General features: G+C 46.0%; 1 protein-coding gene and 1 long non-coding RNA gene across 2 annotated transcripts in view; both read left to right on the plus strand.

Annotated features, from left to right (window-relative positions):
* The window catches only part of LOC132382226 (uncharacterized), a 469030-nt gene extending 430302 nt beyond the window's left edge, over positions 1-38728 (plus strand). Inside the window, exons 4-5 of the long non-coding RNA XR_009508242.1 lie at positions 24631-24732; positions 37717-38728. This is a non-coding gene — a long non-coding RNA (uncharacterized LOC132382226). The remainder of the gene's footprint in view (positions 1-24630; positions 24733-37716) is intronic.
* Positions 38729-61242: 22514 nt separating this feature from the next.
* Positions 61243-206667, plus strand: casz1 (castor zinc finger 1). Its single transcript, XM_059951623.1, has 22 exons — positions 61243-61387; positions 68112-68161; positions 68910-69435; positions 79401-80175; positions 91420-91461; positions 94875-94910; positions 97294-97365; positions 109187-109354; positions 120415-120505; positions 132397-132561; positions 138478-138650; positions 142687-143495; positions 148377-148497; positions 154653-154716; positions 155674-155831; positions 156553-156675; positions 162205-162522; positions 169268-169466; positions 174612-174783; positions 180441-180589; positions 182587-182794; positions 201096-206667. The coding sequence occupies exons 1-22, from the start codon at positions 61243-61245 to the stop codon at positions 202136-202138; spliced, it is 5607 nt and encodes a 1868-aa protein (XP_059807606.1). The 3' UTR covers positions 202139-206667.
* The last annotated feature ends 256 nt before the right edge of the window (positions 206668-206923 follow it).

Raw genomic sequence — 206923 nt, forward strand, 5'->3', positions numbered from 1 at the left:
AATGTATGGTAACATGTAGGTACTTTGACAATAAATTTACTTTGAACCTTGAGAGAACTTCCAGAACTCAACTAGCCACTGACGAGAACTACAGGACACAGTACCTAGAGAATGTCTTTCTTAACTGCTGATGCGCAGTGAAATCTCAGCAGGAGCTTTCCTTCACTCTCGTTTGTTGGCACTGTTTCTGTAGATCGCCCACACACTGGAGATCCACTATGCTTTCAGTGGTGTTCACTGAGTCTTTCGAGCTTGTTGAGAGGGAGGGCGATGAGAGTGTTACATTGAATTGTCTGTAATTTTAATCCTCTGGGCAGATTAACCAAGTGAAACTGGAAGGTTGATCGGGTTTATGCTCTATAAGATAAGATACAGCCTTTTGGGATCTCTAGATATCCCTGACTTCCTTACCTTTTGGCCATTTGCTCTCATTTCCATTGTGATCTTCAATGCCATTTGCCAGTGTCCTGGTTCATTGTCTGATGGGAACTGCCTTGACTAATGACAGTTTACAAAACCCTGGCTGGTTTCTTCAAGCCTCTCTCTGCCCACCACTGCTCTTCACTGGCAGATCTTCTGAAGATCTTTCCCTCTTCAGTTCTTCAGGGGTGTGGACGTCACAGGTGAGGTTGGTATTTATTGACCTTGAAATAACCTTGAGCTGAATTCCAAGATCATTGACGGTCAACCACATTGCTTTAAGCTTTGAGACGTCACAAACAACTGGAACGTAAGAATTATGTAATTTCCTACCCCAAAGGCCATTATCAGACAAGGTGGGTTTTAAATCATGATCTGGTAAATTTTGTGGTTACCGTTACCAATATTAGATTTTTTAAAAAATAAACCCCAGATTTATTTAATTGACTGAATTTAAAATTCCCAGCTGCCACGGTGAGGTTTGAACTCTCTTCTCTGAATAAATGGGTCCAGTCTTCAGATTGGTCTGCCGGTAACATAACCACTATGCCACAGTACCCCAAGTATAAACGTTGACAGATCATGTCCGAGGAAGTAAGTGTCAGCCTTCAGCATCTCGTTGCAAGATGTAAATACCAGGCTAATTTTAATGAAATGACAAAGTAAAACTCAGTTTGGTGAAGATAAGAATTGACCTTAAGAGGGCTGCAATGTAACGACTCTGCCATTTGAGTTTGAATGACTGTTTATGTTTTCAGTAATTCGGAGACTGGCTTCCTAAAGACTATAAATTTGGAATATAACATGATTTCATTTGCTAGCTTAGAACAGACCAGGAGGGAAAGATACTGCAATTTCACCTCTCCTTCGACTAAATGACCTTTACACTTGTGTTAATAAAAACTGGGAACGATTAATTGACCATTCATCGACTACAGCTGTTGTTGATTAAAATTTTTATGGATGACTTGCTGAAAACTAATGCTCACTAACCCCCCCCCCCCCCCACAACTCCATAAAGATTCTCGATCCCACACCGCTTTCGCAGAACCGTTCTTTTTTTTCAAATGCTAATGAAAATTAACCCAGACGTCCGTGTACGCTCCCAGAGCTGTATAGCGAGCAGGACTATAAAGATGGTTAAAGATAAGGGGAAGGACTTGAACAGTAGTGAGGGTCAGTTGGTTGCCAAGATGAATTACCATTATCCCACCTCGTCTGTCACTCAAAACCGGAAGTTATTTCAAGGCAAAGTGGTTTATTTCCTATACATTTCCCAATAGTTACTCTTCATTTGCTAGTTCGAGAAACAAATTATCTGGTTGTTACCCTGTTGTTGTTGTTATTGGGAGCTAGAGTTCTTATTTCCTTTTTTATTCTGCAGCAGTTCATGGCTGCTTTATTAGATACACCTGTGCACCTGCTTGTCAATGTAAATATCTAATCAGCCAATCATGTGGCATCAGCTCAATGCATAAAACCATGCAGACATGGTCAAGAGGTTCAGTTGTTGCTCAGACCAAGCATCCGAATGGGGAAGAAATGTGATGTAAGTGGCTTTGACTGTGGAATGATTGTTGGTGCCAGACAGAGTGGTTTGAGAATCTCACAAACTACCAATCTCCTGAGATTTTTGTGCACAACAGTCTCTAGGCTTTACAAAAACTGGTGCGAGAAACAAAAAGCACCCCGTAAGTGACAGGTCTGTGGGTGAAAATGCCTGGTGAATGAGGGAGTTTGGAGGAGAATGGCCAGACTGGTTCAAGCTGACAGGAAGGTGACTGTAACTCAGATAACACATTACAACAGTGGTGTGCAGAAGAGCATCTCTGAATGCACAACACTTTGAACCTCAAAGTGGATAGGCTACAGTAGTTGAAGACCACACTGGGTTTTAATTCTGTACCTAATAAAGTAGATGTTTTTTAGTAGACATGTGGATGATAGGAAAATGGAGGGCTGTGTAGGAGGGAAGTGTTAGATTGATTTTAGAGTAGGTTAAATGGTTGGCATGACATTGAAAGCTGAAGGGTCTGTACTGTGCAGTAGTGTTCTATGTTCTAACAGCAAAGATACTTCATTGGGATGTTCTGAAAATAATGTTAAAGGTGCCGAGGTTCTTTGACTCTCTCTTCATTTGTCTGATAGACAGCCACTGATGGCATTTGTATTGCAGGGGTCCCAATCTGGGGTCCACAGATCCTTCGGTTAATATTAGGGGTCCAAAAAGTTGAGAATCCCTGTTGTACTGTATCTCAAGGTCACTGACAAAGATGGGTGGCCCACCACATTAGCACGTGCCTCACTGACACCAAGTCAGTGTTCGTGCATTGAATGAGATTGCACCTACCACATTTGAACAGAATCTGAACCAAACTTGACATTCGGATTCAGACACAAACAAAGAAAATTCTGAAGACGCTGGACATCCAAACAGCGCACACGGAATACTGGAGGAACAAATCCTGCTGAAGGGTCTCAACTGGACTCTTTCCGTAGATGCTGCCTGGCCTGCTCAGTTCCTCCAGCATTTTGCGTTATTCAGATTCAGGTTTATTTATCGCATGTAATTTGAAACGTGTGGTGGAATGCATTGTTCGTGTTAACGTCGTTTACGCTGCGGACAGCCTGCAAGTGTCACAACACATTCCAGCGCCAACGTAGCATGCCCACAAAGTTCCACAGAACAACACAAGCGGCAACAAGAAAAAAAAATCTAAGCGTTGCCATGGAGACTGGGCAAGAAGGCTTGCGAGGGAATAGCTAGACCATAAAATCATAAGAAATGGGAGCAGAATTAGGCCATTCAGCCCATCGAGTCTGCTCTGCCATTCCGTCAAGGCTGATTTATTATCCCTCTCAGCCTGCCTTCTCTCTTTGACCCCAACTAATCAAGAACCTATCAACCTTCACTTTAAATATACCCAATGACTTGGCCTCCACAGCCGTCTCTCTGGTATTGAATTCCACAAATTCGTTACCCTCTGGCTCAAGAAATTCCTCCTCATCTCTCTTCTAAAGAGATGTCCTATTCTAAGGCTGGTTCTAGACCACCCCACCCCGCTGTAGGAAACATCCTCTCCATGTCCACGCTATCGCGACCTTTCAATGTTTGATTGGTTTCAATGAGACTCTTCCCTCATTCTTCTAAACTCTGGTGGGCAGAGCCATCAGACATCCTCGATGTTAACCCGTTCATTCCCGGATCACTTAAGGGTAGTGAAGTAAATGGGTTAGGGTAGATGTTGGGAGATAATGCACTTTTCACCTTTGTGCTCTCACTTCACCTCTGACCGTTAAGGCCTGGAACTTACCACCAGGGATCATCCAGACCACTATCAGTTTTATTCACCTGCTTTCTCATGGAGTCCATTTTGCAATGCAGAAGGTTGGGGGGCGGGGAATGACCCTGTGTTAACGTTAACATCTTTATCAGTGGCCCTCTCCCAGAGGAATGATGAGTGCGTAAAAAGAAAGGCTTGGATTTCTCCACCTTTCACATTCTTTTCGGAATGAAGTACCTTTGAAATGTGGTCACCATTATAGTAAAGGAAACGAGTCCATCATATATAGACAGGAATGAAAGGGTTAATGTATGAGGAGAGCTTGATCACTCTGGGCCTGTACTCACTGGGCTTTAAAAGGAGGAGGGAAGAAGGATCTCAATAAAACCTTTCGAATGTTGAAAGGCCTGGATAGGGTGAACGTGGGGATGATGTTTCCAATAGTGGAGGAGTCTAGGAACAGAGGGCACAGCCTCAGTGTAGAGGGATGTCCTTGTAGAATGGAGATGAGGAGAAATTCCTTTAGTCAGAGGGTGGTGAATCTGTGGAATTCATTGTCACGAATGGCTGTGAAGGCCAAGTCATTGGATATATTGATGTGGATGTTAATAGGTTCTTGATTAGTAAAGGCATCCAAAGGAAATGGGGAGAACACAGGAGAATGGGGTTGAGGTGTATAATAAGTCAGCCATGATGGAATGGCGGACTGAGGATCATCCAGATAATTGTCCATTTTGTTCACCTGTTTTCTTATGGAGTCCATTTTGCAATGCAGAAGGTGGGGGTGGGGGAGGGGGGAGGAATGACCCCGTATTAGTGTTAACTTCTTTATCAGTGGCCCTGTCCCAGAGGAATGATGAGTGAGTAAAAGGAAAGGCTTGGATTTCTCCACCTTTCACATGATGGAAGTCAGCCATGATGGAATGGCGGAGCAGGCCTGCTTTTGCTTCTGTGTCCTACAGTCTTATGGTGTGACTTGCGCTGAGTGTTGCTGACCACATCGTCACCAACAACCACAGCCTATATCAGGGACTTACCACCTTCCCCACATCTACAACAAGGCCCGGCCTCAGCTGACCTTGAGTGGCCAAGCCCAGCATGGAAGGTGGTTGTCGGTGACTCAGCCAAACGGCATGTGTTGATAAAGGCTGCTGGGAGCTGTTCCATCGAACAGAACATCAGAGATGACCATGTTAATGAAATATTGAAACTGGAAACCGTGTCCTTCACGTTCGATTGTCAGATGGTTTGACTTTGTTTGTCTGTTTGTTTATTTGTCCTGTGGAGGAAACCAGAGCACCTAAAGGAAACCTTTGTGGTTTTATTTAGCGATACAGTACAGAACAGGCCCTTCCAGCCCTCTGAGCCGCCCAGCCACCCTCCTTCTTAACCCTCGCCTAATCACAGGGCAATTCACAGTGACCAAGTCACCTACCTCTAACTGGTGCATCTTTGGACTGTGGGAGGAAACCGGAGCATCCGGAGGAAACCCACATGGAGAATGTACAAACTTTCTTACAGAGGACGTCGGGATTGAACTCTGAACTCTGACCCTCCCCCCCCCCCCCGAGTTATAATAGCGTCGTGCTAACCGCTACACTACCATGGCACAGCATTTTACTTGAGGAGATGCAGTATTGAGCACCGTGCTCAAGCAAGGAGACAGACACTGCAGTTGTCCTGATACCAATGCTGGCTCTATGCCCCCATCCAGTCACCAGCTCCGCAGGGGCCTTTGTTTAAGTGGAAGCACCTTTGAATCAGCTTGTCACGTTTGGCAGATCTTGGTCCTGGGGAATCGGAGGGCCAAGAGGACCACGACCCTGTCATGGTACGCCTCAATGACCCGGAGAGCCATGCTGGTTGGAGTCTGGACGTTATGCTTTGGCTCTTGGTGGGGTCACCTGTGCCACACAGGTCAAAGGGTAGAGGTCAGACTAAGAGTGGTCCACTGGTCCTCCAGGTTGATGGTTGGGCTCAGGGCCAACAACCCTGAATGATAAAACAAAATTGTTATGGAAACAGCAATGAGGAATCTTTCTAGATCTGAGTGTGACAGTATTCCTGATTTTCTACCTGCGTGGCTGAAGGTGAAAACCGAGAGGAAGCTACTGGTACAATGAAGGAAGCCCTGAACACGGCTGGAGATGAAGGACCTTCATTGCTGCCCTAAATGCCAGTGGCATAACGGGCAGTGAGTAAGTACGAGGAAAGGGGCAAGATTTCACGCTGCCATTCCCGTGGCAGTTTCCAGCGCTCAGTGCTCAATGCTTGGCCGGGCTCCTGGCTGAGCGCAAACTCACAACGGAGCGTGCTTTAAAAGTTGTAATTGTGGTGTGCTTGGAAGCGCGGTGAGACCAGGAGTTGAGAAGTAATATTTGAAAACTGATCCTTAATAAATCTTTTAACCCTTTGGGTATAAAATCTATATTACTCTTTGCATCCAGGCCCTCAATAATGTAGAAATTTGTCCTGTGTAACATCATCATCATGCATATTATGAAAGAGGAAGCAAATATTCACAGGAACACTCAAGAGCCTTGTTTTATTAATGGCAGCCTATCAATAAAGCTAAAAGTGCTAACCTTGTCATATTTAGCAGCTTAGTGCTGTGTTGCTTTCATTACTCAGAGGGTTAAAGTGCTTGAACATCCATTATCGTTTCCTGCCTGCTTCTCTATCTTGGACAATTCTGCCACTTTTATGTATTTAGCGCTCCGAATACTAAAAGAACCTCTCTGAACTCGGCAATTAATAATGGCAAGGAGTTGTATTTTTTTTAATTTTATTGAGTCTGGCTTCAGTGAGTGTGGTGCCATGAGGGAGAGCCTGTTTGTTTATTTCTTCCTACGCAGTTTGTAGGACGCAGCAAATTTTATTCTCTTTCTTAATCACATTTGATGGGAAACAAACTGTGGTGTTGCAATCGGCGTCAACTTTCCAAACGGGGCGGGAGAGCCGTGTCCGAATTTACGTCTGTTCTTCTCCGCGGGGGGGTGTCCTGTTGAGATGAGCGGGGCGCTGGGGCTCCAGGTCGCATGTGGTCACGGTTTGCGATCCTGACCTCTACTTCTGCACCCATCTCTCTGTTCGGTTTATTTATTTCGCGACACAGCGCGGAGCGGCCCTTCGAGCCATGCTGCCCCAGCAAGACCCAACAACTCCAATTAACCCTAACCTAATCACAGGATAATTTACAATAGCTGCTATGTCTTTGGACTGCAGGAAGAAACCACAGCACCCGCGGAAAACACACACATTCCACGGGAAGGATGTATAGAGGTTCCTTACTGAACTGCTCTGGCATTGAACTCTGAACTCTGGAACACCCCAAGTTATAATAGCATCGTGCCAACCACCACACTACTGGCTTGCCAAAACCTGTTCCTGTCCCTTGTAACATTGACCCTAAGATTACTGACCTATGTTCTGTGAACTCAAGTTGCCAATTTAACCAGCTCTATCACTGTATCTCTCTGTTCCTGAAGGTTTCTTCCCCTGTCATCGCTTTAGGGACCTACTTCAAATGGGGTAGAAGGTTGGGCAGATGAGGGGGTCACTTTTATCAAAGGTTGAGAGAAATGGTGGCAATGAGACAGGTGCTTTGACAGTTTCATACATTTCCCGTTGTCTCCCTACCCCATATGTTGGCCTAGGACCAAGGATTTGGTGGAGTCTTGCAAAGAGACCTTGCCTTTGCAACTGGAAGAATTGTAGAAGAAAGTTTACGATGTGGAAGAAGGCTCTTTGGTCTAACACCTCTCAGCGTGTTGAAAGGGAGCTTTCCAATCCTCTCCTGACGATCACTTCCCACTTTCCAGGCCTGTGTCCGGTATCCTGCAGGCCACTTCCCACTTTCCAGGCCTGTGTCCGGTATCCTGCAGGCCACTTCCCACTTTCCAGGCCTGTGTCCGGTATCCTGCAGGCCACTTCCCACTTTCCAGGCCTGTGTCCGGTATCCTGCAGGCCACTTCCCACTTTCCAGGCCTGTGTCCGGTATCCTGCAGGCCACTTCCCACTTTCCAGGCCTGTGTCCGGTATCCTGCAGGCCACTTCCCACTTTCCAGGCCTGTGTCCGGTATCCTGCAGGCCACTTCCCACTTTCCAGGCCTGTGTCCGGTATCCTGCAGGCCACTTCCCACTTTCCAGGCCTGTGTCCGGTATCCTGCAGGCCACTTCCCACTTTCCAGGCCTGTGTCCGGTATCCTGCAGGCCACTTCCCACTTTCCAGGCCTGTGTCCGGTATCCTGCAGGGCACTTCCCACTTTCCAGGCCTGTGTCTGGTGTCCTGCAGACAACTTCCCACTTCCCTGATCCGTGTCCGGTATCTCGCAGGTCACCTCTCCCTTCCCAGGTCTGTGCCCAATATCCTGCAGGTCACTTTCCACTTCTCAGATCTGTGTCCGGTATCCTGCAGGGCACTTCCCACTTTACAGGTCGGTGTCTGGTGTCCTGCAGGCCACTTCCCATGTATGTGTCGGGTATCATAAAGGTCACTTCTCTTCATATACACATCCAATAACTGTTCAAAGAGAAGAGACTGTCTGCCTCCATCACCCTGCCAGTTCCAAACCCCTCTCAAGCTCAGGATCAGAATTGTGTTTATTATCTCTGACATTTGTCATGAAGTTTGTTGTTTTGTGGCAGTAAAACAGAGCAATACATAAAAATTAATTTCCAGTAGCATTGATGATTGTCCATCGTGTCGGACAATGACAGGAAACCTGTGTGGGAGAGTTTTTAAAGTGGAGAAGCCATTGCACTGGGGCAGCTGCACTCTCTCCACCTCAGGTCTGGGTCCAGTGCTACGAATAAGCGTCACAAACTGCTGTCTTCATTGTTTGTAGAGGACAACGTGTTGCCCTTCGCTCTCCATGGAGCATTGCAGCACCGGCTTCCTGGCCGTTAGATCTCATTCGCCCAATCCGCCAGCTTTGCATTCTAGGACAGACGTGACCCTATCTTGCTGGGGTGTGGGGCCGCTGGATACCCTCACCTGGTGTAGCCCGCCTGTTGAAGCGGTGTCCCGGGGTGCGGCCGCTGTCGCAGGCAAAGTGCGACTTGGAGCCGCAGGTGAGAGTTGAGTGTCCAGTGGGGAGCAGAGGTGAGTGAGCTGCCCCGGAATGGACACAAGTCCCTTCAGCAGATGTTCTACCTCTCCCTGGACAGCCCATACATCACACAATAGCAATACATTAAAAAGTTAATAAATAAGTGGTGCGAAAAGAGAGCAAAATAGTGAGGAAGTGATTGTTCGTGGTTCATGACGGCACTTCATGAGCATGATGGGACGTTCTCCCACCAGAGAGGGAGATCACTGAGCAACGTTTCCTCCGACTTGGTAGACACGCTATTTTCACATTCTTCAAAGAGAGCAGCATCAAGATGTGGCTAGTACCAGGGTGTACAGTATAATTTTAAGGTGATTGAAGGAAAATACAGGGAGGGAGGATCTGCATGGTGACTTCACGTCCAGTGGCTGGTTGTAAACTGGACTGCACCGGCCCTCCACAGATTTAGAACGAATATTGCTTCTCGTCTGAGATCAGAATCAGGTTTAATATCACTGGCATGTCGAGAAATTTGTTAAAGTTGGTTTTGTAGCAGCAGTACATCGCAATACATAATCATAAAAATATGTTAAAATATGAAATATATATAAAAATAAATTAAGCAAGTAGTGCAGAAAGAGAGCCAAAAATGAGGTGGTGTTCATGAGTTTATTGTCCATTCAGAAATCAGATGGCAGAGGGGGAGGGAAGAACCTGTTTCTGGAACACTGACTGTGTGCTGTCAGGCTCCTGTACCTCCTCCCTGATTGTATCAATGAGAAGAGGGTTTGTGCTGGATGAAGGGAGTCCTTAATGATGGATGCTGTCTTCATGAGGAATCACTCTTTGAAGATCCCCTCGATAGTGGAGAGGCTCGTGCTCGCGATGGAGCTGGCAGAGTTTACAAGCCTCTACAGGTATTTTTTTTCCCGAACCTGTACTTTGATAGTTTCCTTTCTGAATCAAAAGGAAGAAAGTGGGCAGCAATTTAGTGGCCGGTTTCTGGCAAAGTTTGTTGACCAGTGAAAGAGGAGACTTTTCCCCACCCATTAGCTGACTTCCCACTAACTGATGTTTGTTTGCAAGCCATATCGGAAAGGTATAGATGTAAATATCCTATTCATCTTAAAGAAATTGGCTGTGCCAAACTTATCCAGACCAACGTGTGGTAATAAGTAGATACCTTTCATTCGCCTTTCCATTTGGTGATGAAAGTCTTTGAAGTCCCTGGCATTAATACTGTATTTTTTAAAATATCATTGTGCAAGTTAAAAGAAGTTTCTGTGTTCTAAGTCATTTTTTCCCTGCCTTCCCCCTTCCCCAACTCTGCTTAGCTCGACAACTGTTGTAACACACACAGTTACTTCAAAAGCATCTATGGAGGTGAATAAACAGCTGATGATGAAAAGCTGACTGGATCAACATCAATCTTTCTAACATCCCCTCCATCTTCTCTCTTTCCTCATTCCCCATTCTTGCTCTCCTCTTATCCCCTCTCTTTCCACCTACCCAGAAGCTCAACCTGTTGTTCCTCTTCCTTCCCTTTCTTACATGGTCCACTCTCCTCTCCTATCAGATTCCTTCTCCTTCAACCTCTTCCACCTATTACTTCCCAGCTTCTCACTTCATTCTCCCCCTATCATCTGCACCCACCCACCATCACCCCCCCCCCCCCGGTCTCATCGATCACTTGCCAGTTTGTACCCCTCCCACCTTCTTAATCTGGCTTCTTCCCCTTCCTTTCCAGTCCCTGATGAAGGGTCTCGGCCCAAAACGTTGACTGTTTACTCCCTTTCATAGATGCTGCCTGACGTGCTGAGTTCCTCCATCTTTTTGCGTGTGTGTGTGTTGCACTGGATTTCCAGCATCTGCAGGATCTCTTGTGTATAAGGTACCTGTTGTAACACATCTCTCCACTCACTCACACCATTGGTCAGGAGAAGTGAGAGAGCTTGTCCATCAAACTTCATTGTGGTGTTTTTTTTTAAACCTGGTAAACAATAATTCCCATTTGTATAGCAAGTTGAGCATTGTGGGCCGAGGGACTTGTTCTAGGTCCCATGTGGACAGTACGACTAGGTGGATTGGCCGGTGCTGACGAGCGACCCCTGTCTGTGTTGGACAGGAAGTCTGGGAGCAGCCCTTACCCTGTGGACTCAGACAGTCCTTGGGGACACTGAGCCCTTTACCGAGGTCAGCCTGGACTTGCCTCCGTCCCCTCCCACACCTACTGGGCAAGGGGCACAAAAAGCTCCCCGCCTGATGAGGAGGAATTTCTTTAGCCGGAGGGTGGTGAATCTGTGGAATTCATTGCCACAGGCAGCTTGGAAGCCAAGTCATTGGGTGTATTCAAAGCAGAGGTTGAGAGGTTCTTAATTAGTCGGGACATCAAAGGGCGAGAAGGCGGGAGAATGTGGTTGAGAGGGATAATAAGTCAGTCACGACTGAATGGTGGAGCAGACTCAATTCTGCTCCTGTGTTTTGTGGTTTAAGATGGCAGAGAAGGTGGGAGAAGGGGATGGGTAGAGAAAATGAATTTCTCCAATATGGTGAGACCAGGTGCCTTAATGTGGCCGTTGAGAAGCAGCTAAAATCCGGTGAAGCCTTTTTATTAAAGGTATGACGTAGGACATGCCCAGCAAGCCAACTTGTGCAAAAAAAAGGGGAAAGGACTGAAACAAAATGATGGCAGGCAATTGAATTTGAGGTAGAGCAAGAGGTTTTGTCTAGCAGCAGGGTGGCTACATCATATACCCAGATGGTCAGAGCGGTCGTCGTCTCGGGGGCTGTCCACTGTGACCGAGCATTGAGCTTCGGGATGGATGTACGTGGAGCTGTGAAAGAAGACGGGCACCTGCATTGCCAGCCAGGAACACCGAGCCAACCCTGGCCATCTATGGGGTGATAAGTTTCCTTTGTGGGGGGAGTTGAAGTCCAGAGAACCCAGCCTCCTCAGTACACAGTGAAGTTGCAGAGGTTGGTTACAGGGGTTGGAACAAGGCAACCAGCCAGAGTGAGTTGGAATTACCAAGTGTAGGAGATGGCAATGGAGGGGAGTAGGGTGGTGTTCTGGAGGTGGAATTCTGCAACTTGGTATTCTTTAACTGGGTGCTGGTCAGGACAGGTCAATCAATTAGGTGTTCAGGAGATCGTAATGAAGTTAAATACTTTCTCATTCAGTATTTACTCCGTGTGCTACACAAATCTGATGAAAAGCAGCAGTCCTCTCCTTGAGAAGAGAGGTTCCTTGCCAGTGACTGTACATTAGCCAATAACATGCTAGGGAGGGCAAAAGGTGGTGGATACAGCCCAGTCCATCCCTCCCCACTTCCGAGTACGTCTGCCAAGACCACTGCCATAAGAAAGCAGCATCCATCATCCCCATCATCCAAGCTTTGTGTTGCCGTCGTGAAGGAGGTACAGGAGCCTTAGGTCCCATACCATCAGGTTCAGGAACCGTTATTACCCCTTAACTTTCAGGCTTCTAAACCAGTGTGGATAACTTCACTCACCTTAACACTGAACTGATTCCACAACCAATGGGCTCACTTTCCAGGACTCTGCAACTCGCCTGCAGCTTGCTTTCTTTCCTTATCTATTTACTCATCTATCTATCTGTTTATTTATTAATTTACTACTTTGTATTTGCACAGTTTTCCTTCTTTTTCATATTGGCTGTTTGCCAGTCCTTGTTTGTCTGTAGTTTTTCATTCATTTTATATTTCTTTGTTCGACTGTGAATGCCTGAAAGAAAATGAATCTCAGGGTAGCGTCTAGTGATAAACTGTAGGTTAAAAGGTTGGCACAGCATCATGGACGGATGCTGTACTGTTCTATGTTCTATTAAAAGAGAACTGTGGGGGTTTTGCAATGACTGTTGGCGGGCTGCCGGGGTGTTAATGTCGACTGATACAATAAAGAGTGATCTGTGGACAATATGGCTCATTAAATACAAAGGGCAGAATAGGTCATCCAACTGGATTCACTCTTCTTCAAATGACCATATTAAGATTTTCACACTTCAGACACAGCAGCACAAACTCATTATGAATCTGTGCTCACATCAGTAAAAGGGCACAGGAGCCAGCTGTTCGACACGGCCAGAATAATTATCCCATCACCGGATGGTCCACCAGCGTGGCTGCAATCCGAAGCCTTGGACATGAGTTCCAATCCCACCAGAGCAAGCAGGAGCATTTAATTAAATAATCTGGAATAAAAGGCAGAGCAGTCAGCAGCCCGTTAAGTTATACAGTTCAGAGACAAGCCCTTTGGCCCAACGCATCCATGCTGGCTGTCAGGTAGTTATCTATCTAGCCCCGAGTCTGTCGTGAGACCAGCACCCAAGTGCAACCACAAAGAGGTCAGTGAAGCACTGCCACGTTCCTAGACATTTGCGTAGCTTCAGCACATCACCGAAAGCTTTTCACAAACATCTATAGACTCACAGTGGAGAGTATCCGAGTGGGCTGCATCACGGCCTGGTCCGGGATTGCCAAGGATCTGCAGAGAGTGGTGGACACAGCCCAGTCCGCCACAGGCAAAAACCTTCCCGCCACTGAGCACATCTACACGAAGCACGACCACAGGGAAGCAGCACCCATTGGCAATGGACTCCACCGTCCAGGCCGTGCTGTCTCCTTGATATTACCATCGGGCCTTAAGTCCCACACCACCAGGTTCAGGAGCGGTTATTACCCTACAGCTATCGGGCTCCTGAGCCAGAGTGGATAACTTCACCTACCTCGATATATGGACTCACTTTCGAGGGCTCTATAAATCATGTTCTCGGTATTATTTATGCTTAATTTACACAATTTGTCTTTTACATATTGGTTCATTGTCAGTCTTTGTTTATGTATAGTTCTTCATAAATTCTATTGTATTTATTTTCCCCACAAGAAAATGAATTTCACAGAACTTGTATAGTACTGTGCAAAAGTCTTGGGTATTCTATATATGTGTAAGACTTTTGCACAGGACTGTAAATACTTTGATAAAAAGTTTACTTTGACTTTTGATGAAGGATGTCAGACAAAAACATCAACTGTTTATTCCTCGCCATAGATTCGGCATGAGGCGCTGGGTTCCTCCGGCATTTTGTGTCTCTGGGTTGCTCCAGATTTCCAGAATCTCTTCTGTTTATATTAATCCTATTTACCAGCACTTTGTCCATCGCCGTATATTCCTCAGGAACCCAAGTGTTTGTTGAGGTACTTCTTTTCGGTGGTGCCTGCTGCCACTCATTGTGTTCCAAATTACAGGCATCTTCAAGTTACAAAACGTTTTCTGAAAAATGGTGACTTTGAAATGACTAAGATTGTTGCAGATACTAGTCTGGTTTATCTGAGTTTCAGGGAAAGAATTCTGACTTCTTTACCTGGTCCTGATGAAGGTCCTCAAAGAGTAAACATCGACCGTTTATGCTTTTGCATGGACGCTGCCTGACCTGCTCAGTCCCTTTCAGCATTTTGTGTCTGTTGTTCTGGATTTCTAGCATCTACAGATTTTCTCATGTTTGATCTTTATCTGATACTGCTTTTATGTGACTCCAAACCCATCGATGTGGTGGAGTTAGATTTGGCTTGTTGCCATGGATAGCTGGGGGCAATGAAACTCATACGAAGCTCATCATCGTCATTATGTGTCGTGTAGTATGACGTGGATGATCATGGTCCCATGGCCATGATTATTCTTGGCAAATTGTTCTACAGCAGTGGTTTGCCATTGCCTTCTTCTGGGCAGTGTCTTTACAAGATGGCTGACCACAGCCATTATCAATACTCTTGGGAGATTGTCTGCCAGGCATCAGTGGTTGTGTAACCAGGATTCGTGATATGCAACAGCTGCTCATATGGCCATCCACCCATGGCTCCGATGGCTTCTCGGGTCCCTAATCGGGGGAGAAGCAGGTGCTACACCTTGCTCAAGGGTGACCTGCAGGTTAGCGTGGGAAGGAGTGGCTTCCACCTCCTTCAGTAGAGACGTAACTCCAACCCGCCACCCTAAAGCACAAACCGTACACATGGTAATTATAAATAGTGAGTGCAAGGCAGCAGAACGGTAGCACTGTGTGATGTAGTACAAAAAGAAATGATTACAAAACATCAGAACAACTGAGAGAGGCAGAATGAAGAGTCGAAGGGGATATGAAAAGGTGATTGGTTCAGAAGTCTGATAGCAGTGGAAAAGATGGTGTTCTTAAGCCTGGATATCCAGTGTTTCATATCCCTGCATCTTCTCCCAGAAAGTAAAAGAGAGAAAACGGAAAAGTTGATTCTGGGCAACTGCCACGAAATGCCTGGGGAGCTCAAGCAGATCTGGCAGCATCTATGGAGAGGAATAAACAGTTGACATTTCAGGCCAAGATCCTGTGTCAGACTGGAAAGGAAGGGGGAAGAGGCCAAAATAAGAAGGTGGGAAAATGAAAGGAAAGCCTGCAGCTGATGGGTGGAACCAGATGAGAGGTGCAGTGAAGTAAGAAGCTGTGAGGCGATGGGTGGAAATGGTAAAGGGCTGAAGATGAAAGAATCTGATAGGAGTGTGGAGAAAGAGGTTGATTCTGGAATGGTACAGCATGCTAACCAGTTCGTGCAAATAGGGGTGGACAGAAAGTTTACAGTCATGTCCCCATTCTGCAATTACATAAACAGGATTTCTTTGGGAACCCTTCCCTGTGAGAGGTACCTGACAGAACTCTGCTGTGGTTACAAGTTGCTGTTATTGTTGTAGCTGACCTGATAGAAAAGGTTTGGCCGTACAGAATGGCAAAACGTCAGCCACCGTTTCTAGCTGACGGTGCACTCTTTGAAAAGTGCCTCCCTTGTAAGGGACCTTGGGCTGGCACAGAGCAGCCCAGCCGACACGAAAGCACCAAATCCTTATGGAGTCTCATGCCACCTATTACATACAGGGAGTTAGAATGGGCATTGGTTCGTCTCGGGTTAGTTAGTCTCACTTTAAAGGAATCCACGGTTGTAAACTGCAGTCAAGGCCTGCACGTTTTCTGTCCTTGTGAAACTACACCGGTTGGTTTCAGCAGAGGAAGGTAAGGATGTTTTAGGAAGAGGGATGATCTGCTCTCTGATCTTGTTGGCTCCTGTGTGTGTGCAATAAATACCATTAGCAAAAGGCAGGCTAGATTATTTGTTTATTTTGGGTGAACGTGCTAGATTTGTTCGTGGTTAATCCAGTGTGCTGTTACCAACTCTAACAAGCAAAATTAAATCAAGGCTAAAGTCATGTTAGCTAGCGACTGACCACGGAGACACTGCACGAAGCATACACAGACACTGGATGCTCATAAACGCTTCAATGCAGACACACATTCACACACACTCTCACACTCATTCTCACATGCACGTGCACTCTTACATACACATTCATTGATTTTCACACACACACTCTCTCTAAGTTAAAGTGAAATCATTATCAAAGCACATATATAGAAATGCAATAGAATCTATGAAAAACTATTCATAAAGAAAGGTCAGCGAACAACCAATGTGCAGAAAAGACAAATTGTGCAAATAAATGAATAATACTGAAAACATGAGTCGCAGAGTCCTTGAAAGTGAGTCTGTAGGTTGTGGCATCAGTTGAGTGTGAGGTGAGTGAGGTTATCCACACCAGTTCAGGAGCCTGATAGTTGAGGGGTAATAACTGAACCTGGACCTGGTGATGTGGGACCTGAGGCTCCTGTAGCTCCTGTAACAAGAAGAGATCTTGGCCTGGATGGTGGGGGTCCTTGATAATGGATGCTGCTCTCTCATGCCAGCGCTCATACACACACACACTCATTCACATACACACTCATGCACACACACTTGTTCACTCATTTACACACTCACGTACTTGTTCACTCATTCACACATGCTCACTCACAGATACTCAAACACCCTCACATGCACTTCACATACACACTAGTTCAGTCACTAACGTACACATGCTCACACCCTCGTACATTTTCTTTCTGACTCTCCCTCCTCTTACACACACACACTTTCACACAGTCAGTAACTCAAACACACACACACACACACACACACACACACACACACACACACACACACACACACACACACACACACACACACACACACACACACACACACACACACACACACACACACACACACACACACACACACACACACACAGAATAGGAACAGTGGGCAAAGGACATCTTATTAATCTCGGAAGAAAAAATCTGGCAGAATAGATCAACTAGAAAAAAACTAAGCCATCTCATCTAGTGCAAGTGGGGAACTGACAGTCTTTGTATATGTAAATGAAGAATTTAGACTAATGGAGTTGAACCATTTCTAATTTTGTGATGGAGAGCGGATTTTGATTGAAAGTAATTAAGCGAGCTCGCTGTAAAATTAATTAAAGGCAAAGGAAGGATAAAGAGGGAGGGGGGAGATTTTTTATTGGATTGATAGTGACAGACTTAGGCAATAGGATGGCAGTGGTGGTGGGGGGGTTGACGGTTGGCGGGGGTGACCTGAATCCTGTTCTCCCTCCTCCCACCTGGGAGATTTTGTCACTTTAATCTCCTTACATTAGCTGGTGCGCATTTGTTCGAAATAATCACGGAAATATGGTCGGAAATTGTCAGCTTTCACATCTAATTTTCCTGACAGCCTCGTGTGTGGTGTTTTTTTTTGACTAAGCTCCTGTAAAATGCATCTGACAGGACTCCAGACAGCTTGTACCTTACAATGATATTAGCACAGATATGCTTCTAAACACTCTCTCTGTCTGTCTGTCTCTCTCTCTCCCTCCCCTCTTCCCCCTTTCTTTCTCTCTTCCCCTCTCCCCTCTCCCATTCCTCTTTTCTTTCTCTCTCCCCTTCCCCCTCTCTTTTCTGCTCCTTCCCTCATTTCCCTCATTCTACCTCCTCTCCTTCCCTCATTTCCCTCATTCTACCTCCTCTCCTTCCCTCATTCTACCTCCTCTCCTTCCCTCATTTCCCTCATTCTACCTCCTCTCCTTCCCTCATCCTTAAAACGCTAGCTGAATTTCTAGCATTCTAATAAAAAATCTGCTAATTCTGGATCAAACAAAACATCCTGGAACCCAGGGGAGCAAGGGGATTTGAGAAAAATCTGCATTTTTTGAGCAGTTGTACAAGCAACACTTTTCCCTCATAATTCCCTGAATGGTTTTAATTTAAAAGGTTTTAAGGATAAACATTAAGCAGCTATTTGTAACTTTTCCAGGGATGGGAGCTACAGCTGCCGTGAATACCTGATGTTTAGAAACCCATAAACCGGGGAGGGAGGGAGTCAGTATGGATATCATCACAAAGCTGGAACAAACAGACATCTTTTCCTGGAAAGCATGACAACAAAAAAACTCTCAGAATTCTGCTGCATAATCTTATTAGGGCTCCGAAGATCCGCTAATCCATTGTTTGGAAATCCCAATTCTTTGGCATCTGGTTCACAGGGGCCTCATTTCCTGTGTTGCTTTTAAACTTACCATTTCTAACCTACCTTTTACTCACTGGGCCCTGTTCCCACAGTCCCTTTAAAATCACTGGGGCCCTGCTCCCACACTCCCTTTAAATTCACTGGGGCCCTGCTCCCACACTCCCTTTAAAATCACTGGGGCCCTGCTCCCACACTCCCTTTAAAATCACTGGGGCCCTGCTCCCACACTCCCTTTAAGTTCACTGGGGCCCTGCTCCCACACTCCCTTTGAACTTGGGTCCTGTTTAATGTGTCCGCTTTACTCACTGTGGCCTAGTGTCGTCATTCCCTTTAAACTCTCCGGGACCCTGGTTCCCATGCTCCCTTTCACTCATGGATGCCCCATTCCCCCGCTCCCTTTTATACATTGGGGCCCAATGTCGTCCTTTCCTTTAAACTCTCTGGGACTCTGATTCCCTTGCTCCCTTTCACTCATGGAGGCCCCGTTCTTACACTGACTTTAAGCCCACTTCCCACTCTTCCCTCAAGCTCACAGGGGCCCAATTCCATCCCTGCCCACCTCCCCTCCCCCAACTCGCTTTAACCTCTCCAGATTCGCTGGAAGATATGTTATGCTACTGTGTAAAAGGATGAGTTAAAGATATATTAGTGTGTTAATAGGTGTAATATCTGATAGTCCGCAAATTCTACCCCTCCAGTGCCGCCAAGGACTCTGATGATACCAAATTGTGGGAGCTTTACATAGATCTTTGCTCAAATTCACAGCAAAAGTCAAGAAAGTGAGGAGGGTCTAGCTCGAGCACTTTGCGAGCCCCGGCCACGTTACCTAAAGGCCCAGCTGAAAATGCACACTGTTGCTGGAATGAAACCCCACTGAATAAAGATAAAGTTCAGCTTTATTTCTCACAGGTACATCGACGCATACGGTGAAATGTGTCAATGAACAACCCAGTCTTAGGATGTGCGGGGGCAGGCCGCCAGTGTTGCCTGGCTTCCAGTGCCGACATGCCCATGCCCCGCAAGACACTGACCCTTCTTCTAATGAGCTCCAGTGAGTATGGGCACAGAGCCATCATACACTCCTCGTGTGTTAAGCCTCTCATTCCCAGAGTCATTCTTGTGGATGACTGTACTCCAAGAACAGTCTGACCAATGCCTCAGCTTTAAAGATCAGATTATTGTACGAAACGCTTGAAGGCGGCAGCAGGAATTGAACCCCACTCATCCGAATGCTGGCACTGCAAAGCGTTGTGCTACCCACTACTCTACCATGCTGGCCCCTCCCATCTTCAGTCTTTTCTTTTTCAAACTGATAATCTGAATAATCTGAAAAGTCACTGCGTACATCACTGTTTCAAAATAATTCTGCATCTCCTGTTGAAGGAAAGTGTAAAACTTATATCTTTCACAACTTTTGACACCTCAAGATGCTTTACAGCTGGTGCTATTTATCTTCAGAGGCTTGTTAGAAATACGACAGCCAATTTGCACACAGCAAGCTCGCCTAATTAGCGGGTCAGCTGCCTTCGTGATGTGGATAGAGGGTCAAATATTGTCTGGATGTCTGCAGTACGTAAAACACTGTCAAACGTTTGACAGACTCACGAGAACATCATTTAAAATGAAGCCTGTCTACCTACCTGAGATTGGTTGGACTCACTGGTAGGTGTAGGGCTGGGCATATAAAGTTAGTGAGTTGGGTATGGATTGGCTATGTGCATGACTGGTTTGGGCTGGCTATGGGCTGATAGGTTTTGGATTGGCCACACGGCAGATCAGGTTTGGATTGGCTATGAGCTGATTGGTTTTCAATTAGTTATGTGAAGGTTGGGTTTGAATTCGATTGGCTGTGGGAAAGTTGGGTTTGAATGACTGTACCGATTGGATTGCTTATGAGCAGATCGGGTTGGATTGGTTGTTGTCTGGTTGGGTTTTGATTGGCTGTGGGGCAAGTTGAATTGGATAGGCTGTAAACTAGTTAGATTTGATTGGTCGTAGACATGTTGGGTTGAATTGGCTGTTAATTGGTGGAGTTTGGATTGGCCGTACACAGGATGGTTTGGATTGGATGTAGGCTGGTTGGGCTCAGATTGACCATGAACAGGTTGAAGCTGTGTTATGCTTGAATTTTAATTGGTTGTGGGCAGGTTGGACTTGAATGTTTGTTGGCTAGTAGCATTTAGATTACCCATGTTCATATTGGGTTGTTGGCTGGTTGGGTTCGGATTGGCCATAGGCAGGTTGGATTGGATTGGTTGTTGGCTAACTGGGTTGGATTGGCTATAAGCTGGTTAGGTTCAAATTGGCATTGTTGGGTCAGGCTCTAATTGGCTGAGGAATAGTTGGTTTCTGGCGTGTATGAAGGTCAAGTTTGTTCTGAAACTTCCATCTGTGACTAATGTGGAATAGGAATGGGAGGTCGAATTGAAATCCTGCTTCTTACGGCTTCTTCCCCCTTCCTTTCCAGTCCTGAAGAAGGCTATCGACCGAAACATCAAATGTTTATTCCCCTCCATTGATGTTGCCTGACTTGCTGAGTTCCTCCAACATTTTGTGTGTGTTGCAGAATAGCATTGATGATTTGTACATAGAGTATATTAACTGGATACACTGTATAGACCTGGCAACACTAACAATACACCCTCAGTGGCCTCTTTAATAGGCACACCTGCCTGTTAATGAAAATATCTAATCAGCCTATCATGTGGCAGCAACTCAATGCATAAAAGCATGCAGGCATGGTCAAGAGGTTCAGTTGTTGTTCAGACCAAACATCAGAATAGGGAGGAAATATGATTTAAGTGACCTTGACCACTGAATGATAGTTGGTGCCAGACAAGGTGGTTTGAATGTCTCTTAAACTGATGATCTCCTGGGATTTTCCCACACAATATTCTTTAGAGTTTACAGAGAATGGTGTGAAAGACGAAAAAAAACATCCAGTGAGCGGCAGTTCTGTGGATGGAAAAATCTTTGTTAATGAGGGAGGTCAGAGGAGAACGGCCAGACTGGTTCAAGCTGACAGGAAGGTGACAGGAACTCAAATAACCACACGTTACAACAGTGGTGTGCAGAAGAGCATCTCTGAACGTACAACACATTGAACCTTAAAGTGGATGGGCTACAGAAGCAGAAGACCATGAACATACACTCACTCGCCACTTTATTAGGTGCCTAATGAAATGGCCACTGACTGTGTTAATTTGATGACACTCTATTTAGACCTAACAACACTATGAATGTGCATTTTGACACCATAACTGCAAAGAAAGACGTTCTGTTTTGTATTTCTTGCTTACATTTTTTTCCACGAATGGAGTTAATTCTTGAAATTCCGATAGAAGACAGCCCTGTGAGTGTGAGGCACTGGGTGAAAAGACACGCAAGTCCCTACTCTCTCTGACACAAATGCGAGACTTGATGAGGGTACGGGCACCTGGAAAACTTGAGCTGTCTCCATCGGAGCAGAGAGAGTTAATGGGAGATCTAATCAGAAGTGTTCAACATTAGATAAGGGTTTGACAGAGCGAAGGATTATTTTCGCTGGTCAGTCAATTAAAAAGAAGGGGGATTAACCTAGCAGAAACATAAAGAGGGAGGTTTGAAGGAATTTGTCATGCACAGGGTTATTAGAATGAGGATACATTACCACAAGTGTCTATTGAAGCCAATTCAATCACTGTGTTTATAAAGGGAGTTAGATAAACACTTGGAGAGCGATTGAGGGCTGCAAGGGAAGCTTTGAACACGCGTGGGCGGCACTGGCGAGGAATTGCTGGTGACAGAGGCACACCAGACCAGAACAGCCCTCTCCCCTCCCCGGCTTGGCTTTCTGAGCGCTGAAATGCTATCAGTGACTGAGACCAGCTCCCAGAAAGTAAGACGGGCCCATGTGTCAGAGTGTTCCAAAGCTCCTTGTAAGCCACTGGGGTACTTTTCTTGAAGTGGTAACATGGGGGAGACAGGAGTCACCAACACAAAAGTGGCCCATCAGTGTAATCCGGAGAGGGTGGTTGAGGAGTAAATATTAACCAATGTGAGGACCCTTTGCCGCTTCTTCCTGTCCCCTCCCAGCTTCTCACTCACCTCCATCTGGTCTCGCCAGTCACCTACCAGTTTGTACTCTTCCCCCTCCCCCCCCTGCACCTTCTTATTCTGCCTCCTGGCCCCTTCCCTTCCAGTCCCGATGAAGAGTCTCAGCCCCAAACGTCGACTGCTTTTTCCTGACTGACCCGCTGAGTTCCACCAGCATTTCGTTGCTCAAAGTGAAGACTCAGTTCTTCTTGTAAAATACTGCCTCCTGTCGAGTGTACCACTCAGAGCTTTGCCCTCACAGGATGACACTGATGCAGTGTCTCCAAATGCCTGAGAGCGAGGGGGAGGATAGCTGAAAGCAGGCGGGGGGAATGGAAGAAGTTGGGTGTTTGCTAATAACACTGTCAGCCCAATATAATCCCTCTTACAAATGCCCAGCATCATGGGCTGAATGGCCTGTACTGTCCTGCATTCAATGTTTATTTATTTATTGATTGATACAACACGGGACAGGCCCTTCCAGGTCCAATGAGTCACGCTGCCCAGCAACCCACCTATTTAACCCTAAACTAATCGCAAGATAATTTACAACAACCAATTAACCGAGCAACTGGTTCGTCTTTGGACTATGGGAGGAAACCAGAGCACCCGGAGGAAACCCATGTGGTCTCGGAGAACGTACAAACTCCTTTCAGACGGCGCTAGAATTGAACTCTGAACTCTGACATCCTGAGCTGTAATAGCGTTGTTCTTTTACGCTACTGTGGCACCCTTATTCTATGTATCGTGAAATCTATTGTACTTTTTCCCGTTAAAGCCCGCAAGCAAACAAGTCTCAGGCTCGTATATGGTAACATATATGTACATCGATGATAATTTGAACTTTGAACTTTTGCTCCATGCTGACCCAGATTCCGATCTAATCCCATTTGCCTGCGTTGAAAGTTAAAGATTAGTTTTATTCATCGCATGCATATCAAAATGTCGAAACACATTCTGCTCACATTTTCAATGTGCTGTGAAGTTTGAAAACCATCCACAGATCTGAGTGCTTCTTTAAACATCTGGGGGCATGACAACACTGTAGCTCAGTTGCAGGGATCATAAGCCAGACTTCTGGGTGAATGCGGCAAATACAAGTGTTCAAATCCCTCACAGCAACTGGAGAGTTTAAATGCAGTTAATTAAATTAATCTGGAATAAAAAAATGCTAGTATCAGAAATGGTAATCATCAGGCTACCAGATTGGCATTAAAAACCCATCTGGTCTCTTAACGTCCTTTAGGAAAAGAAAAATTCTGCTGGCCTTGTGCAGCCCGGACTGTACGTGACTCCAGTCCCTCCGCATTGTGACTGGTCCAAGAAGCAGTTCTAGATGATTCCCAGTCATGAGTCACTTTAAAAGATGTACTCATTTAAAAACTTTCTCTCTCTTTCACGCTAGTTTCAGCAGATGCTGGAAATGCAGAGTAACACACACAAAATGCAGGCCCCAGCAAATCAGGCTGTGCCGATGGACGTTGATGTTTTCTGACAAATTCCTTTTTCTTCAGCCCTTTACCTTCTCCACCTATCACCTCCCAGCATGTCATGTCATCTCCCCTCCCTCATCAACCTACCTGGTCTCACCTATCGCCCGCCAGCTTGTACTCCTGCCCCCACCTTCTTATTCTGGCTTATTCCCCCCTCCTTTCCAATCCTGGTGAAGGGTCTTGGCCCAAAAACATTGATTCTTTATTCTCCTCCATAGATGATGCCTGACCTGCTCAGTTCCTCCAGCATTTTGTCTGTGTTAGTGTCTCATCAGTTCAATGGGTTGACTTACATCTGACTGTCAAATGCTGGCACTTTGCTTTCAGTAAAGTGCAAATCTGATTGTTCCAGAAAGGTCCACAATTCAGGAAGATTCAAGTGCTCCTTGGGCAGGATCTGCTTGCATTTCTGTAGTACTTATTTTTTCCCTTACAAGAAAATGAATCTCGAGGAAGTGGATGGCATGGTGGGCTGGTACCCGAGTTCAATTCTGCCGCTACCTGTGAGGAGTTTATACGTTCTCCCTACGACTGAGTGCTTGTGTAGTGCCGGTGGAGTAGTGGCATCAGCACCTGACGTCGAGGTCCCAGGTTCGAATCCGGCCAGCTCCTTGCACACTTTCCATCCATACTGGGTTGAGCCTTGAGCTCATAAAAAAAAACCAGACAAAATGCTAAAGAACTGGCAAGATTGCCCACCTGATGCCTGGAGAGGAATGCCATCCTCCGGTACAAAAGTAAGCGAATCACGTGGTGTAATTGGGTGGCATAGATTCACTGGGCCAGGCTACTGAGCTGTATCTCCTGGTAACGTGTACATACTACGAAAATGCATTTACATTGTACTGAAGATGCCTCGATCTCTCCCCAGCTCACGGTGAAGAGTCTGACTGTGGTGACTGAGGTCTCTCAGGTCCATGTCAAATGAAGTGAACCAGGATTTCGTCTCATTTCAGAAGTCGTCAATGAGCAGGTAACTTCCACCCAGCTGCTTGCTGTTTCTCCTCACCCGGCGTTGTACTTTGTGTTGAGAAATTGAGTGTGTGCTGCCTGAATTCCATTGATAAGGATGTGTTTCATTGATAAAGATGGCCCATTCTCCCTCGCATTTAAACAATTCAGTCCCCACGATGCAAATCAAGTAACCAGCGATCATCGTTCTTTATCCTAACCTCAGACTGAAAGTAGCAGCAAATAAATTATCCTTGAAGTAAGCGAATGCTGTGAGGCAATTTCTTCACACAGAGGGTGGTGCATGTGTGGAACGGGCTGCGAAAGGAAGTAATTGAGGCAGGTGATTGATTGTTTGTCCATGTCATCCAATGATAACGGTTTTCTGAAACCTAGGTGGGAGAGTTTTTAAGAAGGAAAACTTGTTGCCCTGGGGCAGTTCCACTCTCTCAACCTCGGAGGTCCAGGTCCAGAGGAATAAGTAGTCGTCACAGTTGGGGATGTAGGAGGATGCAGAGGATGACCATGATGTCTTCTGTGCCTTGTCATGTCCTTCGCTCTTCACGGAGCGCTGCAGAACTGCCTTCCTGGCCGTTGGATCTCACTGTAGGTCTCATCTACGTCAGAGATAACTTTCTGCTAGGATAGGCATGTTCCTTTCTCACCGGGGTAGGAGGCTGCCGACTATTCTCACCTGGTTTAGCCCTCCTGCCAAAGCGTTGGTGGGGCAGATACACTAACAACATATAAAAAGCATTGGGCTAATTATCCAGATCAGAAAGGTTTAGAAGGCAAATGAGGTTATCATACAGTAGGTGGGCTCCATGATCAACGTGGACGATTTGGGCAGAAGAACCTGTTTCCATGACTCTATTGTTGCAGAAATTTCACCGGCACCCCCTCGATGACAAGCAAACTTAACATGAAATTTATCGATCTCATGTCACTTTGTGAAAATCTAACTTGTGTAGAGGACTTGAGGCCAATGTGACTTAGCTGGATCTTAACACAAAGAGGGAGGCATAGAAGGATACAATCCTTAAGTGGCCAAATTGGGTTATTGTGGATGTGCATAAAGGATAAAGGGCCTGTTTCTGTGCTGTACAACTTTACTGCTCTGCATAACTTCGGAATGAGCAGTCATTTATTTTATTTCTATTTATCTAGACATACAGCGTGAAACAGGCCCTTTCAGGCCAACGAGCTGCTCCACACCTATTTAACCCTAGCCTCATCACAGGACAATTTACAATGGCAAATAACCAATTCACTGGTGTGTCTTTGGACTGTGGGAGGAATTCGGAGCACCAGGAGGAAACCCATGCGTTCATGGGGGGAGTGTATAAAATCTTTACAGGTGGCGCTGGAATTGAACCGTGAACTCTGGAACATCGCCATCTGTAATAGCATCATACTAACCACGACACTAGCGTGGCAATCATCCATGTTGGTCGTTAATTGATCTCAGAAGTGAGAGGCTTATTAATTAAGGGATTGGGTACAGTCGGGCCGTGTGGTGGTGGAGCTGCTATCTCCCAACTCCAGAGTCTCTAATTCCATCCCAAACTCAGCTGCTGTCTGCACGCCGCTTGCATCTTCTCCTTGTGAACAAGTGGGATTCCCTAGGGTGCTCCAGTTTCCTCGTAACACATGTTGTAGGTGAGTGGTTGAATCTAAGGGGAGAAGAGTTGATGGGGAAGTGGAGAGGAAGCCTAATGGTGGAATAGGAACCAGCAAAGACATGATGGGCCAAATGGCCTCCTCCTACACAATAAGAAAATGCAGATTATGGAAATGTCCCCATAGGCCAGCAGTTCCCAATCTTTTTTATCCCATTGACCAATACCATTAAGCATTGTGGTGTAGCTACTAAGCCACTGGAACAGTTTCTACTGACAGAGAAGGGGCAATGGCAGGTTACTCTTGCCTTAAAACCAGTTGTTCTGGGCAGATGGGGCTCATTAGTTGTGGTTGGCAGCTCATTTAGGAGAAGGACAACTGCTGCTTTCAAACGTCTGCTGCCTTGCTCACTCATGGGGAGAGGTTCAGGAGTAAAACCCAAGGGGAAAATCCGGAGCCGGGGTCCCTAAGTCAGTCCTATGTTGGGTTCAGCGCTGACCGGCAACTCCCGAGATGCTGCTGGTGCCAAACTGTATCAATCTCTGCCATTCCTTTGAATTCATCAGCCACGTGGGGAGGGGGAGCTTGCTGTATAGGCACAGCTTGCTCTCCACATCATACTGTCCTGCCTGCATATCTAGACAGCTAAGACACACAGTCAACCCTGATCAACGGAGAGCCTCCAATACTGCGTAGGCCAGCAAGGATATGACTCTCAAGGTAGAGAACGGGGTTGAGGAGGATGATATACCAGCCATGATGGAGCAGACCCAATGGGCCAAATGGCCTAATTCTGCTATGTCTTATGGCCCTGTGGTGACATACAATGGGTACTTTGGAACTAAATTTACTTTGAGCTTTGAAGAACAAGTGAACTCGGGGTAAGCTGTTCAGCCGTGATTGGAGGTGTCAGTGTGAGCCTGGCGTCTCCTTCCAAGATCATCTCAGCATTTTCTAGTCACTAATCTCTGCCTCTGATCAGCTGCAGCAGCTCCTCTCCCTTCCTTCCCAGATTCAGTCACATTAGTGCATGAAGGCACGTCAGAGAGTTGCTGGCTCAAGTGGCAGAGAGTGTTGGAAATGGAACCATACATACCAGCAGTCTGCCAGCCTTGGGATGTTGCTCCACCAATGTACCAAAGAGTTTGCAGATCTGTGAAAAAGGGCGGCCATGAAGCGAAAATGGAAACTCAAAAGCAGTTGAATACAAGCAGCTAATACAGCTGCGACGCACACCAAAATACCTCTGGAGTTGTGCTAATGTCTGAGTAAAACAAAATTGGGTTCTTGTATTTGAGGTTGGAGGAAGCTAGAACTAGAGGTCGTAAGTTAAATGGGAAAGGTGAAATGTTTAAGGGGAACCTGAGGGAGCACTTTTCAGTCAGTGTGTGGAAAGAGCTGTCAGCAGATGTGGTAGGTGTGGGTTCAATTTCAGCATTGGATATGGACTTTTAAGAGATGTTTAGATAGGCACGTGAATGTGAGGAATATGGAAGGACGTGGATATTGTGTATGCAGAAAGGATTAGCCTTGTTGGCCATTTGATTACTAATTTAATTGGTAATTTAAAGGGCCTGTTCCTGAGCTGTACTGTTCTATGTACATGGATAGGAGGGCTGTTGAGTCCGGGTGTGAGTCAATCTGTCTCAGTAGAATAACAGTTCGGCACAAACTAGATGGACTGAAGGGCCTGTCCCTGGGCTGTAGCATTGTACAACTCTGTAACTCTAAATCAAGTAGGGCATTGATTAAATCAAAGATCTGAAGGAATGAATGGAAAAAATAAAACAGCTGTGTGGTTGAGATGACAAATGCGAGGGAACTGGCTGGTGGAGTGGATTAACACGCCGCTCTTTCACATTTGGAGACCGGCCGCATTAATGGGATGGGGATCCCCTTCTCTGTCACAGAATATTCTGGATAAGTGAGGTTCCGATAGCACTGAAGCTCAACGCTGTTCGGGCCTAAACTTGATCTGTGCCCCACCCACCAGGCCAAACCAATGTTCCCTCCATGATTAGCACACTGTTGCCGGTTAACACAAACATTTCGGTGTATGTTTCGATACTGAGCGTGATAAGTGAACTTTCATCTTAAAATCTTGTATCTTGGGTCTGTACACCATCCATTGTGGCTACTTAACCTGTGACCTCTGCGGAGTTGAGGGACGCTATCGTCCGCAAGTTCCCTTCAAGCTCCACGCCACCCTGACCTGCAACAAAACATTCTGGCATCTTACTCACTTCCTTCTCAGTCCCGAAGAAGGGTCACAGCCCGAAATGGGGACTGTTTACTCATTTCCATAGATGTTGAGTTCCTCCGGCATTTGTGTGTGTTGTTGCCAAAGTATAATTGTCCTTTGTCAGGCTCCCAACTCAATGAGACAGTGGGAGCCCATTGACTGGGGGACTGCAGCAGTTCAGAATCGATGCCTACCACCAGTTTCTCATTGGCGGTGAGGGATAGACACTGGTCCCAACAACAAGGCCTGAAGTCCAGGAAAGGTAATGTTGTGAAGCACCGTGCAGGTACCAACCGAGGTAGTCAGTGAAAATCCAGGCATCCACACTGGCTTGGACAAGAAAAGCCTCAGGAACCACACCACCAGCCCCAGGAGCAGTAATTGGCCTACAATCATCAGGCTTCTGAACCAGTGTGGATAACTTCACTCACCTCAACTCTGAATTGATTCTACAGACTCACTTCAAGGACTCTTCACAACTCATGCTCTCAGTATTTTTTTTATTTGCTCAGTTTGTCATCTTTTTCACACTGGCGTCTGTCTGCTTATGTATAGTTACTCATAAGATTGTACCGTACTTTTTCCCCGTACCTACCCGCAAGAAAATGAATCTCATGGTAGTATATGGTATCGTATACGTACTTTGATAATAAATTTACTCTGAAGTTTGAAGCACGGGTTATCCCAGGAATGCCAGGCTTCTCCTGAGACCTGTATCTCTGAGCCACCAAGGGCCTGCTTCTGGTGTCCAGTGCTTCATTTGGCACCTGCGTAATTGTGCACAGCAAGATCCAATTTCTTTTGCTGACGGGGTAATAGATAGTCTTCCTCCTCAGTGATGCCATCACACGCTTCCCACATGCAAAGCACCACAATATAAATTTCATTAAAAATTACGTCGGATTAGTGTTGGCCCTGCAGACGGGCTGTTGCCTGATGACCCTGAATACAGAACACGCGTTGCCTGCCATAAATAAGCGCAGAGCTGAAATTGGGAATTCTTGGAATGAAGATTAAATAGGATTCTTAAGGTGAAATGCCTGGGCTCTAACGGAGAGCTGTGATATTTTTAGGTATGTTTTGTTTCAGAAGCTGTAATTGAATTTATGCTGCCCTGCCACCAAACGAAATTTTTAAAAATTAGATTAAATAAGACTCGAGTTCAGCTCCATTTTACCCCGATAAGTGTAGCATAGGATTAATTTTCTGAATCTTGGAGAAAAACTTTGAAGTGCAAAGAATTTGCCAGCAGGAGATCGCAGTCCCTCCTCATTATCTGCAGGCTGTGAAGGCGAGGTGGCTTCTAATTTATTATCGTTTATTTCCTGCTCGTTTTGGTTGCATCAACAATGTGACGAAGCTTATTAAAAATTAATATTCTTAATTGGAGATGGGAGGGCTTGGCACATAGATCACTTTCTCAGATACAATTATATTTTGTTGATCCAACATGTTCTGTGATATTAGGGACCTCCGGTGAGAGGGGAGAAATGCAAGCAAACAGCGAGGGGGGGGCCACTCAGGCTACACTGAGTGATGGGGATCTCGGTGCCCTCTGTCCCGTTCCCCCACGCACTCTTGGGAGGCTGCCCGTCTCCAGTACTGGGCATGTTTGGCAGGGAGGGATTGGTGTGTGGTTGCTGGCAGGGAATTGTGTGTGGGGTTGCCCCTGGGTAGGGTGCTTCCAGTACCCCGGCGGCAGAGAGCACAATATCAACACAGACACAGAATGTTCCCACCACCTTGAAATCCTTATCTTTACCAGTTTCCCCGGGCCTCCATATTTCCACCCCCCCCCCCCCCTTCACTTCCGTGTCCTCATTTTCAGCCCCTTTCCCCTGCATTCTCCATTTAGTCCTCACACCTGAACACTCCATCCTCCCCACTTCTGAACTCTCAATCTGCCCTCTGAGCTCTCTATATCCATTCCCACCTCTGAACTCTCCCTCTACCTCTTGCCCTCAATTCTCCCTATCCCCCCTCACTCCCTCGCACTCCTGGATTTTCCATACACCCCCAAGCCCTGGACTTCCTACATCTCCAATACCCCTAAATGTGTGGAATCAATTTAGCTGTCTGCACCTCCCCCAAAATTCTGATCAGTCCCTCTCCCTCCATATCCATATTCCCTAGATAGTTCATATCCCTACATACCCCTACACTGCAATACCCTGCTTGTAGCTTGCAAACACATCCCAAAGATGTACAAATTAAGGTTAGGGGCATAGTTTTAAAGTGCTTGGAAGTAGGTACAAGGGGGATGTTAGAGGCAAGTTTTTCACACAGACGGTAGTGCGCTGCCAGCGAAGGTGATGGAGGAGGATGCAATAGGGTCTTTTAAAAGACTCTTAGATAGGTACATGGAGCTTAGAAAAGTAGAGGGCTCTGCGGTAGGGAAATTCTAGGCAGCTTCTAGTGTAGGTTATATGGTCAACACAACATTGTGGGCTGTAGGAGTGTAGATTTTCTATGTTCTATGTAAGTTAGTCAAAGTCTGTCCCAAGCCTTATAGGCGCATCAGGCCAGTGCTTATGCCGGTTTCCGTGGCGTGAAGCGACTGAGAGTATGAGACTCCCTCCCCGGATAGAACACCAGTCTATTGTGAGGTTAACCTCCAGCGTTTTGCCAGTACCTATTTTCAGCTGGGTGGACTGGAGCAGTGTGTGGTTAAGTGCCTTGCTCAAGGACACAACACGCTGCCATTGGCTGGGGCTCGAACTCACGACCTTCAGATCGCTAGTCCAACGCCTTAACCACTTAGCCATACACCACTCTTCTAAGTAAGCTGAAGGCACGCTACGTTGGTGCCAGAATCAAGGCAAAAATTGCGAGCTTCCTTTCGTACAATCTTCGGACTGTGTTGGTCGCTGACGCAAACGACGCATTTCACTGTGTGTTTCGATGTACACGTGACAAATAAAGCTCACCTGGACACTGTAACACCCACTGAAATATCACCACCATCCCTATCTACCTGTACCCTTGTCTATATCTCACCAAAGCTATGGACTCACTCTCAACTCGTGTTCTCAATATTTACTGTCTATTTATTATATTTTTAATTCTCAGCTCAGGCTGGTAAAACCTGAGGCAAGGACATAGTCAACCACTCTCATTCCTCAATTGCTAGGAACTGTTGGACTCTTCTATTGGTAGTTAGTATTGTGCTTTGGTGACAATATTTACATAAGTATTGCTGTGCAGGTCTAATTGTTTAATGTTATTGTGTAGTGACTTTGGGATGATACCAGATGTAGATGTTACTATTGGGACAGTGTATACCCTGTTCATGTTCCATAGTCTTTCAATTTCCTCTTTGAATTCAGGATTTGTCTGGTGCTTTTTACTGATTGATTTCCGTATGTAATGTGTGTTTGGAATGGCGATACCTATTAAGTAAGTTGTGCTTGCTTGTTTATCCTGTAATATTATATCCAGATGGTTATTATAGCTTGTCCTGGCTGTAATAATGGATTGGTGGTAATATAGTTTGTAGGAGTCTGACTCTAAGACTGGATCAAGCTTGTATTTATAGTGAGGGATGCTGTCTTTTTTGAGTTTGTACATTAAAGCAAGATTTTGGTGAATGACGTTTGTCACTTGATTGTGCCTGCATAGGCAATTGGATTGAGTTAAACTGCTATGGGATCCTGTAATGTGTTGGATGGTTTCTAGTTTCTCTTTCTCTACTCATTTTTTTTTAATATTTGCACAGTTTGTGGTCTTTTGCACAAAGGTTGTTTGTCCATCTTAGTGTTTAGTTTCTCGTTGACTCTTTCGTGCTTCCTTGTTGTATTGTGAATGCCTGCAAGGAAATGAACTTCTGGGTAGCAACAGGAATGCAGCAGGCCAGGCAGCGTCGAGAGGGAGAAGCGCCGTTGACGTTTCGGGCCGAGACCCTTGGTCAGGACTAACTGAAAGGAAAGATAGTAAGAGATTTGAAAGTAATCACTTCAAATTTGAATTTGAAAGAGATCTGAGTAGTAGTTGTGACATGTATGTACTTTTACTTTGACCTTTCTCCCCTGATTATTACGGACAGAAAACAAAATCCCGTATAAATGTTATTGGAGGACAGAATACTGTTTCACTAGATGCGTGCCTCTAAATCTCAGAACAGTAACTGATGTCACGACCACTACGCTGTCACTGGAACTTGCCCCTGTGATCACAGCAAGTCCCCTCTGAGATCACTGAGTTCAGGGGGCACTGCGGTTGCTCAGTGGTTAGTGAGACGCTATTACAGCTCAGGGCATCGGAGTTCAGTTCCGGCGGCCGCTGTACTCTCTTCCCGCGAGTGTGTGGCTTTCCTCAGGGTGCCACGGTTTCCTCCCACGTCCTGAAGATGTACCGGTTGAAAATTGGCCGGCGTTGAATAGGTGGATTGCTGAGCACTGTGGCTTGTTGGGCAAGGAGGGCCTGTGGAGCGCAGTATCTCCAAATAACTCGACTCAAAGTGCAGTTGGGACGTAATAAACGCCCGTTTCCTGTCAGTGATTGTGAGTCCTGCCAATGGAACGGGGAAATAATGGGGGCATCCTCCTAATCGGATCAACTTTCACTGCAGAGAACTGAGGACAGAATTCTATATCCTTTTACAACACAGTATTATTCATCTGTAAGAGGAGCCTTATCTTCACATACATCAATATTTTCCCCTGAGCTCTCGACTATACATTAAATATTTGCTCTTTGCTCATCATCTCGAAAGCAGGTAGCACTTTGGCAAACCAAAGCTGTCAGTGACGTTCTTGGGCCGGATGGTGGTGGGGGGGGGGGGATACCCTGCGTCCCAGAGTGGGGCACCTTTAGTGGTCCTTTTGGAAGCATTGTACCATTGTACCTTGTCAGGCGGATTAAGGGCCTCCCTGAGAGACTGGGACCCAGTGCATTTCCAAACAAGGCGAATTCAGGTTTGCGAGGAAGCAGTTGCTGTCGCTTCTGCTCCCAGAGATTTGGAGTGTGTGTGTTTTTTTTTTTAAAATTGGCCTGATGCCAGTAGAATTAGCTATGTGCAGAACCGACAGAGGCAGATCCCCTGAACCCTGAGCCCATGAACACTACCTCACTACTTTTGCTGTCTTTTTGAACTACTTATTTATATATTTCTTGCTGTCATTTATAGAATATCTTGTATCTTGCTCTGCACTGTGCCGCAAAACAACAAGTTTCGCAATTGATGATATTAAATCTGATTCTGATTCCGATTCCTCTCCCCTCTTCTCCATTTTGGAAAACATGCAGACTAGCTCCACCACGTGTGGCTGATGCAAAACTGAAGCGATTAAAACCATCAGCAGAGTGCACGATGGGTTGGATGTTCTATTTCCGATGCTCCGAGGGAAACTATGACCACACTAGGAATATTGTGGAACGCAGCAAGCCTGGCAGCATCTGTAGGGAGAAGTACAGTCGACGTTTCGGGCCGAGACCCTTCGTCAGGACTGTCGAAGGGTCTCGGCCTGAAACGTCGACCCTATTCTCCCTACAGATGCTGCCTGGCCTGCTGCGTTCCACCAGCATTTTTTGTGTGTTGCTTGAATTTCCAGCATCTGCAGATTTCCTCGTGTTTGCGCTAGGAATATTGTGCTCAGTTTAGGTCACCTCATTAAAGGGAGGATGTGGAGTAGGTACTTCACCTTGCCCAGGGGTGACCTGCAGGCTAGCAGAGGGAAGGAGCGTCAAACACCTCCTTTGGTAGAGACGTATCTCCACCCCGTCGTCAGAGCTGCTGGCATTAGAGAGCGTGTCTTATGAGGAAAGGTTGAGGGCTGTTCTCTTTGGAGTGAAAGAGGATGAGAGGTGACTTGATAGAGATGTACAAGAGAATAAGAGGGATAGACTGAGTGCACAGCCAGAGACTTTTCCCAGGGCAGAAATGGCTAATACGAGAGGGCATAACTTTGAGGTGATTGGAGGAAGGGAGAGGAGGGTGTCAGAGGTATTTAGTTTACAGGGAGTGGTGAGTGTGTGGAATGCCCTGCCAGTGGTGTTCGTAGAGGCAGATGCAGAATCAGGCTTAATATCATTGTCATGAAGTCTGTTGTCTTTGCGGCAGCAGTACAATGTAATACATAATAGAAAAACAACATGCATTACAGGAAGTACGTATATAAAGCAGTTAAATTGAATAAGTAGTGGAAAAATTTTTAAAAAAAGAAGTGAGGTAGTGTTCATGGGTTCAATGTCCGTTCAGAAATCAGATGGCAGAGGGGATGAAGCTGTTCCTGAACTGTTGAGTGTGTGCCTTCAGTCCTTCAGTCTCCTGTGTCTCCTTCCTGATGGTAGCAATGAGAAGAGGGCACGTCCTGGGTGATGGGGGTCCTTGGTGATGGATGCCGCCTTTTTGAGGCACCACTCCTGGAAGATGCTAAGGAGGCTGGTGCCCATGATGGAGCTCTCCGCAGCTTCTTTTGACCCTGTGCAGTAGACCCCTTCCCACACCGGACGGTGATACAGCCAGTTAGAATGCTCAGCACAGTACATTAGAAACATTTAAGAGACTCACACGGATGAAAAGGAAAGGAGGGTTATCGAGGAGGGAAGAGTTAGATTGATCTTTGAGTAGGTTAAACACTGTGTGCTGAAAGGCTCATATTGTGTTGTACTGTTGTATACCTATGTAATTGGGCAAGCATAGGGGTGTTGAATAGACCTCCCATGCCTGTGATACTGGGGCCATATAAATCCACATTAAATTGCTCTTAAAAAAATTCCACAATATTGAGTGATACTTGGACACTTGTGAAGAATCACGTAGTTGTTCATTAAGAATCTATTGACAGTTGGTAGCTTCCCATGATTAACCTGGGTACCAGGGCCTCATGTGGATCATGAGGGGTGCAAGGGTTTCTAAGAACACAGAACTGACTTCCAACGTCCTTCACGTCACCAGATTAATTTTTAGTGACACCCAGGCAAAGTCATTCCACGGCAGAGAAAAGGGACACAATCTGTTTATCGACAGTAATCTCATTAAAGGTCGGCTGTCAGTCAGTTAGGGGCCAGTTGTCAAATTTCAGCTCGGAACACCACCCGAGTGACTGCTGTCTCTCGCACTGATAGCACCCCTGGGGATTGTTAACCCTCGAAGCTCCCCTGTCTAATCCAGCTGCCGGCACTGAAGAGATATTAAAATGCAAGGAGAGACCTCAGACTGTTTTTGATATTAATCTCTGTTGATGGTTTCCGAGGTGTTTCATTTCAAAATGATGTACTCATTAAATCACGTCTTGGCTGTCAGGCCGCCGGGGTAGATTGGGCAGGGGGAGTGCGGCTGGAGCAAAGGTAGGGAGGTCAAACTCTGCTTCGGTCACCTCGTTAAACCTTGCTGGCCTTTATTTGCTCACAGGCAAGGCAGCAGTCGGAGCCACACGGCACGGCGCTCTCGACCTGAGCAGGGATCATTGTCACATGGGTTCAGCGTTCAAGGAGAAATTACTGTTCTCAGTCTTTGCAGCTTTTGAGGACAGAAATCCAAGGATTTACAAAGGTTCACCCAATCAATATATTCGTGCCTGAGATCGATAGAGTTTTGGGAGTCAGGGGAATTGGGGTTGGGGGGGTGGGGGTGGCGGACAGGTAGAGGAAAGAGAGTATCCATGACCTCACTGAAAGGCTCTGGAATGTGTGGCGACATTTGTGGGCTGCCCCCAGCACACACTTGGGTATATTGGTTGTTAACACAAGTGACGCATTTCACAGTCTGTTTCCATGTATACGTGATAAGTAAATTTTAATCTCGAGGAGGCCCAGCTACTGTCAAGCTCGAGAATGACACAAAAGGGAGTCAGGCCCTTTGGCCCATTGAGTCTGTACCAACAGCAACCACCCGTTTACGCTAATCTCATTGTCTAATTTCCCTCTTATTCTATCACCCAACTTCCTCAACAGTTACTTTCCCCAAGCAGTAAGGCTGATCAACACCTCCAGCCATTAACCTACGCCTCCACACAACCAACCATTCAACACTTATCATTTCCTGTCAGAGTCACTTTATGGACCTGTGTATATAAGCTATCTTAATGTATTTAGACCAGAAGCTACAGGTTAGGCCATTTGGCCCATTGAATCAGCTCCACCATTTCATCATGGCTGATCCATTTTCTTTCTCAGCCCTGATCTCCCTGTAATCCTTCATTTATGTTTATTGTGTTTTTATTATTGCGTTTTTCTGTGCTGCATCGGACCCAGAGTAACAATTATTTCATTCTCCTTTACGGTTGTGTACCAGAAATGACATTAAACAATCTTGAATCTTGAACCTACACATCGGGGTCAATTTATAGAGGCCAAGTAGCTAATGTAAGCCTGGGGATGTGGGAGGAAACGAGATCACCTGGAGGAAGCCCACAGGGGAGAACGTGTGAACTCCACACAGGCGACAGCCGACATCGGGATTGAATCCAGGTCACTCGAGTTTTAAGGCACTCCCTATGTTAGCGGCCCCAGTGTGCCACTTACCTTCCTGTGTCTGCTTGCCCTGATGACAGTCAGTCCGACTAACACCCAGTGGATTGAAATGCCAGCGTGTTTCTCTCTCTCCCAGATTGCTCCCTGTGCATTGATGAGAGAGCCGAAGGCCGAAGGAAGATAGTTGAATTTGTTCAATTCAGTCCTTTCCCCAAGCTGTCTGTCCAGGTCCTTCACATACTAACCCAGTCCGTTGTCCTCGTGTTCAAGGGAACTGTACAGATTTCTGCTTATTACATTCTCCATAGTGGTGTTGCTGGTGGAGATGCACTTCCCCACAGATCCAGTGATCCATGTACAATCCCGGCTTCTGGTGCTGTCTATGTGGAGTGTGCACGTATTTTCTGCGACCCTCCAGATTCCTTTTCACATTTCAAAGACACACAGATTAATAGATAATTGTCCACTACTGATTCCCTCTAGTGTATAGGTGAGCAGTAGAATTATGAGGAAGGTAAAGGGGAGTTTGTGCAAATAAAGGTAAACAAGGCAGTCAGCATGGATTCAGTGGGCTGAATGGCCTTGTTCTTTGATTGTTACTCTTATGATTTAGGATGTTGATCAGTTTGGAAGAAATTGCAAGCAAAACTCAGCAGGTCAGGCAACATCTGTGAAGGGAAATGGATAGACAACGATATGGGCTGAGATGCTTTATTTTATTTTATTATTTAGAGATACAGCGACCCTTCCAGCCCAATGAGCCACTCTACCCAGCACCCACCGATTTAACCCTCGTCTAATCACAGGACAATTTACAACGACCAATTAACCTACCAACTGGAGTGTCTTGGACTGTGGGAGGAAACCCACTCGTTCGTGGGAAGGACATACAATCTCCTGATGAAGGATCCCAATGTGAAACGTTGACCGTCCATTTCCCTCCATAGACACTGCCTGACCTGCTGAGTTCCTCCAGCATCTTGTGTGTTGTTCCAGGCTCAATGAGAGGCGGGTGCTGCCTCTGCCATCTCCTGGGGCAAAGAAACCCCCGGTCCGAACTGAAGGAGAGATAAATTGTTCAGTCACAGCCAGGGCACTGTGGTCTATGTTCCGAGGCTAATAATGCACAACAGGGATGGGCGATCCAGCCACGTGTTCGAATCCCCACTCCCCCCTTGACAGCTGTCCGATTTTAAATCAATTAATTAAATAAATTGTAGAAAAGAGAAAGTAAAGCTGACAGATGAAAAAGCGGGATTAAAGACTTCCTAAGGTATTTCAGGGAAAGACATCCGCCGTTCTTACCTTTATCCTGTCTGACTCAGTGACCGGGGCAGACCCTCGGAATAATGGCCTGGGGCGCTGAGTGCAGAGGTGGAGGAGCGAAGGGGTTGACTATCCAGCAGCAAGGAAGCTCAGCACCGGGGAGGGTGTGCGGTGAGAGGGCATGAACGGTCTAGGGCAAGTGCGCAGGTCCCGCAGAGACAGGGTAGGCACCGAGATCCTCAGAGAGGCGCACAGCCAAATGGTCCTCTTTATCGTAACGAGCGAACAGCCAAGCTGGCAGGAAGTCCCTGGCACTGACTGATAAAGCAGCGCGAAGTAAAGACATAGACATTACAGCACAGTGCAGGCCTCTCGGCCCATAGTGTGTGCTAACCATTTAACCTACCTTAAGATCAATCTAACCCTAAATATCCCTCTGTTTTTCTGTCACCCCTATACCTGAGAGGGTCATAAAAGCCTGTAACGTATCCACCACCACCCCTCGAAGGGAGTTCCCTGCAGCCCCCACTCTCTTTGTAAAGAACTTACCTCTGACATCCCCTTATCTTCCCTCCAATCACCTTAAAATTCTGCACTCTCCTAATAGCCGTTTCATAAGTTTGAACATTTTAAAGAAAGTCATCCTTAAACAATAAAACTTATCATAGAATAAGCCTGTGCTTGCTGTTCCAAAAGAAAATCAGCCTGAGGAAGTCCCAGGCATTTAATGGTGGTTGTGGGCGGGGAGGGGGGTGTGTGTTGGGGGGGGGGGGCGGTTGGAATTTCCGTATAGTTGATAGTCGTATGCATTTACATGCTAACAAGTGAGCCAGATCGTCACTGTTATTTTCTGCAAAAATTGTTGCGGTGCATCCTAAATTGCCTTTGACTGCATGCATCAGGGCTGAAACTTTATGCCCTTGTTTGAAGGACTTTCAGTCCATTCCAGTTAGGTCCAGACCATCTTCTTGTTTTCTGAGTTCCTGCCCCCTCTTATGAATTAATGAAGTCGCTAAAAAATTTTCCATATTTGTGTAAATTGCTTTAAAAGCATTTTATCATGTCATAAAAATGAAATTGATCTGTGCCGAGCGATCGGACAGCTGTGTGTTTTGTTAATGGCCACTTTGCTCCAGGCTTCTTATTAAAAAATTTATAAATAATGCTAAAATTACATAAATTATTAACCAAAGTAAGCAGGTTTAAAATTTACAACAAAGCAAAATTTTGATGCCTTCTCCATGGCAACCGTGGAATGTCACCCATTTCCTGCAGATTGTACTTTCGAGTTTTATGATGTTTTTTCATTGATTTGTTTCCGCGGCACAGCTGCCGACCTCTATTGAGGGACAAACGTAATCAGCACTGACGCAAATTAGATGGTTATTCGTTTTCAAAATTGACAGAAAAACAATAAAAAAGATGAAATGCTCCCAAATCAATAGATATAATGAAATTCAAATAATCCGAGAGATGAGGTCGCCATGGTAACTGATAATGTGGAAAAGAAAACAATTTAATAAAGGACAGACATGCTTTGAAAACAGATTGGTGATGGGGAGGGGGGGGGTTTGTTTCAGTGAAGGATCGGTGTCTGTCCCAAGGACACAGGAATAATTAGAGATGCTTTCAGTACAGAAAGTGCAGATTCAGGGTTTAATACTCAAAATTATTTCAGTGGCAGTGAATCGGAAAACCATTTGTTGTGACCTTCCTGTGGGCCTGGATTAGGACATGCTTTAGACTGGTGGGGAGGGAGGGAGGGGGGGTGTTGTATTGGTGTGTTTTGATATGAAGGAGGGCGGGGTGGATTGATGAGAAGGTGGTGGATTGTGTGTGATGGCAGGGCATTTTGAAAGGACCAGGGGCGAGGAGGGGAGGCAGAGCCCCCGACTGCCTTATGTACTAAAGTTTTAAGGTGGGGGGCGGGTTGAGAGTGAGACAGGGAGAGCAGAGAGGGGTGGCGGGAGTCAGTGTGGAAAGTCGTCCAGTTTAGTGGGAAGAGCTAAATCCATCAAAACTTCAACACATTGCCTGTTAGAACAAACTGTCCCTCCCACTCCCATCAGGGAGGGGGCTACATAACATCCACACTCAAAAACAGTTACTTTCCCTAAGCAGTAAGGCTGATTAACACTTCTGCCCACTAACCCACCCCTCCACACCCCCAACCACCACTATTTTATCATTTCCTGTCAGAGTCACCTTATGTACAGACGCTCCTGTGACTAGTTTTACTTTATGGACATACAATCAATCTATATATATATATATGCTCTCTAATGTATTTATATTTATTGTCTTCTTTATCTTATGTTTTTTTGTGCTGCATTGGATCCGGAGTAACAATTATTTCGTTCTCCTTTACACTTGTGTACTGAAAATGACATTAAACAATCTTGAATCTTGAATCTTGAAATATCATCCCATCAGCCAGTGAAGGCACTGGACTGAGAAGCATTTTGTTAATACCGATATTGTAATGAGTTGCACAAATATCTATCACTGGAGCTCACAAACTTTTTTTTTCTCCACTAACCCACCCCCCCCCCCCCCCCCCCACCCAGCCGGTCACCTTGCTTTTTATTTTAAAAGCCTAACCTTTCCTGGTAGGTTGTAATTAATATGCGCCGATTTCAAGACATGACAGCGTGTCGTCTGTTGTGTTTGCTGAGCTTTTTGAGCTCAGTGCATAAATATCTCTGAACTTGTCCAGTGGCAAAGCACAGAAACATCCGATATGGATTTCAGGGGCCTCCGCAGCTCCTGCTCTCTCTTCAGTGAGATTCCTCACTCATTTTGAACCTCCGTGTTCTAAGCTCAAACAAACCCCAGCGAAGGTGCTCGTTGATCTTATTGTCTCCAACAAAAGCAGAAGATGATGGAAGTGTGAAGGAAAACAAGGAAAAGATGGGGGATATTGAAGAGCTCAAACAGTCCGGGTCCTCCGAATGTTTCTCTTCTGTTCAGGAAGTCACACTCAGTGGCAGCTTTATTAGCTGTGGTTATTTGAGTTAGTGTCACCCTCTTGTCAGATTGAACCAGTCTCCTCTGACCTCTCTCATTAACCAGGCATTTTCACCCACAGAACTGCCACTCACTGGATTTTTTTGTTTTTTTGTGCCATGTTCTGGAAACTCTAGAGACTGCTGTGTGTGAAATTCCCAGGAGATCAGCAGTTTGTGAGATACTCAAACCACCCCATCTGGCACCACAATCAAAGTTGTTTAGGTCACATTTCTTCCCCATTCTGATGTTGGCTCTGAACAACTGAACCTCTTGACCGTGTCTGCGTGCTTTTATGCATTGAGTTGCTGCCACATGATAGGCTGATTAGATATTTACATTAATGAGCAGGTATACCTAATAAAGTGGCCACTGATTGTACGGTGCAATGGATAATGGGGGAAGGAGATTTTTCTCATTATAAGCTGAAAACTAGTGTGCTCCAAACTTTTCTCTTTGGCTCTCTACTTTGTGGGAGGCACATGTTCATTCTTTCAGAAAAGCATAGTGCAATGGGTGGAGGGGTGAGAAGGAGATTTTCCTCATTGTAAGCTGAGAATTAAGTGTACGAGCTGTTGTGTTGGAGATTAACGTGGCAGCCAGTGTGGAAATGGTGAGGTTACAAGGGCGGGGGAGGATATGAGTGACCACTTAATTCGATCGTGGTTGACTCGAGAATGACTATCCATCCTGATGCCCGGCAAACATCACCAACCTTTTTACATATTCCCCTGACATTTGGTCCGCTCGCCTCTTTGACCGAGTTTGGTCTGTTCTGTTTGCCCAGACAGGTTTCCAGAGTCATTGGCTTTTAGCTGCCCAAGAGGTGGACAGTAAACTCAAATTTCACCAAAGCTCTTTGCCTCACATGAAAGGAAATGGGGTGGAGAGGCTTGAGCCCAGAAACAGGCTCTTCGGCCCACCATGCACATGCTGGCCCTCAGATATACACAACGAGCCCGTAGCACCCGATTACACCCGTGTGACCAATTAACCTAGTAACCGGTACGTCTTTGGACTGTGGGAGGAAACCGGAGCACCCGGAGGAAACCCACACACTCACAGAAGAATGTACAAACTCCTTACGGAATCGAATCCAGGTTGCTGGCACCGTAAAGCATTACGCTGGCTACTACGCTGCCCGCGGTTGCCGCCACTTAGAACGAGACTCCCCCAAGAGCGTAGCACGCCTTCCCTGCTTCCGTGAAGGGGCAGCGTTAACGGAATGAAAGGGTCACAAAAGAGAGCTCGCATTCCTACAGCAACCATCCCCTCCCCGTTGAAACTCTCTGCAGTCAATTAACCCTCAGGGAGGCGTAGTTTTGCTTACAAGTAGAAATGCAAGAAATAAGGCCACCAGTTCAGGCACAGCAAGATCCCACAAGCCGGCCCTTGTGCTAGCAGGCGGCACGGTAAGGTAGTGGTAAGCATAGCGCTATTACGGTGCCAGCTGCGAGATCAGTGTTCAATTCCCGCCGCTGCCTGTCAGGGGTTTGTGTGTTCTCCCCGTGACTATGTGGGTTTCCTCTGGGTGGTCTGGTTTCCTCCCAAATACATATGGGTTAGACCTTCCAAATACGTGTGCGTTAAGATGGGTATACTACATGTACACTATGTTGGCGCCAGAAGTGTGGCGCCACAGCTGGCTGCCCTGCACAATCCTCGCTGGTTTGGTCGAGCCAACGACGCAGTTCACTGTATGTTTTGACGTAGGCATGACAAGTGAATTTCACCTTCAGAGCTCTCTAACCTTTAGAATGTTGATGATAACCAGAATGTCTGAGTTAGTGATATTGATTGAGGGATCTACCTATCTATCTATTTCTGAATTTATTGAGATACAGTGTGGAATAGGCCCTTCTGCCCTTCCAAGCTGCACAGCTCTGCTATCCCCCGACGTAACCCTAGCCTACTCATGGGACAATTACCGTTGGGTGCTGTAATAATAGCATTTGGGGGGGGCCTCACCCCTTCTTACCCATGGTAACCTAGGGTGGGGATTTGTTTATTTCTTATATTGGTATTGGTCTGTTATTGTAACTGTACCAAGATACATTGAAAAGCTGGTCTTGCAATACTGTTCATACAGATCAAATCTTTACACAGGGCGTTGAGACAGAGTGAGGTAAAACAATAGCGATGCAGGATAAAGTGTAAGAGCTACTGAAATAAAGTGCAGCATCATACGGAGGTGGATTGTGAGGCCAGGAGTCCAACAGTGGGACAAAAGGCCTCCTTCATCCTGGTGGGACATGCCTCTGAGCTGTTGCATCTTCTGCCCGGTGGGAGAGGGGAGAGCAGGAATTGTCCAGGGTGGGTGCTGTCTTTGGTTATGGTGGCTGCTCTACCAAGGCAGCGAGGAGAATTGAGAGAGTCCGTCGAGGGGAGGCTGGTCTCTGAGATGCACTGAGCTGTGTCTACAACTCTGTAATTTCTTGTGGTCACGTGCAGTTGCCCTACCAAGCTGAAGTGAATCAGAATGCTTCCTACGGTGCATTGATGAAAAACCGGGTGGGAATGTGCCAAATTTCTTTATCCTCCTGAAGAAGTAGAGGCATTTGTGAGCTTTCATGGCCAAGGTTGGACCTGGACATCCACTTGAGTGGGCAGGACCCCACCTCGGTTTAATGAGACATCCGCAAGTCCACACCCCCGACAACGTGGGGCGACTGTGGACTGGTGACACTAGAGCAGGACGCAGCGTCACCCGCGGACCACCCTCCGCACGACAGGATCGCAAGGCCTTACCGCCTTTCCAGGCACGAGAGAGGCTTCCGCTCAGCAATGCTCGACCGTGACGGTGAGGGGGTTAATTCTTCAGGCGGCGTTGGGGTGCCGGCTCCTCAAGAAATGAGCCGCTTGTCAGCCAGCTGGGTTAATGGCGTTCTGCTGACCAGGGTTAGCATTAATTTTAAACAAAGTAAACCAACTCATGGATCTCCAGGAGGATGGGAAAGCTGCTGTCAAGTGCATTATTGTACCTGGCTAAATTTTGTTTGATTTACGGATACTGTGCATTAACAGGCCCTCCTGGCCAGTGAGCCCGTGTGACCCCAATACTCCCATGTGACTGACTAACCTACTCACCTGTACCTCTTTGGAATGCAGGAGGAAACCGGAAATAAAGGTTAGCTTCATTTGTCACGTGGACATCGAGACATACCACAGTGAACTGCGCCATTCGCGTCGCAGTCCAAGGATGCGCTGGGGGGGGGGGGATCCCACGAGCGTCACCACGACTCTGGCGCCAACAGAGGATGCCGACAACTCACTATCCCAACCTGCGTGTCTTTGGACTGTGGGAGGAGACAGGAATACCTGGAGGAAACCCTCAAGGTCAAAGGGAGAGCGAACAAACTCCTTACACACAGTAATGGGAATTGAATGCCAGTCACCGGCGCTGTAATGGCGTCGCGCTAACCACTACGCTACTGTGTTGTCCTTTTTTTTTAATTTAAAGATAATCAGCTTCCGTTGCGCCCCGGGCATGCACCGGGGCCCCTGTAGGAATAACCCCACAGTGGCAAAGATGCTTGTGATCCTGGGTGCCCTGAAATCGCAGGAATTGCCTCCAGACAGGACGTCGAGGGGGCTTTGAACAGAGCAGAGCTGGGGGCTCACCACCCTCGAAGGGGTCCATCAGGGATGGGCGGGTGGGGTCAGCAGAGCTGGACGATGAGAAAGCAGAGGCTGCGGATGCGAGGGGGTCCCGAGACTGTGAAAACCCCTGCAGCTTGCCTGAGCCCGGTGGAGGGAAGGCCCCCTACTGGCCAGTGGGGAAATCAGACCACAGCGAGTCTTCAGTCCACAACAAAACCCAACCTGTTTCCACACAAAAAAAACGCTCCCACTGAGAAGGCACTCAGAGACATTACAGGGAGACACGTTTGCAGAGTAGTTGGTATAACTCATTACTGCGCCAGAGATTGGGGTTCAATTCCCACCACTGCCGGTGAGGAGTTCGTGCATTCTCCCTACGACCATTTGTGTTTCCTCCAGGTGTTCCGGCTCCCCCAACATTCCAAAGTCGTGCGGGTTAGCGAGGGTTTGTGAGTTGGTGCCGGAAGCACAGAGACACCTGTGGGCTGCCCCAGCACAATCCTCAGACTGTGTTGACACTGACGCCAAGAGTACATTTCACTGTATGTGACGATGTACGTGTGACAAATCAAGCTAATCATTAAGGTCATTAATCTTTACAATATCTTGTTTTCCAACACAGTAGTGTACTGTTAATATTCACAGATTTGTAACACAGTATATTCACGTCACCATTCTCAGTATAAGCCACCTCGGTCAATTTGTGTACCATCACCATGACATTAATATTCCTTTATCGAGCAAACTGTTGTGGCTTTTGTCCTCATTCAGGTTCCAGCCGCTCGGCGTCCAGCAAGGACACTGCCGGAAACCGCGGCCTTTCCTCGCAGGCGCTGCACCGATCTTCATTACCTCCCTCAGCCTGTAGAAATCCATCAGTCTGTGAGGCTCCGCCCTCCACCCTTCCCCGCAAGTTTCTGACCGAGCACGGAGTGTCCGTCACCGAGCCGAGAATCTTCCGGCAACGCTGGTGTGTGTGCACCAGTGTGCCAATGCACGACTTGCGCTGCACACACCTGCGTTACACAGACGTACAGCATGAACCTCGAAAAGGGTCTCGGCAAGCAGCTGTTTCCGAGGTAGTCGGGCGAAGGTCTCGTCTGTCACCTCTGCAGCAGCTGAGTCTGAAGCCGTGTGTGTGTGTGTGAAGGGATCTGTCAGGGACGGCCCTTCCCACCACCGGCCAAGCAAGCGGACTTGACGCTTGTTTTCAAAGTTCTGGTGATGAAACGTACAGCGAAAGTGAGTCATCAAACTGCTTCTTCTGCCTCACACAAAACGCTGGAGGAACTCTGCAAGCATCCACAGAGGAGAATAAACAATTAACGTTTCTGGCTGAGACCCTTCGTCAGGACTGAAAAGGAAGTGGGAAAAGCCAGGACAAGGTGGAGGAGGGAGGGGAAGGAGTACAAGTTGGCAGGTGATGGGGAAGGTGGGTGGGCAGCCGAGGATGAGGTAAGAAGCTGGGCAGTGCTAAGTGGAAAAGGTGAAGGGCTGGAGAAGAGGGAATCTGATAGGAGAGAGGAGACGAGGAGGGAGAAGGAGAGCCAGAGGGAAGTGATGGGTAGCTGAGAGGAAGAAAAGGGGCAGGAAGGTAACCAGAAGGGGGGGGGGGGGGGGGGAGTGATGACCAGAAGTAAATGTGTGTGGATTTCCTGAATCTGCAGAATTTCTTGAGTTTATAATCCACCTACCTCAGTCTGTTCTGAAACACTGAGGTTGAACAGTGGCTCAATTGGTGACCGTCACAGCTCTGTGACAAGATATCAACACAGACACTGCAGCACCAGGGGAGTGGGGGGGGGGCCCAATACCTTTCTGTCAGCCCACTGTCACTCATAAAAGAATCTGAGGCCCCACTCTAAAGAGCAGGGAAGGATACACCCAGTGTTCTAACACCAAGCATCAGAGAAAGGATTAGTACTTACTGCTCAATACACCACTGGTATTTAGAGCAGCTATGAAGCCCTCCACCTCTGGCAGCGTTCAGGGCTTCCTTCATAACGTCAGTAGCTTCCTCGCAGTTTTCACTACTATCAGTCATGCAGGAGACTCAGGAATACCTCCACACTCAGATACAGAAGGACTCTTTATTGTTGTTTCTGTAACAACTTTATTTTATCTGTCCAGTTTGTTAGCTCTGAGCTGAACCACTCTTAGTCTGACCTCTACCCTTTGACCTGTCCGGCATGGGTGACCCATCCAAGAGCCAAAGCATAAAGCCCTGACTCCAGCCGACATAGCTGTCTGGGTCACTAAGGCACGCAAGCCTACAAACCTCAACGTTGTTTTAGTCCTCTTGGAGGGGAGTAGAATAGGACAGAACTTTATGGCCACTTCTCAGGTCGACGAGATTATGGTTGTTCCACAAAAGTGGCTTCTTTTGCTGTGTGTAAATTAACTCCTGCCTTCAGGTGAAGCCCACAGCTCATTAGTACCTCCTCAAGGGGGTGGACATTAAGTGTGGCCATGCAGTGACATCCACACCCCTCAAGGGGGTAATAAAAGGGTATCACTTGCACCCCTTTTTAGAGAAAGAGCAACGCTAGCCCTGCCCTACCTCACGTCAAGTAAAGAAAGAATTGAAAAGATCAAGATTCAGGATGGTTCTATGTCATTCGTCAGTACACAAGTGTAAAGGCGAACAAAACGTTTGTTACTCCAGATCCAAATGGAGAGAAATGACTCAAAAAGAAATCCAAACAGTATCTTATTGTCAGGTTGAGCTGGCTTCTGAGGTATAATTTCTGGCGATAATTTAAGGTGTAATTTCCACATTCAAAAATTGAAAACCTACTGTGACTTTTTCATTTCAGTTAACGATAAACTCCTGTAACTGAAATTCTTTTACCCCAATTACACATTTCACCATTTTATTGCCTTAATTACTTACAGTCATGTTCTACATGACTGCTTTTCATCAAAATGTAATGTTAAGATAACAATATAACATCGTTCTTATTTTATATAAATCATTTCTCTGCCGTTAACAATATATCATCAAGAATTTTTTTTAATCGAACATTTATGTAACTCTTTGAGTACTGGGTTCCCTCACCAGCTTCTTTGAACATCTGCCATCCTACCCCCCTCTCCTGACACAGGACAGGAGGAAAGGCTATTGTTCGGCTGTGGACCTCCTCTCTCGCCAGGGTTTAAGTGAGTCGGGTTTCCTCTCCCTCCACTTGGGTCAAACCAAGACAGTATTAGGTCCCACACCACCGGGTTCAAGGACAGTTATTACCCTACAACCACCAGGCTCCTGAACCAGCATGGATAACTCCGCTCACCTCATCTCTGAACTGATTTTACAACCTACAGACTCGCTTTTCAAGGTCTCTACAACTCATCTTCTCAGCATCATTTGTTTTTTATTTGCACAGTTTATCTTCTTTTGCACATTGGCTGTTTGTCAGTCTTTATTTATGTATAGTTTATTTTCATAAATTTTATTGTATTTCTTTATTTTCCTGTAAATGCCTGCTAGAAAACGAATCTCAGGGTAGCACTTTGATAACAAATCTCACTTTGACTTTGACTGGTGTTGGCCAAGGACAGACTGAAAGCAAGGCGGTAGGCCAGTAAGAAAATGGCCGCCGTAAAGGGGCAGTACGAACGCGTTAGATCAACAGATATCATATCATACAGATGAGAAATTTAAGTTCCTTTCACTCCCTGAGTAACAATTGGCTAAGGCACTGTTGTTCTTCAATGGGATAGGCAGAAAAGTACCTGGGAGTGCAGCCAAGGTCTCAGTTTAAAACAAGAACGCTTCTGGCAGCATAAGACATAGCAGCAGAATTAGGCCATTCGGTCCATCGAGTCTGCTGTGTCAATGCATCATGGCTGATTCATTTTCCCTCTCAAACCCATTCGCCTGCCTTCTCCCTATAATCTTTAACATCCTTACTAATCAAGAACCTATCAACCTCCGCTTTAAATATACCCAATGACGGGCTCCACCGCCGTCTGTGCCAATGATTTCCACAGGTTCACTACCTTCTGGCTAAAGAAATTCCTCTTCATCTCTGATCTAATGGGGCATCCTTGTGTTCTGAGGCTGTACCCTCTGATCCTACACTCCCCTACTATTGGAAACATCCTCTCCATCTCCACACTGTCTAGCCCTTTCAGTATTTGATAGGTCTCAATAAGATCCCCCCCCCCCCTCATTCTTCTAAACTCTAGCAGGTACAGGCCCAGAGCTATCAAACACACCTCACGCATTAACCCTTTCATTCCCAGGATCATTCTCATTGAATTTCCTCTGGAGCCTCTCCAATGCCAACACATCCTGTCATGGATAAGAGGCCCAATACTGCTCACTGTACTCCAAGTGCAGTCTGGCCAATGCCTTATAAAGCCGCAGCACAGTATTCTGTGAGTACAGTACTACTGACACAGTGTGGCTGTCTGTGACCGCACACCTTCATCGCCAGCTGAGAATGTTGTGCACAAGTCCACCGTCTCAGAGGGGAGAGAGAGCTCACAGCTAGCAGGGGAATGAACGCAAGAGGCAGGGGGCAGAGAAGGCTTTGGTGAGGAAGAAACATTGACATCAAACCAGCTGAGTTGCGCATGCACAAGATGCTGGGGTAAGTCAGCAGGTCAGGCATTTTGGGTTGAGAAGCTTGATCAGGATTGCAAAGGAAGAGGGAAGGTTCCAGAATAAGGTGGGGAGGGAGGAGAAGGAGCCCAAGCTAGCAGGTGGTAAGGGAGAGGTGAGGGGGAAGGTGGGCAGGTAGGAGAGGAGGGATGAAGTAAGAAGCTGGGAGGTGACTGGTGGAAGAGATAAAGGGCTAAAGAAGAAGGAAGCTGATAGGAGAGGAGCACGGGGGGGGATGTTGATGGGCATGTGAGGAGAAGCGAGGGGATAAGAGGGGAGCTAGAATTAGTGACTTCTCTGTGTAATCTTTAACCAAAGGCAAACCCATCAGCGTCAAATAATCCAGATTAAGGAAGGAAATAAGTGCCAGGTCGTGGCGCGGTTTGGGGCGAGTTAAGGTTAGGGTTAAATTGCCTAGCGGCCTGCCAACAAGCATGGCACGGTGACATCGCGTGTCCCCCACAATAACTAAGACTCTACCCCACCCTGCAGGTGATAATTCAGTCTCGTTATTGGAACAAGGGCAGCGGGGGCAAAGATTGTTGGCTTGGCAGGTGTTGGCCTGGCTGGTATGTGAACACGGCTCACAGGCCCAGTAGTTCCGAGAGATCAGTGTGAGCAAGCAACACTAGAAGTTTTTTCTCTCTCTGTCTCTTTGCTTCCTGTTACAGTAGCCAGGCACGTTGTTTTACGGCAATAATAAGTGACCTTTCCTCAAAGGTAATGTGTGTCTGAAACCAGTTTGGCTTTCGTTACCACGGCAACCTGGCATCATTTCCTGTACTGATTGCTTGTCGCTTAATGCATGACTGTTTCTTGATAACAATATTCCTTTCCTGTTTTCAACGAGACCGGGAGGCAGATTGATGACTGAATTGTGGGCTTGATGTTAACATCCAGCGAGGGTGATTTATACATTACTTAGTCTAAGTGAAGGCGTACAGACTCTAACAAAAGGCAAATCATTTAAGTAGAACTTAAAATGGGTCTCGCTACTCTCAGTAAGCTATTTGCATATCGAGGCAGGAAATTAGAGTGAATTATTTAATATTTACCTGGCCTTATTTATAACATTAATTTCGTAGTTTACCTCAAAATTGGTTGAAGTTTGCAGTCCGAAAGTTCTCCATAAGGGGTTGTGCTTTCATTATCAGAGTCAATGGCTTGGCTGGTTGGTATCAAGAGTCAAAGTTGACAAAGGAGCAATATTTTCCTCAAAATTGGGCTGTCCGTGATGGCTTGCTTTGGGTTAAAGATTCTGCCGTGTTACTTTATTTTAGATACAGCCCTGAACAGGCCCAGCAGCTCACCTATTTAACCCCAGCCTAATCCCAGGACAATTGACAATGACCAACTAACTGGTACGTCTTTGGAGAGTGGGAGGAAACTAGAGCACCCAGTGGAGACCCACACAGTTCACGGGGAGAACATAGAAACTCCACACAGACGCCACCAGGATTAATCTCCGAACTCCGGCACCCTGAGCTGTAATTGCATCGTGCTAACCAATGTGCTACCGTATTAAACAGTCACAGCATTATTCTTGAGACTGCGGAGGGAAGAATCCATCTTCCACTTACCCAATCTATTTCATTGATAGCGAAAAGCTGGAGATGTGGCTGTTCAGTGTCCTATCGTGTCTCCAAGGAGCACTTCAAGCCACTAACCTAATAACAAGACAGGATGAAAATGGGAAGACAAATGGAATCCTTTGTTGTGAAGGAAGAAATGTATAAGAGTAGGGAAGTCCTATTGAGTACCTTGTACCGTTTTAGTCTCCTGACTTAGGTGCCACAAAGGTGCAGTTGGTGATGTTCCTGTCTCACAACTCCAGTGACATGGGTTCGATTCCCATCCCTGGCGCTATCTGCCTGGTGTGGGGATGGGAGTGCTACCACACAGGATCGAAATAAGCTGCAGGGAGTTGTGAACTCAGTCAGCTTCATCACGTAGTATCCAGGAGCGATGCCTCAAAGAGGCGGCGTCCATCATTAAGGACCCCCACCTCACATCATGCCCTGTTCTCGTTGCTACCGTCAGGAAGGAGGTACAGGAGTCTGAAGGCACACACTCAACAATTCAGCAACAGCTTCCAGATTTTGCGACATGAGCCGGTGATATTAAACCTGATTCTTCCCCGTGGGTACACTGGTTCCCTCTACGCACTCCATTCCCTCCCCCACCCCCCCACGTCCCAATGTCAGATCAACCGGCTGCTGCAAGGTGTGTGGCGGAGGTTGACTGACATGCACAAGGGAGTACAGCAGGGAGATGTGAGGCTGATGGGACAGCTCTGAGAGTCAGCAGAGATTTGAGGGGCAGAATGGCCCCCTTCTACACTGCAAGGGCAGATGGAATAATATGACATGATATTTAAGGAGGAATGCACTGTCCATTGGAGGCTGTTTGGAAAAGGTGCAAGGGGCAGACTTTCGAGAAAATGTTGAGCAGTTTGGGCCTTATTGAATCATCGGTGTTATTACAACCTTATTGTACTCTGGAGGTCTGAAGAATGAGGAAGGGATCTCATTAAACCTAGTGAATATTGAAAGGCCTAGATAAAGTGGATATGGGGAGATGTTTCTTATCATGGGGGAGTCTAGGACCAAAGGGCACAGCCTCAGAATACAAGGACGTACTTTTCGAACAAAGATGAGGAGAAATTGTGAATCTTGTGGAATTCATTACCACAGCCAGTTGTGGAGGCCAAGTTACTGAGTATATTTAAAGTGGAGGTTGGAGGTCAAAGGTTAATGGGAGAAGGCAGGAGCTTGGGTTTGAGAGGGCTAATAAATCAGCCATGATTGAATGATGGAGCAGACTCAATGGGCCAAACTATTCTGCTTCTCTGCCTTACGGCCGTATAAGGAATCCTGAGGGCCTGATGGATGGTGGGGGTGTCGAGAACCAGTGGGGTGGGGTTCTGCTGCCTGTAGATGCCTTACTATTGATGTCAAATGTTAGGAGTGGCACGGTCAAATTGTGGTTAATGTAACACTATTACAGCGGCAGCGACCCGGGTTCAATAACGCCGCTGTCTGTACGGAGTTTGTACGCTCTGCCTGGGACTCTGTGTGGGTTTCCTTTGCCCCATCTTGTCCATGCTGAACTATTAATCTTCTGAGTCAATTTGACCTGCACCCAGACCATAGCCCTGCTTACCCCTCCCATCCATGTGGTGGTGGCATCCGTCGGTCTCGAGAGACCATGGATCTGCGCCTGGAGTTTCCAGGGTGCAGGCCTGGGCAGGGTTGTATGGGAGACCGGCAGTTGCCCAAGCTGCAGGCCTCCCCCTCTCCACGCCACCGATGTTGTCCAAGGGAAGGGCATTAGGACCCATGCAGCTTGGCACTGGTGACATCGTAGAGCAATGTGTTGTTAAGTACCTTGCTCAAGGACACAAACACGCTGCCTCAGCTGAGGCTCGAACCAGTGACCTTCAGGTTACTAGTCTGATGCCTTGCCCACTAGGCCACGCACCAACACCCCATCCATGTACCAATCCAAATTTCTCTTAAATGTTGCAATCAAACCTGCATCCACTGGCAGCTCGGTGCACATTCACACCTCCCTCCAGGTGAAGTTCCCCCCTCATATTCCCCTTAAACATTTCACCTTTCACTCCTGCTAATCCCATTTAATTTCCCCCTTATTCTCATCCGTTCCCAATAGGATCTACTGCTTGGCTTCATGGGGTGGGGGTGGGTGGGAAACAATCACCCTAAAAACTTGCTCATCTTCAGGAACCGGGGTAGTCAGAGGAAAGCCACACTGTCACAGAGAGAGTGTGCAAACTCCACACAGACAGCAGCAGAGGTCAGGATTGAACCTGGACTGCTGGAGCCCACGGTCTTGTTTAAACCAAGAGGCTCCATCTTTCCCGACAAGGCCAAATGTATTCCCTGGCCTGTCAGGGACATCTGGGTTTTTGTCGTCTGCTTCTAGGTGACCTATTCTTTCAGTAGGTGTTCTGTCAGGCCTGGGAGAAGAAATTCCTCTATGTATCATCTTAGGCTTTGAAAGGAGACTATTGTATTAATGCAAGCCAAGGTAGAGTTATTCATAGCTCCAAGTATATTTTTTATTCAAGTAAATATATATATTACCATATACTCCCTTGAGATTCATTTTCTTGTAGGCATTTACAGGAAAATAAAGAAATACAATAGAATATTACAGAAAACTATACATAAACAGACATAGACTGACAAACAACCAATTTACAAAAGAAGATAAACTGTTTAAATATAAATAATACCGAGAACATGCCAAAGGGTCTCAGCCCCAAGCATCGTCTGCACTTTTTTTCCATCGATGCTGCCTGGCCTGCTGAGTTCGTCCAGCATTTTGTGTGTGTTGCTCGGATTTCCAGCATCTGCAGACTCTCTCTTGAGTTGTAAGGAGTCCTTGAAAGTAGGTTGTAGAATTATTCAGATTTGTGGTGAGTGAAGTTATCCACAGCAGTTCAGGAGCCTGATGGTTGTTGGGTAATAACTGTCCCTGAGCTTGGTGGTGTGGGACCTGAGGCTTCTATGCCTCCTGCCTGGTGGTAGTAGCGAGAAGAGTGCATGGCCTGGATGAAAAAGGTCTTTGATGGTGGATGCTGCTTTCTTGTGGCAGCGATCCTTGTAGATGCGCTCAACAGATGTCCAGGACATCTTCAAGAAGGGATCCATTATTAAGAACCTCCATCACCCAGGTCAGGCCTTGTTCTCATTGCTACCATAAGGAAGGAGGTACAGAAGCCTGAACGCGCACACTCAATAATTCAGGAACAGCTTCTTCCCCTCTGCCATCCGATTTCTGAATGGACATTGAACCCATGAACACTACCTCACTACTTTATTTATATTTCTATTTTTACACTAATTTAATTTAACTTTTTATATAGATATATACTCACTGTAAATTATTGTTCTGTATTGCAATGTACTGCAGCTGTAAAACAACTTTCAGGACATATGCTGGAGATATTAAACCTGATTCTGAATGGCTTTGCCTGTGATGGACCAGGCTGTATCCACCACTTTCTGTCACCTTTTCCATTCCAGGATATTGGCGTTCCCCTACCAGTTCACATCAATCCCCTCATCCAGCTCCCTGCCCAAAACCTTCACGCAGAATGTGTGTCAGGCCCTCATCTGAGTGAGTACACACTTAATGACTCCCAAGCCCTCACCAGCTCCCGGGTGAAAAATGTCTCTTTCGGCTCCCCTCTAATCCTTCTGTTGCATCTTTAGCGTCTGTTTAAAGTGCGCCTCAGACTGTGTGAAAATTCTTGACACAACTGAATGTTATTACAGGAGGGAGAATAAGCGTACTACTTGACAAGTTTCGATTCAGCCATCTGTGTTTTGTTACAACACCGACAGCCAGTCCCCTCTTCAAAGCCACCTTGGCTATTCGAACCTGCTGTTGCTCGCAGCAGTGAGTAGTCACCCAGCTTGGAAATGCAGGCGGTAAGCTCTCTATCGCCTGCTTACACCTCTCCGCATATTTTTCTCTCCAACTGTGCGGCATTTTTTCACAGATGGTCAGTGTGATAACACTCAGGCAGGCTTCCCATTCAGAAAACTCTCCTGAGTGGTTTGGGAAAGAAAATAATTCCCCACAGCAAAAAAAAATAATGTTTAATCAATAAACTTTATGAATTTCCCCTTGTACAAATCGTTAGGTACACGGAGCCTGGAGCACAGATGGTGTGTTAAAAGAAGGTTTCCTATTTAAGGCAGATGTCTGCCAGTCAGGGAGTTTCAGTTCAATTCTGTACTGAGAACGTGTGCTGTTTGGAACTCCTCAATTATTGAAGCGATTTTTTTTTTTCTCTCTCTCTGTGTTTGGGTGGAGGACGGTGATGTCGTCAGGATTTGATTCAGGAGTTCAGCAGGTAACAGAGGTTGCTCACTAGTGTGACAACCGGAGCTCCCCACAGTGAGTGACGCCCAGTCCGCCAGCCACCAGCCACGGGAGTAACGCCTGCCCTCTACCAAGGAGCCACCTTCTGTCGTTTCCCTCCGCTGGCCACACATCACTGGTCATTCCGTTTATTTCGGGATTTGGAACGTTAACAGGCACTTCCATCCCACCAAAACCACGTCACCCAATTAGACCATAAAACATAAGAGCAGAATTCAGCCATTCGGCCCATCGAGTCTGCTCCACCATTCCAACACAGCTGATTTATTATCCCTCTCAATCCCATTCTCCCTGTAAACCTTGACACCCTTACTAATTAAGAACCTATTATCTCTGCCCTAAATATACCCAAGAACTTGGCCCCCACATACGCCTGTGGCAATGAATTCACCACCTGCTGTCTAAAGAAATTCCTCCTCATGCACATCCTTGTGTTCTGAGGCTGCGCCCTCTGGTTCGAACTCTCCCACTACTGGAAACATTCTCTCCATGTCCACTCTATCTCCACCTTTCAATAATCGATAGGTTTCAATGAGACTCCTTTGGTGAACTACATATACCTGTCTGGACACGCCTCCAGCTGACTGCTCCTGTGGCTCCTCGCACAGACCCCGGTATAAAGGCCATTGTGGACTCTGCCCCGGCCTCTCTGTCTCCAGGATGTAGTATGGTGGTCACTCACTGCTTGTTCTTTCTTCCAGTCAATAAAAGCCGATATCTCGACTTCACGTCTCAGAGAGAGTTATTGATGGTGCATCAGCTCCCCCTTCGTCTTTCTAAACTCCAGCGAGTGCAGGCCCAGAGGCATAAAACACTCTTCATATGTTAACCCTTTCATTCCTGGGATCATTCTTGACAAGCTCCTTGGGACCTTCTTCAAATGCCAGCACACCCTTTCTCAGCTAAGGGCCCCAAAACTGCGCACAACACTCCCGAGTGCGATCTGACCAATGCCTTATAAAGCCTGAGCACGGAAGCAGGCCTACTGAGTCCATGCCAACCTTCAGGCGTCCACTGACACTAATCTCACACTCATTCCAGTTTATTCTCCTCACAACCCCATTCACTGCACCCCGACTTCTCGATCACCCTGAGTCTAACCACTCCAACACTCCCGCATGTGCCTTGAGCTCCTGGGGCCCCAAGTTCTCGAATGTCCTCACTTTCCTCCTTTCAAGCACCCAATAAAATACCGGCTGTCCATGTGGCCAGTATCTCCTGTGATACAGCATAGGCACTACGTAAATTCAGATTGGTGCAAATTGCACCGAGGATATGTGGATGAGATGCACTTACCTGCATTTGACAATCCTTGCGATTTGGAGGCAGAAACCAGAATTGCTGAGTGCGACAGAGGAAGGTGCGCGTTCGCCTCTGTTCGTGAAATTTTCCTTGTGAGTCTGGATGTGATTGTGTGCCTGAACTTTGAGCCAGTGGAGAGGAGACATTTTAATTGGTACTGGTATTGGTTTATTATTGTCACATATACTGAGATCCAGTGAAAAGCTTGTCTTGCACGCTGTTCGTTCAGATCAGATGATTACACTATGCACTGAGGTAGAACAAACCATAACCAAATGCAGAGTAAAGTGTAATAGCAACAGAGAAGGTAAACAAGAGGGAGATTGGAAGGTCAAGAGTCCACCTTATCATACTCATTGTCATCATCATTATGTGCCGTATTGTGTGATGTCATCATTATGTACGACATGGGCAATCATGGTCCATGATCATGATTGATCTTGGCAAATGTTTCTACAGAAGTGGTTTGCCTTTGCCTCCTTCTGGGCAGTGTCTTTACATGACAGGTGACCCCAGCCATTATCAATACCCTTCAGAGATTGTCTGCCTGGCGTCAGTGGTCACATAACCAGGACTTGTAATATGCACCAGCTGCTCATACGACCGTCCACCACCTGCTCCCATGGCTTCACATGACCCTGATCTGGGGGGGCTAAGCGGGTGCTACACCTCACCCAAGGGTGGCCTGCAGGCTGGCAGAGAGAAGGGGTGCCTTACACGTCCTTTGGTAGAGACATACCTCCACTCATTATCATTCTAGGGAACCATTTAATAGTCTTATTCCAGCAAGGCTGAAGCTGTTTTTCAGCTTGGTACTTGCAGGGTTTTGTAACTTCTGCCCGTTGGGAGAGGGGCGAAGAGAGAATGTTGGGTCTTTGATTATACTGACTGCTTTCTGAGGCACTGAGAATGATAGTCCGTGGAGTCCACAGAGTCCGTGGAGGGGAGGCTGGTCTCTGTGATATGCTGAGCTGCACGCAGCAGTTGCAGTAACAAGCCGTGATGAACGCAGAATCTGAACGGACAGTCAGAGCGAGCAAAGTGGTGAGAAGAACCTGGACTGTGTCCGATCGGTGTGAGTCGCTGTTTCGGGGGTCAGGTCGATGGAAGCCAGCCCGACCTGCTGTGGATCGCCGGCGTTTTTTGAGGAAACAGCGGCTGTTATCGAATTATCTTCCAGAGGGTGGGGAAGCATCCTGGCTGAGTTTCAGGCGCAGCAAGGTACAAGCAGGGACGAGTGAGGCAGAGGCTTGCCCGAGAAGCACCAGTTAAACAGTGAAAGCCATCCTCACCCTCTTGCACTCTTCTGTTGACCCACTAGGTGGAGCGGCTCATGGTGGGGAAGGGTGGAGTGAGCCCAAACCTTTCATGGGAGCCTCAGTCCCCAGCGTGGGTCTGCTCATTTCTGCCCCCCTCCACACGAGATGCCGTACTGTGCTAGGGTCTTAGTTGCATGCAGAATTTACGTGAAGCAAAGATGCTAAGTTAAAAGTTTCTTAATATGAAAAATAAATCTGAATATTTTACAGTATGAAATTTACTGTAAGAATTCATTGTAAACAGTAAAAAAAACTAAATCAAATCAGTATCTGGTGTGGCCAGCCTTTGCCTTTAAAACTGCGTCAGTTCTCTTAGGTACACTGTCATGCAGTTTTATAAGAAAATTAGCCAGTAGGTTGTTCCAAGCATCTTGGAGAACTTGCCACAGTTCTTCTGCAGACTTTGGCTGTCTTGCTTGCTTCTGTCTCTCCAGGGAGTCCCAGACAGCCTCAAGGATGTTGAGATCAGGGTTCCTTGAGGAGGCCTGAAACTATATAAAAAGTCAGGGGTGCCTAAGACGTTTGCACAGTCCTGAACTTGCAGCAGCGAGTCAGCGCGGGAGGGAAGGAGCAGCTTAGTTCTTGGGGAAGGAGGACAAAAGATCTTGATTAGGATTGAATAGGGGTCAGGGCTATAAATAAAGCAGCATTTTATTAGTAGTGCAAGGCTGTACACTATGGGTCATCCTGTGATACGAATGCAATAAGTGCATGCTATTTCCCTGCTGTGTTTAACCTCTGAAGGACATTTTCATACTTAACAAGAACCTCAAGCAAGCAAGGTTGCAATCTATCAGCATGTGTAGCCAGCGCTGCAGCCAGAACGGGCGCAGGATCAGAATCAGAATAAGGTTTATTATCACTGACATTGTTGTTTTGTCGCAGAAGTACAGTGCAAGATAGAATTATTTCTTTACTTATTTGTTGGGACACAGCGCAGAATAGGCCCCACTCCTGCCCTTTGAGGCATGCTGCCCAGCTATCCCCCGATTTAACCCTAGCCTAATCTCGGGAAAATTTACACTGACCGATTAACCTACCGACCGTCTTTGGACTGTGGGAGGAACTGCACGCAGTCACGGAGAACGTGCAAACTCCTTACAGGCAGCAGCAGCAGCAATTGAACCTGGGCCGCCTGTACTGTACTGTAAACTACTTCGCCAAAATTATTATGAGTTGCAATAAAAGTTAATAAGTTATGCAAATTCATGTGTTTGTGGGCCATTTAGAAATCTGATGGCAGAGGGGGAAAAGCTGGACTTAAACACTGAGTGTGCCTCTTCAGGCTCCTACGTCTCCTTCCCTCTTGGTAATAGTGAGAGAGGGCATGTCTCGGGTGATGAGGGTCCTTAATAATGCTTCCTGGGTGGGTGGCGGGGTAGAGTTACAGTATGTCAACCAACAGGGGTGTAACGCACTGCTTCCCTCCGCTAGCCTGCAGTTCACTCTTGGGCAAGGCATAGCACCTACTGAGACCCCAGATTGGGGTCACAAGAAGTCTTGGGAGCAGGTGGTGGAGGGTCATATGAGCAGCCGGTGCACATCACAAGTCCTGGTTATGTGACCACTGACACCAGGCAAACAGTCTCTGAAGAGTATCGATAATGGCTGGGGTCACCCATCTTGTAAAGACACTACCCAGAAAAAGGCAATGGTAAACCACTTCTGTAAGAAAATTTGCCAAGAACAATCATGGTCATGGGAAGACCACGGTCGCCCACATATGATGCATAATGAACGAAAGCCTTCTTGAGGCACTGCCTTTCGAAGATTTCCTTGATGGTGGGGAGGGTTGTCCTCGTGATGGACTGAGTTTACACCCTCGGAAGGCTTTTCCAGCCTTGTGCTTTGGTGCCTCTGTACCAGGCACTGATGCAACCCAGACAGTGCACCAGATAGCTACCAGCACCCTTTTCTGTCATCGATTGATATGCCCTCAATATGAGGACAAATCTTTCACTTCTGGAAAAAAAGCCTGGTGTGAAAAGGGTTAACAGCTCCACCTGACAGTTCTGGTACTGAAGGAATCTCCATACATACCATGAAGGAATTTCTTTCGTGGAGTTTAGAGCTTGAGATTGCATGCAGACTCTCTCCTATGGCTTCCAAAATATCCCTTGTCTCGCACCTCCACCTCAGCCAGAGGTCAGCTAGTGCTCTCAAGGTCAAAGGCTGCTGAGTAAGAGTAATTAAAACTGCATTTAATCTAATGATAAAACACATCCACCCCTCTCTCTGCCCTCACACATAAAAGCGATTCATTATTGTTTTTTGTGAGCTCTTCTGCTTATTAAACCGTAGTTGGTGACAATTTTTAATCAGGCTTCTGTGGCTGTAGGTAGATGAGCTCCATGTTAAAGAGTATCAATCCAGCTGTATTTCCATAAGACGTAGGAGCAGGATTGGGCCATTCGGCCCATCAAAACTGTTCCACTATTCAATCATGGCTGATTTTTCTTTCTAGTCCCATTCTCCTGTCATCTCCCATTTGCCCCCCTCAACAATCGGGAACGTTTCAGTCTCTGCCTTGTGGCTTGGCTTCCACTGCCCTCTGTGGCAACAAATTCCACAGATTCAACAACCTCTGGCCGAAGGAATTCCTCCTCATCTCAGTTCCAAAGGGATTCCCTTCTACCCTGAGGCTGATCTTGGACTCCTTCGTTAATGAAACCTCCTCTCTCATCTATACAGACCTTTCTGTTTCCGGTAACTTTCAGTGAGATCCCTTCTCATCCTCCTGCCGGATTGTGGTGCCTTTGGGGACGTGAACAGAAAAGATTAGTTTTATTTTAAATGCAAGAGATTCTGCAGATGCTGGATTTCCAAAGCAACACACCCAAAATGCTGGAGGAACTCAGCGGGTCGGGCAGCAGCTCTAAAAAAAAATGAATAAGCAGTCGTCGTTTCAGGCAAGAGTAATTAGTTTTATTTCTGTTATTAGTTGTATTTGTCATATGCACTTTGAAACACACAGTAAAATACATTATTTTGTGTCAACGACCAACACAATCTGAGCATGTACTCAGGGCAGACCTCCACATTCACGGCACAAATGTAGTATGCCCACATCTCCTAAGCCTGACTGAGCATCTTTTAGAATGTGGGAGGAGACCGGAGCACCCGGAGGAAGATCACGTGGTCCCAGGCGGAATGTACAACCTCCTTATGGGCAGCGGCAGGAATGCTGATGGACGGCTCTGAAGATCATCGTGCTCACTCCCACACCAATGGGTCACCCGCGTGATGCTCTCCTCGGAGAGTGAGGCGGGGGTACATGGGCGTCGTCAGGTTCGTTCACAGGACGTGGATGTCACTCCGAAGAGGATCCTGAACTGCTCTGAACTGGGTTTCACCGCGTTAGCGAGTCAGGATTTACATGTCGGTCAGAGTAAGTAAGGAGGTAGATCTCCCTCCCTGAGTGACATTGGTGAACCGGGCAGGTGTATGTGATCCCCTCAGAGCTAACAGTACTGAGATCTGTTTGTGTACACTCAGTGTCCGCTGCATTAGGTAGAGTAGCGGAACCCAGTTTGTTCTGCTGTTGCTGTAGCCCATCCACTTCAAGATTCGACATGTTGTCCGTTCAGAGATGAGCTTCTGCACACCACTGTTGTAACATGCGGTTATTTGAGTTACTTTCGCCTTCCTGTCAGCTTGAACCAGTCCAGTCATTCTCCTCTGACCTCTCTCATTAGAAAGGCATTTTCACCAACAGAACTACCACTCACTGGGTGCTTTTTGTTTCTCTTTAAACTCTGGAGACTGTTGAGAGTGAAAATCCCTGGAGATCAACAGTTTCTGAGATACTCAAACCACCCCGTCTGGCACCAACAGTCATTCCACGGTCAAAGTCACTTAGATCACATTTCTTCCCCATTCTGATGTTTGGTCTGAACAACAACTGAACCTCTTGTCCATATCTGCATGCTTTTATGCACTGAGTTGCTGCCACATGATTGGTTGATTAGATACTTGTATTAATGAGCAGGTTTACAGATGTACTGAATAAAGTGGCACCTGAGTGAAATCACGGCGTCATACGGCAGGGAAACAGGCACTTCGGCCCATTGAGTCAATGCTGAACATCAGCCACCGGTGTTGCTCTCATCCTCACAGTGAGCAAATTTAATTGGTTGTCTGCGCGGACAGATCGAAGACACCCTATGTTTGGAAGAGGCTCCAGCTAAAATTCTGTAACAGAATCTAGAACAGTACAGCACAGTAGAGGCCTTTCAGCCCACAATATTGTGCCGACCCTTTAACCTACTCCAAGATCAATCCAGCTCTTCCACATAGCCATTCTTCTTCCTCTCATCCATGAGGCTAAGTGTCTGTTAAATGTCATTACCTCTGCCACCACCCTTGGCAGCACGTTCCATGCACCCACCACTCTGTGTAAAAACCTACCTCCGACATTCCCCCTATACTTCCCTCCAGTCACCATGAAATTATGCCCTTCATATTAGCCATTTCCACCCTGGAAAAAAGTCCCTGGCAGTGCACTCTAGTTATGCCTGTCATCATCTTCTTCACTTTTATCAAGTCACCTCTCATCCTCCTTCACTCCAAAGAGAAAAGCCCAATCTTACTCAACTTATCCTCATAAGATGCGCTCTTCAATCCAGGCGGCATCCTGGTAAATCTCCTCTGCACCCTCTCTAAAGCTTCCACATCCTTCCTATAATGAGGTGACCAGAACTGAGCACAGTACTCCGAGTGTGGTCTGACCAGGGTTTTGTGGAGCTGCAATATTCCCTTGTGGCTCTTACCGTGTAGACCTCACGTCACACCCTGTCAACCTGACACTTCATTCCGGTTTTTCTTTTCTCTGTGACAACCAATTCACAATCCACCGGGTGCTATATATTACCCTAAACTTTTGTGTTCTAATCTTGTGGGTCAACCTCTCATGGTGGACCTTATCAAAAGCTTTCTGAGAATCTAAATATTGCTTGGATCCTGATGAAGGTCTCAGTCCAATATATTGACTGTTGGCTCCTCTCTGTAAATGCTGCCTGACCAGTTAAAGTTCCTCCAGCATTGTGTGTGTGTGTGTGTGTGTGTGTGTGTGTGTGTGTGTGTGTGTGTGTGTGTGTGTTACTTTGACGCTCCAAGTGCACTTGCACTGATCCTCTTAACCACAGGGAACCACCTTCACTACCATAGCTTTGAGTGGTCTTGAGGAGCTCTACTTGTACCTGAACATCACGAATAGGGGGCGGTCATACCTTTCTGAACATGTCACACTTCCAGGTTTAACACACGAAGAGCATTTCATGGCTCTGGGCCTATACTCACTGACGCTTAGAAGAATGAGGGGCGATCTCATTGAAATCTATCGCATATTGAAAGGTCTGGATAGAGTGGATGCGGAGAGGATGCTTCCTGTAGTGGGGGAGCCAGGGACCAGAGAACACAACCTCAAAGTATGAGGACTCCCCTTCAGAACAGATGAGGAGGAATTACTTTCACTAGTTGTTTGTGAATCTGTGGAATTCATTGCCATGGACATCTATGGGGGCCAAGTCATTGGGTATATTTAAGGCAGAGGTTGATAGGTTCTTGCTTAGTCAGGGCTCCAAGGGCTGGAGGAGGGGTGCCGAGCAGTACTGATCGCTGCCTGACGAAGAAGGAAAGCATAGCAGTGGCTCCACTCCCAGGTCCTGCACACGTTTCACGTCCTTATTGTGGATGTCTATGTCGCTCACAACTTGGGCTCCGCAACCTCCTACGGACACACAACAGAACCGTCGAAATCCAGCACTCATCGTCGGATACGACAGACAGCCAACCCAGATCCGGTAACAAGCTTACCTCGCGCTCCGTTCAAACGGATCAAGCCACTACAAGGTGCGTTGAGGTAGAACAAGGTAAAACAATAACAGAATGCAGAGGGGAAGTGTAACAGCTACAGAGAAAGCAATAAGGTACAAGGTCGTAATGAAGTAGGCTGTGTGAGGTCAAGAGTCCAACTTATCACCCTAGGGAACCATTTAATAGTCTGGTAACAGTGGGGTAGAAGCTGTCCTTGAATCTGGTGGGACGTGCTTTCAGGCTTGTGTGTCTTCTGCCTGATGGGAAGGGAGAGGAGAGAGCATGTCCAGGTAGCTGGGGTCGGGTTAAGCTGGCTGCTTTACTGAGGCATTGAGAAGTGGAGAGGAGGTTGGTTTCCATGAATGCATTGGGCAATCCCGTGCCGAGCAGTTCCCATACCAAGCTGCGAGGCATCCAGATAGGTGCATCGATGAAGTTGGCGAGAGACGATATGGACTGCGGAAGGGCTGGCAGTTTACTGTAAGGAAAGGCCTTGATAAATGGCCATCCAGCCTCCTGAAATAAAAGTTGCATTACCTTAGCAACCAAGCTTTATCCACTAAATATACTCTGATTTCCAATTTCCTGCTGAATATCTATTAAGTGACTGTTTATGAATGTATATAAATGGTCAGGAACCAGACTGCAATGAAAAGAAAGGCTTATTGAAGCTATTTCCCTACAAAGGAAATCACTAGTTAGATGTTAAAATACTGTGCACTGTAAGCAGAACTGACCTTTGCTGTTACACCCAAACGACCTCAATTTTCCTTCTAAGGCTTCTGTGAAAATACTTTAAAATTTATGACTTCCAGTTCCTCATAGATTTTTTTCCCCCTCAGATGGTTTTTCCAAATGACTGTCCGCTCGCCTATGACCTTCTGAAACTTAATTCAACTTTGTCGAATCAGTTGTTTATACAATAGTCCCTGATTTGGAAACAAAGTCAGGAATATTTCAAGATAAAATAGAAATATAAAGGAACCCCTCCCCGGGAGACCCTTAACCTCTGTTGTAGGATACATTCTTGCAGTGATCTCTTTATACAAGAAGTCGGGGCTAATTTCCATTACAATCTCTAACGTCAATGGACTGTCGACCTATTTCAAATAAAGTAAATTCAAAATAAATTTATTGTCAAAGTCCGTATCTGTCACTGTATGCTATCCTGAAATTCATTTCCTTGTGGGCACTTACAGTAGAACAAAGAGGTAGAGTAGAATCGGTGAAAAACTACACACAAAGACTGACAAACAACCAATGTTCAAAAGAAGGCAAACTGCAAATACAAGGTAAAATAAATATTAATAAATGATACTGAGAATTAGTCGGCCGGTGCTGTAGTTGCATCAGCTCCACATCTTGAGCTGCATGGTCCTGAGTTTGTATCTGGCCGACTCCGTACACACGTTCCATCCCTGCTGGGTTGAGCATTGAGTTAGCAACTTGGCCTCGTAAAGAAGTCAAGTTCTTATAGATAGCGGGGTCAAGGGATATGGGGAGAGGGCAGGAACGGGGTGCTGATTGTGTATGATCAGCCATGATCACAGTGAATGGTGGTGCTGGCTAGAAGGGCCGAATGGCCTACTCCTGCACCTACTGCCTATTGTCTATTGTCTAAGTGCAATGGAGACGGCAGGAATGCCGCCCAATGCTTCATAAGGTGCGAGAAGGAAGGAACAGCAACAACAATATTGAGAACATAAATTGCAGAGTCTTTGAAAGTGAGTCCGTAGGTTGTGGAATCCTTTCAGTGAGTGAAGATATCCACGCTGGTTCAGGAGCCTGATACTTGAAGGATAATAACTTCCTGAACCTGGTGGTGTGGGACCTAAGTCTCCCGTACTTTCCACCCGATGGTAGTAATGAAAGGAGAGAATGGCCTGGATGGCAGTGGTCTTCGATGACAGATGCTGACTTCGTGAGGTGGAGTTCCACGTAAATATGCTCTGTGACACGGAGGGCTTTGTCTGCGATGGACTGGGCTGTGTCCACTACTTTCTGTGGCATCGGTGTTTCCATACCAGACCACAGCGCAACCAGTTGCGTTGATTGTCAACATTTGTAGGGCTGTGAAGGACAAGAATCCTCACCTTCAGCCATCCATTGATCTAGAACTGAAGTCATATACCCTCGTGCAATATAGCAAATTGACCAAGTGGTTTACTCACTTCCAGTAGCTGCAGAACTGCTCCTTCTCCATCATGTTCGCCCCACCACACCTTTTGTTCCACTCTGTTTAAGACAATGATATCTCCTTGCATATTCCTAAGGTCTTAATACCCTCAGTGGCTACTGCAGTAGATCCATCTGTACATCTGCTCATTAATGCAAATATCTAATCGGAGAATCATGTGGCAGCAACTCAATGTATTAAAGTATGCGGACATGGTCAAGAGGTTTAGTTGTTTGGTCAGACCAAACATCAGAATGGGGAAGAAATGTGATCTAATTGATTTTGATTGTGGAATGATTGTTGGTGCCAGATGGGGTGGTTTGAATGTTTTTAAAAACTCTTGATTTCCTGGGATTTTCATGCACAACAATCTCTAGAGTTTACAGAGAATGGTGTGAAAAAAAAACAGAAAAAAAATTCCGGTGAGAGGTAATTCTGTGGACATAAACACCTTGTTAATGAAAGAGGTCAGAGGAGAATGGCCAGACTGGTTCAAGCCAATAGGAAAGAGACAGTAACTCAAATAACCACGCGTTACAACAGTGGTGTGCAGAAGAGCATCTCTGAATGCACAACACATCAAAATGGATGGGTTACAGCAGCAGAAGACCACAAACATACACTCAGTGGCCATTTTTTTAGGCACAGGTGGCATCTAATAAAGTTGCCACTGAGTGTTTTTTTTTGCTGGATTATAACTGGCTAATAGTTTATTACCATGAAATTGTGTTTCCCAACAGCCGCTTGTATTTCAGTTTATAATTTTTTTTAAAAAGTACTATATCTGCCTATTAACTAACATCCCCAAGATGTTCCAAATGCTTGGCTAGCTGCTTACGGGTGTCTCTCTGTATAAGCGGGAGGCTGTGTATGTTGTGTTGCTCAAAGTTCACAGTTGTTAATTATAGCCGGATTATTTTTGCGAAAAAGGTTATCAGTTTCAGTTTATTTTCGTCTATTCACGTTGAGGGGCAGGAACAAAACAGAAAAGCTGCAGGGCGATGGATTGAAGAATGCGAAATGACCCCTGTACATCCTGGGGATTGTGACCATTCAGAGTGGACTCCTGCTACCAGTAAAACCTCAATAAAATTTGATGCTGGGTTATTGACAGAAAGATATTAAGGCAAAATTCAGTCCTAATTGTGGTTTTCTGCATCAATATATAGAGCAGGATTGGGCCATTAAGCTCTGATTTCAACGAGCTAATAGGATGAGGACAAACTCAGCAGAATAAATACTGCCTGTGTTTACAAACACTCCGTTTAAATACAGTAGGTTACAGGAGATTGTTCAGCCCATTCAGTCCATGCTGGCTTTCTCTCAGTAACAATCGTAAGCCCATAAGGCATAGGGGCAGAATTAGGCCTTCCAGCTCATTTGTGTTTGCTCCACCATTCCATCATGGCTGATTTATTATCCCTCTCAACTCCATTCTCTTGTCTTCCCCTTATTAATTGGGAACCTATCAGCCTCCGTGTGGTGAACTATGTGCCTGTCTGGATACGCCCCCCGCTGACTGCTCCTGTGGCTCCTCCCACAGGCCCCTGTATAAAGGCGATCTGAGGCCTGACGCTCGGCCTCAGTCTCCAGGATATGGTATGATGGACACTCACTCCTGGTTCCTTCTTCCAGTCAATAAAAGCCGATATCTCGCCTTAAGTCTCAGTGTGAGTTATTGATGGTGCATCACTCCGTGTTAAATATTCCCAATGAGTTGGTTGCCAAAGCCCCCTGTGGCAATGAATTCCACAGATTCACCACCCTCTGGCTGAAGAAATTCCTGCTCATCTCTATTCTAAAGCAACGTTGTTGTATTTTAACGCTGTGTCCTCTGGTCCTAGACTCCCCCACTATTGAAAACATCCTCTCCACATCCTTTCTATCTCGACCTTTCAGTTTCCATTATTAGTTTTGATTTATTTCATTAATAAAATTACACCTTTGTTGTGCGGATTAAATTTGCTGTTTCACATTTTCCATCTGTTCATACAAAAGGGGGCCAGTCAGCCCATCAACCCCATTTCTGGCTCTCCTCCAGGGTGACCCCATAACTCTGTTCTTTCTCTGTGGCTCCCTCCCTGATTTCCTTTCGAAAGTCCTCATTCCCTTGTTGCCACAGCCTTTATTTACAGTAACTTCAGGATTAAAAGCACCCTGCTACATGAGATGGTAATGTTCATGTGGTCTGTGGTATCTTTTCCCCATCTCTTTATACCCAGGTGCCTCGGTCCTTGAACCGCCTGCTCATGGGAACAGCATCTCTGTGTATTTACTTTCATAGAGACAAATACAGTTTTTTGTTCAAAGTACAAAGCAAATTTTATTATCAAAGTACATATATGTACCCATATACCACCCTGAGATTAATTTTCTTGTGGGCATACTCAGCAAATCTATAGAATAATAATTATACCAGAATCAATGAACAACCGTTCAACCAGAGTGTAGGAGACAACAAGCTCTGCAAATGCAAAAAGAGAAGAAACAATAATACTAAATAAATAAGCAGTAAGTATTAAGAACATGAGATGAAGAGTCCTTGCAAGTGAGCTCATAGGTTGTAGAAATGTTTCAATGATGGTGCGAGTGAAGTTGAGTGAAGTTATCCCCTTTGGTTCAAGAGCCTGATGGTTGAAGGGTAATAACTGTTCCTGAACCTGGTGGTGCGAGTCCTGAGGCTCCTGTACCTTCTACCTGATGGCATTAGTGAGAAGGGAGCATGTCCTGGGTGGTGGGTGTCCCTGATGATGGATGCTGCTTTCCTGTGACAGCGTTTCGTGCAGATGTGCTCAATGGCGGGGAGGGCTTGACTCAAAGAAAATTGCACTGTGATATTTATAATGTTCTTTTTCTCTTCTGTTTCCTCCCTTTTCCTGGTGACCGCCTCTCAGAAGTGGAATGAATTTCATGTGTTGAGGGCATCTCAGGAAAATCCAAGATGGCTGCCAAGCGGAAGGGTGGCCTGAAATTGAACGCCATCTGCGCTAAGTTAAGCCGGCAGGTTGTCTATGAGTGTGCGGCGGAGCAGGCCGAACCCGACCAGAAACTTCCGGAGGCTTGCCCAACCGACGGCCTGCAGCACGGCGACCAGGAGGTGGAGGCCAAGGTCCCCGACGGGCTGCAGCACATCCAGAAGCTGGAGGAGGACAAGAAGAGGCGGGAGGCGATCGAGAAGTGGGTGAACGGGGAGTACACGGACGAGCACGGGGACCGCAGTGAGGAGCGGCTCGTCAAGGCAGGGGATGGCGACTTCCTGCCCTCGGAAGGGGTCTACATGCTTCAGCCCAAAGGTTGCAGTGAAGAGGAGGACATTGACGGGGCTCAGGAATCTCTGGACGGTAGCTACATGGACGATCGAGATTCGGAGGATGTGGGGCCGAAAGAGGAAGGCTACAATTCTTCTAGTGAGGCCAGCATAAGGCAGCACAGTGTTGCCTCTTCAGGTGAGTAATACTGCCTCGTGAAATCGCCCGTACACTGTTGAATCATACAAGCTGCTGAAAAGCATCAACTGTCCATAGATGCTGCCTAGTTTGCTCAGTTCCTCCAGCACTTTATGTGCATTGCTCAACACTTTCCGGCACCTGTAGAATCTCGTGTGTTTATGATTTTCTGGAGAAACTCAGCAGGTCAGGCAGCTTCTAAAGAGTGAAGTGAACAGCCAGTGTTTCAGGTTGAAACCCTCAGTTCAGATGAAGCGCCTCAAAATGACAGTTGTCCATTTCCCTCGATAGGTGCTGCCTGACTTGCTGAGTTCCTCCGACATTTTACGTGTGTTCCTCAATATTTCCCATCATCTGCCGAATCTCTTGTGGCTTACGATTTGCTGGAGAAACTCAGCTGGTCACAAGCAGCGTCTATGGAGGGGAATGAACAGTCGCCATTTCAAGTTGAGACCCCTCATTTGGACTCGACCCCCCCCCCCCCCCCCAGGTCCAGATGTAGGGTCTCAACAAAAGACATCAGCTATCCATTTCTCTCCGTAGATGCTGTTGGGTGCAATGAGTTCCACTGGTGCATAACATGTTACTGCAGAGTCCAGTGTCTGTGTTCTCCTCTGTCTCCCGTGTGGATTCATATGTTGACTGTTTTGCCTAGACTTTACTGTGAGGGGGAAATTTAGCCTGGCTCATCAATTGAGAGAAGAAGTAAGAAAAATCCCAAATTCACAGCAAAAAGTACCCCATAATTAGTACATTTTTTCCCATTATTGTGATAAATGCTACAAGAGAAATGCAATTTCAGTTCATCTGCCAGTCTGATCAAGAACTGCAGAATCAGAATTAGTTTTAATATCACCGGCATACGTCGTGAAATTTGTTAACTTTGCAGCCGCAGTGCAATGCAGTACGTGATAAAAGAGAAAAAAACCTGTGAGTATATCCAGTATATATATTAAATAGTTAAGTAGTGCAAAAAAATGGAAATAAGTAGTGAGGTAGTGTTCATGGGTTCAGCGTCCGTTCAGAAATCAGGTGGTAGAGGGGAAGAAGCTGATCCTGAATCGTTGAGTGTGTGTCTTCAGGCCCCTGGACCTCCTCCCTGATGGCAGAGGGGAAGAAGCTGTTCCTGAATCGTTGAGTGTGTGTCTTCAGGCCCCTGGACCTCCTCCCTGATGGCAGAGGGGAAGAAGCTGTTCCTGAATCGTTGAGTGTGTGTCTTCAGGCTCCTGTACCTCCTCCCTGATGGCAGAGGGGAAGAAGCTTCCTGAATCGTTGAGTGTGTGTCTTCAGGCTCCTGTACCTCCTCCCTGATGGCAGAGGGGAAGAAGCTGTTCCTGAATCGTTGAGTGTGTGTCTTCAGGCTCCTGTATCTCCTCCCTGATGGCAGAGGGGAAGAAGCTGTTCCTGAATCGTTGAGTGTGTGTCTTCAGGCTCCTGTACCTCCTCCCTGATGGCAGAGGGGAAGAAGCTGATCCTGAATTGTTGAGTGTGTGTCTTCAGGCTCCTGTACCTCCTCCCTGATGGCAGAGGGAAAGAAGCTGTTCCTGAATCGATGAGTGTGTGTCTTCAGGCTCCTGTATCTCCTCCTTGATGGTAGTAATGAGAAGAGGGTGTGTCCTGGGTGATGGGGTCCTTAATGATGGATGCCGCCCTTTTGAGGCATCGCTCCTTGAAGATGCCCTGGATACTCTGGAGGCTGGTGCCCATGGTGGAGCTGGCTGAGTTCACAACTCTTGGCAGCTTACTGTGCAGTAGCTTCCCCCCACCCCCCATCAGATGGTGACGCAATCGAATCTCTGCGCTCTCAAGCTTCGTCGGAACCACGAACCAAAAACAAGCTCGCCTCTGCCGGATCTCTCAGGTACTGAAGTAGGGTGTCGAGCAAACAAAAATGTGCAACTTGTGCAGGGGGCCGGGGGTGGATTTCGTTGGAAGGGGCAAGGAACCAGCTCTTGAGGTGCTGGCAAGGGCCAGAGGTCATAGCGTGCTGACCCCCTGACAGTCAGTGACACTCTGGAATACAGAAGTGCGGAGATATGAAGTGGCATTTGTTATCAGTTGGAGAAAAACACGGATTTAATGGCTTCAAATATAGATGGAGACTGGCCTGTCCTTCATGAAGGAATTTGCAGACTTTGAGTGCAAAGATTAGGGTACTTTATTTAATGCTTCATTGACACTATCTACTAAACTGGCTTCTGATATCGAAATCTGGAATTATCTAAAGCCAAGGGATGACATCATCAGGATGAAATATGATAAGGTCAAAACATTTTTACACTATTTTTAAAGTAAGATTATCTGACACTCTGTCAGAACAAATTATTCCTGCTGAATTCAAGCCTTAAGAGGCCATGATTCTTCTACACTTCAGACTGCTTCGGCCTGTGCATTTCAGGCCCAGTATTCGCTGAGCAGATCCTTGGTTATTTTGAAAAGAGAGTCACTCAACACACCCAGCAGAGTGCGTTGGCCAGACTTCCTGTGACGCCGTGTTTCTACGCTGGCCTTGCCGTGCCCAGAGATATACGCGCTGTTATTGTGTGGTGTGCTCCGTAAACCTGTTCTCCCTGCACCAATCCCATTCATTTCGGCCTCCCACCTTAAAACCCCTTCCTCCTGTTACTGGCTCCGAACATCTTTTCAGCAGACGCTAGGTGTTCTGCTGGCTTCTCACATCAGAATCAGGTTTATTATCACTGACAAATGCCGTGAAATTTGTTGTTTGTGGCAAGACATAAAATATGACTGTAAGTTATAATTTTTAAAGAGTAAAAGAGGAATAGTGAGGTGGTGTTCATGGAGCATTCAGAAATCTGATGGCAGAGGGAAGGAAACTTTACCTATAACATAGAGGTGTGGGACTTCAGGCTCCTGTACCTCTTCCCTGATGGTAGTGATGAGGAGGAGGCATGTCCTGGGTGTTGAGGGTCCTTAAAGATAAAGATTACTTACTCCTTGTTGCACCTCTCAAATTTAGAGTCACAATGAAGGTCTTCCATCTCTGTCTGTCATTGGCCATCTTCTCTATTTGGCCCCAGGTGTGGTTCAGGGACCTCATTTCTGTCTCTACGGTATGGCGTCAAGTTGCCTTTGGTCTCCCGCGTTTCCTCCACCCTTCAGGGGTCCGATGAATTGTTGATGGAGTTGGCCTCTCTTAATAACTTATTATTATTTAATTATTTATGGTTTTATATTGCTATATTTCTTCACTATTCTTGGTTGGTGCAGCTGTAACAAAACCCAATTTCCCTTGGGATCAATAAAGTATGTCTGTCTGTCTGTCTCATCATGTGCCCAATCCAACTCCCAACGTTTCCCCGTGACGATTGTGGCCACGTCCTCTTGATGACACTGAAGGGGTAGGGTGTGGTTAGAGATCTCTCTTGGCCGGAGAAAACAGAGGATCTTCCAGAGGCTCGTGGTCTGGGATAATGACAGCTTGAAAAAATCAGATTAGATTCATTCGTCACATGTGTATTGAAACATCAAAGCATACAAGTGAGATGTGCCATTTGTGTCAGCAATTGACACAGCCTGAGGACGTGCTGGGGACAGCGCACAAGTGTCTCCATGTGCCAGTGTAGTAGGCCCACAACTTATTAACCCTAACCTATACGTCTTTGGAATTGGGGAAGATCTCGGATGAAGCCAGCAGGGTCACGGGGAGAACACACTGACAGTGGCAGGAACTGAACTTGGCTCACAGGCACTGTAAATCATTCCACTAGTTGCAAGCCGCTGGATGCCACGTTGTCCCATCCTGTTAACTTGCCAGCAGTTACCCTCTGTAAGCCAGGGTGGGCTGCACATGACCAATCAGTGGACGGGGGGAGCGAGTGTGTGAAGATTTCCACCGGCCATGTTTGGTGGGTGTGGCGGGCTTCCCGCTCAAGGGGGCTGAGCTGGATAATTCCCTCAATAAACCACCAAACAGGCCTTTTGTTACAAACTCAGTACTACTGAAGCATGCAGGCCAATCCTTGCTCGGCAAGCTCCCACAAGGACTATGAGGTCCCGACCAGATAATCTGTTCATTTAAAAGACAGGTCACCGGGGAAATAAATCACCTTTTCATTAAATTCTTGCCACTATATCCTCTGTGAGAGGGGCTGGTGTCTCAACGGAGAAACTGCAGCTCTAAGAATTCAGCTTCCCCACTCAACATGCACCCCCCCCTCCACCTCAGTACCGCATTGGAATGTCAGCCCTGAACATCCTGACTCCGAGCCAAATACATGACCAGCTGAACCACAGCTGAAAGTTAGAGAGAAGGGGAATGGCTGTCACCATTTGGACTTTGTGCCTCTTTTGTGCAGCTGGCGATGTTTAAGAGATTTATGGAGCTTTTCCACCTGTGCCCGCTGACAATAGGGTAACTTTGTCCTTTGTCAGTCGAACATCTTAATTCAAGGGGACCTCGATGTGATTGAATGGTTTGAAACGGTGCCAATTGCCATGCCAGTGGCTGGAATTTGATTTCAACTGCTTTAATAATTTGAGCAATTTATTTGATGTAGACGTACAGCGCGGAACAGGCCCTTCTGGTGCAATGAGCTGCACCAGCCAGCAAACCACCTATTTAACCCTAGCCTAATCACAGGACAATTTACAATGACCAGTTTACCAGTAGGTCTTTGGAACGTGGGATGAAACAGGAGCAGCCAGAGGAGACCCACGTGACTACAGGGAGGATGTACAGTCCCCTTACAGATTTGAACTCCGAACTCTGATGCCCCAAGCTGTCATGACGGTGCGGTAACTGTTACTCGAGACCTGTTTAAAGTCCGTGGGCTGAGAAAACGGATTTGATGTTTTCAGTGGGTTCCCATCCTTGGAACAGCTTTAGGATGGAGGGAGGCCGTGGTTTCCGCTTCTCCCTCCTGTCTGCGAAGGTTTCCTGAGACCCGTTCGGCATTCCTGACTCTGGTGACGCAAAAGCCTCACGCTCCTGGCAAGTTTCACCAATTTGTTCATTATTCTTTGTATCCTGAGTTGCTGCAAAATGCAGTGATGGACTGTGACAGCTGTCAAACTCAATCAGTCTCTCTCCCCCTTCCTCCCAGTTGCTCCTTATAAGCCAGCGAGCTAGAGCTTGAGAATCCTGCTCAAACAAAAAAGCATGCACGCACCTTCTGGAGTAATCTCACCAATATCCCAGCCAGTACCTAGGGCTGGGCAGGCCAAGGCAGTCAACGAAAAATTTAGAGCAGTCCAGCACAGGGACGGGCCTGCCGGCCTACAGTGTTGTGTTGTAGCACAGCCCTTTATGTTACCAGCGACCTGAGTTCAATTCTCACCACTGCCTGTAAGGAACCGGCCCGTTCTCCCCATAACTGCATGGGTTATCCGGGTGGTCCGGTTTCCTCCCACAGTCCAAAGAGGAACCGGTTGGTAGGTTAATTTGGTCATTTTTAATTGTCCTGTGATTAGGCTAGGGCAGGGGCTCCCAACCTTTTTTTTCTGCCATGGGCCAATACCATTACGCAAGGAGTCCATGGAACTCCTGGGCTAGGATTAAATCCACGGATTGCAGGGTGACCCAGCTCGAAGGGCCAGAAGGGCCTATTCCATTCTGTATCTCAATAAATCGACAGATGGATCGATCAATCAATAAGATACATAAAACACCAGGTTCAGTTCCGCTGCTTTTTGTACGTTCTCCCCATGACTACATGGGTTTCCTCCGCATGCCCTGCTGTCCTCCCACATTCCAAAGGTATATGGGTTAGTACTTTAATTGGTCACATGGGAGTAATTGGCCAGTGTGAGCCCATACGACCGGAAGGGTTTGTCACCATGCCTTATCTCTTAAAAAAAACTCTCCTGTTCCTCTACAAGGCCACAGGGTCCAGCAGCTGGGGTTGGTAGAGCCCCTCATTGGTTCTTCACTGTAAAATAGTGCCTGTAGGCAGCCCTACACTCCCGCGGTTCTGCTCAAAAGGGACCCAAACTGAGGTTCTCCTATCTCGGGGGTCAGCTATCCTTTGATCTTGGTGCAAAAATAAGTGTGACTCCTGGTGCCCTGAACTAAATGGGGAGAAATGTTCCTCATTCTGTGCAATAACATTGCAGCCCCCGCACCAGTGAGTAAAGTCTTAGATCTACTTACAAAGCCCCACTGTGTTCATGGCCAAGGGATTGTCCGGTTTTGCTGAACGCTTGTTCTATGGAATGTAAAAATGTTGAGAATGGTGAGAGGAGAGCAGAGGGATCAGGTCCATCATTCTGTGAAGGTGGCGTCACAGGTAGACATGGTCATAAAGAGAGCTTCTGGCACATTGGCCTTCAAAGTATTGAGTACAAGAGTTGAGGCATCATGTTGCAGTTGTATGAGACCCTGGTGAGGCCTCAGGTGGGAGCATTCAATGCAGTTCTGGTCATCTACCTACAGGAAAGGTAACAATAAGATTGAAACAGTACAGAGAAAATTTATAAGAACGTTGACCGGACCTGAGGACCTGAGTTATAGGGCAAGGTTGAATCAGTTAGGACTTTCTTTCCTGGAGCGTAGGAGAATGAGGGGAGGTTTGATAGAATTATGAGGGATATGGATAGGGTAAATGCGAACAGGCTTTTTCCACTGAGCTTGGGTGAGACTAGAGCTGGAAGTCATGGGTTAAAGGTGAAATATTTAATGGGAACAGAGATTGGTCTGAGTGTGGCACCCAACTGCTTGTGGAAGTGGGGGATGCAAGTTCGGTTGCAGCATTTAAGAGAAGTTTGGATAAATCTATGGACAGGAGAGGTGTTGAGGACTATGGGTCCAGGTGAAGGTCGATGGGACTGTGCCAAATAATAAACACAAGAGAATCTGCAGATGCTGGAAATCCAAGCAACACACACAAAATGCTGGAGGAACTCTGTAGCCCAGGCAACATTTTTGGAAAAGAGTAACTAGTTGTCGTTTCAGGCGAGACCCTTCATCAGAACGGGAAAAAAAGATGAGTCAAAGTAAGAAGATGGGAGGGGAGGAAGAAGTACAAGGTGGTAGGTGACAAAATAAATTGATGAGGGTAGGGCAGTGGATGTGGTCTACATGGACTTTAGCAAAGCATTTGACAAGGTCCCTCATATGAGACTCATCCAGAAAGTCATGAGGCATGGGATCAGTGGAACTTTGGCTGTTTGGATAAAAAATTGGCTTAGTTGTGGAAGGAAAGTATTCTGCGGTCGTGACTAGTGGAGTGCTGCAGGGATCTGTCCTGGGACCTCTGCTATTTGTGATTTTTTATAAATGACCTGCACATAGAGGCAGAAGGACGGGTGAGTAAGTTTGTGGATGACACGAAGATTGGAGGAGTTGTGGATGGAGCTGTAGGTGGTCGAAGGTTACAAGATGATACAAACAGGCTGCAGAGTTGGGCAGAAAACTGGCAGATGGAGTTCAATCTGGACAAGTGTGAGGTGATGCATTTTGGAAGGACAAACTGGAAGACTGAGTACAGGATTAATGGTCAGTTACTTAAGAATATGGATGAACAAAGGGACCTTGGGGTTCAAATCCATACATCCCTCAAGGTCGCTGCACAGGTTGATAGGGTAGTTAAGAAGGCCTATGGGATGCTAGGCTTCATTAACAGGGAGATTGAGTTCAAGAGTAGAGAGATCATGTTGCAAATCTACAAATCTCTGGTGAGACCATACTTAGAATATTCTGTTCAATTCTGGTCACCTCATTATAGGAAAGATGTGGAAGCTTATGGAGAGGGTGCAGAGGAGATTTACCAGGATGTTGCCTGGTTTGGAGAACAAGTCATGTGAAGCAAGGTGAGCAGAGCTGGGACTTTTCTCTTTGGAGTGTAGAAGAATGAGAGGGGACTTGATGGAGGTCTACAAGATTATGAGTGGCATAGATAGGGTGGATAGTCAGTACCTGTTTCCCAGGGCACCAATAGCAAACACCAGAGGGCATAGGTACAAAATTAAGAGAGGGAAGTTTAGGGGAGACATCAAGGATAAGTTTTTTACACAGAGGGTTGTGAGTGCCTGGAGTGACTTGCCAGGGATGGTGGTGGAGGCTAAAACATTAGGGGTATTTAAGAGCCTCTTGGACAGGCACATGGGTGAAAGAAAAATAGAGGGTTATGGGGTAGTGTGGGTTTAGTACTTTTTTTTAAAGGATTATATGGGTCAGCACAACATGGAGGGATGAGGGGCCTGTACTGTGCTTTTGTGATCTATGGTGGTGGGTGAAACTGGGAGAGGGGAAGGCGGGGTGAAGTAAAGACCCAGGAAAAATTGATTGGCAAAAGAGATAGAGGGCTGGAGAAGGTCAGAAGGCTGTGGAAGAAGGGGAAGGGGGAAGAACACCAGAGGGAGGTGATGGACAGATAAGGTGAGAGAGGGAAACAGAAATGAGGAAAGGTGAAGGGGGGGCAATTACCAGAAGTTCAGGAGTTCAATGATATGCCATCAGGTTGGAGGCTGTTGAGATGGAATGGAAGGTGTTGCTCTTCCATCCTGAGTGTGGCCACGTTGCGGCAGCAGAGGAGGCTGTGGACTGACGTCAGAATGAGAATTGGAAGTAGAATTGAAATGGGTGGCTACCAGGAGATCCGCTGTTTCTGGTGGACAGAGCGTAGGTGCTCGGCAGAGAGGTCTCCCAATCTCCCAAATGAGAACAAAATGAACACTACCTTGAAAACGCAAGAGATTCTGCAGATGCTGGAAATGCAGAGCAACACACACAAGATGGTGGAGGAACTCATTGGGTCAGGCAGCATGGAAAGGAATAAACCGCTACCTTGTTCCTCTCCTTTTGCACAATTTATTTATGTTTGTAACACCTGCCTGTAAACTCCTCCTGTGCTTTCTCCTATGGTCCACTCTCCTCTCCTGTCAGATTCCTTCCTCTCCAGCCCTTTACCTTCTCCACCCACTTGGCTTTGCCTATCACCTTCCAGCTGCCCTACTTCCCCTAACCCCACCCCCCCCCACCTTTTTATTCTGGCGTCTTCCCCCTTACTTCTCAGTCCTGAAGAAGGGTCTCAGCCAAAACGTCGACTGTCTATTAATTTCCATAGATACCGTCTGACCTGCTGAGCTCCTCTGGCATGTTGTGGGTGTTGCTTTGGACTTTCAGCATCCGCAGACTTTCTTGTGTTCAATTCCCACCGCTGTCTGTAAGGAGCTTGTGTGTTCTCTCCGTCACCATGCACTTTTCCTCCGGGTGCTCCAGTGTCCTCCCGCACTCCAACCTCCTAATTCCACAGTTTAGTAGATGGGTGCCATTGGGCCTGTTGGCCGGCAGGGCCTGTTACCGTGCTGTAAGTCCAAAGAAAGAAACAAAATGGCCTCTCACCTCCAAAGCAATTATTTTTTTGTCAGAATGTCAAACGATTCAGAGCTGCCCTTGAGGAGCAGCTTAAGGCGCTTCAGGCCTTGTGGCGGTACGGAGCAGGAGCACTATTGATGAGGGAGCTCTAGGGCCCCGGCCCACCGGGAATAAACACAGGACCATTGCTGTTGTTTCTCACCAGGATGGCCAGCTTGAGGGAAACCAAAAGGCACCTTCCCGAAAAAAAACACAAGTAACCTCATGCACTCACAAAACAAAACTGGAAACTGAATAATTCCATCACATTATGAGTCAGGGGAGGAGTTATTAGTAAAATCGAGGATGGAAAACCCCTCCACTGGCCATCACCCCTCAGAAAGTGCTCTTGTAAAACAAGTTAGTCAATAAAGACTAGACACCAAAGAGGAGATGACTTTGTACATATTAAGTGGAGCTGTGAGTCAAATACCTTTATGAAAACTTTGTTTAATGTACTGAGAAGCCATTGACTAGAACATTTAGTGAAATTGATTTTCCTGACATTGATTAACTCCCTTTATTTTGCCCCTATATTAATTACTTTTTACAAATTAATTTAGCAGTCGTAAAACTTAAGAGCTGTGCAGAATGTTCCTGAAATGTTTAACTCTTCGGTGTCCCTCACTTTCCCTCCTGCCGTCACCAGGGGAAGCATCAACTCTCCACGACTATGCAGCGTCGACCATGAACGAGTTCCTGGGGATGTTCGGCTACGACGACCAGAACGTCAGGGACGAGCTGACGAAGAAGATCAGCTTCGACAAGCTGAACGCCACTACCTCAGACACCTACCCCGGGGCCCCTCTGGGAGAGGATGCGCTGGCGAGGAGGGTCCGCAACTCCAAGTACGAGGAGTGCATTCGGAAGCTCAAGACAGGGGAGCAGCTGCCCCGGCCGATACCCTCCTCTAAAGTTGAGGAGGCAGGCCCCAGGCCCCCACAGGCAAAGGAGGCCCCGCCACCAACCGGGCAAGAGGCCTCTCTCCGTCGTGACGCCAAACCCGCCCCACCCGCCCCTCGGGGTTCCAAGTACGACTACTTCATCCAGAAGCTGAAGACGGGTGAGAGCCTCCGGCCCCAGAATGGTAACACCTACAAGAGGCCATCCAAGTATGACCTGGAGAACGTCAAGTACCTGCACCTCTTCAGCCCCGGCGAGGGGGACCCCGACATGGGCGGTGCCATCGCCTTCAAGACCGGGAAGGTCGGGCGCCCCTCCAAGTACGACGTCAAGAACATACAGAAGCTGGCCATGGCCAAGGCTCCGCCAAACGTGCCGGCCGCGCCGCTCTCCGGCACCTCCTGCGCTCCGGGGACCGGCTCCGATTCGGCCGCCGCAGTCAGCTTCGGGGGCCCCGACCTCCTCAAGTCGAGCTTCTCCAGGACTGACTCCATCACGACTGGAACCGTCTCCACCGTCAGGTAAGGGAACCGTCTCCACCGTCTCTCTGTCCGTTGCCCTGTTTGAGCCAGGCCCTGGGGTTCGCGCTGAGGGGATGATCGGAGTTCAGGGTCACCCTCTGAGGCGCTCATCTCCTTTTAAAACGAAATAATTCAAGTCGTCTTGGTTACTGAGCACGGACAGCTGTCCCAGGCATGTGGATGAGCGGTACAGTTATTGTGGGCTGATTAAAGAGGAAAGCTAAGAGGAAAGAGGAAAGCTTAATCAGAGATTAAGGGAGCTAGGGCTTTACTCTCTGGAGAGAAGGAGGATGAGAGGAGACATGATAGAGGTGTACAAGATATTAAGAGGAATAGACAGAGTGGACAGCCAGTGCCTCGTCCCCAGGGCACCACTGCTCAGTACAAGAGGATATGGCTTTAAGGTAAGGGGTGGGAAGTTCAAGGGGGATATTAGAGGAACGTTTTTTACTCAGAGCATGGTTGGTGCGTGGAATGCACTGCCTGAGTCAGTGGTGGAGGCAGATACGTTAGTGAAATTTAAGAGACTACTAGACAGATATATGGAGGAATTTAAGGTGGAGGGTTATATGGGAGGCAGGGTTTGAGGGTTGGCACAACATTGTGGGCTGAATGGCCTGTAACGTGCTGTATTGATCTATGTTCTAAAGTTCATAAGACTAAAGAAGGTAGGTGTGACACCTGTCTGTCCCTTTATTAGGGGGAGAAAAAGCCTGTGTCATGTCAAATTGGTCAAGGTGAACAATTTGTTTCTCTCTGTACTGGGGCTTTGCTTGCTTGATGGGTGGTGGGGTGGTGATGCTTTTTGCTGAAGTAAGTGGGCGAGGTGGGGTTTGATGCTGGTTGTGTGTGGAACGGGGAGAAGGGGGCTTTGGGGTTCGAATGTTTTTGCTCATTCATTCTTCGGGGAGCTCTCCTGTTTTTGTGGGTGTCTGTGAAACGAAGAACTTCGGGTTGTGTATTGTGTACTTTCGATATCAAATGGAACCACTGAACTGTTGCGGTTTACCGGGATGTTGCCGGGGCTCGAGGGATTGAGTTATGGAGAGAGGCTGAGCAACTGGGACTCCTTCCATTGGAGCGTACAAGAACGAGAGCTGATTTTTTGGAGGTGTATAAAATCGTGTGGTGCAGAGATAGGGTTAATACGTACTGTCCTGGCAAATCAGAAGGTTTGAGGTGAGAGGGGAGATTTAATAGAAACCCGTAGTGTGACCTTGTCACCCAGAGAATGGGATGAGCTGCCAGGAGAACTGACTGGGACAATTACATTACCAACGTGTACGTGGACAGGATAGGAAGGATTTCGATGGTTATGGGCTCATAGTAGGACGAGCATGGATGGGAATCATAGATAGCATGAACCAGTTGGGCCAAAAGGCCTGTGTGACGCCACCACTCTTAACAGGAACTAGGGTGAGGAGGAAGAAATACCGAACTATGAAGTGACTTTCACATCCTGAGGACGTTCTAAATCCCTTAGCGATCCATGACGTGAGGTCACTGTTTAATGGGGAGGACACACCAATGGATCTTCACACAGGAGGATTTCCGCGCACAGCAGTGTGTTAGAGAGCAGACTGTTTCGATGACCTTGACTGAGAGGTTGTCACACGAGCGTGGCCGTGGACAAACCCAAGTGCAAAACACGAGCACAGAGGCAGAGTCAGGAGGCGTTATTGAAGTAGCGAGCGTGGAATCGGTATCCAGGAGAGAATCCAGGAGCGATGCTAGACTTAGAACTGACCTTCCTAAGAACATGAAACAAGGTTACTCACACTGGAGTCAACCAACAAACTGGCAGCTCCTTATTGAGATCACAGGGTCTCCATCCTGCATTTTCTGATGGAAAGCAGGTGTGTGTAGTTAGTGGAACCTGGGAATGACTGGAAACTAAACGAGAGGATTGAGGCCCAATTCCTGAGGTAAATAGCAAGATGGGGAATTGCCAGAAAAAAAAACCATGACAGAGGTAGTTTGGAAAGCTTTTTATGCTATGTACCAATGCCTTTAAACAAAGGGTCTATGGAACCCGGGTTGGGAACCTCTGGGTTAAGGTCATGTCCAGGTAAGGATAGTGTGCAGGCAACCCAGGCCTTTGAAGAGCTTAGCTTCCCTTTGCTCAGCAGGGGACCAGAGCCATTTGGCGTATGGAGATACGATAACGATAGATGTAAAGCAAGGCACGCAAGATCTAGGGGACAACTCAGAGGTTCTTTTTAATATCAAAGTCTGTGTACAGTATACAACCTGAAATTTGTACTCTTCACGGACATCCGCAAAACGAGAAACTCTGTCAGATGAATGATAGAAACGTCAAAGCCCCGAAGAAACTGCAGCCAGAGCATCGACCCCCGCCCCGTGATTTTATTAACTTCCAGTTGTTAGTTTGTAGTTGCTATTTTAAAACCGGCGTTGTGAATGGTGATTGATCATGCAAAGAAGGAACTTGAACATACACAGTTTAGAGAATGGTCAATATCTGTAACTGCTAATCAATTCTGTACAAAAATAGCATTTCGCTGTTCAACCTTCAGAACAGGCGCCGTGGTGGTGTAGTGGTTGGCGCGACACTATTACAGTTCAGGACGTTGGAATTCGGAGTTTCAATTCTGACATCATCTGTAAGGAGTTTGTGTGTTCCTCCCCGTGAATGCGCGTGTTTTCTCCTTGAGCCTCCAGTTTCCTCCCACGGTTGAAAGACATACTGGTTAGTGGGTAAATCGGCCTGTGATTAGGCTTGGGTTAAATAAGTGGGTTGCTGGGCAGTGAGGCTCACTGGACCAGAAGGACCTTTTCTGTAAGTAAACAAATAACAACGTGGTGACAGGGTCCAGGCTGCTCACCTTGTGCAACAGTAAATAAAGTGTGATTGAGGAGGGAGTGTGAGTTCTCAGAGACCAGTTAAGACCATAAGACCATAGGATCTAGGAGCAGAATTAGACCATTTAGCCCATTGAGTCTGCTCTGCCATTTCATCATGGCTGATCCATTTCCCTCTCAGCCCTAATCTCCTGCCTTCTCCCTGTATCCCTTCCTGCTCTGGCTGATCCAGGAATCTATTAACATCTGCCTTAAATACACCAAATGACCTGGCCTCCACAGCCACCTGTGGCATCAAATTCCACTCTGGCGAAAGAAACTCTTCCTCATCTCTGTTCTAAAGGGACATCTTTTTATTCTGAGGCTGTGCCCTCTGGTCCTAGACTCTCCTACTATTGGAAACAACTTCTCCACTTCCACTCTATCTTGGTCTTTCAGTATTTAGTAGGCTGCAATGAGATCCTCCCCCCACTCCATTCATATAAATTCCAGCGAATACAGGCCCAGAGCCATGAAGCACCGTTAGAACAGTGAACTCTGAAAAGTATTGATCATGGCTGGGGTCAGCTGGCAGACCACTTCTATAAAAATATTTGCCGAAAACAATCATGATCAAGAACCATGATCACCTACATCCGACAACATGGCCCATAATGATGATGTCATACAACACGGCACACAATGCTGATGGTGTAGGAGGCTGAGTCGTGTCCTTACTGAAGAGTATGAGGTTGAAAGGGTGAATTCATGCTGTCTTTTTCCCAGCATCCAGGAATCAAAGTCAAGGGGCATAGTTTTAGATGAGAAGGGAAAGATTTAACAAGGGCCTGAGGGGTAACTAAGTCACACACTGGATAGTGGGCATATGGAACGTGCTGACAGAGAAGGGGATTGAGGCAGGTACAATAACAACATTAAAAAGACATTTGGTCAGGAAACATTTAGAGCAGGGACCCCTCAGTTAATGGTGGAGGTCTATGGCATAAGAAGGGCTGGGAACCCCGGTCGAGAGAGATATGGACCAAATACTGGCAAGTGGGACTAGTTTTGATTGGTGTGGGCGATTTGGACCGAAGGGCCTGTTTCTGTGCTGTGTTACTCCATGGCTTTAGTGTTGGATGTCCTTGGAATTCCAAAGGCAAATGATTGTTGATATTTAAACTGAAAGGTGACCTTTCAGTTTACCTTTCACCTTTCACCTTTCACTAAAAGGTGACTCAGGTGGCAGCTTTTGTTTGGGGGGGGGCCATCATACTTAAAAGGAGTTGAGTTTAGGATCAAGAGCACAGCCTTAGAATACAAGGACACCCCTTGACTTGGAGATAAGGAGGAATTTCCTTATCCAGAGGAGGGCGAATCTGTGGAATTCGTCACTCCTGTGGAGGCCAGGTCATTGGGAACACTTAAAGTGAAAGTTGATAGGTTCTTGATTAGTCAGGGAGTCAAAGGTTACAGGGAGAAGGCAGGAGAATGGGGTTGAGGGCGATAATAAATCAGCCATGGTGGAATGGTGAGCAGATTGGATGGGCTGAAAGGCCTAATTCTTCTCGTATGTCTTCTGGTCTTTAAAAACAGCTTTGAAATAACAATCGAAGAAGATACCATAAGAGGGCAAACTTAACAATGATATCTGGGTTCCGGTCACCTGGAGCCAGGGAATCCGAATGTGACATTCTATAACAGATTGGAAGAAATCAGTACAAACATCAGCAAGGACAGTAAACAAAGGTGTGGGCTAATAATTTGTAGAACATCAGTGTGTGTATGCGTCACTGTGCAAAATAATTTCAATCATATTGTATTCAAAATGAATGAGCCTATTATGTTGGAAATTGGTTTTCATCGCCGAGCACAGAGTCCATTTTATTTCAGGCTGCGCTCTGATTACATTAATAATGATCTTAACCTTTCCACACAGGCGCGGCGAGTCAGGTTGATCCCATCACACTCTCCGTTTGCTCTGCCGGCTGCATTTCTGCACGGTTTTCTCTGATTCTTCCATTTTAGTGCCGGCAGAGAACATAAATAGGCTGAAGAGCCGGGAACTGGGGAATGCTCCCGTGATCTCCAGCCACTCTGTCCTCACACGCCCTCCGCTCCCAGCATGCTTTTCCTGAGGGGGCAAGTTCAAAGGAGGTGTGAGGGGCAAGTTTTTTTTACACAGAGAGTGGTGGGTCCCTGGACTGTGCTGCCTGTGGTAGTGGTAGAGGCATTTACATTAGGGGCATGTGAGGGACAGTTGGATAGGCACATGAATGTGAGGAAGATGGAAGGACATTGTGTAGGCATAAGAGGTTAGTTGTCCACTTGATTGCTAACCTAATAGACGGCTCTCGGGGTTGTATAATTTATACGTACTAAACTTATACGTATTAAATGTACCTTGAAACTTTGAACGTTGACTTTGAGGTTCAGCACAACTCTGTGGGCTGAATGGCCTGGTCCTGTGCTGTAATGTTCTATGTTCATCCATTCCTGAAGTGCGCTTGCCGTTGTAGAGCAAGTGATGCGGGTGGGGGCACGGTATCATAGCGGCCAGCGCAACGCTGGTGAGCAGGGTTCAGTTCCCGCCGCTGCCTGTAAGGCGTTTGTACGTTCTTCCCGTGACCACGTGGGTTTCCTCTAGGTGCTCGGGTTTCCTCCCACAGTCCAAGAGACCTAGTGGTTGGTAGGTCAATTGGCCATTGTAAGTAGTCCCGTGATTAGGCTAGGATTAAATTGACGGGATTGCTGAGGGGCACGGCTCAAAGGGCCAGAAGGGTCCGTTCCGCGCTGTATCCCAATAAATCAATAAAGGTCCCACACATGGTGATGAGCAGATTATCAGATCATGGTCGTGTAGATTTCAGGTTTAAAAGTAAGTTATTTTTACACAGAGTGATGGGTCCGTGGGATGCCCTGCTGGCAAGAAGCAGATACATTAATGGCACCTAAGAAACTATTAGATTAGGACATGGATGACAGAAAGGTGAAGAGTTATGTAGGAAGGGTTAGACTGATCTCAGGGTAAGTTAAACATTTGGCACAACATTGTGGGCTGAAGGGCCTGTACTATACTGCAATGTTAGACTATAAGACCATAAAATATAGGAGCAGAATTAAGCTACTGAGCCCATCGAGTCTGCTCCACCATTCCATCGTGGCTGATTTATTGTCCTTCTCAACCCCATTCTCCTGCCTTCTCCCCATCTCCCTTGACTCCGCTATCTTTAAGAGCTCTATCTAACTCTTTCTTGAAAGCATCCAGAGAATTGGCCTCCACTGCCTTCTGAGGCAGAGCATTCCACAAATCCACAACTCTCTGGGTGAAAAAGATTTCCTGAACTCCGTTCTAAATGGCCTACCCCTTATTCTTAAACTGTGCCCTCTGTTCTGGACTCCCCCAACATCGGAACATGTTTCCTGCCTCTAGCATGTCCAATCCCTTAATTATCTCATATCTATAATAGAGAACCTATTAACCTCCACTTTGAATATACCACAAGAATTGGCTTCCACAGCCGTCTGTGGCAATGAATTCCACAAATTTACCACCCTCCTCATCTCTGTTCTAAAAGAATGTTCTTCTGTTCTGAGGCTTTGACCTCTGGTCCTAGACTCCCCCACTACAGGAAACCTCCTCTCCATGAATCTAGGCCATTCAATATTTGATAGGTTTCAATGAGATCCTCCCTCACCCTCCATGCTTATAAACTCCAGTGAGTACAGGCGTAAGCGTGTAATGTTCTAAGTGACCCGGACACAGGGATAGAACTGAAATTTCCCTGCTCTTTTCCAAGGATCTTGGAAGTGCACTGGAGAAGGTTTTGTTTTGATATCCTGTACAGAGGGGCAACCAACATTCCTGTAATGCCGTTTTGGAACATCAGCCCAAGATGTTGAGTTCGAGGATATGCAGCGGGAGATGTGGAGAGAACTTTCCTGAGCCTCCAGCTGCAAATCACGCCCATTCCTCTCTCCACAGAGGCTGCCTGACCTGCTGAGTATCTACTGGACTCTTTTTAATTTCAAGATTGTTGCCAACTGTATTATTCAAAGACAAAGTAAATTTATTATCAAAATGTCACCATATGCTACTTTGAGATTCATTTTTGTTAGCATTTACAGGGAAATAAGAAATAAAATGTAATTTATGAAAAACTATACATAAAAACTGACAACCAATATGCAAAAGAAGACAAATTGTGCAAATTTTAAAAACTCCTGAGAACAGGAGTTGTAGAGATGTTGCGAGTGAGTCTGTAGGTTGTGGAATCAGTTCAAGGTTGAGATGAATAAAGTTATCTATTTTATTTCTGTATTTATTTAGAGATACAGCATGGAACAAGGCCTAACAGCCCAATCTGCCGCACGCCCAGCAACCCACCTATTTAACCCTAGCCTAGTCCCAAGACAATTTACAAATACCAATTAGCCTACTAACAGACACACCTTTGGACTGTGGAAGGAAACCCGAGCACTCGGAGGAAACCCATACGTTCACAGAAAGGAAGTTTAAAAATTCCTTACAGCCCACGCCAGACTTGAACTCTGAACTCCGGAACACTACGCTACTGCGGCGCCTTCAGGAGCCTGATGATTCCTGAACCATCAGAAGCTGCACGGGGCTTCCTGATGTCTTCCTGAGCTTCGCAGTGGGTGTCTGGCACGAAAGCAAAGTGCGTTAGTTGTGGCGGTATGAGTTGTATTCCATGCCAGGCCAAGGGACCGTTTCTCCGTTGGGAGAAGCTGGCAGTTTGTGTAGCGGGGCCATTTTTCCTTTGCCAAGCTGACTCAACCTGTCGGCTTTGCATTGGATCAGGCAACAAAAGGGTTGTAAGTTGTAGGATCGCGGAATGTTTACAACATTTGGCCTATGGAATCTGTGCAATCTATGTGTGAGCAATCCATCCAGTCCCAACCCAGAGCTTTGCAAATAGCTTTCTCTCGGTTATGTTGGATTCTGATGTTTTGATCCAGGGTTCTGTCAGGAGTCAAGAAGGAGGCATCAAACCTCTTGTTTCATGATTGTTTTATCAAGTGCCAATAGAACAAAGGAATTGGAAACAGAGCAAGTAGCAAGAGAAAAGAAGGGACAGAGAAAGGAAAAGAAAAGAATTACAAAAGATGGCGAGCCAGTGTGCACATAGATAAGACACATTCCATTTAAACTTGTAGATAAGAGTTAACCAATCAGATAGCCCATTCAAATAATGTGATACGTATGAAGCTTTTTGAATAATACTAAGAACTGTAACCTCTAGGGAATACATTGAACAATTGTGTATACACAGGTAATTATATAAATTAAAAGCATGCATAGGAAAGTTCAAACCGCAAAGAAAGTAACAATTATACAGTCTATTCCAACAGATACCTATCTAGCACCCTTTTGAACACCTTCATCAAATCTGCCTTCCCCAGAAGACCTCGGAGAGCGTTCCTCTCCAACAACCAGCTATGAATGAACTGCTTCCTAAAGTCGGTATTGATCAAATGTCTGTCACTTTCATTCTGAGCCCCCAACATCTCGATATTTCAGCCAGAGGGAACCATAGACCAGGGTTCCACGGACTGCTCAGTTAATGTCGGGGTCCATGGCATAAATAAGGTTGGCAATCCCTGATTTAGACTGTTCCAGATTGTAACTATCTTTGCAGATCCCCTAATAACCTCTTGCTTTCCAAGTAGAGTCTCACCACCCGGTCACGTCCTATTCAAGTACAGTACTAACCACCTGAGGATTAGCTGCTGCCTTAAGTGTCTTAGCACAAGCAGCCACTGTACTACGAATGTTTCCCCTTGCACATTGCTCTCAATATGATACATTCTGCACACCTCCACTATACCGTACTGTGCAGAAATCTTAGGCATGTACGTTTACCTAGGGTGCTGGAGACTTTTGCACAGTACTGCATTTGTCGAAGTGGTGCAGAGAGCGAGTTTGTAAATCTGATGGGAGCAAAGGATGTCAGGAATAGTGAGAGTGGAGCGCCGTGGGAGGTGTTTGGGGCAGGTGGCAAAGAAGGAGCCCAAGGGGTGGGGGTGGGGGTGGGTAGGTTACTGGTGCAGGTGCAGACACACTCACACACCACCCCTGAGACACCGGGCAAGGTCATTTGATCCAAACAGTTGGTTTATTGAACATTACAGAATGTCTCTCTGGTGCTTCCCACTCCCTCTCTCCCCTTTTTGCCAACCATGATTCCCCTCTCCCTGCCCCCTTCCCACTCTCGGTCCACAGTAGAGACCCAAATCAGAATCAGGTTTGTCATCAATCACATATGTCATGCAATTTGTTTTTCTTTTTGCAGCAGCAGTACAGTGCAATTCATAAAATTATACAGTACTGCGCAAAAGTCTTCGGAACCCTAGCATTATATGTATGTGTGTGTGTGTGTGTGTATATAGATTTACCCAAGACGTTTGCACAGTACTGAGCGGGTGTTACGTTCAAAGTGTTATATTTTATGTGTTACACTACGATTCTTCAGCATGGACTCTTCATCAAACTCCACATTTCACAAGTGCACGTCATGCACTCAGAACCAAAAGTAGAAGCTTTTCTCTCTAACTCGCTACCTGTGACTATACTAAACCAATAACAGAACACTAGTAAGTAGCTCCAGCTGCTCCCATCCCCACCAGATTGAACCCACTCTCGATGACGTGCAACTACTGTTTGCTCAGAGTCACAGAACACAGAAACAGACCGTTCAGCACACCCCCAATCTTTGTGCCCATCTACACTGATCCCACTCTCCCATAGTAAGACCATAAGACATGGGAGCAAATTAGGCCATTCAGTCCATCAGCTCTGCTCCACCATTCCTTCACGACTGATGCATTACCCCTCTCAACCCCATTCTCCTGCCTTCTTCCTGAAACCTTTGATGCCCTTACTAATCAAGAACTGTCAACCTCCACTTTAAATATTCCCATCAATTTGGCTTCCACAAACATTTGTGGCAATGAGTCCCACGGATTCACTGCCTTCTGGCTAAAGAAACTCTTCGTCATCTCTGTTCTAAAGGGACTTCTGTTTATTCTGAGGCTGTGCCCTCTGGTTCTAGACCCTCCCACTGTTAGAAACATCCTCCCTGTGTCCACTCCATCTAGGTCTTTCAGTGTTTGGTTGGTTTCAATGAGGTCCTCCCTCATTCATCTAAACACCAAGTGAGTACAGGCCCAAAGCCATCAAACACCATTAGGACTGTATCCCTCCAGGCCTTGTCTATTCAAATGTCTGAGTGTCAGTTAAACACAGTGGTTGTATCTGATTCTAACCCCTTGTCTGGTAGCAAGTTCCACATCACAACGATTCTCTGTGTGTAAAAAAAAAAATCCTTCAATTCCCTCTCATTGTGAACCTGCAGCTTTGAATTTTTGATACCACGACCACAGGGAAAGAATTCTGATTTTTTTATCTTATCAATGCCACTTATAATTTTATTTGCCTCTGTTAGGTCACCCCTCGGCTTCCTTCACTCCAGGGAAACCAAGCCCAGACTAATCTGTGTGTCCCCATCACTGATGTCCTCCAATCCAGACGACATCACAATGAATCTCCTCTGCAGTTACGTCCTTTTTCTATAATGTGACGGCCACACTGTACTGCAAGTGTGGCCTTAACAGTTTTTGTAAAGTTGCAAGGACCCACGCTAAGAAGAATGATGCTTTACGAAGAGTGACATTTGCCTTTGTGAGTCCTTGAATTTAAACGTTTAGGCTTATCCAGAGTAGGGAGAGCTTCATCTATCTCTGCTTTAGATCGGAGTTCATACTCTTGAGGAGATGCAGCAGTTGAATTGAGTTAAGTTGTTTGGTTAGATTGGAGGAGCAACACCTCATATTCCGTCTTGGCTGACCTCCAACTTGTTGGCATGAACATCGATTTCTCCAACTTCTGGTCATTTTCTTCCCCATTCCTTCCTTCCCTTCTCCTCACCTGCCTTTCATCTCCCTCTCGTAATTCCATCTTTCCCTTCGTTTTCACCCTTTACCTTTCATACCTATCACCTCCCAGTTTCTTACTTCATCCCCCCTCTCCTGGCACCCAACTGCCTTCCTCCTCACCTGTGCTCACCTGACCTCACCTGTGAGCTTGTACTCCTTCCCCTCCCTCCACCTACCTATTCTGCCATCTCTCCCCCCCCCCCCCCTCCACTTCCTTTCCAGTCCTGACAAGAGGTCTTGGCCTGAAATGTCGACTGTTTTTTCTCCTCCAAAGATGCTGCCTGACTTGCCAGGTTCTTCCCCCGTTTGGTGAGTGCGTGTTCAAGCTGAAATGTGGCAGGTGCTTTCATCTTTCCCTGAATTAGCTCTTCAGGCCTGCGTTACCTTGGATCTGCGGCAGTTGACTGTCAAGTTATCCTGCATTAACTGACCAACAGATGTGCCATGCGAAAGCGTTATTAACTTAATTTTAAATTTCTCACGCAGCCGGCTTTCCAAAGGGGACCCGTTAGTGGATGACTCCGTTGGGTATGTATTCTACTTTCTAAACCTCTCTCAGCCAGAGTCCTGCAGCTCTAACTGTAATTGTTTAAGGAATTGAGTCCTTCAAAGTGTTCATGACCTTTCCTAGCAGCAGTCCATTACTGTAATTGCATTTTACGATTGTGGTAATTCAGCTTAAGAAAAATTATTGTAATGAGTTTAACTCTTCAACTAATCACTGTCCTTTTTAGCTTTATAAAACGTGCAAGGGTATATTTTTTAACTTTTATTTTTTAAAGGTGGGTATGTTTAATATGAAGGTTGAGAAGGCACACATTTGGACACCTGCTCTGTCTCGTTGACATTGAGTTAGGATTTTACCCTTCACGTCCCTGGATCTGTGCAAGGTTTTATTTCCTCTGTCCGTCAGTTCGCATACACTCAGTGGCCACTTCATTAGGTACAGAAGTTGTCTTCTGCTGCTGTAGCCCATCTTCTTCAAGGTTCGACGTGTCGTGTGTTCAGAGACGCTCTTCTGCACACCGCTGTTGTTATGTGTGGTTATTTGAGTTACTGTCACCTTCCTGTCAGCCTGAACCAGTCTGGCAAATTCTCCTCTGACCTCTCTCATTAACAAGGCATTTTCGGCCACAGAACTTTTTGTTTTTTGCACCATTCTCTGAGAATTCAAGAGACTATTTTGCATGAAATTCCCTGGAGATCAGCAGATTCTGAGATACTCATCCCACCCCATGTGGTACCAACAATCCGTGGTCAGAGTCACTTAGATCACATTTCTTCCCCAATCTGATGTTTAGTCTGAACAACAACTGAACCTCTTGACCGTGTCTGCGTGCTTTTATGTATTGAGTTGCTGCCACATGATTGGCTGGTTAGATATTTGCATTAACGAGCAGGTGTACCTAATAAAGTGGCCACTCAGTGTATTTATAATTTCAAAAGAAACTAAATTGCTAACAATGCAGTTGGTTTCGGTTTAAAATAATTATTATTGCATTTTGTACTATGAATAAACGAGAGATGTTTTGCTTCAATTGAATAAAACATAGTTTGTGCACCTTAGGATTAATTGTAAGGTTTAAACATAACATTCAGTGAGAGGTATAAACAGTCAACGTTTCTGATGTCGACTGTTTACCCCTCTTCATAGATGCTGCCTGACCTCCTGAGGCCCTCCAGAGTTTTATGTGTGTTACCACAGAAGGGCTTTCTGTCCACAATGTCTGCATCACAAGCTCCTTTTCAATTAGTGCACTGGCTTCGCTGTTGCCAGTTTGTGAAGATGAGCACTCAGCCTCTGAAAGAGAAATGAGTCTTCACCGCAGAGCAGAAGAAACTCGGGCCTTAAAGTCCAAGGTCCAGAATCCAGGATGAGGCCCTGACTTACAGAGAAACTTGCCCCTTGCCTGTTGTACCAGCCTGAGGACCCTGGGTGGCACAAGGGTCCAGCTAACAGAGGGACTAATCCAATTATATGGGCTTAATGCAGACCTCAAGTGCTGACTGTGTGGAGACTACAAGTTTTTCCTGTGACCACATGGCCATTCTGCCCAACTCAGAAATCTAGTCCCGTTTGCCTGCATTTAACCCATGTCTTTCTCAATTTTTCTGATCCAGGCACCTGCCCAACTTTTGAACGTTGCATTAAACATAAAATATCTTTTAAGTATTGTGTTTGTCCCTGCCCCTGCTGCTTCCATAAGGTTCATTTTGGTGGAGGGTTTTAGGGTAGAGCTCGCAGGTATCAAATAAAGGGTGACACAGCCAATAGAGACAGTGTCTCGTTGGGCCAGAGGCCTGGGTTCGATCCTGACCTCCGGTGCTATCTGGATGGATTTTGTACGCTAGGCCGGATTTCCTCCGGATACTCCAGTTTCCTCCCACATCGTGAAGATGTGTGAGTTGGTAGGTTAATTGGCCACTGTAAATTGCCACTCTTCTGTAGATGAGGGATAGAAGCTAGGGGAGTCAATGGAAATGTGGAGAGAATATTTTTAAAAATCAGGATCAATGCTGGGGATGTAGGCCAAAGGGCCTATTCTGTTACTATGATTAACTGAGTTCTCATTGGGTCCCTGAGAAAGAAAAAGAAACTGAGGCAGATTTCCTATTCCCAAATGCACCGGGAGACTCAAAATTCAAGGTAGATTTATTATTGAAGTATGTATACATTGTACAACCTTGAGGCTCGTCTCCTTACAGATGACCACAAAACAAGAAACCCAGAATAACCCATTTAAAAAATGACGAACACCCAATGTGCAGCGAGAAAGAGAAACACAAATTGTGCAAACAATAAAAGTAAGCAAATAGCATTTAGAATGAAAGTGAGTCCTCAGGCATGCAGCCAGACTGGGCCCCACAGCCTCAGCCACAGAGAGAGAGTGGAGTAAATGTCGCAGGGCAGCAAGCAGAACCGTCCTGACCCTCACCTCTTGTCCCGACACCCTGCCTCTTCTGATTCCTCATTGCATTGTAGGCCTGGGCACTCCTTAGGCCTGTTCCTCTGGAGCAGCCTGACTCCACTGTCAGGAGAATAGCCAGTACCAGAAGGCTGTGGAAAATGGGCCCAACCAGGACACAGTGAAGGACGGCATCACTAAAACCACTCTCTTAAATTGCCTTTTGTTCTCCAGGAGCAGGAGATGACAGAATGGAGGCTATTTGGTTCATTACATCTCTTTCCACTGTCCCCAGTTGTACTTCCCTTCAGCTTATCCAACTCCCTATTATGAGATCATATCAGCTCTGTATTCCCTACTACAATTAAACCCTATGAAAAACAAATTCCCAATCCCCCTCGAGATCTTTTCAAAGTTCAAGGTAAATTTATTATCAAAATACATATATGTCACTATATACAACCCTGAGATTATTTTTATTCTGGGTAATCACAGCAAATACAAAGAAACACCACACACAACACTGACAACCAACCAGTATGCAAAAGACAACAAACTCTGCAAATGCAAAAAGAAAATAGTAATAATAAATAAGCAATAAATTTCGAGAACATGAGACGATGAGTCCTTGAAAGTGAGTTTGTAGGTTGTGAGAACACCTTAGTGTCCAGATGGTGAAGTTGAGTGAAGTTATCCCCTTTGGTTCAAGAACCTGATGGTTGAGGGGTAATGACTGTTCCTGAACCTGGTGGTTTGGATCCTGAGGCTCCTGTGCCTTCTTCCTGATGGCAGCAACGAGAAGAGAGCATGGCCTGGGTGGTGGAGGTCCCTGATAATGGGTGAGCATAGGAGAGTCATCTCTGGTTCAAGAACCTGATGTTTAAGGCTGACAGTCACTTTATACCCTATCACAAGGGAAGTCCTTTTCTTAGGAATACTAATTGAACTGGGAAAATGTGAGGGAAACAAAGACAGAAAGCGAAATACATAATCAAAGTTTGGAAGACTCATCTGTGTGTGTTTCTTTCTCCACAGAAGGTTGTCGAGTTCAAACGTGTCTACAGTGAATCGGTGAGTGTCTTTGGGAATGGAATGGTCCTATACAGTACCAGTCCCTCAGTAACCAGTTGGTTAAGGCACTGAGGGCTCTAATTCGATCAGAAACTAATTGTTGACTAGTATTAATAACCACCGAAAAAGAGCTTCATCAATCCCAGGGTAACATCACACACTAGACATTTCACAGTGTACACTGAATCCAAAGGAGGGAAAAGGAAACCTGAATATTTTTAATGAAATGAAAATATTTGAACACTTGGAGATTGGTTTCAAATAAATTATGGTTTGGTAATTCCAACAAAATACTTGAAAAATGTAGAATATTTCCTCTGCTCCGTGCAGAAAATTTGCATATAGTTCTGGTATCGCTGTGCTTGTATTAACGAGGAAACTCCTTTCTCCTCTGCTCCCTGCTGTGCAGTTCAGAATGAATCAGTTTAAAATATTGCACTAACTAGTGAGAATTACATATAGTGAGAACTAAATGCAAAGCAAGTTTGGGACACATCAAAGTGGCACTGTCATGTATATGCTCAGTCACTTTTTTATTAAGTACCTCCTTGAAGCTAATACAGTGGGCACTGAGTGCATGTTCAGGGTCTTCTGCTGCTGTAGCCCGTCCACATCAAGGTTTGTGCATTCAGCGATGCTCTTCTGCACACCTCTGCTGTAACACATGGATGTTTGAATTACTGTCAGTCTGGCCCTTCTCCCCTGATCTCTCATTAACAAGGTGATCTCACCCATAGAACTGCCTCTCACTGGATTTTTTTTTTTTTGCTTTTCACTATAAACTCACTGTTTCATTCACTGTTGTGAATGAAAATCCCAGGAGATAAGCAGTTTCTGAGATACTCAGACCACCCCATCTGGCACCAACAATCATTCCACAGTCAAAGTCACTTAGATCTCATTTCTGCCCCATTCTGATGTTTGGTCTGAACAACAACTGAACCTCTTGACCATATCAGCATGCTTTTATGCACTGAGTTGCTGCCACGTGATTGGCTGATTAGATATTTACGTTAAGGGGCAGACGTACAGGTGTACCTAATAAGGTGGCCACTGAGTGTATTTACTCGGTGAATTGTGTGCAATGTGTTTTGTGATTTGGCTTTAACATTCCCTTTTTTTTGCTAGAGATGCACTAGACATGAGCAAGAGTTCTCTATGTACGAGAGGTGTACAAGATTTGTTAGTGCCAGAGGTGAACAAGGTGAAGCTGTATTATGTTCCAGCAGGGATGTGCAGATATTCGCTAGCTTCAGTTTGACAGTTCTGGGGGAGTAGTGGAGGGGTGTTACTTTAAGGTACACCAAAACAGTTACAGTGTAGTGGTGTGCTACACACAGCACTGAAATAACGACACGCAGTTGGTGAGCTGCAGTTACAAAAGAGATTTATTCAAACTTCGCGGCCTCGCTTTAAAGCCTCTCTGATCCCGCCCTCCCCGGGCGGGAATGCTGTAGGGGGCGCGTATTCACAGTCCCGTCCCGCGCGTGGGCTTTTCCCCTTGCTGGTGAAGCAGACTTGGCGCCCTTTTCGGGACCGGCCTCAAAGCCGGCGCGCGCCGCTTTGTGAGCCGGTCCAAGTGCGCTGGGAAGTGGGTGGCCACAACAGTTTAGTAGTAGAAGCATCGAACAGTACAGCACAGAAATAGGCCCTTTGGCCCATCTAGTCCATGCTGAACTAATCCCGCTGACCTGCACCCTCCTTACTCTTCCATCCATGTACCTATCTCTTCGCTGCTGAAATCCAGCCTGCATCCACCACTTCCACTGGCGGCTCGTTCCACACTCTCATCGCCCTCAGTGAAGAAGTCTCCCCTCATGTTCCCCTTAAACATTTCACCCTTCGCCCTTAACCCATGACCTCTAATTCTAGTCTCACCCTACCTCGGCGGGAAATACCTGCTTGCATTTACCCCATTTATGCTTGAGTGGCAGAGTAAAGAGTATTGATAATGGCTGGGGTCACCCATCTGGTGAAGACACTGCTCAGAAGAAAGCAATGGCAAACCACTTCTGCAGAAAAATTTGCCAAGAACAATCATGGTTATAAAAAGACCATAATCACCCACGGCACATAGCGAGCGAACAATACCCTGGGTGGTCTGTGGCATTGTTCTAACTTAGCTGATGTGAGCTGTCAAAGGGTTAAAACTTGATGTCAATTGTTTTTATAATCTTCCTGTTGTGAATCTATAATTAATGTGATGTTTCAATACTTGGACAGTAGAACATCTAAGAAACTGTCACATATTGTAGACCGTGAGGCAGGAAGACAATCCATGAAATAAACTCTCAGATGCGTTTTGGCAGGTTATATATTTATTTTTAAATGGAAAACTAATTCAAATTTAATTTTTTATTTACTTTGCTTTCACAAAAACTAGGAATGGATTGTCCTCAGACAAGCCAGGTGCTCTGCCAGATGATGTAAATATTTACCAGAAGTACATTGCCAGGTATGCAAATTTCACTATATTTTACTTAGAAAACCTTGTTTAAGAAAACCGAACCTGATTCGGTGGTTCTGTGTTCGCTGCATTTCAAAATTGCTTGGTAATTTGCGTTTGCTATACCGATGTGAGGAGTTGAGATTGGAATCTTGGTGGGTGTGCAGGGTGGTTGGGCATTGCCCCATTGCTTGTGGAGTTGAACCAGCCTCTTGTCACTTGTCACACATGAAGCCACCCACGCAAAGGGATATATTGTAGATGCTGGTGAGGGCCAGTCCACAGCACAAAATTGTCCTCAAACCTTCAAGTCTGTCAGTAAGAAATCCCTGGTTAGAAATCAGAATCGTGTTTATCAGCACTAACATACAGCACTGTGCAAAAGTCTTGGGCGCCTGAGCTATGTATATGTGCCTAAGATTTTTGCATGGTGCTCTGTGTTGTGAAACTGGTTGTTTTGTGGCAGCAGTACAGTGCAAGACATAAATAAATCGCTGTAAGTTGCAATTAAAAAATTAAATGGCACAGAAGAGGAACAGTGAGACCGTGTTCATGGGCCGTTCAGAAACCTGATGGCAGAGAAGTTGTTCCTAAAGTGTTGACCGATTCAAGATAGTTCCTTCAGCACACGAGTGTCAAGGAGAACAAAATGACAGTTGCTCTGGATCAGATGCAGCATAAAAAAAACGCAGTGGGCATACGGAATAAATAAGCATTAAAATACATGATAATAACATGATTGAAGTCTCCTGCAATTGTGCGGTGAGCGTCCGGATGCTTGTGTACTTCCTCCCTGATGTTAGTAATGAGAAGTGGGCACGTACCAGTGGAAAGGATCCTACACTGCTTTCTGGAAGCATCTTCTTTTAAAGATTCCTTGATGGTGGAGAGCGTTGTGCCCCTGATGGAAATGGAGAGATACAGTAGGCCTTTCAGCCCACCGAATTGTGCTCACCATCAACCACTCATTTGAGGATGGCCAGAGAGGTGATGAATTTAGTCAGGGAGAAATAGGAATGGTTTGCACCTCAAAGTTACTATTCTGTTGATTTATTGGGTATGCCCACAAGAGAATGAATCTCAGGGTTGCAAATAGTGACGCATGTGTACTTTGATTAAAAAAATACTTTGAGTTTTGGTGGTGTGAGATCAAAGGTACTCCCTTTCTGGATGGTAGCAGTGAGAAGAGAGCCTGGATGGTAGGGGTCCGTAATGATGGAGTCTGCTTTCTTGTGGAAGCACGCCTTGTAGATGTGTTCAGTGGCGGGGAGGCTTCGCCTGCGCCTCATCCCCCACTTCCTGTTGCCTTTTCCGCACAGAGACCACCCGAGGTCAGGACCCCGTGCTTCTGTGAGGGATGGGAGCAGGAGAAAGCCCGTCAAGTTCGCCCCGCAGCGCTGTGGAATCGTGGCTGATGAGCGATAGGCCTTATTTGTCGCACGTTCAATGAAGTGTTATTTACGTCAACTCGAATCAGTGAGGATCACGCTGGGGCCGCCGCACTTCTGCTGTCGCGTAACTTACCCTAACCGTGCATTTTTTTTGGAAAGCGACAGGAATCTGGAGCACCCAGGTGCTCACAGAGAGAACTTACAAACCCCCTCTGCAGACTGTGCCGCACCCCCCCCCCCACCGCCACCCCAGCCTCAGCTACCTCAGCTCTGCTTTCCCTAAATCCCTCAGCCTTCCTGTCCCTCAGACTAATTGCCCTTATTCAAAGTGATTTCTCGACAGTGAGTCACTCGCTGTGTGGCAAGGGTGAAGAGGAAAGAATCATTTCCCTGTGTCTGTAACCTGTGCAATTGACGGAAGTGCCGTATTTTCATATCAGATCTGCCTGCTGTATTTATTTCAGGGTTAAGACCTAGCAGGCAGAGAAATGTGCTCTTGATGCAAATTTAGCTAAATATTTGCTGTAAACAGAAACAGTAGCCTGCAAAAAAATTCCAGGAGCTGATGCTATTTAGGACAGAGATTTAATTAAGGAATTTCTAACAAGGTCGCCCTTGCATCTGCCAAACCCTCTGTTTTGATAATTGCTCAGCATAATGCAGAATATTTCTCTAAACATCTCCGCGTGAGCAGTTGGACTGGTGAGAGATAAGCCGGGATTCTGTTTCAGCCTCCTTACTGAAAGCACTCAGACAGGGGCCAAATGTTGGCTCTGTGGGTCTGATGTTGCAATGTTTTCATGATCCAGCCTTGGAAAATGGTTTCTAATTTGATGAGGCATCTACATTAAGTCACACGAAAGAGAAGATCTGCAGATGCTGGAAATCCAAGCAACACGCACAAAATGCTGGAGGAACTCAGCAGGCCAGGCAGCTTCTATGGAAAAGAGTGAACAGTGGATGTCTCGGCCTGAAACGGTCAACTGTTTACTCTTTTCCATTGACGCTGCTGCCTGGCCTGCTGAGTTCCTCTGGCATTTTGTGCGTATTACATCTACACTCCGTAGCCATAGTATTAGGTACCTACTGTACCTAATGAAGTGGCCAGTGAGTGTACAGGACAGTGCAGAAGTCTTAGGCGCATGTATGTCCCTCAGGTGCCTGATTTTTGCACAGTACTCTGTTTGTCAACGTGGACCAGAGAGCGAGTTTGTAAAGCTGGCGGGAGCAAAGGATGTTGGGACTGGCAAAGGTGACGCTGCTGGGGGTTGTAGAGAAGAAAAGCCAGGGGGTGGGGTCGGTGCAGGTGCAGAGACACCCGGTCCTGAGATACCAGGCAAGGTCATTTAAATCCAAACAATTGTTTTATTGATCATTAGACACTACCTCTCTGGTTCTTCCTGTTCCCTCCCCTCTCCCTTTGCCCTTTTCCCAACCACGAATCGTGTGGATAGTCAGAGGCTTTTTCCCAGGGCTGAAATGGCTGCCACAAGAAGACACAGCTTTAAGGTGCTGGGGAGTGGGTACAGAGGAGATGTCAGGGGTAAGTTTTTTACTCAGAGAGTGGTGAGTGTGTGGAATGGGCTGCCGGCAATGGTGGCGGAGGCGGATACGATAGGGTCTTTTAAGAGGCTTTTAGATAGGTACATGGAGCTTAGAAAAATAGAGGGCTATAGGTAAGCCTAGTAATTTCTAAGGTAGGGACATGTTCAGCACAACTTTGTGGGCCGAATGTTCTGTATGGCGCTGTAGGTTTTCTATGTTTTTATGATTCCCCTCTTCCTGCCCCCTTCCCACTCTCAGTCCACAATGGAGACCTATATCAGAATCAGGTTTATCATCATTCACATATGTCATGAAATTTGTTTTTTTTGGCAGTAACAGTACAGTGAAATACATAAAATTACTACAGTACTGTACAAAACTCTTCATGGTCTTCTGCTGCTGAAGCCCGTCCACTTTAAGGTTCAACGTGTTCTGTGTTCAGAGATGCTCTTCTGCACAGCACTGTTGTAATGTGTGGTTATTTGAGTTACTGTCGCCTTCCTGTCAGCTTGAACCAGTCTGGCCATTCTCCCCTGACTTATCTTATTAATCAGGCATTTTTGCCCAGAGAACTGCCACTCACTGTATTTTTTTTTGTTTTTCACACCATTCCCTGTAAACCCTGGACACTGTTGTACATGAAAACCCCAGGAGATCAGCAATTTCTGAGATACTCAAACCACCCCATCTAGCACCAGCAATCAAAGTCGCTTAGATCCCATTTTGTCCCCAATCTGATGTTTGGTCTGAACAACAACTGAACCTCTTGAACCATGTCTGCATGCTTTTATGCATTGAGTTGCTGCCATATAATTGGCGGTTTAGATATTTGCACCAGCAGGTGTAGAGGCATACCTAATAAAGTGGCCATTGAGTCTTCATTTTCAACACAGAAATAAGATTCCATCCTGTCATCAAGATGATAGTGTGCACTGTTTTCCCTTCCAGTCAAAACTTATTCAAGTAATTTTCTGCAACTTTATACAAGTAGATTTCAAAACAGATATCAAAATGCCTGTTTCGCAGTCATTTGATATCTTCAGCAATCACTGTGTCATTACATCATTAATATTTAATTGTCAGAGAATATAATCAGCCAATTAGACTGATGCAGTGGAAATGAAATTGTCCAGAGGCCAATGCTATCATAAAACAAGAACTGTGTTTCATGTAGGTTTTTTTAAAATCTGTTTAATGTGACTGAAATGCAGAAGCTCCTGTATTCAATTAGGTAAATGAACTCAGCAGTGCTTACACTAAAAAGCAACCATGGGATAATCTCCATTTTGAAAAAAAAAACCTCTCCATTTGCGTTTTCCTGTGGATTTCACTGACTTGGCAGATGGTACTTTTGGCAGCACCAGTCCAAATGTTTATTTGTGTATTTTTCATTATAATTGAAGGGGATTTGACAATCATCATCCTCAGTACGCAGTCACTCTGAGTGCACGGAGAGTCCATTTCCACCCTCTGCTCTCACAGAATGTTCTGGCAAGGAAACACCAGAAATACTTCAATTTGACGACCAAAGTACCAAGAGTAGGGGATAAACAAGCAGTTTCTTTGCCAGTGTCGCTTTGAGATATTTGTTACTCTGAGGCAAGAGGGCCCAGGACTGGAACCGGATACCCCGGCAGCTTCCACAAATTTTATTGTAATTTTAAACATGCCAACCTAAGTTTAACCTCCTGCAGATGCTTGTTGCTGGGCGTTGGAGTTTCGGAATGGGAGGAGAACATAGAACTTAGTACAGCACAGGAACAGCCCCTTCAGCTCACAATGTTGTGCTGAATGAATTGAATTAGTCATCAAATGCCAAATAAACTAATCCCCTCTGCCTGCAAGGAGAAGCTCTGGAAGTTGATTGGGTTTATGGGTAGCTGGTACAGGTGACTGCAGCCACACTCTGGTACAGGGCTTTGAGAGACGGGCAAAGTCAAGTGAGGGCAGGCCTCATACCCCGTTGAGATTGGTACATGCCCCGTCCTAGCTTGCAAAGTTACCTCTGGCAGATGAGATCAACAGTGGGATCCAATGGCCAAGAAGGCGATTCCACAACGCTTCACAAAGAGAGCAAAGGGCATGATCAGGCACAGGAAGTAGCCGTGGTTATCGAGTGCGTCCAAGGAAGGCCCCAGTTGTGACAACTACTCATGCCTCTGGACCGGGACTCCTGAGGTCGAGCGAGAGGAACTGCCCGGTTTCCACTTTAAAAACTCTCCACGCGGGTTTCCTTGTGCAGTTCGTGCCATCTCACGATGACCTGCACAAATCTGTCATCATGAGGTATGATGGACGACCAATCAAGCCATGGTGGATGGAATCAAATTTGAGTTTATTGTCCTGTGCACAGGCACAGTGAGGTACAGGGACAATGAGCAACACCAGCATGTAGACACAGACATCCCACAGAACATAGATTACACAATACAATGAAGATATAAAACAAGATATTAGTGCAAAAAAAAAGAGAAGTCTGCGATAGTGCAGCAGGTAGTCTGTACTGTTCTGTTGTTGAGGTTAGGTGGAGCATTGGCTGATCATCAGAAAGCAGCAAGTGGGAATAAAGGGATCCCATTCTGGCTGGCTGCCAGTTACCAGTGGAGTTCCATAGGGGTCAGTGTTTTATACGATGTATGGCAATGATTTGGGCTATGGGATTAATGGATTTGTGGCTAAATTTTTTGATAATACAAAGATAGGTGGAGGAGTGGGTAGCATTGAGGAAATAGAGAGCCTGCAGAGAGACTTAGATAGTTTAGGGGAATGGGCAAAGAAGTGGCAAATGAAGTACAATGCTGGAAAATGTATGGTCATGCACTTTGGTGGAAGAGATAAATGGGCAAACTATTATTTAGGTGGAGAGAGAATTCAAAATATAGAGATGCAAGGAGACTTGAGAGTTCTTGTGCAGGATACCCTAAAGATTAACCTCCAGGTTGAGTTGGTGGTGAAGAAAGTGAATGCAATGTATAGAATGTAAGAACAGGGATGTGAGGTAGAGGTTCTATAAGGCGCTCGTGAGACTGCACTTGGAGTATTGTGTGCAGTTTTGGGCTCCTTGTTTTAGAAGGGATATACTGACATTGGAGAGGGTTTAGAGAAGATTCACGAGAATGATTCCAGGAATGAAAGGATTACCGTCGAGGAACGTCTGGCAGCTCTTGGGCTGTATTCGCTGGAGTTCAGGAGAATGAGGGGGAATCTCATAGAAACATTCTGAATGTTAAAAGGGCTGAACAGATTAGATATGGCAAAGTTATTTCCCATGGTAGGGGAATGTAGGGCAAGAGGGTACAACTTCAGGATTGAAGGACGTCTGTTTAGAACTGAGATGCGGAGAAATTACTTTAATCAGAGGGTGGTAAATCTGTGGAATTTGTTGCCATGTGCAGCTGTGGAGGCCAAGTCACTGGGTACATTTAAGGCAGAGATAGATAGGTTTTTGATTAGCCAGGGCATCAAAGGATATGGGGAGAAGGCAGGGGAGTGGGGATGACTGGAAGAATTGGATCAGCCATGATTGAGTGGCGAATTTGTTGCCACAGGCGGCTGTGGAGGCCAGGTCATTGGGTTTATTTAAGGTAGAGGTTGATTGATTCTTGATTGGTCAGGGCATGAAGGGTTATGGGGAGGAAGCAGGAGATCAGAGCTCAGAGGGAAAATGGATCAGCCATGATGAAATGATGGAGCAGACTCGATGGGCCAAATGATCTAATTCTGCTCCTGCATTTTATGGTCTTATGGTCTTACAACCAGCAACAAGAGCAAAAACAAGCCCCATTCATCCCTCCCACCTGCACACATGGACAGTTCTTTAACCCCGGACAAGCTTCCAGCCTCATGTGGGCTCGGGCCTACAGATACTGGGCTTTACTCCCAGAACAGGCCCGGGCCTACAGATATTGGGGTTTACTCCCAGAACAGGCCCGGGCCTACAGATATTGGGGTTTACCCCCAGAATAGGCCGCAGGCCTCCAGCCTCCAGCGGACTTGGGCCTACAGGCATTGGGCTTTGATCCTCCCAGCAGGCTTGCAGAGGTTTGCAGACTCTGCTCCAGCCATAGGGCCTTGACTTCCAGACTTCCAATTCTCCCCTCAGACCTCGATCCTTGGCATCGATCCCAGCACATGCCAATCACAGAACACCCCAGTTGATGCCTGAATTGCTGAGTGTTTCCAGCATTTTCTCTTGTTTTTAAATCAACCACTCTGCCTGGAGATAATAGGAGAAAATAGATTATAGGAAGATTGCAATGTTGAAGGAAAATGTTTTCAGCTGAAAAGCAATTGTGGTTGGGGCAGTGTGCCTGGGACTCATTGTCAGAAAGAGAGAAGGAGGCAGAAGCCTTCATCCTGTTTAAAAAAAGTAACTAGAAGAACAATTGAAAAACAGGAAGTTTGAATTGTGGTATTTGCATCTGCCAGAAGAAATTTATGGACCAAATTTTTTCCTCAGCCATAAGCTTCTGCATTGCTGAAGAACAAGGTCCCAGAACAAACTAAGATTCGTAGTAGAGTTTCTTGAGCAGACATAGGATGGCTAACACCCAGTCAGATGGGTAGATCCTCCTAATGAAGGAGAGCTTCTCCCAGTAGTCTTGAGGAGATTGAGTACTAGAGGAAGGTTTACTCTCTCGAGTGTGAAACTTCAACCCACAATCTCATCTGCCAGAATCAGGGAATTGACCAGGGTGGCACAGTGTTAGCAGTTAGCACAACCCTTTACAGCACCAGCAGTCACCAACTAGGTCCGATTCCTGCCGCTGTCTGTAAGGAATTTGTATGTTCTCCCTGTGAATGCTTTAGATATCCTCCAGGTGCTCTGGTTTCCTCCCATTTTCCAAAGACAGATGGTTAGGGTTAGAGTTAGTAAGTTGTAGGCATGCTATGTTAGCGCTAGAAGTATGGCAACTCTTGCAGGCTGCCCCAGCATAACCCTTGGACAGCGTTGGTCACTGGCGCAAACGATGCCTTTCACTGAATGTTTCAATGTATGTGTGATAAATAAAGCTAACTTTAAAATCCCTTTGAAATTTCATCAGTCCTTGGTAGAAATCCTCAGATCAGACTGAAACTTCCCGCTGCTCACTGCTGGCCTCTTCCCCCTTTCCTTTCCAATCCTGATGAAGGGTCTCGGCCTGAAATGTTGACTTTATTCCTCTCTGTAGTTGACCTGCTGAGATCCTCCTGCATTTTGTTTGGATTTCCAGCGTCTGCAGAATCGCTTCTGTTTATGAGTTTAGTGGAGTGGTTATGTCCTAGCATGCAGACACTGAAGTTGCCTGTGACAAATCGGCAGTCATGACCGATTTGCTCCAGCAAGTCACTAAAGTGTTTCTTTGAAGGTGGAAGAGTGCATCCAGTGAATGTCTCTGTGCCAAAAATACCCTGGGGAGTAACTGTATGTACCCTTTCTACACAGAGATTGGTGGGTGTGTAGAACGCCCTCCCAGGATGGGGGTCGGGGCAGGTACATCCAGGACATTTAGGAAACATTAAAACGATGGGACAATGGAGGGTTACTCTCAAACTCAAAGTCAATTCACTATCAAAGTACATATGTGTTGCCATTTACAGCACTGAGATAAAAGAAACAAAAATTATAATAAATAAATAAGCAATAAATATCAAGAACATGAGATGAAGGGGCCTTAAAAGTGAGTCCATAGGTTGTGGGAACAGTTCAGTGTTTGAGAGAGTGAAGTTACCCCCTCTGGTTCAAGAACATGATGTTGAGGGGTAATAACTGTTCCTGAACCTGGCGGTGTGAGTCCTGAGGCTCCTGTACCTCCTTCCTGAAGCAAGAAGAGAGCATGTCCTGGGTGGTGGGGATGCTGTGAAGGAGGGAAGGGTTAGATTAAAACTTAGAGTAGGTTGAATGGTTGGCACAATGTTGTGGGCCAAAGGGCCTGTACTGGGCTATAGTATTCTATGTTGTAAGTATTTAGAGGAACAAGCAAACCACTGAAATTAAGAGACAGGAGTAGGAGTGGATCTTGGCGCTCCTTGAATTTGCTCCACCACTTGATAAAATCACCAACCCAATCCTCAAACTCCTTGATGTTCTGGGAAGCCTAAAATTTCTGTCCCTCAAATACAGTTCTAAAATGATCATTTCAATGGCCTGAGATTTTGATTGCGAGCTTTAGACTCTCTAGCCTGGGGGTGCCACTTAGCACCGATAATAATAATAATAAATAACCAATAAATATCGTGAACGTGAGATGAAGAGTCCGTGAAAGTGGGTCCATTGGTTGTTGGATTGGTTTGGTGATGGGGTGAGTGAAGTTATCCCCTCTGGTTCTGCATTCCGATGCCGATGGTTGCAGGGTTAAAACTGTTCCTGAACCAGGTGGTGTGGAACCTGAGGCTCCTGTACCTTCTTCCTGATGGCAGCAGTGTGCATTACAAAGTTAGGCAGTACAGAAGATTTGCCTTACATACGGAAGCAACAGTGAGAGGAACAGGAGTTCCCTTGTACATATGCCTTGCCTCATACATACACCGATGTGTAGAGAACACGTGGCATTTGAACACGGTCCAAAAGCAGTGAGAGCGGCTTCACAGATCAGTGTCAACAGATTTACTGATGATTCTCTTCAGTTCGGGAACGTGATGAACACTCTGAAGAGATACGGTCAGCCAGGTCCCTCCACTTTACCCATCAGTTACACCTGTAAACATAAATTCCCTATTTTTACGTACCTAGTTCATTTCATTGGGATGCAGCGTGAAATGGGCCCTTATGGCCCTTCAAGCTGTGCCACCCAGCAATCCCCCAGATTTAATGCCAGCCTAATCACAGAACAATTTACAATGACCAATTAAGACCATAAGATATAGGAGCAGAATAAGGCCCTTTGGCCCATTGAGTCTGCTGCTCCATTTCATCCTGGCTGATCAATTTTTCCTCTCATTCCCAATCTCCTGCCTTTTCCCCATATCCCTTCATGCCCTGACTAATCAACAATCGATCAACCTCTGCCTTAGGTACACCCAGTGACCTGGCTTCCACAGCCGGCTGTGCCAACGAATTCCACAGATTCACCCACCAACTGGTACATCTTTGACTGTGGGAGGAAACCCACACAGTCACGGGGAGAACATTCAGACTCCTTACAGGCAGTGGCAGGAATTGAACCCGGGTCGCTGCTACCGTAAAGCGTTGTGCTAACCACTACGCTACCATGCCACGCCTTTCTTTCAAACTTTCAAACTATGAGTTCCAGATATGACAGTTTGTGAATGATGCAGTAATTTTCCCTTGTTTGAGTCTTTATTAAATAAACCAGATTAGCGGGGACACAGAGAGAAGGGAGCAAATTGTTTTTTTAATAAAAATGCCAAATGTATTGCTGCCTGGGAGGGATTACCGGTTATGCAAAATGAATATTGTTATAAAAAAGGCAAAATACAATAACAGCATTTAGTAAAAGGATTAAGATTTAAATATGAAAATAAGGAGTTCTAAGGAAACATCTAATCCAGTCTATGGTGCTTTTAAAAACAGAAAGGTTCCTTGAGGTGCCCGAAACAGGATTTGTAATTCTAGCCTCCTGCTGCCACCATACCAGCTCTGAGATGCTGTTTGGTTTATAGCTCTGGTACAAGGCAATTCTCTCTCTCTCTTTAGTTACTAAGGGACATCTTTCATTAAATGCTGTGGTTTCCTAAATCATAAATAAACTCAGTTAATTCAGTCTGCTTTGCCTATCCAGTTGTCAACTGCAGCTACTGTGAACAGTGGGGGAGAAAAGAGTGGGGGATGATTTTTGGGATAAGGAAAGGAGTTAGTTCGTGACTGGGGGTGGGGGGGGAATGAATTGAAGTTCAGCACCATCATAGGGACTAGCCTCGCCTTCATCAGGGACATCTTCAAATGTGATGCCTCAGAAAGGTGGCTTCAATCATTATGGACCCCCATCACCCAGGACATGCTGTCTTCTCATTGATATCATCAAGCAGGAGGTACAGGAGCCTGAAGGCACACACTCAACATTTTAGTAACAGCTTCTTCCTCTACACCATTAGTTTTCTGAATGGACAATGAACCGACCTATTAGCATTTCCTAGTCCTGACGAAGGGTCTCGGCCCGAAACGTTGACTGTACTTCTCCCTATAGATGCTGCCTGGCCTGCTGCGTTCCACCAGCGTTTTGTGTGTGTTGCTTGAATTTCCAGCATCTGCAGATTTCCTCGTGGTAACATTTCCTTACTAGTTTTGCACTACTTATTTAATTTAAATTTGTGTGTGTGCATATATATATATATATAAATATATTTATTTACTTACATTTTATATATTATATCTTTAATACATTATAGTGATTTATGGTATATTTATATTGCACTGTACTGCTGCCACAAAACAACAGATTTCACGGTATGTCAGTGATAATAAACCTGACTGATTCTGTTTCGGTTGGTGAGGTGGGTAGGGGGTGAGCTGAATGTAAATACTGCTCTGTGTGCTCTTTCTGCCCCTGGGGTGTGCCAGCCTAAGCAGGATACACAAGCCCGAGGTATCAGCTGGTCAGGCTATGCCTAGGCTATGAGGATCCGACCCCTACAAGGTGACATTCTCCCTTCCTTTCCTCTCACTGTAAGGAGCTCCTGTCCTTCCAGATCCCTTCCATCTCGGGAGGTGAGTATTTGCCAGCACCGTCCCCGCCAACAACCCCTCTCACTCGAAAGGACAGGGGCTTCGGGGATTGAGGGGGATCACGCACAAGATACTGGAGGAACTCAGCAGGGTCAGCCAGCATCTCCGGACGGGAATGAGTAGTGCACGTTTCGGGCCGAGACCCTTTGCACAGGGATCGACGGAGCTCAGATTCTGCAGATCCCTTACAAGTCACCCACCATCCCTTGTTGTTGTCTGAATCCTGCAGCTCCCTCTCCTGCGCCGCTCTGCGAACACCATCACCCAAGGGACTGGAGGACAGGCATGGTCACACAACATGGAAACAGACCATTCGGCCCACCATTCCCATGCTCACCTTGAACCCATCCACATCAATCCATCTTCCAGAACCTGGCTCGTACTCTTCTATACCTAGGTGAATTAAGTTCCTATCTACAAACGTCTTAAATGCTTAAAGTTGTTTGGGGTCCACCACCATCTTCTCAAGGGCAATTAAGGATGGTCAATTTATTTGCAATCAGAGATGTGCAGCACAGTAACAGGCCCTTCTGGTTGGATGAGCCCTTGTCAGCCACTTACACCCATGTAATTAATTAACCTACTAACCCGTACCTCTCTGGAGTGTCCCAGGTCACTAGCATCACGCTAACTACTATGCCACCATACTGTCCCAATAACACTGACCTTTACAGCGATGCCCAGATCTTAGACCACAAGACCATAAGATATAGGAGCAGAGTTAGGCCAAGTTGCCCATCGAGTCTGCTCTGCCATTTCATCATGGCTGACCCATTTTCCCTCTCAGCCCCAATCTCCTCTCTTCTCTCCGTATCCCTTCATGCCTTGACTAATCAAGAATCTCCCAACCTCTACTTTAAATGTACCCAGTGACTTGGCCTCCACAGCCACCTTCAGACTCACCACCCTCTCGTGAAAGAAATCCCTCCTCATCTCCGTTCTAAGAGGGCGCCCCTCTATTCCGCAGCTGTCCCCTCCACACCCACTCTATCAAAGCCTTTCAACATTCAATAGGTCTCGATGAGTTCACCCCTCATTCTTCTGAATTCCAGTGCGTACAGGCCCAGAGCCATCAAACGCTCGTCACGTGACAAGCCTTCCATCCTATAGACGAACAGTACGTCCAACAAGTACAACTTCTCTTCACTTGTCCTTTGTAACAGCGGTCACCACACCTCAAACACAGTCAATTTATTGTCCCACGAAGACCATCAGGAAAGTTTTGTTTTTAATTTTACAACATTCTAAATGCATTTTATCAGAAATTTGGCCTCATGTGTGCAAGGTGAAGTTATTTTCCATCTACTGGACAGCGATGCTTTCTGGAGGATAGTGGCAACGTAACCCAGTGGAGCCCCATTCACTCCCATCCTCAAATCCCTCTTCAGTATTGCATTGTTTCCGAGTGGACAATGAATCCATGAAAACATTGCCTCACTACTTGTGTTCTCATTTGGCACTAATTTGCTGTATATATATATTAACATCGTCATCATTATGCGTCGTGTCAATAGACAATAGGTGCAGAAGTAGACCATTCGGCCCCTCGAGTCTGCACCGCCATTCTGAGATCATGGCTGATCATTCACTATCAATACCCAGTCCCTGCCTTGTCTCCATATCCCTTGATTCCCCTATCCATCAGATATCTATCTAGCTCCTTCTTGTGTCATGCCATATGACATCATCATTATGTGCCATGTCATGCTGTAGGGGATCATGGTCTTTGACCATGATTGCACTTGGCAAATTTTTCTACAAAAATGCCTTCTTCTAGGCAGTGTCTTTACAAGAAGGGTGACCCAGATGTTATCAATACTCTTCAGAGATTGTCAGTGGTCGCATAACCAGGACTTGTGATAAGCACCAGCTGCTCTTACAACCATCCACCACCTGCTCCCATGCCTTCATGTGACCTTGGGGTGCTACACCTTGCCCAAGGGTGACCTGCAGGCTAGCAGAGGGAAGGAGTGCCTTACACCTCCTTTGGTAAAGACTCCACCCTGCCACTATTATACACTGTATAATTTGTAGGATATTTTATGTATTAGTCTGATACTCAAATCTCCCTTCGGATGAATTTTTAAAGTAGTTCAAACCCACTCTCAGAACTAGTACCTAAAGGTGGAGAGTTTGACCAATGAGTTTGTTTAGCACAGATTCTCTCTCCAGCGCCACAGCCTTCCTACACAGAGTGTTACAGGCAAATCCCAGCCCTACAGAAATATATCAGGAACCCTGCTCTCTCTGAGATGTTTTCGGAAGCAAGTTCCCAAAATAAAAAAATGCCAGAAACAGTGTGAAGAAAAACACTGGTTAACACTTGGATATTTACCCTTCTACAAAGAGAAAATCCCAGTTTTTGGAAGACTTGATGCTTTAGCAACAGCTTCTTCTCCTCCATCATTAGATTTCTGAATGGACAATGAACCCATGAACACTACTTCACTATCTTTGCTCTCTTTGGGCACTACTTATTTAATTTTTATATACAATCACTGGCCACTTTATTAGCTACAGGAGGTACCTACAAGTGGCTACTGAGTGTACTTCTCCACTCCTGATGAAGGGTTTCAGCCCGAAATGTCATCACTACCTCCTCCCATGGGTGCTGTCTGGCCTGCTGAGTTCTGCCAGCATTTTGTGTTTTTACTGAGTGTACTTCTGTATGTTAGCGATTTTCTGCTGCTGTAGCCCATCCACTTCAAGTCCAACATGTTGTGTGTTCAGATACGCTCTTCTGCACACCACTGTTGTAACACGTGGTCACTTCAGTTACTGTCGCCTTCCTGTCAGCTTGAGCCAGTCTGGCCATTCTCCCCTGACCTCTCTCAATAACAAGGCACTTTCACTCACAGAACTGCCGCGCACTGTATGTTTTTATTGATTCTCACACCATTCTCTGTAAACTTTAGTCACCTATGCGTGAAAATCCCAGGATATCAGCAGTTTCAGAGATACTCAAACCACCCTGTCTGGCACCAATCATTCCATGGTCAAAGTCAATAGATCACATTCCTTTGGTCTGAACAACAACTGAACCTCTTGACCATGTTTACATGCTTTTATGCATTGAGTTGCTGCCACATGATTGGCTGATTAGATATTTACATTAACGAGTGGGTGTACCGGTGTACTTAATAAAGTGGCCATTTGTTATTATAATTTATTGCATTGTATTGTTCTGTAAGGATTCTCTCTATGTTCTTCCCAGGTGCTCCAGTTTCCTCCCACAGTCCAAAGAAGTACCATTCATTCACAGTGTGCCATGTCACATGACATGGATGTTCACAGTCTTCCATGTCTTTAATCTGAGAATTTCCAATAAGTTCTTCAAACTTTTGCTGGCCATCCCTTGATGTAGCTCATGAATGTATTGTGCTGTTGACCACAACTTTTTCTTCTGTCCACTTTTCCTGTTGCTGCAAGATGTTCGAGCTTCTTTTTCCTCAGTATACGTCCTAGAAATTCCAGCTGCCGTTTGCTGATTGATGATATCTGTTCTCTTATTCCGGCTTTTCGGAACAGTTCGTCATTTTTACCTCTGTCGTTCCATGGTATTTTCAAAGTTCTTCTCAAAAACTGCATTTCTGCAGCTTTGAGTCGTCCCTCATTTTGCTTTGATGTTGTCCAACATTCACTTCCATCCGTTAGTGTGGAATGAACATAGCACCGCGACACTCTGAGTTTCGTACCCACGGAAATCATCTTGCTTAAACACTCGAGCGTGCACTTGGCATTCCCAATCCTCCTAATTTCAACATCAGCCCTACCGTCAGATGTTATTGTGCTCCCTAACTAATTGAATTTCTGTGTTTGTTTGATTGTTTCATTGCCCGAGTAGAGTCATTGTTCATTGTAAATTGTCCCGAGATTCGCTTAGGGTTAATCAGAGTTGTGGGGTTGCTGGAATGGCTTACTCCGTGCTGTAATGCTAAACGAGCAAATTTCATGACATATGTCAGTGGTAATAAACACGATTCCGATCCTGAGTTGGAAGTGGACATCGAATTGTCCCCAGTTAGTACAATCAACTCCTGCTCTGGGGGGGTGGGGAGAGGTGTTGCGAGGAGGGGGAAGGGTTGTTTCTGCAGCATTCGGCAGCTCGTCCTCACTTGCCCCACATCACCCACACCCAGCCCTGCACTTCTTCGCCCGTCAGCTGGGTACAAGTCCCGAGGGCAGGAAGCGAGCTCAGTTCTTTCGCTGCCAAAGCTTGAAGCTGGAGTTATTAGCCAAATTGCTCAGTTAGCAGAGATGTTCTGCCCCATTATCTTACAGAAGAAGTAATCTCACTCATCTGGAACACTACCATTAGTTTACAAGTATGGCCATCAGGGAGGATGCTTTCAGTCTATGCTGGAATTGGCAACAAATCAGAAGGGAGTGCAAATGAGCGGACATTAGAGAACATGAACAGGGCATTTTAGATTAACAGTAGGTGCAATTTTGATTAAAATCTCCAACATGCATTTGCAATATTTAAATAAGAATATTTTCTGAGATTATTGCTCCCCGCCTATCATGACTGTAGAACATAGAAGGAAGCCAGTTCAAGCCATTGCATTCATTGCTGGCTCACACAGCAATTCCACTTCGCGCTGATTTTCCTTGTAACCCATTCTCACCCTGTTCCCATCAGCTCCCCTGAGAAATACACACACTCACACTCACACACCTCACACTCACACACACACACCTCACACTCACACACACACACACATACCTCACACTCACACTCACACACCTCACACTCACACACACCTCACACTCACACACACCTCACACTCACACACACACCTCACACTCACACTCACTCACACACACACACCTCACACTCACACTCACACACCTCACACTCACACTCACACACACCTCACACTCACACCTCACACTCACACTCACACACACACACCTCACACTCACTCACACACTCTCACACACACACACATTCTCTCACACACACACACACACACACACACACACACACACACGCAAAACGCTGGAGGAACTCAGCAGGTCAGGCAGCATCTATGGAAATGAGTCAACAGTCGATGTTTTGGGCCAAGACCCTTCATGGTGTTTTCCAGCAAAGCTGCAGAACTTCTCGTATTAATGTTTCGGGCTAAGGCCCTTATTCGGGACTGGACAGGAAGGGGGCAGAAGCCAGGATAAGAGGATGGGGGGAGGGGAAGTAGTACAAGCTGGCAGGTGATGGGTGATACCAGGTGAGGCGGAAGGTAAGTGGGTGGTCAGTAAGAAGCTGGGAAGTGATAGGTGGAAGAGCTGAAGAAGAAGGAATCTGATAGGAGAGGAGAGTGGACGTGGGAGAAAGGGAAGGAGGAGGGGCACCAGAGGGAGAAGACGGGCAGGCGAGGAGAAGAGAAGTAGTAGGAGGGGACCCAGTATGCAGAATGGAAAAAATGAAAAGAGGGAGGGTAGAAGGAAGAAATCGCAGAAGTTAGAGAAATCTGTGTCCATGCTGTTCCCCAGACCGAACATGAGGTGTCGCTACTCTGGCCTGAGTGTGCTCTCATCATGGTAGCGGAAGAGGCCCTGGACCAACATATGGGAATGGGAAGTAGAATTAAAACGGGTGGCCACGAGGAATTCCCAGATCCTGCTACCCTCCTCCTCTGGAGGCAGTTCACGGCAGTCAGTTGTCCTGCTAATGTTTGGAAGGTAAACTCAAGTACGCGGGCAAAACAGATAGTCATAGGGAGACCATGCAAACTCCACTTGGACATCGCCAGAGGCAGGGATTGAACACAGTTCGCTGAGGCCATAAGGCAGACTGTCTAGATCTAGTTTTTGTGACTAAGCATCCTCTCTTTCTCCTTTATTTCGTAGATGTACTTCACCTATAGTCATATATTGTGTCCATATGTTAACACTACACTAACCCAGTACAAACCCATCCACCAAAGGACTTCTTTCGCATTTTAACTCCCCAAGAGACTCTCCGAAAAATATTGATAATCCCAGAGGATATCAGAATATTAACAATCCACACCCTGGAGACTTCCAATTAGTAAGAAAACAGCTCACCAACCCCATCTCAGGCACCATCCCACTCATAGTAATACTGACGTAACGATTTACTGCTATGGTAACCATTCCAGAAACTCCTGATCCTGTTACTGAAACCAAAGGTATTAGACCAGGTGCAGAATTAGGCCATTCAGCCCATTGAGTCTGTTCTGCCATTCTATCATGACTGATCCCGGATCCCACTCAATCCCAGACATCTGCCATATCCTTTGATGCTACGAGCGATCAGGAAGTGATCAATATCCACCTTAGATATATCCACGGACTTGGCCTCCACTGCAGTCTGAGGCAGAACATTCCACAGGTTCACTACTCTCTGGCTAAAAGAAATTCCTCCTTACCTCTGATATAAAGGGTCACTCCTCAATTTTGAGGCTGTGCCCTCTAGTTCTGGCTACCCCACTGTAGGAAACATCCTCTCCACATCCACCCTATTTAGTCCTTTCAACATTCGGTAGGTTTCAATGAGATTCCCCCCCCCCCCCCCCACATTCTTCTAAGTTCCAGTGAGTACAGGCCCATAGCTGCCAAACGCTTCTCATATGTTAATCCCTTCATTCCTGGAATCACCCTCGTGAACCTCCTCTGGAGTATCTTCAATGACAACACATCCTTTCTGAGATACGGGGCCCAAAACTATCGACAATACTCCAAGTGTGGCCTGACTAGTGTCTTATAAAGGCTCAGCATTATCTCCCTGCTTTCAACCTGTAAATTAACCTTCTGGGAGCCTTGCACAAGGACTCCTAAGTCCCCTCTGCACTGTTGATGTTTGAACCTTCTCCCCATTTAGATAATAGTCCGCACTATTGTTCCTTTTACCAAAATGCATTATCGTACATTTCCCAACACTGTATTCCATCTGACACTTTTTTGCCCATTCTTCCAATTTGACTGTCCTGCTGCAATGGCATTGCTTCCTCAGCACTACCTACCCCTCCACCTATCTTTGTATCATCCACAAGCTTTGCCACAGAGCCATCAATTCCAAATATCACTGCATAGAATCTACCCCGGCTGTAACAGTGTCTTTTTTACAAATTGCGCTGTTCATTCCTAGAGTATAAGGAAAAGTTTTTAAGAATGTTGTGTAATGTTTAGTTTTTTTTATTCACTTTACAGTGCAGAATAGGCCCTTCCCCCAACTTAACCCTAGCCTAATCACAGGACAATTTACAATGACCGATTAACTTGCCAACCAATGTATCTTTGGACGGTGGGAGGAAACCAGAGCACCTGGAGGAAACCCGCGCCATCACGGGGAGAACGTACAAACAGCAGCGGGAATTGAACCCAGGTCACGGGCACTGTAAAGCGTGCTAAACACTACACTACCAGTCCACCTAGAGGTTTCTTCACTGATAACCTCCAAGAGTTTCATGAACCCTTATTAAGATGCAATCCTTTCTCTCCAGGGCCAATGTTTCTGTAACACTTGCTACAACACTAAACTAAAATATCTCTATCCAAATCCATTCTTCTCGCCCGCTGTTTTGCTTTTCATTTTGCAAACTGTTAACTCTTGATGTTGTAAAGTTATTTTTATATTCTGTTGTAGGAACTTATCTTTAGAGGTCCAAATCACCCATAAGATCATGACAAAGGAACAGAACTAGGCCATTTGGCCCATCGAGTCTGCTCTGCCATTCTGTCATGGCTGACTTATTATCCCTCACAACCCCATAACCTTTGACACTCACTTGTTAGTGGGTCACTGAAGCTGGTTGGCGTCCACTCTTCCCACACCTACTTTCCGTCCCGTCTCTGACCCTCGCCCCATATGTGGGTTTTGGTCATTTCTGATTTACAGACAGTTCAGGGCGAGAACAGTTCTCAGGAATATAATGAGATTTAAAGGCTGGAAGACGTTGCTGAGAATGTGGGCAAAACAGGTTTAGATGCTTTGGTGTCCGAGGCCTCTGTTGGTCCAGGTCAATCATGGATGTTGCATCGTAGGTGTCTATATATGCAAGCCAGGGTTGTACAATATGGAGGCAACTGTTGCCTGTGTGGCAGGCTCCCCCTCTCCATGCATCTGATGAACTCAAAGGAATGGCAGAGACCAATACAGTTTGGTACCAGTGTCACAGTAGTAGCCAGTTAGTGTTGATCTCAACATAGTGACTCCAGATTTTCCCTCAGGATTTACTCCTGAAACCTTCCCCTTGAGTGGGTACGGCAGCAAGGCAGCAGAGGTTTGAGATCAGAGTTTTCCTTCTAGATGAGCTGCCAAACACAGCTGGTGGGCCCCATCTGCCCAGAACGACTGGTTTTAGGGCACCAGTAACCCACCTTTGCCCCTTCTCCTGTCAGTGGAAATGGTTCCGCTGGGCTTAATAGCTGAACCACACATGAAGACCAGGAGCTGGACTTGGTTGTCGGAATCTATCTGAGTATTTAGTGGGGTCTTATCCCCACTTGAACCCCCGGCTATAGCAACCTCAAGGAACCATTTTGATCTGCATGTGACAACCAAAGCGAATCTTTATCTTTCAACGTGGGGAAAATGGGAGTAGCTTAGATGGGAATTTCGTTGGCATGGAGCAGAAGTACAAATTTCAAAGCAAATTTATTATCAAAATACGTATCTTGAGATTTATTTTCTTGCGGGCATTCAGAGTAGAAGAAAGAAATACAGTAGAATCAATGAAAAAACACACACAAAGACTGACAAACAGCCAATATGCAAAGTACATTTATTATCAAAGTATGCATGCGGTATACAACCCTAAGGCTGCTCTTCCTGCAGGCAGCCATGAAACTCAGAAACACTATGTGGAACCCGTTCAAAGAAAACATTAAGCACCCAATGTGTGGGAAAAAAACAAATCGCACAAATGGCATAACACACAGAATATTAAACATCAAACCGTAGAGTCCCTGGAACAGTCTTGGAATGCTCAGTTCAGTTCAATTTAGCACTGTGTAATGATCATAACAATAAACAGTAAATAAATAATACTGAGAACGTGAGTTTTAGAGTCCCTGAAAGTGAGCCTGCAGGTTGCGGAATCGGTTGGAGTGAAGTTATCCATGCTGGCTCCCAAAGGTTAAAGCAGTTGAGATAAAGGACCTGTTTCTTCACTCTGTGACTATTAAACACAGAAACCACCAGGATTGCTCTGGATTGATGCTGCAGGAGTTTCCATTAGGTTTTGTCAGTGATCCAACCTGCAACAAGCCTTGTAAAACGCAGTGAGCACAATAATTTCTGTTCAACAGGCTGTTAGCACTCTGTAGAAAGAGGGCACGCTGCGTTAATGACATGGCAGATATTATTCCTGGCAAGGTTACAAGTGTGTTCCTTTTAGAGCAGTTTTTAACTGTAATGCTGGTGATGCTGATGTTAATAATTCTCTCTGCTGTACAGAAGACACTAGCTAACTCACTCTGACCAGAATCACGACCCTCACCCTGACTCCAGAACCCTCGGGAGTGACGAGGACCTTCATCCCCATCTTTGCGTGCCGTGTCGCGGTGAGGGCAAGGCCGTCTGTCTTGACCATGGTTGTTCTTGGCAAATTTTCCAAGAGAACTGGTTTGCCATTGCCTTCTCCTGGGCAGTGTCTTTGCAAGAAGGGTGACCCCAGCCGCTATCAATGCTCTTCAGGGATTGTCCGGTGTCAGTGGTCGCGTAACCAGGACTTGTGATAGGCACCAGCTGCTCATACGACCGTCCGCTACCTGCTCCCATGGCTTCACCCTGATCGGGGGAGGGGGGTAAGCAGGTGCTGCACCTTGCCCCCGGGGGACCTGCAGGCTGGCAGAGGGAAGGAGTGACTCACATCTTCTTCGGTAGAGACGTATCTCCACCCCGTCACGCTGATGAGGAGCAAGGCTTACCGTTTATTATTTGACAGACTTCTCCAAAGGAATGAGGGTTTATGGTGATTTTCAGGCCGTAGCAAAGTGCATAGAGCCTGGAACAGGGCAACTCAGGAACAGGCCCTTCGGCCCACAACACCGAGCATGGAGCCCGGTTGAAATAAACCTATCTGACCGCACAGGAGCCATCCCCCTTCATTCCCTGCTTGTACATGGGCCTATCGTATCTGCTTCCACCACCACGCGTGACAGCACCTTCCAGACACCTGCCATTCCCTGTGTAAATTACTCACCTCCTGCATCTCCATTCATGTTCCCCTCTCACCTAAAAGGCCTCTTCATCGTTCAGTAAGATCAAAGCAGGTCCTACATCGCAGCACCACTTTCCGAGCTCACCCCACATGTCTCTAAATATTCCAAAAGTGTTTTTGTTTATTTATATGTTAATTCAGGATGTTGCCAGCACTGGAGAACCTGAGCTATATGGAGAGGTTGATTAGGTTGAGGACTTTATTCCGTAGAACGTAGAAGACTGAGGGGAGATTTGATAGAGGCATACAAAATTGAAGGGTATAGATAGGGTAAAGGCAAGTGGGCTTTTTCCACTGAGGTTGGCTGCAAAAGGTTAAGGATGAAAGGTGAAAAGTTTAATGGGAACATGAAGGGAAACTTCTTCACTGAGAGAGTTGTGAGACTGGAACGAGCTGCCAGTGTAAGTGTGCATGTGAGAGTGATTTCAAAGTTTCAGAGAAGTTTGGGTAGGTACACGGACAGTCAGGGTACGTAGGTCTACGGGTCTGGGGGGAAGTTGATGGGGGGTAGGCAGGTAAATGGGTCTGTATGGACTAGATGGGCCAAAGGGCCTGTTTCTGTGCTGTACTTTTCTATGGCTCTATATAGAGATATGGTGTGGAACAGGCCTTTCTGGCATAATGAGCCACACTGCCCAGCAACCTGCCTATTTAACCCAAACCTAATCTCAGGACAATTTACAATCTCCGTTTAACTTACTAACTGGTACGTCCTTGGACTATGGGAGGAATCTAGAGCACCCGGAGAAAACCCATACATTCCATGGGGAGGACGTGCCAACTCCTTACAGACTGTGCCGGAATTGGACATTTCCACCTCTGGGGACACTCTGACTGTCTACTCTATTATAATTGTATAGATATTTATCAGTCTCTGACACTTAGGAGAAATCTGTCCAGGCTATTCTTGTAGTTAATATTCTCTAATCCTGGCAACATCCTGGTGAACCTTTGCTAAACCCTCAACATCCTTCTTGTAAAGGGGAAAACAGAACTAAATACAGCCTCTCTAAAGTTTTATAATATGACTTCCTGACTCGGATCCTCAATGCCACTAAAGGCAAGCATGCCCTAATGCCTCATTTCCCAGCCTTTACACTCATGTTGCCACTCTCAGGGAGCTATAGACTTCGACACCAAAATCCTTCTGTGCATGTTGCCTGTTATCAGTGGTAAAAAAAAAACAAGTTGTGTTTTAACCTGGGACCCAGATTTTCACTGGCCGGCCAAGAACTGGCAGAAATCAATCCTGCTTTTTCCTCTTTTCCAGGTTTTCCGGGAGTCAGCAGTGTGGGCACATTCACTGCGCCTATCAGTATCGGGAGCATTATCACTGTCTGGATCCTGAGTGCAACCACCAGGTACGGCCATTACGTTCCTTTCACTCTCTCCTTTTCTGAGCCCTTTTACGCAGCAAGGAACGGAAGCCGCTAACACCCTTGCCTACGAAGGGTGTCACACAAGGGAAATAGAAAGTAAAAGTGCAGGGAAGTACTCAAAATGGACGCCATGGTAGTGTGACACTTTTACAGCTCAGGGCAGTCCAGAGCTCAGAGTTCAATCCTGGCATCATCTGTAAGAAGTTCGTGCATCCTCCCTTTGAACCGCATGTGTTTCCTCCGGGTGCTGCGGTTTTCAGAGACGTACCAGTTATTCAGGTGAATCGGCCATCGTAAATGCTTCTGTGATTAGTCCAGGGTTTAATCGGTGAGTTGGCTAGGTGGTGCAGCTTATTGGACACAAGGGCCTGTTCTACGCTGTATCTCTAAACAAAATAGAACAAATAATTTGGGAAGTTAATGAAAAGCAAAAATACAGGAGATCTGGTGTAAGACAGAGAACGGAGAAAGTATTCCGGGTCTTTAGTGAAAGCACCAGAGGGAAGTTAGAAGGTAAAACATAGAATATTACAGTATAGCACAGTACAGGCCTTCAGCCTACAATGTTCTGCTGACCTTTTAGCCTACTCTAAGGTCATTCTAACTCTTCCTCCTACATAGTCCTCCATTTTCCTATCGTCCATGTGCCAAGCTAAGACAGCAAAGGTGAGTATTGAGTTAATCTACCAAACGCCCCTCAAACTGTCTTATCCAACCTGTTTCCATGGGGGTTAAGCCCAGCCGTGCTGCTCCCAGTGCTCCATTTACACTTCCATTTAACTAATCTTTCCTTAAAGTACTTAACATTTGCGTGAACAGACTAATTTAATCAATTTCTAAAAAAAAGTGCAAACCAGATTTAGCTTCTGTAATATCTTGCAGTTTTTATTTATTGTTGATGATAGTACTGTGATTTTTTTCACATGGGGGCTTTCTATACCCATTAAAAATCATTGCCTCAGAGCCAGCTGGCTTCCACGCGTGTTTACTGTTGCCAGCGTCATTCTCACCATCTGCTGCCATTTTAGTCGAGCAATGTTCCTTGCCAGGCAGACTGAATTTAAAAAAATTAAAATTAAACATTGGCTAAATTCTAGAGTAGGGATAAAGCTGAATGTGTGACAAGATTATCTCAAATATTCAGGCCCAGCAGCACACCACCCCGTTTCCTTCCCTCCCTTCTCTCTCTTTCCCTCACTCACTCTGTCTCCTTCCCTTTCCATCGCTCAATCTATCATTTTTCATCCATTTGTTGTTGTATCAGTCTCTCTATTTTCTCCTTTCTCTCTCTCCATCTCACATCCTCTCTACCCTTCTCACATTCCTTCTCCCCCTCTCGTTCCTTTACAATCTCACACTGTCTTCCTAACTTTCGATCCCTCCATTCTTGCTAATTTTGTCCTCTCTTTTTCAAGTTCAGGTCTAATTATGATTCAGCCATACCTGAACAGCCAATACAGGCAAACAAAACAGCGTTCTTCCAGGGCCAAGGTGCAAAGCACAGTAGCAAAAGTCACATATAGCAGACATTTTCACCTAACCTCTTGCATTCTTTCCATTAGTTTCTCTCACATTTTCACAACCTTTTCAAAACCCTGTTCAAGGCTTTTCCCTCTTCATATTTGCCTCTCTCATTCCCTCTATTTCTTCCACTTTTCATGGTCCTTCTCACCTTCACTTTCTGCTTTTCCCTCTGGTTACTTCAACTCTGCTTGCTTCTCCGGCCTGCCGCAGGTTTGGAATCTCTCCTTACAATGCCACTGGCAACCTCAGACTCATGCGCTTACCACAGGTACATTGAAGTGTGCCGTCTGCGAAAACAGCCAACACGACCAAAGGGCGTGCTGTGGGCAGCCCACAAGTGTCACCACACATTCCAGCGCCAACATAGCGTGCCCACCATGTTTACAGAACAACACGAGCAGCAACGAGAAACAACAGTAAAACAAACCCCTTTCCTCTCTCCCACCCATTGTATCCAGGACTGGAGTTAACCTCTATGTTTGGGTTGAAAAAGGAAAACTCTTTGCCTTTTTTTAAAAAATTATCTGTTTTATCAAATGAGTGATAAAGGGAGTCACTGAATCCGAACCGAGTTATGTCACTTACTTACTAATTGCCCATTGTGCTGCAGGCATTTAGGGCAGCAATGAAAATCCTCCACCTCTGGCAGTGTTCGAAGCTTCGTTCATCACATCAGTAGCTTCCCCTCGGTTTTCACTACTGTCTGTAATGCAGGTCTTGGGTGGAGACTGGGGAATGCCATTGCTCTCAGATGTACGATTCTTCATTGCTGTTTCTGTAACTGTTCTGCGTGGCCACTCTGGGTTCTTAGCCCTGAGATCCCTTAGCTCCAGGTCCCCGAACCTGGAGGGCCGGTGGACCACTCTTACTCTGTTCCCTACCTTTGACCTGTTTGGCACAGGTGACCCTACTAGTGGCCAAAGTATAAAGCCCTGACTCCAGCCAACGTAGCTCTCTGAATCACTGGGGGATACAAAACCTCCAAACCTCAAGCTTGAGGCCCTCTTGGAGGAAGTTACGTTACTAGATTAGAAATTCTCCTTGATGGCACTGCTTAGATAGTGATAAACGCCAAATTATTTAATTGAATTGAAAGTGTTAGAATAGAAGATGGGAGTGTCTCCTGGTGCTCTTATAACACATTTTAATTGACTTCCAAGTCACCTTTACAATGAGGCTTGACTCCTCTCCTCAGGGGCAAGAGGGAAGGTCAAAGACATCTCTCCATTTGCAATTCTCCTCAGGCAGCTTTCACTTTCAGGGTAGGGTTGACAGAGGCGGAGTGAGCACTTGTCACGCCTGGTTGCCTAGGAGAGATCAAGTGGAAGTGGGGGGTCAGAGAGGGATACAGCAGAGGGTGTGCATTATTCAGAGAGGAGAGGCTTAAAGAGATTGACTTTAACCTTTAATCAGAAAGTATAAGCAGCAAGCCAGGAGAATGCAAGGACAAGCAGTGAAGGATTAAAATGCAGACACAAGAGAGACTGACGATGCTGGAAATCGGAAGCAACACACGTTTGTAGTGCACTTTAAGTTAGATTACAGGACTTGACCGGTATGACTGAGAGAGCAGACTCAGGGCTTTGCCCAGCAGTTCTGTGAATTTTCCCTGTACCATGGATCCTGGGTTAATAGATACTTTGCTGTTAGTCCAATGTTGTTGAAGGAAGGTTTGGGCCAGCTCAAGACGTCAGGCCCTGATGGTGTACCTGGTGGGACTCTGAAAACCTGTGGCACCCAGCTGGAGGAGATGTCCAAGGACACCGACAAGCTCTCACTGCTGCAGTTGGAGGTTCCTACCTACTTTGAAAGACCATCAGTTATACCAGTGCCAAGAAGAGCAGGGTGAGCTGCCTCAACGACCATCAGTCAGGGGCACTCACCTCTACTGTGACAAAGTGCCTTGAGAGGCTGAGTGTTGCTTGAATCAACTCCTTCCTAAGAAAGGACCTGAACCCGCTACAAATTGTCTATTGCCCAATCTACATGGATGCAATCTCACTGGCTCTCCACTCAGCCTTGGATCACCTGGACAACAGTAATACCTGCGTCAGGTATTCTTGCTGCGTATTGACCACAGCTCAGCGTTCAAAACAACCATACTCCAAGTTCTGATCAACAAGCTCCAAACCCTGGGCCTCTGTACCTCCCTCTGCAGCTGGATCCTTGACTTCCTCACCGGAAGGCAGTCAGTGCAGATTGGGAATGATTCTCCTCCTCGCTGACAATCAACACTGGTACATGTTAGCCCACTGCTCTGCTCTCGTACGTCCACGATTGTGTGGCTAGACTCAGATCAAATGCCATCTATAAATTTGCCAACGACACAACGATTGTTGGCAGAATTTCAGATGGTGATGAGGAGACGCACAGGGGTGAGGGGGAGCCGCTGTTTGAGGGGTATTGCAGCAACAACCTTGCACTCAACGTCAGCAAGACCAAGGAAATGATTGTGAACTTCAGGAAGTCGAGGGAACACACACAAGTCCTCAGTGAGGAATCAGAGGTGGAAAGGGTGGGCATTTTAAAGTTCCTGGGTGTCAGAGGATCTGTGCTGGGCCTAGTATATCGATGCAGTTACAAAGAAGGCACAACAGTGGCTGGATTTCATTCGGAGTTTCAGGAGATTTGGTATGTCACCAAAGACAGTCGCAAATTTCTACAGGTATATGGTGGAAAGTATTTTGACTGGTTGCATCACTGCCTGATATGGAGGTGCCAATGCACAGGATTGGGAAAAGCTGCAGAAAGTTCTCAACTCAGCCAGCTCCATCATGGGCACTCGCCTCCCCAGCAACCTGGACTCAAAAAGGTGACATCCATCATAAAGGACACCCATCACCCAGGACGTGCCCACTTTAGATTGCTACCACCAGGGAGGAGGTACAAGAGCCTGAACACACACACACACGCACACACACAAAGTTTTAGGAACAACTTCTTCCCCTTCACCATCGGATTTCTGAGTGGACAATGAACCTATGAACAGGACTTCAGTATTTTTCCCCTTTTCTGCACTAGTTATATGTACAGAGCTGTGCAACAGTCTTGGGCACATATATATAGCGAGGGTGCTTAAGATTTTTGCAGAGTACTGTACTTGTCAACGTGGAGTGGAGAGTGAGATTATAAATCTGGCAAGAGCAAAGGATGATGGGAATGGCGAGTGTGGAGTGCCGTGGGAGGGGTGTGGGACAGGTGGCAGAGAGGGAGTTTCAGGGGTGGGGTCGCAGGTGCAGACAAATGCAGCCCTGAGACACCAGATGAGGTAATTTGATTGTAAACAACAGGTTTATTGATCATTACAGTATGTCCCTCTGGTGCTTCCCACTCCCTACCCTCTCCCCTTCCCCCTTTCCCAATCATGATTCCCCTCTCCCTGCCCCCTTCCCACTCTCAGTCCACAATAGAGACCCATATCAGAATCAGGTTTATCATCACTCATGTATGTCATGAAGTTTTTTTGCGGTAGCAGCATTATAGTGCAATTCATAAAATTACTACAGTACTGTACAAAATTCTTATGCACCCTAGCTAAATATCTGTGCCTATGACTTCTGCAGAGTAATTCTTATGGTAATTTACAGTTTTTATTATGTATTGCAATGTACCGCTATCGCATAACAACAAATCTCACGACATATACCCGTGATATTAAACCTGATTCTGACTCTGAATGGGCCGGTTTCAGCAGCTGAGAGGGCATAGGCTGGCAGCAAATTCACCCTGGGAACAGGACCTTTCTCCTAATGTTCATTACTGGGCATGACTGGCAGAGCCAGCATTCACTGTCCAGTGCGAAGTGGCTCTGAACTCCGCCACTGGTGAGGCTGCTTCTGGGGGGATTGCGGAGCTGAAGCGCAGGGCTGCAGGCCTGGAGTCACATGAAGACCAAAGAATGTGGCAGGTTTCTTCTCTCGAAGGGCCAGATGCCTTTTATGACAGTTTGCTAGTTCCTCAATCCTTATTGATACGGGCTTTTTTATCTTCCAACTCCAGCTCCGTAAATGGGTTGAATTTAGAATGTCTGTGGAGTCCTTTGGCCATTGTCCAGAACTCTTGACTATCCAGAGAGTAACTTAACCACTGATCCCAGCTTGTGCATTGGCCTCAGAAGCAAATTGTGCTTTCCGTCCCATCAATGAGACAGTTTCCCCCCATTGTGTCGACAGCCGTTCCTGTCGTTCTGACAGGTTCCCGTTATTTGTCTTCCTCCCCTTCCCCCACCTTCTTACTCTGGCCTCTCAGTACTGAAGGAGGGTCGGCCCATAACGTCGACTGTTCACTCTTTTCCATAGGTGCTGCCTGGCCTGCTGAGTTCCTCCAGCGTATTGTGTGTGTTGCTTCTGACTGTGGAGTCATAGAACACTACAACACAAAAAAACAGGCCCTTTGGCCCATCTAATCTGTGCTGAACCATTAACCTACCCAGTCCCATAGACCTGCACCTGGACCATACCCCTCCCCATCCATTTACCTATCCAAATTTCTCTGAAATTTTGAAATCCATCCCTTGTGCCGGCAGCTCACTCCATACTCTCACCACCCTCTGTCAGGCTCAGCGGCCTATAATTTCCTGGTTTATTCGCAGAGCCTTTCCTAAACAATGGAATAACTTTTCACTATCCTCCAGTCCTCTGGCTAAGGATGTTATAAGTATCTCTGCCAGGGCCCCTACAATTACTGCACTAGACTCCCGCAGTGTCGGAGGAAACACCTTGTCAGGCCCTGGGGATTTATTCACCCTAATCTACCTCAAAACCGTAACTACTGCCTCCTTTGTAATCTGTTTAGGGTTCAGGACCTCCCTACTGCTTTGCCTCACATCTGTATACTCTGTGTCCGTATCCCAAGAAAATATAGGTGCAAAAAAATTCATTGAAGATCTTCCCCCCCCCCACCCCCCACTGTCTCTTTCGACTCCAGCATAGATTACCACTCTGATCTTCCAATTTTGTTCCTTACAATCCTTTTGCTGTTAAGGTATTCGTAGAACCCTCCAGGATTCTCCATCACTTTGTCTACTAGAGCAACCACATCTTCTTTTAGCCCCGGGGTGGCCAACCTTTTACATTCCATGTGCTAATTTTATCACACATGAGTTCAGATGCCGTACAAGTCTTGTACCCCCACAATTCTTGTGAAAATATGTTAATATAGAACTCGTGCGTGAAAAAATTGACGCATGGAATGTAGAAGGTTGGTCACCCCTGTTTTAGCCCTTCTGATTTCCTTCTTAAGTGTTCTCGTGCAATTCTTAAACTCCTCAAGTATCTCATTTGTTCCTACCTGCTTATACCTGCTGTGCATTTCCTTCTTTTTCTTAACCAGGGCGTCAATATCTTTTGAAAACCTAGGTTTTCTAAACTAGTTATCCTCGCTTTTTATTCTGAGGGGAACATGCAAACTCTGTACTCTCAAATTTTCACTTTTGAAGGCCTCCCACTTACCAAGTACACCTTTGCCAGAAAACAACCTGTCCCAATCCACACTTGCCGGATCATTTTTGATACCATCGAAACTGGCCTTTCTCCAACTTAGAATCTCAACCTGTCCTTTTCAATAATTTCCTTGAATCCAGTGGCATTATGATCACGAGCTGCAAAGTGTTCCTCTGCACAAACTTCTGTCACCTGCCCTGTCTCATTCCCTAATTGGAGATCTAGTGTTGCACTTTTTCTGGTTAGGACTTCTACCTACTAATTAAGTAGTTCTAATTAAGAACACATTTGACAAACTCTTTTCCATCCAGCCCTTTTATAGTATGGGAGTCCCAGTCAATGTGTGGAAAGTTAAAATCACCTTATGTTTGTTGCAGCAGTATTGTGATCTCTCCACAAAATCCTGTGGACTGTGGGGTGGTCTATAATATAATCTCATTAATGTAGTTATCCTCAGTTCCACCCATAACACCTCCCTAGACGAGTTCTCCAGTCCGTCCTGACTGAGCACTGCTGTGGCATTTTTGCTGACTGGTAATGCCTTCTCTCCACCACCTGGTCCATCATGTCTAAAAAACAGAATCCTGGAACATTGAGCTGCCAGTCCTGCCCCTCCTACAACCACACTTCTCTAATGGCTACAATCTCGTAATTCCATGTGCTGATCCATGCCCTAAGCTCATCCGCCTTTCCTACAATACTACTTGCGTTGAAATATCCGCAGCTCGGAACATAATTCCCACCGTGCTCAACCTTTTAATTCCTGATTTCACTTGTAGGTTTAACAACATCTTTCTCCACAACCACTCCACTATCAGGCCATCGCCCTGCAACTCTAGTTTAAACCATTTCCATACCCCTCCCCCCCCATGCAATACTCAAACCTTCCCTCTAGGATAATAGTCCCACTCCAGTTCGGGTGCAAGCTGTCCCTTTGATCCACAGGCTGCCTTCCCTGGAAGAAAGCCCAGTGATCCAAAAATCTGAAGCTGCCTCTCCTGCACCATCGACTTAGCCACATGTTAAGTTTTATGATCCAGCTATTTCTGACCTCACTAGCAAGTGGCACAGATAGCAATCCTGAGATCACAACCCTGGAGGCCCTGTCCTTTAACTTAACACCTAACTCCCTGAACTCACTTTACAGGACTTCAACACCTCTCCTACCCATATCATTGATACCAATGTGTACCACAACCCCTGGCTGCTTACCCTCCCACTTCAGAATGCTGTGGACTCAATCTGAGACGTCCCTGATCTTGGCACCCAGGAGGCAACATACCATTCGAGAGTCTCAGTCTTGTCCACAGAACCTCCTTTCTCTTCCCCTATCCCTGCAGCTCACATCTTCTTCCCCTTCCCCTCAGTGCCAGAGACCTGACCACTGTTGCTTTCCTCTGCTGGGTAATCCCCTAAACAGTATCCAAAGTGATATACCTGTTGTTGAGGGGAGCAGCCAAAGGGGTACTCTGAACTGGCCGCCTAACCCCTTTGCCCTCCTGACCATCGCCTAATTACCCGCGTCCACCACCTTGGGTGTAACTTCCTTCCTACATGTCCTGTCAATCAGCACCTCAGCCTCTGCAATTGATCTGGAGTTCATCCATTTCCAGCTCCATCTCCTTAACATGGTCCTGTTAGAAGGCTCAACTGGTTGCACTTCCTGCAGGTGTAGTCATCAGGGACTCTGGAGGTCTCCCTACCTTCCTGCATTCCATTATCCTGTCTGGCACTCCCACTGCTCGAAATGTGCAATAAGAAATAAAGAAAGAATAAATAACCAAACAATCTACCTATGACGCCTCCCCTTGGCAAAGCCTCAATGAGCCAAATCATCAACTCCCCACTCTAATACTAGCCCACTCACAAAATGGCCGCTATGCTTACATCTAACTTATTTTTATTTCCAGGTACGTATTAATTATGCACCATTCAATGTCTCCTCCGGAAATGTGGCATACAAAATGTGCCACCCGCCCCGGCTCATTTCTTTTAAACTTTCTCTCACTCCAAGCAAATTGACGTCACCTCAAGAGTTTGTGGTGTGCAAAAGTGTGCCATCACTACAACTGCTGGCCATCATTCCAACTGTTTTTCTTAGCAATGCCGTTAGTGTTCCACTCACCAAATATTCACCTTCGCAAAATTGGTGAAAGACAATTTTAAGACTTCTTTATAAACCACAGAGCAGTGAACAACCATCAGCACCTTTCCAGTGTGTGGTATGGGAGGCACTGTGGGGCATGGGAGCTGTTGTGAGGCCTTGGAAGCCAGTTTGAGGCCTGGGAGTCAATGTGAGGCCTTGGGAGCCAGTTTGAGGCCTGGGAGTCAATGTGAGGCCTTGGGAGCCAGTTTGAGGCCTGGGAGTCAATGTGAGGCCTTGGGAGCCAGTTTGAGGCCTGGGAGTCAATGTGAGGCCTGGGAGCCAGTGTGAGGCCTGGGAGCCAATGTGAGGCCTGGGAGCCAATGTGAGGCCTAATCCCCTAGAAAAGCTCGGGAAAAACAGAACGTGGCAGAGACAACAAGTGATTATAAATGGAGTATAATTTTTTTGAAGGATTGAAATGAGTCAGCAGAAGATCATGAAGATTTAAACAGACTTTAAATTATGAAAACATTAAAAGCAGTTAAGCTTTCACAAGCAAACTATTATGACATTGGGGATGCACTTAGAAACATATAAAGTTTCATTTAATAGCTGATAGTTGCTTCTCTCCCCTATCAATGGGTATAAAGAGGGCTTGTAAAGGGAGTTTAGTGTTTCTGCTGGAGTCTCTACAAGCCAGTTACTGTGCATAAGTCACCAGTGAGACCCAGGTTGCCAAGCTCGGTCAAGAACCTCTGGATTTCCAGGGCACTGCTGTTCCCAGGAAAACGGGAGTTAAATCCAGAAAAAAATGTTGGAATTAATGTCATGGCATCAAACAGAGCAGAAAATTTCAAAATGAGTTGAAAAGAAATGTGCAAGTGAAGGATATACCATTGGCCAAGCTGGGGAGGGTAACCCCACCTTTGCCAACCCACCCTGAGTGTCAGCTTTCTTGTGAGGAAGCAGCAAAGTTAGTAAATTGGTTTATTATTGTCAGAAGTACTGTGAAAACATGCCACCCATGCAGATCACTTCAAAACATGGATACATCAAGTTAGTCATGGAGTCTTAGAAAAGTACAGCACAGAGATAGGCCCTTTGGCCCATCTAGTCCATGTTGACCATTTAAGCTGCTACTCCCATCGACCTGTACCAGGACCAATGCCACCATACTCCCTACCATCCCTGTACCCTTCCAAACTTCTCCAAAACGTTGAAATCGAGCTTGCATGCACCACTTGCGCTCACAGCTCCTTCCACACTCTCACAACCCTCTGAGTGAAGAAGTTTCCCCTCATGTTCCCCTTGAATTTTTCACCTTTCACCCTTAACCCATGATCTCTGGTTGTAGTCCCACCAAAAGTCAGTGAAAAACGCCTGCTTGCATTTATCCTGATAATTTTGTATACCTCTATCAAATCTCTCCTCAGTCTTTTACATTCTAAGGAATAAAATTCTAACCTATTCAATCCTTCCTTTGTAACCTAGGTCCTCCAGTCCCAGCAACATTCCCGTAAACTTTCTCTGCGCTCTTTCAACCTTCTTTACATCTTTCCTGTAGACAGGTGACCAAAACTGCACTCAATACTTCCAGTTAGGCCTCACCAATGTCTTCTACAACTTGAACAGGAGAAAGCAGTGACAATGCAGAACGCAGTGTTACAGTGACAGGGAAAGGGCATTGCTAGTTGACAATAAGACGCTAGGGCCATAATATGGTAGATTAGGAGATGACTTAAGAGAGGGTAGACAATGCACTTGCTGGTATCTTCATCAAAGGTGTTGAGGTTCAGAGGGTTAACAGCTTCCAATTCCTAGGAGAGAACATCACCAATAGCTTGTCCTGATCCAACCACGTTGATGTCAGGGTCAAGAAAGCTCCCCATTGTCGCTGCTTCCTCAGGAAGCTCAAGGAATTGGCATGTTCCCATCCACCCTTGGCAATTCTTATTAACGTACTGTGGAGAGCATTGTACCTGGATGCATCATGGCTTAGTGTAGCAACTGCTCTGCACTTGACCGCAAGAAACCGCACAGAGTTGTGGGCACAGCTCAATAACTCACGGAAATCAGCCTCCCCTCCAGAGCATCTGTCTGGGCTTCTCACTGCCTCAGTAAAGCAGTCAGGTAATCAAAGATCTGCCCTGCCCTGGCATCCTCTCTTCTCCCCTCTCCCATCAGGCAGAAAATACAAAAGATTAAAAGTACCACCAGTCTCAAGTAAGTTTCTGTCCCACTGTGAATGCTCCTCTATTGCAATGAGATGGACACTGGTCCTCACAATCGACCTCGTTATGACCTTGCTCCGCATGGTCTGCCTACAGAGCACCTTCTCTGGAAATGTAACACCTTATTCTGTGTTCTACCTCAGTGCACTGCGTATTGAATTGATCGGCATGAACGGTATGCAAGACAAGTTTGTTCACTCAGTCTCAGTACAATCACCAACCAACTCCAATTCCAATTCCAGTCAGGACTGTGGCCCACAAACTCAGGCAGCATCTGTGGAGGGGAATAAACAGTCTAGGTTTCAGGCCGAGACCCCTCATCAGGACTGAATCAGGGCAGAAGCCGGAACAGGATGGTGGAGGGAGGGGAAGGAGTACAAGCTGCCAGGTGAAGGGGGAGGTGGGTGGACTGGGGGAAGGGGGTGAAGCAAGAAGTTGGGAAAGGTCAAGGGCTGAAGAAGGAACTGATAGGAGAGGAGAGTGGACAGTGGGAGAAAGGGAAGGCGGAGCGACACCAGAGCGAGGTGATGGGCAGGTGAGGAGAGAATGAGGAATGGGATGGCTGACTGATTAATGCTGTTCTCTTGGCAGAGATTTACCAGTAAGCAAGATGTGATTCGACACTACAACATGCACAAGAAACGAGACAACTCCCTCCAGCACGGCTTCATGCGGTTCAGCCCCCTGGACGACTGCAGCGTTTATTACCACGGATGCCACCTGAACGGCAAGAGCACACACTACCACTGTATGCAGGTAAGCCGCTGCAGCAGAGACTGCCCTCGCTCAACGCAATGGATGACCTCCACTCTGAGTAGCGTCCCGTAGACCGATAAACTGCCAATCTATACCCAGAGGAATCATAACTAGCAACACTATAATCGGCAGAAACATACCCAGAACTAGACCCAGAAAAGCCATAACTAGCAACACTATAATAAAGAGAACTACAACCAGACAAACCATGACTAGCATAACTATAACCAGTATAACTATAATTAGCAAAGTTATAACCGTTAGAATGGTCACCAACAGAACTCTAGCCAGAAGAATGCATCAGCGTCAAAGGAGCAGGCTAGAAAAGGGCTGGGAAGTAGAGAAGTCTGTGAAGCACAGAACAGCAGATGCTGAAAATCTGAATCAAAATTGAGGCAAGACCAGCATTTACCGGGCCGGTTTGGGTTACTGAGTTGTGGGCACACTGTGTTGGCGCTGGATGCCTGCCAACACTTGTGGACTGCCCCAGATGATTTGATTTGATGCAAACGACACATTTCACTGTGTGTTTCGGTATTCTCTACACATGTGACAAATAAAGCTAATCTTTAATTGCACCCCCACCTCCCTCCCCTTGATTCTGTGCTGCACCTTCCTTCCCTGTCAGATTCCATCATCTGCAGCCCTTTTGTCTCCTCCACCTCTCACCTCTATCGTTCCCTCCACTCTCCCTTCCTCCATCTGCCTATCAGCCCTCCTCATTTGAATCACCTCTTTCTCCACCCCTTCCCTCCACCTTTTTACACCGGCTATCTCACCCCCATCTTCCAGACCAGCTGAAGGGTCTCAGCCCGAAATGTCGACTGTCCCTTTCCCTCCATAGATGCCGCCCGGAGTTTCTCCAGCGTTTTGGGTGTTGAACCTTTCTGACCAAGGCCAGTGATATCTGCTCAGTACTGAAACGCAGTTTTGTGCAGTAGAATCACAGTGCAATACAGCACAGAAACAGGCCCTTTAGCCCATCTTGTCTGTGCCGAACTGTTATTCTGCCTCATCCATTGACCTGTTCCTGGACCATAGCCCTCCTTTTATGTACTTACCTTTGTGTCTTTTAATTTCGTAACTTTATAGTATTTTTATGTCTTGCGCTGTACTGAGAGCAAGACATAAAAATTACTATAAATTTAAAAGAACAAATCTGGTATATTTAAAGTGGAGGATGATAGCTTCTTGATTAATAAGGACGTCAAAGTTTACAGGAAGAAGACAGGAGAATAGGGTTGAGAGGGATAGTAAATCAGTCATGATTGAATAGTGGAGCAGACTCGATGGGCTGAATGGTCTAATTCTGCTTCCATGTCTTTTGGTCTGATGTTAAAACAACAAATTTCATGATGTGCATTAGTGGTAGTAAACCTGATTCTGACTTTGAAAAGTTCAGAGCACGATTTTCTTTCACGGAAGCTGACATCTTACTCAAGCTGTTCCGACTGTATTCCAGGAAATGCCATATCTCCTGTGAGATCTTCAGACCTTCATGCCCACAGATTGTCCACAAGGCACCACCTCCAAGCAGGCCACATCCTTTATAAACTCCGCAGTCATTATCTGATCCAGGAAATGCTTTTCCTCGCTCCATAATCCTGGTTTCACTCAACAGCCACTTCTGGTTGCTTCTGATACAATCTGAGGCTAATTTTAGTGGTTGTCTGGGGAACCCACAGTTCAGAAAACCAGACGGAGTTCTTTTCCCATCCAAAATAAATCTTCTCAGTCTCCCGCATTGGCAGAAGACAGGTGGAAAGAGTGAACTTTGGAAATAAGGGATTGGTTTCCTCAGGACTAAGTAGCCTTCTGATGAATTTTGTTGTGAAATTGATTACAATTATTGAGCATAATGGATGTCAGATACTGACATTATGCTCCTAAGACCTAGGAGTTTAATTAGGCCATTCAGCCCATCAAGTATGCTTTGTAATTCCATCATGGCTAATTTATTATCCCTCTCAACCCCATTCTCCTGCCTGCTCCCCGTAAGCTTTGATGCCCTTACTAATCAAGAACCTATCAACCTCCACTTAAAACATACCCAATGACTGGGCCCTCACAGTCCTATGTGGCAATGAATTCCACAGATTTACCATCCTCTGGCTAAATAAGATACTCCTCATCTCTGCTTTAGAGAGACATCCTTCTATTCTGAGGCTGTGCCCTCTGGTCCTAGACTCCCCCACTATTGGAAACATCCTCTCCACATCCACTCTTTTAGGGCCCTTCTAAATTTGATGGATTTCAGTGAGGCCCCCCGTTATTCTTCTGAACTCTAGCAAGTACGGGTCTAGAGCCATCAAACGCTCCTCATACATTAACCCTTTCATCTCCCAGGATCATTCCTGTAAAACCTCATTTCGACCCTCTCCAATGCCAGCACATCCTTTCTCAAATACGGAGCCCAAAACAGCTCACGGTACTTCAAATGTTGACTGACCAGTGCTTTGTAAAGCCTTGGCAAGCAAAAGTCCCTTCGTGCCATTGCGTCCCTGCTTACCAATGCCTTTTGCCTTTACTGGGTCTGCATCTTCCCATGAATGCCTGTTCAGTTGTCTCTCTAAATAGCTCTGAAACACAGTGGTTGTATCTGACTCTTCCACATCCTCTGACCCAGATATCAAACTATTTCAAAGTAAAAAACCTTTCTCCTCAGCTCCCCATTAAAATTCCTTCCTCTCAACTTAAATCTGTGCCTCCCTTTTAAAGATTTGCTTTGTTTGTCACACGTAGATTGAAGCGTTGAAACACACAGTGAAATGCATCAATTGCATCAAATCAAATCAGCAAGGATCTGCTGGGGGCAGCCCGCAAGGGTCGCCATGCTTCCAGTGCCAACATAGCGTGCCCTAACCCTTAGGTCTTTGCAAGGTGGGAGGTAAACTGGAGCACCCAGAGGAAACTCGCAGGGTCACAAGAAGAGCGTGCAGACTCCTGAGAGTCGGGCGGTGCAGCAAAGCCCAAATTGATGATCACCTTAAAGGGATTGCGCTAACTGCTACGCTACCGTGGCAACCTTGTTTCTCATACCATTACCATGGAATAAAGATCATGCCTGTGTCAGGACACGCCTCAATCACTGCTCTCCAAAACACAAAAAAAAATCCTTGAAGTAAGCAGGCCAGGAGAGATAACTGGGAAATAGTTCAGAAGGATGGTTATAGTTATTAGTGGGGCTCACAGGTCCCTGGGTTGCTTTGGTCCTAAGAACTAGGTTTAAAACTCCCAGCATCCTGAAAATGGCTGAATTTGAATCAAAAATCTCCCAATTTGAAAATGAACAGAACTCACCGAAGGTCCCCTGGGCCTGCACGAAGTGCCTTGGCTTTGTACCACCCCTTTAAAAAGTCAGTCCTTTGATGCCGAGCCTTTCATCTTTTGGAGACTGCAGGTATTGTGTGATTTTCCCAAATATAACACTACTCTAGGTCATTTCCATCAAATGCTTGCCTCTTCCTATGAAGGAGAATCTCTGACTTCAAAGAAGTTACAGATCAAAAGGCATTAACCTTTGAGGGCCAAGCTAGGCCTGAAACGATCTCTCAACTTTTAATGGAACACATACAAAATGCTGGAAGAGCTCAGCAGGTCAGGCAGGATCTATGGAGAAGAATAAACAGTCGACGTTTTGGGCCGAGACCCTTCATCGGGACTGGAAAGGAAGGGGGCAAAAGCCAGATTAAGAAGGTGGGGGGGGGGGGTAGGAGCACAAGCTGGAAGGAGATGGGTGAAGGAAGGTGACAGGATGGTTGGGGGAGGGACTGAATGAGGTGAGGACGTGACAGGTGGAAGAGGTAAAGGGTTGCAATCTGATGGGAAGGGAGGGTGGACTGTGTGAGAAAGTGAAGGAGGGGCATCGGAGGGAGGTGATAGGCAGGTGAGGAAAAGATAAGTGGTTAGAGAGGAGGGAGAATCAGGAAGAGGAAAAGAGAGAAGAAGAGGGGGAGAAATTACTGAAATTACCAAAAGTAGGAGAAATCAATGTTCATGCCATCAAGTTGGAGGCTACCCAGACGGAATAAGGTGTGGCTCCTCCAACTTGAGGGTGGTCTCATCGTGGCAATAGAGGAGGCCATGGATTGACACGTCGGAATGGGAATGGGGATTGGAATTAAAATGGTCGGCTACTGGGAAATCCTGTTTTTGGCAGATGGAGTGAAGGTACTCAACAGCACAGTCATTCTCAACTGGTAATGCTCTTGGCCTGAGTATATTGAGATGGTAAAATGTTGGATGGGAAGTGAAAAAGAGGAAGTGCTTTAGCTGCTGCTGGAGACCAGAGACCTCTGCCGTCTAGATGCAGCTGCAGCCATGGCAACCAGCTGGGCCTTGGGTTCCTATTAAATCTCTCCCCTCTCAACTTAAAAAACTTTTCCTTCTAGGTTTTGGTTCCTTAACTCTAGAAAGAAGTCTGTGTCCAGTCACTCTATCTTGCCCCTCATAATTTTATCATCGTCATTATGTGCCATGTCGTATAATGTGAGTGATCATGACCATTATTGTTCTTGACTAAATTTCCTACGGAGGTGGTTTGCCATTGCCTTCTTCTGGGCAGTGTCTTTACACGATGGGTGACCCCAGCCATTAACAATACCCTTTAGAGATTGTCTGCCTGGTGACAGTGGTCACATAACCAGGACTTGTGATATGTACCAGCTGCTCATATGACCATCCACCATCTGGTCTCATGGCTTCACATGACCCTGATCAGCAGTGGGGAGGGATGGGGCTTAAGAAGGTGCTACGCTTTGCCCAAGGGTGACCTGCAGGCTGGCAAAGGGACGGAACATCTTACACCTCCTTTGGTAGAGATGTATCTGCACCCCGACACCCACACCTCTGTAAGACCACCACACATCCTCCTCCTGTACACCAGTGGAAAATGTTCCCACTTGCCCATACTCCCTCCATACCTCAGTCCATCAAGTCTCAGCAACATCCTCGCAAATCCCGTCTGTACTCTTTCTGGCATAATGGCATCTTTCCTATAGCAAGGCGACCAAAGCTGAGCATGGTATTCAGTTGTGTAGATGTAGAAAGATGTTCCTACCCATTAACTCCATCAGAGTTCCTTCTGAACACACACACGATGCTGGCGGAACTCAGCAGGTCAGGCATCATTAAAGGAAAAGAACGAACAATCAACATTTCGGGCCGAGATCCTTTTGCCTTCCTCGTTGCTTGCCGTATTTGCATGTTCCTTCATCCACTGAACCAGCTTTCCTTCAGTACAATTACCTACATTAAAGATACCAATAACGTTGAAGGAGTACAGGGAAAATCTACAAGGATGTCACGGAACTCGAGGACCTGAGATACAGAGGAAAGGGTGAATAGGTTAAGCCGCAGAGGAGAATGATGGGAGATTTGATAGAGGTACAAAAATTTATTAGGAGTATAGATGCAAACAGACTTTTTCCACTGGTTGGGTGAGACTAGAAATAGAGGTCATAGGTTAAAATGAAATATTTAAGGGGAAACTTCTTCACTTAGAACAGGGGTCCCTAACCTGGGCTCCACAACGGATTGGTGCATGGCGTAAAAAAAATTGTGAACCTCTGACTTAGAGAGTGGTGAGAGAGTGGAACAAACTGCCAGCAGAAATGGTGGATATGGGTTCAGTTTCAACAGCTAAGAGGATTGTGGAGAAGAACATGGATGGGAGGGGTATGGAGGCTATGGTCCAGATCCAGGTTAATGGGACTAGGCAGAAGGTATGGACTAGATGGGCTGAAGGGCCAGTTTCTGTGCTGTAGTTCTCTTTGACTTTATACCATTGTTTAGTAGTACCTTGCCATTAAACGTATCTGTTTTTTCTCTTCTCCCTGCCAACTGGAACATCTTCCTCCTGATGCTCTATCCTCCCAAGTACTCTCTCAGATAGTTCATCTCCATCTCTCCACCCAGGTGGGCTGCACGAAGGTGTACACCAGTACCTCTGACGTCATGACGCACGAAAACTTCCACAAGAAAAATGCACAGCTGATCAACGACGGTTTCCAGCGTTTCCGAGCGACAGAAGACTGCGGGACTTTGGGGTGTCAGTTCTACGGACAGAAAACCACTCACTTCCACTGCAGGTAACTCCTTCCCCTTCGCAATACCTCCGGTATCGGTCGTACCTGGTATGGTCGTCCATCGTATCTGAGGATGATGGGAAACCTGTGCGGGAGAGTTTTGAAAGTGGAAGCGCCCTTGCACCGGGGCGGTTCAACTCCCTTGACCTCAGAATTCTGGGTCCAGCGGTACGAGTGGTCGTCACTGCTGGGGTCTTCCTTGGTTGCAGTAGATGACCGTGAGTCCTTTCGTGCCCTTCACTCCCACAAAGCCTTGCAGAATCGTCTTCCTGGCTGTTGGACCGCACTGCAGATCTCATCCGCCAGTACACCAGAGCTGACTTCACACATACTTATCTCACTGGAGTATGAGGCCGACTACCCTCACCTGGTTTAACTGCCTGTCAAGGCTGGATACTAGGTGGGGCCACTGCTGCATGCAAACAGCTACTTGGAGCTACAGGTGGGAGCTGAGTGTCTGGTGGGGACCAAAGGTGAGTGAGCTGCCCTGGAATGGACACAACAAACCCCTTCACCAGAGGGGCTTACCCCTCCTTGGATACCCCATACACCCCAATCTGTTGTGGTAGCGGCTCATTATTTTCACGTGTACTGAGATGTAGTGAGATGTGTTTGTTCGTGTCCACTCTGGTCAGATCTCCCCATGCATATGTACGTCAAGGTTGTAAAAAGTAAAACAGAATGCGGAACGTAATGGTGCAGCTGCCGAGAAAATGTGATGCGTTTAGACCAATAATGTGCCGGGGCCATGATGAGGACGAGGTTTGGGTGGCGCGGTACTGTAGTGGTCGTCAGAACGTGACTCCAGTCCAATTCCCGCCACTCTCTAAAAGAGTCTGTATGTTCTCCACATGACCACGAGGGTGCTCTGGTTTCCTCCCACATTCCAAAGAGGTACAGGTTTGCAGATTAATTCGTCTCGTTGTGTAATTGGAGGACACAGGCTCGTTGGGGCCAGAGGGACCTGTTACCGTCCTGTATCTCTAATGCAGGGTTCCCAACCTTTTTTAGGCCATGGACCCCGGCCATTAACCGAGGGGCCTGGGGACCCCAGGTTGGGAACCCCTGCTCTAATTGAACTGGGAGATCAAGGGTTCATCTTTTAGCATGTTGGGCATTCTCTCAAGAGTTCAGAGGGCAACAGGTTATGTTGCAGCTTTATAAACTCTGGTTAGGCCACGTCTGGAGTATTGCATACAGATCTGGACACCCACTGTAAGAAGGATGTTGAGGCTGTAGAGAGGGCACAGAAGAGGTTTACCGGGATGCTGCCTGGTTTAGAGGGCATGTGGTATCATGAGAGGCTGGGTAAACTTGTGTTGTTTTCTCTGAAGGCCGGAGGCTGAGAGGTTTATAAGATTATGAGAGGCATAGATAAAGTAGGCAGGGAGTATCTGTTTCCCAGGGGTTGGAATGTCCTATACCAGGGGACGTTCATTGAAGTTGAGAGGGAGTAGGTTCAAAGGGAATGTGAGGGGTAAGAATTTTACTTGGAGATTGGTGGTAGAGGCAAACATGTTGGAGGCTTTTAAGAGATGTTTAGAAAGGCACATGGATGTAAGGAAGATGGACATGGAGTAGGGAGGAGGGATTAGTGTTTGGGTGTTTTTGATTTGTTTTTAGCTGGTTCAGCACAAGATTGTGGGCCGAATGGCCTGTTCCTGTGCTGGCCATGCACTTTAAGAAATTAATGGGCAGACTGTTGTTTAGGTGGGGAGAGATTTCAAAATGCAGAGAAGCAAAGGGATTTGGAGTCCTTGTGCAGGATACCCTAAAGCCTAGCCTCCAGATGAGTTGGTGGTGAGGAAAGCAAATGCAATGTTGGCATTCATTTCTGGAGGTCTAGAATATAAGAGCAGGGGTGTGATGTTGAGATCCTATAGGGCACTCGTGAAACCACACGGAGTACTGTGTGCAGTTTTGGGCTCCCTATTTTAGAAAAGATATACTGACATTAGAGAAGGTTCAGAGAATGATTCCAGGAATGAGAGGGTTACCGTATGAGGACTGTCTGGCAGCTCTTGGGCTGTATTCTCTGGAGTTCAGGAGAATGAGGGGGATCTCATAGAAACATTCTGAATATTAAAAAGCCTGAACAGATTAGATATGGCAAAGTTATTTCCCATGGTAGGGGATTCTAGGACAAGAGGGCACAACTTCAGGATTGAAGGACATCCATTTAGAACAGCAATGCGGAGAAATTACTTTAGTCAGAGCGTGGTAAATCTGTGGAATTTGTTGCCACGAGCGGCTGTGGAGGCCAAGTCATTGGGTGCATTTAAGGCAGAGATAGATAGGTTCTTGATTAGCCAGGACTTCAAAGGGTATGGGGAGGAGACAGGGGAGTGGGGATGACTGGAAGAATTGGATCAGCCATGATTGAATGGTGGAGCAGGCTCAATGGGCTGAATGGCCTACTTCTGCTCCTATATCTTATGGTCTATGTTCTAGTATGAGGAGAGCAAGACAGAGACTGTCCTTGAGTTCAGTGGTACATGGTTTCAAAGCACTCTGGTGTTCCTAACCAAGCTACAGCTAATACTTTGGCAGGTAAACAGAAATGCCTCATGTGGTGCGTAAGCCAAGTGAGTTGCAAGAGCTGCCTTCATTGTGGTTGTCAGTGTTGTGGGGGCCCAAGTTCCAGGGAGAGATAATGGAGGACATGGACCAAACACAGTCACGGCCACCTTGTACGAGAAAGATGAATTCTTGATACCTTGTTCTACCTCGTTGCCCTTGCACCTTATCAATCTGTCTGCTCTGCACTTGCTCTCCAATTGTAACACAATATTCTGCACTCTCTTAGTGTTTTCCCTTCTTATGCCACCTCAGAGTATTTATGTATGGGATGATATTGATGCAGTTCTGGAAAAGCAAGTCCATGGCTATACCTCTTAGGAGTTTGAGGACTGAAGTCTGATTGCCAATTACTCTAACAAAAATCTATATGGAGAACATTCTGACTGGTTGCATCCCCACCTGGTATGGAGGCTCCAATGCCCAGGGTCATCAGAGTCTACAGATGGTAGTAAACTCAGCCAGCTCTATCATGAGCGCTAACCACTCAGCCATCAAGGACATCTTCAAAAGGTGGTCCCTCAAAGAGGCAGCATCCATCATTAAGGACCCTCACCATCCAGGACATGACCCTTTTCTCATTACTACCACCAGGGAGGTACAGGAACCTAAAGACCCATACTCAACACCTTTAGAAACACTGTTGACCCCTCTGCTATCAGATTACTGAATGGTCCAGAAACCCGTGAACACCACCTCACTATTCCTCTTTGGCACTCGATATCCGATGTAATTTACTTTTATATTGGTGATTTTTAAAAAAATTATTGCACTGTAATGTTGCCACAAAACAAATTTAACAACACTACTGTGCAAGAGTCTTTGGCACTGTAGATTTTTTATATGGTGTCCGATGGTACGGCCTCCACTGAGCCCTGATCTCAACATAATCGAGGCTGCCTGGGATTACCTGGAGAGACAGAGGCAAGCAAGACAGCCAAAGTCTGCAGAGGAACTGTGGCAAGTTCTCCAAGATACTTAGAACCACTTACCAGGCAGCTTTCTTATCAAACTTCACAACAATGTACCTAAGAGAATTGGCACAGTTTTAAAGGCAAAAGTTGGTCATACCAAATATTGATTTGATTTAGTTTTTTTTTACTGTTTACTGCTCTTTATAGTTAATGTTTTCGATATTTAGAAACGTTTCATTCTTTTTGACAGCATCTTCGCTTTGCTGAATTTTTTCTACATGTGCCTAAGATTTTTGCACAGTACCGTATGTGTCAGAGATAATAAACCTGACTGGGATTCTGATCTGCCTGGAAGCCATGTAAACAAAGTTTATCACTCTCCCTCGGTCCATGTGACAGTACTAAATCAATTACCAATGGATCAGCATGAATAAATTGGACCAAAGGGCCTAATTCATGGTGTGTTATTCTGTCTCTATAATCCCAGGCGGGCGTATTGGGACAGGGGTCACACGGCACCTATTCAGTAACCTCTCACCTTCCCACAGGCGCGCTGGCTGCACGTTCACCTTCAAGAACAAGTGTGACATCGAGAAGCACAAGAGCTACCACATCAAGGATGACGCCTACGCCAAGGACGGCTTCAAGAAGTTCTACAAGTATGAGGAGTGCAAATACGAGGGCTGCGTGTACAGCAAGGCCACCAACCACTTCCACTGCATCCGCCTGGGCTGCGGCTTCACCTTCACCTCCACCAGCCAGATGACGTCGCACAAGCGCAAGCACGAGCGCCGCCACATCCGCAGCGCGGGGGGGCTGGGACTCGCCTCCCAGCTGCTGGGCCGCAAGGACGCCGAGCAGGACGACTCCAGCAACGACGACCTCATCGACTACTCCGCCATCAGCAGCAAGAACTCGAGCCTGAGCGCCTCCCCGACCAGCCAGCAGTCCTCGGTTCCCATCGTGCTGCCCGCTCCCTCCAGCGAGATCCCCAACGCCCAGGCCGTCAAGCCCGTCACCAAGATGCCCACCCTGCTCTCCCAGACGCTGCCCAGCTCCATCCCGGTGGCGCTGGCCCTCTCCAACGCCGGGATGTCGGCCGGCGGGCCCTTCTTCCCAATGCTGCCCAGCAGGGTGTCCGTGGCCCTGCCGGTCTCGGCCGCCGGCCTGATCTCCGCCATCTCCTCCAGCATCTCCAGCCTGCCCACTGAGTCGCCCTCGCAAGCCGTCTCAGCCTCGGGCAGCCCGGCCGCCGCGTCCATCATGGAGAAGATGACAGCGAGCAAGGGTCTCATCTCACCCATGATGGCCCGCCTCGCTGCTGCTGCCCTCAAGCCCTCCGCCCCGACAGAGGCAGGTAAGCCAGCTGGGGTTTACCACTTGGCGTTTTAAGGGATTACAGAGTGCGGGGGCCGCTCTGTCAGTGCCCAGGTATGAGGCGAGGTATATCCTCGTCTCCTAGTCTAGAGTGCCATGAAGCTGGCGAGGGTGCAGAAAGATTCACGAGGATGTGGGGAGACTGACAGATGACTTTATAAAGTCACCAGGAATATAGATAAGCTGCACACGCAACAGGCTGGAGGATCTCAGCAGGTCGGTCAGCATCCGTGGAAATGAGCAGTCAACGTCTCGGGCCAAGGCAAGTCCTGACGAAGGGTCTCGGCCCGAGACATTGACTGCTCGGTTCCACGGATGCTGCCCGACCTGCTGAGATCCTCCAGCCTGTTGTCCGTATTGCTTTGACCCCAGCATCCGCAGAGTACTTTGTGTTTACGATATTGATAAGCTGAATGCACTCACTCTTTTCCCACAAGGCAAGGGAGTTAAAAGTCTAAAGGACATAGAGTTAAAGATTAGTTTTATTTTTCACATGAACATCGAAACATCCAGTGAAATGCACAATTTCCATCAAATCAAATCAGCGAGGATTGGACAAGACAACACACAGTTGTCACCACACTCCCGATGTCAACTCACTCACCCGAACCGTTGGACTTTGGACAGTGGTGGGAAACCAGAGCACCCGAAGGAAACCTCAGAGCTCACGGGGAGGACATGCAAACTCCTCACAGACAGTGGAAGCTGATGGGCTGCCAACCACGGCCTACAAGCCCCATCTGCCCAAAGCGACTTGTCTTAAGGCACCAGAAACCCACCTTTGCCCCTTCTCCTGTCAGTAGAAACGGTTCTGCCAGGCTTAGTTGCTAATCCACACGTGAAGGCCGGGAGCTGGACTTGGTTGTCAGAGGCTTACCCCCCCCCCCCCACCCCCAACCTCTAACAACTTTGTAATCAAGAGGAAAGGATCTTGAAGTGGACTGTCAGGGTCAATGGGGATGGAATGTAAGTCTTGGTGACAGTGCGCAGTGGGTATGTGTATTGCATGTCAGTCTCCCCACCCTTCAATGCTTGATCGTAATCAATGCATGAAAATAAGTACAATGCCATAGAATCATAGAACACCTCAGCACAGAAACAGGCCCACCAGTGCCTTATGCATTCCAACATAACATTCCAATTCCTGTACTCAGTGATCTCATTTATGAAGGCCAGTGTGCCTAAAGCTCCCTTTGCAACCCTCCCTTACTGTGAGCCACTTTCAAGGAATTATGCATCCACGTTCCCAGATCCCTTTGTTCTACTGCACACCTCAACGTCTTACCACTCACTGTACAAGTCCTATCCTGGTTTGTCCTCCTAAAGTGAAACACCTCACGCTTGTCAGCATTAAAGGGTCTCGGCCCGAAAGGTCAACTTTTCATTCATTTCCACAGATGCTGCCTGACCTGCTGAGTTCCTCCGGCATGTTATGCGTGTTGCTTTGGGTTTCCAGCATCTGCAGGCTTCCACGTGTTCATGATTTGCCATTCTCTCAGCCCATTTTCCAAGTGGTCCAAATCCCACTGCAAACTTTGATGGTTTTCCTTGTTGTCCACTCCGCCCCCAATCTTGGTGTCGTCTGTCAATCTACCAATCCAGTTTACCTCAGTATTACCCACATCATTGACATAGATGACAAACAACAACAGATCCAGCATCACGTTACATGTTCAATAGACAAAATCCTCTCAGAAACTCTGACAGCTTTTAACATATTTCACATATAAAGGCTTGTAATTCAGAGAGTATCCTTGGACCATGCCACCCCCAGGGCTCCTTGTGTTATACTGCATCCATTAATTGTCGGTGAATCTTTAAAAGAAATCTAATGTGCCATTAATTTCCTCCTTCAGTAAAGACCTTGTTACGATCCCAACAGAAGGCAAGATTGTTTCCTCTTTATTCTGTGTAAAAAGTTTAAATATTTGGCTAAATTGATTTGAGCTTCATGGTCCTGAAGTTTGACTCTGATTTGAGGGATTTTTTTTTCCCAGGGTTACTCTTTATTGAGCAAGTCTACATGTTAATATGATAACACTCCAAAACCTAATTAACAGTTCAAATCCCCAGAAGACAGAGTAAATCTAGGTGTGAATGGAAGACCAAAGGACTTCCTATGTCTTTGATATAATTAAAAAAAAGGATAAATCTGACTGAGATATTTTAAGGACAGATTTATTTTCTAATCACATCCACTCAGTGACACACATACCTCCTGTACCTAATAAAATGCCTCCCAATGAGTACATGTTCATGGTATTCTGCTGCTGTAGCCCATCCACTTCGAGGTTTGACGTGTTGTGTGTTCAGAGATGCTCTTCTCCACACCACTGTTGTAACGCCTGGTTATCTGAGTTACAGTCACCTTCCTGTCAGCTTGAACCAGTCTGACCGTTCTCCTCTGACCTCTCTCACTAACAAGGCATTTTTGCCCACAGAACTGCTGCTCTGGAATTTTTCTGGTGTTTTTTTTTTGCACCATTCTCTGTAAACCCTAGAGGTTGTGTGTGAAAATCCCAGGAGGTCAGCAGCTTCTGAGATACTCAAACCACTCTGTCTGCCACCAGAATCTTTCCACAGTCAAGATCACTAAGATCGCATTTCTTCCCCAATCTGATGTTTGGTCTGAACAACAACTGAACCTCTTGACCGTGTCTGCAGGCTTTTATGCTGCCACATGATTGGCTGATTAGATATTTGCATTAACAGCAAGTGTACCTAATAAAGTGGCCACTGTGTGTATGTTGGATCTCTGAAGCTAATCCCTGCAGTCTCCTCCCATATTTAACTTTTCAGTGACTGGGTTTGGTTCAATTAAAGGACTCCTACTTGCAGACTAATCATTCTTAATCAAGTTTGATGAGTGTCTCCTGCATGTGCTTGGCTAAGGGTTCCCCATGTCATATTGAGCAGGTTTAAAGCCTTTTGAAAGAATGGGTTAAATCCCCCTACCTCCTGAGGACAAGGAGCCAGAGTCCACCCAGCTCACCACATTCTAAAACGACGTAAGTGTCAGGGTTAGTGAGTTGTGGGCATGCTACGTTGGCACGTCTCTGAAGTATATTGGTCGTTAACACAAATGACGCATTTCACTGTATCTTTCGATCTACGTGTGACAAATAAAACTGATCTCATCTCCACCATCCTGTGTAGACTTCAGAACCTGGAACTCAGGGGCACGAGCAGTGCTCTGGAGCAACTCAGCGCATCAAACAGCATCTGTGAGGCCTAACGCAAGGTTTCGACCCGAAATGCTCGGTAATTCCTTTCCTCCCTCAGACGCTAATCGACCCACTGAGTTCTTCCAGCAGATACTGACGCGCAGTTTTGTTCTGCGTTGACGCGAATAGGTGGTCCGTCAAATTCAGCTTCATAGTTTCCCAAAAGGATGGGTGTGTTAAAGTTACATCTGATGCATGAGATCACACATCAGCCTGAATCTGATGGTTCTGCACAGGCTGGCATCAATGTTAACTCTGGTCCCTAGGTGAGATAATGGCTCACCTTGTAACTTGATTACCTCATTCAAGGGCATAGCTAAGGTGAACTGTCATAACCTTTTCCCCAGGATAGGGAACTTCAGGACTGGAAGAGAGTGGTTAAAGGTGAGAGGGGAAAGGTTTAGAAGTGACCTGGGAAAATGGAACAAGTTTCTAGAGGAATAAGTCGAGTCAGAACTTTTCTTTTTGGGGATCTTTTCCCGAACAACATTGCCCACAGTGACAGTGCTTGAAAGCTGCCAACACAAGAGATTCTGTAGATGGTGGAAACCCAAAGCGACACCGAGAAAATGCTGGAGGAGCTCAGCAGGTCTGGCAGCATCTGTGGAGAGGAATAAACAGTCGACGTTTTGGGCTGAGACCCTTCATCAGGTCTGGAAAGGAAGGGGGAAGAAGCCAGAATAAGGAGATGGGGACAGAGGGAGGAGGACAAGCTGGCGTGTGATAGGTGAAACGAGGTGAGGAAGAAGGTGGGTGGGTGGGGAAACGGGGAATAAAATGAGAGGCAGGGAGGTAATAGGTGGAAGGAGTGAAGATTTAAAGAAGGAGGAATCTAACAGTAGAGGAGAGTGGACCGGTTCTCTTCAAAGTAGCTCTGGGGACATCCTGGGCTTATGAAAGGAGCAACAGTAATACAAGGCTTCTTTTGGAAACAGACAGTACATGAAGAAAGGAGAAGGTCACTAAACAAGGTACTTTATCTTCACTTAACCAGCTGACTTGAGAAATAGCACTGTCTTTTTTTAAAAAAAAGAAATCTTTTTCTTCTGCCTGAGGGCAAATTAATATTTCAGTCACTCGGGTATTTCTGGAAAAGCAGGAACTAGGCAGTTCTGTCAGCATATTTTTTTTTTACTTCTTGCACATGCCGAATTTAAATATCTTGCTTATAAATTTGATTGGTGTGTGGGGGGGTTTGGGGGGGTCACGCTGTTTGAACTGATCTGATTGGTTGTCAAGTTTGATCTGACAGAGACGGCAGATGTTCCTGTTGGGCATGCTCTGTGAGAGGCTGCGACGTTTCCATAGAAACCGAGGCATCCTGAAAGGAGATGAAGGTTGTCTACCACTCTGAACCTGCCACTGCTTCTCAGCATTAACATGGTATTTAATGAATGGTTAAGAGGCAGGACCACAAATTAGTTATGACAAGCGCAGCTTAAAAACAAAGACTTCTTTCCTCGTTCTGTTTTACCCTCGTTTCCGACTCCTGAGAATCCTGATGGGCGGTTGTCATTTTCTGATAATTATCACTTCACTTGTTCCATCGCAGAGTGGAAGTCAGAACCAATCTCGTCACGGGGAACATCGCTGACCAGCGAGGGTTTATTGTTGTGCGCTTTCTCCTCTCGTTGCAGGGAATGGACAGCCAACGCCAGCAAACCAGTTCAGCCTGATCGAGCTCAAGCAGGAGGCCGGTGACACTGTCAAGACACAAACCCAGGATCAGAGTCTTGATCTCAGCCTGAAGGACCACGGGTACGGAGCTGGTTGGAATGCGAGGCCACACGCTTAGAGCTAGAAACTAAAAAGAGGGGATGCTGGAGGTGCACCAGCGGGTGGGGCTGGTAGCCGTCATCTCCGGTGAACCCAGTTCAATCCTGACCTCCGCTGCTAGCTGGGAGGAATTACCGTGTCCTCCTTGTGACCCATGACCCACCACATCCCAAAGTTATTTTACATGGGGGGTTAATACAGCTAGATCATCCACTGGCGTAGCAAGTGACCAACTAAATGGAAGTTGAGAAATAGTGGCCTGTGGGGGAAATGGGGCTGCAAGGGGTCAGCCTGGACTCAATGGGCAGAATGGCTTCCAGTGTCCCTATAAGTAATGGACATTGGTATTTAGTTTATTATTGTCACGTTCAGCGAGACATTGAAAAGTTTATAAAACCATCCGTACAGATCATTTCAAAAGCATCAGTGCATTGAGATAGTACAAAGCAACAACAGAACACGAGATAAAGCGTTACTGTTACAGAGAAAGTGTAAAGCAGGCAGGCAATAAGTTCAAAGTAAACTTATTATCAAAGTACATATATGTCACCATATACAACCCTGAGATTCATTTTCTTGCGTGCATACTCAAATCCAGTAACTGTACTAGAATCAATGAAAGACCTCCCCCAACAGGGCAAACAACTGGTGTGCAAAGTACCACAAGCTCTGCAAATACAAACGAAAGAAATAATCAATAAGCAATAAATATCAAGAATATGAGATGACAAGTCCTTGAAAATGAGTCCGTACGTTGTGGGAACATTTCAGTGGGGCAATTGAAGTTGAGTGAAGTTATCTCCTTTGGTTCAAGATGGTTGAGGGGGAGTAACTGTTCCTGAACCTGGTGGTGGTGTTCCTTTGCGATGATTGCTATTTTCCTCGACAAAACTCCCTGTAGATGTGATCAATGGTGGGGAGGGCATTACCCGTGATGGACTGGACCATGGCCACTATTTTTTGTAGAGTTTTATGTTCAAGGGCATTGGTATTTCCATACCAGGTTGCGATATAACCAGTCAATATACTCTCCACCACACATCTATAGATGTCTGTCAAAGTTTTAGGTGCCAATTCTTTGCAAACTCCTAAGGAAGTAGAGGCACTGCCGTGCTTTCTTTGTAATTGCACTTGTGTGCTGGACCCAGGATAGATCCTCTAAAAGGTTGCTGACCCTCTCCACCTCTGATTCCCCCGATAAGGACTGGCTGATGGACCTCTGGTTTCCTCCTCCTGAAGTCAATAATCAGCTCCTTGGTCTCGTTGACAGTGAGTGAGAGGTTCTTGTTGTGGCACCTCTGAGCCAGAAGGTACAAAGCTCGACTGTAAGGTCAAGAATAATCTAGAATATCCAGTAGATCTGTTCGGGAGTCTTGTAATATTGGGATAAAAGCTGTCCTGGAGTCTGGTGCTGCATGTTTCAAAGTTTTCTCTTCAGGAAAGTCTAGATTTTCAGAGATTCCTGGGTGAAGATATTCCCTCTCATCTCCATCATTAAGGGCTTATCACTAGGGCAGGGGAAACAATGCCAGCATTTAATGTCCAGCCTTATTTGCCCCTGAACTAAGGAGGTGGTGTAGAGTCACCCTCATTTGTGGATCTGGGTCACATATAGATCCAGACTGTTTAAGAATAATACAATTCTCTAAATAAAAAACAGAAATAGCTCATCCCAGCATCTGTGGAAAGAGAAACAGATTATATTTCAAGTTGCAGCCCCTTTGTTAATTCTGTTTCTCTCCCCCATGGAAGCTGCCTAACCTACTGAGTCTTCCTACCATTTTCTGTTTTTTTTTTACTTTACATTCCTAACATTTAAATTTTCTTTGACTGTGAGTTCTTTCCCTGAAGGGCATTCATGAACCAGATGGGCTTTTACAACATTTGAGTAGTTTCATGGTCACAGTTACTGAGATTAGCTTTTTTTTATTCCAGAATTAATTAATTACTTAAACTTAAATTCCCCAGCTGTTGTGGTGGGACTTGAACTCTTGTCTCCAGATCAATAACCCAGCTCTCTGGATACCAGTCCAGTGACAATTACAATTCACATGTATCAAATTAGTTCTTGGGGCCAGAGAGTTTATAAGTAGTGTTTATGGTCATCAAAAAATCACGTGTAACTAAGCATAACACTTTGAAGGTACTTTACAGGAAGATAGTGAATAGATTATGGATAGTATTTGTGTAGATGCCATAAACAGCGGACCTCAGGGGACAATGAACACTTTGTTCGAGCGGCCGGTACTAGGCAAATCAGCTGCGCATAATCACTTGGTTGTGCCCTTGCACGACCCAACTCCGTCCTTTAATGAAATAGCAAATAGGAGCAGGAGTAGGAAGTTCTGTCATCATTTCTACTGCCTTGGCCTTGTTGAATCGGCAGATGTTATGATCCAGAGGTTCTTCAGAAGCCAAGAATGAAGCATAAAACTTGGTTATTATGACCATTTTATTGGGTGTTCTTACAAAAAAAGTAACAGTAAATAATTATCTGTAAGGAATGGAGAGAACAAGGCACTGATTTGCTGTTGTCTGACACTAAAAATTAGCTCAGACTAGACCAGGGGTTCCCAACCTTTTTTATGCCATGGACACACACCATTAACCAAGGGGTCCGTGGGTCCCAGGTCGGGAACCACTGGACTAGACAGATGAAGAAAGCTTCATCCTGACGAAGGGTCTCGGCCCGAAATGTCATGTCCGTAGATGCTGCCTGACTTGCTGAGTTTCATCAGCATCTGCAGACTTTCTAGTGCTGCTGATAAAGGGTAAGGGGTTCTGGCTGATTGCCTTGCTCCTCTGTTGTGCACAGGCCTTATTGGGCTCATACACTGTTCAGGCAGAACTGGGAGATCATGATCCCAAGGAGCATGGACATGACCTCATCAGTGAGACTCACTTTGTGCCAAACCAGACTAAACTGAAACAGACTTCAGAGGAATCACTGAAACAGCTGTTACAATTACTGACAATTCACTGAACAAATAGGTGATATGTAAAAAGATAAGCTTGCACAGAGAAAGTTAAACTACTAGAAAAATAACTATTTTAAACAGCCAAAAAAACTAATATGAGGAGGAGTGGGCAGCCCAGCAGCGCAGCAGTTAGTGTAACATGTTACGTAAGACTGGGCTTCAATTCCTGCTGCTGTCTGTAAGGGGGGTTGTACATTCTGCGACCGTGTGGGTTTCTCCCGGGTGAACGAGTTTCCTCTCCCGGAGTTTGAAAGTTGTGAGTCTACAGTGTTGACTCTGGAAGCATGGCGATACTTGTGGGCTGCCCCCAGCACACCCGCAGACTGTGCTGGTCACTGACATAACGCGTTTCACTGTATGTTTCAACGTTTTGATGTAAAGCTAATCTTTATACAAAGCCAGCCACGTAAATCATTTATCTTGTCCTAAAAGTTTGCTTACTTCCATAAGATATAGGAGCAGGATTAAGCCATTCAGCCCATTGAGTCTGCTCCACCATTCCATCATGGCTGATTTATTATCCCTCTCAACCCCATTCGCCTGCCTTCTCCCCATAACTTTTGATGCCATTACTAATCAAGAACCTATCAACCTCAGCTTTAAATATACCCATGACTTGGCCTCCGTAGCCATCTGTGGCAATGAATTCCACAGATTCACCACCCTCTGGCTAAAGAAATTCCTTCTCATCTGTGTTCTAAAGGGACATCCTTATACTCTGAGACTGTATCCTCTGCTCTTAGATTCCTCTACTATAAAAAAAACATCCTTTTCACGTCCACCCTGTCTCGACCTTTTCTTACTGTCTGTTTGTTCATTCATTATGTGCCTCATCGTATGACGTGGGCAATAATGGTCGTTCCATGGTCGTGATTGTTCTTGGCAAATTTTTCTAGAGAAGTAGTTTGCCATTGCTTTCTCCTGGGCAGTGTCTTTGCAAGACGAGTGACCCCAGCCATTACCAATACTCTTCAGAGATTGCCTGCCTGGCATCAGTGGTTATATAACCAGGAGTTGTGATATACACCGGCTGCTCACACGACCGTCTACCACCTGCTCCAGTGGCTTCACGTGACCCTGGTCAGGGGCTAAGCAGGTGCTCCACCTTGCCCAAGGGTGACCTATAAGCTAGTGGAGGGAAGGAGTGTCTGACACCTCCTTTGGTGGAGACGTATCTCCACCCCACCACCCAGTGATATTAGCAGGTTCTATCTGGTCAGACTCCAGGCCTGCAGCAATGTGGTGAACCCTAAATGTTCCACTGAAATGGGCAAGTATTTGAACCTACTTGACCAGCTCTCAGTAAAGGACGTTCCAACAGAGAGATGGGATGTCCCAAAGTGTGTCACAAAAATCCCAAGTCCTTCGTTTCTTTTTACAGTAGCCAGTTGATTGTAATACAGGGAGGATTCTTAAAGGGACTATTTCTTTTGTTGGCTTTTTATTAGTCCACTTTGAAAATTTGGTTACATTTTGTGCCACAACTGTGACAGTCCTCTACACTGTGAAGTTTTGGATCGATACTCATTTTCCTGACAATCTCCAAGCACAACAGTATCTGCAAGACACCAGGATGTAACCCTCAACACCGCGGCGTGTTGACATCTGGTGCGTGTGTCATACGTACAGTGACGACATTGTCACATTCCAATAACCCTCCGACCCCCACATTCAAACTGGAGGTCATGTGTTAGGGGTGAAAGGTGAAGTGCTTGAGGGGAACATGAGGAGGAACTTCTCCTCTCAGAGGGTGGTGAGAGTGTGGAATGAGCCACCAGAGGAAGTGGTGGATGCAGGTTGGATTTCAACATTTAAGAGAAATTTGGATAGGCACATGGATGGGAGGGAAATGGAGGGTTATGCCCGGGTATAGATCGATGAGACGAGGCAGGTTAATAGTTTGGCATGGACTAGATGGACCAAAGGGCTGTTCACTGACTTATGATGTGGCAACACAGTCTCTATTAAACACAGCAGCAGCTTCCTGGATTCATACAGCAAGATTCCTTCGTTATGGACATAAGATACCACAGATAGTTCAGTCTGGAGCAGAAAGACAAACTGTCGGAAGATGTTAGCAGGTCAGGCAGCATCTGTGGAGGGAAAAGGATAGTCAATCTTTCAGGCCAAGTCCTATGCAGATACCTCTGTATGAGGAACACATGGTCCAGTCGTATGAGAGGGAAGCACACTGGTTTAGTTTCTGAGGCACAGAACTGGTGACAAGTTCAAATCCCACCTCAGCAACTGAAAAATTTATGGTTGAGAAATGAAATAAGCCTGCATTTTAAAACTACTTTTAGTCACAAATTGTCTAAAAAGCCCGACACTATTAGTAATTTTTTTCAGCCAGGTTATTAGGTATATTTAAAGCGGTTGATAGATTCTTGATTACTAAGGGCATCAAAGGTTTAGGGAGAAGGCAGGAAATGAGGTTGAGTGGGATAATAAACCAGCCATACGTCTTATGGAGGTTGAGGTCCTATCTCCGGATTTCTCTCCCAAGTCCACTTGCCTTCTTTAGGACACTGCTTAAAGCCTTTCTCCTTAACCAATTCTTTTGTTACTTGCCCCCCAGTCTCCTTGTGTGGCTCACTACCTAATAACTTCTTCAGTGAAGCACCTTGGGGCACCTTACTGGTTAAATAAGTTTTATTTTTATTTAGAGATGCAGTATGGTAACAGGCCCGACCAGCCCAACAATCCCACACCCCTCAATTAATCCATGTGACCAATTAACCTACCAACCAGTATGCCTTTGGACTGTGGGGGGAAACCGGAGCACTCTGAAGAAACCTACACAGTCACAGGGAGAACGTACAAACTGCTCACAGACAGCAGCAGAAATTTAACATGGATTGCTGATGCTGTGAGGCATTCGGCTAATCACTACACTTGTTGTTATCAGCTAAGAGTACTTATTAATAAAGTTGTCCAGTGAGAGTGGGATGAGATGGGGTGGGAAGAAATGGAACCCAAGAATTTGATTTTCCCTTTGCCTCCAGAAGTGCTGCCTGACCCACTGAGTTCCTCCAGCAGTCGTGGGTGGACAGTTTTGTTAAATGTGCAGTTTTGGCTGGCGAAGAGTTTATCAGCATCTTGGACGTAGAACAGCAGCCTATCAGATCCCAGACTGAGTGTAATGTCTTTTCTTTCCAGGACTGAGTCCAATGGTCACATGGAGACTGGGAACACTTCTCTCTTATCCTCGTTTCTCAATAAGGTGAGTGGCCACTCGAGCCTTTCAGCCAAGCGCAGGGCCCCAAGGAAAAGTAGGTTACGTTACCTGCCCACAGATGTCCTGGTGATACAAGTTTGAATCCACACTCCACCAACCAGGGAACTTAAATTCACTAAAATTACTCTGGAATTAGACATACAATAGTGCTTGAAACTATCTAAGTGTGGTGAAACTCATGTACTCGCATCAATCTGGTCTTTGTTTGACTCCAGTCTCACGGTCATCGCCTGAATAGCAAGAAAGTAGTGAGGTAGTGTTCATGGGTTCAATGTCCATTCCGTAATCAGATGGCAGAGGGGATGAAGCTGTTCGTGAATCATTGAACAGTGCCCACGATGAAGCTGACTAATTTTACAACTCTGCGGCTTACTTCAATCCTGTGCAATAGCCCCCTCCCCACTCCCGCACACCGGACAGTGATGCAGATAGGTAGGATGTGTCAGCTTCCCTCTCATAAAATCGGGGAGCAGATAGGATTGGATCTGTTTCTGTTCAGTAATGTTGATCACACAATCTGAATCTAATGTCCAAAATGTTCATGTATTAAAGTGATTTGCCATAAAATTCTACACACCGTTAATATACAGAGAGGAATATGCTGCTGGATTGTATTCCAGACTCAGACCGTAGAAGAAACAAGTCTCTGCTACATCTTGGCATTGTGGTGGTATGTTCTTCAACAGTCTCAGCTGGAAGTCTTTGTAATGTTCTGCACTCTGCCACCCTGCTCCAGAGTCCTTGGGGCGATGGGGTAACGGAAGAAAGGCCAGTGATGGAGGATCTGTCCCTCACACCAACCAGTCACTGTTCGGTTGGCACACTCTGGAGATACAGGCCTCGGATGGCTGGGGGAGGGGCAGAGTCCGTCCACAATTGTCTGCGTTACGCACCTCATGCCTCGGGCTGAGGCCTAACTACTTATCATGTTTCCACTGCTAGGTATCCCAGAGCAACAGCGGACTGGGCGGTTTAATGAACCTCAAGGCAGAGCCGGATTGTGGGCATTCCGATGAAGACCAGGCTTCCTTCATGAGCAAAGCAATGGTTCAGCAGAGGCCGGAGAAACGGACGGAGCTCTGGGAAAAATACCTGCGCAGGTAGCAGCGAGAGCCACTGTGGTGATTAGTCTTTCTAGCTTCCCTCAGCGTAGGGCCAAACCACACAGACTGGCCTCCATCCTGGCCTCATGGTTACAGGAGGCTGCTCTGGGCTTTGGCATTGTTCTGGGACATTATGGCTGTGGAGAAGGCAGGGAGAACTCATGCAAGATGTCTCCTGCCTCTGTTCCATTCTCCTTATTCACTGATTTCCTTAAAATGCAGAATCTCAATGACAAAGCCACTGTTACCCACAGAGGTAGAGAATTCCACGTGTTCTGAGCGAAGGGATTTCTCCTCATCTCCGTCCTGAATGGTCAACCTCTTACCCTAAGGCTGTGGTCCCTGGTTCTGAACTCCACGGCCAAATGGTACTGGCACCCCACATCCAACCTGTTGAACCCTGAGACAATCTCGCAGATCTCAGTGTGATCACCTCTCATTCTTCCAAACGTCAGAGAAATGAGGCATTCTCCTCGTCCTCTTCCAGGTAACCCACCAATTCCCAGGGCAGCTCTGGGGAATCTTTGTTACACTCCCTCTGTTAGCCAGGACCTTGCTCTGTACTCCACACACGTTGTCTCATTACAGCCTTATACAATTCTAGTTTTGTTACAGATAAGCAAGACTTGCGGAACGTGGAAACTCCCCGAGTTGTTCAGCTAAGCTGTAATGATAACACGATCCCCGTCTCTCACTGACTGCTGCCTCTCCTTTCTAGGTTTACGACAGAGGATTACTGTGAGAGCCAGTGTGATTTCCTGCACAAGGTCCATTTCCATTGTGTGGTGGAGGACTGCGGTGCCCTGTTCAGCACCCTGGATGGGGCCATCAAACATGCCAAGTGAGTGTTACCAGGCAACAGCAAGCGCGGTGCAATCAAACCACTTGGATGTTATTCATCGCCAATGTTCCCTCCAATTTTTGCGTGGACCAGCTATTGCTCTGAGGGGGAAGTTTTTGCATGGCCTGAAAACTGCGCGGAACTTTAATTATTTTCTGAATAGAGTCATAGAAAATGACAGCACAGAAAAAGGCCCTTTGGCCTATTTAGTTCATGCCAACTCGTTTAAACTGCTTACTCCCTTCAACCTACTCCAGGACCATGGCCCTTCATACCCCTTACAGACCCCTACCATCTGTGTACCTATTCAAACTTCTCTTAAACGTTGAAATTGAGCACTATTTCCACTGGCAGCTCGGTCCACACTCTCACAACCCTCTGAGTGAAGATGATCACCCGCATGCTCCTTTTGAACTTTTCACCTTTCACCCTTAACCTGTGACCTCTGGTTGTAGTCCCATCCAACCTCAGTGGAAAAAACCTGCTTGAATTTACCCTATCTTTACCCTGCATAATTTCATATACCTGTACCAATCTTCTACAATCTAGGAAATAAAGTTCTAACTTATGCAATCTTTCCTTATAACTCGGGTCGTCCAGTGCCACAACATACTTGTAAATTTTCTCTGCACTCTTTCAATCTTATTTACATCTTCCCTGTAGGTAGATGACCAAAACTGTACACGATACTCAAATTCTTAGATTTTATTTATTAATTAAAGGTTATAATGAAACACGGTACAACAAAAAAAATTGTTCACATTTCATAAATGTTTAAACTTAGGCAGCAGCAGTGTTGTATGTACTGATGGTTTATTAACAAGGAGCTACCAACTTCCATTCTGTGTTCATTGTTGCAATTTGTAACAGTGTTGTAACTTGACGATATAAATACTTTGAAGTTCTAAAATGTTCCAAAGTAAAAGTTGCAGTACTTTTATCATTTTGAAAATTTATGGATAATTGTACATTAATTAACATACAATTAATTACAATTATATTTCTCACCCAAATGATGGTCCCTGTATGGAATGAGCTGCCAGAGGAAGTGGTTCAGGCAGACCATCATCATCATTATCATCATGTGCTGTGTCATATGACATCATCATCATCATGTGCTGTGTCATATGACATCATCATCATCATGTGCTGCATCATATGATGTAGGCAATCATGGTCCCAATTTTTCTACACTGTCATCTTCTGGGCAGTGCCTTTATCCAGCCTTTATCGATACTTTTCAGAGACTGTCAGGCGGGTACATTAACATTTAAAAGCCACTTGGACAGGTTCATGGATAAGAAAGGTTCAGAGCAGGGGTCCCCAATCTTTTTTTAATGTCATGGACTAAACCATGAAGCAAGGGGTCTGTGGATCCCTGGATTTGAGAGAGGTGTGCCAAGCATGGACTAAAAGCAGAGGTGAATACACTCACTGTTTCAGGAACAGCTTCTTCCCTTCTGCCATCAGATTTCGGAATGGGCATTGAACTCATGAACACTTCCTCACTATTTTTTGCTCTACTTATTTAATATTTCTCTATATATGTCTTATTATAATTTGTCATATATATTTATGTATAACTGTACTGCTACCGCAAAACAACAATTTTGCAACATACTGTGATAGTAAACCTGATTCTGATTGAAAGCTAGACCACATTTTGCACTGAATTTAGCACCAGGATCCAAAAGCAGGCGCTAGGCGCTGGATTAAAGCATTCAGGGAGCCATGTGATCTGTTCTGAAGGCCAGTAGCTAACAGGGAACTCAGATGCCCAAACCTTACCTCAACAACCAAAGCACCTGAGATAAAGGAGCTTAACAAGTCTCCCAATGTCCCCTTTGTAGTCAGATTTTAAAAGCTGAAGCCTCTGGCATTTATGAAGTAAATCCATGACAAATTGGTCACACATACTCAAGAGCGGCAGAGAGATGCAGGAGCCAGTCTGTAGTATACAGGAGCATGGTGGCATTTTACTGGGTGGCTACCCCAAAGGCATAAGTATGAACTCTGAAGGGATGACGAGTTCCAATCTCACTGTGACAGTTAATGAATTAAAGTTCACCTGGTTAAAAGAACTCTGGAATTTAAAAAAGAAATTAAAGATTATTTTAAAATGGATAGGGTCATGAAGAGAACCTGTGGTGGTTCATTGGCCTTTATAAATCAAAGTATTGAGTGCAGGAGTTGGGCTGGTATGTTGAAGTTGTACAGTACTGAGCAAAAGTTTTCTTTACACACACACACACACACAGACATACACACACACACGCGCGCGCCGAAGACTTCTGCACTGCATTGCATTTGTCAAAATGGAGCAGAAGCCGAGTTTCTAAATCTAGTGGGAGCAAAGAATGTTGGGAATGGTGAGAGTGGAGTGTCGTGGGAGGGGTGTGAGACAGGTGACAGGGAAAGAATGCTAGGGGCAGTGGGGTAGTGTGGGTGCAGACACATCCAGCTCTGAGATACCAGGCAAGGTCATTTGATTTCAATTGGTTCATTGATCATTAGAGAATGTCTCTCTGACGCTTCCTGCTCCTTCCCCTCTCCCTTCCCCTTTTCCCAACCATGATTCACCTCTCCCTGCCCCCTTCCCACTCTCAGTCCACAATAGAGACCCAGATCAGAATCAGGTTTATCATCACTCACATACGTCATGATTTTTTTGCGGCAGCAGTACAGTGCAAAACATAAGATTACTACAGTACTGTGCAAAAGTCTTATGCACCCTAGTTATATATACTGTATGCAACTAAGACTTTTGCACAGTACTGTATAAGACTTTGGTGAGCAATGCTGTCTCGTTTGTCTGTTCTCTTGGATATTCATTGTTGGTTGAATAACAGCTAAACTTGAACTTCAACTTAAACTTCAGGCGTAATTGGGAGTATTGTGTGCAGTTTTGGTCACCTACCGACTGAAAAGATATTAATAAGATTGAAAGAGTGCAGAGAAAATTTACAAAACTGTTGCCAGGACCTGAGTTGTAGGGAAAGGTTGTATAGGTTAGGACTTTATTCCCTGGAACATTCAAGAGTGAGGGAAAATTTGATAGAGGTGTACAAAATTATGAAGGTATAGATAGGGTAAATCCAAGCAGGCTTTTTCGACTGAGGTTGGGTGAAAGGTGATATGTTTAAGGGGAACACGAGGAGGAACTTTTTCTACTCAAAGTCTAGTGAGAGTATGGAATGAGTGTATAAACCAGTCAAATCAATGACAGTTCCAGATGGTCTATAAATTCTGGCCATGCTAGTGATACCCACAATTGGCGCACAAATGTACCAAACATTTATTTCTCTCTAATTAGAGTTTTCATTAACTGATGAAATTACTGTGTAGCAGAGTCCTTATCTGTTTAGATACCGTAGGTTGAAATGAACTCCGCTTTAAGCCCTGGCCCCTTTAAAATTGATGCTGTTTATATTTATGAAGTGGCAAATAACCTTGCTCTGACCCAGGCATGATTCTAATTTAGATCAGGTTATTATTTAAATAATTTATGCAGATTAAAAAAAATGCGGAGGTTATTCAAGGTCCAATTACTTTGATGACATCACTTCAAGGGCTGGCAATTCGGAGAAAGCTTGTGTGGCTTGTAGTCAGGGAGAGGAGCATGGACCACAGACTCTGGCGCCAGTGGCGGGTGATTTAAAGGTCTTCCCCTCCAGCAAAAAAAACTACCATTGATTAATAATGCAGGCTTGAGTCAAAGAAAATCACAATGCAACCAATTCTTTCTTAAGGGATGAATAATTAAAATGCAACAGGATCTTCTGTCTTTGATGACTGAGGCCTACTGTATTTGGTGCTCTGTCAGATGTGCCCATGGTAGTTAACAGGGTAGCATCTAGGCTTCTCAGTCAGCAGGTTGGGGGTTCAAGTCCTACCTTGGTCTTTTGGAATGGTATTGAAGGAGTACTTTTCCTTTGAGGTCCATGTCTTTTCATTCAAGTGGATACTAAAGTGGAGGGTGAAAGTGTATGAGGGCCGTCATCAAGCTGAAGGCACATGGTTCTTTTCACAATCAACTGGGTTGGGGAATCAAGCACTGAAGGGCATTGGTGTAAGGTGAGCAAGGAGAGATTTGTTTAACAGGAATCTGAGGAGACAATGTTTTCACTCGGGGTGGTCCCTGAATGGTTCAGACATGGAAAAGTTCAAAGTATATTATTATCAAAGTATGTATACTATATACAACTTTGAGATTCGTCTCCTTAGGTACAGTCACAAAACAAAGAAACCCAATAGAACCTATTGAAAAAGACTGTCAAACACCCAGCGTGCAAAAAAGAACAAATCGTGCAAGCAATAAAAAGTAAGCAAATAACATTTTGAACTGAAGTTCACAAAGGTGAGTTCACAGCCATGAAGCCAGTCACAGCCTTAAGGAGACTGCAGTGTTTGCATTCTTATTGTGCCTTTCACAACTCCGGAAAGCAGCCCAGCCTCAGTTCAGCACAGAGACAGGTAAACCTCACCAAGCAGAGAGCTGACACCAGGTCATATCTCTCCTCCGGCCCCAAACCCTGACTTTTCACTCTGGGCCACCGCTGAAATTGGACAAACCTCGACATGTTCCGTGCTCTCAGACCCGGACTCTGCCATTTTCATATGCCTGGGCCCTGGCACCTGGATTCAGCCTGCAGCTGACCTTTCGGATCTGACCTAGTGCTTAAATCAGTAAAACATCCATAAAATGAGATTAGAGAGATTTGGGCCTAAAGTGGGCAAATGGGGCTGATTTAGATAGATAGTTTGGGCCAAGGGGCCTGTTTCCAAATATCATCAAAAATAAAGCTACAGGTGTGACAAATCTGAAATTATAAACATAATATGCAGGTCAGGCAATATTTATGGAATGAGAAAAGATGTTGGCTTGAAGAAAGGTACAAGAATTATAACGGGAGTCCCGACAATATGGATTCCTGAAGGAGACTATCCAGCCTGTTGTGGAATCTTGCTGTGCACTAATCAGCTGCTGCATTTCCAAATGAAATGGATGTTGTCCTTCAATGGCTGGAAAGCCACTGGGATATTCTGGGTTTGTGAAAGGCATAGTAAGATTGTGAACCTTGCAGTTCCCTTACAACTATGGGGGTGCAAGGCCGATGGAGGGACATAGAGTCTGTGGTATTCTGCTCTGCGTCCTGCTGAGGGGGCACAGCATCGTTAAACCAACCCCACAAAGCTCTGTCACTTGCATCACTAACCAGTGATTTGGAAGCAGTTTCTTCTTTGTGTAAAGCCAAAGTTATGAATTAAGCCTAGTCCACGTTTTTCAAGCCATTGCTCTTGACATAGGTACAGTTACAGCACAGTACAGGCTGTTCGACTCACAATGTTCACCTTTTAACCTACTCTCAAATCAATCTAACCCATCCCTCCCACATAGCCCTTCATTTTTCTTTCATGGCTAGAATTTTGTTGTGCATCTGTCGGGGCCTGGTGGAGTTGGTCTTGCCTGAGGGTGCGCTGTCTCTTTAAATCCGCGGCTGACTGACAAGATATTTCCCTTTTCCATAGCTTCCATTTCCGAGCCGACGGCGGGGTGGTGAAGGTGAAGTCGGAACCTTGTTTCTCCAGCCCAATTGCCGTGGAGAACAGAGCCCCTGGCACCTCGGCATTCCCTCCCATCGCCATGGTAACAGCTGCAGCCGTGCAAGTCTCCCCAGCGAGCCCCAAAGTCATCTCCACCGCCCCGACGCTCTTCACCTGGAAACAGCTGGCAGCTTCCATCCCTCAGCTCCCCGTCTCCACGTTGGCGACGTCTTCCCTGGCAACCACATCTCTGGAGAACGCAAAGCCTCAGGTCAAACCAGGATTCCTGCAGTTTCAGGAAAAGTGAGTATGGAAGGTTTCCGTAACCCCGGGTGTTTGACAGACTTTCAACAGGATTAACTCAACCACAACTGTCTTCAAGCAATTTAATCAAGGCTGACTTGTGATCTGTGCGAAGTCAGTGTGCAGTACGGGTCCCCTTACCGAAGGACAGGTACAACTACACTAAGTGTCCACTTAGGCACACCAACATGTTCTGCTCTGAATGCACAACACTTCAAGGTTTGACATGTTGTGTGTTCAGAGATGATGTTCTGCACACCACTGTTGTAACGTGTGGTTACTTGGGTTACTGTCACCTTCCTGTCAGCGTGAACCAGTCTGGCCATTCTCCTCTGACCTCTCTCATTAACAAGAGATTTTCACCCACAGAACTGCTGCTTACTGATTTTTTTTTTGCTTTTTGCCCCATTCTCTGCAAACTCGAGACACTGCTGTGTGTGAAAATGCAAGGAAATCAGCAGTTTCTGAGATACTCAAACCTCCCCATTTGGAACCACAATCATTTCACAGTCAAAGTCAATTAGATCACATATCTTCCCCATTCTGATGTTTGGTCTGAACAACAGCTGAACCTCTTGACCATGTCTGCATGCTTTTGTGCATTGAGCTGCTGCCACATGATTGGCTGATTAGATACTTGCATTAACGAGCAGGTGTACAGGTCTAGCTAGTAAGGTGACTACTGAGCGTGTACACCATGGAGAGTATGCAGTGAAGATTGTCTGAGATGGCCACGTGAGGGGATCGAGTAGTCTAGACCTCTATTCTGTAGAGTTTAGATGAATGAGAGATAATGACATTGAAACATGCACATCCTTAAAGAGGATGACGGTGTAGAAAGGGAGAAGAGGTTTCCTCCGGCTGAAGAATCAGGGCCTAACTCTCACAACTGGAGATAAGAAATGAGATCAGCAAGAAATTTCTTCGCTGAATAGATGTTGAATCTTAGGAATTTTCTGTTCTGGAAGGCTATGGAGGAATTGTCATTGAATTGTCATTCAACAGATTTCTGGATGCTCATGGTATCATGGGATATGGGAGTAGTACAGGAAAATGGTGTTGAGAGAGAAGATCCCTCAAGGTCTAATAGAATGGTGGTGCAGATTCAAAGACTTGTGTTGGTCATTAATGTAGATGACATAGTTCACTGTATGTTTCAATGTATATGCGATAAATCCATGTAAATTAATCTCAGTCTGAACGGTGAACACAAGATTCTGCAGCTGTTGCACATCCAGACTAACACACACAAAATGGTGGGGGAACTCCACAAGATGGGCAGCATCTATGGAGAGAAATAAAGAGCCAAGGATTTAGGCCAAGACCCTTCACCGGAACATGAAAGGATGTGCGTGTTTCAGTGGGAATCCTGATAAAGGGTCTCAGCCTGAAACATTGGTTGTTTATTCCTCTCCATGGATGCTGCTTGACCTGCTGAGTTCCTCCTGTATTTTGTGTGTGTGTATGTTACTCTGAAATCTGAGTGACCTGCTCTTGCCCCATTGTTTTTATGTTTTAAGTTTGCAACTTTGAGCTCTTCAGGGAAGGGCTGTCAGTGGCTGCATTGTCCCCCTCCAAATGACATCCCATCCATTGGTCGGAGTCACGAGTGGCTATTGTGTCCCCGGTCTCCACATGAATGAATTAAACTGACTTTATTTCTTACATCCTTCACATACATGAGGAGTGAAAATCTTTACGTTACATCTCCATCTAAATGTGCAATGTCCAATCAAACTCATTTATGATAAATAGAACAGTCAGTGTAATATAGAGTACACTCGAATCAGTGTGAGTTCATCAGTCTGATGGCCTGGTGGGAGAAGCTGTCCTGGAACCTGTTGGTCCTGGCTTTTATGCTGCAGTACCGTTTCCCATATGGTAGCAGCTGGAACAGTTTGTGGTTGGGGTGACTCGTGTCCCCAATGATCCTGCGGGCCCTTTTAACACACCTGTCTCTGTAAATGTCCTGAATCATGGGAAGCTCACAACTACAGATACGCAAGGTGGGGAAGTACGATATGAAGAGCAAGCTGTTGTCAGTGTAGCTGGCTCTCCCTCTCCACACAGGTGATGAATCCAAAGGATTGACAAAGACCAATACTGTTTAGCACCAGTGGCATTGCAGGAGTTGCCAGTCAGGGTTGAACTCAACATAGGACTGCCTCAGGGACTCCAGCTCCAGATTTTTCCCTCGGAGTTTACTTCCCCTTGAGGGGTATAGCCACAAGGCAGTGGAAATTCCTTCTCCTGGATGAGCTGCCAACCACGACTGACGAGGCCCATTTGCCTGAAGCAAATGCTTTTAAGGTGCCATTAACCTGGATTTTCCCCTTGTCCTGTCAGTAGAAACAGTTCTGCCAGGCTTAGGAGTTTAGGAAATAGGTTTGGTTGTTAGAGGCTATTTGAGACACACACCATTGGGAGCATTTACAGTAATAGGTAGTGGGAGCTTATCTCCCGTACGTCCCCTCTGGCTATGACGACTTCAGGCAACCATCCCATCATACATTGGAATATTTCACTATTGCTGGGTTATAAAACCCCAGCTTTCTAAATCTAACGATAACATGGGAGCCCCCTCAGGAGGAGGACTGTGTTAATTCAAGAAGGGTGCTCATGGACTTCCTCAAGTTCAAAGTCACCAAGCACTGCCCAGAGATTCATCTAATTGTGGGCATTCAGAATAGACACCAGAAGTACAATAGAATCAATGAGAAACCACACACAAAGACAGACGAACAACCAATGTGCTAAACGTGACAAATTGTTCAAGTACAACAAGAAAAATAAAATAATAATAATAAATAAATATCCAATAAATTATCTATTCTGGTTATCAGTCGAAGAAATAAACCTGCAATAAGCCAAATCACAGTGGCCAAGCGTTTTAATTCTGATACCCATTCCCGTTCCGACATGTTGGTCCGTGAGCTCCCCTTGTGCCGAGATGAGGCTTCCCTCAGGTGGAGGAACAATACCTTATATTCCGTCTTGGTAGCCTCCAGTCTGATGGCATGAGTATTGATTTCTCATTCGGGCAAACAAATTTCCCCCCTTCCTTCCTCTATTCCCCACCTCACCTGCCTTTCACCTCCCCCTGGGTCCCCTTTCTCCTATTGTCCACTTGCCACTCCTATCAGGTTCTTTCTTCTCCAGCCCTTGGCCTTTCCCATCCACCTGGCTTCACCCATCACCTCCCAGCTAGCCTCCTTCCCCCCCCCACCTTTTTATTCCGGTGTCTTCCCCCCTTCCTTCTCAGTCCTGAAAAAGGGTCTCGGCCTGAAATGTTGACTGTTGATTCTTTTCCATTGATGCTGCCTGACCTGCTGAGCTCCTCCAGCATTCAGTGTGTGTTGCTTTGGATTTCATGCACCTTCAGATTTACCACAGGCGCCCTCATCTTCCTCCCAGTATTTCTTTGCCTTCCCCCTTGCTGCGTCTTTTACGCTTCATAATACATACAGTTTTGAGGCACTTAATGGCGGCTGTAAATTCCTAGAGACATTCCGACATCCACAGCTGCCTCCGATCCTCATGCAGTGGCAGTGATAAATGTAGATTATAAACTTCCATGATGTAAGAAAGTTCACAGTATCAATCACGTAACTACAGTCAGGTAACGGATTAGTGTCATATGTCAAACAGACAACAACAGATACCTGAAAATAGATTATGCAGCCAGCTCTGTCAAAGGGGTTAGTGGTTGTCAAGAAACACAAATGTTCAATATACAAGCCCATGTGGCTGGATTAATGCTTAAAGCTTGCACACGGCTATCCGTCATCTATAAGATAGAAGTGACAGTGGCAATTTTAGTTCAAATAATCAAGGCACAGAGTTTTATGTCAAGGTTTGATGGTGCGGTTCCAATTTTGAAAGAAGCCAGGTCCTCCCGCGTATTGTCCAATGAACTGTGTTGAAAGCAGCAAAAGGTTAGTGTCTGATATGTTGCCCATAGTGCCCAAAGGAACTATGCATCGCATCTCCAGGACGCACTGGGAATTAGTGAGGGGGGGGTCCTGTTTTATGAGAGGTGGCTCTTCTGATCCAGTTTATACGCTGACAGAGCCTGCCCGCAGTCGCTGAGTTGTCGTAGCGATAAGAGGATTGGAAGAAAATCTGATGGGGAAATAACCTGCTGTTTATTAGTGGGAAATTCTTTATTATTTGTAATATTCTGATTAAAGGGGAATTGTCACCAAGTTCAAACCACAGGCCAAGGGGAGATTCCCTCCGAGGCACATTGTCACTCGGGGAACATTTTTCACAATTCTCTCCTGTGGGGCATGGGTGGTGCTGACAAATGCAGTATTTACTGTCTACCTCTCATGGCACAGCAGCAACTCAACTTTATTAGAAGTTTTCAAAGATCCAGCATGTCAGCTAAAACCTTTACAAACTTGTACAGAAGCACAGTGAAGAGTATAGTGACTTGCTGCATGACGGTCTTGTATGGAGACACCAATGCCCTTGAATGGAAAAGCGGTGCATACAATTCAGCCCATCACAGGCAAAGCCCACCCACCATTGAGCACATCTACAGGGAGTGCTGTTGCTGGAAAGTAACATCCATTGTCGAGGACTCCCACCCTCCAGGCCAAGCTCTCTTCTCTCTGCTACCATCAGGAAAGAGGTGCAGGAGTCTCCACACCCTCAGGTTCTGGAACAGTTATTACCCTTCAATCGTCAGGCTCCTGAACCAGCGTGGAGTGGGTAACTTTGGTCACCTCCACACTGAACTGATTCCACAACCTATGGACTCACTTTCAAACACTCTACAACTCAGGTTCTCAATATTTCATGCTCACTTATTGATTATTATTATTATTATTATTATTTTGTAGGTTTTTTGCATTTGCATAGTTTGTTTGCATGGTTATGTGCCTTTGTATGCAGTTTTCAATGATTCTATTGTGTTTCTTTGTATTTACTGTGAATGCCCACAAGAAAATGAATCTCCAGGTAGTATATGGTGACATATGTAACTTGCTCATTTGAACTTGAACTTCAGATTTTGATTAGGGCTTCTGCAGAATTGCAATGCTCAATGGGAATTATTCTCTTAGTAGATCCTCTAACTCATACAACAAGCTTCAAATCCAAAACTTCAATTGTTACAAACTTTGCACATGTATGAAATTTTACTTCTGTCACACTTTAAACATCTTCTAGATGACTCCAGTGCCGCATATTGAAATTTGGATGAAGTTTGCCTTATTCAAGAAGAAAAAATTAAAACTGGTTCTCCCTAGACAGAGGGAGACCTCACTGTGGGAGATGGACATAGAGAAACCCTCACTGAGGGAGTTGGACATAGAGAACCCCTCACTGTGGGAGATGAACATAGAGAACCCCTCACTGTGGGAGTTGGACATAGAGAACCCCTCACTGTGGGAGTTGGACATAGAGAACACCTCACTGTGGGAGATGAACATAGAGAACCCCTCACTGAGGGAGTTGAACATAGAGAACCACTCACTGAGGGAGATGAACATAGAGAACCCCTCACTGTGGGAGTTGGACATAGAGAACCACTCACTGTGGGAGTTGGACATAGAGAACCCCTCACTGTGGGAGATGAACATAGAGAACCCCTCACTGTGGGAGTTGGACATAGAGAACCCCTCACTGTGGGAGATGGACATAGAGAACCCCTCACTGTGGGAGATGGACATAGAGAACCCCTCACTGAGGGAGTTGGACATAGAGAACCCCTCACTGTGGGAGTTGGACATAGAGAACCTCTCACTGAGGGATTTGGACATAGAGAACCCCTCACTGTGGGAGTTGGACATAGAGAACCCCTCACTGTGGGAGATGAACATAGAGAATCCCTCACTGTGGGAGTTGGACATAGAGAACCCCTCACTGTGGGAGTTGGACATAGAGAACCCCTCACTGTGGGAGTTGAACATAGAGAACCCCTCACTGTGGGAGTTGGACATAGAGAACCACTCACTGAGGGAGTTGGACATAGAGAACCCCTCACTGTGGGAATTGGACATAGAGAACCCCTCACTGTGGGAGATGAACATAGAGAACCCCTCACTGTGGGAGATGAACATAGAGAACCCCTCACTGTGGGAATTGGACATAGAGAACCCCTCACTGTGGGAGATGAACATAGAGAACCCCTCACTGAGGGAGTTGAACATAGAGAACCCCTCACTGAGGGAGATGAACATAGAGAACCCCTCACTGTGGGAGTTGGACATAGAGAACCCCTCACTGTGGGAGATGGACATAGAGAACCCCTCACTGTGGGTGATGAACATAGAGAACCCCTCACTGTGGGTGATGAACATAGAGAACCCCTCACTGTGGGAGATGGACGTAGAGAACCCCTCACTGAGGGAGTTGGCGGACAGAGGGAGACCTGAATTGTAGAAGATGGACAAAGGGAGACCTCACTGTGGGGGATGGACAGAGGGAAACCTGAATTGTGGGAGATGGAGGAGGCAGACTTCACAGTGGGAATACCATCCTTTAGTTGAAAGGTTAAACCGATTTCTCAAGTATATCGATGATCTACTGTACTTGACATTTATTCCCCTGTCAATGTCACCAAGACATGCAGTCATTAATGTATTGCTCTTTGTCTTCTTTCTAACACTTCAGGAAGAACTTCAGTGGATCCAAAAGCTTCAGAATGCCTTGTATCCAGGAGTGGCACTATAGAAATGCAGGTCTTCCTTCCTGGTCACCACATGTTTTATCCAACTGTGTTCTTATTTTCCCATAGCGATCCCTGTCTGGCGACCGACTGCAAATACTCGAACAAGTTCCACTTCCACTGTCTGTTTGGAAACTGCAAATACGTCTGTAAAACTTCTGGGAAAGCAGAATCACACTGTCTAGACCACATCAATCCCAACAACAACCTGGTCAACGTGCGTGACCAGTTCTCCTACTACTCTCTGCAGTGTCTCTGTCCAAATCAGGTGAGCAGACTAAGTTTACCCTCTGATAGTGGATCTGCCTGGCTGATGGTCCTCTTCAGACTATTGACCCATCTGAGTCCTCCCTGAGACCGAAACCTCCTCCCAAAACAGCCTAAGAGATGCTACTGAAAAGCTAAAGATGCCGATTGTGTGTCATTTGTCTGCGACGTACAGTCAGTGGCCTCCTGTACCTGATATAGTGGTCACTGAGTGCACGCTCGTGGCCCATCCAGTTCAAGGTTCAACGTGCATTGGGAGATGCTCTTCTGCAAGTCACTGTTGTTATGTGTGGTTATTTGAGTGACTGTCGTCTCCCTGTCAGCTTTAGCCAGTCTGGCCATTCTCCTCTGACCTCTCTCACTAACAAGCTGTTTTCACCCACAGAGCTGCCGCTCACTGGGTGCTTGATGTTTTACTCACCCATCTTTCTGAACTCTAGAGACGGTTGTGTGTAAAAACCCTGGGAGATCTGCCGTTTCTGAGATATGCAAACTACCCTGTCTGGCACAGGCAGTCATTCCTCGGTCAAGTCACCTAGATCAGATTTCTTCCACATTCTGATGTTTGGTCTGAACAACCACTGAACCTCTTGACCGTGTCTGCAGAATTTTATAAATGTTTGTTGTTATACAGCAGCGGTGCATTGCAATACATAATAATACACGTTTACCTGATTCTCATTCTGGGACCAGTCCTCAAGTGCCGTCACACATTCCAGGGCCAACATGAATTCCCACAATGCTTGGCAGAACGTTCCCAGGCACAAGGCTCTGACCCTTGGCCCTCAGCCTCAGTGACCCTTAGTATGTGTGGCAGTCATTAACCTGTTTAAAGCAATAAAGGACTGGAGCCCACCGGAAGTTAGCCACTACTAGAGTGAGCTCTGATGGACAGGGTGGGCCTTGGCTTCTGCCATAGACACACACCACCTGATCTCGCATCAAGGACAAGCCCTTAATCCCAAATCCATGGGCCGGCATGAGGGTGGGTGGTGTGCTGTGGTGTGCTCCAGTGATGTGGGTTCAATTCTGCCCTCCGGCACTGTCTGTGTGGAGCTCACACATTCTCCCTGTGGCTATTTAGGTTTCCTCCGAGAGCAGCACACACATGATGATGGAGGGACTCAGTAGATCTGTGGACAGAATGAAGGGTCATCGTTTCAGACTGAGACCTTTCCAGAGCACTGTAAAGGAAGGGGCAAAATCTGGAATAAGGTGTGGGGGTGGGGGGGAACAAGTACAAGCTAGAAGGTGACAAGTGAAGCCAGATAAAGTGTGGGGGGGGGGGGGGGGAGGTAGGTGGGTGGGGGAGGGGAATGAAGTAAAAAGCTGGGAGGTGATAGGTGGAAGAAGTAAAGGCAAGGAAGAAGGAATTTGATAGGAAAGGAGAGTGGGCCACGGGAGAAAGGGAAGGAGGATGGGTACCAGACAGATGTAGTAGGAGGTGAGGAGAAGGGAAGGGGTAAAAGGAAAGCCAGACTGGGGAATGGAAAAAGAGGAAAAGGAGATAAAAATTAACGTAAGAGAAATCGATGTTCATGTGATCACGTTGGAGGGTATCCAGATTGAATATGAGGTGTTGCTCCTCCAACCTGAGTATGGCCTCATCGTGGCAGTAGAGGAGGCCGTGGTGGACTGACATGTCGGAATGGGAATGGGAAGTAGAATTAAAATGGGTGGCCACCGGGAGATCCTGCCTATTGTGGATGGAGCCATAAACGCTCAACAAAGTGGGCCCCCAATCTACGTTGGGCCTCTCCTCCGGGTGGTTTCCTTTAGGAATTCTGGATTTCTCCCACATCCCAACTACGTGTAGGCTCAGGGATTCATTGGCCACCACCCCCAGCATGAGGGTGAGCAGCAGAACCTGAGCAGAGTGGGTTGAAATGAGATGAGTGTCGAATGGTTTACCCCCTGACTCATTCTGACTCGACAGTGAACCTGGCAGGATTCACACAGTGGTCTCGACACTCAGTTTGCATTTTTATCTGTCAGATGCCTAACAGATCCGCTTCATAACAAATATCAAAACCACATTGAGAAATATATTCCCTCCCCCCATTCTTTCTTTTTTTCATTCGGGCTCTCCCCTTACCCCTCCTCTTGTCGTCACCTGCCCATCACCTCCCTCTGGTGCCATTCCTTCCTTTTCTCCCATGGTCCACTCTCCTCTATCAGATTCTGTCTTCTTTAGCCTTCACCTCTTCCACCTATCAACTCCCAGCATCTCCCTTGATTCCCCACTGGCTCACCCACCTACCTTCCTCCTCTCTTCGTCTTCATCATTATGTCCCGTGCTGAGTGACATGAGCGATCGCGATCTCCATGACCATGATTGGTCTTGAAATATTTTTCTATAGAAATGGCTCGCCAATGCCTTCTTCTGGGTAGTGCCTTAACAAGACGGGTGACCCCCGCCATTATCAATACTCTTCAGACATTGTCTGCCTGGTGTCAGTGGTCGCATAACCAGGGCTTGTGATGTGCACCGGCTGCTCATACAACCGTCCCCCACCTGCTCCCACGGCCTCACGTGACCCAGATCGGGTGGGGGGGGGTGGTTAAGCAGGTGCTACTCCTTCCCTAAGGGTGACCTGCAGGTTAGTGGAGGGAAGGAGCTCCTTACACCTCCCTTGGTAGAGATGAATCTCTACACTGCCCCTTCACCTGGCTTCACCTATCTAGTTTGGACTCCTTACCCTTTCTGCACTCCCACCCTCTTATTCTGCCATCTTCCTCCCTCCTTTCCAGTCCCTCATGAAGGGTCTCGGCATGAAATATCGACAGTTATTCATTTCCACGGATGCTGCCTGACCTGCTGAGTTCTATGTGTGTCACTCTGGACTCAAAGATGTTTTTTTCTCCCTCTTTTTTTTAGATCTGTGCCTGTCCTTGTGACTAACACAAATCTTACAGCATTTGCTTTTCTGTTTTCCTGCCCTTTCATTTGCTCAGAGAAATTCCCATTCAGCTGCTGTAAGATTTATTCCGCCTCAACACCTGAAGTTCACAGATTCCTAGAGGTTGTCTCGAAGTGAAAAAACCTGTAAAACTGGAACTGTTCACCGTCAGTCACTCAGCTAAAAATGGAGTGCACCCTCGAGGGATGACTAATTGGTGACATTTAGATCAAAGGCACAGGGAGCGAGGTTAAAGACGGCAGCACAATAACCAATCGAAGAACATTGATTGAGTAGTTGACCCATGAATGACTAGAGGCATCAGTGATGTGTCTGTGTTCACTCCCAGGATGGCATAGGAAGCTATACCAGAGCAGCTTTTGGATTCTCAATCCAGAGGCCTGAGCTAATGTATTCAGCCAGAGAAATTAATTAAAATCTGGAATTTAAAATGTCATAGTGAATTGTGTGGTTTACTCCTAAATTCATTGGGTACATTTAAAGCAGAGGTTGATCAGTAGCATAGTGGTTAGCACAATACTTCTCACTACTAGCAACTCGAGTTCAATTCCCGCCGCTGCCTGTAAGGAGTTTGCACATTCTCCCTGTGATCACATGGGTTTCCTCCCACAGTCCAAAGACATACCAGTCTGTCGGTTAATCAGTCATTGTAAAATGTCCCATGATTCAGCTAGGGTTAAATCGGGGGATTGCTGGGCAGTGTGGCTCGAAGGGCCGGAAGGATCTATTCCACATTGTATCGCAATAAATAAATAAATTAGTAAGAGAGGTTGCGGAGAGAAGCTGGAGGTTGGAGTTGAGAGGGAAAATAAATCAGCCATGATGGAATGGCACAGCAGACTCGATGGACTGAATGGCCTAATATGCTCCCATGTCTTATGGTCTAAATGCCCAACAGGGTATACAGTTCAGAAGGTAATTAAGGACAGACAGTATTACCTGAGTTAGGATGAGTAATGTTAGCTAATGAGTTCCAATAGGAGATAGAGTCAACAGAAAGAAACCCTTCAACCCACCATGTGGATGCTCGTTATCAGACACTGTCTAATAAGTATATAAAAGTTCATATAAATTCAAGTTTAATTGTCATTCAACCTTAACACATTTATGCAGCTAAATGAAACAGTGTTCCTCCGGGACCAAAATGCAAAACACAGTACCTACAGTCACACACAACACACAGCACAAATAGTTACGATAGCATATACAGTCACAAAAAAAATGATATTATTAAGTCCCTGAGTAGGATGGCCTGAAGACTGACGGAGCAGGAGATGTTCTGGAGCCACGTTTCTGCAAGAGCAAGTTCCTCGTTTTACACTAATCCTGTTCTCCCCACATTCCCATTAACACTTCCACTCCAAACATGCTCCACCACTCCCCCACACACTAGGGCAACTTACCAGTCACCCCAACCAGTCTGCATGCCCTTGAGATGTGGCAGGAACTAATGACCTTCAGGAAAAGAAATCTCCTAGTCGTTTTAATCAGTGGCCACCATTTTAATTCTACTTCCCATTCCCTTATCAGCATGTCAGTCCGTAGCCTTTTCTACTGCTACGATGAGGTTGCTCTCAGGTTGGAGGAGCAACACTTCATATTCCGTCAGGGTGGTCTCCAACCTGATGGCATGATCATTGATTTCTCTAACTTCTGATAATTTCTGCCCCCCACTCCCGCTTCCTGCTTTTCCCATTCCCCATTCTGACTCCCCTCACCTGCCTATCAACTTCCTCTGGTGCTTCTCCTCTTCCCCTTTCTCCCTTTGCCCCATCAACTCTCCTATCAGCTACCTTCTCCCTGAGCCTTTTACCTTTTCCACCAATCACCTCCCAGCTTCTCACTTCATCCTCCCTCCCCCACCTGGCTTCACCTATCATCTGCCAGGTTGTACATCTTCCCCTCCCCCCCCCCCCCCAACTTCTTATTCTGACTTCTCTTCGCTTCCTTTCCAGTCCTGAGGAAGGGCCTCAATCTGAATCAACTGTTTATTCCTCTTCATAGACGCTGCCTGGCCTGCTGATTTCCTCCAGCATTTTGTGTGTGTTGCTCTGGATTGCCAGCATCTGCAGAACCCTGTGTTTAGATGCTGCCCGGCCTGGCTGATTTGTAGCTAACAATTCAGGCTCAGTAGGGATGATGTAGCATCATGGAGAGCCCAGGCACATGTTATATAATGTCGGAAGCCCACTGTGATCTAACAAGTTGCTTCTCTTCCATTGCAGCAATGTGAATTCCGTATGAGAGGACACTACCACTGTTTACGGCCTTTCTGCAACTTTGTGACCAACATCACTACAAAGCTCCCCTGGCACATCAAAAAGCACGAGAAGGCTGAGCGACGGGCTGCCAATGGCTTCAAGTACTTCACCAAGCGAGAAGAATGTGGCAGGCTAGGTGAGAAACCGAAGGGCAATTCTACAGCAGCGGGGACTTACATGATGACATCAATGTGGCAGAATGCCCCACGGTGTACGAGAGAGTCATAGAGTGCAGTTCGGCCCATCTAGTCCGTGCCAAACTATGATTCTGCCTAGTCCCATTGACTCGCATAACCATATCGCTCCATAACCATCTCATCCATGTACTTATCTAAAGTTCTCTTAAGTGTTGCAATCAAACCCACATCCACCACTTCCACTGGCAGCTCATTCTTTACTCACACCACCCTCTGAACGGAAAAGTTTCACCTCAATTCTCCCTTAAATATTTCACTTTTCAACCTTAACCTATGACCTCCAGTTCCAGTCTCACTCTGCCTCAGTAGAAAAAAAGCCTGCTTGCATTTACCTTATGTATACCCCTCATCATTTTGTATACCTCTATCAAATCTTCCCTCATTCTCCTACACTCCAAGGAATAAAGTCCTAACCTATTCAACCTTTCCCTATAACCCATATCCTCAAGTCCTCCTGGTAAATTTTCTCTGTACTCTTTCAATTATAGGATCCTTCTTAGCTGAAAGTCAACTAAAGAAATGTCAGGGCAAGTCAAAGAGGTCGACTCTGTTTATTTATTTGTTTGTTTGTTGACCCAGAGTGCTGAATAGGCCCTTCCAGTAATCCCCCAATTTTTAATCCTAGCTTAATCATGGGACAATTTACATTGACCCATTAACCTACCAACCGGTGCACCTTTGGAGTGTGGGAGGAAACCAGAGCACCTGGAGGAAACCCACACGGTCAAGGGGAGAACTCCTCATAGGCGGTGGTGGGAATTGAACCCGGTCACTGGGACTGCAAAGGAATGTGCTAACCATTACACCAACGTGAGAGACGGTGTAGGAAAGTGAGGTTGCAGGTTCAAGGGAATTCCAGAGGCTGAAATGGATGGGGCAATGTAAATTAGGGATCCACGAACAGCTATAGTGGGTTGGAGATCGTGGAGGGCTGAGGTTTTGGAGAAAGCATAGAAGGCTATAAGCCAAGTGCTGGAGAATGGGATTAATATGGAGACTGCCCACTGGATGATGGGCTGAACAGCCACGTGGTTTCCATAATCTTTATCGACGCTCTATGACTGTATTACAAAGGTAGACACCAAGTCGGCCAACTTTTACACCAGGAGTTCTCTGTAGATGACTGGACTGAAGGAATGCTCCTCATGAGAAAACTCTGACAGGTGCTGACATCCGTGGCCACTTATTCTACTGGTGTTTGTAATTTACCGCATCAGCCGCCAATTGTGGGAATGTGTGTGCCTGTCACGCAGCCCTTGGGAAGTGAGGTGCTGAAAGGAAGCAATTAGTGCTCCTGGGAGAGTGGCCAAAAGATATTGAGAGTTACAATTTCCACTCAGTACAATCTAATAAAATCTAAATTATCTTTCATCATTAATCAGCTAAAGACTCCTATCGCACCTGAACTTGCCCTTCAGCTCCAGCAGCTCTCCAGTCTTTCCATTTAACCCCTCCTCGTTGGCGCAGAGGATTTGACCATAGGACCATACGACATAGGATCAGAATTAGGTCATTCAGCCCATCGAGGCTGCTTCACCATTCCATCAAGGCTGTTTTATTATCCCACCCAACCTCATTCTCCTGCCTTCTCCCCATAACCTTTGACATCCTTACTAATCAAAAATGTACCAACCTCCACTTTGAATTTGCCTCCACAGCTGTCTGTGGTGCTGAATCCCACGGATTCACCACCCTCTGGCTAAAGGAGTTCCTCCTCAAGTTCTGAGGGGATGTCCTTCTATTCTGAGGCTGTAGACTGCCCAGCCAAAGGAAACACGCTCCATGTGCATTCCATCTTGGCCTTTCACTCTTCGATAGGATTTCGTTGAGATCCCTGCTCGTTTTTCTAAACTCCAGTGAGTACAGACCCAGAGCCATCAAATGCTTCTCGTACGTTAACCCCTTCATTCCCAGGATAATTCTCATGAACTTCCTCTGGATCTTCTGCAATGTCAGCACATTCTTTCTTAGACAAGGGGCTCAGAATTGCTCACAATTTACTGCAAAGTTTGTTCGTATCTTGTCCACTACCTTTGATTAATTGTCCTTTGTTACTGTGGTTGTACAGTGACCTGTGACCTTCCAATATAGCCAAATTCAGTTTCTGACCAGGTAGGGACGTGTTCGGCACAACTTTGTGGGCCAAAGGGCCTGTATTGTACTGTAGGTTTTCTATGTTTCTATAAATAAGGTGGATTTCCCAGTGTCGTCATCATCATTATGTGCTAGGTTATATGATGTGGGCAATAATGGTCTCCATGACCATGAAAGTTCTTGGGGCAAATTTTTCTACAGAAGCGGTATGCCATTGCCTTCTTCTGGGCAGTGTCTTTACAAGATGGGTGATCCCAGCCATTATCAATACTCTTCAGAGACTGACTACCTGGTGTCAGTGGTCGCATAACCAGGACTTGTGATATGCAACGGCTGCTCATACGACCACCCACCACCTACTCCCATGGCTTCACATGACTGATCAGGGGGCTGAGCAGGTGCTACACCTTGCCCAAGGTGACCTGCAGGCTAGTGGAGGGAAAGTGCACCTTACACCTCCTTTGGTAGAGACGTATCTCCACCCTGGGCAGAGGAGTTTAAAACTAGGGGGCATTGATTTCAGCTGAGAGAAGAAAGGTTTGAAAGGAACCTTTTAGAACAGAGAAAATTTACAAGGATGTTGCTGGGACTTGAGGACCTGAGTTATAGGGAAAGGCTGAATAAGTTAGGACTTTATTTCCTGAAATGTAGGAGAATGAGGGGAAATTTGATAGAGATACGCAAAATTATGAGGGGTATTGATAGGGTCAATGCAAGCAGACTTTTTCCTCTGAAGTTGGGTGAGACTTGAACTAGAGGTCATGGGTTAAGGTTGAAAGGTGAAATATTTAAGGGGAACATGAGGGTGGTGAGAGTGTGGAATGAGCTGCCAGAGGAAGTGATGAATGAGGGTTAATTTCAACACCTAAGGAAAGTTTGGATAGGTACATGGATGAGAGGGTATGGAGAGCTATGATCTGGGTACATGTCAACGGGACAAGGTAGATTAATGGTTTAGCACAATTTATGGGCCGAAGGGCCTGTTTCTGTGCTGTCATGTTCTGTTTCTTGATGACGATGAACCTGATGGGCAGGTTTTGCTTACAGAAGGTGCTGGGTGTTTGGAACAAGCTGCCAGAGCAACTGCTGAAGGTAGCAACAGTTAGTTTCTTTCTAAGTCTTTCCTATTCATTAACCGGTCCAGTCTGGACAATTTGTGAATTGGAAAGTTTAGAGGGTTATGGGCCAAACATGGACAAAAGGGAGTGACTCGGGTAGTTGGCTTGGACAAGTTGGACCCAAGTCCTTTTTCCTATCTGCATAACTCTGTCCTTAGCAGTGTGAGAACAACGTGGTCAAACAAGAACCCCCGCCTTGTTGTCATAGAACCATAGAACACTACAGCACATAAAACAGGCCATTCGGCACTTCTAGTCTGTGCCAAAACTTTATTCCACTAGTCCCATTGACCTGCACCCAGTCCATAACCCTCCAGACTCCTCCCATCTATGTATCTATCCAATTTATTCTTAAAACTTCAGAGTGAGCTGCATTTACCACATCAGATGGCAGCTCGTTCCAAACTCCCACCGCTCTCTGAGTGAAGAAGTTCCCCCAATTTTCCCCCTAAACCTTTCCCCTTTCAGCCTAAAGCCATGTCCTCTCGTATTTCTCTCTCCTAGTCTAAGTGGAAAGAGCCTACTCGCATTTACTCTGTTGATACCCCTCATAATTTTGTAAACCTCTATCAAATCCCCCCTCATTCTTCTACGTTTCAAGGAATAAAGTCCTAACCGCTTCAATCTTTCCCTGCAACTCAGCTTCTGAAGAGCCGACAACATCCTATTAAAACTTCTCTGCACTCTTTCAATCTTACTGATATCCTTCCTATATCTAGGAGACCAGAAGTGATATAAATTGATTGTCATAAAGTATGTGTGAGTGTATGATGGTTCGGCTTAAAGTGCTTCTCCAAAACACAGCCATCCATTACCCAAGTTGAAATTAGTTTCCAGATCTGCTGCCCTGTCAGCATCAGGAGTTTAATGGTTAACTCCAGGAATCCTCAGGACAGGTGTGGAGCTAACAAACTTCCAGCCCGTGTGAGCTTACTGGTAAGGATAGCTTGGGCCAAAACTATATTTACAGTACACTAAACCAGGCTGGACCGGGTGGCTTTCACCTCTGCTCTGGAGTTCAGCAGCCACAGTTACGAAGAAGCCAAGAACTGAGATCCAGGATAGAAGGAGAAGATAGGAGATTATATCCCTTTATTTCCACAGAAGAGAGACACAAATATGGGGAAAACGTCCCTCCAGAACATTTTTAATTTTCAAAGCTGCATTGAAGCTTTCAGCTACAACCAATTAGGTTTGATTAAAGCACAAACTGTTACCACATCAGTTGTAATCCTCTCTATGACTTCTCTTTATAATACCTTTATGAATATGCTTGCATTAAATTCAGCAGATATTAATTACAGGAAGTGAATTACAAACCTGACTGATGATTTAGCATCGATTTAACAAGCTGAGCTTGATTGAAGAATGCGCAGTGTTTCTACTGTTAACATATCCCGCCATTGTTGCCCACAGTCAGTTAGAATTTGGCTATTCAGGCCATCGAGTTTGCTCCACCATGGCTGATTTATTATCCCTCTCAACCCCATTATCCTGATTTCTCCCCATAACCTTTGATAACATTACCCTTCTAGAACCTACCAACCTCTGCTTTAGATATACCCAGTGACTTGGCCTCCACAGCCATCTGTGGCATTAATTCCACAGATTCACCATCTGCTGGGTGAAGAAATTCCTCTTCATCTCTTTTCTAAAGGGACATCTTTGTAATGAGGCTGTGCCCCCAGGTCCTAGACTCGCCCAGAATAGGAAGCATCCTCTCCACGTCCACTCTATCCAGGTATTTCAATATTTGATAGGTTTCAGTGAGAATCCCCCAACTCATTTTTCTAAACTCCAGCAAGTACAGGCCCGGAGCCATTAAACACACCTCATTCATTAACCTTTTCATTCTCTTTCTTTGCCCTAAATTAGCAGCTAGGCCAATTCAACAGGAAGTTATGAAGATCATGGATGGCTTTGGGGGCATATATTGGTCACTCTGGGATATTTCCACTGCTGCATCAATCAAACATATTGATCAGGGGCCTGAGCAAATCGCACAGCATTTCAAACCTGCTTTGGCATATAACAAATTCATGGCTCTGACCTGATTGTAACCCCAATTCCTGACTGTCTTTATCAACCTCCTAGGGGTGAATGCACTCAGACTTTTCACCCAGGATTGGGGAATCAAGAATAAGAGGGTTTAAGGTAGAGGAGATAGATTTAATAGGAACTCGAGGGGTGTCCATGGCAACTGTGTTCAGTCCAACGCGGCACCATTTCGCAAAGACCTAGCATTGTGCATTAACCCATTTTCCTCACCTCTGCACTGTCAGCACAGTCAATGTGATGACACATCATTGTCGCTCCTGTGGCAATGCCCACCCAGTACTCTTTCCGCTCTGGGGATTTATTTATTTGTCTCTTGTGTCTTGCAGGCTGCAAGTACAACCAGGTAAATAGTCACTTTCACTGCATCCGCGATGGCTGCCTCTTCTCCTTCCTCCTTAAGCACCAGATGACATCCCACTCTCGCAAGCACATGAGGAGAATGCTGGGCAAGAACTTCGACAAGATCCACAGCCAGGTACCTGTCGAGTTTGATCAAAAACTAAGATTTTTCATTTCTTTCCCCAACCTCTCATCTCACTGGACAACTTCAATCAAAATCCTTAGCTGATAACAGTACACTTGGTGGCCACTTTATTAGGTGCATCTGTTTGTTAATCTAAATATCTAATCAGCCAACCATGTGGCAGCAAAAAAGCCTGCAGACATGGTCAAGAGGTTCAGTTGTTGTTCAAACCAAACATCAGAATGGGGAAGAAATGTGATCTAAGTGACTTTGACCGTGGAATGACTGTTGGTGCCAGACAGGATGGTTTGCATGTCTCAGAATCTGCTGTTATCCTAGAATATTCATGCATAACTGTCTCTAGATTTTAGAGGATGGTGCCAAAAACAGAAAACATCCAGTGAGTGGCAATTCTGTGGGCAAATATGCCTTGTTAATGGGAGAGGTTGGAGGAGAATGGCCAGAGTGGTTCAGGCTGACAGGAAGGTGACCGTAACTCAAATAACTACACGTTACAACAGTGGTGTGCAGAAGAGCATCTCTGAATGCACAGCATGTCGAATTTCGAAGTGGATGGGCTACAGCAGCAGAAGACTATGAATATACACTCAGTGGCCACTTTATTAGGTACAAGTGGTGAGTGTATTTAACCAGTAAGGTGTCCAAGGTGCTTCATCGAAGATGTTATTAGCCTATGAGCCACACGGAGACTGGGGACAGGTGACCAAAGGATTGGTCAAGGGGAAGGCTTTAAGGAGTGTCCTAAAGAAGAAAAGGGTCTTAAAAGTGAAGCCAAGATCCTAGGGCCTTGGCCACTGAAGAGGCAGCTGCTAATTGGGGAGATTCAATTTGGGGGTGGTAAAAGGGGAAAAGCTAGAGGAGCTGAAGAAACAGAGAGGTGTCATGTTGGAAGGAATAATCCCATTTATGAATTTTGCTTTTTTTCTAGTGTCACCAGTGAATTAATCCAGACCTGGATAAGATGCATAGTTGAGCTCCCTTCAGATAACCCAGTCAGCCATTCAACAATAGTTTCCAAAGACAATCTCATACCATTTTACATTTAAAATACATTCTGATGCATTCCTTTAATCGACAATGTATTTATATTGGGTAGATTGTCAGTATCTTTTTCCCAGGGCGGGGAAATCTAGAACTAATCGAGAGTTGCTGCTTCTGTGTTTATCGAGGCCACTGGAGGGTATTCCAACACACAAAGTTCAAAGTACACACATGTCACCATATACAACCCTGACATTCATTTCATTTTCTTGTGAGCATACAGAATAAATCCATAGAAGAATAACTATAACTGAATTAATGAAGGTCCGCACCAACTTGGGCATTCAACCACAGTGTAAATTACAAGAAATTGCAAATACAAAAGAGAGAGAAAAGAAATACTAATAATAAATAAGCAAGCAATAAATATTGAGGACATGAGATGAAGAGTGAATCCATTGGTTGTGGGAACATTTCAGTGACGGGATAAGTGAAGTTATTCCCTCTGGTTCAAGAGCCTGATGGCTGAGGGGTGATAACTGTTCCTGAACCTGGCGGTGTGAGTCCTGAGGCTCCTGTACCTTCTTCCCGATGGCAGCAGCGAGAAGAGAGCCTGACCTGGGTGGTGAGTGTCCCTGATGATGAGTGTTGTATGTTTCATGTAGACGCACTTTCCAATTTATCCCATCGATTGCTTCCTGTAAAATAAAACTAGGGAATGCCATGGAATCATAAGTCACTTCCAAAGAGAGGTTTTGTTGACAGATTGGTGGATTTTGATTGAGGCCTTGGTTTTCAAGGCAACAAGGTGAGGCATGTAGGGCAGACAGTATGTGAGGTACATTGGCAGAAGGAACATCCCATACCATTTTGGACTAGATGAAAAGGACTACAGACGGATGTGTGGTGGAGAGGGTGAGGGGTGTCCGCCCATGCCTCTTCCCCCCCCCCCGAGTTTGCCCAGACTTTACTCTATTGCCCTCTCAATCCTGGCTCTTTCTCCACAGGGGCCCAGGAGTGACGACGCCACTGACAACATGGCTGCCACCAGTGGCTCCTCAGCTGTGACATCATCATCTAACATGGTGGACATGGAAACAGACGAGTGCATGGACTACCCCTTGGCAACCAGCCCGGCCGGCCTGTCCTCCGAGTCTTCGGTTCCAGACCGCAGCTGCACCAGCACCCCAGTTGGAAACGAAAGCAGTGTGGCAGGTAAGGCGTTCAACCATTGGAGCCCCCCATCGAGCCAGCAATCTCTGCGGTGCTGGGAGGTGTTTGTCAAAGGATGGACCTGTAATTGAGGTCGGGAAATACATACAACATGAAAAGGCTGCAAGCACCCAGTGGGCGAGGAATGGCGAGGAATGTTACAGGTCAATGATCTGAACTGCTGCAGATATGACATGCACAAAACACCATAGGAACTCAGCAGGTCAGGCAGCATCTACAGAGAGGAATAAACAGTCAATGTTTCAGGACGAGACCTTCATTAGGACTAGAGAGGGGGAGAAGTCAGAATAAGAAGGTTGGCAGGGGTGAGAGGAGAAGTTCAAAATAACCCTTCCCTGTTGCATCCCCTCCATTTTCTGTCATCCACATACCTATCTAAGAGTTCTTTAAATACCCCTAATGTATCTGTCTCAACCACCAGGGCATTCCATGCACCCACCACTCTCTGTGTAAAAAACTTAACTTCAGACTTCCCCTATACTTTCCTCATATCACTTTAAAGTGATGAACCATGGTATTAGCAACTTCTGTCCTGGGAAACTTCTCTATCCGTCCACTCAATGTATTCCTTTTTATCATCTTGTCCACCTCTATCAAGTCATCTCCCATCCTGCTTGCTCCAAAGAGAAAAGCTCGCCCCACCTCATAAAACATGTTCTCCAATCCAGGCAACATCCTGGTAAATCTCATCTGCATCCTCTCTAAAGCTTCCACATCCTTCCTATAATGAGGAGCCTAGAACAGAGCACAATATTCCACGTGTGGTCGAGAGGCACGTTGCAGCTCAGTGAAACCCAGCTCAGTTAGTAGGCATTTCATTGTGAATGTAACTAGACTGACAGTCTAAGAAGCCAAGAACTTAATGTCAGCAGAAGATGGTCAGTACATCCAACACAGATGTGAACATCTGGATAAGCAGAAAGTTAATAGAGCTCATCAAGGAAGCTCTTATCTTCTTTGAACACTGTGGTACTGGCCAATTTACCTATGTTGTAATGCAGCAACGGCATGAGGAATAGGAGCAGAATTTGACCATTTGGCCCATTGAGTCTGCCCCACCATGGCTGATTTATTATCTCTCTCATGCCCACGGTTGATCCCTATCCTATTCTCTTGCCTTCTCCCTGTAACCTTTGTTGCCCTGGCTAATCAAGACACTATCAACCTCAGCTTTAAATATATCCCAAAACTTGACCTCCAGAGCTGTCCATGGTAATGAATTCCACAGATTCACCCACCCTCTGGCTAAAAAAGTTTGTCCTCATCTCTGTTCTAAACGTGCATCCTTGTTTCCTCCAGTCCTAGACTCACCCACTAAAGGAAACATCCTCTCCACGTCCACTCTATCCAAGCCTTTCAATGGGGAGGGGAGTCGAATAGGGAGGGAGAGGCAGGAATAGAGAATAAAAGAATGGAAAGAGAAACAAAGAACAGCAAAAAAGAGGATTAAGAGATAGAGAGAGAGAACAATGGAGGGCATTGGAGATGGGAAAGGACAAAGGAGAGGGGGTAAAAGGGCACAGAATTAGGGGTCCGGGAACAGATGGCAGGAGAGTGAGGGAGAAGGGATCATATTATGAAGGATAAATGTACACAGTGCTTTAAAATGTTGAAGCTGAAAGAATAATGAAGAAGCGCAGGTACCACACAGACACACTAGCAGTTTAACTTCCATTGCTGTAACTGTGACTTGTTTAAGTTGATCATTTTTACTGCTTTTCCATTTTCATCTTTTCACTGTGGTGCCTTGGCTGTGATTTCATTTTCCTTTTGTTTTGTTTCTCCTTCTGCTTTCCGGAATATTCTTTTAGGCTGCCCGGTTACTCCTGCTGCTGACGCTACCCGCAATGCACCATCTCCATCCTTGCCACAAGCCTTGTTCCGAACCACCCATTCTTCACTGCCATTCCTCCTCTCTCCATCCTGTCTCTCACACTCTCTGCTCAGCGTGACTCTTGGATCCGCCAGGAATGTTGTCCTACCAACCAGCACTCCAGGTCTCAACCCGACCGTTGCTGCTCCCACTCCGATTAAAAGCGATGTCCCAATAGTTCAGGATGCTGCAGGTACTCTCTCAAACAAGGTTTATCCACTTAAAGAAATAGAAAATAAACTACTCAAGAGCTCTCCATAAGCACGAGATTCTGCAGATGCTGGAAATCCAAAGCAATACACACAAAATGCTGGAGGAACTCAGCAGGTCAGGCAGCGTCTGTGGAAGGGGACAAAGAATCGACATTTCATGAAGGTTTTCAACGTGAAACGTTGACTCTTTATGTTTATTTAGAGATGGCACAGAACAGGCCTTTCAGGCCCGATAAGCCACACTGCCCAGCAACCCACTGAGTTAACACTTGCCTAATCACAGGACTATTTACGAAGACCAATTAACCTACTGATCAGTACACCTTTGGAATCTGGGAGGAGCCCAGGGCACCCGGAGCAATTCATGGCAAGAACATACCAACTCCTTACAGAGGATGGACGAATTGAACTCCAAACTACGGCACCATGGGCTGTGGTAGCGTTGCGCTAACCTCTAAGCTACCGTGGCGCCCTTTCTATAAACGCTGCCTGTCCTGCCGGTTCGTCCAGCTTGTTGTGTGTGTTACTCAGAGAGCTCGAGTCAAATGAAATGCAAATGTGTTTTTAATCCATGCTGTTGGCTGCAGGGAGACAACCGAATGGTCTCTCTCTGGTCTCGAGTCAGGTCGAGTTTATTGTTATGTGAACAAGTACGGTGAGGTGCAGGTAAAATGGAAACCTTGCAGGAGCCTCACAGACACATTGGTACAGATCGCTGGCTTACTTACTTACTGACTGTTATGCGATGAAGGTCCTCCATCTCTGTCTCTCCGTATTGTTGCGCACAGATATAGAGGTTTCTTCATTGCTGTTTCCATAACAATTTTGCTTTACCAGGGAGGGTCGTTAGCCCTGAGCTGAACCCCTGAACCTGGAGGACCAGTGGACCACTTTTCAAATGACCTCTACCCTTTGACCTATTTGGCACGGGTGACCCTACCAAGAGCCAAAGCATAATGCCCTGACTCCATAGCTCTCTGGGTCATTGAGGCACACAAGTCTCCAAACCCTACGACAAGGTTATGGTCCTCTCGGAGGATACAGATCACACACAGAATATAATTTCTATATAAAAGTATACTGTACAGTGGGAAAAGGACTGTGCAAAAGCAAGACATTAGTGCAAGAGTGCAAGCTGTGGTCTGTAGTGTTACACTGCTGAGGGTGGGTAGTGCTGTGCCAATTTATCAACCCCATGGTTATGGGCAGATAGCTGCTCCTGAACCTGGTGGGGTGGGACTTCAGGCTTCTGTCAGAAATAACAAGATGAGGGCATGACTCAGATGGTGGGATCCGTAATGATTGATGCCCTCTTCCTGAGGCAGGGCCTCCAGTAGATGCTGTCAGTGGTGGGGAGGACTGTGCTCGCGATGGACCAGGCTGTGTCCACTACTCTCTGCAACCTCTTGCGTCCCCATGCATTGCAATTTCCCTTACCAGGCCATGATCAGGATACTTACAATATAATTATGCCCATCATGATGCCAAAAGGGCTTTTGGTTGGGAACGGTTTTGTTTCCCAATGGCAAGAGAAGCCTCGTTATAGTTATACTGTGGCAGGCTTTGGTGAAACTTGAATGCTGTTATCTTTTGGATATACCTGCCTTGGAGCAGGGGTTCCCAATCTTTTTTATGCCATGGACCCCTACCATTAACCGAGGGGTCCGTGGACCCCAGGTTGCAAACCCCTGCCTTAGAGGAAGTTTTACCAGACTAGAACAACAAAGAAACCGCTGAGAAAACTCAGCAGGTCAGGCAGCATCTGTGAAGGGAAATGGACGCTCGACGTCTGGATGAAGGGTCTTAAAGGATCTCTTGATTCCCTTTCCTGGGGGAAAAGTCAGCATTCACTCTATCTATGCCTAAATTGTTAGTGAAGATCAAGATTATTTATTGTCATTTGTCAGTGTAAAAGATAGCAAAATGATTGTAACTCTGAATCCAATACAACAGGAAAAAAAACAGAACAAGCATAAAGAACACAACAAATATAATTAATGTAAATGCATAAGATGATCTTATATACACTGACTGTATGTCTATAAAGTGACGCTAGGCACAGAAGTGTGTGTGTACATAGGGTGATTCTGACAGGAAATGGTAAAGTAGTGGTGGTTGGGTGTGTGGAGGGGCGGGTTAGTGGGTGGAGGTGTTGATCAGCCTTACTACCTGGGGAAAGTAACTGCGTTTGATTCTGGTGGTCCTGGTATAGATGCTGTGAATACTCTTCCCTGATGGGAGTCGGACAAACAGTCCATGAGCAGAGTGGGTGGGATCCTTAATGATATTACTGGCCTTTTTCTGGAACCTTTCTGTTTTTATGTCCTTGATGGGGGGTGGGGGGTAGGCTAGAGGCAGTGTTACGCCGGGCAGTTTTGACTACGCACTGTAGAGCCCTCCTGTTCGTTGCAGTGCAGTTTCCGCACCATGCGGTGATGCACTTGTTAGATTACACAGAGGCGCAGAGCAGAGGTCTGACCTTCAGAAAGGTCACTCGTCTCGGATGAGGTCCAGGTTTTCACCCTGGATCCCTGTTCCCCTTCCCCGATGGAAAGCGGACGAGCACAGGCTACCTCGAAGAGGAGATTGTACATCATGCTCACTCTTCAAGTGTCCACTTGGAAGTGCCTGCACTCACCACTAGTACCGATTGGCTGATTTCTGCTATGTTGCCAGTGTTACTAAAATTTACATCTATCAAGTTTTACCAGGATGCTGCCTGGATTGGAGAGCACATCTCATGAGAATAGGTTCAGCAAGATCGGGCTATTGTCTCTGGAGAAAAAGAAGAGGAGGGATTACCTGTATAAGATGATTAGAGGCATTGATAGAGTGAACAGTATGAGGGGATGTCGTTTTAAGGTGATTGGAGGAATGTATAGGATTTCTTTTTAAGACAGAGAGGAGTGGGCGTGTGAAGCACGTGGCCAGGGACATTTAAAATAGGGACATGGATGATAGAAAAATGGAGGCCTATGCAGGAGGGAAGGGTTAGATTGATCTTGGAGTAGATTAAAGAGCATGTATTGTCCCAAACTGTTCTATGTTCTAAAACCCTCTCAAAGCCTTTGAAAGTAACGATGAAGTACTCTTGAGATGTGGCCACCTTTATAATGTGGGGACATAGCAAGCTTCCATACATACCAATGTAGATTTAGCCAGTAAACTTACTTTCATCAGGACATTATGAATAACTCTTCAAGATAATACTGGGAGAGTTGTCATATCTAGCTGACACGACAAATGAAGCCTAGGTTTAATATCTCATCTGAAAACCTGCCTCCTGGGCATTACAGCACTTCCTTAGCACTGCAGCTGGGTGTCAGACTGGGGTCTTGTGCTTGTGCTTGCTGGTGGATCGAGAATCCACAGCATTCTGACTCCGGTGGCAACAGTTCCTTTCACCCGCCAAGCCCCAGGCAGCACCGAGACTCGTCCTGTCAGCCAGACCTCAGCAAGGTGGCAGTTCAAGAGAGGAGGGAAGGACAGAAAGAGACCGCTGTAAAAGGGTGGCGGAAGGTTATTACAGGGTCCGTGTAGAGCCAACCAATCACAACAGGGCTCCTGCAATCCCACAAATCCCCAGTGATCAGTTGTTTGTGGACTTTGTGATACAAAGTGAAAGTTAGCTGCAGATATTGTTAGTACAATCTCTACATAAGGAGAGCATTGAAATACTTTACAAATGTTATTCAAATGTCAAGATTAAAGACAAGATTAACTTTATTTGTTACAAGTGCTTTGAACATGCAGTGGTATGCATCAATTAAGTCAAATCAAATCAACAAAGATTTGCTCAGCAGCCTGTGGGTATCACCACACTTCCAGTACCAAGTGCCCACAACTCACTAACCCTAACCTGTAGGTCTTAGGGATGTGGGAGAAAACCTGGAGGAGTCCCAGAGGGTAAGTGGAAAATGTACAAACTCTTTACAGATGGCAGCGGGAATTGAACCCCTATCTTACAGCTACTGCTGTAAAGTGTTGTACTAACCACTACACTACCATGACGCCCCATGCCCCACGTGTAAGTGTGAGTCACGACTATTTGTGTTTTATGTGTTAAGTGCTGGCTTAACGCTTACTTCCCAATTGATCTCAGGAAGATTTGCCGCATCGTTCCACAACCAATGTCTTCAATAATACAGTCAACTTACTCCCTGCTTTACTGCGCCCAGACATCTCCAGCGACTCCACTGGCAACTTTCCATTGTGAGGGGGACGTTCGCTGCTGATTGTGAAGTGTTCACTTCCATTTGTACCTCCTCAGAAAGTAGGATGTTCCACGCTTGCCTTCAGCAAGGTCTGTACCCCATTCCACCACACTTGACCAAAGAAGGGTGGCTCTACGTGTTGGAGGCCAACCATCCCTGCACATTGACATCACTGCAAAGATCTTGAGGGTAATGTCCTGGGCCCAGCCATCTTCATCAAGACCTCTGCAAGGGCGGATAAATGGCGAATGGTGAAGTTTGTCAACCAATCACCATGTCCAACAAGGAGCTCCTTTTGCCTCAACATTGTCAACATCCTCAAGGTCACCATCATCCAGAAGTGAAATTTGGATCAAGCACACAAGAGCTAGTCAGAGGCTGGGTATCCAGCAGTGAGTGATTCACCTCCTGACAATCCAAGGCTCTTCAGCCACTACAAGGCTCAAGTCAAGAGTACAATGGAGTTTGCCTGGATGAGTCCACTCCAGAAACCCCCTGGAAATCTGACATCGCACAGGACAGAGCAACAATTTCGACTTATTCATAGACTGTTCCCACGCCCTATGGACTTGAACCTAAGGGCATAACTTCACTCACTTCTAGGGACTCTTCATCTCATGTTCTCAATATTTATTATTATTATTTGGAGTTTTTTTTTCTATGTGTATGTTCACAGTTTGTTGGCTTTTGCACATTACTTATTTGTCCATCTTGTTGTGCGCAGTTTTTCACTGATTCTATTGTGTTTCTTTATGTTTACTGTGAATGCCCGCAAGGAAATGAATCTCAGGGCTGTATATGGTGACATATCAGTACTTTGATAATATATTAACTTTGGCACCTCACCCACGATCCAAACCAGTCCTTCCCTTCACGACTGTGCACCATCAGCTAAATGCACTTCAGTCACTAGCCTGCGCTTCGCCAACACCACCTCCTTGACAGTGACTCATCATCGTTATGGGGCAAATATTGTTGTGACGGTAATTTCGGTGGCGCAGTGGCAGCTGCTCCAGCGCTGTCAGCATGGGGTTTAAACATTCTCCACACTACTTGCTCCAGACCTCCCACGTCCCAAAGATAAGCAGGTCGATGGGTTAGTTGCCTGGTGTAAGCGGTCCACAGTGATTCAGTGTGTTACATGAAGAGGGCACTGTGAGATTAGTGAAGGGTTAGTGTAAATGAGCGTCAGGTGATCCGAACACACTCAGTGGGTCAAAGGCTCTGGTTCTGTGCTGCGTAACTCCATGAACTCTCTCTGTGCATGCAGGATGAGCCCACAAACACCAGAAGAGATAAATGAAACAATAATCCTGACCTTGGTTTATTTCTGTTTATGGACATCTTTGACCAGTCTGTTCCCCTGACCAGTGATGGCGCTGAATTCACAAACTTTGTTTATTGATTGAGATACGTCAGAGTAGACCCTTTCAGCCCTTCGAACCACACCTCACTGCAATCCCACCAATTTAACCCTCGCCGAATCATCTTTGGGCACTGGGAGGAAACCAGAGCACCTGGGGGAAACCCACAGGGAGAACGCACAAACTCCTTACGGGCAATGGTGGGAATTGAACCCGGGTCGCTGCTACTGTAAAGCATTGTGCTCACCACTACACTACTGTGCCACCCAAATAATGCTTGTTAACCTTCACATATGCTCCAGCTTCATTTAATATTTTGGCCAAACTATCGAAACAGATCGTACAGGAACGAATGCATCGGCACAAGCTGAATGTACAAAATGATATGCTGGGGATTTCACCTGCTGCTTTATTCTTGTGGAAATTATGACTGGCTACCAAAGGTTTTCTCTTGTTTTTAACCCACAATTTGCCCAGATACGAGGAGGATAAGCACCAATGGTGTGCAAGGACACCTGTTGTACTCACCCCTGCACAGTCATCTCCACTGGGAGGAGGCGCCAAGGGAAGTTCAATACAAACTCCTGACAGTCATAAACTCAGTGCCTGTTCCAGTCCTGTGTGACTATGACAAACCAAGTTCTTTCATAAAGGGCACCAGGGTAGCGTAGCAGTTAGCACGCTGCTGTTACACTGAGGGTGGGGGGGTGCTTGGAAGTCAGAACTCAATTCCAATACTGTCTGTAAGAAGATTGTACATCTTTCCTGTGATTGCATGGGTTTCCTCTGGGTGCTCTGGTTTCCTCCCACAGTCCAAAGACATACCAGTTAGTAGGGTGATAGGTCATCATAGATTGTCCTGTGATTAGACGAGCGTTAAGTCGGTGAATCGCTGTGCGTTGTGGCTCACTGGACTGGAAGGGCCTGTTCTGCTCTGTATCTCTAAGTACTCTTGCACCCCTCCATTTTGTTGTCTCTCTGTGAAGGCAGCCAATTAAAATGTAAAGCTGCATAAAAGGCATTTGTTCAAATTATCTATGGACTTTCCCCATCGGTGTCTGCTGTATACCAGCAGGCAACAGATTTCACATTGATGATGGTGCTCAGCCCTGACCTCAGCAGAAACTGCCCAGAAAAGTTTCACAATCCTTGTGACGGGGCTTTCTCCTCTCTCTGATGTTGTCAGTCTTTGATTCCATGGGAACTTTGGCACCTAGTGGTCACAAAGTCATTAAGCATGCTGGACGTCCAATCACATTAGAAAGATCTTACGGGGGGGGGGGGGGGGGAAGGAGTAAGCTTAAGAAACAAGAGAAGATCTGCAGATGCTGGAAATCCAAAGCAACACAGACAAAATGCTGGAGGAACTCAGCAGGCCAGACAGCATCTGTGGAAAAGAGTAAACCCTCGACATTTTGGGCTGGCCCTAACGTCAACTATTGACTCTCTTCCATAGATGCTGCCTCACCTGCTGACTTCCTCCAGCATTTTGTGTGTTGCTTAGGAGTAAACTTTAACCTCAGATCACAAAATAAAACTAAAACATGAAATGAGGTTTTTCTCCAATACCAGCTTTGAATCGTGGTAGCATAGTGGTTTGTTGTAGCAATATTACAGTACCAGTGATCCAGGCTCAATTCCTGCTGCTGTCTGTAAAGCGTTTGTAAATTCTCCCTGTGACCATGTAGGTTTCCTCCCACATTCCAAAGACATAGGAGTTAGCAGGTTAATTGGTCATAAGGGTGTAATTGGTCTGATTGAGCCAGAAAGGCTTGTTACCATGCCGTATCTCTAAATTTAAAAAAATATTTTTCAGGAAATTACATACAACTATTTTTAATATATACAGAGAGCATCACTATATGATAACCGTATTCAGCTAAGTACCTTCCCCAGATACCCTACCATTTCATCAACCCTCTTCCCATTGAATGGAGAGTTGGGTTCAAGAACAGTTACTACCCCTCAACTGTCAGGTTCTTCAACAGAAGGGGATAACTACACTCACGCGTCCATCCACTGAGATGTTCCCACAACCAACAATCTCACTTTAAGGACTCGTTATCTCACTATCTCATGTTATTTATTGCATTTGTACAGTTTCTTCACTCCAGTTGATCTTTCACTGATCCTGTTACAGTTACTATTCTATAGATTTGCTGTGTACGCCCACAGGAGAATGAACCTCGGGATTGTATATGGTGACAGATATGTATTCTGATAATAAATTTACGTTGATCTTTGAGGTTTTTTAAAATACCTGATACTTACGATTGCATTTTGTTGACAGCAGGTGTTGACACCTGTAATATTGGCAGCTTCACCCTCCACCAGGTGACAATCAGACTGTATTGTTAACATTTCTGGTGCCTTTGGGATTTAAACACATTCTCAATTTTCTCCTATTACCTTTTTTTATATAATAATGTCTCTGGAAACCAACAGCTGGCTCTATTGACTAAACAAACACCCAGCCTCCCAGTTGAGGGCAAACCCACGCTACGCGCACATTAGTTTTCGTTTGATCAACCACGGTGCCAGGGATGTTGTAAAACACAAAAGCGACATCGATCTTTGATTTTCTTTCAAAATCGTAAAGAAACAGGAGGTCATTTGGTCATTGGTATTTGTAATGTCTCTGTGAAAGAGCTCCCCAGTTAATCCCACTCTCTCTAGCTTCAGGAATATTGAGTCAATTTAATGTCAAAGTACTGTACAAGACTGTGTGTCATTACATACCAACTTGAGATTCATTTTCTTGCGGGCATTCACAGGAAAATAATGAAATACAATAGTATTTATGAAAAACTATGCAAAAAGATTTGTCCTCTTTTATACATCCAATAAGTGGATAGAGGTGGATACAATAGACTCTCTCGGATAGGTACATGGACCTTAGAAAAACGGAGGGCTATACGCTAGGGAAATTCTAGGCAGTTTCTAGAGTAGGTTACATGGTCGGCACAACATTGTGGGCCGAAGGGCCTGTAACGTGCTGTAGATTTCAATGTTTCAATGTGCAAAAGAGGACAAATCGTGCAAATAATAATGTTTTGAAAAGTGAAATACTGAGAACGCAAATGGCTAACTCCTTGAAAGTGAGTCTATAGATTTGGATTGAGGTGAGTGAAGTTATCCACGTTCATTCAGGACTGTGATGGCTGAAGGATGATAACTGTTGGTGTGGGACATGAGGCTCCTGTACCTCCTTCCCAATGGTAGCAGTGAGAAGGGAGCATGGCCTGGATAGCGGGGGTCCTTGATGACGGATGCTGTGTTTTTGAAAATATTTTTAATGATGGGGAGGGCTTTGTCTGTGATAGACTGGGGTGTTTCCACCACTTTCTGTTGACATTTCCATAGAACAATACAGCACGGTACCGGCCCTTCAGCCCGCAATGTTGTGTTGAGTGTTAACCTACTCTAAAATCAATCTAACCCTTTCCTCTCTCACTGCCCTTCATTTTCCCTTCATTCATGTGCCGATCTAAGAATCTCGTAAATGTTGCTCTATGAATTTCCCCAATTTTTTCCATGTATTTATCTAATTCGCTTTTATCTCTGCGTCAGCTTCCAGCATCCTTTCAGCTAGTGAATTCCACATCAGTAGTTCGTTCATTATGTGCTGTGTTGTATGACATAGGTGATTGTTCTTGGCAAATCTTTCTACAGAAGTGGTTTAGCTTCTTCTGGACAGTGTCTTTACAAGATGGGTAACCCCAGCCATTATCAATACTCTTCAGAGATTGTCTGCCTGGCGTCTTTGGTCACGTAACCAGGACTCGTGATACGCACCAGCTGCTCATACGACCATCCACCACCTGCCCCCATGACTTCCATGACCCCGATTGGGGGCTAAGCAGGTGCTACACCTTTCCTGAGGATGCCCTGCAGGCTAGCGGAGGGAAGGAGTGCCTAACACCTCCTTTGGTAGAGACTAATCTTTATCCTGCCGCCCACAAAATCAGTTGTATGTTTTCTGAATTTGAAAATCAAAGAAAAACACCCTGCAGATCATGGAATTTTTTTAAAAAAAAAATACCAAATAAAACACCAAATACACTGCCTCGGAAGGCAGTGGAGGCCAATTCTCTGGATGCTTTCAAGAAGGAGCTAGATAGGTATCTTATAGATAAGGGAATCAAGGGATATGGGGACAAGGCAGGAACCGGGTATTGATAGTAGATGATCAGCCATGATCTCAAAATGGCGGTGCAGGCTCGAAGGGCCGAATGGTCTACTTCTGCACCTATTGTCTATTGGAAACATTCAGTAGGTCAGACAACATCTGTGAAGAGATCTGTTTTGTTGTGTTCTGTGTTGTTCTGCCAGGCACTGTGGGCATGCTACGTTGGCATTGGAACGTGTGGTGACCATGGCAGATTGCCCCCAGTGTGTGATGGTCGTTGTCACAGACGACGCATTACCCCATATGTTTCGATGTACAATAAATGCGTTACAGAGGACGAGTCTGAATCTGAGAAACAAACGAGAAAATCTGCAGATGTTAGAAATCCAAGCAACACATATTAAAAAAAAACTGGAGGAACTCAGCAGGTCAGGCAGCATCGACATTTTGGGCCAAGACCCTTCAACAGTTGATGGTTCAGGTTTAACAAAGAGTCTTCAGCCTGAAACATGAACTCTGTTGCTCTTTCTACAGACTCTGACTGACCTGTCAAGTCTTTCCAGTCTTTTTAAGTTTTGTTTCTGGAAGTTTCTTTGTCACAGTGAAAGTTTATATCATTGGTACAGGGTAACTGATGAATTTAGATACAATTAGCAATTAATTTCAATTTGTTAGATGTAGGGATTGATTTTTCTCTTTGCTGTTATATTTTTATTCTCTTTTATCTCTTCCCTAAACAATGGGTACGATGATGGTGCAGTCAGAATGTCCAATCCACACTCCGGCCTCAGCTAATGTACGATCCAAAATCCCTATTCAAACCTCCAATTCTTCTAAACTTAACTACTCCGCTGTCAATAAATACAAGAGACTCTGCAGAAACACGCACACACACCCACTCAAAAGGAGGGCACCAGAAGGAGATGAGGGGCAGGTGAGGAGAAGAGGAGGGGTAAGAGGGGAGCCAGAATAGGGAATGGAAAAGGAGAGAAGGGTGGGTGGGTGGAGAATGCCAAGACCTGGAAAGTCAGGACTGGAAAGGAAGGGGATGAAGACAGCACCCACTTTATATTCTGGTTTCTGTCCCACCCCTTCTGTTCTCCTCTGCCCATCAGCTCCGTCTGGGTCCCCTCCTCCTTCCCTTTCTCCCATGGTCCACTCCTCCCCTTCCTCTTTAGCCCTTTACTTCCTCCACCTATCACCTCAATCCCACCCAGCTACCCACATCCCACTCACAAGGTCTCACCTATCACCTGCCAGCTTGTACTCCTTCCCCCTCCCACCTTCTTGTTCCGGCTTCTGCAGCCCCCCCCCCCGCCTTTTTTCCAGTCCTGATAAAGAGTCTCAGCCCAAAACATCAATTCTTTATTCCCCTCCATTGGTGCTGCTTGACATTCTAAGTTCCTCGAGCATTTTGTGTGCTGTAAATCCAACTACCTACATCCTAAACCACGCCAAGAACTTCTTTGACCAGTTTTGGTTCCTAGTTCACAAATGTGTCATTGTGAAATTCACACCCCTGTTTTAAATCGTTTTGTGGTTTCCCACCTGCTTCTTCCTTTTTATATCTGCTATCTCCACCAGCTACACACCTCGTTAAGATGTTGTCATATCCAATAGCTCTAGTGTGATGCACACAGCTCCACGTACCCAGAGTTCTCTGCCTCAGACCAAGTCTGACCTGTTTCCTCGAGCCTGAAACCTTGCGTGCAGCCAGCATCACAATAGAGAAGCTCTTATCGATGGCCTTTAACCAAATTACTGTGTCGCACATTTTGTTTAAAAACACTTATGAAAATTAGAGGAAAAGATTAATTTGTTTCTGTGAATATTGTATATTAATCTCACTGGTACAAAGACAAAATATTTGTATATGGTGTCAATAGGATACCAAGAAAGCTGTGGGCTATGTGGATAGCACGTTAGATTTCTACTGATGTGCGATCAAGTAATTCAAAGGTTGTGGGTTTAAGAGTGTGAGAGGGTAGCAGAGTGGCTTATTTACTGGTTAAGTAGCAATGGTGACAAGTTCAATTCCCACCAATGAGAAATTTATGGTTGAGTAAAGAAATAAGCTTGGAACTTAAAACTTCTGTCAGTAGCGGATTGTCTTAAATAGTGATTAGTGTAGCACTTTTACAGTGCCAGTGTCTCTGTCTGGGAGTACATTCACCACATGACTGCTGGGGTTCCCTCTGGGTGCTCAGGTTTCCAGCATCCCAAAGACATACGGGTTAGTAGGTTAATTTGTAATATGGGTGTGATTGGGTAGTACGGGCCAGAACGGTCTGTCACCATGCTGAATAAAACAAAAATTAAAAATGGAAGGCATGGTTGCTTGGTTGACTGGTGAGTCATGCTGTTCGGGACTATAATTGAGCTCTTAGAGAAAGTTAGTGTGTAACTCTGCTTTATTTCTGCTACAAAGTACTAATTAGATTGGGACAAGTCACTGCCAGTTTTGTCACAGGCTCTCCTTCCTCCACTTTTGAAGTGGACTACTTTCTGGCCAACCTGGAGTTGTTAGGAGTGTTATTAACACAGGTGTCCAGCCCACCCTGCTCCCACTCATTGACTGAGCTGACCTGTTAGTACAGGCTCTGAACAATAAAAAGCATCAGAAATGGAAGGCTGCAGGTCTATCCACACGATTCTACTGGTTATAAATTAGAAAGACGTTTCAAATTACTTTAGGACTTCAAAAGATAAACTTTCAAAGAAGGCAGGAGAGTGGGGTTGAGAGGGAAATGGCATAGCAGACTCGATGGACCGAATGGCTTGATTTGCTCTGATGTCTTATGGTCGAAGACTCTCTAGGTGTCATTATGTCTCATTCTGTAGGAGGATTCTCTAAATAAAATAAGGTTTAGCATTATTTATCACATGTACAGTACATCTAAATGGTAGTGCAGTGGTTAGCACAACGCTTTACAGTAACGCTTTACCTGGGTTCAATTCCCACCACTGTCTATAAGGAGTTTGTACACTCTCCCCATGACTGCGTGGGTCTCCCCTGGGTGCTCCGGTTTCCTCCCACAGTCCAACGACATACGGGTTAGTAGGTTAACTGGTCACTGTAAATTGTCCCGTGATTAAATCAGAGGTTAAATCAGAGGTTGCTGGGCGGTGTGGCTCGAAGAGCCAGAAGGGCTTGTTCTGCACTATGTCTTAATAAATATATAACAAATAAAATAACTACAATGAAAAGCATTGTTGGCATTAAATCATATCAGCAAGGACTGTCTGCAGGTGTTGCCATGCTTCCAGGCATCAACACGTACACTCACAACATACTAACCGTAATTTGTACATCTTCGGAACGTGGGAGCACCCGGAGGAAACCCACGGGGAGAACGTACAAACTTCCTTGCAGATGACGAGGAATTGAACTCTGAACTCCGGAATGCTCCGAGCATCATGCTAACCACTACGTTACTGGGGTGACCATTGTAAATGTAGGTGCATCCACATCCACAGAATTTGTACCAACAGTTGAGGGTGGCCTTCAGTGAGAGAACAGCCAAGATTCCATCGGTGCATGACTTATTTATAAAGGAATAAATATTAGCCAGGCTAAACACTTAAGACCATTAGATATAGAAGCAAAATTAGACCATTTGGCCCATCAAGTCTGCTCCATTTCTTCATGGCTGATCCAATTTTCCTCTCGGCCCCAATCTCCTGCCTTCTCCCTGACCAGTCAAAAATCTATCAACCTCTGCCTTAAACTCTTCGCCTCCCCAGCCACCTGTGGCAAAGAATTCCACAGATCCACCGCACTGGTTAAAGAAATTCTTCGTCATCTCCGTTCTAAAAGGACACCCCTCTATTCTGAGGCTGCATCCTCTGGTCTTAGATTTTCCCACCATGAGAAACATCCTCTCCACATCCACTCTATCGAGGCCTTTCACCATTCAATAAGTTTCAATGAGGTCACCCCTTATTCTTCTGAATTCTAGTGAGTACAGGCCCAGAACATTCAAACACTCTTTATATGACAAGCCATTCAATCCTGGAATTATTTTCATAAACCTCCTTCAAACCCTCTCCAGTTTCAGCACATCCTTTCTAAAGAGCCCAAACTGGCTTACAGTACTCCAAGTGAGACCTCACCAGTGCTTTATAAAGTCACAACATTACATCCTTGCTTTTATGTTCTAGTCCTCTTGAAATGAATGCTAACATTGCATTTGCCTTCCTCACCACAGACTCAACCTGCAAATTAACCTTCAGGGAATCCTGCACAAGGACTCGCAAGTCCTTTAGCACCTCAGTATTTTTGTATTTTCTCTCCATTTAGAAAATAGTCAACCCTTTCATTTCTTCTACCAAAGTGCATGAACATTCACTTCCCAGCACTGTATTCCACCTTCCACTTCTTTTCTCTTTGTCCTCATCTCTCTAAGTCCTTTTGTAGTTTCTCTACTTCCTTAAAACTACCTACCGCTCCACCTATCTTCATATCATCTGCAAACTTTGCAACAAAGCCATCAATTCCATCATCCAAATCATTAACATATAATGTAAAGAAAATTGGGCCCAACTAGTGTCCGGTAGCGAACCATAAGAAAATCCCTCAATTCCCACTCTTTGCTTGCTGCCAATCAGCAACTGTTTTTACATGCTAGAATCTTTCCAGTAGTACCATGGGTTCATAGCTTGTTAAGCAGCCTCATGCGTGGCACCTTGTCAAAGGCCTTCTGAAAACCCAAGTATACAATATTAACCGATTCTCCTTTGTCTATCCTGCTTGTTATTTCTTCAAAGAATTCCAACAGATTTTCTACTAACTATGGCCTGTTTTATCATGAGCCTCCAAGTACCCTGAGACCTTATCCATCTTCCCAACCACTGAGGTCAGACTAACTGGCCTATAGTTTCCTTTCTTCTGCCTCTCTCCCTTCTTCAAGAATAGAGTGACGTTTCCAGTTTTGCAGTCTTCCAGAACTACTAGTAATGATTAGTAAAGATCACTACTAATGCCTTCATGTTCTCTTCAGCCACCTCCTTCTGAACCCTGGGGTGTACACCATCTGGTCCAGGTGACTTATCTACCTTCAGACCTTTCAGTTTCCCACGAACCTTCTCTCTTGTAATGGTAACTTCACACATTTCATGACTCCTGACACCTGGAACTGCTAGTGTCCTCCACAGTGAAGACTGATGCAAAATACTTATTCAGTTCGTTCACTATTTCATTGTCCCCCATTACTACCTCTCCAGCATTGTTTTCCAGCAGTCCAATATCCACTCTCACCTCACTTCTTCAGAATTGTGCTATGTTTTGTTAAACCTTCATATGAGAACAGAGCATACCAGACCTTCTCTGTGCTGTAATGGAGCCCAGGCCAAGATCTGTGCACTTAGGTCTCTGAAGTGGGTCTTGAAAGAGCAACCTCTGACTCAGAGGCTATGTCACTGCTATTTATGTGGAGGCCAGTACTGGGTCTGTGCATTCTTCATAATCCTATCTAGGGAAATCAATTGGTGCATTTCTTTGTAATCACTCTTGAATATCTCCATTGAGGCTTCTGTGAGAGAGGGAAATTCCTGTTACATAAGACAGCTATGAAACTATGTCATACACTCAGTGGCCACTTTATTAGTTACACCTGTACACCTGCTCATTAGTGCAACTATCTCACCAGCCAATCATGTGGCAGCAACTCAGAGCATAAAAGCCCGCAGACATGGTCAAGTGGTTCAGTTGTCGTTCAGACCAAACATCAGAATGGGATGGGGAAGAAGTGTGATCTAAATGATTTTAATTGTGGAATGATTGTTGGTGCCAGATGGGGTAGTTTGAGTATCTCAGTAGCTGCTGATCTCCTGGAATTTTCACGCACAACAGTCTCTAGAATTTATAGAGAATGGTGCTGAAAGCAGAAAGTATCCAGTGAGCAGCAGCTCTGTTGTGTACGTAATATTTCAGTGATATTTGAGTAATCTCGTTAATATGTTGATTGATTGTTCTTGTTCATTTAAAGTAATTCAGTGCAGTCTATATGAATAAATACGTGAATTGCATACATCATCACGCTGCCACGTGATAGATGCGAAGTTCAACCTGCATTTTCAGACTCCCGCATCTTCCTTTGAGTTAGTTTAATGCTTTGAAGTTACAAAACATAACAAGTTCTATGGGTGAAAATGCCTTCTTAATGAGAGAGGTCAGAGAAGAACATTGGACTGGTTCGAGCTGACAGGAAAGTGACCATAACTCAAATAACCACACCACAGTAGTGTACAGAACAGCATCTCTGAGCACGTTGAAACTTGAAGTGGACGGGCTACAAGCATACACTCAGTGGCCACCCTGTTCGGTACGGGAGGTACTAAATGAAGTGGCCACAGTGTTAGTGTGGTTTATAAAGAACATTAACGTAGACTGCATGTTTGTTATGTAATTCACACCAACACACTGACCTTCAACTGGAATCTGGCATAGCAATTTAATGGTTTAATTTTCCCTTTTTTCTCCTGTGTTCCAGGGAACACAATTTCTCTCCCGACTGCCTCTGGTGCGAAGAAGAGATTCTGGATCATCGAAGATATGTCCCCCTATGGGAAGCGGCGGAAGACAGCCTCCTCCCGCAAGATGCTGGACGAAGGGATGATGCTGGAGGGCTTCAAGCGATACGACCTCTACGAGGACTGCAAGGACGCGAGCTGCCAGTTCTCGCTGAAGGTCACCCACTACCACTGCACCCGGGAAAACTGCGGCTACAAGTTCTGCGGCCGCACCCACATGTACAAGCACGCCCAGCACCACGACCGCGTCGACAACCTGGTCCTCGATGACTTCAAGCGCTTCAAGTCGTCGCTGCGCTGCAACTTTGCGGACTGCCAGTTCTCGGGCAACAGCACCCACTTCCACTGCCTGCGCTGTGGCTTCCGGTGCACCGACAGCACCAAGGTGACGGCTCACCGCAAGCACCACGGCAAGCAGGACGTGATCAGCGCTGCCGGCTTTTGCCAGTTCAGCTCCAGTGTCGACTGCGAGGTGGCCGAGTGCAAGTACAAGCTCAAGTGCTCGCACTTCCACTGCACCTACCCTGACTGCAAGCACACAGTGGTGGGCATGTCCCAGATGGACTCCCACAAGCGCAAGCACGAGAAGCAGGAGCGCGGGGAGGCGATGCCCGTCTCGCCAGCCCGCGAGGTGATGCACGGCGCCCTGGAGTACGACTCCCAGGCGTCCTCCCTCAACCTGGACGGCTCCCTCAACCTGGGCACGGGTGCCGACGGCCCGCTCTTCTTCCTGAAGAACCCGGCCGGTGTCGGCCTCAGCGACTCGCTCGACCTGAGCGCCAAGCCACACGAGGCGACCCGCTTCGGCACCGCCTCCGCCCAGGAGGACATCACCGCCACGTCGGGCGACGCCGAAGACGACAACGATGCCACGCAGGACGACGAGGAGCCGAATGACGATGACGATGACGAAGACGACGACGATCTCAACACGGACTCCGACAGTAGCCATGGCACTGACCACATGGACATGGTGGAGAAAGATGAAGCAGGTGGGGTGTAGCAGGGAGGCCTACCTCCCTACCCCCCTCCACCCAGTAAAGAATCTGTCCCTCTGTTCACTCACTGGGATAACAAATCCTCCTCGATTTAAAAGAAATATTGTAGTAGAACTAAGAACCAAACCTCGCAGTGTGTGTATGTGTGAAGGGGCCCGGGCAGCCTTTACACCCCATCAGGATCAAACGGAGGGCTTCAGGATGCCTCCACCCTCAACAATATGCTTCCAGACCAGCTCACGACAACAGGACAGTGCCCACAACAAGTGAAAAGAATCTTGAGTTGTCGATGAACAAAACAATTGGCTTCAGATGGTACGTGCAGTAGGAAGAACTTGCTCCCTAAAAGATGTTTACAACCTGACCAACGTGATTAATCCCTTTTAATATGCAGGAAAAAAAAAGAAAATCTATAATCCAACGTTCTTGAGTTGGACACCATGTAATGTTTGGGTATTGCCTTTGCTACCGAAAACTCCTTGGTTGCGTGTGTGCATGTCTGCTAGATTTTATTGTTTTAATTTTTTGGGAATTTAAAGAAAACAAGAGTAATATGAAAGCGAAATTGATAAAGCAGTTTCTGAGCTGCGGTGTACATTGCGGTATGGCAGCGTGTGCAAGTGAAGAATTTACAAAGGCAGTTTTAAAATGGCCGTTTTCTGTTGTCAGTCCCACAGTCGCCTCCAACGGGCGATGAGAAGCCCTTCGGGGTTAAGGCACATTAAACGCCTTCTGAAGCACTGAGTGTGGTTGAACAAGTGTTCATTGTGAAACAGTGCTCAGACCGAGTGACGTTTCTTTAATGATCTTCCATTAATTTATTTTACTTTGAAGATCTTCTTTTTCTCTCTCTTTCTGTCTTTCTCTTTCTCACTTTCTCTCTTCCTTACCCTGGAGTTTGCATTTGTTTTATCCTGGATCGCGTCCTATTGCAGGTCTTTCCATTCCAAACCTCTCAGCCTCTTGCCGCTGTTCCAGAATGATTTTTTTTCCCGCGATTGTAAAGAAGCCATATATGGCACCTGGAAGCTTCTAGAAGTTTTTTTTTTGTTTGTTTTGTAGATAGAATGAGAACATTTCAAACAAAATTATTTTTATATATTTAAAGCAGAAATCAATTTGAATGTTGTAGATACTCTGAGGCCCGACATGGTCATGTTGTTTGCAAATCATTGGCCACCGCAAGGAATCTAACTCTTTGAGGGCTTAAATCTGTGGTTCCTCTATTCAAAGGGGTCTCTTTGTGTTTCTGTGTATGAGTTTCTGATCAAAAGCCGTCTCTCCTCTGTGTGTTTAAGATTGTTTGAAAACAGGGCCATTATATCTTTAAAGATGAGAATGATATACTTTCAAAGAAGCAACAGGAATCAGGTAACTATATGTACAATACATATTAGCTAACGTTTCAGTACTGAAGAAGAACCAATTTCACTCTCCCTTTTCTGATCTGACAACTTCAATGATCGTTGTGTCCCTTCAAACTCAATCTGAACTAAAAAGAGAAAACGGTGGAAAATTTTAGCAGGCCAGGCAGCAACTGTAGGAAGAACTCATTCCACAGAAACTGCCTAACCTTCTAAGATTTTCCACCATTTATTTTTTAACAAGCAACAAGTGTAGTCCACTTCCCCACATTAAATACTCCACTGACCTCCTGACAGTTCTGTCCCACGATTAGATGACATGAAAACTTGTTTCCACTGCAGTACCCCTTGCCTGGGGTTGCTGCTTCTAAATGTGGAGCCAAGCCTTTTTAGGTTCGATTTTCTGTTCCCACCCTCCCCAACTATACCCTCCGCCCCCCCCCCCACCACCACCAGCCTCAGCCGGCTTGATTTCTGCCAACACTGGTTTTGCTAATTGTATAGATTTGCAGTCCGCACATAACACACACGTTTCTGCAGCAGATTAACGACTTCTGTTTTCACCTTTCCCTGAAAGCTTAGCCTCTTAATTGCTCTTCTAAAGTTGTCAGTTTAACACCTCATTAGTCACTAACTAGTAGAGTTTAGCTGTACCTCTCTATAAAGTCGTCCTGCTATTGTAGATAGATTAGCTTCAGTGTGTAGTCCTTGTTATAGAAGACCCTGGCAAGACCAATTATACACTTTCCAAGTGGTGCATCCACAGATGACATGGACAAATTATTTCAAAAATGACAAAGCTTTGGGGAGCATCCTATTGGCCAGATCACCTCAACATGCTCCAACTCATTACATTCATCTTGGATAAATCAAACGAATCAAAGGAACGTATTCTAACACATACAGAATGGAAGAACTCAGGAGATCAAGCAGCATCTAAGGCGAGGAAGTTTTCCCCTTTCCCCAACTCTCTTCTTCCATTCCCTCTCTGGCTTCCCTCTTACCTACTCTTTTCTCACCTGCCTATCAGCTCCCCACATTGCCCCTCCTCTTTCCTACCCTCCCATGGTCCACTCTCCTCTCCTACTAGATTCTTTCTTCTTCATCCTTTTACCTTTCCCACCTATTACCTCCTAGCTTCTTACTTCATACCCCTCCCCACCCACCTGGCTTCACCTATCATCTTTTAGTTTGTACTCTGTGCCCTTCCTCTCCTACCTTCTTATTCCTTTCCAGTCCTGATGAAGGGTCATGGCCCAAAACATCAACTGTTTATTCCTTTCCATAGATGCTGCCCGACCTGCTGAGTTCCTCCAGTATTTTCCATCTGCAGAATCTCTTGTGTAGAAGATATCGACTAGCACCCTAAGTTAACATAGAGACTTCAATATTGAAAATACATCAACTTGTTTCATCCTGCAGTAAGGAAGGAGTTGCTCTGACACTTCTGTCCCAATGTTGCATGTTTAAATGGGGTCACTGGGGAGGACAGTCCCAAACTACAGGCTCTGAGAATGCAGAAGCCCCCCAGAGGATGTGCCCTCGAGTCCCCAACTGCTTCTCTGACGCCAAAGAAAGGCAGTGAATGTGCTTCGAAATGAGCACTGATGCCACCGGCCAAATCTCCTGAATTATCTCAGTTCCCCTAGACCAGAGAGCATAGGAGCAGAATTAGGCCATTTGGCCCATCAAATCTTCTCTATCACTCGAACACAGTAGTAGAACATTCGGGAAAGGCTAAAGGCCTGATGTCTGTCTCCTGTCACCAGTCATAGGCTCAACAGTAACATCACCCCACAGTTTCCGGTTAGCGTTGAGGAGGACTGTCTGCTACATCCAACATCCTTGGACCACCTACTTAAGCCTGGCCACTTCCACCAATGGTCATTCCTAATGGTTAGCCAGTCTCCAACATTATGTTGCACCAGCTCCAGCCCATTCAACACTTTACAGAGTGGGGCAACAAGCTCTTGGAGGAACTCAGTAGGTCAGCATCCCCCCCCCCAACCCCACCCATAAACCATCCCCAGCATCTGCCATCTTTTACGTCTCCAGCCTGAAACTAACCACCCGAGTCCTGAACCCCTATTGCATCGCACTGTCCTCCATCAGTGCCGATGAAGGGTCTCGGCCTGAAACGTCAACTGTTTATTCCTCTCCATGAGCTGCCAAGTTTCTCCAGCATTTTGTTGCTCTGGACTTCCAGCATCTGCAGAATTTCTTGTGTTTACACTGTCCCCACCGACTGACATTGGTTTTCCAAGAAGTCTCTTGTTGCTTCATAGCAGTGTCTCTCTGTTAACTCGATACCCCCGTCCACCCTGGGACAGAACAGCGCTCAGAGTTCCACTCTGCATTCCACCAACTCTGCCTCCCAAAGACCAAGACTGGAAAACTCCCTAGCGCTACTACACTCACCAGCCCAAGTGGCATTGGGACAGAAGGTGGCTTACCAACAGGAAAGGAGGCTGTCTTGTACAGTGGCCCCAGTGCTTGTTCATTCAGGAATCAGATTAATCTGATGCTAGACCATCAACTTTCAAATATCATTATGATGGCAAAATATATCAAATCACTGTGCGAATTATTGTCGAAATTTTAAGAATGAGATAATTGGAATATGACTTATATATAGAACAATCACATCCTTAATGTGGTCCTACTAAGAATCTATTTTCATTGTTGACCTTCTGGAAGTTTTTATTTCCTTTAAAGGTAATGCTTTAACTTAAAGCAGATTTATATTAGCATGTCAGTAGGCAAACCTGATCGACAGTTTAACCCCGACACTGTTTTACACATTTGGGCTGTTACAGAATGGGATAATGGCTTTTAACAGGGCAGTGTCTAGTCTTTATGGTACACGTTTCTGCAGTTCTTTGAGTGAAGCACTACAGGCAGGTGCTATGAGTGTGTTAACCTGCTTTTGTGTCCTTTTTGTAAGTTTGCACTAATTCTGTTTTGTATTAGAAACAGTCGTGAACCCTACCAATTAACAGAAAACTCCATTTTATTGCCAGTTTTTAGGTAGCCCCATCCCCAAGCAGGGCAGAAGTCATTTGGTGTGTACCTGATCTTGTATGAGAATTTAATAACACTTGGGAGAAACTATTAGGGCAAGCTGTGTTGGAGTTGCTGTCTTTCCAAGTGTACCACTCGATGGGCCAAATGGCCTAATTTGCTCCAATATTTTATGGTCTTATGGTACCTCAACACAACAGACCTGTGGGACGATCATTGTCAAATATAGTCCTCCCAATTATTCAATGGAAAGGGGCTACCGTGGCTTTAAGGAGAACACACACACACACGCCACCTTCTTCTTTCCCAGGGCACAACAGAAACCAACATTAACCCTTTGAGGAGTTATCCTTTCTACACTAAATTGTGAAGTAACGGTTACTGTGTTTCATTCTGATTAGTGAT

Source organism: Hypanus sabinus, chromosome 27, assembly GCF_030144855.1.
Source record: "Hypanus sabinus isolate sHypSab1 chromosome 27, sHypSab1.hap1, whole genome shotgun sequence".
Lineage (NCBI taxonomy): Eukaryota > Metazoa > Chordata > Chondrichthyes > Myliobatiformes > Dasyatidae > Hypanus > Hypanus sabinus.

Coding starts and splice junctions, on each gene's coding strand:
- casz1 (XM_059951623.1), top strand. CDS start 61,243: ATGCTCTCCTCGGAGAGTGAGGCGGGGGTACATGGGCGTCGTCAGGTT. Junction 61,388..68,111: donor GGATTTACATGTCGGTCAGA/GTAAGTAAGGAG, acceptor TTGTTGCCACAG/CCTTTATTTACAGTAACTTC. Junction 180,590..182,586: donor TCGACAAGATCCACAGCCAG/GTACCTGTCGAG, acceptor CTTTCTCCACAG/GGGCCCAGGAGTGACGACGC.